Source organism: Emys orbicularis, chromosome 2 (genome assembly GCF_028017835.1).
Source record: "Emys orbicularis isolate rEmyOrb1 chromosome 2, rEmyOrb1.hap1, whole genome shotgun sequence".
NCBI classification, from domain to species: domain Eukaryota; kingdom Metazoa; phylum Chordata; order Testudines; family Emydidae; genus Emys; species Emys orbicularis.
In genome coordinates, this window is record NC_088684.1 from 293,637,027 (window position 1) to 293,925,384 (window position 288,358).

Genomic DNA, 288,358 nt, shown 5'->3' on the forward strand with positions numbered 1-288,358 from the left:
CCTGCCTCCCCCCTGCCCCCCCCCCGCCTACACATACCGGGGAGGGGGGGCAAGGCTGACAGTTTTACTCAGCCACCCAAGAATATTTTCACCAGTCACCTATGCACCTTGGTGTCTCCCTCTGACGCATCTTTTGGTCTCCTGAGGACTGACATGGTTTAGTCTAAAAATCTCTGGACTTAATATAGAATCATAGAAATGCAGGGCTGGAAGGGACCTCGAGAGGTCACCTCGTTCATCCCGCTGTGCTGAGGCAGGGCCAAGTACACCTAAACGTGACAGGCGTTTGTCCAACCTGTTCTGAACCCTCCAATGACGGGGATTTCACAACCTCCCTTGATAACTTGTTCCAGTGCTTAATTATCCCTATATTTAGAAAGATTTTCCTAATATCTTATCTAAATTTCCCTTGCTGCTGATTAAGCCAAATGCTACTTGTCCTACCTTCAGTGGCCATGAAGAACTGTTGATCACAGATCTCTTTATAATGGCCCTTAACATATTTGAAGACTGTTATCAGGTCCCCGCTCAGTCTTCGTTTCTCAAGACCAAACATACCCTGGTTTTTAACCTTTCCTCATAGGTTAGGGTGTTCGAAATCTTGTAGTGTTTTTGTTGCTCTCCTCTGGTCTCTCCAATTTGTCCACATCTGAAAGTGTGGCACCCAAAACTGGACACTGGTGAGGTCTCACCAGTGCTGAGTAGAGCGGGACAGTTACTGCCTGCTTTTTACATACAACACTTCTGTTAATACACCCCAGAATAAGCCCCTTTCACAACTGCATCGTGTTGTTGGCTCATATTCAATTAAGGATCCACTGCAACCCACAGATCCTTTTCAGCCGTGCTACCCCCTAACCAATTACTCCCCATTTTATAGTTTTGTATTTGATGTTTCCTTCCTACACGGAACACTTTGCACTTGTCTTTATTGAATTTCAGCTTGTTGCCCTCAGACCACTTCTCCCATTTAGCAAGATTATTTTGAATTCTGATCATAAGAACGTAAGAACGGCCACACTGGGTCAGACCAAAGATCCAGCTAGCCCAGTATCCTGTCTGCCGACAGTGGCCAATGCCAGGTGCCCCAGAGTGAATTAACAGAACAGGTACCCATCAAGTGATCCATCCCCTATCACCCATTCCCATTTTCTGGCAAACAGAGGCTAGGGACACCATCCCTGTCCATCCTGGCTAATAGCCATTGATGGACCTATCCTCCATGAACGTATCTAGTTCTTTTTGGAACCCTGTTTAGTCCTCCAGAGTGCTCGCAACCCCTCCCAGCTTAGTGTCATCGGCAAATTTTATAAGCATACTCTCCACTGCATGATCCAAGTCATTAATAAAATGCTGAATGGTACCGGACCCAGGACTGACCCCTGCGGGACCCCATTAGATGGATCTTCCCAGTTTGACAGTGAACCGCTGATAACTACTCTTGGGGTACGTCTACACTACCCGCCGGATCGGCGGGTAGCAATCGATCTATCGGGGATTGATTTATCGCGTGTAGCGTAGACGCGATAAATCGATCCCCGATCGCTCTCCCGTCGACTGCTGAACTCCAGCTCGGCGAGAGGCGGAAGCAAAGTCGACGGGGGAGCGGCGGCCATCGATCCCGTGCCACGAGGACGTGAAGTAAGTAATTTAAATTCGATCTAGGATATGTCGACTTCAGCTACGCTATTCTCCTAGCTGAAGTTGCGTATCTTAGATCGATCCCCCCCGCCGCCGGTGTAGACCAGGCCTCTGAGTACAGTTGTGTACCTACTTTAGAATAATTTCATCTAGACCGCATTCCCCTGGTTTTCTTATGAGAATGTCATGTGGGACTGTATCAAAAGCTTTACTAAAATCAAAGGTATATAATGGTATCCAGGTGAAATTTAATGGCCTTTGAGATACAGGAGATCAGACTAGATGATCTAATGCGTCTTTCTGACCTTAAACTCTATGAAACTTAATGAATTAAATTTAAAGGAAATACGTGGATAAGACTGATAGATCAGAAGGAAGGAAGGAGTTTACCCCGATACTGTTGAATCAGCTGGGATTTGACAGTCTCTGTTCTAGTCTCTGAATGATCGTGTTTTATTTCTTTATGCCGTTCTGCTACAGAATCCTTTATCTCCATGGTGTACATAGGAAGACAGTGAGAAAATGGCCCGTAATCACACGTTACCTGAAATAATCAAATAGTACACAGAATTTGCCAACAACTGACAACAAAAAGATTTTGGCGCCATGGATTCTAGCTGCACCGAGGAAAGGGTGACTTTAAAAAGCCATCGATTTGTGAGGATATTTTGCACATTTAAAGGGTATTAATCTGAGAGTACTCATGATAAAAACTGACTTTTTTATATGCACAAGCCAGCAGATAGGTCTCAAATCTTTACCTCTTCCCCACTCTCTTTGTGATGCCAAACCGAAGGTGGATTCAATGCAGTAGCCTAGAGGTTGCAGATGGGCCTGATTTGCAAGGGCTTGAGACCGTTGACTTTCATGATCAAATTCCCATCGGGCTGAGACGAGCTCCCATTGTAGCCAAAGGTTCAGAGTTTTCCTAGAGTTCAGGGGTGCTTGAAAACAGGGCTTTGATTGGGCCCATAGAGTGAGGGGCCAGCTCAGAATCTGGATTCTGCCAATGTTTAGAGCTGGCTTCAGGCCCAGCTTGTGCTAGATGCTCAAAGCATGAAAATATTAAAAGAGAGAAACTAGGAGTTCATAGGTCGAGGCCAAACTGAGCCCTGATTTCCACCCCCTGCCATCCCATTGAATTCGCCATTTCCCAGCGGATAAAATAGCCCATTACATGTGGGAAACTGTACAGCCAAAACTACTTCTGCTGCTTTCAATGTAAAGTCCAATGCCCCTGCACATCAGTGTGATTGTGTGAGATACTCCACCATGGGAGGGGCTGTTTTTGTATTATTTCCAGCCCAGGCAGATTGCTGGAACAATCTCACGCAATCTATGCCTTTTAAGATTGCCAGCGACATTCTGCAGATTCAAACTGTCACCTTTGAGCACTGATCGGAACTGAACTGTGAACTCCCTAGGAGCCTCGCCCAGGGCAAGATGATATCGTTCGGAGACTGCACGGCAGACTCATGTACGCCCCTCACATGCGCTCCATGCACCCGGTAGAAAAAGTTCATCTAAGCTAGATAGTGCTTGGCAAGGACAGGCGCTCTATGACTGTTTCTGATAGCAGGGGTTGAGTTACATGCTCAGCAGCTGTAAAAATAGCCCTCCTTGCTCCCCGAATGATTCAGCAAGGGCTCTTCCTGGAGGCAGCGATAAGATCATTTATCTCCTGTTGCCACCTACCCATCCTCCTTGCATGGATTCAAATTAAAAAGCCAGGCTACTGCACACGGTTAGATCAGCTCCGAGTCGTGGAGGTTGCTAGTTCTGAGTCCCGTCACACTGAGAACGCGTCTGTGGTCAAGAACTGCTGTAACTGACGCAGCCCGTCTGGTACAGTGGGGAAGTTGCCACTGTAGGCCGAGCGGAGTGGTTTACTGTGATGTCATTTGCAGCTGGGATGGGGTCAGAGAAGCATCTAAGTGCCGCCATGCTGAGGCAAAGTGAGCCAGGGCTCTCTGGTTGGGACGCTCTCTATTCACATGGATGTGAGGGGTACAGGCGCCGACCTTCTGATTTCCCCTGCTCCGCCCCAGGCCCTGACCCACTCCAACCCTTCCCCCAGAGCCCCACCCTGCCCCGCCTCTTCCCGCCCCATTCCGCCCCCTCCCTGAGCATGTCCCGCCCTCGCTCTGCCTCTTCCTGCTCCCACTCCTCCGCCTCCCTGCCAGCACCTCCTGCCCGCCGCTGAACAGCTGATCAGCAGCGGGCGGGAGGCGCTGGGGGAGTGGGAGGATCTGATCGGCAGGACCCACCGGTGGGTCCTGAGCACCCACTCTATTTTTTCCATGGGTGCTCCCTGGAGCACCCACGGAGTCAGCGTCTATGCTGAGGGAAGAATTGGGCCTGTACTATTTTAACAGATCTTCAGCAGTTGTAAATTAGCAGAGCTCCACTGAAGCTGTATCAATTGACTCGAGTGGCAGATCAAAGCCAAGGAGTTACGGGAACATTGCGGTGCTGCAGCTGGCTGCTATGAAGGGGTTAATTTGGAACAGGCAGGTGTTGGGAACACCACTGCTTCTCAGGGGACAAGCGGCCAATGAGAGCTGGCTCTGCTGAAGGGATGCTTTGAACTTGCTGCTTCATTGAAGGAACGCCCTGTCCTGGTAAGGCTGGAGTTCTGCAGAAACGCAGAACTTTCTCCAGCTCCTCCAGTTCTTTTCAGCATTTGTTAAACCCAGTGGTTATTTTTCTGACTCGTCTCTGAGCTTGTGCTTACCACTGATCCTGTCTCTACCTCAAGATCTGAGCTCCCAGAGATGTAAACCCAGCTGAGCCAGCAGCAGAGGCCTTCAGCCTGTCAGAGGGAATTGTGGGCGCCGTCTGAAATGTCCAAGGAAGGTCAGAGCGAATATCTCCCAGTGCACGGGGGGAGGTGGAGGAGAGGATGCATTTTTTGTGATATACCCCTATCTGCATCTCTTCGCCTCTTAGACTTGGTCTACACTTACCCCCCAAGTCGAAGTAAGGTACGCAAATTCAGCTACGTGAATAACATAGCTGAATTCGACATACCTTACTTCGAACTTACCGCGGTTCAGATGCGGTCCACACGCGGCAGGCAGGCTCCCCCGTCGACTCCACGGTACTCCTCTCGTCTAGCTGGAGTACCGCAGTCGACGGCGAGCGCTTCCTGGTTCGATTTATCGCGTCCACCCCAGACGCGATAAATCGAACCCGGAACTTCGATTGCCAGCCGTCGAACTACTGCGGTAGTGTAGACATACCCCTAGAGTGACCTTATGAGGGCTCCCTGGCTATTTGGTAATGCACTGTATGCACATGAATCATTAAACACAGCTGACCTATGATTAACAGCGGGGTGGGGCGGGGGAGGGAGAAAACTTCTCTTTACTTGGAATCTAGCTTTAAAGACAGGACTTAATAAATCAAGAATGACCCTCGGAAGTGGGAGGAAAAGCAAACAAGCTAAACCCAACATACCCTTCTGCCCTGCCTCTGTGTGACTAGAAAACAATTGTGGGACAGATCCCAGGCCATGCTAGAGGGCTCCCTGGCATGGGAAAATCCTCAGATAGCATAGACACAGCTTTGCCCGCCCTGTGCTGCCCCTTTTTGGTCTCCCCTGCCCAGGAGGTGTGGTCTGAGCATGCCATATTCTAGTGATCTCTGGCCAGCGTCACAGCCCTTAGACTATCATCGCAAGCCAATGTAACTTAGAGCAACCTTCAGTCTGCTCTACATTACCTGAGGGGCCAAACTGACTCCCCTGGGGACCAGGGGAGTGATGAGGTGACTTAAAGCTCCTGAGGATTTTAATGGTTTGTGCATCCTGCCATCTTGTATCAGGGAGAGGGGAAACTCTGGTTTCCTTTTGACAGCAGGGCTAGTCATGTGATTGACAGATCCTACTCTGGGGCTGGATTCTGATCTCAGTTACATGGCTGTAAATCCAGAGTGACTCCAATGGCTCCGCAGAGTCACTCTGGATTATCACCAGCATAGCTGAGCTCAGGGGTCAGACCTGGGTGTTTAGCAAAGCGTATCTGCTGAGGCATTGTGTTGAGATGTTGTTTAGTCGAACGCTGGCATTTTCCAGGTTGCCAATGAAATGAAAGATTGGGAAACACCTACATAGGTGCCCCTGGTCTCTAAAGGTTATGAAAAATACAACTGGATGGAAACAAAGTCCATCAGTTCACGAGAGTGGAACGCACGCCTGTGTCCCAATGACCCTTGGCCACATACGCTGCCGGTGCTAATGAAGGTAAAGGACAAGCTAAATATGGTTCATAAAGAAAAATAGCAACATGAGGATTTTGTTCACCTGTAGGCCAATGCCCCAGTCCTCCACTCCCTGTAGATGGGAAGCTCCTGGTTGCAGCTGCTACCTTGGTCACCATGGCTGTCTGTTCCTGGCACTGGAGCCGCAGGTTTGCTGCTGATCGGATGGCAAGCCTGACTGTTGTTTGCCAGCAGCTGTTTAAGCAGAGTGTGGATTTCACCCTGGGATTTTGCTTCTGTGTCTTTCAGGGTGCTTCGTTCTAGCGGAGCCGCTCTCTGATGAAGATCTCGGTTTGCATGGAACATTCCTGGAGTCCGGAAGGCCACCCTACCGTCTCCCAGGTCCCCCCCTTTGCATGTTGATCTCCTGGCACTGATTCTATAGAAGGTGCATAAGGAAGGGGGAGATCAAGATAAAGGCACCATGTGTTTAGTCCCTCGCTTTGTGGGAGAAAACAACGGGATCCATCCAGGAGGCACCTCTACTCTTTCTCTTTCTCTCCCCAGCTGTCAAGTTAGGGCTGGCGGAAGGTTTGAGGTGGCCGGAGCGGAAGTCTCAGCGGGACGGTCTGGCACAGGGCTTCAGCAGCTTTTGTTGAAAGAGGAGGAACAAAGGTGCATTCCAGCAGTGGCACCTGGCCTCCTCTGCAGCGATAGGTCACCTCTGCCATTCAGTACATACCAGGGCTTTCAGCAAAGGGAGAAATGGCCCACCTACGGGTCAGAGCCTCAGCTGGTGTAAACTGGCATTACTCCATTGCCTTCTGAAGAGCAACACCAATTGACACCAGTGGAGGATCATGCCCCTAGCCTCTGAATTATCCTGCAGCAGCCTTACAATTCCCCCCTCCTGCACGGAGGGGGTATCTCTCCACAGTGGCTCAGTGGAATGCACTCTCCACAGCAGTGCAGCTGGAACTGTAGGGCCCCAGGTCGGTATTTAACTAGGTGTTAACCCACAGTACTCACAGGTGTTTGCTTCCCTACATTCCTGGCCCTGCAGCTTTTTGTCCCGCCTCATGCTAAGAGGTGGCTGCTAAATGAGTCAAGCTCCCCTTTAAGGATGTTTGTGATCCCGTGAGCACAGCCCCACCCCAGGTCAGGGGCGACTGGCTGGAGATGAAGCAATCCCTGCAGAGAACAGTTGGTTGATCCTTTTTTTTTTTTTTTTTTTTTTTGGCAAAACATTTTTCCAATGAAAAATGACCAAAAATTTTCATTATGCTTGAAATTTCCTGTTGTTTTGAAGAATCAGAAACCACCACAAAAATCACACAAAAACAAAAATCAATAAAAAAATGCAACCTTTTTTTTCAGAAAATGCTTTTGGCAAAGCATTGCCATCTCCCCTCAATTTCTCATGCAAAAACCATTTGCGTTTTTTGGCCAGCAGATCCAGTGGTCTCCCCCTTCTTCCCATCAATCACAACCAGAAGAAGACCGACATTGGAGTCTTACGCCCGGTTCTGGTGTTCACAATTTTAAAAGGATATTGAAAAATTGGAGAAGGCGCAGAGAAAAACCACAAAAATAATTGGAGCACTGCGGAAAATAAATGCTTTTACAGTGAGAGATTTAAAGACTTCAGCCTCTGTTGCCTGTCAGAGAGAAGACTGAGAGATGATTTGATTATAGTGTCTAACTACCTTCACAGGGAGAAAATACCAGATACTAAATGGTACCTAATCTAGCGGAGAAAGGTATAACAAGACCCAATGGCTGGAAATTAAAGCCAAACAAACTCAAATGAGAAATAAGGCACAATTTTTTAACAGTGAGGGTGATCAACCATTGAAATCTCACTATTAGAAGCTGGGAGTGGACAACAGGGGATGAGTCACTTGATACATTGTCCTGTTTTGTTCATTCCTTCTGAAGCATCTGGCACTTTCAGAAGACAGGATACTGGACTAGATGGACCATTTGATCTGCCCCCCGTAGGGCCATTCTTATGGAACAGACACCCCAGGGAATTGATGGATTCTCTGTCTCTTGATGTCTTCAAATCAAACTGGGCTTTTCTAGAAGTCGTGCTTTAGCCAAACAAAGTCACTGACTAGCTGAAATTCAGTGTCCTGTATTAAGGGACAATAGTAGGACAGACTGGATGATCTAATGGTCCCTTCAGGTCTTGATATGAATATCAAAGAGATCCAGATGGATTTCTTGCTTCCGGGGCATCACTGAAAAAACTCACCTCTCAGGTCCTCCTGCAGAATTTTTCTGGCTGGTGTTCAGGAGAGAGGCAGACGAGAGCCCAGCCTGGGTTTCAGGCCTGCAGGCTGAGTTTGCAGCCCGGGCAATTAGAAAAATCCCGTTTAGATTTGCGAATGGACTGGAGTCAATTTGATCTGGAAGCTGCTGCGAGAGAATAAAATATGCCACCCCTCTTTGACAATGTCCCTTGGCTGCGAGCAGCTGCTCTTGAACACAATGTCATCAATGTCTCGAAGCTTTATGGCTTTTTCTATTGGGTCCTTTTTATTGGTGGCTATTTTTCAAGCAGCCTGGGCCATAAAAGTGAGCAGCTCCCAGCACAATGGGCTCGGCTAAGCCTCTGATATTCCAGCCGACCACTTCTGTGCTCCGTTTCCCTTCCCACCAGCGAGGGCCTCAGTTAAGAAGATTCTACTGCACAAGAAGATGGTGTGTGGCTGGGTCTCTCCCAGACCATCTAGGGTGACCAGATGTCCCGATTTTATAGGGACAGTCCCGATTTTGGGGTCTTTTTCTTATATAGGCCCCTATTGCCCCCCATCCCCGTCCTGATTTTTCACATTTGCTGTCTGGTCACCCTAAGACCATCGAGATCAGCCCCTCTGCTGCAGTGCCATTGTGTTATTAGTCACAGCCTTCACCGGATCTGGAGATTATATATCTAACATGCTACAGAGTAGAGTGCTTATTCTCTGCTCCATCACACCGGTGTAACGCCACTGATGTCAAAGAGCCAGAGCTCCATGTGGTCTAAACCAGCCTCGCTCTATTGGCTTTAATGGCATTACACCAGTGTAGCAGAGTAGAAAGAGGTGAAGGCCGGTTAGGGTGCTAGCTTGGGAACCCAGGTTCAATCACTGATCCTGCCACAGGCTTCCTGTATGCCCTGGGCAATCACTTAAGCTCTGATCCTCCCATTGGTTTCAGATACCTTGAGGATCTGGGGTTTAGTCTGTCTATGCTTCTGTTTTCCCAGCTGTACAAGGTGGCTCGTTGCACTTCACAGGGGTGTTACAAAACAAACCCATTGAGTGTGAGATGCTCCGTGTAGTGTGGGGATGGGGGCCACATAAATATCTCGGGCCTTCAGAGTCAAATTCTCCCTTTAGTTGCACCAGTGTAAATCTGAAGTAACTAATGAAATCAGTGGAGTCCCTTCAAATACACTGGTGTAACCAGCTGCTTCGTTCTCTCCTTTTTCTTTATCTTGAATTGTCAGTCACACCGGGGAACTGTTCTTACCGACTCTATAGCTGGGCGTGTGCAAATTTCCCTCTGTTGTAGGTTTTACGTGCGACATGCAGTAAAGAAACAGGTCTACACAATATCCTCAACAAGGGCTCGGTCCAGGGGTCATTGAAGTCAACGGGACATGTGTGAGCAGGATCGGGCCCTAAACACAAGGGTTCTTCCCCCCCTCTCTCCCATTAGGAACACTCTCATTCTCTATATTAAAACCCCAACCCCTGAGGACTCCCTGAATTTATATGCAAGACTTAAGAATACAGTTACAAGGCTCAGCTACTTTCCTGTTTGTTCATGGTAGTAAATTTTGGCAAAGCCAAGGCCCACCCTGTGTATTCTGGCCCTGGCTTTACACATAAGCCACAACTATCAATAGCCAAGTGAAAACAAAGCAAAATAGTCCAACTCTCCCTCTTAGCTCACTGAGGTTTTGTTATTTGACTCTGTTTCTGGGAATAAGTCTTGCGACACTTCTGGTTTACAATGCAATTGACAAGCTTGTTTATGGCAGGCCAGTGGCTACTAGCAGTGATTCCCCCGGCAGATCAATAAAGCCTGGGGCTGCATTAAGCAGCATGCATGGGAGATGTAGGTACAATCCAAATGCCATCACAGTGAAGCCGGGCAGAGGAACAGCAGAAGGAACTTTTTCTAAGATGGAGCCTTCACTTCTGTGAAAAAAGAAACCACCATCCAAGTGCGAGGAAGAAACTGGAGGACGAGAGATTGTTTTATTTTCCAAAGCTTGTGTGAATGTCGGCCCAAGAATAGGGAAGCGAGTCAGGAGGCCTATTGATGCGAGACATATTTGGGCCAGATCCTTAGCTGCTGTAAATTGGCATCACTCCATTGATGGCAGCAATTGACACCAGCTGAGGATCTTCCCCTTTATTCCTGTTGTTTGTTTGGGTGCAGGGCCGGCTCCAGGCACCAGCCCAGCAGGCAGGTGCTTGGGGCGGCCAAGGGGAAGGGGCGGCACGTCGGGCTCTTCGGCGGCAATTCGGCGGCGGGTCCCTCTCGGAGGGAAGCACCTGCCGCCGAATTCCTGCTGAAGAAGAAAGCGGCGCGGTGGAGCTGCCGCCGGAGTGCCGCCGATCGCAATTGCGATCGCGGCTTTTTTTTTTTCCCCCGCCACTTGGGGCGGCAAAAACCCTGGAACTGGTCCTGTTTGGGTGGGTTTTTATGCTTAAATGCCAAAGAAATTCTGCACTTAGTCCAAATCCCAGAGGTCTGTTCAGAACGATAATATGGCAAGGATTGCTTTTTGTCTTGCAGCACCTTCCTTCGTGGTGCACATACAGGTACAAACACACCCAGAGCCCGATTGTTTCTCCATTTACACCAGCAGGGTAAATCCCCTCAGTGGAGCGAATCAGAACCTCACACGCTGACAGACACAGTCACCCCAGCACATACTGTTGAGTTGGATCCACAAATGCCCAGGCACAGGACAGGAAGGTTGGTCCTGGAGTTAGGGTGTTAGCTGGAGACTACAGAAATACAGGGAGGGATAGCTCAGTGGTTTGAGCATTGGCCTCCTAAACCCAGGATTGTGAGTTCAATCCTTGAGGGGGCCACTTAGGGATCTGGGGCAAAATCAGTACTTGGTCCTGCCTAGTGAAGGCAGGTGACTGGACTCAATGACCTTTCAGTTCTATAAGACAGATAGATCATAGACTATCAGGGTTGGAAGGGACCTCAGGAGATCATCTAGTCCAACCCCCTGCTCAAAGCAGGACCAATCCCCAATTAAATCATCCAACAGATTTTTGCCCCATATCCCTAAATGGCCCCCTCAAGGATTAAACTCACAACCCTGGGTTTAGCAGGCCAATGCTCAAACCACTGAGCTATCCCATATTTTTTTTTTTAATTATTATTATTATTTTGTTGCTCTGCCTGAAGCTTCCTGTTCAACCTGGGGGAAGTCACTTAGGCCCAGCTCTTCAAAGGTACTTAGGCTCCCATGGATTTCAAAGGGATTTAGGAGCCTAAATACTTTTGTGGAACTGTTCCTCATCTGTAACATGGGGCTAATAGGCCTGCAGTACCTCACAGCAGCATGGTGATGACACGGCAAAGACAGTGAGATGCTCAGACACTGCCCGGATGGGGGCCGTGTGAGTAAGTAAGACAGATGGTCCCATGTGCACACCAGGCATCTGAGCAGGCAAATCCAATGGACCTACTTCCCTGTTGCCTTGGGCTATTCTGATTGCTCTGCCTTTCATATGCACTTTGCACGGGAGCAAATGACAGGGGGCAGGACAACCGTGACGCAAGGCCCTCCTGTGGCCCTGAGCCAAAGCCTCTCCCTGACTTGGGTAGGCTTTGTATTAGACCCTGTGTATGAACTTATTATCTGTCCGGGGATCGGGGCTCCGTTGGGTTTGGGCTGCACACACACACACAATGAAAAGATAGTCCTGGCCCCATAAAGCCTAGGCCAGATCCTCCAAGGGAGACAGGCACCTCGGGCCATTTGGAAGTTCAGCGCCTTTGAGGATCCCTGCCTTCCAGACCTATGGCCCCTTCCTGCCAGTGTCGGAGTGGGAGGGTCTTTACTTGTTTGAGAGTAGCAGCCGTGTTAGTCTGTAACCGCAAAAAGAACAGGTCTGTCTCCCAAGATCTGTGAGAATGAGGGATCATCTTTCAGGATAGGTTGTAGATCTTTGATGATGCGCTGGAGAGGTTTTAGTTGGGGGCTGAAGGTGACGGCTAGTGGTGTTCTGTTATTTTCTTTGTTGGGCCTGTCCTGTAGGAGGTGACTTCTGGGTACTCGTCTGGCTCTGTCAATCTGGTTTTTTCACTTCAGCAGGTGGGTATTGTAATTTTAAGAATGCTTGACAGAGATCTTGTAGGTGCTTGTCTCTGTCTGAGGGATTGGAGCAAATAAGGTTGTATCTTAGAGTTTGGCTGTAGACAATGGATCATGTGGTGTGTCCTGGATGGACCTGTCCTCGCTTACAGACAACCCCCCAACCTACTCACCAGCAACCACACATGACTGAACAAAAACACTAACCCAGGAACCTATCCTTGCAACAAAGCCCGATGCCCACATATCTATTCAAGTGACATCATCATAGGACCTAATCACATCAGCCATGCCATCAGGGGCTCGTTCACCTGCACATCTACCAATGTGATATGTGCCGTCATGTGCCAGCAATGCCCCTCTGCCATGTACATTGGCCAAACTGGACAGTCTCTACGCAAAAGAATTAATGGACACAAATCTGACATCAGGAATCATAACATTCAAAAACCAGTAGGAGAGCACTTTAACCTGTCTGGTCATTCAATGACAGACCTGCGGGTGGCAATTTTGCAACAGAAAAGCTTCAAAAACAGACTCCAACAAGAAACTGCTGAGCTGGAATTGATATGCAAACTAGATACAATCAACTTAGGCTTGAACAGAGACTGGGAATGGCTGAGCCATTACAAACATTGAATCTATCTCCCCATGTAAGTATTCTCACACTTCTTATCAAACTGTCTGTACTGAACCATCTTGATTATCACTTCAAAAGTTTTTTTTCTCTTACTTAATTGGCCTCTCAGAGTTGGTAAGACAACTCCCACCTGTTCATGCTCTCTGTATGTGTATATATATATCTCCTCAATATATGTTCCATTCTATGCATCCGAAGAAGTGGGCTGTAGCCCACGAAAGCTTATGCTCAAATAAATGTGTTAGTCTCTAAGGTGCCACAAGTACTCCTGTTCTTTTTACTTGTTTGGTCTCCTAAGAGCCCGCCTCACCAGGGGCCCTTACCAAATGATCCACCACCACCACCATAGAGAATCCCTGGCCAGGGAAGTGTACTGGGAGGACATCCACACCCAGGGCCAGGCCGTACGCAGCAGCAAAGCAGACCCTGGGAATGCAATGCTGGGGGAGGCAAATGACACAGCAGTAGCAGGACTTTTGCACATGTACAGAGCCTGGAGAAAAGTGTAAGCCATCAAGTAGACTGGAGCAGCCCTCCCATCACAGCCCTGAAGCGCTTCCTAGCGGGCCCAAGGAGTATGGGCAGCTCTGGCCAGCCAGTGAGCTCTCTCTTTCATAGTTAAATCCCCCACCCCGCCCCCGGGGGAAGTACTGCACTAGCACAGAGAGGCCCTAGGTAAACAAACCACTGGCTCATGCCCTGTGTTTGTTGTTTCCCTGCATAGCTGAAGTGAGTAGAAAGACCCAGGCTGGGAGCTGCAAGGCTGGGAGCTGTTGGAAAGCTCTGGGCAAGGAGCCGCCGCTTTCTTCCTTCCAGGGGGGACAGAAAGTGGGCGCTGGCCAGGTGGGCTTTTTTACATTCCCAGCGCAGCTTGCAAACGACCATGGGGGGAGGGGGGGCGGATCCCTCCCTTCCTCAGCCCCCTTTAAACAGCCCCCCGATTCTCGGCCAGGTCAATATCCCCCTTCCCTCCCCAGGCACAAAGTTCAGAACTGGGGAAATAAGAATAATAATAAAAAGCAACCCACTTCAAAAGATCCTGCTCCCCCTTTCAAAGGAGCCGGCTTTCAAATCCATCCCCCATCCGAGCCCACCCCTTTGCTCGCCTCCAAATTTTGCAAAATCTCACTAATCTCCCAGGGGCGGAAGGGGCGGGGGATATTACCCTAGAAGATCTGTTTCTGCTCGGAGGGTGCCTCCAGCCATGCCAAGCCCCCATTCCGCCCCATAAGGATGCAAATCCTATGCATTTTATCTGCGGGGCCATGTGGTTCCTATGCAGCCCCTGAAAGAACCCTCAGGCAGCAGAGAACCCCCTCCTCAGGCATGAGCTGAGGCTAGCGGGGAGGGCTGGCTGCTGAGGGGGGTGGGGTGGGAGGTGTGGACAGCTAGCCCTGTCTGGTGGTCACATGGCGGCCGCCACCAGCCAATGGGGTCCTGCCCATGCTGGTTCGTATACCTGCCTCTTTGCTCCAAAACCACACACATTCCCTGAGATCTACTCAGACTGGTATAGAGGGGGAGCAGAGAGGAAGAGTTTGCATCAAGAGCAGGATTATGGCTCTCTCTCACACACACACAGGAAGCCCTACTCTACCTTTGCAGGGAAAGAGACCCTTTTCATAAAACTAGCTGAAGGCACCCATTCACAGCCAAGGGAGCGCTCTCTCTCTATATATATAAAGGGCAAAGCAACCGTAGAGACTTTTTTTTCTCTCTCCACAAAAATAAAAGAGAAACGCACTCAGCCCCACTCTGCGAAAATTTGATGCTTTTACCGCCTGCCCTCCAAAGATCTAGATCGATCTTTTCTTGCAACGATTCCCACCCCCCTTTAAAAAAAAAATCACAACCCCTGGCAGAAACCTGCTGCTTCTGCAAAAATAAAATAAAATCCGTCAAACGATTTGATTCTCCAAGTTCCAAAAAGAAATCAAGCCCCAGCAACCCAATTAAATTGGGGGGCATTATTTCGTTATTATTTAACTCACCCCCCAAAAACCAGTATACAAGAAGGGCTGGCGCTCCGCCCTAAACAAAACGAAAGCCCTTTGCTTAGGGAAAGACGGTGCCTTTTCTTGCAGCTTTATGAATGAAACTGACAGACAGCTCGGAGTAACGTTCCTGCCGTGAAACTAACAAGCTGGTAAATTTCATCGGTGGGTGTTGGTTGGGGGTGGGATTTTAGTACAGAAAAAAAGGACGTTCTAATCTCCAGATTGTCTTGTCTTTTGTGTGAGTGTGTGTTGGTTGAAGCGGCAGGGTCGATGTGTTTTGAAGGCAACAATACAAACTGAGTATATCCTGGGAAGCTGGTAGATTTTCCCAAATGAAAAGAGTACTGCCTTTCTCTCTCTCTCTCTCTCTCTTTAATCTCCTCTTGTCTATGTGGAAGTAAACGGACTGTCAGCATGTTCCTTTCGTAAGTGAGTCTAACGCAACAGCAGCAGCAAGAGGGAGAGAGAAAAGCAGCAACTTTTACTTGACTGGGCTGTGGTGATTTGATTCTTGGTTGAGGACAGGACAAGAAGCTTGTGTGTGCGTTTGTGCAAATGGAAAAGCGTAGATTTTGGAAAATTTCATGGAGTAAGTGAAAAGAGTTTTTACTGCAACATCTAAAATAAACTATTGGGGGGGGGGGGGAAGAGCAGCTCTTCAGCCCCACGCTTTCAGCCCATACTCAATTGGCTTTTTGAAACTGCAGATCCTTTGAGACAGACAGAGAGGGAGAGAGAGAGAGAGAAGAAAAAATCCGTATTTGTAACTAAAACACATTGCATCCAGGGAAGGTTGACAGAATAAACCTCTTGTGGAGCTGAGCTGCGCTGAAATATACAAGCAAAAATACCCAGCAGCACTCCTGTTTGCATAAACGTAATTGCTAAGTGAAAATATTTCCAACTTTTTTTTTAATTTGTAACTTTCTGATTTGTTTGCTTGCTTAAAAAAAGCTTTTTTTCCAAACTCCCCCCACCCCCAACCTCAAAGATAAAATTACTAGCTCTAAAAATAAAGCAGTGGTTAAAGACTCTCCCCCCCCCTTCCCACACCTCTCTGCTTACTGTGTGTTTGCGTTTGACAAAGAAATTATTTGAACTTCCCTCTGCCTCATAAAAAGGAAGCAGAATAGCAGTTTTGACATATGGATGTGATTTTTCTGCTCTGAGACAGATGCACACACAAAACAAACACCACCAGGAACTGCTGCTCTGACTGAACTGGGTGTTGGTGCTCCCTTCACATGGACTCTTTCCCTACATTTCTGAAACTACATAGATTTCCAGCCATGAGAAAGCGAAGCAAAGGACTGGGGTTTCTTGTCATGTGCCTCTCTGGCTAAAACTGTGGAAACAAACAAGCAAATAAAAAAAAAAAAAAAGCTGGGAAGGAAGAAAAATAAAAGAAAAAAAAATCATCTACGACTGGATCCCTGGAAGATCCTTCGTCCTTCTACTTCCCTTAGAGATCGTGGATGCTGCAATAAGTCTCTTGGCTATGGGATCATATTTGGTTTATCACAGCCTGGGTTTGATCCTCTGCTGCTCGGTGTTGAGTTCTGTCTATGCTCTGGTAAGTTGCTAAATCTTTCTCCTGCACATTCTCGAGCAATTGTTTCCTTTCGCTGAGGCTGTTTCCTTGATGAGTAATTTACTGTACCGGGATTTAGAAACAGCAAAGCGCTGGCTTTTTAGATGAATGTTTGATTTTGCTGGCAGATCTTTGCGCTGAGTCCTTGCTGCTGTTAGTCTGAAAGCGGCTACGCCAGATGAAATTAAAATGACTGTACTTTCGGAAGAATTTTCATTACCCATTTCCAAATTACTTTTACACTGATTTGAGCCAGCTACTGAAAATAATTGAAGGATCAGCCCCACTCCAGCCCCTACCGAAAGGCATCCTATTAACGGGGACAAAATGTTTGTCCACTGTTCCGGATGACAATGTTAGTCTTAATTTAATCATGTTAAAGCTTAATTTCAGCAAACAATTGCTTTCAGCTCTGGGAGTGACTCTGTACAGTAGCATACTGGATCTGTTTTGCAGTCCAAAACGTCAGCGCATGGATGGCATATGGTTTATACTCAGGGGAATGAAAGTAGTATTAACCCTCTATCATCTAAGAGTGTGTTCCATCTGTGTGTGTGTACACATATCATATAGAGTGATTTTATATGGTGAGACTGCTATTATATGAGGAGCTAATCTCTATTAAGACAACTATCTTCCTGAGTGGAACAAAAAGAGGTCTAGATCTCAAGGTGGTACGACCAAAGATGACTTGCTCTGCTCATCTTTATGGATGAAGCGAAATGTCATAAGGCATCAGTTTTTGTACATCAAAAAACACACTGTGTGCTCCGTCAGCCATTAGGTTACAAGACTATTATATATTTCTTCCTCGCTCTGGCATTGTTATTACTGAGCATGTTTGATGCTGGGCAAATGGGTAAGGAGGTCTGGGGTCACTGCCTATGATCATGTCCGCTTTTAGATGTAGAAAATGAAAAGTGCTTAGAACGGGATTCGGTCCCCCGGCCCTCACTCAAACAAAGTTCCTGTTGAAATTCATTTGGGAGTTTTGCCTGTGTTAAGAACTTGGGCCCATTGCTCGGGGATGTGGCAGAAGGTTCTAGTGTTATATGTTGTGTTGTGTTGTGTTGTTGTTTTGTTGTCGTGTTGCCCGTGCAATGGCTCTTAGTGAAACAAGAAAAAACAACTAGCACCACATACGTTCAGATTATCTCTAGACTCACCCCTCTCTGTCTTCGGGGGGAATAGGAACTTAGTCGCATTTGAAAGAAAATCAGTGTACGCTGCAGAGATGTGCCGTTCAGGGGCTATAGAATGCGTGGGGTTGAAACAGTTGATGTCTGATCATGTTTCTTCTCCCCGGGTCCATAGGTGTTGGAACTAGGGGTGCTACCGCACCCCCTGACTTGAAGTGGTTTTCATTATATACAGGCTTTACAGTGGCACCCCCACTATAAAAATTGTTCCAGCGACCCTGCCTGGGTCTGATGTTGAACAGACCAAAAGCCAACATTGTCAGTGACTTCCAGCCCACTTGGGGTTATACTACTATAGTAAAATATGTGCCACCTGCTAACATCACATTTCTCAGACCTGCTGCAATTGAAGTCAACAGCAAAACTCCCATTGACTTCAATCGGGGCCCCCGGCTGGTGTTGATGAAGTACGGTCACTTGAATCTGCTAAATCTGTTTTGCCACAAACGCTGGGAGCGAGCATGGGGCAGGAGGATATGCTGTGCTGTCCATCTCAAGCCTTCCCCGCTCCCCACCACATAGACACACTCTGATTCTGCTACCCTTGTGATCGCTGGGTTAACGAGCAAATAGGCTGTCTCCGTTCTTGTGGATTTTTAATGGATATTTTACCAGTGAATTATTCATTGACAGACACCAGAGCTAGAGAGAAATCCCAGCAAACAGACAACTTCAGATCATAAACTCTGGGATTAACTCTGCAGCATTGACCGGAGACTAAGATCCTGGCATGGGACTGTTGTTGATTGTGCCGGGACTCAAAGCTTGATTCTGCTCGCGGGCTGATGTAAATCAAGAATAAGTCCACTGAAGTGAACGGAGACACTTGCGTAAGTGCAAGAGACATCAGATCCGCTGTCCTTTCAGGGGGAGCTGCACACTCTCTGGCTCTTAGCATTGTCACCGTTCACTCTCGTTGCATGCAGAGGGCCAGATTCATTGCTGTGTCACTCCGGTGTAATTCCATTCATTTCAATCAGGCGCACGCGGAGCTGCAGGTTCAAAACACCTCGGTCGCTCTTAAAACACTGCAGCAAAGAAAGTTGTCTGAGGGACTGCAAAACCGCCCTTATAATCCATGGACTGGGAAGAAATTCTTTATTTCTCTCACCTCCTACTTAGGAGGAACACAGGGGTTGTGATCCTGAGTGTTGAAAGCATGTCATGTTGCTGACCTGCAACCTGTAATACAGAGCAGAACTTTATCTGTGTCGGGGGCCTGAGTTTTAACCTACTCTGAAAATGAACATGAACAATGCTGTGCGGTATTAACAGCTTGCATTGATAGAGCGTCTTTCATTGCTCCAATACTACAGTGATACGGGCCATATATGTAGCTAGATAGACGCTAAAGGCTCCCAATATGTTTAATAGACTATTCTCAGACAGGAATCACTGAAACGCAATCACCTCTGGGGTGTCTGGCAGTGATCACACGGCATAACAGCAATGGATTCGGGGCAAGAGATATTTTGGCCACAGACTCTGGGGCAGATCTTTGCTAAAAGTGGCATGTGACCTTTAATGTCCATGCCCAGCAGACAGGACCTTGGTTAACAAACTCTCAGCCAGCGAACTTGGTTTATCAATTTCCAAAGGACAAGGGGCCACATGGAACCCCCGGGATTTGAAGCCGTGTATCTGGGGAATCCAGGGACTAGGTTCTGATCACTTTGACTTCACCGGGATTTATCCCACCGAAGTGCGTGGCCCCAGGTATTTTAAACCAGATGCTTAGATCGCTAACCCATCCCCTGCAACTTTGAGTTAGACCAGCGGTTCTCAAACTGTGGGCAGGGACCCCAAAGTGGACTGTGATCCCATTTTAATGGGGTCATCGGGGCTGGTGTTAGACTTCCTGGGACCTAGGGCCGAAGCCAGAGCCCCACAGAAGCCGTTGGGCTTTGGCTTTGGTGTAGGGTGACCAGATGTCCTGATTTTATAGGGACAGTCCCGATTTTTGGGTCTTTTTCTTATATAGGCTCCTATTACCCCCACCCCCTGTCCCGATATTTCACATTTGTTGTCTGGTCACCCTACTTTGGTGTCCCCCCGGGGCGGCAGGGCTCGGGTGGGCTCAGGCTTCAGTCCCCCCTCCTGGGGTCGTGTAGTAATTGTTGTTATCAGAAAGGGGTCACAGTGGAATGAAGTTTGAGAGCCCCTGAGTTAGACCATTAAAGAGGGAATGCAGGGGAGATCGAAATTAGGGGTGTAAAGTGCTATGCAGTATGTTCTTCAGCAGCTACGAGTGACGGGCAACATCTTGTCTGCCTGAACCACTTTTCCATTAGCTTGAATGTTTCATACGGATAGGATTTTTCAGCCTCAATTGCAAGGCAATGAATGGCATGAAATCTAGTGTGCAGTGTAAGGTAAGAGACAGGGCTCTCAGGGTTAAATACGCCTCTCTCGTTATACTGTTGCAACTCCATTGAGCCTGATTCTCCACTTATTGACATCGGTGTCTATCAGGAGGAACCCCGCAATGGAGTTGCAGCAGTGTAAAACTGATGCAGGTCAGGGGCGGCTCTGTTTTTTGCCGCCCCAAGCACAGCAGGCAGGCGGCTTTCGGCGGCACGCCTGCGGGAGGTCTGCTGGCCACGCGGATTCGGCGGCATGCCTGCGGGTGGTCCGCCGGTGCCGCGCCATCGGTGTCCCCGCCGCCGAATTGCCACCGAAGCCGCGGGGACCGGTGGACCTCCTGCAGGCATGCAGCCAAAAGCCACCTGCCTGCCGCCCTCACAGCGACTGGCAGGCTGCCCCCCCGCGGCTTGCCGCCCCAGGCACGCGCTTGCTGCGCTGTTGCCTGGAGCCGCCCCTGATGCAGGTGATATCAGACTCAGGCCTGTTGACTTCAATGAGATTGGCGGGACCGTAAGAGGTCTGGATTCTAATCTTTTGCTGTCTGTGCAAAATAAGGCTTTTAGGGTGGAATTCTGCTCTCGGCATAAACCTGGAGAAATTGCACCGATTTCAGTGGAGTTATTCCTGATTTACGCCAGTGTAAATAAGAACAGGAGTTGGCCGTTAGTGCTAGGTTCATACAGGCTAGTGCGTTTGTGCCTGCAGTCTGTGTGGTGGAGACAAAGAGTTTCTGAACTTTGCGGGGCAGTCACTTGGAGGGAGACAGTTGGGTCTGAGCTGCAGAGTCCTGAAAATAAAGGGTTTGTAATAGAAATGTTGCATGCATCAGAAACTCTGTGGGAAGGGTGTCACTAGAGCATAGGACAGGGGGAGACCGCAGGCACTACATTTTAATCCTAAAGGGGAGTTTTAAACATCCCAGCAAAAAGACTTCCCCCCAAAAAACACCACAATAAAAAAAGCCTAGGGATTTTTTCCAACTGTTTCCGCTTCTCTCCCTTTTAACCTGGGTGCTTTAAGTGCATTGATCATCAGAACAGATGCTCTGTCAACAAGCCACTGTGCTGCATTCCACATGTTTCATCTCTCGCCTGGCTTCATGGCAGAGCAGCTCAGTTTCACGTCCAAAGAGCCCGGGCCACCTCCTCAGCTGGCGCAAAGCAGCATCGCTCCAATTGAAGTCGAGGCCGATATCTGTCGCTGAGGAGCCAGGCCAGTCGTTTTTGTAACTGTCAGCACCAGGGTCCCTGAGATCTGAACATCTCGTCATGCTCTTGGTGCCGCTCATGTTGTCAGCATCGCTGAGAAATCAGAAGTAAAAGTTGCCAATTTAGCTGATGTGCCAGGTAGAACAGACACTTGCCCTGCCATGGTTTTTTTTTTTTTAGGGTGCTTCATGATTTGCAGGAGTTTCTGGACCAGATTCTCAGGCGATAGACACCAGCGGGGGAATCTGGCCATTTGTGCACAAATCAGCTAGGACTCAGGGTAGCTAGGGAAGACGGATTTACGGCGGTGCTGTTTTTACCTCTTTGCTTTTCTGATTAGAGCCACGTCTTCATGGAATTTGGCAACGGGAAGGGTTACATTACTTAAATTACAAGCTCTCTGGGCAAGAACTGTCTCTTTGTTCTGAGTTTGTACAGGGCCTAGCGTAATGGATTCCTGGTCTAAGACTGTGGAGCCTAGGCACTATGGTAATACAAATAATAATCATAGAGTTGGCTGATTGCCTTCTTCCTTAAATAATTTACAGCTAGAAGGAACGGATCATCATATTCTGTCCCCACACACTGTCAAAAAAATCACATCTAGAGAAGCTGTAATTCTCAGCTGTCCAACTTCATTAAAAAGGCTGTCCTGAAGTGCGTAAAACAATGTCTGAAATGTTCTTTTTTTTCACACTTGGGAGGCTGCTGATCCAACCACAGTATATTTATGAAAGATAAAATTTTTGTTATTGTACTTTGGGATTAACAGATCTCCCTGAACTATAAATATTAAACCACAAAATACAAAGCAAACAAACCTCGGCACTAGAATATTGCGCAGGGCGTGATTTACAAGCCGAGAAGTTCCGAGGTCCCATGGCAAATCTGACCTGAACGAGTTACATTTGGCCTAGGTGTTGCTGCCTTTAAAGCGAGAAGCGTACAAGGGGTAAATGACTGTGTGACGAGGATGTCAAGCTGCAAACGAGCGCTGGGAGTGAGCTTACACAGTTCTACAGTTACACAGAGATCTGCTTGAGCTGCACATTTCACATCTACACCTCCCCAACCGACAGATTGGGGCTTTGTTGTTGGTTTTTGACGCCCTACAGCAAAAACATCCGGTGGCAATGTGCTTTGAGAGACCAACATTGTTATTTAGGCTGTGGCTGTTTCAAGAGGCCCTGGTCAAAGTTTAGTACTACCAGTGTGCTCAGCGGTGCACACACAACCAAAACAAAGCCAGCCGCTGCCCAGAGATGCCAGTTCTCCCAACTTTGTCGCAAGCCTTGTGATAGTGGCTGTTTTTCTTAAATGCCCAGCTCCTGGAGTCCTGACTCTCCGCTTTCATTTAAAAAAAAAAATAGTTTCTGACCCTGGTGGTTGAGGAGAAAAGCTGGAATTCGCAACCCCTAAACGCACAAAACCAAGAAGGCCAATAAAAGAACCCCAGATGTATTATTCTTCAAAATCTCATGATTTCTAAGCTGCTCTCCCGTGGTGGGGGGCCTGACTTGTGATTTTTGGACCCTCCGAGTTGGCAACGCTGAATAAAAGTACTACACTAATGCACTGCACTGTGGCCTGGGCTATGCAGAGGTCAGAAGATGATCATAATGGTACCTTCTGGCTTCCAAATCTATGCGCAAAACCCTAGTCCCATTGAAGTCAGTGGCAAAGCAACTTCTGACTTCAATGGAATCAGGATTTGACGCTGTGAATTAACACAGGAGCTTGGGAGTATTATTAATGAATTGTACAGTCTGATTTTCGATAATACTTAGTCCTGCCTTGAGTGCAGGGGACTGGACTAGATGACCTCTTGAGGTCCCTTCCAGTCCTATGAGTCTCCGATTTTATGTCTCCAACAGAGGCAAATTTAAAGCTGCCCCTTGTAATCATGTGTCCTTATTAAGAGGCCACATCTACATTACAGAGACAGTCCCAGTGTAGCTACGGCCGCATGGTGCCCTAGTGTAGACGCACTCAGCGTAGTTACGTCCACACTGGGAGGTTTACTGGCATAGCTCTGTCACTAACGGGTGGGATTTTTTTCACCCTCCTGACTGATTTAGCTATGTCGGTATAAAATTTAAGTGTAGACCAGGCCTGATTCTCCTCTCATGTAGGGCTGGTCTACATTAGATTGACCCAGCTACATCACTCGGGGGGTGGGGGTGAAAATTCACACCCCCGAGCCATGTAGTTAAGCCGACCTAAATCCTTGTGTAGACAGTGGTAGGTGGAGGGAAGAATTCTTCTGTCACCTCTCGGGGAGGTGGATTAACTACAGTGATGGGCGATCCCCTCCCGCAGAGTATTAATCTACTCCCTAGACGATATAGTTTCCTCATCCCCATAAGTACTGGGAAGCCTTTTGAACGCTGATCCCTCTGCCGTGCACTAACCCCCTGAAACGGACGCCATCAAAAAAGAGAAAAACCCAGAGATCTCCATTTTGGGTAGGCAGCTTCTCTGCACCGGCGGAAAGGTTTCTGTATCCACTCAAATCCTGACAGAGGCGAGACGGGGTCCCTTTGTGCGACTGCGATGCAAATAATAAATAGGAGGAATAATCATCAAAAAACCCAAATAGGTTCATTAGGGCAAGTGAAGGAAACAATTCACCAGGATCTATCAAAACCTTATTAAAAAATGTTCAGAGCAGGGAAGAAGGAATTCCCTCCTGAAACGCTTAATATCATCTTGTTTACTGGAACACAACTCATACTCAGCAATTTGGATGCTTCAGGCTAGAATATACAAGACCATGAGCCGGCTCTTGAGAGCTATTATAATAAATTACTTACTTTTATGTAGCAACTTCCATCAAAGACACCAAGCAGCAAATGAATGAATCCTCTGCTGATGTGCAGCCGCCTCTGGGGCGGAACGTGACAGTTCTTGAGCCATGCACAGTAACAACTACTAAAAGTCAGCAAGTGAAGATTAATCTTGAGACTGCAAGAAGTGTTTAGATAGCAGAATGGAATTAACGGAATACAATTTGGGCAGAATAGGTGTGGGGCCGGCAATGGATGACAGCAATGCCCCACATTCTGCTCTCAGACCCACTTGCTCGTCACCATTGCTATCCTTGAGGACACACGGGTGTAACTAAAGGCAGAATTTAACTCAGCCTCTAAATTGCTCTGCTAGGGAATAAGAATTCATATTTATCCTGCGTACACTTAATCTGAGCCCTTTCTTTTCAAGTCATTGGAAAGACTCCACTTAACTTCAATGGACTTTGCATCAGGCCCTATATTTACTAAAGGGGTAGGCCTTAGCATATTTTGGTTTCGGGGTGCTTTGATTTCCGGGTACCCACTCGAGACCTCTTAAAGGGCCTGATTTCCAGGAGGTGAGTTTTCTGAAGATCGGGATTCTCTCAAAGTTTCTCCGACGGGGCACCCCAAATCACTAGCCCCTTTTGAAAGTTCAGGCCTTAAACATTGCTAAAGAACTTCAGAATCAGTGGGCTATTGGTAAAAGAATAAATTAAGCTAAATTCCTCAGGGCAGAGGCTGTCTTTGTTCTGTATTTACACAATACCCAGCACAATGGGACCCTGGTTTGTGATTGGTGCAACCACAATACAAATAGTAAATACTAACTACATCTAGCTTAAGGCTGAAGCATGTTGTTTTACAGCTAACTTATACATTCCCTCTGCGCTCCTGGGATAGCCAGGTGGTAGGTGAGAGATTCAATCCTATGTTTCTTGCGCAGCAGGGGTAGAGCATGCTAGTAAAGGTCCTGGAGCCATCCCACCTTTATTCCTCTATCAGAAAATATAAGGAGAAAGCCCTTGTGAGGTTTCACTATTGGAAACCTACAATGGTTCATTCCTTTTTAGATTGCCTGACAGCAGCATCGCTGAGTTTATTTCTCTACAGATTTCTTTGTATTGATGCCTCCCATAATGCATCTGGGTTGCTCCTCCTTCAAACACTTTGCTTCCCTCTCGTACACACCCGCTAGGTGAGATCCTCAGCACATGTAAATCGGCAAAGCCCTGTTGGAGTTTGATGGTGCTCTGCTGAATTACACCAGCTGAGGATCCGGCCCGACATACACACACACACTCATTGGCCTTCACACTTATACCCTCTCACGCAGATACAGACATTCTCACCTGCACACAAACGGCACCGACTAATGCTAACTAGACATAAAGGGGGTCTAAAGAGATATAAGGTCCATGTAGGGATTTGCACTAGTTTAACTAATTGATTTAAAAATCAATTGGATTTTAAACTGGTGCCAGCATCATGTGTAAACCAGGGCTCGCCTTTTCACACTCACAGACATTCAGGTGCCAATTTTCAAAGCCAGTTCCCAGGGGCACGCTTTATATCTCTCACACACACGCACACACACTGTCACACTCACACACGTTTTCACATCCAAACCTAACACAGACGCTGTCCACCGTGTGCTCGGGCACAATACAGAGACACTCGCACATGTCACCGCCAACATGGGACTGGGAATCTAGCACAGAGTGTGAAAAGGATTAGCCCGAGGATATTTACCTGCATCTCTTTAACTTCCCGTGTCTCTTAACAGCCCTTCTTGCAGATAACTAGCCTCTGAAGTCCTAGGCTACATCTACACTACGGGGGGGGGGGGGGTCGATTTAAGATACGCAAATTCAGCTACGCGAATAGCGTAGCTGAATTCGACATATCAGATCCGACTTACCCTGTTGTGAGGACGGTGGCAAAATCGACTGCCGCGGCTCCCAGTCGACGGCGCTTACTCCCACCTCCGCTGGTGGAGTAAGCGCGTCGATTCGGGGATCGATTGTCGCGTCCTGACGAGACGCGATAAGTCGATCCCCAAGAGATCGATTTCTACCCGCCGATTCAGGCGGGTAGTGTAGACCAGGCCCTAGTTAGGTGTCACGGGATGTCTTGATCATGGCGGGGAAGGGGAATAACAATGGTGAACACAAACGCACAGTTATGGACACAGAGAGACTAGGGTGTAAATAACACGGTGATGGGCACGGATAGAGATGAGAAGGGGCGTTCTACACCAGGGTCAGATTGAGGCTTGGGCACTAGAGGCCCGGGCACTAGAGGCCCATGCCTAGAGTGTGTATGGAAAGGCCAGAGCTGAGAGAAAAGGCATTCCCCATTGAAGCATAGACACTATCGGTGGGTGCATAGGGTCCTGGCTTCTGGAGTCCTGTGACGATGTCAGAATCTCAGCGGTAGTACCTTTCTAGCCCTCCCGGTCCCACGGCAAGCTTGAAAAGTGCAACCGCCACGGGGACGTCTGCCGGAGGGTGTGTCTGCGCCGCAATCAGCGGTGAGCCTGCCGCACGTCTGGGCATACCTCAGCTGGCTTTGCTCCAGCTCGCTCCAATAACAAGAGCAGTGAAGCCGCCGCCGCAGCAACGGGGCACAGCAGGGACTGTACCAATCCGCCCAGGACTCGGTGCATACTCGAGCAGCTGGCGCATGCTGCTGCAGCTACACTACTATTGCTAGGGGAGCGAACTAGAGCAAAGCTAGCGTGGGAGTGTCGACGCATGCTGCAGCCACGCCTCTGGCTGCCGCGTAGACACAGCCTGAGTCTGCAGAGAGCCTGAAACAGCAGCTCTGAGAGGGGAAATTGCCCAGTTTTTCATAGTGGGATGTCTTCATCTTTATGGGGACCCAACCTCTCTGACATAACCCCAGTGTGTGTGTGTGTGTGTGTGTGGATGGGGTCTCTCTACTGCTCCCTCATGGCTCTGCTGGGGTGACGCTGGAAAAGGCTCCTTCCACATGCACAGGCGAGTGTCTGGGCAGAATCTACCCTCTTTTTCCTAGGTGTTTATTGGAGCCAGAACACTCCAGCCTCACTCTTACCGCAGCTTTAAATGTGACACAACACGCAGTGCTGGGGCCCGGGGCCTGGTGTCTTTTGTTCAGCCTCAGCGCTCACCCCCTCCCCCGCCGCACTCACTAGCTCCCTCATTCCCATGCAGGGGGCCAGCAGAGAACAATGGGCAGCTTGCCTCAGGAGATCTCAAAGCGCTTCTCAGCCAATAGCAGTGTGGCCGCGGCCGTGCGAATGGCCGCTCAGGCTGAGTGCAATCCCCCGGGTTAGCCTGAGCCACTGTGACGATGCTATTTTTAGGTGTATATTTAGACGCATGTACGTCTGCCCGAGCTGGGAATGACACCCCGGCTGCTGTGGGGACGGACCCAGAGTCACAGGGTGGCGAAGTGACTTGCTGAAGGTCACAGCTGGGAATAGAACCTGTTTTACAAGGCTCCCAGTCCAGCACCTGAGCCACTGGCTTCTGGTCCCGAAAATCCCCACTGACAGTGGGGCCTGTGCAGTGTGTTTGTTCCATGTGTGGGCACTTACTTACTTTTACACACACACACACACACACACACACACACACACACACACACACACACACACACACACACACACCCCCCTAACTGAGAGCGAAGGAGAAATTGATCATAAACTGACCTGTCTAGTTTCACCTTCTGAACTGATTGAAATGCAGAACCAAACAGCAGATAATGCCCAAGCTGCATTTGATTGTTTAAATGCTTTCCATTGTAATGTTCTCGGGTGTCAGCAGCATACCAGGTAAGGCCAGCTCTTTAATACCTGATTTGTATCTGAAAATAACCCATAGATGAGTCAGTGTTTGTGAAAAAGGTTAAAGATGTAACTTGCTAAGTCAGCGCTAAGCAGTATCTTTAACTTGCCAGAAGGCTTTTCCCATGGATGTCCTGGTATCCTAACTTATCAGGGTTCCTTGATGTTATCTTAACCCCTCTGCACACCCACTACAAATCATTTATTTAAATTCTCTCTCTCTCCATACACTCTATCTATCTATGTTTTTAATTGTAGGTTTGAGGAATGAAAACAAGCTAAACATCATCCATTTAAGAGCCTGTTCCAAAGTTCATTGGAGTCAACAGAAAAGCTTCTGTCGCCTTCACTGGCCTCTGGATCAGAGCCTAAATATCTGTGTGTGGAGATAGACTGGTTAGGTGCACACACAATCCAGCCCAGACGAGGGGGTATTTGTAAGGAACAGCCCCAGGCAGTGGGTGTGAGAACTCAATATCTTGGGAGAACAGTGAGGCACAAATGGATGATAGTTCAGTTTAGCTAACCAAGGCCGATGGGTGAGAGCGGGGAACTGGGAAGCAGGGAATCTATTTCCGACTCTGCCGCTGACTTGCTTTGTGACCTCAGGCGAGTCAATGAACCTCTAGCTCTCTGCCTCAACATCTCCATCTGTGAAATGGGCGTGACAATCACAGACTTTAAGGTCAGAAGGGACCATTATGATCATCTAGTCTGACCTCCTGCTCAACGCAGGCTACAGAATCTCACCCACCCACTCCTGTATCAAACCTGTGTCTGAGCCATTGAAGTCCTCAATCTCGTTCTGACAGCTCCTCACACTGAGCCTGAATTAATAAACGTTCCAAAAGGGCCATGGGCTCCTCCGATGAATGGCACCCTGTATGTGCAAAGCATGAGGATTCTAACGTATCAGTTACAGGGGGTTAGGAGGAAGAGAATGGAAAACGCCTTGAGTTACAGCAATCAGGATGCCCCGGCCCGTGATCAGAATCTCATTCCCATCTCTGCGCATTAAGTCATGGGGCTATGACAGTGATGCTTATGGTATAACTGATTAGGTAAATAGCTCGATTGGAGATAGGCTTAACCCAAACCCCAGCATTCCCCGTTGCAAGTTTTGGAGTTCAGAAACTGAACCCAGATTCCAGCTTGGCCCATCTCTCCTAAGGAAACCCAGGACAGCTAGTTTCAAAGTACTTTGCAAAACCATCGGCCACATCAGCCTTCTGAGCCAGTGCAAAGCTTTTTGGGATCTCCTGGTGCATGCATGCACATCCACTCCACATAGCACAGTGCTGTCTTCCATGTAATTACCCGTCTTCCCCGTTCGTGAGTATACCACACTGCTGATTCCTACCCCAAAGCCACTGGACTGCATCAGTGACTTCTTACCCTGCCACATCCTCTGGGCCAGATATTAACCACCCTCCCGATTGTGCATCTTCTGGTTTTTTTCCCTTTCACTATGGGCCTGATCCAAAGCCCAGGGAAGTGAATGGAACAACTTCAGTGGGTTTCGGATTCGTTCCCTATATCCTGCCTCATCTTGCTCACAATCCCCTGCTTCCTCGATCGATACCCAGCCCCTTCCTTTGATACGAGGGACAAATCCCCTTTGTTCTGCAGGACGGTGATCGCTAGGCTCTAAGTGGCTTTGGAGCCAGGCGCTGACTCTGTGGGTGCTCAGGGGCTGGAGCACCCACGGAAAAAAAAAAAGGGGTACTCAGCATCCGCCAGCAGCCGTGCGGATCAGCTCCTTTCCCACCCTCCCACCAGTGCCTCCCGCCTGCCAGTGGGCCCCACCAATCAGCTCCTTCCCCTCCTGCCCAGCACCTCCTGCCTGCCGCAGACCAGCTGTTCAGTAGCGTGCAGGAGGCGCTGGGGAGGAGAGGGCGCACTAGGGGGAGGGGGGAGGGAGCGGGAAGAGGTGGGGCATTAGGGTTGCCAATTTTGGTTGGACGTATTCCTGGAGGTTTCATCATATGACATAATCTTTAATTAAAGATTGAGCTTTAATTCCGGAGACTCCAGGACAATCCTGGAGGGTTGGCAACCCTACGGGGCGGGGGCGGGAAGCAGTGGGGTGAGGGTGGGGCCTTGGGGAAAGGGGTGGATTTGGGGCGGGGCCTGGGGCGGAGTAGGGATCGAGCATCCCTGGGGAAATGAGGAAGCTGGTGCCTATAGCCAGACGCCTCGCACCTCTACAATGAAAACGAATGTCTTATTTGTCCTAGCCGGGCTTTCAGAGCGGGATCAATAGAACAACATAAGCGGATCTATTTCATGGTTAGCAATCGGAGAGGCCGCTCAGCTCAGTAGATGGGGATGATAAAAGCTGGGCCGTCTAAGAGACACTCAGAGGACACATTCAGGGCAATCGATGTTGCCTGCTCATCAAGAGCTCTCAGGTTACCAGGCCTGTTTGCCTCTGGAGCACGGATTTTTCCCAGGCTTCCTTCGAGCTGCACGTTCCGCCATCGTTCTCCGGGTTGTGCTCGTTTGGCTCGCCGGTTCTAAAATGGCTGCTCTGCGGCACGATGGCTAGGTTAGAAGGCTGCTTTCCTGGCGGGGGGTGAGGGGGAAGAATCTTTGAACAAGTCCCTTAAACCTCTCTGAGTGTAAAGTGGGTGCAAGCATGCCTGGGGCTGGATCATTTGTGGGGAATGAAGCCAGGGCCTCTGGGTCCAGGGACAGAGCCTCCGCTTTAGCTTGAGGTAAATCACCGAGTCCAAATAGGACTCATAAATCGGTGTCTGTGATCTAACCCCTAGAGGGAAACAAAGCGCCACACTGTGGCCTGGTCCACACTAACCCCCCACTTCGAACTAAGATACGCAACTTCAGCTCTGTGAATAACGTAGCTGAAGTTGAAGTACCTTAGTTCGAACTTGCCGCGGGTCCAGACGCGGCAGGCAGGCTACCCCGTCGATGCCGCGTACTCCTCTCGCCGAGCTGGAGTACCGGCGTCGACGGCGAGCACTTCCGGGATCGATCCGGGATCGATTTATCGCGTCTAGACAAGACGCGATAAATCGATCCCAGAAGATCGATTGCTTACTGCCGGACCCGGAAGTAAGTATAGACCTACCCTGTGTTAGCATGGGTTGTATGGGGTTATTAATAGATAGGGGCTTACCAAATTCACGGTCCATTTTGGTCAATTTCACGGTCATAACATTTAAAAAATAGTAAATTTCATGATTTCAGATATTTAAATCTGAAATTTCATGGTGTTGTAACTGTAGCGGTCCTGACCCAAAAGGAAGGTGTGTGTGGGGAGGTTTGCAAGGTTATTGTTGGGGGGCGGGGTATTGCTACCCTTACTTCTGTGCTGCTGCTGGTGGCAGCGCTGCCTACAGAACTGAGCAGCTGGAGAGCAGTGGCTGCTGGCCGGGAGCCCAGCTCTGAAGGCAGCACCGCTGCCAGTGGCAGAGCAGAAGTAAGGATGGCTTGGTATGGTATTGCAACCCTTACGTCTGTGCTGCTGCTGTGAGAGCTGGGCCCTCGGCCAGCAGCTGCCACTCTCACCTCACTTAAAAACGACTTGCTAACACAATCAGACATAAAAATAAAGTTTCACAGCGCACTATTACTGGAAAATTGCTGACTTTCTCATTTTTAACATATCATTATAAAATAAATCAATTGGCATATAAATATTGTACTTACCTTTCAGTATATAGAGCAGTAGAAACAAGTCATTGTATGGAATTTTAGTGTGTACTGACTTTGTTAGCCTGTTCTAAAACTAGGCAAATATCTAGATGAGTTGTTGTACCCCCTGGAAGACCTCCGCGTACCAGTTGAGAACCACTGGTATAGGGTAAAAGTACACAAAAGACCAGATTTCTCAGGGGAGACCAGATTTCATGGTCTGTGGCATGTTTTTCATGGCCAAGTATTTGGGAGGGCCCTATTAATAGATAGCACATGGGGTGTTGTGAGGCTTACATCAATTAATGTTCACAAAGTGCTTGGAGATCCTCAGTTGGAAAGAGCTTCAAGAGGGCAGGATTATTATTACCCTCCCTGGGGCTCTCGGGGAACCTTTTCCGGTTAGCGTGGCCTGCCTCCGAATGCCTCATTTCCGCTTGCTTTCCCATGGCAGGGGTTGAGCGGTCTGACCTTGTGACAATCCAATCTCTTGTCCTAGGACTTGTGTACATGGAGAGTTACTGCATTTGCTAGCGGCAGTATGCTACACTGCACTCTGGGGCTTTCTCCACGCTGTAGCAGTGTCCTTATGGTGAGCTGGGGATGATTGTACTACAACCCTAAGTCGACCTGTGTTAGGTCAGTTTACAGCCACTGCGGTAATGACTGCAGTGGATGATGTCCACACTACCCTCTTTCTGTCGGTGGTGCGCATCCTCACTGAAGAGAGGCAGTGTGAGGGGCTGAGAGCCAGGGCTCTCAGCTCCGCTTGGCTCCCCTCTCCCAGCTGCAAGCAGGGGCCAGCTGCCCGGGCTTCTCGCCTCCCTGACTGGGGAACCTCTGGGCAGTAGCCCGGTGGGGAGCTGGGGGCAGCCAGGCTCTAGCTGTCCAGATTTCTTGTCAATTTCACGGCTCCAGCAGGGAGCCAACAGCCCGATGTAAGCAATGCAGACACTGTCTCACCCTAACTACACGGACATAAGCCCTGTGCCTCTTGCGAAGGTGGAGTTATTCTGTCGGTGTCATAGGGTGCTTACAGTGGTGGGACAAGGCTGCACTGTGTACACTGACGAAATTAGGTCCACCTAAGCTGCCTTATGTCAGCCTGACTGTGTAGTGTAGTGACCAGTCCAGGTGCGCTGTAGATTCACGCTCCGGCTTACTGGGCAGTAGCTCTCCATGTAATCAAGCCCACAGTGTTTCAAAGCATCTAAATACATCAGCACTTGTAATCAAGAGGATGGGAGAAGAGGTACTGAAGCTAAAGGCCAGTGCTGGCACAAGAACAAATGGGGATAACCTGGCCAAGAATAAATTGAGGCTGGAAAGGAGAACAAGGATTTCTCACTGTCAGAGGAGGGAGGTTTCGGGAACAGCCTCCCCATGGGAATAGTGGGGGGCAAACAACCTAAGTAACTGGAAGATGGAGCTTAATGTATTTACGAAAGAGATTATCGCATGGGGGTGCCTGTGACAGCAGGGGATGGACTCAAAGACCCAGGAGGTTCTTCCAGTCCTTTGTTCAAAGCAGGAGCAATGAAGCTCCCTAAAAGTGGGGGGAGCCACCGGCACCTGAACTGTGGCCTTGCCCCCTGCATCATCCCTTCCTCTGAGGCCCCGCCCTCACGTCACCCCTTCCCCCATGGCTCCGCCCCCGCACCACCTCTTCCCCCAAGACCCCGCCCTCTACTTGCTCCTCTCTGCCCCCCATCGCTCTCCCTTATGGCTGGTAAAAAGTGATGGGGCCATGGCCCCGTGGTCTCCATGTTCTGGTGCCCCTGCCTCATGGGCTGCTTTGGAGAAGAGAAGGGCCGGATTCTCCCACCGGTGCAGATTGGGAGTAATGCAGATGGAGTTATGTTAGCGTACGACCCAGAGAGGCGCATCCAGCGCTGAACTCATCAGGGCAGCCATGTCTGCATCACATCCCCTTCCCGTCTGCCCAAGCCATTCCAGCCACCAGGTCTCTCATCGGATTTGGGTCCGAATCAAGCTCCAGTCAGGGATTTGCCACATCCCAACTGTACCAGGCGGGGCTTGCGGTCTTTCCTCGTTTTCACTCAGCTGGAGAAAGATTTCAGGATTAGACCTAGCAGGACTGGTGTATTCCTACTCCCCTGAGTCACGCTTTAGCTTTGCTCAATTAAGCTATAAGCGTCTCATTGTAGGATTCCATGGCAAGGCATCAGCTTCATTGTCGCTTCATTTCCAGTCATGACTGTGTTTCTTCATCTGCCTTTTGCCACACACCATAATTGTGTGTTTGTTTTTTTCATTCCTGAGATCATAGTCTCTCTCTGCCTTGCCGTAACCTCATGATAGAAACCACAACGTTCCCGGGGCCAGATCCTCAGCTGTCAGTGAGGCCAGATCCCCAGCTAGAGTAAATCAGCATCGCTCCATTTTGCAAATTTGTTCCTGAGCTCCTTGGTCTGCCTTGCACAGAGGGATGATGACTGTAGGAAGGGTTAGAGATCCAGGTCAGATAAACATCCTAAACATTCAGATGCTTATCTGAACTTCACTCTGCTGCGCTTGGGTTCGCTTTCTTGTGGCTGGTTGGCTGGCTGGCTTCTTTGGGCTGCCCTACTTAGGAAATACAGTGCCTCTTGCATGCACTCAGCTGAGAACCGCCTTCTTTGTGGCATTTTGGCCACGCCTCTTTCTGATCTAGATGGAGGCCTGATGGTGAGAACGGGGCCTGCAGACACAAAGAAGGTTTTCAGACTTTGGAAAAGGTGGGGGCTCAGTTGCAGATTCAGGTCAGCGCTTAATTACGCCCGTCTCCAAGCCCTGCTTAGAAGTCAGGCAGCCCTATACGGACGGCATCTTATCCTAAGAGATGCTGAGAGCGGTGAAGCTCTTGTTGTTGTTATGCACAGCCAGCTGGAACCAGACACAGGCTAAACCAGATCTCTTGCAGCACCTTAAGCACTGGGTGATCACTAAACACGACACCAGGTTCTGCAATGGGGGGAGGGCTAGCTCAGTGGTTTGAGCATTGGCCTGCTAAACCCAGAGTTGGGAGTTCAATCCTTGAAGGGGGGCCTTTTAGGGATCAAAAGTCTGTCAGGGATGGTACTTGGTCCTGCTGTGAAGGCAGGGGACGGGACTGGACTCAGGTTATTATTCTATGAAATGTACAATCTGATTCTCAGCTTGCCTACACTGATTTTCCCCTGGCATTTTTACACTCTGATTCTCCACTGGGCCTTCCCTCTTGTGTCCTCTCTGCAGAGAGAGTGTAAAATGCTGCCATTCTCAGCAGATAGCATTTCACACCCATTTTGCACAAGCATCTGTGAAAACCATAAACAATGGGGCCCACGGACTTGGCAGGGATTGCTCCTGATTTACCCCATGGTTGGCATGAATCAGGCTTTTGGGCCCAGCTCCTCCGCTGGTGTAAATGAAGCTGATAGAGCCCCACCAGTTTATAGCAGCTGAGGATCCAGCCCCCAATCAGCCTATTTATTAACAGGTCTGCATGCACGGCTGGGTTCCGCATAGGGGTCAATGCGGGCAAGTTCTCTGGCTTGGCTGGAGGAACTGAGCCAGCATGTCTCCGGGGTCAGGAAGATAAGGGTCCTAAGAACAGTTGAATAAGCAGATCTCTGGCCGAATGAAGGAACAAACAAACATTTGGCTTCCAGCTACCCATGTGACAGAAACAGACTTGTGTCGAGACAAGCCCAGGGTCAGGACAACGTAATCCTGTCAGCGTCTCTGGGTGGACTGCGGTTGTCTCTCCTTGCTACGGTGCTACCTAGCCTGCTTGTGGCTTGGCTGGGCTGGCTCCTTCCCTCACTGCCCCCATCCCTCTCATTCCTAGCCCCACGTATTCCAGGGCCCTGCTCTCCCAGCACAACGCTGGCCCTGAGGTTAGAGAACGTGACTAGGGAGTTCTGCACATCCATCGTGCACAGCAACGGGTCACTGGACTGCACGAGATCTTTAGGCCCAGCCTCCTCAGTAGATCTGCCCTTCCGCCTGTTGTTCTTCTGAATTGCTGTAGCTAAGGGGGTGGGGGGGCACTGCAAGGTGGGTGCAAGCAGAATGAGAATGCGCCACTCCAGGGGTGCTGCCGCCTGTTCTGCTTCGGACAGGACCTGCAAGCAAGGGCCCTGCAGGACGTCGAAACACTTCTGCTTCTTCTCCGGGGTCAGGGCAGCATTATCGTTGTCATGTTGCAACCAGACTGCATTGGACAGAGCAGGAGGAGACCCATCAAATTCTCCAGTCCATCTCCTGGCCGACACATCTCACACTTAGCGCTGCGCCCTCTGCTGGTGGTGTCTCACCCACTGCCACCTCTGTTCCTGGACCCATGTCACTCCCAGGACCATGGCGTCCTCTTCATGACACTGCCCTCCAGGTGTGCCGCATTCTGTTCTCCGCCCTTCTGGGGGAACCTGCAATGGACTGTCTGGCCACTGCCTTCAGTGGCAGACTGCAGTCCATGGTCGAACCACTTCCCACGTGGCTCCAGCATCCTCCTTGCCCTTGCATCAGGGCCTCGTCTGCAACCCCCAACAGCCAGCCAGGAGCTGTCTCTTGCTCCCTCAGCCCCTGTTGGCAGCACTGCTCTGTCCAGGGTGCTGGCAGTTCTCTCAGCCCTTCAGGGACCCAGTTCTTCCTCCCTTGGCTCCCAAAAGAGAACTGCCCTCCTCTGCCTTTTTATATGGGCCTGCTTTGCCCTGATTGGTTGCTCCCCTCAGCCCTTCGCTGATTGGCTGCCTCCCGCTCAGCCTCCCTAGGGCTGCTTTTAACCCCTTTTCTGCCAGTGTGGGGCAGACGCCCCATCACAGTGGGATTGTCCAAAGGGCCTAATGGAGTTAAGTGACCATCTCCCACGGCATCATGGCACCTAACACGCTTAGGAGCCTTTGAACCCCCCCAGACTTCATTCTTTAGTGTTTGTTCAATGCCATTCAGCATCCTGCGCTGAGGAAATCCACTCCCTTGTAGGATCACTGCTGTTTTCCCTCTTTGCTTCTCTTTCTTCTTCCTCTGCTTCCCTGTTTTTGTAGGCCTCCTGTTCATTCCTCTGCAGCAGCTCCCAATTCCAGCTCCCTTTGAGCTTCCCTTCCACAACCTTCCCCATTCTATCCATAATGAACTAGGAGTCGGCACAGACACTTCAGTGGCATTGTTAGAGTTCAGAGTTAACACTACATTGAGATGAATGAGTGAAGGAGTTCACTCCTCTCCGAGCTATTGTCTCAGGCGGCCTGCAGATTCAGGCACAATGTGCTTAATCAGTCTGCACTCTGGTTCACATTTTGCAAGGCTTCCTTCATAGCCATGTGTAGGTCAAACTTGGTATGAATGAGCCCCAGTAATCCAGGACAAGAGAAAAGATAAGTTGTCAATGTAACTTTGGTAGTGGACCTAGTAGCCAAAGAGAGAAAGAGAGAAGTGGTGTAAAACCAGGTGCAAGAAATAATATTGGCAGCAGCAGTGGCTAAGAATGTGTGGAAGGAGGATAAGCAGACAGAGAGGAAACTAACAAAATACAGGGAGAAAATTAACATATTCAAATATTAACAAATTAAATTAAGAAAATTAAAATATGCTGTGTATGTGTGTCATGGGAACAAAGCACGATATGTACAGGGATTGGCCCTGAAAGTGAGCTGACCAATCAGAAAGTGCATGATATAACACAGAATCTAAGACACATGCATCAGTGCAGGGGTAAACTAGTATCTAAAGTAATTCATACTGGATCTGTGGTATGCCCTGGACTCACCCCCTGGAGGTGAGTCTGATCAGCTCTGTGTAGTCTTAGTGCATGCCAGTAAAGAAACTTGAGTGACGAATCCAGAGTTGGGCTGAGTTCTTGGGAACGGAGAGGTTAAGGTCTTGAGAGAAATCCCAACACCACGTGAGCGAGAATCATACTGTGTCTTTTAAACGAACGCTGAGATACTGCACAATCTGCGTATGTTGCGTGGGGCATATCAATCTGTCAAATGGGACAGATCTAGCCCATGGATGGGGACTAGTTTGCCACCTCTGAGCGACTGTATCTTTTTCTAGTGGTTCTCAGCCACTATAATCATGTCTGACTTTAAAGGAGAGAGGCAAAGCAAGGGAGCAACTGGCATGTTGTGACTTTAAGGTCCCTTCCCTTGTATAAATCATCAGGACTAAAGACAAATGCTGAAACCACAGGAAAGGTAACTTCATGGGATCATAGAATCTCAGGGTTGGAAGGGACCTCAGGAGGTCATCTAGTCCAACCCTCTGCTCAAAGCAGGACCAATCCCCAACTAAATCATCTTCCTTGGTGTTCCAGGGTGTAAGGCGCATGCTAGCAAAGATGCTCCATATGATACCAGGCTTTCGATCTCTCGCTGGCATCGGCTACTAGGGCTCCTGGTGCAGGACCTCGGGCCAGTGTCGTTTTCATTCCCAGTGTGTGGTCAGAACTCGATTCTGAAACGGGTCTGAGTTGGGAGAGGCGACGGCTTTGGGACAGGGAACGGTGTTATCCCAATAGACTGACAGAGGAGGGGGGAATTATTGACCCAGCTGAGGAGGAGGAGGAGTTGTGGGGCAGCATTGCTCTCCCAGGAGCGGGAGCTGCTCAGTCACACTGGAGAGATGAGAAGGAGCTTCTGCTTTTAATAGAAAGGGGAAGTTGCGCTCCCCCCACAATTACTCCATCTTTATTTCAACCTCCCATCCCCCCCATTTTACAAACAGCGGTGCAGAGACTTGCACATGGTCAAGCCGCAAATCTGTGGCGAAGCCCAGACCGAAACTGACAACTCCTGGCTCCCAGCCTGTGCCTCGGCCGGTAGACAACACTCCAAGCCCTGTCTGATGCACAGGACGGGGGTGCTGCGTCCTTTCCCTGGGCCTGGCCCAGTTCAAGCCTTCTCCGATATCCTTTCCCCTGCCCGTCTGGCTCTGAGCGCTGCCGGCCCTTAGCCTATCCGGCTGTCCGGCATCTCCCAGCCTCGTGTTTACCCCGAGTCCCCTCACTGGAGCAACGCGGATGACGGAGCTGACTGGCCGCGCTGGGAAGACGTCATCTCCCAGCTCTCCACCGCACACTGAGGATTTAATGTGCCATCCGCACAGTGGTCGCCTTGTTGCAGCTGCAACTCGGCAAGCAGAGCCCGGCGCTCTCTTCCCCACGCTGGGCTCAGCCCAGATTTTTTGGAACAGATCCTCTCAAAGAGGGGAAGGGGGGAGGGGAGGAAGGGAGAGCCGGGGGGAGAGAGGGGGGGCTGCGTTGGCCACATCTGAAGCTGTTGCCCAAATTGGGCTGGCCCTGTCCGCCATGTTTACAGAACGTGGCCTGTGAATCAGGCCATCAATCAGCGTTCCGGGGCTCGGGACGGGGTCAGATACCTGTGGTTTGTTGCATGCCGGCAGAGTTAAATATCTCCAGAGACACAGTACCGCACACGGCTCATTAAAGCTCCCATCTGCCTCTTTGCAGGGAGGCCAGGGGGCAGGGGAGGAGGGACAGGTGAAGGGGTTAGATGCCGGCTCTAGCAGCAGTAAACAAAATCTCAATCTATTTCCCAGTTGCCTGTGTGGGATGCGAGGGGAGATCCTAACCCCACTTGCTGCTTTTCCGCTCTCCTTTCTCGCGCCTCAGCCACGGGGAGTTGCCCAGGACTGCTCGCTTCCCAAAAGAGCTGGCAAAGGAGCGCTGGATGTGATAGTAAAGGGGGAGGAGAGGTTGGGGTGGGAAAGGCACGGGGCTGGGGAGGAGAATCGCTTGAAATCCTGTCACACTGGGAAAAAGAATGAGGCAGGCCCTTCCGACTTGTTCTGCCTCCCTGGGATTCGGGAGGCTCCACCTACTGTCTTTCTGGAGATCCCTGCAAACATCTGCCTCTGTTTTTCAAAGACACCCAAGGGAGTTAGGTGCCCAAATCCCATTGGCTTTTAGTAGGTGTTGGGCACCTAATTTCCTCTTTAACGCCCCAGCCCTTTTCATTTTTTTCTTTGGATCTTGAGACGTAGCCCGTGATGTATTCGTCTGTGCAACTGTTAGGCCTTATGGAGGGTTTTTTCCCCTTATGCACTGCCCCATAAGGACTCTGCTATCTGCAGAGAGAGAGGCAGCGGTTTCTGCCGGGAGTCCAGCGCAGGCCGGCTCAGGAGAGACGCCCCCCCCTGCGCTCTCTCCCAGCGCTTGTGCTTTCATCCCTTCTTGCATGTTCGTTGGGTTGGCCTGATTTAAAGGGACAGTGACTCAGGCTGTAATGATCTAGTTGCTCTTGGGGGATGGAAAAATGTTACAGGATGGAGCTGAGGGGGTAGAGATATGTGGGATGGAAGGGAAAGGGCAAAAGAAAACTTGGGCTGACCTGACCGGTTAGACTGGGAAGAGATGTCCCAGAGGAATGGCTGGAATACTGGGCAAAATACAGTAGGCAACGGTACAGCCCAAGGCGAGAGGCTCGGACTTAACTCCTGTGAAGTCACATAAATTGCGGACGCTGCAGTGTTACGTGTATTTCCCACCCTGAACCTTTCGTCTCCTGCCAGCAGTGTAGCAAAGACCTGCTTCAAAGGAGATTGGTATCATTATCCCCATTTTACAGATGGGGAAACTGAGGCACAAGGTCAAACAGTGACTTGCCTGGGGGTCACCCAGCAAACCAGACTGAATCAGTCTCGCCAGCTACATGCATTGGTAAATCATGAGTCAAAAATCCCAAGCTTGGCTTCAAACTCATGAGGTTTTAAAAAGGAATGAAAGGAAAGTTCTTTTTCTGTGCCTGCTGGTTGCTGAGGCTGTTGGGGTCCCAATTAAAAGCTTTTCTCCACAACCATGGGGGCTAGACATTGCCTGTTTTATCTGAATGGAAGCTGAGATTCTCACAGCTAATGTCACAGGAGCTGGGCCTTTAAGGAAAACAAAATCATGAGAACTGGCAATGCTGCTGAGTGGCTGGCTACCCCTGCCCTTGAAAGTGGGCAAATCCAGACCAGAAAGTGCTGCTGCTGGGTGACCGCAGGCAAGTCACTGGTTGACCCCGTGCCTCCGTTTCCCCATCTGTCAAATGGGGATGACGACACCAACCTCCTTTTTAGAGCGCTTTGGGATCTACTCATGAAAAGTACTGGATAAGATCCGGATATTATTACTGTCGTCTTTGAGCGATCTAGCAAAAACTGGGGCGTGTGTGTAAAGAAGAACAGTTGAATTTCAAGGTGAGGAGGCTTTTAGGTTCAAATAGGTGTGGCCGGGGAAAGGGCGGGGGCTGTACAATGATTAGTTATTAGCCGTCAGATCCCTCTGGTGCCCGAAAATGCCATGCAGGCGAATGACAAAGACTGTGGCTTGTTGTAACTCTGGATTAAGCTACTGCAAGGTCCATATGCTCATGCTGTGATCCTCTCCTTTCTCCTTGGGGCTCTATCCAGGCGCAGTCAAGCCAGGGCACTCCTTCCTCTCCCTCGCCCCCCTCCCCCCCGCAGCAATACTCAGAGGAGATCAGCTCCATATAAAAGTTGCTTTATAGATACAAAGCAAAGAGCTTGCACTGTGAGTCCCATACTCATTGCTTACCCGAGTCGCTCTATAATGACTCAGCAGCGTGGGTAAGGGGTTCATGGTCCAGTCTGTTTGCCTGTACTGGAAAATGTACTAAAATTGTGAGCCGTGGCTTTAAATGTTCAGGGGCTGTCCTGGTTCAGAGAGGGGGAAGCAACTTACCCCAAGATCACTCAGCGGGTCACTGACCAAGCTGGGACATGCACCCACATCTCGTGGTTCCCAGCCCAGTGCCCTGTCCACATGTTCCGTGATGGCGTTCGGTTCTCACGCTGCTTATTTTGATTGGGCAGCTCAGTTCCTGTTTCCTTCCCTAGCTAGGTTAAAGCTAACATGGGCAGCCCTACCCACGTTACGATTACGCTTTCATTCGCTGTGTGGAGGTACCCTCAGGCGGGAAGATCTTGAGGCAGGGTCTGTGTCTCCCCATGTGTTTGTACAGCGCCTAGCATGGTAGCATCCAGATTGCCTCTCAGTGTGATACAAATAATCGATTACGTTGAAGGCCCTGATCCTGCAATAGGATCTGTGTGGCGCTCCGTTGACTTCAGTGGGATCCACCGTGTGTGAAAGGATCCTGGTGCCAGATTGGGACCCAGATTAGAACCCCCACCTTTCCCAAAACCTAGGTGTGAACACGTTTCTGCTGGAGACATTTCACGGGAGGTGCTTCATTTCCATTCATGAAGGAAACAAGATGGGTGGTAAATATCCACTAAATATAAATGCGCCCGATTCTCATTGACAGGCCACATTTACCGCCCCTTTAAGGCTTCTTTACGCCGACAGAGCAGGGTAAAGGTGCCTTTGTGTAAATGAGAATCTAGCCCAGTGTATCTCACCTCCATGGGGAATGGATCCCAGGAGGAGAAGCTTTCCCCATCCACACTCCCTCTGTGGAAATCAGGTGTGAACAGAATGGTTCTTGTTGCATGCAAACTGGAGATGTGGTTTGGTGGTTGAAGCATCGGGTATGAAATACCTAGATCTTGAGTCCTGTTAGCTTTGACTTGGGCTTCCAGCCTTTCCAGGGAGCTCTGTGAAGTTCATGCAATGTTACTGTGTTGGTTCCTTCCTGCCTGTTCTGAGTTTCCATTAAAAAGTTCATGAAACTTTTACAGCAATAAGTATTTTCTAGGTTATTCTTTGTCCAAAATATCCCCTTCACATGCTGTTTGGCAGTGAACGTGACTGCTGCACCACACTCCAGAGGCGGATGCATTTCAGTGAAGTGACTCCATGCAACACAGGTTTAGCCTGTGGAATTCATTGCCACAAGGTTTCATTGACACCAAGAGCTTACAATTCAGAAACGATTTGGATGCTGATATGGATAATGAGATTATCCAGCTTTATAGTAGTAACTTTAAATAGTTTTGAAAGGGAAAAATACCTACATGCTTCAGGGCCTAAGCCAACCTCTGATTAATAGCGGTCAGGAAGAAACTTTCCTTGATGGAAGAGTATTCCATAACTGCATATTGCAGGGTTTTTTGCACATTCCTCTGAAGCAGAGGCTATTGGCCACTGTCAGAGCAAAATATTGGACTAGCTGGCCTAGTGGTCTGATCCAGTCTGGCAATTCTTACATTCCTATATAATGTGGGAATCCCTTTAGGACGGAAAGAGCTATATAAACAGACAGTAAGTTGTTGTTATTTACACAATTGATGCTCCTGTCTCCTGAGTGCTTCTCTCTAAAAGAAGACATCTGAGCTGTCAAGGAACCTTCCTCGCTCAAGCAGAACAAAAGTAATTTGCCTCCAGCAAGATCGCTTTCCATTTGTTATGAAACTGTCAGTGGCCTCCACGTTTAACTGTGTAATTACATTCTCCGCAGCTGGCCTCAGTTCAGTGCATTTTTTATTCACAGCTTGTAGCCGCTGTACAGCGTGTCTATATCTTGGAGACATTCCCTCAGTATCCTGGGTGCAATCTGTGGGGCCGATCCCCCCCAGTATGCTCCGGCTGTTTTGCGCCAATTGGATGATGCAAGACAGTTGTTAAACGGATTCAATCAAATTGACAGCTGCTTTGCATCACCCGAGCAGTGCAAAGCAACTAGAAAACGCCAGGGAATCTGTCCCTATGATCTTAGTGGTGTTCGCTTGCATTCGTACTGTTTCACAGTGTGCTTTATAGATATACCGTGTATTCTACTTTTCAGAGCTGCATATACAATTCTTTTACAGACCCGGCCCAGGAAAATTGGACTAGCTCAGGCAGTTGGACCATATTGGCTTAAATCTTTTAAAGTGACTAATGATTTGGGGGTTCAGCTCGCGGCACGTCAAGGACCCCGGTTTTCGAAAGTGCGGCGCACATGCTCTTTGAGAATCAGGCCCTTTCAAGGTGATTTTGGTTAAGCCCCCAAATCATGAGTCATTTTCGAAAAACGAGGCCATTATGATTTTGACTAAAAGAACAGGAGTACTTGTGGCACCTTAGAGACTAACAAATTTATTTGAGCATAAGCTTTCGTGGGCTACAACCCACTTCATCGGATGCATAGAATGGAACATATAGTAAGGAGATATATATAATACAGAGAACATGAAAAGGTGGGAGTTGCCCTACCAACTCTAAGAAGCTAATTAATTTAGAGGAAAAAAAATCTTTTGTAGTGATAATCAAGATAGCCCATTACAGACAGTTTGACAACGGTGTGAGGATTCTTAACATGGGGAAATAGATTCAATGTGTATAATGGCTCTGTCTGTCTGTCTGGAATCAAAATGCACAGATAAGCTGTGCATGCGTTTTTATACTACTGCTAACGTCTCCCCCTCCCCCTGCGAACACTTCCATTCTAAAACCTCATTTTAAAGGTTTAGTATTACTTGTTTAGTATCAGAGGGGTAGCCGTGTTAGTCTGGATCTGTAAAAAGCGACAAAGAGTCCTGTGGCACCTTATAGACTAACAGAAGTATTGGAGCATAAGCTTTCGTGGGTGAATACCCACGTGCATCTGACGAAGTGGGTATTCACCCACGAAAGCTTATGCTCCAATACGTCTGTTAGTCTATAAGGTGCCACAGGACTCTTTGTCGCTTATTACTTGTTTGTTACTCCTGTTATTATCCACTAACAAAACTTGGCTGCTTTACACTGGGATCATTTTGCCCAGTTTGGGAGGACGTGCTCCCAAGTGGCAGGACGGATCAAATCCTTCCTTCTTTTTATATTTACTTGTATAGTTTAAAGCTCCTGAAAGAAACGAAGTATTTGAATAGGACAGCCTCTAGCAATGCTGATGGCATCCTTAGCAGCCGACAGGGAATGAATACGCATGACCCTGATGCCTTATCCTTCCACCTGGCTTGCAGGAAGGAAGTGCCTTGTTTCATTACAGTGAACATTACAGTGTTGCTCAATGGAAATCACCTTGCAGGAGAGGTGCGACTTCCAGGTCTCAGGACTGTTTGAAGCATCCCAGGGACAAGGGCTTTCCATAATCCGGGTCCTTGTAAAATCCAGACTGTCGACAGTTTTGCAACTACTGGCCCTCCCATCGACTGCCCGGAGAGAAAAAAAATAGTCCAAAGCTGAGAATTCTCCATCCAATGAGAAGTGACCTTACTCAAGTGGAATTTGTGACAAGCCATGTTAAGTGTTTAGCGTGCTATTCACTAGGAGCCTACGGTGCAATTTGTGCCAGACAAATTCAGACTGGAAATAAAGCATCCATTTTTAATGGTGAGCGTAATTATCCAGTGGCACAATGTCAGGGTGGATTCTCCATCAGTGGCAATTTTTCAATCAAGAGTGGAGGTTTTTCTAAAAGCTCTGCCCTAGGAATTATTTTGGGGCAGTTCTCCAGCCGGCGTTATCCAGGAGGTCAGACCAAATAATCGCAATGGTCCCTTCTGGGCTGGGAATCTGAAAATCACTCCTGAGCGGAGGAGTAGCACGAGGAGAGCTGGGTGGGTTAGGGTTTTCTTCCTGTTCTGCATAAGGAGGACACTGGGACCTTTCGAAGTTTTTCGTGGGGTGGTGGGAGGAAGAAAGATCAAAGAGAGAGAAAGAGACATGGCCCTCCCCCACTCCAGACGAGCCAATAAGGGCACTCACAAGGGATCTGAGAGATCCAGGTTCCAGTTCCTTCTCTACTGGGCTCCCCAGTGAGTCCCTCTCTAGTGAGACCTCACATAATGGGGACTTGAGCGAACTATTGGCTATTCAGAGTTGGGAGCCTCTCTCTCTCTCCAGTTTGGACCCAAAATTCCAACCTGGACTAGAGAAACCTTTCCCAAAAAACATTTAATTGAAACCGGTATGTACCCGTGAAGAGTTTTGGTGTCAATGTTTTCCAACCAAAAACTGTTCCGTTGTTAAATTCCTGATCAGCGGTGTGACAAGGTCTGTGACAAGAGGCACATGCAGTTAATAGATAACCTCCCAAGAGAGGGGGCTCAAGACTACATACATGGCTTTGGGAGGGCCAATACAACTTCCTATCATTGTGCACTGCAAACACTTTCTGCTTGCGCAGCTCTTTCCATCAACTGCTGATTTGGTCTCTCAAAAGCTCCCGCCACTTAAATGCCAGGCTTAAGTGGGGATTAAACAATGCATAGGCCTCTGGGCAGAGGTGAATCTCAGCTTTAGATACCAGGGTGATGGGCTCTATGGGACACGCTTGGTTGAGGGAGAGATTGCACCCTGAATAACGGCAGCAGGCTGGTTTTCTCAGCCCGTCACGATGGAAGAAGTTGGTGAGGGTTACACATAGGACGTGGATTCAGTGGAAGTTCTGGATTAGATGCAGGGATCGTAGGGTGAGGTTCCCTGGCTTGTATTCCGCTGGAAGTCAGACTAGCTCACCACAGCTCCTTCTGGCCTTAAAGTCTGGGAGCTGGATCGGGTCCCTAGTGAGCCATTGTCCCTCTGCAGGCCTGCAGATCCACTCCAGCTTCTCCGCTCCGTGGCTCCATACAATAAATAGACGTCCAGTCCCCGCTGCAGAAACGTCGCCTCCTGCTTTCCCAGCGTCTCGAGGGCTTTGTCTGGGCATCTCTGACAGCAGGGCATTGTTATCCGGCGACAGGAGTCTGATCCAGTCACAAGAGTCTCTTTGGTGCGTATTTAGGGACTCGGGAAAACATTCACGATGCGGGATTGATCCGGTCTCTCAGAGCCTCAGGCCCGTAATGGAAAGGCAGCATGAGGGGAAAGGAGGTTTTAAATGGGAGCTCATTGATTGGAGTGCCCATTATGATTTCTAAATTGAACACAATGTCAGTATCCCCCCGACAATGCTTTCTTGCAGACAGGAAAGTCAGCGCCCGTGGGTTGCTGACTCTGAGCAGACCTAACAATTCAAGCAGAAGCTCCCAGTCCGGAGGCCGGATTCACTGTGGACCCAGCATGTCACGAAATAAGCACGCATTTCAGTACCGCCCACTGTGGGGGGGCAGCCCTGCCGGGGCAGCCCGTCAGAGCCTTTGGAGATACTCCGGGCTTGTCTCTGCTCTTTGTCTCTCTGACAATGTGAAATAACGTGGGCATTTTTGTCTCCCTTCGTGTCCGAGGCTCAGGAGATCGGAATTCAAGTCCCTGCTCTTCCTGCGACTTTGGGCAAGTCACCTGATCGCCCCATGCCTCAGTTTCCCTCCTGTAAAATGGGGATGTTAATACTCCCTTTGTCTGCCAAGGTCCCGATTCTGGAAAACACTTAGACATGTGCATAGGTCCGTCCCTGCACTTACGCACAGACCTGCCGTTGAATATGTGCTGAGCTGCTGTGCCGAACAGGGGATCTTTCCTCAATGAGAGGGTTGTAAATCTTTTGTGGGGCCGGGGCTGTCTCTCGCTGTGGGTCTGTGCAGCGCCCAGCACAATGGGGCCCTGCTCCCGCTGGAGCCCGTTAGGCGCTGCTGCGATAGCAACGTAACGGCTAATATTAAACAGATGGTTTCTGCTGGTTTGAATTATATGTGTAAAGAATGAAGTGGAGGGAGAAGGCTTGGAGCGGCTTGTGGGAGGCGGGATTGTTAAAGCCAAATCCTGCACCCTGGAAAGCAGGGAGCTTTGTCCTGATTACAGCTTGTTTTGCACCATGTGTCCGTACAACGCCTGGTGCGGCAGGGCCTCCATCTCGCACGGGGCATCCAGGCACTACCGTGATTAATAACAACGCGTGGGATCCTGTTTGCTCTGCTTTGCGGGTGCGAGCGATAAGAATCCCTAGCTCTTATCTGGCACGTTTCAGCCGCAGATCTCAAAGGGCTTGAACATCTTCCTCATTTTACAGATGGGAACCAGAACGCCGGGCATCGGTAAACATGGCCCAGCAGCCATTCGGCATCCTGGCGGTGTGTTATTCCTCGGCAGGCAGAAATCAGCCTAGGTCCAGGAGAACTCACTGGGAGTAAAGCCCTCAGGGCCTGGCCCAGTGGTTCGGTGCTGTGACCGTCACCGGGGTGACAATGGGAGCATTGTTACAGACAGCCGCGGCGGCGTAATGGGATCTCGCAGCGTCGTAAATCACTTTTATGGCCGCTGCGCTTTCCCTCCTGCGATGGCGTCTTAGGTTTCCCCTCTCCCTCGCTCAGGAATGATGGCAATCTTTGGAAAGGGGCGGGGGCGGGCTCTGGAAACATTCAGTGGGGGCATCCCCAGTCGCATACCTCTGAAATCTGACCCCGAAAGGAAAGTTTATGTGGTTCAATTGACTTAAAACCTTCAAGACCTGGCTGCAATGGTGCCAGAACAAACAGCTGCATTGAGAATTCCTGGGCCATTTGTGGTGGCCTTCGACACTGGAAAAGCTTTCTATTGACTGCGGAGGGGAGAGGCGGGGGGAGAGAGAAAAGCACACACGCTCGCAGGCCAAATGGCAGGAGAACACTAGAACAGGCATCAGGGAGCACACGCCTGCACCGACAGGCCTGCACGCTAACATATGCTCGCACAGACAGAGATGTGCACCCACACGCACTTGCATAGACAGGGAAGTGCACTCTCGGGTATTTGCACAGACAGGTATTTGCACTCACACATACTTGCACAGACATTGCACAGTCATGTGCACTCACATGTGCTTGCACCAACATGTTTGCACAGATGTTTGCACAGACAGATATATGCACTCACACATACTTGCACAGACATGTTTGCACAGACAAGTATATGCACTCACACATGTGCACAGACATGTTTGCACAGACATGTTTGTGCACTTGCATGTACTTGAACAGACATGCTCGCACAGACAGATATGTGCACTCACACATACGTTCACAGGCATGTTTGCACAGACAGGCATGTGCACTTGCATGTACTTGCACAGACAGGTGTGTGCACTCACACATACGTTCACAGGCATGTTTACACAGACAGGCGCGTGCACTCCCGGACACAAAAGAACGCACACAGGTGAGCATGCGCTCATACAAATGTGCACACCCTCGCGTGGAGAGGCGCACACGCAGACAGGTACATGCACTGGCACAGATGGGCAGAAACAGGAACACACATTCCATGGGGAGGTGGACGCGCTCAGTAGCATGCCCGCACTCCTACATGCATAGACGTGGGCATGGCATGTGCATTCCTGGGCGCGTGCGATGTGCCCTCCACCAGGGACACAGAGATGATCTGAGCCTGAGTGTAAACGAGAATCCAGCCACAGGGAGTTTTCTGGGTTGCACACAACTCCTCTGAAAGATAGCACCTCTGCCAGGGCCGGACCCCCCTGACACCCTGCCAGGGCAGGAAGCTCAGCACGGCGTCAGAGAGAAGAGCGCCCCCTACTGACTCACCAACTCCACTTCCAGACAGGTGCTCATGAACACAGTGGCACAGTTTCTATTGACCTACCCCAGGTCCTTATATGGGCCCCGTCACCTTAGTCTCTGAGCGCCTGGCAATTCTCACAACAGGCAGGGCAGTGCTATTATCCCCACTCTACAGATGGGAAACTGAGGCACTGAGCAACTAAGGCCCAGATGGGAGTTAGGTGCCTAAATACCTTTAAATGTCTGGCCCTAAGTGACTTGCCCAAGGTCCCACGGGAAGTCTGTGTCAGAGCAGGGAACTGCACTCAAGCCTCCTCATTGCACCCTAGCCACTGGGCTATCCTTCCTCTTGGAGCGTCCAGCCTGAGCCTCTCCCTGCGGGACCGACGTCTCTCAGAGTCATCACACCTAATACACAAGGGTCCATCCGCCAGGTGCGCCGCCTCCTGCTCCAGTGGACACTCGCTACATATACCGTGTGCCATACCACGGTGCGCCATGCACCATTGCAATTACCCCAGGCCACGGACCCACTGGTTTTCCTTCTACGTTAGGCCAGTTAATACCAGGCTCGATCGCTCCACCTTGGTGCCCCTGCTGTGCTCAGGATCATAGTATGTGCAGTGGCACCTCTGGCGGGGGGTGATAATGGGGATGGGGCAGGCAGAGAGGACACAACAAATCAGTCGGGGTGTTTGCTCATTTCATGTCTCTAGTCCCTGCCAGTGCTTTTGCCTGCGGTGTAACTAATGCTTAATAAAGCCAAGTCCCTTAGCTTCGTTAAAGGGACACGGTCAAAATATTTATTTGACAGTCATTGTGCAATAGCACCTGGGAAGCCCTGAATCTTTTCCCTTAAGTAACATTCTCTTTCCATTCCCCATTGCCCAGGGGAAAACAACCACACACTGCTTTGTTATTGTAGGGCTCCTTGGGAATGCTGAGCTGTCTGTGCTGCTTTATTATTGTAGGGTTGCTGGTAAGCACTGGGCTGTCCACACTGCTTTATTATTGTAGGGTTGCTGGTAAGCGCTGGGCTGTCCACACTGCTTTATTATTGTAGGGTTGCTGGTAAGCGCTGGGCTGTCTGGGCTGCTTTGTTATTGTAGGGTTGCTGGTAAGCGCTGGGCTGTCTGGGCTGCTTTATTATTGTAGGATTGCTGGTAAGCGCTGGGCTGTCCACACTGGTTTGTTATTGTAGGGTTGCTGGTAAGCACTGAGCTGTCCATGCTGCTTTGTTATTGTAGGGTTGCTCGTAAGTGCTGGGCTGGCCACACTTATTTGTTTTTGTAGGGCTGCTTCTGTGTGAGAAGCTACCTGCATTGTTAGCTTTGGGGACTGTTTTGAAAAACCTTTGCAAAATCCACCACGATAGACAGTGGGCTGGACTTTGCGAAAGATGGGGCAAGTCCTCGGACTTACCCCAGCAGATGGGGTGTATCTGCTTGGGTGGATGGGTAGATGGACTTTGCCCATTGCACCCTAATCCTTTGACATGGACAGAGCCCTCTGTTGGTGGGGTTAGCAGGGTCCCCCAGAGCAGTGGATCTTGGAGTTAACACCCCACTGAGATGACTGGGCTGAATTGCCACTCTTTCCTATTGTTTCAGGCTCTCTGCAGACTCAGGCAGATGTCACTTTATATCAGGGTACATTACTTTTCCACTTGGGTCATGCTTTACTTCCGAACCACCAGAGCTAGAAATATGAGTTTGTTTGAAATCGAAAGCGGAGATGCTGACATGACCCCAGGAGACAAGGGGGCCCTGGGCACAGGCCTATGTATTAATCCGGACCCGGTCACAGCTACACTGATGGCAGGAATTGGGGCGTCATCTTCAGCACAGTTAAGCCCTCAGAGGCAGCAGGTTCAGGAAAAGTGGGAATTGCAAGGCACAGATGCCTGAACAGCAAGGAGAGGGGCTCCTAAATGACTTAGGATGGATTTCCAAACTCCAGGCTGATCTTGGCCAACTGTGGCCTGTTGGCGTCTCCGGACGAGATGCAAGCAGCCCTAGCCACATCGGAGGGTGACGGCAGTTTGTTTATAGCTTCGGATCACGGGTGAGCACAAAAAGTTTATCTGGGAGTTGCAGCAAGCTGTATCTATAAACAGCCCTGGAAGCACAAAAGCATTCCTGCTGTGTTAGGCCATTTTATTGGCTTCATGTGACGGCTGGGTTGAGGCAGGGAGGGAGAGCACTCAACCACGCATTGGAGGGACGGTGGCTGAGCCAAATTGTTCACCCCTGCGGCCGAGTGCCGTACCGGAGGAAGGTAGGGGGAAATTCGGGAAGGGAATCCCACGTGGAATTTAAATTTAAAAGGAAAAAGGCCCTCAAATGGTTTTAATCCTTTAAAAATAGTAATCCCTGCGTTAACTCATGAAAGACTCCTTACATTTAACTCTTCGCTTGCCTTTTCTCCCTAGCCGGCTTTAGCTCCTTCCACGTGTTGTTTACTTCCTAACCACCGTTATTAAACCACCGTTTATTATTTGGACGATCATAGCGCCCCCCTTGTGCTAGGTGCTGTACAAACACACAGCCACAGGTGCTGTACAACAAGGCCGCCCCGGAGCTGTAGAGAAATCTTAAAGACAGCCTCTGCCCCTGACCCAAAGAGCTGATCCAGCAATAGGATCCTGGCCCCTGTGCTGAGATTGGCCAATTGCAGAATGGTGGCGTACGTTAGATGTGGCCTGCAAGAAGCTCTGATGTCAGAGGAAGAGGCCAGAGAGCAAAGGAGCACCAGGGCTACACAAAATAAGGTTACGCAACCTTGTTTGCTCTCAGACAGGGCCGGCTCCAGGTTTTTTGCTGCCCCAAGCAAAAAATAAATAAAATAAAAAAGCCGGAGTGCCGCCGCCGAAGCAAAAAAAAAAAGAAAAAGCCCGAGTGCCGCCCCTTGAGAAGTGCCGCCCCAAGCACATGCTTGGAACGCTGGTGCCTAGAGCCGGCCCTGCTCTCAGCATGCAACCTGTGTGTTGCATTCTTTTTGATATTGCAAATTCTGGTTTCAGGCAAATATACCCTGCCCATATGCCCCCGCTAAACGCACACATTCAGTGCCCACATGGCGCTCTCTACACACGCACAGACACTAACCACACATTATCCATGCCTGCACAGACTGCACATGCTATAAAACACACACACACAATCCACACCCATTGCAAAATACACCCACCACAAACTCATGCACGCGCTCCATGCTAGGCCTACACATACGTGTACACATCGCATGTGTGCATACAATACTTAGCCACACTGCATGCACGCACACTGGACGCCCTGCACCCTTTGCTGGTAAGGGAAATGTTTTCAGCATAGCCTTTTCATTTCATTAATTGTTTGTATGACGGAGCACATTATTTGTATGTGCTAGGCGCTGTACAAACACAGACCTTAAGTTACTTTCCTATTTGTCAGACCAGCAGCAGGATTGGTGTTAATAGTGAGGGCTGCTCCCTTCAGGGGGACAGGCTTTATCAGTAATCTTGTGCTTAACTCCAGGCTGTATGTCTGGGCAGCAGAAGAGCAGATACAGGTCACATGCTCTTGTTGTGTGATGTTTTAATTAATTGCATAGTGCCATGGAAATGCAAAGCAGCGCTCATTGTTCATCTCCCTGTATGAGCACTTCCCTTGGCCTTCCATCAGATTCAGCCCCGAGTTTAGGGGCAGGCGACCATCTGCGGGGGTTGGGGGACGCCGGGCTTGGGGGGCTGTTTTTGTTGTTAGCGATGTCATGCAAATTGTGTATCAAAGTCGTGAAATGGGCTACAGATGCAATAAAAAATAAGGTATTCAAAAGTTTAACAAATGGAGGGAGGGGCGCCAAAGATGCCCCTCGTCTGGGGTGCCATTTGGTCTAGGGCCGGCCCTGGTCATATTGTTTAGCGAGGTAATGCTACCCCGATCTGCATCGATCTGGGCTTTGGGGGAGTGACTTCCCTGTTCATTTGCTCTTTGAAATTCCTGCCCCGAGGCCATGGCTGGAAAGTTGGACTAGTCGGAGCCGTGAAGCTGCTGTAACAGGGCAGTCAAGGATTCCTAAGGTGTAGGAGATTCTCCCTCTATACCACCCTCTCCCCCAGTGTAGGGGACGTGAAGGGGGCATGGCCAAATCACTGTTGCTTTCCAGTGCCCCCTTGCTTATAATGGCCTCTTCTGCATCAGTACCAGTGAGCGTAAGTTTGAACAGCCCTGAGGCTGCTCTAAAGGGGTTGAACTCTAAAGGGTCCTGCTTTGAGCAGGGGGTTGGACTAGATGACCTCCTGAGGTCCCTTCCAACCCTGATATTCTATGATTCTATGAACAGACCCCCAGGAGCCTTGTGGGTTGGGACATACAGTCACTTTTGCCTCCCGGTCCAGCGTCTTGCACTGTCTGCAGCTCAAAATAAACATTTAGGGGTTGATTGTCATTGCCACTCAAGCTCCATTATGCCATGCTGGCAAGGCAAAGGGACTTTGAAGTGGGTGTGTGCCCATGCCCCCTTGCCAGGCCCCTGTCTTTTACACTGCCAGGATGAAGTGGAGAGACTTTAGTCCTGTCTCAGCTTTGTATTAAACAAGAAGGATTATTTTTTTTCCAATTTACCATCTGTGTCGAGTAAAGCTCACACACTGTTGCAATTCTTCTTCACCTGCAGTAAATAGCCAAGTGGTTTCAGGTCACCAGGTCTGACATGACATTTGTGGTTACAGCTGGTTTTTCATGGGAAAATGCTGATTCATCAAAACCAAATCTCTGCACCAATATCTCCGTTTTGATGAAATTTTAATCGGGACGATTTGTCAGGTCCAGTGTATGAGAGAGAAAGATGGCCTTTGCCAAATCAATGACTTGAACTTAGGTTTCTGATATCTGTGGCGAGGACTGTAACCACTGGGTTACTGGCTAATCTGGGGTGGATTTCGCTCTCTTACCCAATCTCATGCTTTTGGTGAAAAATTTCCAAAGGTTTTGTTCTGATGCAGAACACCGAAATATCGAAACCTTGAAATTTGCCACAAAATGGCATTTTTATTTTGTGGTCAGCCCTAGGCGCGATGTTTTCTGCATTTTGATATACACCTCTATCCCGATATAACGCGACCCGATAGAACACGAATTCGGATATAACGCGGTAAAGCAATGCTCCGGGGGGGCGGGGCTGCGCACTCCGGTGGATCAAAGCAAGTTCGATATAACGCGGTTTCACCTATAACGCAGTAAGATTTTTTGGCTCCCGAGGACCGCGTTATATCGGGGTAGAGGTGTACCATGTTCTGTGCCGGGCGACATATACTACAGAGTGTCTCTAACCTTTTCAAAGTGGGTTGATGGGATGGGATGCAGAAGCAACGTGATTCTTCGGTACCTTGTCCTTACAGGTGCTGACTTTTGTTTTTGCCGGTGGGTGGTTTTGAAGGTGGGGGTGGGGGGGCTCTGCCGGTTTTGGGGGAAGGCTATTTTCAGCATATTTATACATGTCTTTCATATTCTAGTTATTGAACATGTGTCCATCATTGGTATCTTAGCAAGTGGGGGGGGCCTCGGAATAGGGGGCGGAGAGCAGCAAGCAGAGGGCTGGGGGCCTTGGGGGAGGGGGTGGAGAGGAGTGGGCAGGGGGGCGCCTCGGGGGAGGGAGCCTCGGGGGAAGAGGTGGAACAGGGGCAGGAAGAGGTGGAGCGGGAGTGGGGCCTCAGAGCGGAGTGGGGTTGGCGCGTGGGCGAGGCCTTGGGCAGAGGAGGACGAGTGGGGGCGAGGCCATGGGGTAGAGCAGGGGACGACACCATGGTCCGGGCACCAGTGGGTCCCCCGACACTTCTAGGAAGCTTCCGGAACATCCCCGGAATCCGCGCCTATGCTTGTACTTGATGTGCTCACTTACAGAAGACGGGTGGGCTAGTGGTGTGGATTCCTGCCGGACCATGGACAAGTCACAGCGGGTATGTCTACAGGTCAAAAAAAAAAAAAATCTGGGTTAGCTAACTCAGGTTAAAATAGCAGCAAAGCCAAGCCAGCCTGAGGGAAAGCCAATTGTGGAGCCAGGATTGAACTTGAGGGGCTAACCCGTGTTGCTGTGCCTTCCCTGCGATTTCCACCCGAGTTAGCTAAGGTGGGTTAGCTAACCTGAGTTAAGAGCACAGCCTTCTTTTGCAGTATAGACGTACCCTCTGTACCAGAGACCTCACAGGGGCTCTGCTGTAAGGCCTTCCGTGTCACCGCTCTACGCTGATGGCAGAGAGCGCGCCCGTAAAATGCTGAAATTGCAATGAGTGGGGCAGTTCACACCCCTCTAAGCAATTGTTTCCTGCTGTGTTCAGCTCTGTTCTCATTCAGCAGAGAACAGCCCAGAGAGATCAGTGGCCACTTCATACCTCTGCGAGTCTCCTGTGCTGCAAACAGACCCTTTCCCCTTAGTCCCCCCAGCCTTCCAGCAATGAACTCCCCAGAGCGACATGCTTCCTAGCTCGGCCACCTCCCTTCTGTACATCGCTTCCCCTCCCCGTGCCTCAGTTGCTCAGGCTGCAAAATGGGTATTATGAGACTGAGCCTCCTTTGTCAAGCGCTTTGAGATCCTGCGATGAAAGGCAGCTGGATAGGAGCAACTTCTTATTGCCAAGGTGGAAACTCAACGCAGTGATCACAAAACGGTCGATGCAATGCTGCAGTTTGTTCCGAACTCCCAGGCCCTCGTTGGCTCTGGACGGCGCGAGAGAGACGCCCCTGGCAGCGAAACGGCTGGGCGAGATTTTGTCTGAGGGGCTCTTCCATCGAGAGGGGTGTTTGTCTTGCGTGTCCAAAGCCAGCCTGTCGCTGTGCATTACTCCTGCTCTTAGCATTTGGGAGCGATTAACGGTGCCCCCCTCCCACCGAGTTAGCTGGATTGCAGAATCGCCGTCCCTCTGAAACAAGCCCCTGGGCAAAGCTGCATGTGTTTAACTCCATCCAGCAGCTAAGCCATGGAGGCAGAACCGGCTTCCTCCTTTGGCTGGTTTATGGAGAAGGTCCTTTGGTCTTCATTCAGATTCGGCTCCCCTGGGACTGATTCTCCCCTCGCCGGCCTCCCTCTGCACTCACACAGAGGCGAATGAGATCCGAATCGGGCTCTGTCCCCTGCTTCTAGCTGCTCCCTGAATTATGATGTCTTGGCCATAGGTGGCAGCAAACAGCTAGAGCTGCCCCACTGTCGGCCTGTCAGACACAGGAGCGGTGGTGTGAACAGAGGGGCAGAAGGGGGACCTCCTCTTCCATCCGATTGCTGTGCTCTGGAGCAGCCTCCCAGTAGGAGCAGAGGGGGGCAAACAACCTCACGAGGCTCAAAATGGAGCCTGATAAAGCGATGAATGGGATTATATGCCCGAGACAGCAGGGGACTGGACTAGATGACCCAAGAGATCCCTTCATAGAGTCCAGAGTAGCAGCCGTGTTAGTCTGTATCTGCAAAAAGAACAGGAGTCCTTGTGGCACCTTAGAGACTAACAAATTTATTTGAGCATAAGCTTTCGTGGGCTACAGTCCACTTCATCGGATGCATGGAGTGGAAAATACGGTAGGAAGATATATATATACACAGAGAACATGAAACAATGGGTGTTACCATACACACTATAAGGAGAGTGATCAGTTAAGGTGAGCTTTTATCAGCAGGAGGGAAAAAGAACTGTTTGTAGTGGTAATGAAAATGGCCCATTTCCAGATTCAGAGTCATAGATTCCCAAGGCCAGAAGGGACCATTGTGATCATCTAGTTTGACCTCCTGTATAACACAGTCCAGGGAACTGCCCCAGAATAATTCCTAGCACAGAGCTTTTAGAGAAACAGCCGATCTTGATAGAAAAATTGTCAGTGATGGAGAATCCACCTCGACCCTTGGAAAATTGCTCCAATGGTTAATTACCCTTACTGTTAAAAATTTACACCTTATTTCTAGACTGAATGTGTCTAGCTTCAATCTCCAGTCATGGTATCGTGTGAAAACTTTCTCTGCTAGACTGAAGAGCCCATTATTAAATATTTGTTCCCCAAGTAGATACTTTTAGACAGGAATCAAGTCACCCCTTAACCTTCTCTTTCTTAAGCTAAATAGATGGAGCTCCTTGAGTGTATCACTATAAGGCAGGTTTTATAACCCTCTAATCATTCTCTTGGTTCTTCTCTGAACTCTGGCCAATTTATCAACCTCCTTCTTGGATTGTGCACACCAGAACTGAACACAGAATTCCAGCAGTGGTCGTACCAGTGCCAAATATAGAGGTAAAATCACCTCTCTACTCCTACTTGAGAGTCCCCGGTTTATGCATCCCAGGATCTCATTAGCTCTTCTGACCACAGTGTCACACTGGGAGCTCATGTTCAGCGGGTTATCCACTATGACCCCCAAATCGTTTTTAGAGACACTGCTTCCCAGGGTAGGGTCCCCCGTCTCGTAAATGTGGCCTGCATTCTTTGTTCCCAGATGTACACATTTATATTTAGCCATATTAAAATTCAGATTGTTTGCTTGCATCCGGTTTACCAAGTGATCCAGATCGCGCTGAGTTAATGACCTGTCCTCTGCATTATTTACCACTCCCCCAATTCGTGTGTCATTGGCAAACTGGATCAGTGAGGAATGTGTCTTCTTCTCAGGTCAATGATAAAAACATAAAAGAGCCTAACATAAGAACATAACATAAGAATGGCCGTACTGGGTCAGACCAAAGGTCCATCTACCCCAGTATTCTGTCTTCCAACAGTGGCCAATGCCAGGTGCCCCAGAGGGAATGAACAGAACAGGGAATCATCAGGTGATCCATCTCCTGTCGCTCATTACCAGCTTCTAGCAAACAGAGGCTTGGCCTAGGGCCAAGGACTGATCCCCGCAAAACCCCACTGGAAACAGACCTGCTTGATGACGATTCCCTGTTTACAATTACAGTCCTACATCCTGTGTTCCTATCGGTGATTCAGTGGTGCTGCTCATGGCCCAGAATCCTCTATCTTGAACTGAGCAGCGGGGCATGTTGGGAGCTGTGGTCTCCTTGAGTCCCGCACTTTTGGTATGACCACAGAAAACAGAGTTGGACTAAGCCTGTCAGGTCCAGGACAGGGTTATTCTCCAGGGGGTTTTGGGAGGGCAGATAAGGTTAAACACAGATAAGGTGAACTGCAGCTCCTGACAGGCAGCCCTTGCTTGGCCAAAGATTAGATGGCCCTGTTGAGTCCGCATATAGGGAGAGGAGGATAAAACCTATCACTTTCCATCCTAAAGGATTTTCTGGGGTGGTTTTGGTGTTATTATCCCACTGTGATGGCTGCAGGTCCTATATTATTATTATTTATTGTTTGTGGTATCGTAGCACCTAGGAGCCCGAGTCATGGACCCAGACCCTGTGACCTTGCACTCCATATGCTTTATGGAAATATGCTTATGAATATGACATAACTGGAATATGCTTTATGCTAAATATCCCTTGTATGGTGTCATTAGAAAGCTTGTAATCTACTGAGTATGTTCATCCTATTTGTTTTCATATATGATTTCTATGTCTGGAATTAGAAAAATAAGATATAAACTTGTAGCCATTAAGGATGCTTCAGAATCAATGAACTGTGAATGGGTTTATTTACCTGCTAGCCTGCCTATGTACATGTCAGCCAGTCCATGGGTAATGAAGAATGAGGTCTCACAAGGACATGTGACCATGTCACCTGATACTGAAATCCATCTTAAATCTTGTACTTTTCCATTTAGAAGGAGGGGTGGAGGTCAAGTAGAGACAAAATATTCCTGCCTTGTGCCAAAGCTATAAAAGGGTCTGGAGCCGGACAAAGTAGTCCCGGCCATGAGAAAGCCCCTGCTTACCACCTAAGATGTCTGCTGAAACTAACAAGGATTGTACCAGGGGAAAGGATTGGGCCCAGACTAGGAAAGAGTCCAGTCTGTGAAAGAAGCTTATTGGAACATCTCTGAGGGTGAGATATTACCTGTAATCAGTTTCTTAATGTATTAGGCTTAGACTTGCGTGTTTTGTTTTATTTTGCTTGGTGACTTGCTTTGTTCTGTTATTACTTGAAACCACTTAAATCCTACTTTTTATACTTAATAAAATCATTTTGTTTATTAATAAACCCAGAATAAGTGATTAATATCTGGGGGAGCAAACAGCTGGGCATATCTCTCTATCAGTATTATAGAGGGCGGACAATTCATGAGTTTGCCCTGTATAAGCTTTATACAGAGTAAAATAGATTTATTTGGGGTTTGGATCCCATTGGAACTGGATGTCTGGGTGCTGGAGATAGGTGACCTGCTGAGCAGTTTTTGGTTAAAGTCTGCAGCTTTGGGGGGCGTGGTCCAGACTCTGAGTCTGTGTTGCAGCAGGCTAGCATGTCTGACTCAACAAGACAGGGTTCTGAAATCCCAAGCTGACAGGGAAAATGGGCTCAGAGGTAATTTCAGCACATCAGGTGACAGTCCCAAGGGGATCTCTGTGACCGAACCTGTCAAAACCCCATTGTGCTAGGCACTGTACAAACTAAAAGCTTCCAATTTGAGTATAGGACAAGAGACAACAGCTGGATACAGACAGATGGGGGAGCACAGTGATCTCTGCACACCAGCCACCTGGCCGGTATCAAGTGTTTTGCAGTGGTCATGCCAGTGGAAAATGTTGAGGAGGGATTGGAAAGAGGACAATAAGTTAGTTTTGCAGATGTTCACGCGGAGCGTCTCCCAGCATGAAGGGCAGCATGGGGAGGAAGCCCAAAGGGGCTTGTTTGAAAATGAAACAAGCAGGCGATGGAGGCTGATATCACGGGCTTTGCGTCGACCCAGGTGCAGAAGTGTCGTCACTTCAATTTGACTCCCGCCGCATAAGTGTCTCTCTCCACCTCCCCGAGCAGCATAGAGTCACTGTCGAGGTAGTTAGGTTGACACAGGTGTCAGTGTACACACCACATTGCTTACGTCAACTGTTACTGGCTTTCAGGCGCTTTCCCAAAATGTCCCACGTTGACAGTACAATCATAGAGTCATAGAATCATAGGACTGGAAGGGACCTCGAGAGGTCATCTAGTCCAGTCCCCTGCACTCATGGCAGGACTAAGTATTATCTAGAGCATCCCTGACAGGTGTTTGTCCAACCTGCTCTTACAAATCTCCAATGATGGAGATTCCACAACCTCCCTAGGCAATTTATTCCAGTTTTTCCTAATGTCCAACCTAAACGGCCCTTGCTGCAGTTTAAGCCCATTGCTTCTTGTCCTATCCTCAGAGGTTAATGAGAACATTTCCCCCCTCCTCCTTGTAACAACCTTTTATGTACTTGAAGAATGCTATCATGTCCCCACTCAGTCTTCTCTTCTCCAGACTAAACAAACCCATTTTTTTCAATCTTCCCTCATAGGTCATGTTTTCTAGACCTTTAATCATTTTTGTTGCTCTTCTCTGGACTTTCTCCAATTTGTCCACATCTTTCCTGAAATGTGGCACCAGAACTGGACACAATACTCCAGTTGAGGCCTAATCAGCATGATGTAGAATGGAAGAATTACTTCTCGTGTCTATACAAGTGCTCCTGGTGAGGATGCACACTGGCGACACCAGGAGCCAAATGTGCACACACGCAAGTGATTTAGTAACTGTGGTTGACTGCGTGGTCAACATTATTTTGTAGTGTAGACATGGCTTAGGAGGTGGAGTGACTTGCCCAGGATCATGCAGTAGGTCGGGGCAGAGCCAGGAATGGTCCAGTGTTCTGGATCGCCGCGTTGCAATGGTGTCATTCCTTTGCCAATTGTTTTCATTAGCCGCGAGCTACACGAGAGAGGTCAACAGGCAGGTTCCATCCCGATAACTTCCCTGCCAAGGAGCGGGAGGCTCGAAAGACCTGTCACTTCCCAGCCCTGCCCTCCGCCCTCACCTCGCTCCAAATTCGCTGGTTTATTTTTGTCTCCTTCTCGACTCGAGCTTGGCTTTTGCTTTGTACTTTTCCAGCCACGCTACAGACCCAGCTCCACTCCAGAGGCTGGAACGCGGCCTCCTTGCCAGCTCCTGTTCCTTTGCAAGCCTCTAATTATCGTTTCGGGAGGATAATGTCCCAGCGAGAGAGCGTGTCCCTGTACGTTTCCCTTGAAACACGGCAAAGGAATGCTGTGGTTCGTCTGTATGTCAGCTCCTGCAATTAGTGCTGCCTGTGTAATTAGCCCAAGATAGATGGTGTTGGTAAGGAAGCGCATCCCTGGTCTAATTTCAAACTGCCATAAAACCAGTGAATGGAAAACGGAGAGTTTCCATTTGTTTTCAATTGAGAAAAATAGAGGGTTAAGGACAATCAGCAGCCCCACCCCTCTTTACACACACACACACACACACACACACAGACACACACACACACACACGCGCGGCTAAATGAAACCAGAAAGGGCAGAGCTGTGACAAATCCAGGCTCCCGCTTCAGTTTCGAAGGACGCGGGAGCACTCCACCCTCCGGGCATGTTGGCAAAAATACTTTCTCTGCCAGCATCCCCACTCGAGAGAGGAGGTGGGGGAGGCAATACCTTTTATTGGACTGACGGCTGTTGGTGAGAGACCTGAACAGCTGTGCATAAGCCCGAAAACTGGTCTCTCTCCCCAACAGATGCCGGTACACTAAAAGCTGTTACCTCACCCACCTTGTCTCTCTAATATCCTGGGACCGACACGGCTCCAACAACACTGCGTACAACCATCCCCTCTTGTCTCTTTCCTCCCGGCTTCATCCACTCCCCCTCCTCCTCCCCATCTTCTTCTTCTTAAAGATCAGGCTTCCATTGTGCCAGGTACTGTCCAGCCCGTCTCTGCTCCATAGCGCTGACAATCGACGAACACTGGAGCTGGAGGGGTTATTCCAAGCTCAGGCGGACGTCACCACACTAGCTCTGATTGAGCTGCTGTTCTGTGAAGTCGAAGCGTGGCCCTGGTGGCCGCTCGGGCTAGCTGCCCCGGGTACGTACATAGGCTCTCAGATGGGGTTTCACTCGGGGCAGCTAGCCTGAGCCGCTGCGGCCACACCGCTATTTTTAGTGTGTCAGCTCGGTCAGGTCTCCCTCCAGAAATCATGCCTCCAGCTCCAGTGTAGACGTACCCGAAAAGGCAAGGCAGACAAAGGGTGGGAAAACAGGCCTGGAGAGGAGGAAGGGACTTGCTTAATGGTCATTAGAACCCAGCCCTTCTGAGTCCTAGTGCATTACCTGCTGGACCACACTGCCCCCTCCCCCTTACTCTCTCATTTCTCCCATCTCTTTTCTGTCCCCATCCCCAGACCCTCTTCTCTTTTCTCCTCCTCCTCTTTCCCCTGTTGCCCTGTCCCTTCCCCCCAGACACACACTTCCTTCTACAGTGACACTAATTAAGCAATCTCTTCCACTTTCTGGAGATGCTACCTATGCCCCGGATGGTGCTGCAAGATGGGTTGAACTGCCTTTTATTTTTGGACTCTTCCGTGGGTTATTCTTGGCCTGGTTAGGACTCAGACAGTTGGAAATGCTGTCTCCCCTTCCCGAAATAGACTCCACCCTCTCCCTGTCTCAGTCAGAAGCCACGACTGCATGGTCTTGTAGAATCATCGAAATGTATGGTGGAAGGGACCTCAAGAGGTCACCTAGACCAACCCACACCCTGAGGCAGGACCAAGTAAACCTAGACCAGCCCTGACAGGTGTTTGTCCAACCTGTTCTTAAAAATTTCCAGTGACAGAGATTCCACAACCTCCCTTGATAACCTGTCCCAGTGCTTAACTATAGTTTTTCCTAATGTCTAACCTAAATTTCCCTTGCTGCAGATTAAGCCCATTATTTCTTGTCCTACCTTCAGGGGAAATGGGGAACAATTGATCCCCGTCTTCTATATAACAATATTTGAAGACTATCAAGTCCCCCCCCCCCCCAGTCTTCCGTTCTCAAGGCTAAACACGCCCAGATTTTTTAACCTTTCCTCATAGTTCATGTTTTCTAAACCTTTGGTCATTTTTGTTGCTCTTCTCTGGACTCTCTGTTAATACACCCCAGAATGATATTAGCCTTTTTCACAGCTGCATCATATTGTTGAGTCTCATTCAATCTGTGATCCACTATAACCCCCAGATTCTTTTCAGCAGTGCTAGCACTTTACTGATTATTCCTCATTATGTAGTTGTGCATTTGATTTTTCCTTCCTCATCATAATACTTTGCACTTATCTGTATTGAATTTCATTTTGTTGATTTCAGACCAGTTCTTCAATTTGTCATGGTCATTTGGAATTTTAATCCTGCCCTCCAAAGTGCTCGGAACCCCTCCCAGCTTGGTGTCATCTGCAAATTTTATAAGCATCCTCTCCACTCCATTGTCCAAGTCATTAATGAAAGTGTTGAACTGTACCAGACTCAGGACTGACCCCTGTGAAACTCCACTAGATACAACCTCCCGGTTTGACAGCAAACATTAATTACTACTCTTTGAGTACAAAAAGAACAGGAGTACTTGTGGCACCTTAGAGACTAACGAATTTATTTGAGCATAAGCTTTCGTGGGCTACAGCCCACTTCTTTGAGTACAGTCTTTCAACCACTTTTGCTCCCACCTTATAGAAATGTGGACCACATTTCACTAGTTTGATTATGAGAATGTCATGTGGGACTGTGTGAAAAGCCTTAGTTAAATCAGCCCCTATCTTGCTTTGATTAAGGGGGCACTCTTGTATCCTGGCTTTGCATGATATATACAGGAGCTGTGGGCCTGTGCTCAGAGCAGTGTTTGACCCTAAGACTCATTTTTAAACCATAGTAATTAGCGACTTCATTGAAATGCATACAACACAGCAGGAGGTCTTCCAGTCACTTGGGTAAATTCCCTTTAGCCGTGTTTACCCTTGTCTTCACTACTGGCTAACATGGTACTTACCAACCGGATGTACCAGGGACATCAGCTGGAACAATCTGCTGAGAACACAGTCCGATTAACACAACCTTCCCTTTGGTCTTTGAGACAAGCCCAAATCTTCCAATGTGGATCAAATCATGAGAGCATTTTGTCTTGGAAAGCTAAGTGCCCTCGGACATCTGCCTGGGCTGAATGAAGCAAGGTGGGTTGATGATCAGTTTCCACTCTCCCTTCCCACCGGGAAGGACAAGTTGTTCTCTAACTACATGGGCAAAACAGAAAGCACGGCAGTATCTCCATTCAGGTATTAAACGCAACGAGCCAGTTCCTGGGTAAATGTTAGGCAAACCGCGTTTGCCTCTTATAAAACCTAGTGAAATGTCATTGTTAAGGAAACCTGGAAGCAGTTCAGTGTTTTTATTCCCCTTGCCTCCTCCATGTGCCTGTCCTTCTAGGGTTGACCTTGCTTATTTGCTAAAGACATTTGGCTTCTGTCTTAAGCTGCCGGCCTTGTCCTATTGTGTGGCCTCTTTAGAGACAGCGACTGGCTTTACAGATGGCATCTTCTATGCAGAGAGGCTGCATGTCCGGACTGTCCTTCCAACGGCCGTTCCCCCTCTCGTTACTGGGTAATTAGGCATTGGTATCCATTGAGGAGCTGATTGCGAGTCATGAGACCATGATAACAGCACTGAATGCCTCATTGCAGGACTCGTAAGAGGTCATGTCTCACGCGATACAATTATTAGAGTAAGAACATAGGTGGCAACTGTGGTTTACCTGGTCTAGCATCCTGTCTCCAATAATGTCCAATGCCAGCTGCTTCGGAGGAAGGTGCAAGTTAATCCTCCCCCCTTCCCTCCCATGACGGTCTCATTCTAATCCCTAATAGTTAGAGATTGGTTTAAACCCTTAAGCACGAGGTCTTATATCCCTTCCAAACGATCTTTTAGGTTAGCACTAAAACTATTCATAGATAGGCAGAAAGGACCCTTGTGATAATCTGGGCTGACCTCCCGCATCACACCAGGGAATTGCACGCAGTAATTCCTGCAAGAAACCCACATTTTAGGGTTGAGCCATCCAGTCTTGATTTAAAGACTTCCGCTGACAGAGAATCCACCACATCAGCTGCAGGAATACACAACCAGCCATGTTCAGATCCGTCCACCAACAAGCCCCTGATGCTGGGTCTTATAATAATAATAATAATAATAATAATAATAATAATAATAATATATGGAGATATACCTATCTCATAGAACTGGAAGGGACCCCGAAAGGTCATCGAGTCCAGCCCCCTGCCTTCACTAGCAGGACCAAGTACTGATTTCTTCTTGTCTTCTTGTCGTCCGTATGAATGTCCAATCTCTCTTTTCAGGGTATGTCTACACTATGAAATTAGGTCGATTTTATAGAAGTCGATTTTTTAGAATTCGATTTTATACAGTCTATTGCGTATGTCCACACTAAGCGCATTAAGCTGGCGGAGTGCGTCCTCACTACCGCGGCTAGCATCGACTTACAGAGCGGTGCACTGTGGGTAGCTATCCCACAGTTCCCGCAGTCTCCACTGCCCATTGGAATTCTGGGTTAAGCTCCCAGTGCCTGATGGGGCAAAAACTTTGTCGTGGGTGGTTTTGGGGTTCATGTCGTCAGGCCCCTCTCCTCCCTCCTTCTGTGAAAGCAATGGCAGACAATCGTTTCACACCTTTTTTCCGGGGTCCCGTCCGCTGGACCCGCTCTGCCTCCTGCCTGCCTGGATGATCGGAACCCCAGGCAGGCAGCGGGCTGAGCGGGGCCAGCGGACGGAGCCCCAGACCGGCAGCGGGCTGAGCAGCTCAGCCCGCTGCCAGTCTGGGGCTCCGTCCGCCGGCTCCTGCCAGCCGGGGTCCCGCTCAGTCCCGCTCAGTTGGCAGACCTCGGTGAGGTCGATCAGGGGTGCCTGGACAGACATGGCTCTCCTCCTCTTAGAGCACCGAATGGGAGTGACTCCAGGTCATTCTCTTCTTTAAGTTTCGTCTCATGGAGATTCAGTCCTGCCTGGAATATCAGGCGAGCTGGAGGCTTCTGCCTCAGGCTGCTCTCCCAGCCGGCAGCACCGCGCGGTTGCACCTACCCCAGCCTGCCCCTTGCTCCCATGGCTCATGAAGCCTGGACAGTAGTAAGGAGCAGTTCAACTTGCGGAATGACAAATCCAGAACAAAGGATTGCACTCTATGGGCCACGTTAAGATTATTTCAGAGTCCTAGATAGCATTTAGTCCCTATAAAAGGCTTCATGAAAATGTTCCCCCTCCCCTAAGAAAAACGTTAATTTATCAGAACAGCTGAAAGGGTGAGGAACCCGGGACTATAACTTAGAGCAGTGGTTCCCAAACTGGGGTTCGTGAACCCCTGGGGGTTCACAAAATGTTACAGGGGGTTCCCAGGGGAAAAATTCCCTAATGGTGGACAGAGCAGTCCCTAGTACGGGGCCAGCAGCCCGGAGTCCCTGGACATCCAAGAGCTAAGCAGATCAAAGCAAGCAGATCTATCACACTGAGGAGATTTAAACTTCAAGACTCCTTATAAGAAATGGAAAGGGAGGTGGATATTTTTTGCTGTTTTTAAAATTAAATAGGCAGCTAGTGTTGGTTTTAAAATTATTATGAAGAACAAGTTTAAGCTTTGTTGTAATGTGCATTGTTTGCCTTTTTTTTATATATATATGGAGATATCCTATCTCCTAGAACTGGAAAGGACCCTGAAGGGTCATCAAGTCCAGCCCCCTGCCTTCACTAGCAGGACCAAGTACTGATTTTGCCCCAGATCCCTAAGTGGCCCCCTCAAGGATTGAACTCACAACCCTGGGTTTAGTAGGCTAATGCTCAAACCACTGAGCTAGGACTGCTCAAGACCTGAATGCTTGTGTAGAAGGAACTCTTTGAGTTGGCTTCTTAAATACCTTCATGCTGTTTCACATCTGATACTCCTTGAGGAAACATAGGAGCCTTGTCTTATAACAGGCTTATTCAAAGTGATACAAGCTACGAAAGTGAGATCTTGGAAGAGTGTTGCCGTTTTCAATAAAAATACTATAATGATAAATAATAATTAATAATAAATTGTGTGTAATAAGCATGTCACAAAAACAAAATTTTATATTTGCAAGATCACTGCTTTGATAATTTAAACTCAGGTAAAGGAGAAAATCCCTGGAAATATTCATTTTTAGGAGGGGGTTCGTGAGACTTGACATTTTACTGAAAGGGGTTCACAGGTTGTTAAAGTTTGGGAACCACTGACTTAGAGAGAGCTTCCATATTATTTAACTCATAATTGATATAATTCAAAGTAAAATTTCACAGCACAGTCTGTTCTAAGACTAAAAATGCAGGAGGGGAGTCAGAAAAAGGAACAGTGATCTGTTTCCACCCAGTTTTGGGCCGGGCCTGTTTTGCGTGTTAGGTGAACATGATAACCACTGCACTACAAGGCTTTCACGTGTTAGGTGAACGTGATAACCACTACATTACGGGGCTTCTCTTTTTTTGCCACAGACTTTGCCGAATGCACAGGAATGCTTTCTCTAGCTACAAAAGCTACCTAATGCAATGTCTATATCTATGGCCTTCCTGCTCACAAAGCGATCATGCCCCTGCCCAAGGCTGACACAGCGCGGAGTGTATGTGACACAGCGACCTGATTCGGGCAGGATCGCTAGCGAGGCACAATACTTTTGATGTTAAGCAAACACAGCAATTCTTTCCTGGCCTATGCCACTGAATGCCTCCATGCATTACGCTGGCCCTATCAGTGCGGGAGGACTGCATGAGCTCGGAAAACATGTCACAGCGAGTGCGTTTTTTTCGTCTTCTAATCTGCGATAACCTCAGGGACGGAGACGATAGGGGGAGCGTAGAAACATTCTGGGGGGATTGCATGGTCACCTGTGCTGCTGAGTTCGCCACGCTGGCCAAACAGGAAATGAAATTCAAAAGTTCGTGGGGCTTTTCCTGTGCATCTGAGTTCAAAGTGCTGTCCAGAGCGGTCACAATGGAGCACTCTGGGATAGCTCCTGGAGGCCAATACCATCGAATTGCGTCCACACTACCCCAAATTCGACCCGGCGATGTCGATTTCAGCGCTAATCCCCTCGTTGGGGAGGAGTACAGAAATAGTTTTTAAGAGCCCTTTAAGTCGACAAAAATGGCTTTGTTGTGTGGACGGGTGCAGGGTTAAATCAATCTAACGCTGCTAAATTCGACCTAAACACGTAGTGTAGACCAGGGCTTAGTAAATGGATGCAATAGCATTTTGTAATTATGACAACATGTGTCTATCGAATGAATCCCTCAGTGACAGATCCGCAGCTAGTGCACACCCACTGACTTCAACGGGACTAAGTGGATTTACAGCAGCCGAGGATCTGGTCCTGTATCCTCATGACGTCTCTCGGCCTGTCAACAGAGACTGACAGCAGCGGGCCAAGTCGTGCCATTGTGCCGGGGGTGTTGCAATAGACTGCAAAGGATGCCTGGGTTATTTACACTGCTGACTCTCCCAGCGTAAGGACTGTACTGGTGATGGAGAATAGGTGTGTGCAAAAGCTGTAGCGCGGCCCAAGACATGCCAATGTTCGGTTAGCTCAGCACTGGGGTCTGGAAGTGTAACACACGAGCCCACGTTGTTCTTGTCCCCCTGTCGAGGCTGGGCCATATGGCAGCTAAGAGCCTAAGGGCTTGGCTACACTTACGCGGTAGTTCGGCGGCTGGCAATTGAACTTCCGGGTTCGATTTATCGCATCTTGTCTGGACGCGATAAATCGAACCCAGAAGTGCTCGCCGTCAACTCCGGTAATCCTGCTCGGCGAGAGCAGTACGCGGAGTCGACGGGGGAGCCTGCCTGCTGCGTCTGGACCGCGGTAAGTTCAAACTAAGGTACGTCGACTTCAGCTACGTTATTCACGTAGCTGAAGTTGCATACCTTAGTTCGAATTGGGGGGTTAGTGTAGACCAGGCCTAATAGAGCTGCAGGCTAGTAGAGCTACTTCTTTAGCTCAAATGGCAGAAGTCTATACTGAAGGTCTCAGGTTCAAGCCCTGGTGATGCCCCCCCAAGAAGCTGTTGTGGTGATGTAGCTTTTTCTAGTAGGGCCTGCATGAGAGCTGTTTGTAGAGCAGAGGTTGGTGCTTCAGCAGAGCTTCTGTGCTGTGTGATCTCGTACGCTGGGCCTGGTCAGCCAAGCTTGGAGAACTAAAGCCTCCATGCGCAAGAGGTAAAACCTTTGGGTGCAGTTCTTATGGGTTCCCCATTTGACTCCACCCAGAGCCCTAATAGAATTTCCTCAGTGTCACTTGAGTCCCCAGGTGGTGTAGGGTAAACAGAGCTGGCTCTCTGCCACTGCCTGACCAGGACAGGGATATATCTGGGCTGTTCCCATGTAGACAGCTCTAACAGCTGCCTTCAGCAAACTCCTGAGCCAGCCAGTGCTTCATCTGCTAGTCCTTTTATGATTGTGGGCAACTTCTCTTGAGGTTTTGCTGACTGACAGATATACCTATCTCATAGACCTGGAAGGGACCCTGAAAGGTCATTGAGTCCAGCCCCCTGTCTTCACTAGCAGGACCTAGTACTGACTTTTGCCCCACAAAGGATTGAACTCATAGCCTTGGATTTAGCAGGCCAATGCTCAAACCATTGAGCTATCCCTCCCCCCCTCTCTGAGCTGAACTTCCAGACCTTTTCAGCCTCTCCCAGTGTTGATTTTTAACTTGTATCCACGGTGCCGAGAAAACGGAAAGCTGAGACCAGGGCACTAACATACACAGCTTGCATCCCGATTAAGGACACCTCAGGGTTATAGGGTCTGGCTTAAGATCCCAAATCTTTCTGTACATCCAGTTGTCATGTGGCGAGAGCTCTTGGGGAGTAGCAGAGGCCCTCGGATGTATCTCCTTATCAGGCACAGTCGTTCCAAGGAATGCTTCTGGCCCACAATATAATACTCTGTTATCCCAAACACAAAATGTGTGGGAAATGGAATGCCCAATGCTCCCCGGACTAAGAACATTTTCAACCAGTTGAATGCAGGTATTTATTCATCGCAGCAAGGGCAGGGGGGAAAAAAGCCATTAGGTATGGTGGTGACAAGTTACATTTATTACATTTCCATTAAGAAAAGCAATGTCCTCCCTTGATTAATAATGAATCCAAGGGCTCCTGACAGAGGTTAAAAAAAAACATGAATAATGTTCTAGACAGAAGAGATGGAATTTATTACAGAGCCACTGAGACCTAAATGTCGAAGTTTTTAATGGCCAATTTTCCCTTTTCTCTTGTCTTCAGAATACCTGTAGCACCACCAGACACACAGGGTATAAACCAAGGTCATGAGCAGTTGTCTTGAAAGACCCCACTGCATTCTTGTGCCAAGGTTTTCGCCCTAGAGTCAATTGGCTAGTTGTATTCCATCTCCCTCCCATGTCCCCTGTGATTTCAGTTAGGTCTCTCCCTGTCTTATCATTTGATATTGCTAGAGGCCCTGGCAAAGATCATGACCCCACGCTGCTAGACCCTGCAAAAAAATGCATCATTAGAGACAATCCCCAGAAGAACTTACAGTTCAACCAGAGAGTCATAGATTCCAAGGCCAAAAGGGTCCATTGTGATCCTCTAGTCTGACCTCCTGTATAACGCAGGCCAGAGAACGTCCCCAAAATAATTCCTAGGGCAGAACTTTTAGAAAAACATTCACTCTTGCTTTAAAAATGGCCAGTGCTGGAGAATCCACCCTGATCCTCGGTAGGTTGGCCCAGTCACAGAGAGGGTGATTGATTAATGGAAGCCATTAATCAATGGTGCAGGTCCATAGCGGTCCTGACATGGAAATCGGTCATCTGACCTGGGCATGGGGGCGAAGGACTAATCGCTAACTTGAGTAGTGCTGTAGTGCGGCTGGGGGAAGTGTACATTTCCGCCCGGGCTGTCCAAGCCCCTCCAGAGCCCTGGGCAAATGCGTGTGTGGTTTCACTGCTGCGGTACCGAGATCAAAGCTAGCGTCCATGCGGCTACACAAGCTGCAGTCACACCCCGTGATGTGCCAGTCAGGACTCTGGGGGAGCCTCCTCTCTGTGAGCAGACCGTCTCCAGGACAAGAAGCTTACACAGCTTCCACCTTCCTGGGTCTGACCTTGGAGCATTCAGCATCCCCTTCTCACACCGTGCACTTCCCACAGCGAGTCCGCACAGGCGGGGCTCCTGGGGAAGCCAGAGGGCCCTGCACCCCAATTCCGCAGTCAGACGTGACTTTTAGCAAGCCAGTAAAACAGAAGGTTTATTAGATGACAGGAACACAGTCCAAAACAGAGATTGTAGGTACAGGAAACAGGACCCCTGAGTCAGGTCCATCTTGGGGCCAGGGAGGCCAGAGTCCAGTCTGGCCCCCCTCCATTTTCCCAGCCAGCTCCAAACTGAAACTCTCCAGCCCCTCCTTTGGCCTTTGTCTCTTTCCCGGGCCAGGAGGCCACCTGATCTCTTTGTTCTCCAACACCTTCAGTTGGCACCTTTGCAGGGGAGGGGCTCAAGCCATCAGTTGCCAGGAGACAGGGTGTCGGCCATTCTCTGTGCAGACCCCTGCACACCCCTGCCCTCTAGGGCTCTGCAACAATCACACACCCTTATCCCACCACCTAGATACCTAAGAAATGCCTAGGGGAAACTGAGGCACCCACACAGTATTCAGAGAAAACATTAAGAACATTCCCACTTCGTCGCACTGGCCTATGCTGATGGCCCTGAAATGACTTTGACTTTGCTGCAAAGAGACGGGCAGGTGGAGAGGGTGCCCAATTCTCCACCTTGCGTCCTCCTTTAGGGCCTGATCCAAAGCCCTGGGAAGCCAGTGGGAGACATTTGGCTGACTTCACTGGGCATTGGATTAGTGCCTCACACCTGGGCAAAGCAGAGGCCAGATGCTGCTATGTAAATGTCTACACACTGTGCAAGATGGTAGAGAGAGGGGCCCATTACATTCCCCTCTCCCAAGAGCACTACCTAGCACTTATACAGCACTTTTCATCCGTAGATCTCAAGGTACTTTACAAAGGAAGTCACTGTCCTTAGCCCCCTTTTACAGTTGGTGAAACTGAGGCACAGAAAGGCAAAGTGACTTGCCCAAGGCCAGCAGCAGAGTCAGGAATAGAACCCCTGTCTCCTAAGTCCTACTCCAGTGCTCTACCCGGGAATGAGAGGGGGAGGGGTTGATGACCCCCCGAGGCCAGAGCCTCAGCTGGTTTAAATCAGCACAGCTCCACTGATGTCAAAGTGTCGCTAATTTACACCTGGCAAGAAGGTGCAAATTGTAATGGTGAGAGTAATTAACCAGTGGAACAATTTACCAAGGGCCGTGGTGGATTCTCCAGCACTGACCATTTTTCAATCAAGGTGGGATGTTTTTCTAAAAGCGCTGCTCTCGGGATTATTTTGGGACACTTCTCTGGCCTGTGTGATGCAGGGGGTCAGACCAGATGATTACAATGGTCCCTTCTGGCTTTAGAATCCGTTCATTTACACCAGCTGAGGATGTGGCCCATTTTCCCCCTGGCGTTACTGTTCTGAGCCTGGCCCATGTGTTCCTACGTACCTGTTGTTTGGTGGGTGAATTTCAGTGAGACCATGATCTTGATCCCCTTCTCAGTGGAGAAGACCCAAGCAATAAAATCCCTCCTCCGAACAGGAAACCATTAGCAGCGGCAGCAGAGAAGCCAAGGATCGAATGAGTGTAAAAACGGAGCTACCCTGGCAGTGTCACCCAGCGATGAATGTGGCCCCTCGCCTAGGGTCAATTACTCTAGTGCAAACCTTGATTCAGATCACCCGGGAGAAAATATGAATCCATCTCTGGTGAAAGTCACTAACATGACAGATAATATAGCCAATTGCGTGCCATATCCAAAAAAGCTACTCAGCTCTTTCCACTTGGCTTATTCTGCCTGGTACCTCGTTCAAGGTCAAGAAAACATATTCCTTTCTCTTGCCATTCTGCCACTGTATAAAGCACTGTGAGGCGTGGCTGCTTTGTGGATAGTATAATTTTTTTTCCTGGGTGAGTCGAATGCACTTTGGTGGGTTGCTCTGCGCACACGCAGCGGTGGAGTTCGGATCTAGGACTCCAGGGAGGAAAATCATCATTAAAAAAGCAAAATGGCAAATGAGTTAGGAGGCAAGAGCGTTAGTGTAGGTAAAAGGTTAATGTCTCCGAGCTGTAGAGAAATGGGAAACAGTCTGATTCAATGAGGGCAATTCTATTTCAGCCCTTGCATGGCTTGTATGAATGCTGGCAAAGCCAGAGTGACTTTCTTCTTCCAAGAGCTGGACATCAGCCCAGACCAGAGCTTAGAAACCTCCTGATGTCTCGGCGACATGTACTCTGTGCTAGGGGAAGCAGCTCCGACTTCTCTCTGTGTGCCTCTGAGATCCTTGGTTGTCCAACCTCAGTGCTGGGATGGCCACCTCGGAACCACAATGATGGGTGTTGTCAGAGCAGCTGGTTTGGTGAGGAAAGAGGACAAGGAGTGTATGGGCTAAGTGCCACCCAGTGGTGACTGCGGGCCCTATTGATTAGAGGGTTCAGTCGGATGGAAAGGGTGGGGGAAAGCTCCTTCCGTGCTACAGACTCATTCCCACGCTGCTCTGGGATGAACCTGGGCACGTGCGTTAATCTAGTTTAAAGCACAATAACTTAGGGCCTGATGTTGACTCCGATGGGAGTTAAGTGCACCTATCACCGTGCAAGGTTGGGCCTTTAACCAATCACGATGCAAAAATACACTTATTTATGTGACTGTATTTCTTTAAGGCCACAAAGGATTCTGGGAATTATTGCTATATTTGTGCAGCTGTTTGTTAAAAGAATGAAAGTTCTTCCCTGAATCCCGTATGCCGCCCCTGCCTTCTGATATGACATTTTCTCTGCCCCATCCCTAATCATTTCTGATGGTCTTGTGGACAGCATTTGTACAAGAAAAACGATCTGCTAATTATCCAGTTGATCCCAACTTCCCACATGGAACTAGTTCCCCTAATGCATTTGAACTATGACCCCAAACCCCTCTTCAGTCAGGGATTAGCAGGTTTGCCGATCTCAGGAGACTGAGCAGTGGGATGCCAAGGTGGCAGAAGGAAAACTAGGATCTAAGAGGCAGCTGGGTGTGAATAATAATCAGCAGCATTTTTCATGTGACTCTCATTGTGCTTTGCTGTACAAACCGATATTTAATCTTTGCAGCACCCGTCGGAGGGAGTGAGATACACTGTCAGATCTGGTCAGAAAATCTCTGGGGTAACTTTTTTTGCCAATAGGAAGTGGCTTTTTGATGCAACAGACGTGTGCATGAAACAAAAGTCTGTTCTTTTAGAAAATTGGAGGTGGGGGATTGCAGTGAAAACCCAGAAAATATCGGGGGGGTGGTGGAGGGGTTCAGACTAAATTGCAGGGGTGCTTCTGGCCTTAGGATCTGTGACCCTAAGGTTTCGCAGAAAGTCATTGTCAGCACTGGGTGGAGAGCCCAGGGGGGCTGGCTCCTAGCCCTGTGTGTTTAGCCCTAGACCTCACTGCCTCTAGCTGTTTCACTTTATGAATGAGGTCACCGCTAGTGAATCACTCCGGAGAAGGTACAGCAGCACCCTACGCTCTGGACTGGGCTTTCTGGGGGGGATCAATTTCTAAAACTGCTGTCTCCAGCCATTCAGATCTAGGGGCCATTAGCAAGAGCCTCCCCCCACCCCAATCATCTCCTTGTCTTCATTTCTGGATATAATCAAATCTGAGGCTAGGAAAGAGTGCTCAGAGTCACACAGGGTGAGTCTTCACGGTAAAGGTCTGAGCCCCTTGGTTAGTCCAGCCTAGGCTCTAACCTACCTTTCCAGCGAGGCCATGAAACCGAAAGGAGGCAAATTCCCAAGGGATAAAAGAAAATACTTTTTCTGTCTTGTGCATAATTCAACTGTGGAACTCATTGCCACAGGAGGTTGTTAAAGCCAAGACCGTAGCAAGATTCAGAGAGGGACTGGACATTTATACAAATAACAGAGTTAGAAATGAATACTAAAAGAAAAATAGAGTTTGTGAGGGGATATAAAACGTCATGCTTCTGTACTTAAACCAACCTCTAATTATTAAATATTAGCAGACCTGTCCTGGAAACAGATTATCCCCTCTACAGGGTTTCTTTCACCTTCCTCTGGAGTAGCCGGTACTGGCTACTGTTGGAGCTGGACCACAGAACTAGGTGGACCTCAGGTCTGATCCATTCCAGCAATGCCTGTGTTCCTCCATCTCTGATGGAGCCGTGAACAGCCATTAAGTGGTAATGGCTCTTAGTAACAGCAGTCGAGTGTGAAGCAATGGTCTGGAGAGGGGTGGGTCCATCTCACCTCGCCCAGTCCCCTGGGCCACCCCATCTTGGCAGACATCTTTAATTCATCTGACAAGTTGCCAAAATGATTTTCGGCCCCATAACGGTGAGAGGAGAGGCTCTCATCCCGCAGGGCAGCGAGCCAGCCAGCTGCCTGACAGTCACAAATTATTACCACCAAATAAACAGGGCCACGTTCTAGCCCAATAAAGACAGTTACGCAGCCCGCAGCGTTGCTTAGTCCCTGATTTAGGACTCTGTTCAATAAAAATAGGCTGGATGGCTGCGGGCCTACAGCGGCTCGGCGCCGAGGCCCCCCCTCCTCCCCATCACAGCTGCACGGCTTCCACCTGATTCACAAGCCGGAAAGCCCAGGCTGTTGGCAGTCAGGTGAGAGGGTGTTAAGACCTTCAGGAATGTCTCAGAGAGGCAGCAGTGCCTGAGCTCTGCACCTGGGCTCAGAAGCACAGGGTGAAAGGACCTGGGCAGGAATAGAGGTCTGAATGCTAGAATTGCATTTCTAGGCCACCTTTCTTGCATTTCTAGGGAACCTTTTAACCCCAAGGCTCGCGTAACCTGATGTCAAACTGCAGGAACCTGTGTGGAGGCGATGAGCTGTTCCCCTGACTCACCCTCCTAACCAGACCATGTGTGTCCCAACAACGCTACTCAGGAATGTAGAATGCCGACAATCCTCCTGACGCAAGAGGAAGCTAGCGGGAAGGACAGGAGATCTCATGGGAAGGGATCCTAACCAGGAGGAAGGAACTTGGATGTTGAGGTTTATGTTTGCAAGTGCAGGCTAGAGGAAAGGCAAGTAGACAGGGGTGAGTTTGGACAATATCCTTTGTGTGTGTGCTGAGAAAGGAGCAGGGTGTGGACTTCACCTTCCTACAGCTCCCGAAGCATCCGACACACTAATTTATAAACAGCATATATGGGGAGTCATGCCTTCCACTAGTAAAATGTGGCCCCCTCTGGGGTGCAACGTGACATCAGTGCCTGGCCCAGCTTATGCATCTGCAAGAGCATAAGAATACTATACCCCAGTTGTATCTCAACTAGGGGTACATGTACCCCTGGGTGCACACAGAGGTCTTCCAGGCGGTACATCAACTGATCTAGACATTTGCCTCGTTTTACTACAGACTACATAAAAAGCACTAGCAAAGTCAGTACAAACTAAAATTTCCTACAATGACTTGTTTATACTGCTCTATATACTACATACTGAAATGTAAATACAATAGTTATATTCCAGTTGATTTATTTGATAATTATATGGTAAAAATGAGAAAGTCAGCAATTTTTCAGTAATAGTGTGCTGTGACACTTTTGTGTTTTTATGTCTGATTGTGTGAGCAAGTCGTTTTTAAGTGAGGTGAAACTTGGGGATATGCAAGACAAATCAGACTCCTGAAAGGGGTACAGTAGTCTGGAAAGGTTGAAAGCCGCAGCTATACCCAATGGTAACTAACCCTAACCCTAACCCTAACCCTACAGAAAGTGTAGGCAGGCTGAGTGTGTTCATCTGAGCTGGAATCTAGCCAGGGACGACATGCGGGAGGGGTTATGAACCCAAGTGTTCATAGCTCGAGCTGGGCAAGCAACACAAAAAGAAATTTGCAATTCAACATCGTTCCCTTGCTTAAAATGTTTCCGTCGTCCAATCATGGGGCAGCATCCAGCCATGTGACTTAAGTGACCGGTCACACCCCCCCCTAGCAAATACTCAAAGGAAAACCAGAAGTGAACAGCATTTAAAGACCCCGCTGGCTGAAATTTGTTCACCACCTCATTGGCCTCCTGCAGATCCCTCCTTAAAACTCTCCTGTGCTGTGTTGCCTGCAAAAGCTTGACGATGGTTAAGCTGGTGGGGTGCAGAGGCATTCTGTCATTCTGACCAATCCTGTCTCCTTGGACTCCCCCAGATGGTCTTTCTGTTCTGGGTTTGTACAGCGCCTAGCGCCATGGGGTCTGGTCCATGACTGATGCTCCTAAGTACGACCACAATAAAAATCAGTAAATAAATCATCATCATCATTTTCTAAAACTTCAACACTCATGCAGTGTCTAAGCCTTATCATTACCAGACCCTATTGGCTCTTAAGAGCAGGGGTAAAAATGTCGAGGGCACTGTAAGAACCTGGGTCCACCAGAGAGCGCATGAAACAGCTGATTTCTGATTTCTCTTATGGGAAGAGTCTTTAGTTACAGCAAGATTCATTGATTTCCGCCGTGTAGCACATGGGATAAGTATCAGCATGGGGCTCTGCTGTGTTCCTAGCGGATGGATGTGTCTGGCGTCACACAAAGGACAGGCTATTTAATCTGAGTTTGGATCTGTAGGCTGTGTGCAACTCCTGTGCTGTGAGCAGCTGCTGCAACTTGCTTAGATGACTGGTTTCCTGTTGTCTTCTCCGGGTGGTGCTATCTGTGGGTAATACGCTTGAGGTCAAGACACTTTGGATGCTGGTGGGGGTAGAATCCAGCACCTTCAGTACCCCCAAAACAAGCTCCAGCCATCAGAACTCAAAGAATGTCATTAGCTGTTGAGAAGGTTTTGATAGTCACTGGTAGTAGACAGACAGGGGGAGGGATAGCTCAGTGGTTTGAGCATTGGCCTACTAAACCCAGGGTTGTGAGTTCAAACCTTAAGGGGGCCATTTAGGGAACTGGGGTAAAAATCTGTTTGGGGATTGGTCCTGGGTTGGACAAGGTGATCTCCAGAGGTCCCTTCCAACCCTGATATTCTATGATCTACATTTGATGGTGCCATCATGCTTCTAATCTCTGGTGAGAATTCTTTGTTGCTACTGTGGAACACTGACTGGAAAAGCCGATCCCACCAATGTGATCTATTAGTGAGTCTTTGCCAAAGGTCTACAGAGCTGGGGGAGAAAGGGAGAAGATGCTCCATCTCGATTGGGTTGGGGTGAAGGTTGTTTATACCATGGGCAGTACTGGGCTATGTTGATCAGTGCTTCCTCTCCCAGAGCCCTGGCAATAGTCCCTACCTAAACAAAAGCATTTGGGCAGTTCAGAGTCTGGAAAGAACTGGGTTAATGCACTCGAGAGCTGCCTGGCTTTCATAGACAGCTGTCGTATTACTGGGCACCGGGCAATGCTTTCCAGGAATAGCAGCTAGCAGGTGTCATTTCTCATCTCACCCGAGAGGAAGGGATTGTGTTGTGCAGATGGATCCCAGTGTCTCAAGCATGGTGAAGAGAGACATAGCCAACTTGCTGTCGATATAGTCAGTAAATCAGCGGCTTCCACAGTAGATGCTCCCTTATATACCTGAAATTCTTAAGGGGTTCCTGCTTGTTTCCTATTTACAGGACATGGGATTGAAAGGGACGTCCCGGTCCCGGTCCCGGTCCCCTATTCAGAGCTTGTCGTTTGGAATTGTGTAGCCCCTTAGAAGTCCTGAAAGTCAAACACTGACTCCCAATGCTTTGGATCAGGCCCTAAATCTCTACTCCCAGATCACCAAAGCCACGTTTTACCTCCCCCGCTCCTTGCACTCGTTTATTTATTCGAAAACTAACGGAAGCGGTGGCCTCCTGCTACCTTCAGAGGCCAAGGGCTAACCAAACCGCACCCGCCCAGAATGCCAGCCTAGCTGTTAGGGGTGGAAAGGCCCCCAATAGCCTCTTTCAGAAACACCCGCAAAGTGGCATCAGTTGGTCGTTACCGCTAGGCCTGAGCTAACCAGTCTGGCTAACAGAAAACAACCTCCTGCTCTTAAGGGCCAAGAGGGTCTGGTAATGATAAGGCTCAGGCACTGCATGAGAGTTGAAGTTTTAGAAAATGATGATGATGATTTATTTCCTTATTTGTAATGTGGTCGCACTTAGGAGCACCAGTCATGGATTAGACCCCATGGCGCTAGGCGCTGTACAAACCCAGAACAGAAAGACGGTCTTTGCCCCCAATCACTTTATATTGTAAGTATTAGACAAGAGACGAAAGGTGGATACAAACAGATGGGGGAGTCCAAGGAGACAGGATTGGTCAGAGTGACAGGCAGTGGCCTCTGCACCCCACCAACTTAACCAAATAAACAGGAGAGGCATTTTAGCTCAGAAGCTGCAATGGAGGAAGCCACTGGTCCAGTCATATCTGCGACGAGCATGAAGACAACGTAGGGTTCCAGAATTTCAGCAGAGCCACATAATGAGACTTCCTTTGCATCCTAAATGAACTATCTGTCCCTTTCCCCCTTTGCTGGTGTCAATTGTATAACAGGGGCATGTGGAGGTGACGCCACAAACTGTTGTTGAGAGTAGATGCTTTCTCTTTTGTTGTTCCTACACCCTTCTGTCCCCCGTCTTGTGTCCTTGCCCCAGGGGACGCTGAGGGGAGCTAAGGTCTTAAGCAGCGCTCCCTTGACTTGACCCTAACCTATGTTACCTTAAGCACTGTGTAAAACCCTCACTAATACTTAGCTTTTATCTAGCAGATCTCAAAGATTGGGGAACATTTTATATGGGGGAGCAGCAGGGCCGCCGAGAGCAGGTTCGGGCCCCAGTGAAAAAAATTTTTTAGGCCCCCCAGCAAGGGCGGACCAGCTAAACAGGGCTGACGAGGGGGGGGGTGAAGCCGGGCCCTGGGTCCCCTTCCAGACCGCCGGGCCCCGGTAATTTGTACCAGCTTCTCCCCCCTCTCGTTGGCCCTGGGGAGCAGAGATGAGAAGGGATTTGCCCCAGGTCACACAGCAGAGCCAGGAACCAAACTAAACTCTCTTGAAGCCCCAGCCAGTCCCCTATCCACTAGGTCACCCTGCTTTCCTATGCAGAGAAGTCACCTCCTGATCCCTCCAGCCTATGACTGGCCAAATGCTCCCCCAGCAGCAGCTGAAAAGGAAAGACCTGGTCTTTGCATGAGGACTCTGCTGGGGTAGAAGCCCATGGCTGGTGGCCGATCACCCACCGAGTATATTGTATCACGCTTGGCCCCGATTCTTGCACAGTCAGAAAGCCCTCACTTGGACAACGAGGACGGTGATGTTATTGCTCCAGATCATAATGTAATGACAGGAGAAGAGCCAACTCGCTGTGTACTCAGAGCTGCTTTCCTGGCACCGGCTAGGAACGCTGGCCGCGAGTCAGCTCCTCTTTTGCTATTAATGATGCTGTGCGCTCCAGATTTGCAGAGAATTCGTTCACTGTGCTGCCCGGCTCTCGCTCAGAGGCCATTGCTCACAATCTACCTGGAGCTCCCATCAGGCCCCAAATCTCCAGCCTGCCCCAGAGCGGGACGAAGGAGCTAGCCCTGATTTCTGGCCTGGGGTTTGGAAGAGATCATGGCAGGTTAAAAGGGACTGGGTGGAATTAAGACACCTTCCCCACACCGGACGATTGGCTTGTGTTTTCTTATACTGAGCAGAGCAGTGGGGCCCTGTGATGGGGTGTACCAGGCATTTGCTGACCACTGGTGGAGGCTCTGCTGCCTTGGCACACCCAGTCCTCAGAAGTGTCCTGCTGGAAGGGAAGAGCAGTGAGTTCAGACCTCCAGGGATTGCCTACAGAGGCCTCCCATGATCAGCTGCAGACAGAACCAGCGAGAGTGGGTCCTCCAGCACCTAGAAGGGCTGGGAGCAGGCAGAGGCCAATCAGAGCCCATCAGGCCAGATAAAAAGACTGACCACTTCTACTAGGGGCCAGTTCTGGGTGAAGCCATGACAGGCAAGGCTTGCTGTCCCTACCCTAACCCAAGAAACCTGGCCTAGTCAGTATTCTAACCTAGACAGTATTTGCCTTGGTCCACGCGAAGGACTAGTGTTTTTGTTATGGACTGTAAAGCCCATATGGTTATTTGGAGTTCAGCATTAACTAGTTTTCTGTAAAACCTGAAGTGAACTTGCTCTGAGGGGTGCTGGACTCAAGTGAGCCTTTGACAGGCCTCATCCCACTAGAGTTCAAAGCAATTGGATTTCATGCAGCCTGGTCTGCGGGTTTTTCTGGCATGCACAACACAGGCTATAGAATTTAACCCAGTGATTCCTGTGGGAAGCCCATATCTTGTGTTTGAGCTAGAGCGTATCTTTTAGACAGGCATCCAAATCTTGTTTTAAAGGCTCCAAGTGATGGAGAAGGCACCATATGCAAAGGGTGGCTTCCAAATGGGGAAAGACCAACTCAGCTGTCAGTGGGACAGCGCCCTACCAGAACAAGGAGTAATGGTCTCAAGTTGAGGTGGGGGAGGTCTAGGTTGGATATTAGGAAAAACTTTGTCACTAGGAGGGTGGTGAAGCACTGGAATGGGTTACCTAGGGAGATGGTGGAATCTCCTTCCTTAGAGGTTTTTAAGGTCAGGCTTGACAAAGCCCTGGCTGGGATGATTTAGTTGGGGTTGGTCCTGCTTCGAGCAGGGGGTTGGACTAGATGACCTCCTGAGGTCCCTTCCAACCCTGAGATTCTATCATTCTTCCTATGAGCCACACAGACCCCAGTGCTAATCTCAGCCCTGGAAATGTAATGGACCTCGAAGCAGAGATCATCAGCTAGAACTGAACCTGAGACCATATCTGTGCCAAAGTGCAGGCTTCTACCACTCAGGCTAAAGGAGTAGCTTCTTTAGGGGGCAGCAGTAGTAGGCTATTCTCCTGTGGGAACATGAAGCTAACCACCTCCTGACCCAAGTCTCCACTGAAACATCCCTTTTCCATCACACCACATAGCTCTGTGCAAAGGAGTGAGCGTGAGAATCACAGCTGCTCAGTAGAGAAGGTGAGGCATAGTGCTTACCTCTACCGGTACCTAGAGGTAACCCGACTTGCTCTGAAACAAGGCCTGGCCCGGATGAATTTGGTGTTAGGGTTCTACACTGGCCCTGTTCCCATCTCCAGGGTAGGGAGCAGATCGAGGGCACGTTGGGGGTGTGGCTAGAATGCACTCCTGGGCTCTGCTTCCTAGGCAGCCATGAGCACAGAGCATAAGTTGGAGCAGCCTGGAGGCTCCTCTAAATTACACCAAGCCTCAGATACGCCCCTGTATGGACCCAGAATAAAGGGAGCATGAAGATGGTTGAAATCCACCTTAACCACCTGCCCCCTTCAGCTCTGCCCCTAGTGCATGAACAGAGTAACTGAGATGAGGAAGTCGATCCCGGGAAGCAGGGCCTCCAATAATGATTTGGGGTTGTGGGGGATAATGAACATGAGCTCCCAGTGCAACACTGTGGCCAAAAAGGGCCAATGCGATACTTGGAAGCATAAACGGGAAGCTCAAGTAGGAGCAGAGAGGTGATTTTCCCTCTGTATTTGACACTGGTGCGACCGTTGCTGGAATCCTGCATCCAGTTCTGGTGCCCACCATTCCAGGAGGGTGTCGATACATTGGAGACAGTTCAGAGAAGAGCCATGAGAATCATTAAAGGTTTAGAAAACCTGCCTGATAGTGATAGACTCGAAGAGCTCCATCTATTTTATCTTAACAAAGAGAAGGTTAAGGGGTGATTTGATTACGGCCTATGAGGACCTGCCCAGGGGACCGATATTTAATAATGGGCTCTTCAATTCTAGCACAGAACAGTCTGGGATCCAATGGCTAGAGGTTGAAGCTAGACAAATTCAGACTGGCAATCAGGCGTACATTTTTAACAGGGAGGGTAATTAACCATTGGAACTGCTTACCCACGGTCATGGTGGATTCCCCATCACTGACCATTTTCAAATCAAGATGGGGTGTTTTCCCTAAAAGTTCTGCTCTAGGAGTTATTTTGGGGCACTTCTCTGACCTCTGTTATACAGGAGGCCGGACAAGAGGATCACAATGGGTCCTTCTGGCCTTGGACTCTCTGACTCCGGCCCAGTGAATCCAGCTGCTGGTCTCTGCTCACTGGTTGCAGGCCGATGCTCCTTGCCCAGTTTTCAACGTGGATACATCAGGAAGACTGGCAGTAGAGAGCAGAAGTATGCAAGCGTCTGGCCAGACGCAGGTTAACATGATCTGATGGTTTACGGTGCTGGCGAGGAGATTGTGGGCAAGGATCACTAGCCAAAATGTTGTTTCCCTTGCAAAGTCGGGTAGCTGCCTGGGGCTCTCCAGGCAATCCAGTACTCACTCAGTGACAGCATTCAACAGCTTGTTGCAATGGTAAAGGAGTATGTCTTGGAGAGGCAAAAAATAAATAAAAATACAATGGTCATAGTGTAGCGTGGAGCAGCTGTGCTGGAAAATCCATCAGCCCTTCAAGCGAAAGGCTGAACTTCTGCCAATCTGAACGCCGCAGCCCTCACCCACAGGAGCTGTTTGATCACTCGCTCCTTTCGCAGGCAACCCTCCCATCGAAATCAACGAGACGCTAACTGGAGCACATCCCCGGCTCATTTGTTCTTTGTTATCGAGGCCCCAGCCAAGATCAGAGCCCCATTGTGCCAGGCGCTGTACGCACCGACGCAAAGTCAGAGACAATCCCTGCAATCTAAATAGACAAGGCAGAGAAGAAAGAGAAGAGCGGAAGTAGCATTATCCCCAGGGAAAACGGAGGCACAGAGAGACTAAGGGTACGTCTACACTTAAAATGCTATAGTGGCACCGCCGTAGCTCTTCAGTGTAGACACTACCTATGCCGATGGGAGGGCTTCTTCCGCTGGCATAGGTAATCTGCCTGAGAGACTGTAGCTATGTCAACGAAAACATTCTTCTGTTGACCTCACACTGTCTACAGAGGGGGTTAGCTTGGCATACCTGTGTCTCTCGGGGTGTGCAGACCAGCCCGAAGTGACTTGCCAGGGTCACACAGGAAGTGCATGGTACAGCCAATAATTGCACCCTGACCTTTTGCGTCTCTCAGCAGAGTACATTTGCCACAAGACCATTTTTTCCTCTTGCTCCCTGGGCTTTTGTGTGGCTGTCGCCGTTTTCCTGCTGAAAAAATCTCATTCCCCAGTCCTCAAAAATGACTCCGGAACTGAGCCAGTTGGGTCAGGGGTCTCCTGGTTTCCAGTCTAGTGCCCTGAATCCTGGACCATCCTGCCTAGCATAGCCCAGCCTTACTATTTGGGAGGGTGACGTGCCTGGCCTGTAGTATAGAAGAGGATAGACGGTGGACAAGTGAGACTTCTAGGTACTGTCCAGTGAAGTAAGATTTACATCACTGGTGCTGGTTAGACGAAAGGACTGGGGGAGGAAATCTATGCAAAAAATGTCTCCAACTTTGGAAATTTCAGGGAAAATTTCAAATTCCAACCAGGTCTCAGGTTAGTTGAAAAACTTGAGACTTTCGATGAATTTTTTCTAATTTTTTAATTTCAATATCTGACCAGTTTGGACCATAGCTACAAATCTTCTTAAAATCTGAAACCAGTTGGGGAGAAAGAGAGGCCTTGGCTTGGGGGTGCTGCCTGAGATAACGTCGCTGGTTTCGTTAACCAGACCTTCCCTCGCTGTCACTCCTCTGTGCCCTCTCCCCTTCCCCACGCTTGGCCTTGCACTCCTCTTCATGCCTCCCTTCGTGCTTGGAACAGTCTCCCTCTGCCAGCCCCCCTCCGTCTCCCCAAGTCCTTTGGCACACCCTTCCCAGGCGGACCTGCTTGTGGACAAGGTGCCTGGTTCAGATTTTGCTTGCACTGATGGCAATCAGGAGTATGGCCTGGAGCTGGATTAAGGCAATCCAGGGCCGTTACGCACACCCAACAGCCCCGCCTCCAAGCCATGGCCACGCCCATTCACCATGGCTTTGCTTCTCCTGCCCCTTGGTCCCACATTTTCTTAGGGGGTCAATGGCACGGGCCACCTACACAAGAACTCTCTGCTGAGGGGCCCTCTACCAGACCCAGCCTCCTCAGCGTGCCATTTCCTGGCTTCGGATGGGCTGGAGTCTGTTCCAAAGGAGGAAGGATTCAGCCCTCAGCTACCCATTTGTGAGTCTGGACCCCACAGCCCCCAACAACACCCCAGCGGAGCTATATGGACTTCCCACACATACAGGCATCCTCTCTTGGGAAGGTGTCCTGGGGGATTCCCAAAGCTTCAGACTTCAGGGTTAACAACCCAGTAACATGAATGGGGCATTTCCCTTCTCTCTCGTAGTTACTGTTTCAGGCTCTCTGCAGACTCAGGCACACCCTGCCGAATTGGCTGCACGTGGGTCATGTTTTCAAGCATTTTCTTTGCAACCGTGAGAGCTAGAAACATTGTTCCGTTTTGAAGGGAAGGCGGATTTTCCGATGCTGTCATGTGGCTCCAGGAACGGGGACCCCAAGGCCTGTGCAATAATCCAGTCCTGGTTGGAGTCAGAATCAAACCACACGAGTCAAATTCAGCTCTGAGGCACCTCGATGTAAACCAATTGATTCCAATGGAGTTAGTCCAGAGTTACCACAATACTGAGAAGGACTGGCTGAGAGCTGGTGCCTCCAGCTGGTGTGTAGGAGAGAAGCCGATGAGGCTACAGTTCAGGATTATTGTATTCTGTGTCTGGGGGATAATAAAAGATTGAGACAGTCTGACACTCCGGCGCTGGACTGACATCCACCTGCAGGCTGCGTTAGGAGGAACAGAAGCAGCTGTGCCTCCCGTGTCTAGCCTTGAGACGTTCGTTTGAGTCATGAATTCAAAAAGGTCTTTGCATTGTCAGCGATTTCTTTCCACCAGGGATCTGACCTCACTGCCAGAATAGCTAGAGGATTAGTATCAGACATGCCAAAAAGGAAACAGACAATTTAGCCTGCCCTGGGGGCACTCATCTGTTGTTAAGAGGATCCTGGTGGGTGAGGGTTGGTCTAGGCAGCTGGTAATGGACTATTTGTATCTTTCAACTCTAAGTCACCAGTTCAGTTCTAGATCAAGATAGTAATGAAGGAAATGTGTTACTCTGCTGTAGGAGCTGTTAGTCATTTAGACCTTGTCCACCCATGAAAATTAATCCAGAATAAAGTAGGGTGTGAATATAAAGCAGATTAACTATCCCTGATTAACTCCATATGTAGGTGTTCTTATTCTGAAATAAGAATGCTTTATTCTGAATTAGCCATGTGGATTCAGATGACTTGGAATAAGGCACTCTTATTCCTGAACTGGAGCGTCCACACATGAAGTTAATCAGGAATAGCTATTCCGGAATAATTCCTCATGTAGATAAGCCCTCAGAACCCACATTAAACACGGTCAAAAAGTTTTATCAGAAAACTGACTTTTCCGCTAACAAAAGCCCAAATTAATTAACATTCACGGTAGCCCAAGGCAGAAGATGCGGGAATACACCCATGTAGTAAATTACATTCTACTTTTATCTTTCCCCCTTATTTTTTTGCAGGACATACAAAAATTCATACATTTTGTTTTAGTTAAAATTTAGTTCAAAGATTGTCGTTAGACCAAAGCACTACGGGCCTCAGGAAACTCAACTGTTGTGTGCCACAGGCAGAGAGCTGAGAGACCGAGGCGTCACCGATACGTAATACCCCTGACATGATAGGGGATTGAACTGGCATCTCGAATCCTGGCACTGAGGTGACAGAGTCCCGCACATCAAAGGAATGAAGCCCACAGATTCCAGTACAAATCATTCTTGTCCCCATCTCATTGCGGGTCTTTGGCGCACACAACCAGGCTGAGAGGGAGGAGGGGTCAGTGGTTAGAGAACTGGACTGTGGGGAAACCCAAGTTCAGTTCTTGCTCCGCCACACACAGTCCCCTGTAAAGTGGGACAAGTCCCTCCCTCCGGCTGTGCTCCCCCATCTGTACAATGGAGATAGGAGCACTTCCCTCCTTCACAGGGAGGTGGGGAGGAGATGTTCATTGAAGTCGTGAGGCTCTCAGACCCTGCGGTGATGGGGGTTAGATAAGTACCATCAATAGAAAGGTGTGTTGTCGCAATCACTGGTTATATTGCAGCACCCCTAAAGGGCCCGCATTGCGCTAGGCACTGTACAAACGCATCATAAATGACTGTCCCTGCCCCGAAAAGCTGACAGTCAATCGCAGGGAGTTGCTCTAGCTGTAGGCAGCTAGGGTGGCAGATCTGGCCCAACTGTCCCTCTGTCATGACAGCGTGGCGGCCAGGACAAATTAGAGTGGTGTTGCAGCCCCATGCACCAGGACACAATGCCACTCACTCAGATTTGGTCGTGACAGAGGGGAGGCCGGGCCAAATTCGAATGGTATGGTGGGGGGAGTGGAGCAGTACACTGAAGTTTTGCCTAAGGCGGCAGAAGGTCTTCAGAGGCCTCTGTTTAATTTGATATGCTTCTTCACGCTGATCAGTGCCTTTACTCCATGAGTCACCCCGCTGATATCAACGGAAGAGTTCTCGGAGTAAGAGACTACTTGGTGTGAGGAAGGGGATCAGAATCTGGCCCTTTGCGCTCTCCGCTGAACGAACAAGTACGTTTATTTCCTCCTGTTTTAGGGTTATGTTCCGCCACTTGTTCTCATGTACTTGAGTACAGCCTTACTCTGCAGAGTATTGATTTCAACGGGGCTACTCACAATGAATTAGGAAAAGATGCCAACAAGCACAGGAGTGCTGGAGCATTCTTGCTTTGCCTGTCTGTTGTAGGTAAATATAGGGCAGGGCACAAGGCTGTTTTCCCATCCTGCAAGAATCTTCTAGATTTCAAAAAAAAATAAATAAATAAAAAAATCCCAAAATGAAACAAAGAGTCAAAATCTCAAAAATGATCCTGAACCAAGAAACCTAAAAAACCCTCAGTCGATCAAGCAACATGTTTCCTTTAGCTCATTTAAAAATGCTTCATTCCCACTGCGATCTTTTTTCTTTCTTAAAACTTTTGTTTTCAGTATAAACGGAGTTAAATTTCTAAAGAAAAAGTCATTTTGCAGAAAAAAAAACCCTGTGAATTTTAATTTAGAAAATGTCAAAATGGGACCATTCAGCAATTTTGAGCGTTGTTTTTTCCCCTTCAAAAATGTTCAAGGCGGGAGATTCTGTGAAACCGGAGCTTGTTTCATGATCGGTTTCAACGGATTGGAATTTTTTTTGACAAAAACAAGTTTCATCCAAAACTTCCCACCCAGCTCTAAACAAAATTTACACAGACAGGGATTATTTCATCTGCAGTGGGAACTAAATCAAATTGTTCATCATTATGAATGCCCACCCATAGGCTAACACATGACACAGGGACATATTTATGCTTGTATCTGTAATTTTCACTCCATGCATCTGAAGAAGTGGGTTTTTTACCCACGGAAGCTTATGCCCAAATAAATCTGTTAGTCTTTAAGGTGCCATTGGACTCCTCGTTGTTTTTCACAAGAACAAAGGGACACTCGATGAAGCCAAAGAGATGCCAACCTTCTGCAAGACCCTTCACCCAACTATGACACCAATTCTTAACATTGGCAGAGGTAGTGTGGTAAAGGCAGTAGTGTGCAGAAGGGCCAGTCTTGGTTGTTCAGGGCAGGTAGTTTGGAAAAGCTGGCATCCCTGGGGGGCAGAGTTAAGGTTGTGGAGCGTGATCTGTGGTATACAGTAACTCGGGTGAATGGCTAGGTTGGTGTGTGCTTTGGGGAAAAGAGTAGAAGGCATACGCCCATTTACTGGCTTGAGTTCTCAGTTCCTTGCTTTTTATGGTTTTGTGTCAGGCCTGTTACGTATGTAGCAACCTTACCTAGGAAAGTTTTATTGTGTTTTATTTGTAGTAGTTATTCGGGGAGGATGCACTTGTAATTACATTTTGTGGTGTAGTTGGCCTTAAACACAAGCAACATGATGGTATTAAAGTAGCTAATCTATGGACTTGCATTTCACACAATGCTGACATGCTGGCGAGTGTCTGTGTAGGACTGCCTTCCACTGGAGGGAATCAGAACTGCTCAACTGTGTGTCGTACACCCTATACTGCCAGGAGAGATTCTTCTGTCATTTGGGTGGTAGGGTTCTGTGCCTTTGGAGGCTAGGATCAGAGTGCTAGCTCTGCTGCTAGAATCAATTTCCAACAGGGTGTGCAACAAGATCACAACCATGAAGTCTTAATTCTTACAGGAAATTGCCTGTGACATTTAGCCCAGCCAATTTGATACATATTGAGCTAAATTTATTCCTGATGTAACTCCATTGGCTTCAGTAGAGTTACACCAGGGATGAATCTAGCCCGTCATATCTATTTTGTATGTAGTATCTGGGGCACTTCAGTTTGGAAAAGAGAAGACTAAGGGGGGACATGATAGAGGTATATAAAATCATGAGTGATGTTGAGAAAGTGGATAAGGAAAAGTTATTTACTTATTCCCATAATACAAGAACTAGGGGTCACCAAAAGAAATTAATAGGCAGCAGGTTTAAAACAAATAAAAGGAAGTTCTTCTTCACGCAGCGCACAGTCAACTTGTGGAACTCCTTACCTGAGGAGGTTGTGAAGGCTAGGACTATAACAATGTTTAAAAGGGGACTGGATAAATTCATGGTGGCTAAGTCCATAAATGGCTATTAGCCAGGATGGGTAAGAATGGTGTCCCTAGCCTCTGTTCGTCAGAGGATGGAGATGGATGGCAGGAGAGAGATCACTTGATCATTGCCTGTTAGGTTCACTCCCTCTGGGGCACCTGGCATTGGCCACTGTCGGTAGACAGATACTGGGCTAGATGGACCTTTGGTCTGACCCAGTACGGCCTTTCTTATGTTCTTATGTTCTTATTTATTTGAGCCAGAGGTGAGAAATGTATGTTTTGCCCGCATGGGTGAAGAAAGCCGCTTGAGTTAGCAAACAGTGTTCTGCCTATGGGAGAGGTATAGCCAGACAGGTAGCACGCACCTGGGAAACTGGTTAATTTCAGCCATGTGTACAGAGATAATACGGGGGCATGTCTTCAGATTCACTGCCTGTATTGGTGTTAATGGTCTGTGTGAAAATCTGCCTCCTGGTGGTTGCAACCGATAGCTGCAACGCACGGTGCTGGTATCGGAGCAGGGGGGAAATCAAGGAAAAAACAAGGGCAGGTGTCCCAAGAGTGGTGCAAAAAGCAGAGCAGAGAGTGACAGTCACTGCTGAAAAGTGCAGAAGTCCTTCCTAGCCATCATTTTTCCCCAGGACTCCTCTATGAATGTACACAGCACCATGCACATGCCCTGCTACACATACATATGGCTTGCTGCTGTACTTCACATGACACTGAAATGCGGTCATCTCTGGGGTGACAGCCACCGTTATAACGGCACCGTACACAGGGCCGGTGCTACCATTAAGGCGAACTAGGCGGTTGCTTAGGGTGCCAAAATTTGGGGGCGCCAAAAAGCAGTGCCCCCAATTTTTTTTTACAGCGTTCTTTCCCGAGCACATGGTCGCCGCTCCACTTCTCCCGCCTCCCAGGCTTGCAGCGCCAATCAGCTGTTTGGAGAAGAATTAGAGCGGGGGCGGCGTGCTCGGGGAGGAGGCGGAGCAGAGGTGAGCTGGGGTGGGGAGCTGCCGCGGGGGGGGGAGGGCGCCTCGGAGGGGGGTGGGGGCGCAAGGTGGAAGTTTCACCTAGGGCGCGAAACTTCCTTGCACCGGCCCTGACCGTACAACACCCTGCCACGGTTTGAGACAGGAAATATAGAACAAGGCCGGTTCCATTTGAAGCCACAGGGAAATTTCAGGAAGCGGCGCGTAATTCCCTACACCAGAGTGCGAGCGCTTGCATTTCACCCCTCTTTAATCATTCCAAACCAGCCTAGCCCTATTGAAGTTAATGGAGTGACACCTGCTAAGTATCTGGCCCCAGCCCTCCTCATCAAAGCAGTGGGGACAAGCTCCCAGCCAGAGATGATGCAGCCGCTGATGTCTGAGTTTTCTGAGCCCCGCTAAGCCTCTGAGTGGTTTTTGTTGGCGATGCTGGCACAGATTCCCACCCAGATAAGGTGTGTGCTGTCTAACGGCACTGGGGCCGTGCGTCCAGCTGCTGCCCGGAGTTTGTGCACGTCCCTCCCCAAGCCCCCTCTGGACCAGCCGCTCGGCTGGATAGAGCCTGGCATTCTTCTCAGCGGGGCCGTGCCAGCACCTGAGAGAGAGCTTTGCATGTTTGCCTGCGAAGAGTGTTTCAGAACATGGTGTTGCTGAAATTCAATCCGCTTGGCCGCCTGCCTCCAAGGAAAACAAATTAAAAAAAAGAAAGAAAGAAAAGCCCACTTCTTGTGGTGAGTCACTGCACGACGGGAAGAATATCGGCACTTTGCTACCCCGATGTCACGGTGAGGAAATAAGGAAGGGGAGCCAGAGGCCTTCCATCTCAAACCAGGGGGGCAAGTAAGGGCACAGCTCCCCCAGTCATCAATGGGGGCACAGAACTCCTCCGGCCCCCGGGGCTGTGGTGGGAGCTGACAGTTGCTCTGGCCCTGGGGTCATTGGGGGAGGGGAGCAAGCTCCGCCTGCCCCAGGGCCGGGGCGGGGGCACAGAATGTGCCCCTCCAAACGGGGTCACGTTTTTATTCCTGCGCACACCCCTGATCTTAAACCCATTGCCGCCTTGTGCAGGTAACTGAAAGATGAAATAATGGGGGGCCAAAGTGAAAACTTCCTGGGGGACAGAAATTTGATATGGGTATCTTCAGTCGAGCAGGCAACGATCTAACGAGGTCCAGTGGCTGGAAGCTGAGGCTAGACAAATTCAGACTGGAAATAAGTCATATGTTTTTAACAGTGAGGTTATGCGACCATTAGACCAATATACCAAGGGACGTGGTGGATTGTCCATCAGTGGCCATTTTAAAATCAAGATTGGCGTTTTCCCCCCAAAGACATGCTCTAGTTCACAGGAATTATTTGGGGCAGTTCTCTGGCCTGCGTTACATAGGAGCTCAAAGTAGATGACCACCGTGGGCCCTACTGGCCTTGATCTCTGAAAATGTCTTTGGGCTCCAGCAGGTTTCGTTGTTTTGCTTTGTTTCTTTTTAAAGTCAGCCAATTGCAAGTGAAAGGCGGCAGCCCTGGTAGATGGACCTGTTACCCTGAGAACATATGCAGCATCTCTGCAAGCTATGACCATGATGCTCTATTAATAATAGTAATACCTAAAAACAACGAGGAGTCCGGGTTTATTTGGGCATAAGCTTTCGTGGGTAAATGGGACTGGGAGTGGCTGGCTCACTACAAAAGCAATTTCCCCTCTTTTGGTATTGACACCTCCTCATCAATGATTCAAGTATCAGGGGGTAGCCGTGTTAGTCTGTATCCACAAAAACAGCAAGGAGTCTGGTGGCACCTTAAAGACTAACAGATAGAATAAATCTGTTAGTCTTTAAGGTGCCACCAGACTCCTTGTTGTTTTCATCAATGATTGGGAGTGGAGCACATCCACCCTGACTGAATTGGCCTTCAACATTGGTTCTCCACTTGTAAGGTAACTGCCTTCTGTTCATATGCCAATATATATTCATGCCAGTATCTGTAACTTTCACTCCATGCCTCTGAAGAAGTGAGGGTTTTTACCCACGAAAGCTTATGCCCAAATAAATCTGTTAGTCTTTAAGGTGCCACCAGACTCCTCGTTGTTTTTGTGGATACAGACTAACACGGCTACCCCCTGATACTTAGTAATACCTAGCACGTCTCACCTTTTGATCACAAAGCACTTTACAAACAAGGTCAGTACCGTTCTCTGGGCGTTATAGATGGACGTGGATTGCCCAGGCTCATCCAGCAGCCAAGCTCAGACTTGAACGCAGGTCTCCTGAGTAGATAGCCAGGGCTATAGCCACAAGGCTAGACTACCTGCTACCTGCTAGATCACAATCCTGACCTGAGGTGCACCCCTAAGGATGAGATGGGAGTTCAGTCCCCAAGACCTATTCAGTCTTTGGCTTCTCTGCTGGTGCTGCAGACAAAGGCGTCTGTTATTATTATGATAGCACCTAAAGATCTGAGTCAGGGATCAAGCCCCCCCCCCCCCACATCGTACTAGAGATTGTGCAACGCGTTACCCTGCCCCCGTCAGACCACTGTCATGGAGGGTCTGGGGCCTGTCAGTCATGGATAGTTCATGGTACGGGAAAATTGATAAATCCACGTACCTCTGTGATCAGCTGAGATAGAGACCCCCCCCGGCGAGAGGATAAAATCTCACTCCTATGGCCCAGAACAATAGATGCATCAATCAAAAGTCAATCCCTTGGCCAGGTGTGGAGATAGCTAAGGAAACTGGAGACCAAAGTGGCCTGTGAAATGCTAGATTTGGGGACAGGACTGTGGGAGAACTTCTCAGAGGTAATGAGGGGATGATCATCTTTATATGGGGGGTGTGACAAGACTTTTGCATTGGCTCAGGGCGCAGCTTCTGAGCAAGCACTCCTGGTAACCTCACCGCAATCAGAGAATAAACTCCAACACTGGATCGAAGACTTGATAAGCGGGCCAGGTGAACCTTGAGAAGGAGGTAACGGGAAAGACGGGTGTCTGTAGGGAAGAGAGGCAGGATGTCAAATGGTTAGGACGCAAGTCTGTGCTCTTAGAGGTTGGGTTCAACACCATCCTGTGCCACAGACTTTCTGCATGACAGTGGGTGAGTCACTGAGCTTCTCTGTGCCTCGGTTCTCGATCTGTAAAATGGGGATAGTAATGCACTATGGTGTTGGGTCACCTTAGCGAGATTAAAGCGATCAGACTCTGGCCTCATGTTAGTACTCCTCAGAAACCATGACTTTAAGAAGAAGCATTTTTATAACCGTTTTCTTTAATGGCTTTCAATTAGACACCCTGTCCAGAATCTTTAATATGAAATTGACATGGTTTCTAGCCTGCAGCAGTGGTGAGCTGTGAAATAGACGCGTTTCTCTCCTGGCCAGTCCCAGTAGCCAACTAAAGGCTGTTCCACTTGTCATTTCAACAGGACACCCACAGGGCATATTGCGCTTTAAATCCCCCACTCCGGCCCCTTAACTGCAGACATGGGGAAATGTTGCTTCTCTTTCCAAGGATCTAGTCCATTGATTTAGCATAGCACTGCTTTCTCTTGCTCCTCCCGTGGCAGGAGGACACCTGGGGCTCATGCAAATGCAGGCTGTGTTTGTATAGATGGCTCAGTTTACAAAGCGGAACACAGTCAGCTGTCTCAGGCCAGGTCTACACTACCGCGGTAGTTCGACGGCTGGCAATTGAAGTTCCGGGTTCGATTTATCGTGTCTGGTCTGGACGCGATAAATCGATCCCGGAAGCGCTCGCCGTCGACTGCGGTACTCCAGCTCGGCGAGAGGAGTACCGCGGAGTCGACGGGGAGCCTGCCTGCCGCGTGTGGACCGCGTCTGAACCGCGGTAAGTTCGAACTAAGGTATGTCGACTTCAGCTACGTTATTCACATAGCTGAAGTTGCGTACCTTAGTTCGAATTTGGGGGTTAGTGTAGACCAGGCTTCACATGACAGCACCTCCAGGTGTTTGGACAGAAAGACTGAACTATAACTGAAAGAGTTGCCTGGTGCCGAGAGGGGGATCTAGGCAAGGGGGGCAGTGAGCCAGTGCCTAAAGCATTGCAGCAGTGGGGAAGAAACATCGGAGGAGGACTCATTTTCAGAGAGAGGGTGATTGAGTCATTAAAATCCATTGGGGAATGTGCTCGTATCCTCCTCTTTGATAACATCCCCCCCCCCCCAAGCGTAAGTGGAATCAGACATTTCTTCAAAGATTGCAAACCTATTGGGAGCGACAAGTCAAAATGAGGCCTGAAAAGTCCAGCTTTGCGTACTGGAGTTTCAAAGTGTTCACGTCATCTTCCCGGTGTTTGGAAGGGGAGGGAGCTGCGTGTTCCCTCCTGTGACTCCTCTCCGGAGCCCGGTAAGCTCCACCTCGGGTTTGGTTCCCGCAAAAGAGCAATAAAAAGTCAAAATAAAATAAATAGAATCCATTCCCTCGTAACCCGGATAGCTGCAAACCGGTCTCCGGAGACAGGAGTTTATGAGGCCAATAAAGCTGAGGAACATCTGCTTTAAAAGGAAAAGAATATCGTAACTAAGCACGGAGCGTGTGTTCTAGGAAATGGGGCCCAACACAGAGCCTTTCGGGGTACTCACTCATCTCGGCTTTCGAAGATAAGAGAGAAACAGCCAAGACAAATACAAATCTGCAGTGTCAGACCAACCTTCACCTCCTTTTATGGTGCTCCTGATGGATCAGCCAGTGGAAAACAGTCAGACTTCAGAAACCAACAAGGGAATCTCAACAACTAAAGGTCGTTCAGCGGTCTCGGTCACGTTTCCTACTCTTGTCAATGTCAGGAGTTAAGTGCTTTTGGAAACATCCCGGCTGTTCAAACAGATGTTACTAACTGCATCGTGATCTAAACCGGAATTACTTTAGCCTGAGGATTTCACTCTCCAGGCTTGGACCTTTCGGACACACGGTGCAGACGTATAGTGCTTGAGCTAAAGACATTTCTCCCTCCACAGGTGGCAGTAGTAGGCTGTTATCCTCTAGCCAGTCCGCCACAATGGCAAGATGTGTCATGCCCTTTGCCAGTGGGTTATACATGAGTCCTGAATGTTACTAAAGCTGATACCCAACGTTGTGACTGCATGGTTTCTATGCAACAAATCTATTGTGTAAATGCAGAGAAAACCTGTCTGCTTTGGTAGGGCCAGTGAGAAGCTGTGTTGAGTTTTTGTCAGCTGCAAACTACTCATTGCATAGCTTAGCACCCCCTAAGTCACTCCTGGGATGTAATCAAAACGCAGGCAATTTCTCTCTGAGTGCATCATTCCTAGGCAGGTTGAGCAGATGTTCCGACGCAACTTGTCCTGAGTCCATGGCCAAGCAATGCGCAATGAAGGCTGTAAAATGTTTACGTGCTTTGATAAACAATGTTTGCCTATCACAAAGCTCAGCGTCACCAAGCTTCGAAGGCACTAGCGTGGCAAGAAGACTGATCAATTGGGTTGCATCCATGCGGATCGTATCCAGGTGCCTGAGAGTGAGGAGCTTACCGAGCGTCCTCCTGCCTGCACGGAACTGCTCTCTTGTTACTGCATCAGCTCTCCAAGGAGACCAGGCCTGAGCCGATGTCAACAGTTGTGTGGGAGGTGGAGCAGAATCTGGCAAATAAAACCCAGCAGATCCTTTTTACCACACAACAAAACCCCAGGCAGGGCAGAGATTCATAGATTCCAAGGCCAGAAGGGACCATTGTGTTCATCTCGTCTGACCTTCCATATAACACAGGCCAGAGACCTGCCCCAAAATAATTCCCAGAACAGATCTGTTAGAAAAACATCCAGTCTTGACTTGAAAACTGTCAATGACCCTTGGTAAATTGTACCAGTGGCTAATTACCATCACCGTAAAACATTTAAGCCTTATTTCCAGTCTGAATTTGTCTAGCTTCAACTTCAAGCCATTGGATTGTGGTATATCTTTCTCTGCGAGACTGATGACTCCATTATTAAATATTTGTTCCCCATGTAGATACTTACAGGCTGCAATCATGATAACCCTTAGCCTTCTTTTTCTTGAGCTAAATAGATTGAGCTATTTGAGTCTATCGCTGTAAGGCGGGTTTTCTAATCCTTTATCATTCTTGTGGCTCTTCTCTGAACCTTCTCCAATTTATCAACCTCCTTCTTGAATTGCGGGCACCAGAACTGGACACAGGTTACAGCAGCGGTCACACCAGTGCCATATACGGAGGTAAAATAACCTCTCTACTCACACTCAAGATTCCCCTGATTATGCTCTTTTAGCCACAAAGTCACACTGGGAGCTCATGTTCAGCTGATTATCCACCACGACCCCCGCATCATTTTTAGAGACACTGCTTCCCAGGGTAGAGTCCCTCAGCTTGTAAAGATGGCCTGCATTCTTAGTTCCCAGATCTATACATTTACATTTAGCCGTATTAACACGCTTATTGTTGGCTTGTGCCAAGTTTACCAAGCGATCCAGATCTCTCAGAACCAATACCCTGCACTCTTCATTATCTGCACTCTTCCACTCCCCCAATGTTGGTGCTATCTGCAAGCTTTATCAGTGATGATTTTATGTTTTCATCCAGGTCAGTGATTAAATATATTAAATGGCCTAGGGCCAAGAACGGATCCCTGTGGGACCCCACTGGAAACACACCCGCTCCATGTTGTTTCCCCATTTTGAGACCTATCGGTTAGCCAGTTTTTAATCCTTTTGTCATGTGCCATGTTTTGATCAGTCCAGTTTTTTAAATCAAAATGTCGTGTGGTACCAAGTCAGGGCAGGATTTGCTGCCTCGGCTGTGATGTCTCCAAGGAGCTACCTTGTATGTTCTGCCTCCTGCAGCCCCTGTGCCAGAGTGCAACCCCCTGAGTCCTCTTGCTGGAGCAGAGGCAGCCGGCTGTGCCGGATCAGGTGAGGGATTGAGGATGTGGTCTAGAGAGTGGGATGAAACCATCAAATTCCCATATGCTTTTCAGCTGGGGGGGGCGGGTGAGCAGGGTTGGGAGGTGAGTGCACTGTCACTGCGCACCCCAAAGCATTCCCCTCTTCCTTTCCACCAACCGCCTCACCCTTCCTTTCCTTTCCTTTCCTTTCCTTTCCTAGGCCTAGGCTACACTAGCGTGGGGGTTCGAACTAAGATACGCAACTTCAGCTATGCTATTTGTGTAGCTGAAGTCGAAGTATCTTAATTCGACTTACCTGGCTGTCCTCACGGTGGCGAGTCGACCGCTGAAGCTCCCCCGTCGACTCCGCTTACTCCTCCTGCCGAGGTGGAGTACAGGTGTCGATTCGGGGATCGATTTATCGCATCTAGACGAGACGCGATAAATCAATCCCCGATCCGGCAGGTAGTATAGGTGTACCCCAAGTCTTTCCCCTCCTCCTTCGTCCCCCCCCGTTTCTTCTTCTCCCTGTCCTATCCCATCCTTTAATCCCTAGTTTTTAAATGACATTCTCCCCCTCTTCTTCTTGTAATGACTCCCCTCCCAGCCCGTCCACCAGTGGCATAGAGGGGAGAAAAATATGCACGTGCAAGGACAGAGTGTCATGGGTCATATGTCCTGCCCTAGCCCCAGGGCCGGTGCAAGGAAGTTTCGCGCCCTAGGCGAAACTTCCACCGTGCGCCCCAGCCCTGCGGCAGCTCCCCGCCCCCCCATCCGCCCTGAGGCGCCCCCCCCCCCCACGGTAGCCTCCCCCCCCGCCCTGAGGTGCCCCTCCCGCGGCAGCTCCCCCCGCCCGGGGAGCCGTGCGGCAGCTCCCCACCCCAGCTCACCTCTGCTCCGCCTCCTCCCTGAGCACGCCGCCCCCGCTCTAATTCTCTTCCCCTCCCAGGCTGGCAGCGCCAAACAGCTGATTGGCGCTGCAAGCCTGGGAGGTGGGAGAAGTGGAGCGGCGACCGCGCGCTCGGGGAGGGGGCGTAGGGACGCTGTAAAAAAAAATTGGGGGCACCGCTTTTTGCCGCCCCCAAATCTTGGCGCCCTAGGCAACCGCCTAGTTTGCCTAAATGGTAGCACCGGCCCTGCCTCGCCCCCCTTCCGGCCCCCACACAGTGCTGGAAGGGGCAGAACTGCCTCTCAGCCATGGGGAGATCATTCCTGTTATTGGTTTGTATTTCCACAGCACCCTGGAGCCCCGATCCCAGCGCAGGACCCCCGTGGGCACAAACCCAGATCAAAAAGAGCATCCGTGGCCCCAAAAGCCTGCCATGGAAGCGCAGGGAGTAATTGTCAGGAATCATTTCCATGCTGATGCACTCGGTGTGGACAATCCAACTGTGCCACGGGGTCTTCTCCGGCCCCTTGACCTCTCCCATTGACAAGGACAGAGTCTGGGGCCAGGATTTTTTCCCCGTTGCTCTCTTGCCTTTGTCCCCCACTCCTCCCTGGTCCGGAACCGCGCGTGGGCCATCGCTCAGCTCCCAGACCCCCTTGCCCTTCGCTCCTGGAAGCGGGGTGGCTGCTTAGCAACTGCAGCTCCAGCAGGGCCAACTGGCACGCCGGCTTTATTTATTTTAAACTCTTTCCAGCATGAACCTGACAGGAAATCGATCTCAAACCGCGTTCTTCATGATGGAAATAATGCCCGTGCATTGAAAACACAATCACACAAGGTGGACTAGCTGATCCCACCCCACCTGCCGCCGATCGGTTTGTGTTCGCAACAAATGCCACCGGGTTTGTTATTTTGCTTGGCTTTTCTTGCGGAGACTTGGGTGGAGAAAGAAAGAGAGAGTGGTGGGGGTGGAAGGTACCACCCCGTGCAGTAGCTAAAATTTCCAACCCAGTGTTGACAGCTCCTGTGATTTTACTGCACATCTTGGGATCTATTTTGCGTGAAGCCCTAGCTTCTGGAGTCAGGTGATTAAGCGAGATTTTCAGCTTGCATTTAAAAACAAAAGTAACTTTTTAGCCCCACTCGTGCAGAAGAAAAGTGACAAAAACTCTAAAGGTTCAAAAGCCACCGGGCAAATAAAAAGGACCCCAGATTTATTATTATTTGCATCTCCTGAAGCATTGGGTACTGGCCCCTCTCCGAAACAGGATGAGCCACTGGTCTGATCCAGTCTAGCAATTTGCACTCGGATATGCATGTCCTATCGAGGGTTGTACTGTAGAGGATTCTCCATCACTGGACAGTGTTAAATCATGATGGAGTATTTTCCTAACAGATCTGCTCTTGCACTTGAAGCAGGAATTAACACAGGGAGGTCCTATGGCCTGTGTGATGGAGCTCAGACTCTATTACCACAGTGGTCCCTTCTGGGCTCTGAGTCTGAATCTATGGATGGCACCATGTTTATTTTTTTTCTACATGTCCAGTTAGTTCAGTTTACAAGCAAAAAGAGGATTATGTTTTAAGAACCTCCTACCCTGCAGCCTTGACCTGGGAGCTGAGAGTCAAGCTGGGTTCTTTCCTTCAGGTGTGGCGTCCCTAGTAATAAAGGTTGCCAAGGGTAAATTTGTCCTCGGTGCTCCCCCATTGTTTCCAAACATCAGTGGGCTTGTTTTGGAGCTTAGTATACCATCTGTGACTGGCAGCAAGAAAAGAGGCCTGGTCTAGTAACTAGAGCACTGGGCTATGAGTCAGGAGATGTGGGTTCTAGTTCTGACTCTACTGCTGATCTGCTGGGGGGACCTCGGCCAAGACGTTTCACTGCCGCTCTCTTTTCTATGTAAGTGTAAGATCTTTGGTGCAGGGAATCAGGGCTTGTCTACACATACAGCACTGCAGCGGCGCCATTGCAATGTGTCTGGTGAAGACGCCCTATGCAGACGGGAGAGATCTCTCCCGTTGGCATAATAAAACCACCTCCGGAGCAGCGGTAGCTATGTCAGCAGGAGACGTTCTCTTCTCTTCTCTTCTCTTCTCCGACAAAGCGCCGTCCACATTGGTGCTTATGTCGATGTGACTTATGTTACACAGACGAGTGGGTTATTCACACCCGTATGGTTTATTTACCTGCCTGAGCAACACAAGTGATGCCGACATAAGCTGTGGTGCAGACATAGCCTCTGTCTTCCACTATGGCTACATCTACACTACAGGGGGGGGTCGATTTAAGATACGCAAATTCAGCTACGCGAATAGCTGAATTCGCGAATAGCGTAGCTGAATTCGACTTATCGCAGCCGACTTACCCCGCTGTGAGGACGGCGGCAAAATCGACCTCCGCGGCTTCCCGTCGACGGCTCTTACTCCCACCTTCGCTGGTGGAGTAAGAGCGTCGATTCGGGGATCGATTGTCGCGTCCTGACGGGACGCGATAAATCGATCCCCGAGAGGTCGATTTCTACCCGCCGATTCAGGCGGGTAGTGTAGACCAGGTGTATGAGTGTGGATCGTGTCTAGGCCAATGGGACCCCGATCTTGGTTGGGACTTTGAAGCGCTACTTGGTGGGTTCCCTCTCCCTTAGCTCCGCAGGGCTCACACAAGTACAAACCCCTCTTGGTGACTCATGTCAGCAGTTATGATTGCGTACCCACCGGAAGCAGACCTGCTGAGTTAGAGGTGGTAAAAAAATATCCATCTCAATTTTGGGGGAAACTTCTGCAGGAAATGTCCATTTTTGCTAAATGTTTTGTTGAAAACATTTTCCCCTGAACCCAAAATTCTTCACACACACACCCCACCTCCCTCACAAAAAGAATCTAACATTTTTCATGGCCGGGGGTCGGATTCCTGGCTAGTTCTGCTGCTGAGTGAATACAAGTTCATTTCTACAATCATTTGTTAAGAGTATAACAACACTTGAAGTCACTGCACGTCTTTACTGATTGGATGGGCTGGGGCTGGGAAAGGGTACCTCTCACCTGCAGCCAATGATGGAATTGGTTGATGGAGTTGACCCAGCCAATCAGCTGCGACAGAGCTAGGCTTTGAACCCGTTCCCAAGATGTCATCCGCTGCCTTTAACACAAAGCCACCCTCCTTCAGTCCCCCCGCCCCGGTGTGGTACATAAGTTGCTTTGTATCACTGGAGAATACGGTCGTGTTTAATCCTGAGGGATGCAGAGAATAGGTTGCACGGGACAGACACGTGCCTGCAAAAGTGGACAGGGCATGAGACAACGAACAACAAGTCCAGTGCACAAGGGCACCAGGAGAGCGCTTCCATCGGCTTCAGTGGGAGACGCAGACATGCAGGGACGGTATAATCAGCCCTGGTCCACATGCCGCGTGCTTCACCCAATTCCCTCTTTACCAAGCACGGCCCAGATCCTCAGCTGGTGTCAATCTGCCCTGGTCAGTTAGCACCACGGAAGTTATGCTGGTTTACATCAGCTGATGCTGCTGGCCCCAGATCTAAACGCAAACACAAAGGAGCTTGGGAACAGTGAACCCCTTAGCCCTCGGCGATGTAGGAGATCCTGAGACACGGCCGATGATCTCTGCTGTTGTAGAGCTCCGGGCAGCATCTGCTCCAGCAAGAGACACCAGCCGTGAGCTGATGTGCCGATTCTCCTTCTCCGTTGCGGCCTCCGCCCAGCTGCTCCAAAGGGCTGAGATAGAACCTCACCGGGCTTGGCTTGTTGATGGCCTCTCCCGCCACGCCCTGCCATCCCAGCGATGGACCTTCTCAGGCTCCTCCACACCAGATAGCTCCCGACCTCTGGCTTCGTCGGAGCCAGCCCGGTCTCCGGGCCGCAGAAACTGGCCCGGACCTGCATTCAACGCACAAGGCGGCGGCATTTGGACCCGGCGAGGGGATAGCACCTGATCTGAAGTCAGTGGAAAAGCTGCCGTTGCCCTCAGTGAGCTTTTGATCAGGCGCTTAGAACCTGACCCGTGGTGACATTACTGCACCCTGGATGCACCCCTCATTGGCTAGCCTGCCGCATTCTCACTCTGATCGGATCCACCTCTGGGTTTGTTTCTTTTTTGTAATTACCAGCACAAATTGTTTAATTTCCCCCTCTGCTCCAGGAAAACAATTAGTCGTGGCCCGGACAGCACGTCCCCCACAGCCCCTTGTATCGGTACAGTAAGCCGTCGCAACGTTTCAACCGTAACCAGGAATCTATTTGCTTTTGGCTCCTTTTCTGACCCGCTGCCAGGGCAGTTTCACAAAAAGGATAGTGTTATTTCTGAAAATGAGTCCCATAAACAAGGATGAATATGACCTCTCCGCTGAGACTTGGGGTTTACTTTAGTGGCTGGGAGATCGGCCAATGAAATGGAAATACCAGAAAACATTATCATAATTACCCCATGGCCTCCTCTGGGGGCAAGGAAAACCTTTTTATTTTACAGGCTCTGGACAGAATCACTATCTAGCCCTCCTCCGCCTAACCCTCTTCCTGCTGGGCCTTTCTGCATGTTGCTAACACCGAAACGATTCCTCGATCCTTCCCTGCAGGCAACTTTTTGGCTAAAAGGAGGTGACGTGAAGCCAAGAGGTGAAAACCATTGACAGGGGAAAAAATACCAGCAGTTGTCATCTTGATTGCAAGGTGTTAGGAGCCATATGAGTTGCCCAGGCCTGTTCCCTCCCACACTACCTTGTGTAGAGTGACCAGATGTCCTGAGTTTATAGGGACAGTCCTGATTTTTTTAATATAGGCTCCTATTACCCCCCCATCCTGATTTTTCTGGTCCTAACTCTGAGTCATAGAATATCAGGGTTGGAAGGGACCTCTGGAGGTCATCTAGTCTAACCCCCAGACAGATTTTTACCCCAGATCCCTAAGTGGCCCCCTCAAGGATTGAACTCACAACTCTGGGTTTAGCAGGCCAATGCTCAAACCACTGAGCGATCCCTCCCCCTGTCATCCTTGGCTTTGCATTCATCCTGAGTACAGGAGGGTCTGCGCTTGAGCAGGGGGCTAAGGATGTTTTTTGCCAGGGGAGTGAAGTGCAAACGTTAGTCCCTACACTCGCCTGGTTAACTGTCGGCCCATATTGTCCCCTGAGGTGGCCTTAACTGCAGCTAAGCTCCTGAGGTCCGCAGGACTAGAGCTGGACTCCTGCAAAGATCTTAGCACCACTCCACCTCCCGGTTCTGCAAACCTCCACTTGCGTCCAGGCCATGTGCCTTTCAATGCAGTTGCCCTTGGTGTGCATCCCTTGTGTAGGCGGGTGATGCTGCTATTTGCAACCAGGCGGCTTACATCTGCCAGGAGCCGACTCCCGGCTGGATCTCCGGATAGCTTCTTAAGGATACTCAGTGGATGTCCACCACTGGCTATGGTCTCGCGTCACAGAAGCTTTTGGCTGATGGGAACTGGGTTAAGATCTCTGGGTGCGAATCATGGCTTATCCCAGTTTATCCCATCGCTCCTCCGGGATTGCACTGGGGCAGCTCTGGCAGTAGATAGTGGTCACTAACTGGCTGTGGTTGGTGCAGTTCTGCGGTATAGACAAGGTGAGGGATTTGGAGTCTTTCCTTTCTTCTTCTTAGCGTATGCGCAACGTGCCTCAGGTGTCAGCTGACTAGGATTCAACTCCAAATTTGGTTCCCTGGTTGGATCATTAGCTTCCCTGGCGTGGCCTGGGTACTGATGGGGAGTGTGACGTGAATGCTGATCCATGGCCCCCATCTTTCCTTTGAAGCCCTGAGGCACAACTGTAGGTGCAAAGTAGCGAGTGCTGAAGAGCAGAATCTAGGTCAGGGGTGGGCAAACTTTTTGGCCCAGGGGCCACGTCTGGGTATGGAAATTGTATGGTGGGCCATGAATGCTCACAAAATTGGGGGTTGGAGTTCAGGGGGGTGAGAGCTCCAGCTGGGGGTGCAGGCTCTGGGGTGGGGCTGGGGATGAGGGGTTGGGGGTGCAGGAGGGTACTCCGGGCTGGGACCAAGGGGTTCGGAGGGCGGGAGGGGGATCAGGGCTGGGGCAGGGGGTTGGGACATGGGAGGGGGTCAGGGGTGCAGGCTCTGGGGGGTGCTTACCTCAAGCAGCTCCCAGAAGCAGCGGCATGCCCCCCTCCGGCTCCTACGCGGAGGCGCAGCCAGGCGGCTCTGCGCGCTGCCCAGCCCACAGGCACCACCCCTGCAGCTCCCATTGGCCATGGTTCCCTGCCAATGGGAGCTGCGAGGGCGGCAGTTGGGGCAGGGGCAGCGTGCGGAGCCCCCTGGCTGCTCCTATGCATAGGAACCAGAGGAGGGACACGATGCTGCTTCCGGGAGCCTCACAGAGCAGGGCAAGCCCCGGACCTGGCTCTCTGGCGGGAGCTTGAGGGCTGGATTAAAATGTCTGGAGGGCCGGATGTGGCCCCCGGGCTATAGTTTGCCCATCCCTGATCTAGATGCAGGTGCAGGAAAAGGAGGGTCATCTATGATCGGAAGAATGTAGCTACTGCAGCAGGAGGCAGTGTGGCCTAGCAGACAGTGCACTAAGTTGGGATTTCAGGAAACTTGGGTTCTATGCCTAGCTCTGACCTGGTGGGTAACCTTGGACCTGCTCTTGGCCTCAGTTTCCCTGTTGTAAAAAGAAGATTGTGATACTGACCTTGGTTGTAAAAGCATGTTGCAATCTGCTGATGAAAAGAGCTGGGTACTATTATGTGTATATGGGTGTCTCAGTGTAACTAACGGCTTCGTGTGTTGAGCTTCCCCGCCTGTGCCCGCTCCACAGAGGATGAGAGTTTGTCACAAACTGAGCTCAGCCTGGAATGCTTTGAGCTCTGGAGGTGCCCAATTTGATCCTGGCATGGGCCAATATGGAGCTGTGGCAGCAGCAGCACGTTCGTGATGGAATGTGATTCTGCGTTTGGGTCAGTGCTACCCACAGGAAATGCCCTGTGTGTGACTGGCTCTTAGTCTGCCGTTAAACTCAACGCCCATGTACCTCCTCTGAGAGGCCAAGAGACAAGGAGAAGGCCATGTATCTCCAGTGACTGCACTGGCTTACGGCTGGTCGAGCTGGTTGCATTCGTGTAACGATTGCCTCTCTAGCTGTAGGTCTTTGCTGGGGCAGAACCATTCCAGAATCCCCCCACCCTGCCCTCTGTTTTACAGATGGGGAACTGAGGCACAGAGCAGTCCAGCAGGCTTTTTGGGGGGGGCCTCAGGGGTCTCAAATTGGGCAGTCAGAATGGAGGCCACTCAAAACCAGTGGCTCCTTTGCAGACTTTAGTAAGAATCCTTATAGCCCAAACCGCAGCACTTCTGAAAATAAAGCCGCTTGTCTTGAACAGTGAAGGTCATTCACCACTGGGACACGTTGCTCAGGGTCGTGGGGATTGTCCGCCACTGCCAATTTCTAAATCAAGATTGGATCGAAAATATCTGCTTCAGTTCAAACAGGGGAAGTCTGATGGCCTGTGCTGTACAGGAAGTCTGACTAGGTGATCACTATGGTTCCTTCTGGCTTCATTGTCAATGAACATATATAATCTACTAATGCACCTATATAATCTATTAATTTTATGTAGGTGTCTAACTTTAGGGGCACTCTGATTTGAAAATTTTGGCCTACTGGCTGCTAATCTCTTTAGCGGGGCCATTCTCAAATATTTTGGGACCAGAATTTAGGCATGCTCATCAAAAAGGAAGTCTCACCAAACCCACTGTGACTACATACATATGTTGCCATAGATTTGATCGGATTGCAATGAGAACAGGTCTGGTTCTTTATTTCGATCTTCTATTGTCATGCCGGAAGCATGTTGTCTAAGTGCAAGAGAAGCAGGAAGTGAAAGTGACAAGCAAATAGCAGGAGAAAGTCAGCAATTTAGTTTCACGATCCAAATGGAAGGCACGGATGGTTTTGTGGTGAGGCACTGGACAGTGGTGTTGCCAACGCTTGTGATTTTACCAGGTGTTTCCCAATAGTTGATGTTTGCCTTAAAGCCCCAGCCTCTGGAGTCATGTGATTCCCTGAGAATCTGAGCTATCATTCTGAAAAAAAAAAGTACGTTTCTAGCCTTTGTGGTAGTGGAGAAAAGCTGAAAAATGTGACCTTGGTGCACCCTATGGGATCAACCCCCAAAGACATATCAAATAAATGCCCAAAGTCTTTTTTTGTTTGTTTTTACTCTCAATTTTTGAAGAGATCTCATGATTTTGGGGGCCTGATGCATGATTTTTGAAAGCTTGGGGTTGGCAAGACTGGGACTGGGATGCAGAAAATCTGCGTTCAGTTCCCAGCTCTGCCGCAGGCATCCTGTGTGAGTGTGGGCGAGTCACTTAACTGTGCTGTGCCTTAGTTCCCCTTCTGCAAAAGGGGGATAATAGAGTTTCATGTTTATGTCTTGTCTATTTAGACTGTAAGTTCTTCTGGGCAGGGACTGTGTCTTGCTATGATACATTAGGGGCTTAGCACAGTGGGGCGCTGATCTCGACTGGGGCCTCTAAGACACCAAATACAACAAATAATGCTAATCAGAGAGAAGAAAAGAAATAAATAAGCAACCATCTTAAGCAGTGAGAAGCAAATTAGATTTGTGCGTCTCCTGCCCAGTTTAAATCATCATCTAAAGTGACACTAGGAACAGGGTCAGCGAATTTTAAACGTACAGGGCCAGATTCTGCTGTAACACCACTGGTTTTGCTGGAGTCACTTTAGGTTTACACAGGTGTAGCTGAGAGCAGTACCTGACCCAGGACTATTATGTTTCCCGGGTAATGATGCTTCAAATGCAGACTAGCCAACCACCTGGAAAGAGATGCCTTTACTTTGCATTCACGTCAAGGCTGTTTTGATAGCATCTTATGAGGAAGGATTTTACTGTGGATTTTATCCTCTCTAATCTGGTCTAGCTTGCCCTGTCTGTCTAAGGGTTCTCTATTGCACCCATCACTGTAGAATTTAAGATCTACACAGGGGGAGGGATAGCTCAGTGGTTTGAGCGTTGGCTTGCTAAATTCACTGTGGTGAGTTCAATCCTTGAGATGGCTATTTGGGGCAAAAATCTGTCTTGGCATTGGTCCTACTTCAAGCAGGGGGTTGGACTAGATGACCTGATATTCTATGATTTGATTTACATGTCTAAGGCCCCTGGTGGTTCATGGAGCTTTCTGCTTTTCTCCCTTCCTTGCATATGGGATAAACATCTATTTATTTATTTATGTTTATTCTCCCCTACCATCCTCCATCATCCTGAATCTGATGGAAATGCTCTATTGAAAGGGAAGATTCTGTGTCATACATTATGTATGGCCAGACTGTGGATCACGCCGAGCTTCAAAACCAATGTGTATAAAAGCCCGTGCAAGCTTTACTATTTATGTTGCAGTAGCGCCTAGATACCGCAGTTGAGATCAGGACCCCATTGTGCTAGGTGCTGTACAAACACGTAACGAGAGACACTCCCTGCTTGTCTGAATAGACAAAGAGGTAGAGCTGGGCAGGAAATGGTTTCCCCATCCTGGGAAAATATTTGAGATTTTGAAAGCTTTTCCCAGCCCTAATCAGGACAAAATGTCAAAATCTCAAAAATGATCAGGAGCCACCAAATGGAATTTTTTTTTTCCGTTCGGATCAGGCGAAATGTTTCATTTGGTCATTTTGAAACAATTCATTTATATTTCAACCATTATTTTTTAACGATTTGTTTCTATCGTTAGCTCAAACTTCTAAACGAAAAGTCATTTCAGACGGGGAAACGGGGCTTTTCCATTTAGATGTCAAAAATGAGATGTTTTGACAATGGCAGAACTTCTCCCCCCCCCCCCGCCCCCTCACATTTTCAAGTTGGGAAATTCCTCAACACCGACCCTTTCCCATGCACGGTTTTGGTTTTGATGACTCACTATTTTCCCATGGGAAAACAGTTCGCCGAAAAATTCCCAACCGGCCCTACACAGAGGGAAAGGGATTCACCCAAGGCCAAACGTACGCAGGCAACTAGCCCAGGCGGCCCCCTGAAAGATGCCATGACGCATCCCCGTCCTGATCTCCTGCCTGCTGGTGCCTCTCCAGGTCCTGCACCTCTCCTGCCCCCTGCAGTTCGAATGGTGCTTGTTCACCCACCTCATCCCAGGTCAGAAGGCTTCCGAGCTGTCTCCAGCAGGGGACAGCCCTTCTGGGGCATGCATGCGACACCTCGGGCCGGCCTCCGGGACGCACTGGCACAGGAGCCTGGCTGAATGGCAGGAAGACAATCTTTGTTTTTGCTCACATGAAAATGCGCACTGGGGTGGGGATCCGGGTGCAGACTGCTCCCCGGATTCTAATCACAGCTCCATTCTGCACCAAGGCACTCTGGCGGCAGGGCCCAAAGGGAAGGGGCTATTCCGGGTAGCCAGGATGCTGCAGGCTGGGCTGGGTCAGGCTTGGCAGCGGGCACACGCAGGAGGAACCCAGCCTCCTGGGTGCAAAGTTTACAGGCTCGGTTTCCTGAGCCCTCCGGACTTCGGGGGCAGGGGCTGGCAGCCCGGCTGTCAATGTTTGTTCTTGGATTTTGGATGGGATGTTGATTGAGGCAGGTGCCATGTGGCCCAGGGCCTGCCTGAGGAAGCTGAAATAGCACAGCATGAATGGGGGCAGCTCGTGGGATTTAAAGGGGCAGGAGTCCTCCATATTTTTAACTCCTTTGGTATTCTGAAGCATGGGAGGGGGAGGGGTTGGAAGGCTGGAATCTCAGCTCAGCTGTTCCCTGGTGTTATATTTATCTGTGTCCCTGTATTTAAGTATTACTCAATGGGATTTTTTTTAATAGCTTCGTCCCTCCATGCTGTGGACTTTGGTGTCCTGCCCTAGAAATCCCTCCCTTTCTGTGTGTGTGTGTGTGTCTAGCTCTCTTTGGTCTCTCTGCAAGATCTCGAGACAGTTGCACGTGGCGTCTCAGAATGGATCAATGGGGATTCTAATTATGGAGCAAGAATAAATATATCTAGGGACCGGCGAGGAAGCCACAGGTGGCTGGGATAACAGTCTAATAGACTGTAGAGCAGGCATGGTGGACGCGCTGGTGTTCCTCTGCCGGATGGGATCAGAATTGCTCAACTGTGTGTCCTCTGCCCCATACTGTTTAAGATGGGATTTTCAAAGCAGCCTAGTCTATCCAAGGCACTTACACAGCCCCTGTTACTGCAGGATCTCAGCATCTCACAAGCTTTAATGTACTTGCACTCACAGTTCCCATGTGAGGCAGGGCTGTGTTATTATCCCCATTGTACAGATGGGAAACTGAGGCACAGAGAGGCTAAGTGACATGCCCAAGGTCTTACAAGTGGTCTGTGGCAGGGGAGGGCTTTGACCCAGACCTCCCAAGTCCTAAGCCAATGTCCTGCACACCGGACCAGCCTCTTAAACACACAGGTGCCCCATCAGTTCCTTTGAAAATCTCCCCTTAGCTGCTTTGTCTCTAATTCACTGATCCTCCCACTACCCCGTCCCCATCCCTGGATAGGATGGAACGGCAGCTCCCCGCTTTGCATGCTGTGCGATGTGCGGGTGAATGCAGATCCTCAGGCCGTAGAATCCTCGCATGCTTCACCAGCTTTTTCGCCTTCCTCTGCAGCGTGGGGCACGGGTCACTTGCTGGAGGATTCTCTGCACCTTGAGGTCTTTAAACCATGATTTGAGGACTTCAATAGCTCAGACATAGGTCAGGGGTTTGTTACAGGAGTGGGTGGGTGAGATTCTGTGGCCTGCGTTGTGCAGGAGGTCAGACTAGATGATCATAATGGCCCCTTCTGACCTTAAAGTCTATGAGCTGAGACCTTTCTTAAGCTCACTCGTGTTACTTCCGCCTCGTCTTCCTTTCTGCTACTGGGAAAAACTCAAGCTCTGAACACTGCTGGGCTGCTACAGGTCAGGATCCTCGGGGAAAGGGAATGGACTGGCCACAGGGGCGTCGGAACGGGGGGGCCAAAGGGCCATGGCCCCTCCCATTTTTGCCATGGGCCCGGCCCCCTGCCCCTCCTCTTCCCCCCAAGGCCCCGCCCCCAGAAGCTGGAGACCGGCCCACGTATGAGTGGCCCAGGGAGCCCAGGCAGCTGTGGGGAGCTGTGGACCCTTCGCCTGCCCTGGGCAGGAGGCCGGGGAGTGGGGGGCGGGGATACAGGCTGGGGACTGCTCTCGCCCTCCCAGCTCCCCGACTTCAGCTTCCGGCTTGGCCGGCGGGGGGGCCTTGGGTGGAAGAAAAGGGGCAGGGGTAGGGCCATGGAGGGGACAGGGCCTCGTGCCCCCCTCGCTCCCCAGTATTACGAAGATTCCATCGCCCCTGACTGGCAAGCATTTAAGCTCAATTAGGCAAATTCACCCTGATGTCCTATGAAAAAGAAATTTAGCCCAGGACATGTAACACTGCTGCCTACAAGCCCATGAGCTGGGCGGGAGAAGCGTTTGTCAAGCTGATCCTATGGACATTAGTTGAGGTGAAATGCGATGGATAGAATTGTATCATGTCAGCTTAACCTCTGGGGATGGTCCAGCAGGCCCAAAGCTTCAGGCTTTGGCACATGTGCTAGATTCCTGTTGGAAGGAGAGGTCCACTGCGGACGCTAAGATGCTTGGTGCTGGAATGGGTCACCTAGGAGGTTGTGGAATCCCTGTCACTCGAGGTTTTTAAGAACAGGTTGGACGCAGGATGGCTCAGGGATGGGTCTAGGTTTCCTTGGTCCTGCCTCAGTGCAGGGAGATAGAGTAGACAGGAGCGCCGCCAGCTTTTCTGCCGCCCTAGGTGGCGGAAGGTCCCGCCCCGAAATGCTGCCCCCCACAGAGGCGGCGGAAGATCCCGCCGCCGAAATACTGCCGCGGTCGCCGCCCCACAAATTGTAGCGCCCTAGGCGACCGCCTAGGTCGCCTAATGGGTTGCGCTGGCCCTGAGAGTAGAAGAAGACCTCTCGAGGTCCCTTCCAGCTCTACGTTTCTCTGATTCCATGTCTTTCATCTGTGCAGATCCGTGGTGGACTCCTCCTTAAGTGAAGCTCAAGAGGGGTTCTTTGCTCCCTCCTCTCAGCCCCTCGCACAGATATTGGCCCACCCAGCACAATATTAGCTAACATTGGCCATCTCTGCTCACTACTAGAATTTCCACTAGGGCCGGCCCAGTGTACCACTGCTATTGTTACCGGAGCGAGCTAGATCAAAGCTACCTCGGGTCTGTCTACACAGGCTCCAGTGTAGACAAATACACCCTAACTTTCCAAGCTGCCCTGACTAAAGAAGGATGCATACGGCTCAGGAGCAGAGCAGAGAAGGGATTGCAGCTTGGTTCCTCCCCAGCTCGCCCCTCGGGGGCAAGTAGTGGATTGGCCATGACTTGCCGGCGGGACTGGCTGCCTCTCTAAATGAGACGCTGTCGCTCACACCAAAGTTAGGGGTGAAATGCCGCAGACTGCGTTATTGCAGGAGGTCAGGCCACATCATCCTGATGGTCCCTTCTGGCCTTGCAGCCTTGTTCTGGGGAGGAAGTAAATTACTCCACCTCGTTCCCCTGCGTGCCCAGCCAGCTGGAGAAGATGGAGGCAAGGACGCAGGACTCTCTGAGCACTTGCTTACAGCAGGGAGAAGCCTCTGCTCTCTCCACAAGCCTCAGCCTGACTCACAATCAGAGCAGTGAGGGGAACGTAACAAGGGCCTGGTGAGGGGCGCCGGGGATGCGCAGAGCGTCAGTCCCCGGGGCAGCCTGTTCGAGCTCAGTGCTCCGTCTGTGGCCGCTGACATACCATGTGCCTCTGTCTCCCTGCAGGTGGATGCTGACGATGTCATCACCAAAGAGGAGCAGATCTTCCTGCTGGTAAAAGCCAAGTCCAAGTGCGAGCGCCACCTGAAAGTCAAGATGCACGGTGAGTGTCCGCGGCGGCGGCTGGGCGTGGGAGCCGAGCGCAGGCACGTCGCACGCGGGCTGTCCCCGGCGAACGGGCCTGGCTTGGATCAGCGTCTCTTTTCCACTCGCTTTCTATGTCAGGCTGCTAACCGCTGCCAGATGCAGGAGGGGGCGGGGAGAAAACGCTCTCCTGTGAGTGACTACATCTCTGGCCGGCCTGGAGTTCACAGCTGGGAATTATTGGAGCGCTGGCTGCGTGCTGAGGCAGCATCCCACCCAGCTAGGGCTGCACACGCTTCCTGGCCCCCCATCGCGCTCCAACCACACATGGGGTACGGAGGAACTAGCCCCCCCATATCACACAAATAGACACGCCCCCCCACACACACACACCTTGCAGTGCTGCAGGGCCTACAGCCCCGAGATCACCCGCTGGCAAAAGCCTTCAGCGCCTGAGAGCAAGGAGCGATTCAGGAGCAGATGCAGCCAGACATCTGGCCTTCTATGCAGCCCACTGTGGCAAAGCCTCCCTCACGGAGACATCAAAAACCAGCTCTCTCTTTAGTTCAGGCCTCCACCTTTCCGTCAGCCAACTCCCCAACCCCCATTCTCTGTACCTCCCCCTCCACTGCCCAATTAACACCTCGTTAAGCAGCACACCTGCTTTACCCTGGTGCTCCCGCCCCAGGAGACCACTGCATTTGGTGGAATCTTAACACACTGCATTGCTATTTGAAGAATATTGCAGCAGATTTTTAACCTCCTACCATGAGACCACTGCCCTGTGCATGGACCTCCCATTGCCCAGCACTTGCGATCTAACCCCCGTCAGACTGCTGGTGTGCAGAGCCCGCGGCCTAGCGTGTCTCGTTGTTTCCTGGTAGCCTCCCACCTGTCTGCAGCCACCTGTTGCCTCTTGTCTTAGGCCTGGTCCACACTACCCCCCCACTTCGGACTAAGGTACGCAGTACCTTATTAACGTAGCTGAATTCGAAGTACCTTAGTCCGAACTTACCGCGGGTCCAGACGCGGCAGGGAGGCTCCCCCGTCGATGCCGCGTACTCCTCTCGCCAAGCTGGAGTACCGGCGTCGACGGCGAGCACTTCCGGGATCGATTTATCGCGTCTAGACAAGACGCGATACATCGATCCCAGAACACCGATTGCCTGCCGCCGGACCCGGAGGTAAGTGTAGACGTACCCTTAGATTGTCAGCTCTTTGGCGCGGGGACTGTCTTTGTTGTGTGTTTGGACAGCGCCTAGCACAGGACTAGGGCTCCTTGGTGCGATGGTCATACACGTCATAGTAATAACAATGAATAACGAATACATAAGACAGCCTCTCCCTCCAAAAGTCTAGAGAAGACTTCACTGGAAAACATCTGCCAATCTAGAAAAGCGCTCCACTCCAGCCATCTAGAGCAGATGTGACCATCGAGAGCTCCCTTTGCAAGCTCGAGGAGGGTCTGATCAGCGGGATGGGGTGTAGGCCCTTTCTAGCAGGAACGAAAGACTGGAGCCTCCATTCTGTTAGCCGAGGGAAAGGAACTGCTTGGCCGCGGCTGCGGAAGCAGAGCTCTGCGAACGCGGCCTTTGCATTCAGCAGGTTTGTCGGCTCCTTCTCTTCTTTACTGTAAGGGACTCCCGTGTCTGTGTTCAGTGTGCAGCAGTACCGCCTGGGGTGCACATTCTGCATCGAGGGCGCTTGTCAGCTAGGTGGAGGCGCTCAGTCTGTGACCCGCTACCTCACTAGAGGCTCAGAGCACGAGCAGCGCACAGTTCTCTTTGTCAGAGCGATGCACTGGAATCTGAGTTGTCGAAGGCCTCCTGAAACTTGCAGCCAAGCAGAGGGTTGGTTAACTGGGGGTGGGGCCCGACCTGCAGCCTCATTTGTACTTAGCGCTGTTGTCTTTCCAATCAACTGCCCTTAAGAACATAAGAACGGCCATACTGGGTCAGATCAAAGGTCCATCTAGCCCAGTGTCCTGTCCTCCAACAGTGGCCAGTGCCAGGTGCCCCGAAGGGAATGCACAGAACAGGTAATCATCAAGTGATCCAGCCCCTGTCGCCCATTCCCAGCTTCTGGCAAACACTTGCGTGCAAGGCAACAACCCCGGTCAATCCGGAAAGGACGTAATCCAGTCTTTGGATAGTCAAAAGTTTCCCATAAGTTTGAGAGGCTGCACGATCCAGTGGAGAGTGCACTGAACTGGGAGACAGGGGACATTGGCTCTGCTGCTGGCATGGGTGGGGCAGGGTGTGCGCTGTGGGGCTGTGCTGAGACGGGGACGCTGACAGCACAGGGGCTGGTGCGGCCGGGTGTGCGCAGTGGGGCCGTGCTGAGACAGGGAAGCTGACAGTGCAGGGGTTGCTGGGGCTGGGTGTGCGCAGTGGGGCTGTACTGAGACGGGGACGCTGACAGCACAGGGGCTGGTGGGGCCGGGTGTGCGCAGTGGGGCTGTACTGAGACGGGGACGCTGACAGCACAGGGGCTGGTGGGGCCAGGTGTGCGCAGTGGGGCTGTGCTGAGACGGGGATGCTGACAGCACAGGGGCTGCTGGGGCCAGGTGTGCACAGTGGGGCTGTGCTGAGACAGGGGCGCTCACAGAGCAGGGGCTGGTGGGGCAGGGTGTGCGCAGTGGGGCTGTGCTGAGACAGGGACGCTCATAGAGCAGGGGCTGGTGGGGCAGGGTGTGCGCAGAGGGCCCGTGCTGAGATGGGGATGCTGACAGCACAGGGGCTGGTGGGGCCAGGTGTGCGCAGTGGGGCTGTGCTGAGACAGGGACGCTCATAGAGCAGGGGCTAGTGGGGCAGGGTGTGCGCAGTGGGCCCGTGCTGAGATGGGGATGCTGACAGCGCAGGGGTTGTTGGGGCTGGGTGTGTACAATGGGGCCGTGCTGAGACGGGGACGCTGACAGCACAGGGGCTGGAGGGGCCGGGTGTGCGCAGTGGGGCTGTGCTGAGACAGGGATGCTCACAGGGCAGGGGTTGGTGGGGCAGGGTGTGCGCAGTGGGGCCGTGCTGAGACGGGGACGCTGACAGCGCAGGGGCTGGTGGGGCCAGGTGTGTACAATGGGGCCGTGCTGAGACAGGGATGCTGAACATAGGGCTCTGCCATTTGTTCTCTACAAATCCCTTAGTGCCAGGCCTCCCCGATCTTGTGATTAACCATCCCCTCATCGGCTATTTTGTCCTCCCGTTTGCCCTCGGCATGACTGTGATGTCTGAGGGGGGCATGTGCGCAGAAGACTCGGGGATAGGTGACCCTGCAGGGCTGCAAACAAGGATGCTATTGACTCTCATTTGCAATAAATAGCTTTGGGAGGACAATGCTCCTTTGCAGAGGCCTATATATAGTCTCCCTTTAAGAGGCAACGAGAAACGGAGTCATTTCCCTCTCTGGTCTGGCTGCAGGAGAAGACCTGCCCCTCCCAACAGCCTGGCCTGACAGCTGACTCAAATGTGTCCTCGGACGGACTCACTTCGCTTGCCTTTAGCAGGTGATAAAGTTCCTTTCGCCGCTTTTATTGTGGCTCGTGCTCAGCTAAAGAGCGTCTGTGCACCGTCAGTGCGAAAGCACCTTCACGAGGGGCTGCCGGACCCAGGCCTCAGGCCGAGGGAGAGAAAGGAATTGCTGGGGTGGGTTTCCATTTGGGGACAGTGGGACATTTGTTCAAAAGCACCTAAATGGCTAATGAGCCTAGGGCAGAGGTGGGCAAACTACGGCCCGCGGGCCACATCCGGCCCATGGGACCATCCTGCCTGGCCCCTGAGCTCCCGGCCGGGGAGGCTAGCCCCTGGCTCCTCCCCTGCTGTCCCCCCTACCCGCAGACTCAGCTCGCCATGCTGCCAGCGCTCTGGCCCGCTGCTCCTGCCGGGCAGTGCGGCGGCGTGGCTGGCTCCGGCATGGTAAGGGGGCGGGGAGCGGGAGGTCCCGGGGGGGCAGTCAGGGGACAGGGAGCAGGGGGCGGCTGGATGGAGCGGAGGTTCTGCGGGGTGGTCAGGGGACGGGGAACAGGGGCGGGGGTTGGATGGGCGGCAGTGTGGATAGGGGGCAGGGCAATCAGGGAGCAGGGGGATTGGCTACGGAGTGGGGTCCCTGGGGGGCGATTAGGGGCGGGGGGTCCCAGGAGGGGGCGGTCGGGGGACAAGGAGCAGTGGGGGTTGGATGGGTCGGGGGTTCTGAGGGGGGCAGTCAGGGGGCAGGACGTGGGAGGAGGTGGATAGGGGGCGGGGGCCAGGCTGTTTGGGGAGGCACAGACTTCGCTACCTGGCCCTCCATATCATTTCGCAACCCTGATGTGGCCCTCGGGCCAAAAAGTTTGCCCACCCCTGGCCTAGGGGCTTGTCTACATGTGAAACACTCCAGCACACAGCCACTGCGCCTCTGGAGCGCTTCAGTGTAGACATTACCTGCGCCGACGGGAGGGGTTCTCCTCTCGCTGTAGTTAATCCACCTCCCCAAGAGGCAGTAGCTAGGTCAGCGGACGAATTCCTCCATCGACTTAGCTCAGTCTACACCGGGGGTTAGATAGGGGAGTGGACTTTCCACACTCCTGTGTGACAGAGCTGGGTCAATGTAACCTTTTAGTGTAGACCCCTGGCCTAAGTCCCATTTTCTCTATCGATCTATCGATCTATCGATCTATCCCCATCACCCCCTCTCTATCTATCTATCTATCTATCTATCTATCTATCTATCTATCTATCTATCCCCATCACCCCCTCTATCTATCTATCTATCTATCTATCTATCTATCTATCTATCTATCTATTCCCATCACCCCCTCTATCTATCTATCGATCTATCCCCATCACCCCCTCTTTCTATCTATCTATCTATCTATCTATCTATCTATCTATCTATCTATCTATCTATCTATCTATCTATCCCCATCACCCCCTCTATCTATCTATCTATCTATCTATCTATCTATCTATCTATCTATCTATCTATCTATCTATCTACCCCCATACACCCCCTCTATCTATCTATCTATCTATCTATCTATCTATCTATCTATCTATCTATCTATCCCCACACACACCCTCTATCTATCTATCTATCTATCTATCTATCTATCTATCTATCTATCTATCTATCTATCCCCATCACCCCCTCTATCTATCTATCTATCTATCTATCTATCTATCTATCTATCCCCATACACCCCCTCTATCTATCTATCTATCCCCACACCCCCTCTATCTATCTATCTATCTATCTATCTATCTATCTATCTATCTATCTATCTATCTATCTATCTATCTATCTATCTATCTCCATCACCCCCTCTATCTATCTATCTATCTATCTATCTATCTATCTATCTATCCCCATACACCCCCTCTATCTATCTATCTATCTATCTATCTATCTATCTATCTATCTATCTATCTATCTATCTATCCCATACACCCCCTCTATCTATCTATCTATCTATCCCCATACACCCCCTCTATCTATCTATCTATCTATCTAGCTGGCTCTCCCTAGATTCTCCTATAGAATTTGTTACCGTCGTACCTAAGGGGCTCATAACTAAACTCTCCTCTGGAGCTGGTCAAATATTTGCAGGTTTTGAACCAGGGACAGAATTTTTCACTGAAACTTTGAATTTTGACGACAATAAAAAGGGAGGACGTTTTGGGAAAATGTCATCCCGTTTTTTGAGCAGCTCTTCTTTCCTCCCCTTGCTTTCTTTTCCCCTCCCTCTGTCCTCCCCTTGCTCTGTCTGTCATCAAGGGAGGCCCATGACAGCCCCAGGAGGAAGTGATTGTCCACAGTGATTTTCAGTGTTAAATTGCTCAGAATGGGGTGGAGTTAAGGATTGGGAGTTTCAAACATAGTCTGGCCTAGGCACCTTCATTCTGCCTTTGGCCATGTGTGGCTGCCTGTTTGTTTCCTCTGGGTTCTGATTTTACACCACCCCACATAGTTAGTGGCCTAATTTTTTGGAAGGCCCTAATGATTTCGGGTTTTGTGATGTTGGGATGAAAACATTGAATACCATGAGTCTGGGCACCAGTGCTCTCCCCCTTTACCAGAAAGGGACCCGAGGCACGGAGTGATTCAATACCCCACCCGAGGACACAAAGGAGAGTCAGTAGCAGAGCCAAGAACTGAATTCTCATCACCTGAGTCTCAGTCCAGTGCCTTAACCACAAAACCACGCTTCCGGTTGTCCTGGAATTCAAGGTGACCCTCCAGGGACGCCAGTCCAGGTGGACGGAACTGGAGGAAAAGGTTTGTACGCGTCCTTGTGAACTGAAACCTCAGGCTGTCAGTATCATGAGATTCAAGAAACCAATCTGATTTTGAAGCTGGTAAGACAGATCTGATACCCCTGCATTATAATGTCCTGCAAACTTCTAAAATGCTTCCTCTTCCCTATTAGTCAAGCCTACTTTATGGGCCAGATCTCCACTGGTGTAAATCAGCGTAGCTCTATTGCCTCTGGTGGAAATACGTCGGTGGACACCACCGTGCTCTTGCTCTATAACTCATTGGCCCGTTCCTTCCTTGGCTCACTTAGGCAAATGTGAATATTGGTGAGAGATGGACCTGAGCTAAGCAGTTCAGCTGGAAGCTATGAACCCCTGGGAAGTTTGAAGGTGTTGAGATATAGGGGCTTGGTCTGGCCATTGCCAAAGCAGAGACAAGCATCACACTCCTGATCCTCAGCCCAAGTTCCCTTTAGTTTGGTCGTGGAAGGATGTTGTTTGGCCCTCAGATTTTGACTGAGTCTTATCACTGATGTCTGCCCCATTATCTTCCAGACACTTAGGCTCGGTCTACACTTAATACCTAAACCGGTATATCTATGTCAGTCGGAGAGCGAAAAAACCACACCCCCTCGCCAATGTAGCTATGGCAGCAAATCCCCCAGTGTAGACCCAGCTATGCTAACAGAAGAGTGCAGATGCTGTTTGGAGAGGTGGCGTTCCTATGTGGGCAGGAAAACTATCAGTGCATGCTTTGTTTACACTAAGGGGCTATGTTGGCATTGGAGATATATCTATCTCATAGAACTGGAAGGGACCTTGAAAGGTCATTGAGTGCAGTCCCCTGCCTTCATAGCAGGACCAAATACCATCCCTGACAGATTGTTGGCCCCAGATCCCTAAATGGCCAAGGAATGACTCATAACCCTGGGTTTAGCAGGCCAATGCTCAACCCACTGAGCTAGCCCTCCCGCAATGGCGCTGTAGTGTAGACGTAGCCTAGTGTTAATGCTTTTGCCCCTTTATCACTAACTTGAAATCATCAAGGGGAAAAAAGGAGCTGGAGGCAGCGGTGAATTCTGCACAGCTGCTTAGAAATTGCCCTGAAAGAAATGACTGAGAGCAAGGTTTGGAGCGGAGGGCTTCCGCAAACACTGCGCACGGGCTTTTCTAAGCTTGCCCAGCTCAGTCCCAGAGACGTCATGGAGACACACGGCAGAGAACTGGCTCTCTGATTGGAAAGTGTGATCCCATCTATGCATGGATTTCATTAGCCCTTCCCCGGGAGAGATAAGTATCTTGAACTGAGATCTACGCTTTGCAAGCACGACCCTCTGAAAGCTGGAGCGGCTCATTCTTTGGTCTGTTCCATTTGGCATTTTCTCCTTCCCTTTTCTGGTTTTATTGACTTGTCTCCATTAAATCCACATCAGCGTCTCCTCTCCAGCCTGCGTGACTAGGCACATATGCAAGTGTGCTTTGCAACACAGGACGAAGCCAAAGAGCAACAGGGTCCAGGGCAGCTCCTCTTGAAGAACTTGCTTTGTGTTTCTCATCCCTTCTCTGCGGTGGGTGAAGGCAGGCGGGCTGCATGTGTGGCAAAAGGACATAGAGCCTGTGGCTACGTATCTCTCTCTCAACCCCTTCCATGCTTTACCACGGCTGGCTTCCTTCCTGGGCCAGGGAGGACTTTTGTGTGGTCTTAGCCTCGAATGGTGGCCCTGGAAAATTGATTAGTGCCCCTGAAACTAGGATTCAGTGATCTAGGAAAAGGGCCACATCACCATCGCCTTAAGTCAGGTCCAGGGAAGAACATAGACTCATAGACTTTAAGGCCAGAGGGTTCCCATCCTGATTAGAAGGGGAAAGTTCAAGAGAGGTTCAAAGGAGATGCTGGCGAATGCCATGGAGAAAGCATCACAGAGGGCAGAAAGGTGCAAGTCCACTTCTGACCCCCTGCAAGCTGGATCTCGGCATCCCTGCTATGTCAAGCCCTTTCCATTTGCTTTGGTGCATTAGGCACATTCCGTGATGGTTGCTTTGTTACCGGAGGGCCCTGGGCCCTCCATGAGCTGTGACTGCAATCGGAGGATGGGTACAGGAGGACTGCCTGCCGCTGAAGGCATTCTGTCTCTGAGGCACAGCGCCTCGGGGCGGGACCTGGAGGGAGCGTGCAGGACAGCTACGCTTACACTCCTCGTGTAGAGCAGCGCTACCTTGTCTACACAGAAATGTACACCGGTTTAATTCCATTTAGTTGAGCCCTTGTGGACAGATGTAAGTCAGTTTAAACTTTAAACCTGAAGCCCGGCTTACAGGTAAACCAGGTGTAAACCAGTCTCAGGGTATGTCTGCACTACAGAGACTATACCAGCACAGCCCGCTAGTGTAGACACAGCCTACGTCAACTGAAGGGTGTTTTCACTCCGTGTCGGAACACCACCTCCCCGCATGAATCTACTGATAGTCCAGGAAAGCATTATTCCGTCGACATCGTGCATCCACACTGGGGGTTAGGTTGGCATAACTATGTGTCACAGGGTCCACTCACTGCTAGGGGCCCTCCTCCAGGCTGCTCTGGGGATTAGCTCCTTCCAGGTCAGGGGCCGCCTTCTGCTCCTTCTTCAGGACTTGGCCCTCCAGCCAGGTCACTTTGTGTGTTTCTCCCTTCCGGGGTATCAAAGGCTCTTCTAACAAACAGGCTCAGGCAGTCTTCCCATTCCCTGCCCAGCCTGGGCCACCTTGCCAGTGGCTGGCAGGGGAACCCGGGTCCCATCCTCTACTCTGGGTTTCAGCTCGGGGACCCTCTAGTAAGCAGCCAAGGTTTGCACCCTCCTGAGCCTTGCTGCCTTTTCCCTGAGCCTTGCTGCCTTTTCCCTGGTTCTCCCCGAATCTCTGGGTTTGTCAGCCTCACAACTCCTTCCTCCCAGGGAGTAACTGCAGCCTACTTCCCTGCCGCCCTCTCTGCTATCAGCTTCCTGCCTTTATAAACAGCCCTGAGTGACATCGCTCTCATTTTTAAGGGTAAACCAGGCCTTACTCTCATAAGTGGCTAAGGGAATTTACACTGGTCTCTGAGGGTTTGTCTACACTACCGCGTGGAGTCGCTCTAAGATACGCAACTTCAGCTACGTGAATAGCATAGCTGAAATTGATGTATTTAGATCTATTTGCCGTGGTGTCTTCACAGTGGTAGGTCAATGGCTGATGCTCTCCCGTCGACTGCGCTTGCATGTCTCATTCTGATGGAGTACCGGAGTCGACAGGAGAGCGCTCAGCGGTCGATTTATTGCGTCTAGACTAGACGTGATAAATCAACCCCCGCTGGATCGATCGCTGCCCACCGATCCGGCGGGTAGTCTAGACAAGCCCTCAGCGGTAATCCACCCCCCTGAGAGGCAGAGTTATGCCGACTTAACCCCTGTGTAGACAGCAGGAGGTCGATGGAAGAATTCTGCTGCTGACCTAGCTATCCCCTCTCGAGGAGGTGGAATACCTACGCCGAGCAGTGTCTAAACCAGGGCTTAGGTCAACTTTACTATGTCTCTTGGGGGTGTAAATTTTTTTGCTGCAATCACACATGCCATTACAGCACCAACATACCCTTAGGCTCCAAAGTTGCTAAGTTGCTAAGGCCTTGTGTTTACTAGGGGGAAAAAAGTGTGTCCTCAACTCGAGCGCGTTAACACCCTGGTGACTGACGCAAAGCCGAATCCTGGTGAAGACAAGCCGGTTTGTAGTTTTCACACAAGTCAGCAGATCAAGGTAATCCCTCGCCTCCCGCTTCGACTTGACCCGGCTCACCCGTGTGAAACCTGCAAACCGCCTTGCCTCCACTAGGATTTAACCTCGTGTTCGTTACCACGTGTCAGCTAGCTCGAGTTAAGAACAAACCTTTTATCGAGTGGAGACGCACCCGTTTGAAAATTCTACCCAAGATCTAAGAAAGTGAAATAAGTTAAACTGATATAAACCAGGTTTAAATCAAAGTCAGAGTGTCCCCACTGGGGGTAGGGGTTGAATCCAGGGGCAGCGGGTATCATAGGCCAGGGAAGGCTAAGCTAAACCTTCCCTCACCCAAGGTGTGGCCACGCCCATGCTCCCCCCCCCCAGAAGCTGGCGGGGGCTCAGCTCCAGCCACAGCCTGGAGCTCAGGGCTTGGCCAGCGGCCAGGGGCTGCGGCGGCCAGGGGCAGCTCAGGCCGGCCGGCGGGGATTGGGCCAGCTGGGGCGGCTCAGGCCGGCCCAGGGATCGGACCCGCCACTATGGCACCGGTCAGGGGCGGCTCTAGTTTTTTTGCCGCCCCAAGCACGGCAGGCGGACCTCCCGCAGACAAGCCGCCGAAGGCTGCCTGACTGCTGCCCTCGCAGGGACCGGCAGGGACCGGCAGGGCGCCCTCCGCGGCTTGCCGCCCCAGGCATGCACTTGGAGCGCTGGTGCCTGCAACCCCGCCGGGCCTGCCGGGGTGGCTTGGGCTGCAGGAGGGCTTGGGGCTCCAGCCGTGCAGGGGAGGAGGGCGTCGGGGGCAGGGCCTCAGGCAGAAGGGGTGAGGCCGGCAAGCTAGCCTCCCCGAATGGGGGGGTTCACCTGCCACTCATGGTTGCATCTGTTTATGAACCAGTTTCATGTTGAATTGGGGCGATGCTGAATATGGACAGGGTCTAAGCAGAGGTGAGGGATTATTCCCAGTGAGTTTCCAGGCGGCTCTTCTCTGCGTGTATGTTTCTTCTGTGCAGTACTTGGCTTGGGCATCAAGGGAGGAAGACCCAACAAACAAAGAGAAAGAAAAAAAACCCATACAACCATCCCCACAAGTATGCAGCTTGCTTTCTTTTTCAGTTTCAATTTTTTTTTTTTTTTTTAGCCTCCAGATGAAAGCCATTCAGTCGGAACAGGAAACCCTTAAAATTTCTTTTATATGTACATAAATATTATATTTCTGCAACAGTGGCTAAGCCGATGCCACCCCAAAGGCAAACCTGGAAGAGGATGAAGCGAAATCCCCAGCTACGAGTCATCAAACATTCCCCCCCCCCCATGAATTAAAAGCCTGTCTTGCCCTGCATTGGAAAACCAGAAGGGACATTTTGCAGAGGGAGAGAGATTTTTACACAAGCCTGTAATTAGTCAAGGCCAGTGGTGACCCCGGAGTGCTAGGTGTTGCAGTTTGCATTGCAATGGCTTGTTTTTTTAATAATTAAGCCTCTTATTTGCTAGGGAGATGGGGTTATTTTTAGTCAAGAAACCATGACTGTTTGTCCAAGGTATGTGTGTTGGCTGCCTGAATTACAGGTCCATTGTCCCTAAGGGCCCCCTCCCCATGCCCAGGCCTTCTTAGCAGTGAAACAACACAGAGCTGTGGCTTTCCTACCAAGCGTGCTCAATCCTGCTGGGTGCAGGGGAGACACAGGCTCCCAATCAAGCCTAAGAACCACAGATTTAAATGTCCTGCCAGCTTTTATTTAACCCTCCTTTTGGTTGTATTTATTATAGAATATCAGGATTGGAAGGGACCTCAGGAGGTCATCTAGTCCAACCTCCTGCTCAAAGCAGGACCAATCCCCATAAAAACATAAGAACATAAGAACGGCCGTACTGGGTCAGACCAAAGGTCCATCTAGCCCAGTATCCTGTCTACCAACAGTGGCCAATGCCAGGTGCCCCAGAGGGAGTGAACCTAACAGGTAATGATCAAGTGATCTCTCTCCTGCCATCCATCTCCCCCCCGACAAACAGAAGCTAGGGACACTATTCCTTACCTATCCTGGCTAATAGCCATTAATGGACTTAAAACCTCCATGAATGTATCTAGTTCTCTTTTAAACCCTGTTATAGTCCTAGCCTTCACAACCTCCTCAGGCAAGGAGTTCCACAAGTTGACTGTGCGCTGTGTGAAGAAGAACTTCCTTTTATTTGTTTTAAACCTGCTGCCTATTAATTTCATTTGGTGACCCCTAGTTCTTGTATTATGGGAATAAGTAAATAATTTTCCTTATCTACTTTCTCCACATCACTCATAATTTTATATACCTCTATCATATCCCCCCTTAGTCTCCTCTTTTCCAAGCTGAAAAGTCCTAGCCTCTTTAATCTCTCCTCATATGGGACCCTCTCCAAACCCCTAATCATTTTAGTTGCCCTTCTCTGAACCTTTTCTAGTGCCAGTATATCTTTTTTGAGATGAGGAGACCACATCTGTACGCAGTATTCAAGATGTGGGTGTACCATCGATTTATATAAGGGCAATAATATATTCTCCGTCTTATTCTCTATCCCCTTTTTAATGATTCCTAACATCCTGTTTGCTTTTTTGCCTGCCTCTGCACACTGCGTGGACATCTTCAGAGAACTATCCACAGTGACTCCAAGATCTTTTTCCTGATTCGTTGTAGCTAAATTAGCCCCCATCAGATTGTATGTATAGTTGGAAAAAATAACCGCAATGTGCATTACTTTACATTTATCCACATTAAATTTCATTTGCCATTTTGTTGCCCAATCACTTAGTTTTGTGAGATCTTTTTGAAGTTCTTCACAGTCTGCTTTGGTCTTAACTATCTTGAGCAGTTTAGTATTGTGGAAAAATTAACCTGGTCCACCCCACTACTACAGGCCTTAACATCAACATTGACTCACCTTACAGGCCGCAAGCCTGAACCAAACTCAATGCTCCCGGTCAGTAACAAGTGAAGGCTATGACCGGAGGAGGGAGGGGGGCCGAGGAAAAGGAGGATGGAAAGCCCCAGCAAACTGCAATAATAAAGTCTGTGTTCATAACTGGTAAAATATAATAACCGCTTGTGTGAAGCAATAAGCATAAAGCAATCAGCTAAATGACTAATCATGCCTCCCCTTACCCTTTTTCGGGTAACCATGCCCCCCCCCACTCCAATTGCATAAGCACCCCATTATGTAACTATACCCGTAACTGTACCCAGCCGGGAACATTTGTGTAACGGGCACCCCATATAAGGCAAACCAATGACAGTATCGGAAACCACCAAGAAGCCCTCTACTCAATTTGCACCCTGTTCTGGGAAGATTGCAAAAGAGTGCCAGGACAATCGGAAAGACCCTAACTCCCCTATTCCTAATATGGTTATGATTACTGACACTGTTCATGACTTGCTTGCGGTTTTCGACTTTAAAAAGGGCTCTGCGAGCCTGGGTTCGGGGGAGCGGTATCTGACTGCTACCCCCAACGCGTTGGTATGCATTCAATAAACGGGCCTCAGGCATGAGTCTCTGATCCCAGTGATGCGTGGGTGACTTTTTCCACAACAGTATCATCTGCAAACTTTGCCACCTCACTTTTTACTCCTTTCTCCAGATCATTTATGAATAAGTTGAATAGGATTGGCCCTAGGACTGACCCTTGGGGAACACCACTAGTTACCCCTCTCCATTCTGGGAATTTACCGTTAATTCCTACCCTTTGTTCCCTGTCTTTTAACCAGTTCTCAATCCATGAAAGGACCTTCCCCAACTAAATCATCCCAGCCAGGGCTTTGTCAAGCCTGACCTTAAAAACCTCTAAGGAAATTAAATTAATTGAGATATCCTGTCTCATAGAACTAGAAGGGACCTTCAAAGGTCATCAAGTCCAGCCCTCTGCCTTCACTAGCAGGACCAAGTACTGATTTTGCCCCAGATTCCTAAGTGGCCGCCTTAAGGATTGAACTTACAACCGGGGGTTTAGCAGGCCAATGCTCAAACCACTGAGCTAGCCTTCCCCCTCCCTAGGTAACCCATTCCAGTGCTTCAGGGCTAAAATAGCAAGCGTGGATGCTCCTGCTCACGGGCTTTGAGACCTACCCCCCTTGCCAGGTCACAGAGCCTGAGCAAGCAGGTCTACACTGCTACTTTTAGTTCCATAACCCACCGACCCTCCTGTTCTCTCGCAAACTGATTTGCACCATGTGGGTCACCTGCTCTCTTCACAGCCTTCTGTGCCAGGCTATGCTCACTTTCGCCTGCGACCTGCAGGGCCTTTTGGGTAGAGGCACGTGGCCCATTGAGCACGGTTCACCCACTGCCTGGCACTGTGCTCCAGACATGGAGGCGACCAGCCAGGGCGCGTGACGCAAAGGCCGACATGCTCGCACCAGACTGATGGAGACCCCCAGACAGCAATGCACCCCCGAGAGACGCGGGCACAGGCACACGCATGCCTCCTGGCTCACAGATACACCCGGTGACACAGACGGGTATTCCCGCCCACCGACACAGACCGAGAGACACAGACACTATTACAGCTTGATGGAGGGACGCGCTGTGACTAGTTGGGGGTTCTGTCTGGCCCACTTCCCAACTGGGGATGATTTTATGAAATGGTCTCATGAAATCACTGTATCATGTGTCGGGTGTCTGCCAGCTCAGTGTCAATGGTGAGTGATCAGCACGCAGCGATGTCTATTCAAAGTGAGCCACCTTGGGACAATGGATTTGCCCTAGTTGGGAGAAGACACTTCCTCCTTTTGTCTGAAGGGAGCAGGGCTTGGAAGTAATGGAAAGTTACCAGGAGGAGAACAAAAGAAACAAGTGATCCCAGTGGGAGTCTATCAAGGGAACTGGGAAAAGTGAGCCATCTTGCACCAGATTAAGATGAGGGAGGCTGCTGCGGGGGCAGGGTAGGCAATGGGGCGCAGGACCACCCAGCCTGCCTGATAGAACACGGACGAGCTCCCAAGAGAAGGGTGAGCCAGCGAGGGACACCGTGTTTAGGATGTTTTATGTGATCTGTGCTCTCCTGTGCTGTCCGCGATTCACTAGAAAGCATAAAGTTGCCAGACTGAACAACGTGGGTGAGGCTTTTTTCCCAGCGTGCTAGGCTCTGCAGCACGCAGAAAGACGCAGAGACAGGCAGAGACCGGCACGTGTCCAGAGACACAGGTGTGAGCGCGCTCACACGCACGCTCGCCCGGATATACAGTCACACACACTCACCCAAACGGACCCCCGTCCCATAGCACTCAGCGCAAACACAGAGCCAGCCCAGACGTGTGCCCAAGTACACTCATCCGCACACTCCCCCCCTTCAAACCGACACCTATTCCCAGACACACACAGCTGGCAATGCAGCTGCAGGCCCAGACAAACACCCCCGTACAGATGCACATCCCACCCGGACCCCCCTCCCTAAGGCCCGGGTCATTTTGTTGGGTTGCTCCTCCCTGCCCGTTTCCAATCCGCTGAATGTCCTTCCCGTAATAGAGTGACCACAATTGGACACCGTATTCCAGATGCGGTCTCCCTGGTGCCTAGCGCGGTGCCAGAATAACTCGGGCTGATTTATATTCCATACCCCTAGATAAACACCTCGAGCCCTTGTTTGCATTTTTCCCACTGCCAAGCCGCCGCGCAGATGGTTTTAATGTGTTCTCCACATGTATGCGACGCTCGCACAAAGAACGGAGGGGGGTGGGGTAGGAAATCTAGAAGGCAAGTGAGCACATCCCTCGGTGGACGCACCCTGAGCAGCGGAAACGTGAAGCCTTCAGCGTGCAATTGTCTCTCTGCGGTCATCTTCGTGAGGGCGTCTCCGCAAAGACCCCCTCCCTCCCTGGCTGTTCTGGGTTCAGCGGTGCCCCCCGCCCCACAGTGCCGAGCCTTCTGGGTTCATCAGGGCGTTCGGTGAGGCCCTTTCGCCAGGGGGCTCTCAGCTTTAGTGCGGCGTTTTGGATTACGAAAGGTTTTGCAGCCACGGCCTCAGAGGAGGTATTTCTTCGATTGCGTGCAGTGTAGTTGTGGCTGTGTCGGTCCCAGGATATTGGAGAGATAAGGTGTGGGAGGTAATAGCTTTCACTGGACCAACTTCTGGTGATGAGAGAGACTCACTTCCGAGCTACACAGAGCTCCTCTTCAGGGCTGGGAGAGGTACTCGGGGCATCACAGCAAAATGCAAAAGCCAGGTCTCCGCAGGACAGGGGAGAGGCACCAGGTCATTAACCCATGCCATGCCCTGCTCAGCCGGGGCTGCCTCCTACCTACTGGCAAGTTCCTTGTCAGGCTGCAGCAGGTTCCAGCCCAGCCCTGGCACAGAGGGAGCCCAGCTGGGGGTGGGGAGGGAGATGGAGATGGAGATGGAGATGATCCAGTGACCGAGGAGGGGTAGAGAAGAGGAGAGGAGAGACAGGGGCGGGGCCTTGGGGGAAGAGATGGAGCAGGGGCGGAGCCTTGGGGGGAGAGGCAGAGAAGGGGGAGGAGCCTGGGAGGAAAAGAAGTGAAGGGGTGGGCCCTCAAGGAAAGAGGCGAAGCAGGGGCGGGGCCTTGGGGGGAAGAAGTGGGGCATGGGCGGGGTCTCAGGGCGGGTCTGGATACTAGAAATTAGAAAGGTGACAACCCTATTGTTGAGCATAAGTAGTTATTCCATTTTGTAAGGGACCATTCAAGGTAGAATGGCCTATTAACACCTCTGCAGTCATAGGACAAAAAGAGGGGTTAGTGGTTACAGACTGTTGTAATCAATCACAATTCCAGCGTCATCCTTAGAGGCCCCATTGTGCTAGGTGCTGTACATACAAATAGGAAGAGACAGTCCCTGACCCAAAGAGGCAACAGTCTAAGTACCCAAGACAGACAAAGGGTGAGCAGGTTACAGCGACTTGACCAAGGTCACATAGCAGAGACTGGAATAGAACCCAGGGGTCCTGACTCCTGCTCTGTTACCACCCCCGCTGCCTCTCAGCCGTGCATGCCGCACACTTTAGTCAGGCCCTGCTAACCTCTCGCAGTTAGGTTGTGCATTTACAAATCCCCGAGCACCTTCTCTTTTCAAAATTGTGTGTGTGTGTATTTGGGGGATCTGGGTAGCATCTGATGGGAAGGGGGCTTCCAGGGACAAGGAGCCAGGAAGGGCTGGAAGGCAGGACAGCCACAGAAAGAAGCAGCCCAAGGAGAGCAAGAAATATCAATACGTGAAGCTGGAGGAGGTGGCTACTTCACCGTTTAGGGGTTCAGGGCTAGAGCCTGTGGTAGAGAGAGGGCCTGAGCGTCTCAGTGCCTCTGCTGAGCTACCTTGAGGCATTGAGCTGATGTCCCTGGGGTGAAGGGACTGTTGTGAATTCATGGGACCAAGGGATGAAGGTTGCCTGGACCTAGAGAAGGATCTGTGGCTTGGGAAGGGCAAGGACTGTATATGGATCTCTGCACCCAAGGAGTGAAGGGCTAGTTTGGGTCTGGTTGGTCTCTGCTTACTTCTTAGCCAGAGGGAGACTGCTGAGCAGCAGGGAAACTGAGGCAGGCCAGTGGGCGGGGAGCGGCTCTGCTGAAGGGTTCAGGGAAGGATGTTTGTGGGTGCATTGGCCAAGGCATGCAAAGGCAGGTAGAGCAGAGAGCATTTCAGGTTGGGACTGAGCAAGGCCCAAGGATGCCAGCGGGTCGGGGTTGAGGTGTCCTGGCGCAGCAATGTTTGGTCCGGAACTGGACTAGAGCGGAGCTGGTCAGGCAAGAATTAAGCCCACGGGGGCTAACGGGGGTGTAAAAAATTCATGCAAGGCCTGTCCTCAGCCCCTCCTCTTAGGGACTCCCCTTAATAAGCTCTAAGGTGACTCCGAGGGAAACATTCAGGGCTGAAGCACCTCCCAAACGCACCCAAACGCAGGCCAGGCAGACGAAAAGCCGAGTCTCTGGAGCCCCACATCTACCTCTCCCTGCTGGGTGTCTCTTCATTGAGTGCCTGCTTTGACTTGTTATTGCGGCAGGGGCAATGGACACGGTGCTGCTGTGGGCTGGAGGAGTTATTTGGGAAGCCAGGAGAGCTGGAGGAGGGTGGCGTTGACACTGGCAGTGCTGGGACGAGCCTTCCGGAGGGGAGAGAGGACTGAAAACAACATAACGCTCGGCTCGTAGGATGGGAGGGAAATGGGGGAGACACAGGAACCTTTCTGTAGGCAAAAGGCGGCATCTTGGAAGCCGCACGACTCCCTCGGGAAAACAGTCTGAGTTGTCGGAGGCCATCGCTGGCTTGTCCCCTTCCGTCGGGTCACTTGTGCGTTGGCGGGGCAGCTCGTGAGCCTGTCCAATGGGCTGTTGTTTCCTTGCACAGCTGGAAGGAGGCCTGCGGATTGGCAAAGCCTCGTTCTAGGAGTAGCGGTTAGGACTTTGGTTAAGGAACTGGACGGGGAAGGCCCTAGTTCAATTCTTGTCTCCCTATGTGAACTTCAGCCACTCTCTGGTTGTTAGAAACGAGGATGAGACCTGCCGTCAGGGCCGGCTTTAGGACGTGCAGGGCCCGATTCGAAAGACCTGCCGCCGAAATGCCGCCGAAGACGGCGGCAATTCGGTGGCAGCTCAATCGGTTGCCGCTGATTCCGGTGGCACTTCGGCGGAGGGTGTGGGGCCCCTCTTCTGGACGCTGCGGGCCCCTCTTAGGCGCAGGGCCCGATTCCCAGGAATCGGGGGAATCGCCCTAAAGCTGGCCCTGCCTGCTGTGGGGGGCAAATGGTCCCACATCTGCTCACGGTTGGGTTCTTTTGCATCTTCTCTGAAGCATCAGTCCTGGCCACATATGGATCACTGGTCTGATTCTATGTATTTGGTATCCTCCTTTGGAGGGAAGACGCACTGGGAGTTCTGGCTGGATCAGCTATACAGCTGAATTGGCCACAGAGGTTACTGATGAGTTCCCAAGAGTTTAGGCAGGATAGAGCCTGGGATTTCTTACTCCTGAAACTCGGGTCCCGATCCTTCGAGCTAATTGGTTGTAGCAGCCCCTAGAGGGGAACGTGGTTGCACACATGCAAATGTGTTTGCCATGCGATCCAGTAGAGATCGCTGATCCACATGTACCCTAGATAAGCGCTGCTAGTGTGCTCACCCGAGCCCTTGCTCAGCTGAAGCAGGGAAAGAGACAGACACCAGGGTCAGGTATGAGAAGGAACAAACGTCCCCAAAGATAGTGCAGCATCCTCACGCATCTGCATCCTCCCACCCCCGGTCTAGCATCCAGAATGGGAAGCCTCTGTAAAGCTGTCAGAACCGCTCAGCCCACACCCTGTGGAAAAGCAGGCGTTGGGGCTTAGTGTTTACCCGGGCTGTTTATAATTTTTATAGTGTGTGTGTAAAGCTCCAACCCAACAGTTCCTGCACGTCCCCTGGAGTTGTCTCCCTGCCTGACTTCCAGGAGGCTGGGGGAAAGGCTCAGCAAAGATTTTTTTTTCAGCAGAGAAATGTTCTGACACACCATTTTACCGCATGAATCTTTAACCAAATCCCCTACCTCCCTATTAAAACAATTCACAGCGGGTGCAAATTGGCATCGATCTGTTGGAGTCAATGGAGCTGCACTGATTTTCACTAGCTGACATGACCAGGGCTGGCTTTAGGCCGATTCCACCGATTACCCAGAATCAGGCCACACACCTAAGAGGGCCCTGCTCCCCCGGCCTGAGCACAGCAAGCCCCACGGCCCCGCTCCCCCGGCCTGAGCACAGCAAGCCCTGTGCCTGGCAGGTCCCGCGGTGCCACTTCCTGGTCAGAGCGCCAGCTGGAGCCCAACAATCCAAAGTGCTGCTGAAGACTCGGAGCACTGCCCAGTGAGTACAAGGCTTACGAATTGGGCCCTGCACTTGCTAAAGCCGGCCCTGGACATAACCCACATTCAGTGTATGTATATATTATATACACGTGTGTATATACCTATGTGTCTGGGTCTATGTACTTGCCCTTATATGTATGTAACACCAACAGACCCTGGTTGTCGGCAAGCAGGATTGAACCAGGGACTTCTGAAGCTTAGTGCATAAGGCACTACTGCATGAGCCATTTGGCTGTTAGCTAAGGGTGTAGTTGACTCGTTAATCTCTAAGGGTACGTCTACACTACCCGCCGGATCGGCGGGTAGCGATCGATCTATCGGGGATCGATTTATTGTGTGTAGCGTAGACGCGATAAATTGATCCCCGATCGCTCTCCCATCGACTGCTGAACTCCAGCTCGGTGAGAGGTGGAAGCGGAGTCGACGGGGGAGCCGCGGCCGTCGATCCCGCACCATGAGGATGTGAGGTAAGTCGAACTAAGATACGTCAACTTCAGCTACACTATTCTCGTAGCTGAAGTTGCATATCTTAGATCGATCCCCCCCCCCAGTGTAGACCAGGCCTAAGTGGTCTCGGTGCCACTACATGGGACAGAGCACCACACCCAGGAGGTGTGTGGGTTATTTGTATAACATATATACCCTGCGTATTTATTCCTGTTTTCTCTGGAGGTTATACAGTTTGTTGTGAGTTATATTTTAATTGCATCCTGTTTATTCTGGGAAAAGCTCCTTTTAGGCCCTCTGACACTGACATAACATGCATGCAGGTATATGTACTCAAATATATTCTTATCCCCTCTCTACACTGCTGCTCAGAGTGATGCAAGCAGCTTGTTGAAGTCCTAAACCTACATTCTCTTTGTTGAAAAGAAAAATCCTCATAAGCTTTTACCTGGTCAGTTACAATAAAGCGGATCCCCTCTGGTTATCTGTATTCAGTATTTTACAGTGGATCAGAAAAATGAGATGTCTTAGGAAAACTAGCATTTATATTTTGCAGTGCCCGAAAGCAGGTTGAAACTTTTTAATGAAAAATTCTCCAGCTGAGAAATGGTCTTTTAAAAAACTTGTCGTGAAAAATTGTCGGCTTATGATTTTTTTATGTTTTTCAATGTTTGTTATTTATCATTTTTCAATTCATTCTCTCTCTTTTCTGTCTTTTTTTAAAATCATTTTTTAAATGACTGGTAAAAGAGGAAAGAAGAAGGGGGAGGGAAAACAAAAAAAATGTAAATGATAAACAAAACAAAAAAAATGCTGGGAGGGAGGGAAAGTGGTAGAAAAAAAACAAAAACAAACAAAAAAAATGGTCCCTTTTGAACCCTGCAAAATGAAAAAAACTTTTGAAACATTTTGTGAATTTTTTTCGTCCATTATTTTAACCAGCTCTTGTGTGAATTGCTTTACAAAACAACAACAACGATAATAATTAATAATACCTAGCTCTTATATAGCACATTTCATCTGCACAACAAAGCCACAATAAAACAAAAGTTTTAGTGAGGGTCAGAAACTGCTCCTAAATGTCACCCGAGACAGACGCGGGTATTAAACTAACAAAAGTCTAATGGGGACAGGTAAGGCAAAGGTTCCGATAATAACATCATGCAGTTACTTAGGTCAGGCATGTTTGATGTTTCTGTATTAAAAATATTTCCTGAGTGTATTCAGGCACTTCCTGTTGTCAATAAGTGTAGAGGAATAATTTAATTCAACTTTTCATTAATTTTGACAGATGCTTCTAAAGACGATGAAAATACTTTGCACTATTTAGTACTGTTTGTTCAAAATTCTCAAATCCCTTCAGAAACACGGCTTCATAAACTCCAAACATCAGTGCGGGACCGAAGTATTATTGTATCCATGTCACAGATGGACAAACTGAGGCATAGAGCTAGGGTGTGATCCAACTTCCTTGAAAGTCAGCAGGAATCTTTTAATTGATTTCAATGGCAGCTGGTTTGGGCCCAGATCCACACAGGTATTTAGACCCCTAATGGCCACTGAAACCAATGGGCATTCGGAGCCTAAATACCTTTTGTTGCATCTGGGCCTTGGTCTCTCAGTTACTTAATTGAAAATTGCAGCAAGTCAGAGGCAACAGAACCCAGGAGTCCTGACTCCCAGTTCGATAGTCTGATTACTGTGCGTTAGCCTCATCAGTCTCCAGCATTTCTGTTGAACACACTAGCTGGGAAATAATTGCACACCTCGCTAGTTTGGAAGCATCGATTTTCCTTCCATGCACAAAGTGAGGAGCTACCGCTGAAGACAAATGTTAGAAGAGAAAGTGCAGTACAATGAGGCTTGGTAGAATTTGATTTATATTTTTTTATCATTTCAGTGAATAATTTCTATGTTTATTGTAAAGCATTTTTAAATTCTTTTTCATTTCAATTTTCACAGTTGGGGTTTTCAGCTGGTTTTTCCTCTTTTTATCAATTTCAATTTTCACACTTTGGGGACATTAAAGGGGGGCAGACACAATCATTATTTAATGACTGCAGACGTTGAGAGTCAAAAACGTGGAAGCTTTCTAACCGGTACAGCACAAATTGTCAATATCACATGTCAAAATATGCAAAGTAAATATCCTTCAACCAAACGTCAATGAGCAGCATTTTTCTTACTTTGCCTATCTGTAAATTTCGATTATTGGTGATGGAAAAAAAATTGAGTTGGTTTGTGTGTGTGCAGTGAAATCAACATGGACTGATAAAAAGCTAATTCTGCCAGCCTAGGTACAAGTAATGGAAATTGGGTATATATACCCATTCTCTCTTTAACTCGGCCCAATGGGATATAGATCTCTGCTTTCTGCATGTCATGCCAGTGCTGGAGACACCTACTCACTCTATACTGGGACTTCAGTTTCCTATTGCTGCCAATCTGCCGTCTTTCATCAGCACTAAATTAAAGATAAGAAATCAATTGTTAAATTGTGTGTCATTGTATGCCCTAAATTACCAGCATATTGAATCATGCTCTGTCATCCCTAAACCCAAAGGGGAGAAAATTATCTAAGATACTTTTTTTAAGGAATCCTGAGTTGTTCTTTAATCATACGAAAGTGTATGCATTACAAAGACTAAATTACTTGAATGACTGAAAGACTGTTGATGGCCTAGCTTTGATGTTAATGGAAGAACATCATCTCTGTGATCTTGGAACATTTGTTGTGTCTTTAATAATGGAACGCTATCACAGATGAGAAGAACGTGCTGTATTCCATTCTGTTTTCATTGCTGGAGAGTGCCTTTAGACCAGACACTGCATACGGTACTGAGAATCTAGCTGGGAGTATCAGTCGGCAGTGCAGTAATGGCTAAAGAGGGGAAAGCTGCCTCCTGCAACTCTGAAATTAAAACAGAGTGGGGCCCGTCTGTGTGTGTCTGTCTGCATTTGTTTTCCTTTCAAATGGGTTCTTGGGGCATGATCCTGAAAGGTTCTGAGCAGTCTGGCCCAGCTGGTCCAACCCAGCAAAGTATTTAAGCAAGTGCTTAATTCTAAGCATGAACACAGTCCCACGGAAGTTAATGGGACTACTCAGGTACTTCAAATTAAGCACATATTTAAGCACTTTGTTGGACTGGCGCAGAGAGCTCAGCACTTTGCAGGATTGAGTCCTTACATACCATATATTGCTGCAAGCCAGTTTTGGATAGACTAGGAGATTCTGACTGGTTTTCATCCCTACTTTCAAGGGAATGCTGAAAACTAGAGCTATGTCTACACTCCATCTTAAGGCAGCACAAGTGATGTCACTAAGCTCTGATCTACACTGGGGGGGCGGGATCGACCTAAGATACGCAACTTCAGCTACGGGAATAGCGTAGCTGAAGTCGACATATTTAGATCGACTTACCGCGGCGTCTTCACGGCGCTGAGTCGACTGCTGCCACTCCCCCGTCGACTCCACTTGCGCCTCTCACGGCGGTGGAGTACCGGAGTCAACGGGAGAGCGCTTGGGGATCGATTTATCGCGTCTAGACTAGACGCGATAAATCGACCCCTGATAGATCGATTGTTACCCGCCAGTCCTGCGGGTAGTGTAGACGTGCCCTTAGAGGTGAGAATAAGTCACTCCCCTGAGTGATGTAAATTATACCGACCTAAGCGCTGGTGTGGACAGCGCGAGGTCAGGGGACACCTTCTCCCGCCGATGTAATTACCGCTGCTCGCGGGGGCTGGAGTAATTAAGTTGACGAGAGAGTTCTCTCCCGTCAGCTTAGGGCATCTGCACTAGCATCACTACAGCAGTGCAGACGCATTGGTGCAAGCTCTGTAGTACAGCTGTAGCCTAGGTCAATTACCATGGCAGTCCCACTCATCAGAGGATAGGTTGGGCAGTTTTGAGCATGGACAGCAGTTGGCTTCATCAGGTGTTGCTTGTACCAACAGGTGATTAGAAACAAAAGAACATAGAAAGTGCTACACCAGAGCTGACCAGTTGTCCACCTAGTCATGTGTCCTGTCTCTGGCAGTGGCCAGTTCCAGCTGCTTCGGAGGAAGGTGTAAGAACCCAGCAGTAAGCAGTTCTGTGATCATCTGCCTCCAAGCAAAGTGTTTTCCTGACCCCCATTAGCCTATAGTTTGGCTTCTGCCCTGAAGCATGAGGATTTGTGGTCCAGATCCTCAAAGGTATCGAGGCACTGAAATACCTTTGAAGATCCGGGCCCAGAGCCCTTCCAGAACTGTGGAGGAAGTTGTGTTGTGTTGTTCTTTTCCAGCCCTTGCTACTGAAGCTCTGGATAGTCTCACCATTAGAAGAACAGGAGTACTTGTGGCACCTTAGAGACTAACAAATTTAGTCTCTAAGGTGCCACAAGTACTCCTGTTCTTTTTGCGGATACAGACTAACACGGCTGCTACTCTGAAACTCACCATTAGAGTGGGTCAGATTGTTTCAAGTTTTGATAAATTTCAAAATAAAAAAAATAGGATGAACATTGAGATGAATATTCAGAATTGAGTTTTCAAAATAAATTCCAAAAAGAAAGGGGGTAGAGGGAAGAAATTTTTTGAGGGGTTACTCCTCCCCCCTATTTTTAACTACCCCTATTCCATCTGTATAGGTGTCCTCTGAACCCTTTATGATGGCTGCAGGATGACAGACTTCAACTATAGATTAGGAGTGTGAGGGATATGAAATTTAGTTTCTTCCAAAAACTGGACCCGATCTTTCCTCATTGATATCAAACTCCCGCTGACTTAACTGGGAGTGGGGCTGGTTGAAAGGAACCCTAATATCCAGCCACCAGTTTCTAGAAAACCTGGGTAAACTGATACCAGCAGACAGATGTAAGCAACTCCCCAAAGCATTTTTAGTATAAATACTATTTCTCTGGATTGATATGAATGCTAGAACAAGGCACCCGTCTATATGCTCTAGTTGCCCTGAATGTTACAACCAAATTAATGCTCACATGTATTTACGGGGCAGTGTTATAACTCAGTATAACTTCCCACCAGCGGCTGGTGTAATGGAGCTATTTGGAGTTACTGTGTCTAAACACAGCACCTGAGAAGTTCAGGTCCCCCTTTCTCACTGCTAAATTCCCCACCCTTTATAATCTCTTTCCCCTGCCCCATTTTCAAATGCCTGGGTGACAAGGCGAGCTGCTCACCGTGCCCTAAAGGACTATTTCAAACCAAACATGGGAAGTGGCTTCCAAAGTCATGGGAATCCCCACAGAGAACACCTGGACAGCAGCCCTTTTATCTGGACCATGTCCCTTTGAAAAGAATCCAAAGCGGGATGGGTTGTATCTACTCCACCGCTGCAGGCAGGTGTCAGGAGCTGTGCACTAGAAGCCAATCGCTGAGCATAACAACAGCAGCTTTATCGAACCTACTAACTTCTTGACCAGTGGTTCTCAACCTGTTTATCATTGTGGGCCGCAGGTTGAGAACCACAGTGCCCCCCTCCCAAACTTCCCCAGAGTCCCCTATGCCCAGCACCCCTGCCCCAGAGCAGGGCCAGGAGCAGAGCCCTGGACACTGGGCCGGGCAGCTGGGACCCGGAACCACCGTGTGGGACTGGGCAGATGGACCGCGGAACCTGCAGCGGGGCCAGACCCTGGACCCCGAACCCCGCTGTGCGGGGCTGGGCAGCAGGACTCCCCCCCTCCCCCCGCAGGGCCGGGCAGCTGGACCGCAGGATCCCCCTCCCCTCCCGCACAGAGCCAGGCAGCCAGCAGCTGAACCTGACCCCAGGAGCGGAGCCCTATCTAAAACATGGGGGTGCTGCAACACCTCGGCAAAACTCCAGTTCCCAGCTCCCCCCACTCCCTCATTGCCCAGAGCCCCCGCAACAAACCTACCCACAGACCCACTCTCCCACCCCCTGCGTCATTTACCAGCCCCCTGCTGGCAGGAGCGCTCATGCCGGCTGAAAGATGCTGTCTCCCCCTCAGCCACCCCTGCCCCCTGCCAGACCAGAGCTGCAAATTTTGAATTTTTTTAGCACACAGCTGGGCCACAGTTGAGTGCTAATTGGGCTACAGGTTGAGAACTGCTGTTCTTGACCATGCTGCTTATTCTTATCTGTCAGTAGAGGGCGCTCTCTTTATTAACTACCTGCATACAGCATACCTGGCCCCTAATGCCAGGTTGGGCCAAAAGCACTGATTTGTGCCCTGAACTTAATTCTAGCTGGGAGAAGGGCCTCTCCGGGCAGTGTATATCCAGGAGGCAGCTGGCACACTACAGTTCTGAGGGTGCCAGGGGACTATGTCGGTGCAAGCTGCTGAATGCTGCAGGCTCAGTGACGTCTCTTGTTTTCGCTTTTCTCCCGCAGATGGTTTCTGTCTGCCCGAGTGGGACGGCATTGGCTGCTGGCCCGAAGGTGTGCCGGGCAAAGTGGTGGCCATGCCGTGTCCTGAGTACATCTATGACTTCAACCACAAAGGTAATAAAGCTCCTTCCCAAATGCCATGGGAACCTTTTAGCCTGCAGCGGGAAGGGATGTAGCTGAGGACTAGAGAGCCGGGCGTTGGCCTAGGGAGCCTTTCCCTTCTTGAACGGTGTCCCAGGTTTACCCCCCGGCCCTTAAACGGTATCCTGGGAGTCACCCTTTAGTGCCCCAGCCCCCCAGGGGGTCCCATTTTGCCATAAGGGTAGGCCAGATGGCCTCAACGCCTCCTAGACTAGGCCTTCGGGATCCAGCAATCCTGGTGTCTCAGCATCAGAGCAGACTCCCAGTCAGGGACTTTCTACCCCTTTCAGGGATCAATGCTTGTCAGTATTTGCAGATTTTCACCTCCCCCTGGACTACAGCATCTGGAAGCACTTAGGTGAGCACCGAGAAGCACAGGTGAAGGCGGAGTTCATATTGGCTGAAGCCAGAGCTCCGCCAAGCCAAACCGCTGCAGAATCCATCTCAGCTCTGTGTCCCTTTGTCTCTGAGTCCCGCGTGAGAGCCCCTGTGTTGAGAGAACCTGTTCTTATCACAGGCACCTGACGCCTTCAAATCCTTGTTCTCCAGCTTGGGGCTTTTTGTTCTGCTTCCGTGCAGGGAAGTGGGGAGAAGCAACTGGCTCTAGGAGTTCATCTTCAGTTATTAAGGTTCCTCTTGACATGGTAGGGCCAGTGTTGATTCCAGCCCACTCAGCCTTAGTGGCTCAGACGCTTTGCCCTGATCGCCGATGTTGCAAGGACAGAATTAATTCTCACCCCATCCCCAAAGGTAGTGATGCAACGCGCATGGGTGCGGGATCCTACAGATAGAGCGTAAAAGTATTACAGAAAATTCCCATTGTCGTCACCGATGGCGGCTCCACTCCGGCTCCTGAGGGCAGTGACCCTGTGACATTGGTGTGGCTGCACCGGTCTCATTCCGCATTACAAAGCCACCGCACTGGTGGAGCCGAGACCGCAATTTGGCTATACTGTGTCTAATTTTTTTAAAAAACAAAAAATCCTTGTGCTTGTTTCTCAGCTTCTCTGTACTTGAGCTGGGCGCAGGACCGGAGTTGGTGGGTAAAACCATTTTTGTGCTCCCCCCATGCTGGGCTATGCAGGAGTCTGCTTGGCCCCTGGTGTGAATAAGAGCAGCCTCGAGGCTGCTCTAACTTATGCATGCTTCCCAGGGCTCCCAGGAAGCAGAGACTAGCCATTGTGTAGTACACTACATCCACAACCCTCCCACAGGCCCACTGTGGCCGAGACTGGGAGCTGGGCCAGTGTAGAATCCTTATGCCAGAACGGCAGCTGCCAGGGAGGTTTTTCTGCACATCCACTTAAAGGCCCACTTATGATACGGGGAAGGGGAAGAAGGACGGTCTAGTGGATGGAGCACTGGGTTTTATTCCTGGATTTGCCACAGGAACTCTGGCTGACCTTGGGTAAATCACTTACTCTGCGCTGTATCTGAGTTCCCTCTTGGTAACGGGTGTGACAAAGAAAAAAAATCATCTATTCCTAATTGGAAGGCGCTAAGATCGTACAGTGATAAGGGCTAGAGATGTTGAAAGATCCATTTGAACGAGCCCATTGCTTTTCAATGACTTTTTTTTAACAATCATGCAAGTGTTTCCATGCTATTGCATTTTGAAAACCATTTTTCTGTCTTTCTTTTTTTAAACCCCGTATTTTGACCTACACTGTTTGATGGGTGCCTCTTTAAATTTGACAGTTTCTGTGTAGAACAAATGGCTGGGTTTTGAAGTTCAGTTGCGGTGGGAGATCCTCTGGGCTAAGCTGATCTGAAACTACCCCCTGTTCCCCCACGGCTCCATGACAAGCAGCAGAGAGAGCAGATAAGGGCAGGCTGATTATGGGTAGCTGAGTTATAAGGACAGGTGTGAATCTGTGGTTGAAGCATCGGGAAAGATACTTCTTCTGTTCTGCCAGGACTGCAATCCGCTAAGCGTCATGTTGTCTGTTTTCTCGTTCCTTTCGTTAGGCCATGCCTATCGGCGGTGTGACGTGAATGGGAGCTGGGAGCTGGTGCCAGGCAACAACCGCACCTGGGCGAATTACAGCGAATGCGCCAAGTTCCTTACCAACGAAACCAGGGAGACGGTATGCCATGCTTGTATGCAAACTGGGAACGGGGGGGTCTGATCAGAACTAGCCAATATGGCCTTCTGTTCTTAAACAAGCAGTGCCCTGCAGGTTGCTTCCTGACGCTGGAAAGGTTCCCAATGTTTGCAGGTCCCAATCAAATCTTTCCCATTTGTTTCAGTGGGAAATTGCTTCACCTCAAGGGGGCGGAGGTGGGGTGTTCTTCAAGACAGTCAGATATTTGTCATGCGCTCCTCAAAGTGGCCTGATCCATTTTCACAGAGATCCAGGGTGCGGGAGTCTGGAGGGCACTATGTGGAGTTTCTTAAGAAGCTAAGAGCTGATAACCACAATTTTTTGGGGGGGGGCTCGTTCCATGCTAGTGGAGACCATCACCACCTATGCGCAGGGACCCCCCTACAGGGGTCAGTCCTGGATACTGTTCAATGTTTTCATGAATGACTTGGATAATAGAGTGGAGAGTACGCTTATAAAATTTGCAGGTGACACCAGGCTGGGAGAGGTTGCAGGGTCTTGGGAGGACAGGATTGGAAGTCAAAACGACCTGGACAAATTGGCGAATTGCTCTGAAATCAACAATAAATTCAATAAAGACAAGTGCAAAGTACCACCCTTAGGAAGGAAAAGTCAAATGGACCACACAAAATGGGGAGTAACCGGCTAGACAGAGGCACAGCTGGAAAGAAGCTGGGGTCTATAGTGGATCACAAATGGAATATGAGCCAACAATGTGATGCAGTTGTGAAAAAGGCTGATCTCATTCTGGGGTGTATTAACAGGAGTGTCGTATGTAAGACACGGGAGGTGATTGTCCTGCTCTGCTCAGGACTGGTGCAGCCCCAGCTGGAGAACTGTGTCCAATTCCGGGCACCACACTTTAGGAAAGATGTGAACAAACAGGAGAGAGTCCAGAGGAGAGCAGCAAAAATGATCAAATGAACTATGAGGAAAGGTTAAAAAAGCTTGGCATGTTGAGTGAGAAAAGAAGACTGAAGTGGGGCCTGATTACAGATTTAAATTCTATTAAGGGCTGTTATAAAGAGGCCGGTGATCAGTTGTTTTTCATATTCACTGAAGGTAGGACAAGAAACAATTGGCTCAATCTGCCGGAAGGGAGATTTAGGTTCAATATTAGGAAAAACTTTCTAACTCTCAGGGTAGTTAAGCTCTGGACTAGGCTTCCCAGGGAGGTTGTGGAATCCCCGTCATTGGAGGTTTTTAAGAACAGGTTGGACACCTGTCAGGGATGGTCTAGGTTTACTTGATCCTGCCTCAGCACAGGGGGCTGGACTTGATGACCTCTTGAGGTCCCTTCCTGCGCTACCTTTCTGTGAGTCTATGCTTCCATGTTATACGCCTCCTTGTGAGTTAGGGACTGTATTCTAGCTCTGTGGGGGAGGAGGGTTACCAGCTTTCCCCGGAAACTAAAATCAGTGGGGGGTAATTACTGCAGGTCCCAGGACAGGTAAACAACTCCAGTGAAGTACTCCATCTGGGGCAAATTGCATAGCGTGGTTCAGACTGGGTTCAAGGGGCCTGAAGACAGGCAGTTGATGCAATCGAGAAGGGGAGGCAGTGGAGGGATGCCAAGAGAGGGCTGACGTGGTCAAAGCCACGGGCTAAGAGAATGATCTTTGTAGCAGCATTCTGATTGGATCTGAGCAGGGTGTTTGTCATGACCAGAGAGAAGGCTGTTGCAGCAATCAGCTTCGGAGCTTTTGAGCCGCAGAGCTCTGCAGGTCTGGGAAAGGAGCTCCCAGCGTCACAGCAAAATGCAAGGTGGCATTAGCAGTTAGCATGTATTGTAAGGGACCATTCGCGGTAGATTGGCCCGGTTACACCTCTGCGGTCCTAGGCCAAAAAGAGGTGGGTAGTGGGTTACAGATCCTCGTAATAAGCCAGAAATCCAGTGTCTCGGTTCGGCCAGGATTTTTAGGGTCTAGCAAAGTAATGAATTTAAGCTCCCAAGCTGGTCTTTGGAAAGTGTTGTGCAGGTTTCCTTTGAGGACCGGGACTGACAGTGGAGTGATCGCTTTGTGCAAGCGAAATGTTAGAGATGTTAGGCAGAAGAAATCTGCAAGATGTATGTAGCCTCCTCCCTTTCCTCTCCCAGGTGATGGCTTCTCCCCTCCCCTATGCATTCAAAACTAGGCAGGAGGATGGACTGTATTTTAGGGAACAATCCTGCGCTGGCAGGGAAATAGACTGCACGACCTCACCAGAATAAAGTGAGAACTGGATCATCTAATTAAGGCACGTATGGTGGGCCCACCCCCGGTTACCATAGTATTTGAACACCTCACAATCTTTAATGTACCTCATGCTACTCCTATAAGGTAGGCAGGTGCTGTTCTCCTTGTTTTAGAGAGGGGAAACTGAGGCACAAAGAAATCAGTCCAAAATCACACAGTGAGTTAGTAGCAGGGCAGGGAATTCCACCTGCATCTGCTAGCTCCTAGGTGACCATGCTAACCACTGGGCCAGCTTTCCCCTCTATTAACACTCTCTTGGGAAGAGGCCTAGGGGGTAGATATTATGCCCTCATTCCTCTCACTAGTACAGCCACTTCCCTTTCCTCCCCACAGAGTCAGGGCTTTGAGTACACAGCTTAGAACTGGCAGACTGTGAGCGGATATGGGGAAGTGGGTCATCTCACCCTTTACCATCCATATGCAGGAAGTTTCTACAGCTTCCGGGCAGTGGCCTCTGCCATGTGGTGCTTCCCTGGGGTGAAGCACAGCTGTGTGTTTTGTAAATTGTCTGTTATTGCACTGGTAGAGTTTAATTCCAAAGTATCAGAGAATCATGGGAAAGGCCTCGGACAAGCTTTAGCACCCAAATGGCCCAGTCTATGTATACAACCCATATTTTTTTCCTATTGATGTCACGTCCTGAGCATATGGAGGTGGAGTTGACCTGGGTGTAGTGTGGCTCTGTCTAACGAGGAGCAAAGCAGGTCACTCTGCACGGATCCGAAGAAAGGGACAGTTCAGGATCGCCTGGCTAGCTGGGTCTATCGTTTCAAAGTCTGCCTCTTGCAGAGAAACAAGGAGGGTGAGGTAATAACTTTTATTGGCCCAGCTTCTGTTGGTGGAAAGAGACCAGCTTGCAAGCTACACAGAGCGCTTCTTCAGGGCAGAGTCTCACGCAAGGTGGAACGGATTGTTTAGCATAAGTAGTTAACGTGTTCAAACCCCTCTGCAGTCAGAGGACAAAAAAAGGGGGGGCTAGTGGGTTACAGACTGTTCTAATAAGCCATAAATCCAGTGTCTTTTTTAAGACCATGATTTTTAGTGTCTAGCAAAGGCTTGAATTTAAGCTCCCAGGCTCATCTTTCGAAGGTGCTGTGCAGGTTTCCTTTGAGGACGAGGACGGAGAGTGTTCAGATGTGGAGGGATTGTTTTGTGAAAAGTGTTTGCCCCCGGGTGAGATGGAGCTTTTGCCTTTGGTCGTTTTTCTGTGTGAGTTCATTCAAGAGCGTAATGATGGTCTGGTTTCACCCACCCAGTTGTTATTGGGGCATTTAGCCCACTGGCTGAGGTACAGCACATGTTGTGATAGGCATGTGTAGGGATTTTTAAAGGCCTGTTTAGGGGATATCGATCATGGTAGCAGTAGAAGAATGGCTGCAGATTTTGCATCTGTTGTTCTGGCAGGATCTGGTGCTGCTTTGAGTTGCTGGGTTCTGGTCTGTGGGGAGCTTGCTTCTGAGGGTGAGGTTGGGAGACTGTTTGAAGGCCAGAAGAGGGGGATTGGGAAAGATCTCTTTCAGGATGTGGTCCCCGTTGAGTATGGGTTGTAACTGTTTAATGATACCCTGTATGGGTTCCAGTGTGGGGTGGTAGAGACGGTCTCTCAAGCTTACACAGAGCTCTTCTTCAGATCACTTCTCTGGGTAGCTCGAAAGCTGGTCTCTTTCACTGACAGAAGTTGGTCCAATAAAAGCCATTACCTCACCCACCTGGTCTCTCTCGTATCCTGGGACCAGCATGCCTACAACAACACTGCAAACAAAAATTTATATTATTATTCTTTTTCTCTGCTGGCGGAGGGTGGCGATTATAAGACTATTGTGACAGGATCTCCAGGGTGCAACTTGGGGCTATGGGACCTCTGTGCCCCTGAACTCTCTCCAGTCTGGGCTGTCTCTCACAATGCCTTGCTAGTGACCAGCAACAAACCCCTCCAGGTGCTGTTATCACTCAGCACAACCACACATGGAGCCCCACACCCAGCTCGATTGCATGAATGCTCCCAGAGCCACTCATGAATCGCACAGGGAAAGGCACCGGAGCCAGATCCCCCCAGCTCCCAGCCTTGTACCACAGGAATATACTGTCTTGCACTGCTCAAAGCTGGGCAATGCAAATGTATTAATTGGTTCACCACTTCATCAGTGGAAAGTGGACATACACCAGCCTTTGCAGACCTGAGCAGATTACCAAACACTTCAGGCAAAGTCACTGGTAAAGATAAACAGTTAAATGTATTGAGTACAAAAAATAGATTTTAAGTGATTATAAGTGATAGGCAAAAAGTCAGAGTTAGTTACCAAAAGAAAAGAAAATATAAACACGCAGTCTAAACTCTCAACCCTATTAGACTGGGCAATTTCTAGATTAAGCAGTTTTTCTCATTCCACTGGATAATGGAGTTCATAGTACACAATTTCACCCTTGAAATCTGGGCCAGTCTCCTCTGCTTAAGTCTTCTCAGTGTCCTTGTTGCTTGCGGCATGGTTGGGGGCAGGCGAAAGGCGACGCATGGAGCCCCTGTGTTCTGTTTTATACCCTCAATCCCATGTGCTTGGGGAATATACATCCAGGCATGTCTGGGGGGCATTGCTGAATCTCCAGGCAAGCTTGGGCAATTCCCCTGGTGTGACCCCATGCAGGTGAGTCATTGCATTGTAGCTCCCTTGCTGGACAATGACTGTTGATGGGTTGTTTGACACCCTGCCTGGGCGTTGGCTACTTTCCTTGCTGTTGCCTCTGGGGAGCGAATATCTGGCTGATTCCCCCACTTACCGCATGTTTTAGTAACAACCATACAACATGATTCTCATAACTTCATAATCAGTAATGATATACATATATGGATAGAGAAATGACTTTCAGCAGATCAGAACCTTTCCCCTGATACCTCACACGGCCTGCTTTATATGCAAGATCACAATTATATATAAATGAGAAACATGGGGGTTACAGGGTGCTCCCCCAAGGTACAGAATGTCACAATGTCAATATAGCCCTCCAGTCTTTCACACCCTCCATTGAGTCTGCAGAACTGGTAATAGTAACACCTCCTTCGACTGGTTCTCTAAGTATAGAGGTCAGGCAGATGGATTCTGCCAAGACAGACTCGTCATCTCTACAAAGAGAGTCGTGTTTTCTATTATTATTTTTTTCCCACTGGGAGAACAGCATTTTTGTGTCATCGGTAACAGCTGCACTTAACCAGCAATCATCCGCCGAGGTTGTTGGGAGATTTAGAGAGAGACAGATGGACAAACATAGCCAATGGGAACCAAACACTAGAAAGTGTTGGAAAAACCTCCCTGTCTCTCTCTCTTTAGATAGGTATTTGTTTAGGTTCTCTGTGTTCTCATTTTAGCTACCGTGGGCTAATTATATGGCTGGCCAAAGCAGCATACAGAGGAGGGTGGAGAAGATTTGCGTCTCTTTCCCTTGCCCTGGATGATACAAATAGGATTATTTCACTTAGAGCAGCGAAGCACCTGATCTTTTTGAAATTAGCAAAGCGTGCTAAAACAATCAATGCAAGGAGGATTAACAGCTCCTAACTGCCCAGTGAAGCAATTGCTTCAGTGTTGTTTCAAAGGGGAATCTGAGTGCTGGTGAAAGGTGCTGGATTGACAGCCCGGAGACTGATGCCCTCTGTTTAGCTGCAGATCAGGTAGTGGGCTGCCACTGGCTGCAGATAAAGTTTCCCCGCATGTCCCACTAATGTGCCGGGAGCGGCCAACTCGGGATGAGGACAGATCTCTTGGGAGAGGGCAGATCCGCGAGACCCCACGCTGCTGCGGAAGGGGCCAGAGAGGCCGTGTGTGCTGGGCTTGCCCCACCTCTCCGGCCCTGTCAATCCCATATGGTAGGGAGGAAGCCTTTAAAAAGGAGGAAACTGCAGTGAGCTGTGGGGAGAGAGATCACCCCAATCAGGAAACGGCTGGAACGACTCCTGCAGCTGCAGGGAGGACTCCCATCCAGGAGATCCCCAACCCTACGGGAAGTGTGGCCAACTCCCAGGGTGAGCCCAAGGCAGCTACCCTGCCGGAAGGATGCCTAGAAAATTGCGACACAGACCGCCATGAAATAAGAATGTATTGCTGTCTTTCCCCTTTGAGTTGGCTCCAGGAAGACGTTCTCGGATGCATTGGGACGTTTATTTTCCTTTTGATCCCCCATCGGAAGAGATGTAAGAAGGTCTGCAAAGGGCGGCGTCCCATATTCAAGGAGCTTGAAATTGACTCTAAGCCACCCTGTGTCGATAACTGGGCTTGGCCAGGGACTCCCGCCATCTGGGAGAAAAACCTAGGGGAACTCTTTGACAGGCCCATAGGAAGAAAGGATCCTGGGAGTTTGGCAAGTGAGAGGAGGGAGCTTCTTAAAGAGGTGTGCTAGTGGCATGATCATGGAGGTCCGAAGGGATTTCGGGGAGCCCTCCGGGGCTGTGCTGAAAGCTGCCCCGACTCAGTGAGCTTGTGTCTCTTTATGCTAATGCTCTGTCTTTAAGAGCTGAGATAACCCTTCATCCAACTGGTGGCCATAAAGGAGCCGCACAGGAGCTGAACGCAGGATCTGTGTGCCTCTAGTCACAGGCAGCCTGCTCACTCCAGCCCGACGGGCTGAGAGATCTCTGGCTTCCAGCCCGAGCACCCTGGCCATCCGGCTCCGTTTTGTTTACTTTCCATCTGGTGTTTCAAGGAACTTGGGGAGTCAGATTCATAGCCCAGCCGGCGCTAGTCCCTCGATGCACCCAGTGTGGTCAGAGAACCTGGGCTCTGCCTGGTGCAATTTGGTTGTTTCATCGTTAACGGCGAGACAGACCCATCTCTGAGGTCCCGCGACCTCGTGTCAGGATGTGCGTGGCTAGCACGTCGGATGCTTTCACTTGACCCCGGGTGCTGGTCGTACCTGGGGCACTCTCACTTCCACGCTGGTGCCCGTCCGTAGCACCTTGGATATGGGCACTTTCCCTTTCACGCTAGCATGCATCGGTAGCAACTCCAGCACTGATGCGTTCGCCCTGGCACACGTCAGTCTCGCCCTGGAGACAGGCACGTTCACTTTCGCCCAGTGGGGTGGTAGCAGTAGGTAGCACATGATCACTTTCAGTTTCGCCTGGGTGGGTAGCAATGGCACCTGGCACATGATCACTTTCAAATGTGGGCCTGTTGACAGCAACGCAGGGATCTTCCACCCAGTAACCAAACGCAAATGGGCCTTGTGTCCTGCCAGATTCCCTCCTCTGCAAACGCTGTTATCCCAGGCCCGGCTTCTTTAGGAAGGACAAACCCTCCCTAAAAAAACCCTGAAGCCGTGGGGAAGGGAAACAGTGCGGACCAGCATCATGGGTTCAGTTCTGCCTGGCAACACCATCCCAGCAACGTGGTCCATCAGAGGGCATAACCATATCCCAGCCAACCCTGTCTTCATCCATAGCCGCTTGTTTATAACGTGGTGGCTTCTCTGCTCCCAAGGAAATCGGAGTCCCATGCCAGGCACGATGGGAAAAGAGGAGAGCGTGCCAGGGCTGCTTTATCCAAACCGCATTGTTTAAAGCAAAGTTGTTTTCCAGCCCGGAGCTTTGGAGCTCCTTGGTATCGTCTCGACAATGGCATGATTTGTATGGCCTGCGAAGTGGCTGAACTAGAGGTACTAATACACAGGTGTTACAGATTTCACGGCCACACTTCATTTTCCAGTGCTGGTTGAATACGGTTAATACATGATGAATAGATGTTTTAATAAATGGTTAATCAATTCAGTCCGACAGCTCAATACATGTCATAGGGCCACCATAGCACCTTCTAATGATGTGCTGATGGTCTATAACACATGCCTCTTGTGTCTGGAACATGCTGAGAACATCTATTGGGCATAGGAGAGGCAGTGTGGCCCAGTGGAATGAGAGTGGGACTCAGGAGACCTGGGTTCTGTTCCCAGTTCTGTCACTGGCCTGCTGGGTGACCCTGGACAAGTCACTTCCCCGCTCCAGGCCTCAGTTTGCTCAACTGTAAAATGGGGATAATGATACTGACTGTCTTTTCAAAGTGCTTTGAGATCTATGGAGGGAAAGAGCTGTATGGGGATGTTGTGAAGGCCAAAAGTATAACTGAGTTCAAAAAAGAATGAGATAAGTTCATGGAGGACAGGACAGGCTAGTAGCCAAGATGGTCAGGGACACAACCCCATGCTTTGGGTGTCTCTAAATCTCTGACTGCTGGATGCTGGGACTGGACCACAGAGGATCACTTGATAAATTGCCTCTGAAGCATCTGACACTGGCCACTGTCAGAAGACAGGATACTGGGCTAGGTGGACATTGGTCTGACCCAGTGTGGCTGTTCTTATGCGCTATTATTATTTATTAAGCATGTATAAATGGAACCTTAATAGCCCATGTGACTGATTTAATCATTGCTATTTGTATACTAAAGTTTCATCTGAGCGTCTCAAAGTACTTAACGAGTGCTAGCGAATTAAGCCTTACCCCTGCAAAGAGGGACTGTCTCCCCATTTGACAGATCAGGGAACTGACGCGCAAGGGGCCAAAATGTTCAAACTTAGGCACCTAAAACCAGACACTTGGGGGGCCAGATCCCCAGCTAATGTCAATCACTGTAGCTTCATGGAGTTATGCTAGTTTATACCAAACTGAGGGACTGGTTCCTAAATCCCTATGTAGCAGATGGTCTGATTTGGGAGGTGCCAAGTATGCACAACTCCTATCCAAATCCATGGGGCATGAGGGGTCTCAGGACTGTGGGGGAGAGAGGCAGCTCCTGACTCCCAAGGACTGTCCGTGGGAGTTGGGCAATTAGCTGCTGTTTGAAAATGTCCCCCGGGGCCAATTAAGTGTCTTTTTTTTTTAATATTAAAAAAATGGCTAGGAATAGTGACAGCATTTCACTGGCATGGGTTGGCATTTGTGGCAGTCAAAGGCAGTCCTCACTAGTTTTAAGCATGTAATTAACGACCTCTGAATCAGCAGCTTTAACTGAGTGTGTAGATATATGGGCCAGGAAACCCTTATTGAGCTCACCCTTTATCATAACCATCCCGTCTTACACAGCTCCTTAAAGACGGTTGGATCCATTTCCTCTTCTTGACCGATCCCTTGGAGAGCTGTCTAAGGGCGTGGCCAGGTGGAATCATTCCTCCACTCTGGGCTCCTAGAGCTGAATATCTCACATGCGGATATAAGGTGATCCTGGCCTAAATTCACACCCGCGACTTGTGATTGTAGGGCCCTGGATTGAGGCACCTCGAAGGGGCCTGCTTCAGAAAGCACCGAGCACCTGCTCTTTGAGAATCAGGCCTCTTCACGGCAACTGCAGTTGGGCATCCTAAAAATGGAGACCTCCTGGAACACTAGTCATGTCCTCCCGTCTATCCCGCACCAGATGCTCCATATGCCTGCTCTTGGTGTTCCATTGGAAGACAGGGCACAATGGGCGGTGATGTTTAGTGGCTTGGTGTCTCTTCGTTGTGACCGGTGTTATGCACCGTACAGGAGCATAAAGCAATGTGAGACATCCTCAGACTCCCACGTGGCGGGTCGCAGGGCGGTAGGGAAAGCAGCCTCAGCAAAGCAGCTACTCCAGGTGATCCACCGCTCCCCATGCACTGCCCGGGCGTTGGGCTCATGCAGGTTACCTCCTGCAAGAGAAGAGACCTGACCGTGGCTTTGGCACTGGCTGCACCAGCGTGGCTTGGCGCTGGGTGGTAGGAGACTGCTGCAGAAGGAATGGCTCCCAGGCCGGGCAGGAGAGGCAGGGTCCAGACTGGAAGCTGGCTCAAGGAGGAGCAGTGTCAGCTGACAACAGGGAAAGAGCCCTGACTTTCTCCTGGGAGGATGTCCCCAAGATACAGCCATGCCTGGCACAGCTAAGTGGAGGGAAGATCTCACAGGTAGAACCATGCCCATCCTCTCTTGCCAGAGGACAGAGCCCAGGTACAGGGCTACATTAGACTCGCTTGCTGGAAAGAAGATCAGGCATTGGCAGGAGCCAGTGGAGGCAGCGGCAGGGGGGCAGGTAGAGATGGGGCCAGGGCGTGCCACAATTCCACATCTCCCCCTCCTGGGATAACACACAGCAGGATGCGTTGCTGCTGGGGGAAGTGGACAGGAGCCCATCAAAGCCAGCAGCCTGGGATCTGCCCCATTTGAATGCACAGCCAAATGCCCTCCGGACTTTGCTATTCCGCTTTGGAAGACAGTCATCTGGGTGATGCCAAGGTACCCAATCCCCTCTCCATGCGGGCGCTGGCTGAGGCAGGCTTGCTTTGGCCGTGCCTGCAGCAGTGTACTAATTAGGTGTGGCCAAGGCAGAGTTTCATTTGAAACAAGAGCACCAGTGTGGCCGGGGGGGACACGATGTTTCCCCTACCCACCCGATCTCCATCCTGCCATCACCACCCATCTCTTAGGCAAGGGAGGAGAGCAACGTCTGTTTTGTGAAGACAAACATGGCATGGCCCGGGGTGCAAGAACATAACCATGGATGTGAAACTGCTTTCGTGGCCAAATAAATGCCAGATCAAATGCCACAATGCGAGCCACTGCTTCTCGAGCTCTGGGCTGTGATCTACCATCCTTGAGAGCTGGCCTTTCCCAGACCATTGCTGTTTGATCACAATATCTGAGGCTTTTCTGAAAGCTCCAGCTCCTGGAGTCAGGTGATTAGGTGAGACTCTTGGTTTTTATTTTGGAAAAAGGCTAAGTTTGTAGCCGTGCTGATTATGGAGAAAAGCTTGAAAACACAAAGGCACAAACCAGGAGGCAACTAAACAGAACCTCACACGTTTATTATTTTTAAAACCCTGGTGATTCTTTTAAACCAGTCTCGTGATTTGGAGGGACATGACTCGTGAGTGTCAGGTGGCTGGGGTTAGCGACGCTAAGCTGATCTGTTAAAGGTGTGTTCCGAGTTGGATAGAGCGAGCACCAGGGAAAGAGCCTAGTGTATTGTACAGAGGGGAAGGATGGCCTAGTGGGTAGCAAACTGAACTGGGACTTGGGCTAGGCTGTGAATAGGAGGGTGGGGGGCCTCAAAATCTGTCCCCATTACAGGAACGCCGGTCCTTGCACTCCCCGAGCGCAAGGACTGCGGCAAGCTAGTTATGGGATGGGGAGGAGCAAAGGATGGGGATGCACCAGCCTCTCCCCAAGTGCACTGTGCCCTTTCATAGGCCATGCTGAGCAGGGTCCTGGGAGCATCTGGCTTAAATCAGTGAGGGTGGTTCTGGGAGCTGCCTCTGGGGCAGTGTATCCCCGCCTCCCACCGCCACGTTTCAGCACTCAGTTAGGGGACTGTATTCTGCCCGGCAAGGGAACAGCTCCCATGATCCAACAGGTCTCTTCCTACATGTCTGTGAGCCTAGCAATCTGTTTTCCCATGATGCCTCTGTGTTACCTGAACTTCATTTTGTTTCCTATGCTTGCAAGTGTGTGCACGTGTTTATGCGTGTGTGTGTGTGTGTATGTGCGTGTGTGTGTGTGTGCGCGCATGCATGCATGTGTGTTCGGCACCTTTGTGTCACCATCATTTCAAAGGAGGGCCCCACGTGCTTAAACAGAAAAATTAACCATGCGCTTTAGAACATCTACTGGCCAATCAGAAGGTCCCTTTCGGTAGCACACTCAGAGCTGCTACAATGCAGCCATTGTTTGATGGGGACGTGGGTGTTTCCACTTAAAATTCTGAATGGGGAAGGAGAAAGGATTTTGGTCTGCTTGCTTGGCGTAGTAATTCTTCGCCATCACGATCCCGTCTTGGAGCACAAGCCATTGCGGTGGATGCAAGCACATGTTTCAGCACAGCCAGCATACCCAGCTTCCTTGGGGGAGAAGCAAGTTAAGCCCCGTATTGCTTGCATCCTGCAACCACTGCTTGAAAAACTAAAAAAGAACATTGGCAAGCCCAGCACTCCGCCGGAGGAAACCACAAGGACATGTTCCCAGGGCTGGGTATTCTGATGTAATAGGGCTTGAGGTTAGCATTCTAGTGTGGCATTTCTAGCCCCAGATCAAAATCAGAACTGTTATTCTGAGCCCAGCGTTACTAATGTTAATGAAACTCCGGGGCGGGGGAGGGAGGAGGAAGAAAGATGCTGAATTGGTTGGTTTCTTCCTGAGTTTATTTCTCTGTTCAGAAGACGAAATGATGATCTGTCATGTTGGTAGATGTTTTAACCCTGCTAAAGCTGATATTCAAACCTGCGACAGATCTGTTCCTTCCTTGGGAGAATGGAGACTCCCTGCAAGAGAAGGTTCCTTGAAGCTGTGACTTAGAAATTGGAGGTGAAAAAGACCTCTTAAGTATCTAGTCTGTACCCTTAATGCAAGATTGATCTCTAGAGATCGATGCAGTCTAAAGCAAGTAGGCCTTTCTGATGAGACTTTGCAAACCAAAGTCTTGCATGGACAATAACGATCCTTAGGCACTTCTGGAAGAACAGGTGCTTTCTCTTAGCATCCCTAGGCCAGATTTCTCCTCCATGCATCTTTGTGTTATGTGCTGATGCCCTCCACCCCAGAGCTGGTTGCATGTCAGTGGTGCTGCATATCCTGTGGGCTAAATCCTACACGTCCTTAGTCAGGCAAAAATCATAATGAAATCAATGGGAGTTTTGCCTGAGTAAGAGCCAACAAAGGACGTCAGGATTTGGCCAACAGTTTTCAATCCACTTTGGGATCTTTGGGGATGAAAGATGCTGCATAAGTCCAATTTGACACACCCACATAAATCATGACTCTCCTGCAAAATTCACAGTAACTTTAGTTCACTAGGAAATAGGTGTAGCACTTTGCATGCTGTCCATGTACTCAGAAGACCACATGATATCCTGTTCCCATAAGCTCTCACTGCTTCTTTGATCTTTGTGTTTCTGTTCTCAGCAGACAAAAGAGCCTGAATCTTTATGCTGCTAGTATTGTTGGGTTACAGTAAAGCAGAATTCATTCTAATTTAGTACTGTTTTTCCCCCTCATCATTTGTGCTGCAGGAGGTCTTTTATCGCCTCTATTTGATTTATACTGTTGGATACTCCATCTCTCTGGGATCCCTGACAGTTGCTGTCCTTATCTTGGGATACTTCAGGTAGGCGGCTCTGTTTTTCCTTTTGGGGGGGTATCAGTTTAATCACACAGGTCACCTGGAGTGGACTGTAGGAGACTTAGGTTTTTGTCAATAACAAAGCTCCTCCTTTTGTGTGTGTGTTTCATCTATCAGACACAGGGGTTGTTTTAATATTTACTGGTTGGGTTGTGTGTGGTGCCATTCAAACAAACCTCTTGGGGTTGGGTAGAACCCCCCCAAATCCTGATGTAATCACAGCAGGCAGACAGAGCTCAAGACCCAATGCCTCTGTCTGTGAAAGGGCTACGAGCTGAATGGAGCACATGGAAGCAATGGCGCTGATTCTTTGGTCCCCTTGTGGTGCACAGGAAGCAGAAATAGACTATAAGCACCAAGGTAGGGATTCTCCCAGCAGGGGGAGCATAGAGCCAACAGAGCTGGATCCTACACCTTGTCCCTGCCAGGAGAGGCCATAGTCATTTTGCTGGCCAGGATGGAAAATGTTTTCGGTACTCTCGCGCTCATGGGGCGGAGCGAAACAAAGTGGCTGGCTAATTATTGGAGCAAAACTGGCCAATCACAGCAGAGCAAAAACAAATAATTAAATCAAGCTGAGTAGCACAGCAGTCCGGCGCTCCTTAGAAGTGGCAGCTAGCCTTACCTGCCCCTGGAATTGGTCCATCTTCCTGCAGCCTCACCTGGGCAAGGATACTGTACCATCCCCATCCTTTGAGGACCACAGCCAGCTGGTATAATTTAGAGCAGCCAACAGACTGCTGTAACCTGCACCCAGAGCTGGGCACTTGGGCTGTCACCAGGGCCGGCTTCAGGCACCAGCCGAGCAAGCTCGTGCTTGGGGCGGCAGATTGTAAGGGGCGGCATTCCGCCCAATCCTAGGGTGGCACGGCCGCCTTTTTTTTTTTTTTTTTGGTTCACTGCTCCGGCTGCCCTGTAGGGGGCGGCGGCGCGGAGGAGGGGAGCACCCTGCTGGGAGCGAGCTGCGCGCTCCGTCTGCCCCAGCCAGTGCCAGGTCTGCAGCAAGCCCGGCAGCCCGCGTCCTTCCCTCCCCGCTGACCTTCAATTCACCTGCAGGCGGGAGCGGCGTGGAGCCCTCCCGGCAGGCGGTGTGGCGGGAGGGGCCGAGTGGCAAGCGCCCCGGCTGAAGGAAGCCCTGGCCCCCCCTTCTCTCTCTCCCCCCCGCTCCCTCCCCCTCCCCCCCACTAGCCGGGGCACGCACTCTGCTGCCCAGGGCACATCTGCAGTGTAGGGAATCCCGCTAGCCAGCGCGGCCGGGCAAGTGGCACCGAAAATTTGCACCCTGGCTCTGGCCGCCCTGCACGGTTTTTTTGCTTCGCCGCTCCGGCCGCCCCGCAGGGTTTTTTTTTTTTTTTGCTTGGGGCGGCAAAAAAAGCCAGAGCCGGCCCTGGCTGTCACTGACGACTTAGTGGGCTGTGATCATGACAGGCAGTGTCAGCCAGCAGCGGTGGGAGTAACCTCTCCATGCCACTAACAGCAAGGATGTGGCTGCAGACAGTCTCCCAGGCAGCACAGAACTAGCCTGCGCTAAACCACGGCTGTGCAGTGCTGAGAATTGCACATGGGACCTTTGACTCTAAAAACACACAGGCCGCTCTCTGGGAAACTAAAGGGAGGCCGTTTTATTGCCTAGACAACAAAGGGAGCCCCATACGCGTAGATCAGACATGCACACAGGCCAGCGCAACGCGACAAGCTCAAATTGCTTTGGGACGGTGGTGAAATTAACATGAGCTATTCTGAGACGCATAGCGCAGCCCCTGCATGGCCACGAATCTCCTATTCCTTTTGGTCTTTCCCAGGAGAAATGCTTTGTTTCTTATTGGAGACCTGGAGAGCTTGTTAAAACATGTAATGCTGTAACTTTGGCCCATTGGATGGAAATTCTGATTAAGCTCAGGTCTTGCGCTCTCTGATGCTTCTTCCTTCTGTTGATCATTGATAGAGTGGTTGTGCTCAGAGAAGTGACTGTGTTAAGATAGCTTCCTCTTGCTCAGTAGTAATGTTCTCTCTAGTCACCCAGAGATAGATTGACTTGCTATAGGGAGCAAAAATACACTTTTTTCCTACTATTTATTAGAGCTGGTCAGACTGTTTTGGCTGAAACAAGGTTTCTGCTGGAAAATGCTGTTTCGATGAAACCAAATTTTCTCGCAAAATTGTACTGATTTCGACATTTCCTTTTGAAAAAAAATTGAGGGGAAAAAAACCATTTGAAAACATCAGACCTCCCACTTCGACATGTTCTGAACAAAAACATTGAAAAAAGCACCACTTTGGGTTTCGAAATTTACTCCGTTTGGTGTTAAAATTGATTTTTCAATCATTTCAAAAGGATAAAAATAAAATGGTTGATTGTCCCAGCACAGTTTTTTTTTCATAGTTTGATTTAGCAATTTGAGTTGTTGAAATTTTGTCCGAATGGGGGAGGATTTTTTTGTTTTCAAAATCTCCATTTTTTTCACAGGACGGAAAATCCATTTTCCAACCAGCTCTCCTGTTGATATCTCTTTGCCCTGGAGAGCCTACACCACTCCACGGGAGTGAGCTGGACTCTATTCTGGCTCACATATCATCAAGAGACTCGTTAATTAAATTTCAGTTGCAGGAACAAATCCTGTTCTTACTCAGACCCGTACAAATCCATTTAGCACTCTTTGTATCATGGTGGGCCTAGAGGCTTTAAATAGAGGAAAATACCAAGGAAGAATAATTGCGATTGTCTCAAGGCGCCCTTGCCCCCATTAAAACCCATAATCTTAACAACAGACCTAGATTCTTTGTCTTCTTCATATCATTAGAGCTGGGGATTTCAAAGGATATAAACTCAGAGGCTCTCTCAGCGCTAGCTAAACAAGCAATATCCCATCTTACACTTCTACAGTGTAATGGCTCTCAAAGTGCTTTACAATCTGTATTCAGGGATCACCTGTCACTGCAATGCAGCCACCTCTGATGTGGAGCTCAGCAGCTGTTTAACCGTGCCCAGCAACACTACACACTTTGATTTAGTTTGATTTGACTGCACTTCTGTCCCTGTTTTTACATTAGTTGTCCCCCGTATTCATTTGGGTTTCAGGCCCTGTGGATCCTCCCCTTAGTCTGGGGGGGGGCCCTTTAGCTTACGCCCGCCCACTTCCTGGACCCCAATAGGTTAAAAAAAAAAAACACTACACAACAGGAAGGGAAGTAGAATATTAGATCTAATTGAAGCTGAAGAGGGAATCTAGCCAGATAGGATGTAATTATTAACACAGGGACAAACAACCCTGTGCCACAAATGACCACAATTCTCTTGGGCCTTAATTTTACATCTTACCTGCAGGGTATATAATTGAGTGTGACATCTCAGGGACCTTTAAACCCATCCCCCATACTTTAGTCTTGCTATCCCACCCGACTGCAAGGTCAGCTGCCTCGGTGGCTTTTGTTCAGCCTCCAACCAGTCCCCTGGGTTACCCCAGGGGTGAATTTGCACTGGAATGGGACTGGCTGTAGCTTTGGGTCACTGCAGGGGCACGGCATTCCTGAGAAAAGAGGTGTGCTGGGGTATCAGCACTGTGCAGAATCATTCGACCCCACGGTGCCATTAGGAAGCACAGCTGAGCTTGACTAGGCCCAGTTGGACGTCTAAACCGTTCCAATCCTGTGTCTTCCCTCCCCACTTCCAGGCGTTTGCACTGCACAAGGAACTACATCCACATGCACCTATTTGTCTCCTTCATGCTGAGAGCGGTCAGCATCTTTGTGAAGGACGCGGTCCTGTACTCCGGGTCGGCTCTGGAGGAGATGGAGCATCTGTCTGAAGAAGATCTCATGTCCATTACCGAGGCCCCTCCAGCGGATAAGTCGCAGTTTGTGAGTATTGCTGTATGGCCGGTTACATCTAACCTCTCCCTCTTGTGTGGCTCACTCTGGGTACGCTGGTGATCTGGGGCCTTATACACTTCCTGCCTTTTCCCCAATGGGAGACTGAGACATCTGACCCCTCTTCCTCACCTAGTAAACCACAACGTCTTCCACATCCCCTCTTACACCTTCCCTTGAACCCAGCCCACGCTCTATACGCAATGACCCAAGAGAACCATCTGATCTGCTTGACCAATGCAAGTTCTTCACCCCCAGTCATCCTGGGTAACACCAGAGCTAGGATTTGGGGCCATTCCCAGCACCGTTATGTGGAAAGATGGGCACCTCCTCTTTAAAGAACAACGCCAGGGCCCCGTTGTACAAAGGGTATGTTTACACAGCCCACGGAAGTGAGCCTGAGAGCCCAGGTTGACAGACTTGGGCTTGTAGGGCTCATGCTACTGAGCCATAGAGGTGTTGCAGCTCTGGCTACCGCTCGGGGCTCTTGCAGCCTCGGGAGAGGGTGGGTTTCAGAGGCTAAACTCCAGTCCAAGATGCAACTTAAAAGTGCTGTCTAGCACCGTAGCACGTGCCCAGGTCTGCCTGGGCTTAGAGGTTTGCTGCCGTGGGCTGCCACAGGATGTGTCAATATACCCTTAGTGGCTGGGGAGAGACTCCCTTTTTGAACAATATCTGTGCCTCCGTTCCACCAGATATGTCAGCACATAAGTTTCCCAACATGTCGTTCTCCCACCAGAGTACATCACAAAATGATTTTCCGCTTGGCAGCTCGTCTCGGTACAAACCATGCAGACATCACTCAGCGGCCGTTTCTAGGCCATCTGACACTCCTGTGGCAGAGACTTGGAGACAGTTTCCATTGTCACCTCTACGTGTTGACTTTCACTGTAATTGGCTGTCCCCATTGTCGTTTATTACTATTATGTATTGATATGTTTCTGGTAGAACCCACAGTGTGCTAAGGTCAGGCATAGCTCAGTGGTTTGAGCATTGGCCTGTTAAACCCACGGTTGTGAGTTCAATCCTTGAGGGGGCATTTTAGGGATCTGGGGCAAAAATCTGTTTGGAGATTGGACCTGCTTTGAGCAGGGGGGTGGACTAGATGACCTCCTGATGTCCCTTCCAACCCGGGCCTGAGGGTTTTGCTAGATCCTCGCCTAGTGGAAGTTGGTGGAACTGTGCCAATTTATATGTAGGAACTGGCCCTGAAATGGCAAACTGGGTTATTCCTGTGGCCACATATCTGCCAGTTTGAAAAGCGCTTCCCCCGTTCCCCGGATGTGTTCTGAATTTTGAAACGTTAGAGGGCTATTTCAGAACTAGTAATGCCACTTCACGCATTAGCATAGCCTGGTGAATACCATGTGTGACGTGAAGAGCTGGGCCAAAAAATTGCAATTAATTTTTTTTGCACCAAAAAAATACTTTTTTTCGGGCCCCCAAACTATTTGCTAAAATCTGGTTGAATCTGACAAATGATTTTGGTTGGGGGAAAATTGTTGGAAGATTCCAAACATTTTAGCTTGACTTTTTGAATCAAAATCGCATTTCAATTTCAAATTTGGCCAGTTAAAACACACACACCCAATGGCTGAATCAAAACAATAACCCCTCCCCCGAACCTCCCCCCCCCCAAAAAAATTGCTTTGAATTGTCTGAAACATTTTATGCTTCAATAACAACAACAAAAAGGCATTGGTTCAAATCAAACTGGATTTTTTTCCGGATTTTTCGGTTCAGCCCCTGAATGGACAAATCCGTTATTTTCTTAGCTTTAGTTACGTGTCCCCACTCTGCAGAGGATGTGGGTCTATTACAGACCATGCCACTTTACCTCAAGCTTTAGTGACTCATGTTTAATTCAAAAAATCTTCAATTTGATTCCTTGTATTGGTCAAGATGTCGGCTATTGCATTAGCGCCGCACTAGCCAACATCAACTAAAAGGAAAACACTCAGCGTTTGCAAAGAATGCATGTACTTTGCTGCATTCATAGAGAAATTTTGTGTAATAAATAACCAGAAAGAAATGATTTCTATTTCGTGAACTACAAAAGCAAATAAGTACCTAAAGGGTTTCGCAATGATTAATATATTACTTTATTTCCAAAGAAAGTGGGAGCTCCATAATTATTGCCTTGGGCTGTTAAAGTGTGGGTGGATGGTAATTTTCTAAGAATATAGAAAGTATCATTTGAATGGGATTTTAGAAAAAATTATCTTCTTTATATTTTTTTTTCACTCTTTGTCTTTAACAGAAAGACAGCTCTGCACACTGAAAATTCCTCTTTTTAGCCACCGAAAAGGGCATGAGCTAGGCAATTCTGTGCCAGTCATGCTGGGCTACATTGTTTACTTTAGAATATTCTCTGAGCAAGAGGCAGTGTCTATATGCACTGCCCCAGGGGACATGTTTTAAGTAGAGCAGGTAGGAAAATGGATTGTCCATCCTGCAAAAAATTTCGAGATTTGGGGGGGGGCAAAGGCTTCCCAAATTGGGACAAAAAGCCAAAATTTGGACATTTTCACAAAACAGAAGTCCCCAGAAAGGTTCATTGTAGGTCAATCAAAATGTTTGGTTTCAATTTCCAAAATTTTTAATTTTAAAAACCATAAAATAGAGCACATTTTGAACTAAAAGTCACTTTGAAAAGAGAAATGGAAACTTTCTGGTCGGAAAATGTCAAAACGAGACATTCTGTCATTTTCAAAATGATTTTTTCCAAACGTTTTCATTATGAAATGTCATTGTAATGGATTCAAGTTTGTGTAAAAAAAAATCAATTTAACCAAAATGGCATTTTTCGACAGAAAAATGTTTTGATGAGTTTTTGACCAGTCACAAGCTCAGTCGCAGGCGTCATTTTAAAAGGGACTGCACGAAGCCCTATAAAATCCACTGTCGGGAACAATCCTGTGTCAGCAGCGGGGTGGGACAGGGCAGAGGATGGGGTCAGCATTGCACGCACCGATTACTGCAATGTGGGATGTCCATTGTGGTTAGGGTTGCCAACTTTCTAACTGCTGAAAACTAGACACCCTGCCGCTCCCCTGCCCCTTCCCTGAGACTCCGCCCCCGATCCTGCCTCTTTCCCAGGCTCCACCCCCTGCTCACTACTCCCCCCTGTTGCTCGCGCCCCCCATCGTGGGACTCACCTGCCACCTGCAGAGCTGGGCTGGGAGGAGCTGACAGGTACCTGCCTGCCTGCCCAATCGGGGCATGGAGGAGTGGGGGGGATCCCTGGAGCAGAGGGCCAGGGTGGAGAAATCGGAGCACAGCGGGGCGGGCGTGGGCCAACAGGATTCTCACACACACACACACACACACACACACACACACACACACAACGTATCTGCCAGAGAGACTGGAGCCAGCCAAGAGCCAGCTAGCCACTTCTCTCCATGAGCAGCTGAGCAGAGAGCAGCTCCTCCAGGCTCCAGCCGCAGCTGCTGCGCTTCCCGCCTGGTGGTGGCGGAGGCCAGTTACTGTGGGTACTTTCCGGTCGAAAACCGGACACCTGGCAACCCTACTTGCTGTGGTCATTCCCCTGTGCTTGGAATGCGGAATCATCACTCCATAGCTATGATGCCATGGATACCACTGTGCAGTAAGGCTGAGACAGCACTGATTTTTGTTAACGTTCTATAGCTAATTAAAGCAATCCCAGGGTTAAATCTGACTCAACTGACTTGCATATTGAGGGCTAGGTTTTCCCAGGCGTGGATGCACTGAAGTTCCGGGTGAAATTCTTCCTGTGTTATTCCGGAGGTCAGATTTGATCATCACCATAGCCCCTTCTGGCCTAAAAGTCGGAGAGTACAGCTGCCTACGTCCCACTGTCTTCATGGCCTTCAGCGTTTTGCGGCACAGTGATGGAATAAGAACTGAATCGGGGGTCTCAGACTGTCCAAAGTTCCCAGTTTCCCCAACTGGGGCTGGGTTTTAGAAAGCGCTCCGCTCCCCTTGTTCTAAGGCGAGTGGCTGAGCGCTTTGGAAAATCGCAGTTCTTTTGAGAATCTGGCCCTGCACCAGGGTGCCGAGCCCTTCGGTGTCTATCTGTGTAATCTGTGGCTGTACACCGGCTGGCTCTGGAGGTGTGATCTCTGCCTGTCCACTGCCGCTCACCCTGTGCTAAATGCAACCTGGATGGAAGTGGGCACAGCTCCCTTTGACTTCCAGCGAGCTGCATCTGACGGAGCCTGGCTCCCGCTGGCTCCTGCAAATGTGCAGTCTCCAGCTGTGCATCGGCTCCCTCTAGGTGCAATGAGCTGATGCTCACCATGTGTGTAGTGAATGAGTGTTCCACCTACTGCCGGTGCAGTCTGTACCTTCAGCCTACAGCAGGGCACTTGCTGACTGTTATCTGTTGCACACCTGCTGCCTCAGGGCACCATCTAGAGCAGCTTCCTACCTGCCGCTCACTTGCAGGATGGGCTGGTGCTTGTTTACCATCTGTACAATGCTCCCCCGCCCATGCACCCTGTGTGTGCAAGGTGCCCCTGTCATATGAATCTATCTATGGGTTCCTGAGTCGCTGGCTGAATCAAGTGCATTGCCGCCCGAAGTGGGGGCACCTGTTTCTCTTCTCACCCATGTTCTCCCGAACAGTCAGGAGCTGAACACTAGGTCAGATCTGCCGTTACACTGGGCTGAATCCATAGTAGCTCCCTTGACGCCAGATCCAACCCACTATCTTAAAATGAGACCTTGCTCAGGACAACCCAATGGGACTAGCTACCCAACCACGTCAAATACCCCTTGGGTCTTCCACAGAGAGTTCATCTGAGATCAGATTTCATGAGCTGACTTCCTTCCCACAGTAAACCTTATGGGCCGGATCCTCGGCGGGTGTAAATCAGCATCGCTCCCCTCAGGTTAATGCAGTTACGCCATCTGAGGATCAAGCCCTATAAGATGTTCCTCCTTATTATTCTTTTTATTAGAATAGTGCCTAGAGGTCTCAACTGCAGTCACTTGATCCAGGTCCTGTACAAGCAGGTAGTATTGGTGTCTGCACTGAAGAGCTTACAGTCTAAAATGGAGGCAAAGTGAGTGGTAGAGATGGGACTAGAACCCTTGGTCCCAGTCCAGGGCTCTAGCCATAAACCCAAGCTACTGCCTGTAGAACACCCTCTGGAGAGCCCGCTCCAACTTGCATGGTAGCCTTTTTCTTCTCCAGTTTGTTTTCAAGCTCTCGCTAACCCATAACTACCACTGCTTCAGGTTCACACCGCATTTTTAACCCCCCTTTCTCCCTCTGCCCTCACTCCAGATGGGCTGTAAGGTCGTCGTCACCTTCTTCCTGTACTTCCTGGCGACCAATTACTACTGGATCCTGGTGGAAGGGCTCTATCTCCACAGCCTCATCTTCATGGCCTTTTTCTCTGAGAAGAAGTATCTTTGGGGCTTCACGCTGTTTGGCTGGGGTGAGTCGCTGCTGCTCTCGGGGTTTTCTAAGCTGACTGTGTCTTTGTGGGTGTGTGTCTGTGCAGGTCGAAGAGAAAATGAAGACAGAGTTAAAGGGCTGGGAGGTGTTGCTTGAAACATCACCCTTGAAGGCCTTATTATCTGCCCTTGTCCACATACTATCTCCCCAGCATGCATTGGAGTCCTCATCAGGACACGAAGCAGCAATGGAAATGCTCCATGGACAGTCCTCCAGTCTGCCTCACTCCGTGAGGGCAGCTGGATCCATATACTAGCTGATCCACCAATCCGTCCTCTGACTCGCCCCGTCCCCTGAATCCCCGCTGTGTAGTAATGCACGGGGAATCACCCGAAACTGCAATGTGCAGCATACAAAGGTTGCACTCCTCCTACATGGGCTCCCCAAATCCTGTCCCAGGCAGGGCCTTCCTCCCCCGTGGAAGGGGTGGCAGGCCCGCGTCCCTGAAGATAATATTTAGTTGGATGTCTCGATCACAGATTGATCCCGTGCAGAGCTGACCAGGGGGTGTTCCTGGAATGGAGCGCTGCAGCTAATTTCACTCTTAAATAATTCTCTGCCCTTAGAGATACAGGGGCCAGGTCCTCAGCCCGTGTAAGTTGACACGGGTGTGACACCGGCTGGGCCAGCTTCCCTTGAGACTGTCAGCATCTGGGGAAATGGTTGTATAAATGGGACATTCAGCCAGGGCTCAGGATGTTGGTTCATGGGGGAGTCCGACTCTCTGATTTCCTTCCTCTGGCCTCAGACTCTCCTGCCACCGGATTTCTCGAGTGTCCGAGCGCGCAAATGGAAACCTGCAATTTGTGGGGAAGCTTTTTTTTTTTTTTTTTTTATGCCTGGATCTTTTCTTGGAGCAGGGAGGGAGGGAAAAGGTGGGGGCAAGCCATTCGTGGAAGGCTGTTTACACACAAGTGTTTAAGAAGAGAATGTGCTTTTGTTCCCCTCTGGCCCTGCCGCTGGCTTGGTGAGACAGGGCAGGGACTAATGAGGTGCAGATCGTTTGAGGGCAGTGCGATAACTGCCTGCAAGCATCTAATGGGTGGAAACACCGAGGGAGAAGAGGAAATGTTTAAGATGGCGCTCACGGGTATAACGAGACATAATGGGGTGCAGTACATGAACAAAGGAACATACAGCAGGGAAAGCTTCTCGAGGGAGGCATCTATTCGAGTTTCTCAAGTGAAACACCAGAGACCTTGTTTTAAAAAAATGCACTGGACAAAGCCCTGGAGAATATACTGCAGGCCACAAGCTTGCCTTATGTACTTGGACATTTCCACCTGTGGTTTCTATACCAGTGGATCTCCCAACTAGTCAGATAGTCAACATTCAAGGTGTAACATGTATGTCCTGCCCATGCGGTGTGGAACTCTGTCCTCCTCTAGTGGTGGCTAAGCCACATAGCAGTTGACAAGCCTGCTACAGCTTTGCTACTGAGCTTGGCCTTTGAGCTCAGGCGGTAGCGGTTTGTGTCTTGAGCTCCAGGGGTCTCAGAGGTGTCAGCATTGCAAAGACTATGAAAGCCTGGCTTTCCCTAGTGAAAGAATGATGCATTGGCTAGTGGGATTTCCAAACATCCGCTATAGGACACTTCTTCTTCCAACTGCTATTAGACTGAGAATTCTTTGGACGCACATATTTAAAAACTCTTCAAAGTACTAGAGTAGCAGAGGCACCTTACTAATTTAGTCTTGTGTCTATTTTACTTCTGAGAGAATTGCACTGAATGTATGCTGCCACTTATTATTAAAATGAAATGATTGGTACAGAGCAGGCCTGATCAATGATTTCCTAGTGCAAATCCTAGAAATAGGGGCGATTCGGTAGAAATAATGCCACACATTTAGCACAAAGCAACATTGCTAATAATGCCGAAGTAGCCAAAAAACCCCCCAGTCAAACGGGCATCGGATCCTTTCATTAACACTTCCGATCACTGCCAAAGTATAATCAACTTATTGAGCAGCTCACAATGCTAAAGGCACACCTGTCACAACACCAATTATCCATTTGACTCCAAACATTCGTGGCTGTTTAATTAAATTCCTCTGGAATGAGAACGGATGATTTCCTCCAGTTGCATTTGGTTTTGCTTTATTTGGATTAGCATGATAAAAAAATATACATACACATGGCTTTGATAACTGTTGGGTATTCAGAAGGGGGCCCCTGTCCAGTGCCCTCTGAAGTCAATGGAAAGACTCCAATTCAATACAGCGGGCACGGATCATGCCCATACCACAGTGAAGACCAATGTAGAACCAGTGATAAATAACTACGATGTTCACATAGGTACATAAGGGAGAAGTTTGCCCCAAGATCTGAGATCCTTTGCTTATATAACAACAAACATCTGAGGATTTGTAATACCCTGGAGATTTCTAGGAAAATCCAAACCGTTCACCATAAATCAATTTATGCTGAAGGAACCCAAACACCAATTTGCTCTCTGATGTTAGATCCAAGGACTTATCCGGAGGAGACTTTACAGGCCAGAGCCTCAGCTGGCATAAGTTGTTGTCAATAGTGGACCTGGAATAGTTGGTTTTTCAGTTCACTAGCAGTTCCAAAAAACGGAGTTAAAAAAAATTCTTTGGGGTTGACCTGAAAATGAGATTTTTTTAGGAAAATGTTCAGCAAATCAAAAAAAATGAAAACCAAAAATCATTTTGGGTCACACAGAATGTTTCATTCAGCCTGAGACCAAATGTTTTCTTTTGATTTTAAGCTTCCTTTTTTTAATTTATTTTTTACTGTTTTAAAATTAAACTGAAGGAAATTTCAAAAGGGAAAGTGGTGTCAAAGGAAAAAATATATTTAAATGGATAGATTTGTGGAGGAATTTGTCGGGTTTTTTTTTTTGTTTTTTTTTTTCATCTGAAACAATTTGGTGAAGTCAACATGAATTTGCAAAAAGTTTTGTTAACCCAAATCCCCATTTTTCATTGAAAAAAAAATTTCTGCTGAAAAATGTCGCTGAGCTCTGGTCAGTAGAAGGATCTGGCCCTTCTTGTAGTGAAGAGGATACAAAGGTGACAGAAGGAACTTGTTTCTTGCAGACATCTAGGGGGGGGAAAGGATTTTACCAGTGTCAATAAATTCACCAACAAGCTTCAGGTTCTCTGCAGCTGCTATATAAAGGAAGTTGGAGGAGCATGACCAATAACTGTAGAAAATCAGACTATTTCAATTGTATTTTATTCACAACGTTTTAATTGTCCCTGGTAACTGGATCTCATGGCACTTAGACACAAGGAGGGTGAGTGCGATAGGAAAACCTAAAATAGACTGAGAGTTATTGCTGTTAGAGGAGCACAGAGAGGCACCAACCAGGATCAGAAGCCCAGTGAGAGACTATCCCTGCCCCCAAAGTGATTGCAAGCTAAATGCAGAAAGATCTGGCACAACTTAGAGCAGCCTTGAGCATCTCTTCTGTGCCAGTGATGTTACTCAACTGCTTGTAGGCAGGGAAATGAAGAATAACTACTCCTGCTACTGGAGCAGGGGACAGGGAAGAGGGGCTCTTTTCCATAGGTTGAATGCAATTATTGCTATTATTATTGTATTATAGCCCAGAACGCTTCGGTTAACACTCCAACTTGTAGAGATGCAAGATCTTTAGGGCAACCCTTACTCACACTGAGGAGCACTTCCTCCTAATGGGCTCCTTGCGTGAGCAAGTGTAACCCACACACCTCCTGGGTGTGGTGTTCTGTCCCATGTAGTGGCACCCAGACCACTTAGAGAGAGCGTGAGAGATTGAGTTTGCTCTATAGTCTTAGCTTAAAAACCATATGGCTTTTAGCTCATGCAGTAGATGCTCACGCATTGAGGTCGCAGGTTCGATTCTGCCTGCTGACGACCGGGATCTGTTGGCATTACACAAGCATGACTCAGTGAGGGGTGCATAATCTGCCCTTTACTGAGCACGTATGGTTTGGTGTTACAGATCACTCAGAAGATAGCACAATAGCATGGAATAGAGACGCCCCTATAGGCCTATGAACAGATACAGTTCATCCCGGCACTCCAGTGACGTCTCCCTTTCTGAACTGCAGGTGGAGTCAGGATCCTTAGCTCTTCATCATGCAGGACTCAGGGGCATTAGAAGAAGTGTGTGTGTGGGGGGCGTTCATCCGGGGGCGTCTCTTTGTTGGAATGGGGCGGTGGGGGGAGGATTTTGCCTAGCCTGAGACTTTGCACTATTTCCAGCTCAAGGGGAGAGACCTGACTTTATAGAACCTGCATTGTACACACTGTGTGTATTGATTGGACATGCACAGCGCATACAATGTGGATACTGTAGACGTCAATGACAGCATCGCCACCCTGTGGGACTCTACCTGTGGGAATGCTGGCTACACACGCAGGGCTGGGGTGTGGCTGGACATGTGCATGAGGGAGACCAAATTGCTTTTGTGAGGCTTGCCCTTCTTGGCTGGTTCGCCAGCTGCAAGAACAGTTCATCCTTTGTGACTTTCACTGCCAGCGCCACCTGCCGGCTGACACATACGGCCAAGTTTTGAGCGTGTCTTCTAATTCTGGGTCCTGACATTGTGCCTGGTTTTTAGAGTAGGCTGAGCACCCACTGCTCCCATTGATGTTCCTGGAAGCTGTGGGAGCTTGACACCACTTAAAATCAGTCCCAAGGAATCTCAAATTGGGCATCCGTGTGATGACCATAAAAACTACTGGTGGGAGAGGCCAATTGAGACCCAGCAGAAAGTGGAGTTAAAGAGATACTGTAGGGAACCCAAGGGTCGAGGGTCTTATGATTTATAACATAGGTTTCTTTTTTTCTTTTAAATAATTTGAACAATTAGCCACGGCCTTTGGAAAGAACCTGCAAGTCCAAATTCTGTCTCCGTTACACCGATGTAAAATAGAGATGGTCAAAAAAAGGGGGAGGAGGGGATTATGCAAAATTTTGTCAAAGTAATTTTCATTTTACACATTTGAAAAGGGGACTCATTTCAAAATGTGTCCCATTTTGTATCAAAAAAAATTTCTGTTTTGAAAATGTTTGTTTTCAAACTTATTTGCTTTTTAAATTTTTCATTTTCCTTTCCCCCCAATCCCACAATTTTCTTTCCCCCCCCTTTTGTCTCTCCTCTCCCCCCTCCTTTTTTTCCATTTTGCCATTGAGAAAGAATGGGGAAGAAGGGGAGAAAAGGAAAAGTCATTCAAAACCCTATCGTTTAAAAATATTGTGTTTGAAAAATGCCAACCAGCTGTAGAGTAAAGCCGGAGTAACTTCATTGAAGTCAGCGGAGTTACTCCAAGCTTACACTGGGGCAGCTGAGAGGAGAATTTGGCTCACAGAGCCTGTGTATGTATTTATTTAGTGTGGCCTCGGGCATAAAGCATTAAAATAGGATTCAGGAGACTTTGCGTCTATTCTTGGCTCTGCCACTAGCCTGTGGAATGACCTTGGGCAAGTCATTTCCCTGTTCCGTGTCTCAAGTTTCCCCATCTGTAATATGGGGATAATGGTATTTACCTCGTTTGTAAAGTGTTTTGAGTTTCACTTTATAGCTGAACAGAGCTATATAAGAGCTAAGTATTAATATTGTTTATTCATATTTATAAAACTCTATATGCCTGATCCAAACCCCATTAACGTTCATGGAACCCATTGACTTTAATGGGTTTTGGATCAAGTTTTACAAGGTGTGTCTACACTGCAGGTGGGAGCTTCTCAGTCCAGGTAGACAAACCCACTCTAGCAGTGCTCAGGCTGATGTACTAAGAATAGCAGTGTGGGTGTTACAGCTTGGGCAGCAGCTTCTCACCTACAACTTCACTGGGTCAGAGCTTGGGTGACAGAGCCACAAGAGCGAACGGGTGAACACTCTGGTTTGGGTTGTGAGAGATTCTCAGTCTCTCAAGCCGAGGCGGTCAGGTGAGCACCCAAGTTTCTGCCAGAACATCCACATTGCTATTGTTGGTGTGGTAGCGTGAGACTATCTCCCCGATCTCGGAGACTCGCTCCCAGCTGCCGGGTAGACACCCTCAAAATGGGGCCAGACTTTCAGCACTGTAAATGGGCATAGCTCCAATGACAGCAATCCCAGTTGAGGATATGGCCCATGGTTTGTAAAATTGAGGTTTCCCTGCCCATATCTTCCATAGATAGTGGTTTACCCTGAACAGGAAGTATTTAGTTGACCTTATAAAAAGTCTCCAACTTTCCTATACGTAGAATGCAATAGGGTCACAAATTATTAGGGCCATAAATTAAATATTTCCCTTTTTTTAATGTTAACCACTGTATGTAATTGTAGAGCGTGGTCCAGATGCATCCCTCTTGTAGTACCATTGTAGCCAGAGGAGTTCCACCAGACTGGAATGAGGCCCAGTGTTTTATTATTTATGATTGTATCACAGGTTTCAGAGTAGCAGCCGTGTTAGTCTGTATCCGCAAAAATAACAGGAGTACTTGTGGCACCTTAGAGACTAACAAATTTATTAGAGCATAAGCTTTCGTGGGCTACAACCCACTTCTTCGGATGCATATAGAGTGAACCATATATTGAGGAGATATATATACACACACATACAGAGAGCATGAACAGGTGGGAGTTGTCTTACCAACTCTGAGAGGCCAATTAAGTAAGAGAAAAAAAACTTTTGAAGTGATAATCAAGATGGCTCAGTACAGACAGTTTGATAAGAAGCAAGTGTAGCATTTAGAGGTTCCGACCAAGATCGGGGCCCCATTGTATAAGGCTCTGTACATACATGTAGGGCAGTGTGTACAGTACAAACACTACACACCCATCTAGCACTGGTATAAATAGTAGTATGGACAGTGATGAACATCTGAGTAGAGTAGGGTGCCCTACATGCCTGAACCCCCTGTACCCTACACATCTCTCTACACACCCAAGCACTGCCTCCCATGTCTGCATTGCTGGGTCTAGCAGTGTAGTGTCCGGCTGCCGGACCCTTTCCCTGCTGCCTGTAGCTACACACCCCAGTGCTTGTGGTCACAGCCTGCCTTTCCCTGGGGCATGTAGCTACATGGACCCTACATGCTGCCGCAAGCATAGGCAAATGTAGACAAGGTCATAGTGAGAGAGAGTCTCTGCCCCACACCCCATTCAGGAAAGTACTTAGCACTTACTTAAGCACATGTTTAACATCCCATGGACTTCAGTGGAGCTGAAATGGGCGTAAAGTTAAACACATACATAAGGACTTTCCTGAATTGGGCCCCACAGAGCATAGAAGCTACACAGTGTTTATAATTATTAATAACCATCCTCTTTGCTTTCTGTGGGGGGAGGGATAGCTCAGTGGTTTGAGCATTGGCCTGTAAACTCAGGGTTGTGAGTTCAATCCTTGAGGGGGTCATTTAGGGATCTGGGATAAAAATGGGCCTGGGCCTACTTTGAGCAGCGGATTGGACTAGATGACCTCCTGAGGTCCCTTCCAACCCTGATATTCTATTAAGGGGGGCTCTTTTACTAACATTGGTGGAAGCTCTTATAGGCCCAATCCTGGGTTTTCAGGGAAGTCCATGAGGGATTTGGGTGCATAAAGAAATTAGAATTGTACTCAAAAAAAGAATCTATTCCATTATTCAGTGTTGTCTTAGCTCTTAAAGGGAAAAAATAATGCCAGGTGTAAATCCACTGAAATAAGCATGGTTACACCAGAGATGAATTTGGCCACTATGCTTTAAACATATTTTCCCAGGGTTGTCTTAGCTTTCGTTAATTCATGAGGCAGATGGAAGAAGCTTCTTCTCCATCCCAGTTGAGAAAAAGCTCTTTCTTTGATCAAATTGGTGATCAAATTGCAATGGGTAAAATGTCAAGATGCATCAAATTAGAGGAACCCTGGCAATCTGAATGATTTGTCCAGCAAAATCTCCTAGCCCCCTAATTTCCATAGTTAATACTTATCTCTAGAACTGGTCAAAATTGGGAATTTCTGTCCCATAGGAAATGCTAAGATTTTGTCCTGAATCAGGACAAAAAGTCAAAATCTCAGCACTTTTGCAAAATGAAATATTCCAAAAATATTTAGTTTTGACTTTATCATTTTGATTGTGTATTATATGAATATAAAAGTCAAAACACTAATGTGGAAAGAAGTTTTGATCACTTCAATATGTTCCTGCAATACGTTTCATTTTTTTGTCGAATCAGCATGTTCCAACTTGAAACTGTTCCACTGGAAAGTTTTCAGCTAGCTCTACTTATCTCCTGGGTTTGGAGATCTGCCTGGAACTATCACGAAGATGGTCTCTCCCATAGGATTTCTGCTGAATCCAGTTTTAACTGGCAGCAGTGAGACGGTTATGTGAACTGTATAGCCACACAGAGCCTAGTGCCTCCAGATGACCTGTAACCCAAAATGGCAGCACAAGTGCTCTCCCCAATCCCATCTGACTCTGGTGCCACAGGGTTATAAACAAAAATGAATATCCAAACTGATCTGCCCTACTTGGAAACCTACTGGCTTCCCAAACTTTTGAGAAGGTCTCCAGAGCCTCAGAAGCAGTGGAAGGTAGAGAGGTTGTCACTGTCTGAGGGGATTGCCGGCAGCCATCTTGGATATGTGTGTGATGGGTATGTAAAAGTTAGGATGCTTTCTATCCAGAGAGGTAGTGTGCTCCAGTGGGTTGAAAATCCAGAGTTCTGGTCCCATCCCTGTCCTGCTGCGTGATCCTTGGCAAAGTCACTCATCTCCTGCCATTTCTCCTTCTTGCCAAGTTAGTTTGTGAGTTCTCTGGGGCAGGGGCTGTCTCTTCATATAGGTATGTACAGTGCCCAACACAATGGAATCACAATCTCAGTTAAGACCTCTAGTAAGATCATTGCTACTGTAATATAAATCATAATAGTCCTGAGTCATTTGTGTCTCTGGATCCAAATTTCCCCAGAACTCCGAGGTATTCATATTTGGTGTTCTGGATAGAACCAAGACATGGAATATGGGTCTATGTCTGATTCCAGACCTGTGGTTCCCTGAAGTTGGAGGTGAAACCAGGATTGAGCCCTTAGGCTCCAAACTATACTTGAACCATGGGGGAGTCCTCTAAATAATTTCCCTCACACCAGCTCTAGCTCTCGGCAGTTGGCTTGCAATGGACTGAGTTTGCTATACATTGTATTTACTGATGAGTACTTTCTTGTTTTCAGGACTCCCTGCTGTAATTGTCACAGTGTGGGCCAGTGTGAGGGCCAATCTAGCAGACACAGAGTAAGTCTTGGTTGGATTCTGTGTTGTTTTTCTCCTGTTCTTGTGTTATGTCTTTGCTGTGTTTTTGGAACCGAGAGGTTTGTGGATGAATTACAGACCCTGGGGGGGGGGGGGGGGAGGAAACTAGATAAGGCTGCAGATCTGAAGCAATCTTAAAATGAAGGCAGGAAATGCACCAAGCAGGGGATGAAATTCTGTAGTTCTGTTGTAACTCTCCTGGCTCGTCTTTAGTTTTAAATAATTTAACCAATTTGTGGTCACCTACAACTTCACAGCTGGCACACTGGGACTGCTTGGAAGTCTGCATCAAGCTCAGGGATAGAATTGTGATTCTCATGTAACCCACACATCTCCTGGGTGTGGTGTTCTGTCCCTTCTAGTGGCACCAAGACCACTTAGAAATTAATATGTTTGCTACAGCCTTAGCTAATCGCCTTGAGGCTTGTGCATTTAGCTCCAGAGATCCCAGGTTCGATCCCCCACCAACTGTTGGTGTTGCACTCCACAAGCATACTTCTACCACTTGAGCTAAAAGAGAATCATCCATTCGCTTGTACAGTACAGGGCTTATGACACACATCTGAGTAGTTCCAATCCCATCCAGCAGAGGTCAGTACTGCACTTCACTCGCTTTCTCCATTTACACATGAGTGGAGGCACCCATGATTCTTCACCACTCGTTCCAGTCCATGGCATGGGTTCATAGGTCTTGGAGTTACAATCTTTTCATTTTCAAACTTCTCTTGACAGTGTTTCCATCGTATCCTTGTTCTTCCATGTCCTTTCTCACTGTCCCATTCCTCCCGTGCTTTCTTTGCTAGTTGTTTGCCTCACATTCTTATCAGACATCCAGCCCCCATCAAATGTATGCGCTCCAGCCTATCTCACTGAGAGTTCCAAATATACTTTATCCCTAATTTCTTCCATGAACACTCTCTACCCTCCACTTGCTCGCTGTTCTCTTCAGCATATTACTTTCTACTACCTATCTTCCATCTTCATAAGACCTACAGTTTCCAAACTATAGTGCAGGGGGGATAGCTCAGTGGTTTGAGCATTAGCCTGCTAAATTCAGGGTGGTGAGTTCAATCCTTGAGATGGCCATTTAGGGATCTGGGGCAAAAATCTGTCTGGGGATTGGTCCCCCTTTAAGCAGGGGGTTGGACTAGATGACCTTCCAACCCTGATAGTCTATGATTTGATCTACATGTCTAAGGCCCTGGTGGTTTGTGGAGCTTTCTGCTTTTAAGGTGGGAGGGATAGCTCAGTGGTTTGAGCATTGGCCTGCTAAACCCAGAGTTGTGAGATCAATCCTTGAGGGGGCCACTTAGGGATCTGGGGCAAAATCAGTACTTAGTCCTGCTAGTGAAGGCAGGGGGCTGGACTCAATGACCTTTCAAGGTCCCTTCCACTTCTAGGAGATAGGATATCTCCATTAATAAAAAAAGGCAGGGACAAACACAGGCAGCACACACTTTTCCTTTCAGTTTGTTACTTAATTGCCGGTCCCACAATATTCCTGCCATCTTTTTCACTGCCGCCCATGCACACTGAGCTCTTCTGTTCAGTTCCCCAGATCTTTATCTCTCCAATAGCACTATATGTATTTCCCAAGCATACAACTTCTTTCTTCTGATTCAGCTTCTCTCCAGAAACTTTAATCAACAGACGTTCTTCCACTTCCCCTACTTGCACAACTTCCATTTTCTATGTGTTTACCTTCAACCACAGATTTGGTTGGGTGGGGCTTCAACCCATTCTGATACCATATTTACCACTCCCTCTTTGCTGTCAGCCAAATGGGCCAGATTATCAGCATACATTAGTTTACTCTGTGTCTCAACAGGCTTGGTTCTCTGACTAATTAACTCCATAATTAGGATGAAGAGAAGTGGACTCCGCACACTACCTTGTCTCAATCCCCCTGTCACCTCAAAAATCTCTGAAATTCCATGTTTGTTACCCACTTAGCTCTTGACCCTCAGTACAGTTCCTCTATCATCTCCACTTCTTGAAGTTCCCCTCCCACCCCTCTCAATACTCCAAACACCAACCCCCGAAGAACCGAGTCATAAGAGCCGCCATATCAGGTCACGCCATGGTCCACCTTGCCCAATATCCTGTCTCCAACAGTGGCCTATATCAGAGCTTCAGGGGGAGTGTACAGAACAGAGCAATTATGGAGTGGTCCACCCCATCTTCACCTCCAAGCTTCTGGTAATCAGAGGTTTAGGGTCACCCCAAGCATGGGGTTGTTTCCCTGACCATCTTGACTAATAGCCATTGATGGACTTATGAACTTATCCTCTATGAACTTATCCAGTTCTTTTTTGAACCCAGTTATACTTTTGGCCCTCACAACATCCCATGGCAATGAGTTCCACAGATTAGTTGTACAGAGTGTGAAAAAGTACTTCCTCTTGTTTGTTGGATGCTTTCTCAAGCTCAATAAATGCTACATAGCAGTTATGCCCTCCATTTACCATGCTGTCAAACTTACATCTCAATGCAAATACTATGTCTATAGTACTCCTTCCCTTCCCAAAGCCATGTTGCTCCTCTCCTATGTTTTCCTCCACCTCGCACCTCAACCTGACCTCCAAAACTCTCTCAAGGACTTTAAGAGGCTGTCTTAACAGGGTGATGCCCCAATAGGTATTTGGATCACCTTTACCCCTCCAAAGAGGCACAGTCAATCTTGTTCTCCACTCATCGGATATCCTAGGTTGATCTCAGCAAACACGTAGTAACCTGTGAAGCCACTTGATTCCAATATCTCCAGCTGCATTGAACATATCAGCACTTATCTTCACCAGTTGCTTTACCATTCTTCATCGTATTTAGTACTTTTTCTCCTTCCTCTACAGCAGCGGTGGGCAACCAGCGGCCCATCAGGGTAATCCGCTGGCGGGCTGCCAGACAGTTTGTTTACATTTGCATGGCTTCGCGCAGCTCCCAGTGGCCGCGGTTCACCTTTTCCGGCCAATGGGAGCTGCAGGAAGCGGCAGCCAGCACGTCCCTGTGGCCCATGCCACTTTCCGCAGCTCCGATTGGCCAGGAACGGCGAACCACGATCACCGGGAGCTGCGGGCGGCCCTGCAAATGTAAACAAACTGTCTGGCGGCTCACCAGCGGATTACCCTGATGGGCTGGGTGCGGCCTGCGGGCCGCAGGTTGCCCACCACTGCTCTACAGACATTGAAACCTTTTGAGATCAGTACTGCACATAGAGTCACAGAAATGTAGGGCTGAAAAGGACCTTGAGAGGTCATTTTACCCATCCCCCATTGCTGCGGATTAGGCATACCTAGATTATCCTGGACAGGTGTTGGTCTAACACACTAGCCAATTGAAATAGCACAAGGCAGCTACTCTACGCTCAGCCCCCTCACCCCCAAACCCACTGCCAATTTCAGCATAAGCTGAACATACTTAACGCTAACTTCTGAAATTTGCCACCTTTTCAGTCAAAGCCTCTCTGGGCACTGGGGGGGGGGGGGGGGGACTGTAGCCACCCCGCCCCCACCCCCGCAGTAGCTCCTGGTTTTAAAATGGAACCGAACCTGATATCGTGCTGTGCAGCATAGTTTGCATGCACGATATACATCCATATCTGAAACCATGCTACAAGTACATTCCTATCCTACGAGCAAAGGGTAACCTAACTGCACGCCCTAGTGCATGTGACTTAGATCACCACTCAGCTCATTAGAGGACAACATATCCCTCGTCACCTTGACCGTGTAAAAATCTTCCGCTCCTGTCGGGGCTGTCACCACCCCTTTTATTTGCTCTCCTCAAACATCCGCACGGAACAGACGCTGGCCCCGGACGTGAAAACCACTGCTGTGGTGTGGTGCCAGCAGAGGGCTACAGACCCTTTCATTTCTTGATTGCTGGAGCACATCCAGTCCACAGCAGCGGCGGTGTGAAGCCATGGTTACCATCGGGCGAGCTCACTCAGTGGCCTATATAAAATATCTTTGGAGGTCTCTGTCCAGTTCCCAGCAGAGAGGTGACCACATCAGAAAACCCACCACCTCAATCAATGCCCCCTCCCCTTATGGGCAGCCGAAGCAGAGAGGCCAAGGATTGGCTAGGCCAGGAGATTGAACCTCCTGCAGAGTAGGGTTGAGACTCATTGGCAGAGCAGCATGAGGAGATACAAGCAGTTGTTCTCAACAGAGCGCGTCATCCTGCAGGGCAGCCAGGGCATTCACTTGGGCCTCGTCTACACACAAAACATTAGCTAGAGGTATGATTTTTAAAGCCAATTGAGTTCAAGCCCTCTGTGGACACTCTTAACTTTAATTGAAGCCTGTGTAATTAATGACTAGTGTTGGTAAATTTGCAAGCACGAGCTAAACTGATGAAACCAGTTTTAAACCAGTTTAAGTATGTCCACACAGGGCTTTGTACTGGTTTAAAATCCCGCCTTTCGTTAGATCGGTGCAACTTCTGTGTGTAGGCCAGGCCTAAGGAAACGAAGAAAAGGACCTAGGAGTTACAGTGGACGAGAAGCTGGATATGAGTCGACAGTGTGCCCTTGTTGCCAAGAAGGCTAACGGCATTTGGGGCTGTATAAGTAGGAGCATTGCCAGCAGATCGAGGGACGTGATCATTCCCCTCTATTCGACATTGGTGAGGCCTCATCTGGAGTACTGTGTCCAGTTTTGGGCCCCACACTACAAGAAGGATGTGGAAAAATTGCAAAAAGTCCAGCAGAGGGCAACAAAAATGATTAGGGGGCTGGAACACATGAGTTATGAGGAGAGGCTGAGGGAACTGGGATTGTTTAGTCTGCAGAAGAGAAGAATGAGGGGGATTTGATAGCTGCTTTCAACTACCTGAAAGGGGGTTCCAAAGAGGATGGATCTAGACTGTTCTCAGTGATACCTGATGACAGAACAAGGAGTAACGGTCTCAAGTTGCAGTGAGGGAGGTTTAGGTTGGATATTAGAAAAAACTTTTTCACTAGGAGGGTGGTGAAGCACTGGAATGGGTTACCTAGGGAGGTGGTGGAATCTCCTTCCTTAGAGGTTTTTAAGGTCAGGCTTGACAAAGCCCTGGCTGGGATGATTTAGTTGGGAATTGGTCCTGCTTTGAGCAGGGGGTTGGACTAGATGACCTCCTGAGGTCCCTTCCAACCCTGATAGTCTATGATTCTATGAATCCCAATATGGCTTGCTGCACCCTGGCCATTACAGACTGGGGTGCAGAATTCCAGTTCAAAGAGGATTGGACACAAGCCTTCACAATGCTAAAAGAGCAAGTCCCTGAAATCTGCCAAGAGTAATGCCCAACTTCCTCAGATTTCAATGCAGCTTAAGCGCTAAATACCTTTGAGGATCTGGGCCTAAGATTTAAAATACATTTAAAATTGGCTTTTAAAAGCAGACAGTAGGGTTAAAAGGAGGCCCGTTTCGATGCCGATCATTGCTGATGGGATGGGGAAGGTATGGCTTGGGTTGGGGTTGGGGTTGGGGTTGGGGTTGGGTTGGTTCCGCACATGCATAGGGCATTGAAGGGTTCCCGTTTTCAGACATTGGGGCTATTTGCCTGGGCAGATGAGGATTTACTGATGTGTTGCCAATCTCTTCCTAGGTGTTGGGACTTGAGTGCCAGCAATTTACAATGGATATTTCAGGTGCCCCTCCTGGTAGCTATTGTGGTGAGTACCGGATTTGATTTGGGGTGGCGAGGGGGATGGGAGCCAAAAGTTAGCTGCTGGAAGAAAGAAACTCAGCCTGAGATCCCAAACTTGTTAATAAAATAAACACATAGGTCAGGATTTGCACGTGACCAGTGATTTTGGGGTGGGGGCTCAACTTTGGGGGCGTCTGACTTGACACGTCATAAAAGGACCTGATTTTCAGACAGTGCTGAGCACTTGTCCTCAAGGTGTTTCCAGCATCTTGAATTCAAGAGTCTTTCCACTGACTTCAGAGAGCTTTGAATCAGGCCGAATGGCCTTGATTCTTCTGACTTCCAAATCACGGGATAGAGCAGTGTGGGTGAGAGGAGAATCAGGCCTTCTGCATTGGAACCTTCTGCAGTAAATGGGCTAATACATGTAATTAGTAGAGTTGATCTGGGAAATTATTTTTTATTTTCTTCCCTTGTTAAAATTTTGTGTCGACGGAAATTCTCCAACTGGCTCTGGTGGTTCCTTCTGTGCATTGGAAGGAACAAAGTGCCAAGACCACACAATGATCATTTGAAATAAAACTGTAGGACGGAAGACACAGTTCAGATAGTTCAAGTGGTTGATTGCCAGCAACCCCATTGCATTTAATTTAAAGCCCAATTAGTAGACGACAAAGAGCCGAATAGAAGTTTGTCCTGGTAAAGAGAATGCTTCTTCATGAGGTTCTACAGGGCTATTTACAAATGCAACTATTTATCGTGCAAACATATTCTGTGGGTTGTTTCCGGTTAGTCTCTGTGGGTTCCTATTGCACACTTGGCTGCTTTTTCAGTCCCCGCACTGGCTTGTCATCTGTTTCTGGACAAAGTTTTGCATTTTCTGGATGAGCTCTCAGACAGTTCTGGGTGTAAGGGGCTTAAAGTCCCTCCACTGCACTGGTAACTTAGAAGTCATTCAGTTGTTTGCATTTCCTTCAAAGCTTTGCTGGTGTTTCAGGGAAAACAAGAGGAATTTCCTTCCTTGTTTCCTTCAGATTGGGATCACGGGTTCTGTGGCAATACAGTAGCAATCAGGAAATACAAGGTCTGATGAAGGACTGCAAAGAAACAAACGGTCCAATGGCTTGGCCATTGTTAGCTGGAGAGAAAGGATGGCCTTGTGGCAAAGCTAGGAGCCAAGATTTCTGAGTGAAATTCCTGCCTCTGCCCAGACTTTCTGTGTGACCTTGGGGCCGTCACTTAAGAGTGAAATCCTGGCTCCGTTGAAGTCAATGGCAAAACTCTCATTGATTTCTATGGGGCCAAGATTTGCCAGTTACCACCCTGCGCCTCATGTATCCATCTTTAAAATGGCAGTAATAAGACTCCCGTTCCTCCCTCTGTAGTCTGTCATGTCTATTTAGATTTCACATTCTTCAGGGCAGAGACTGCCTCTTAGTCTGTGCCTTTGTACAGCCCCTAGCACAGGGGGGCCCTGATCTCCGCTGAGGCCCCTAGGCCCAAGTAATAAACTTTGCAGAAAAAATGTAGACCAGTTTCACACAGAGCCCTAGCCCATGAAGATACTTTGTCCCTTTCCCTATTGCTTTTCCTTCTCACCGCATTTCTCGTGATCTATCTTTGAACTTGCTTTAAAGGCTGTTGAAAGATGCTGGGTTGACAGCCACAGAGACTAAAATCCCCTATGCACAGAGCAGGTCCAGCAAGGGCAGAGGCCGTGCAAGCTGCCCCCATCCCACCTTGTCCTGCCAACAGGCCTTGATCCTGATTTAGAGGCACCTGACTGGTGGGGGGGGGGAGAGTCATTCAGACTTCTGGCTGAATTTCAATCACCTGTTTGAAAGGTTCTGTTCTTTCAGCCATTTTGAGGCACTCAGTTGCTCAGTGATGAGTAGGGCCCTACCAAATTCACGGCCATGAAAAACGCGTCATGGACCGTGAAATCTGGTCTCCCACTGTGAAATCTGGTCTTTTGTGTGCTTTTACCCTATACTGTGCAGATTTCACGGGGGAGACCAGTGTTTCTCAAATTGGGGGTCCTGACCCAAAAGGGAGTTGCAGGGGGGGTCACAAGGCTATTTTAGGGGTGTCACAGTATTGCCACTCTTACTTCTGCGCTGCCTTCAGAGCTGGGTGGCTGGAGAGCGGCAGATGTTGGCCGGGCACCCAGCTCTGAAGGCAGCGCCCCGCCAGCAGCAGCGCAGAAGTAAGGGTGGCAATACCACACCTTGCCACCCTTCTGCGCTGCTGCCTTCAGAGTTGAGCGGCTGGAGAGTGGCGGCTGCTGACCAAGGGCCCAGCTCTGAAGGCAGCGGCGCAGAAGTAAGGGTGGCAATACCATTCCAGGCCATCCTTATTTCTGCGCTGCTGCTGGCGGCGGCGCTGACTTCAGAGCTGGGCTCCCGGCCAGCAGCCACCGTTCTCCTGCTGCTCAGCTCTAAAGGCAGCGCTGCCGCCAGCAGCAGCACAGAAGTAAGGGTAGCAGAACCGCAACCCCCCTCCACATACACGCACACACAACTCCATTTTTGGGTCAGGACCCCTACAATTACAACACCATGAAATTTCAGATTTAAATAGTTGAAATCATTAAATTTCTGATTTTAAAAATCCTCTGACCGTGAAATTGATCAAAATGGACCGTGAATTTGATCGGGCCCTAGTGACGAGCATGGTGGAAAGACAAAATTCACCTCAATGCGCCATCAAATCTCACTGAAGTAGGGCTGGCCGGAAAACAAAAATTCCACTTCGTGAACAATTCCCAGGTTTTGAAATCTTTTGTCGTCATTGGGGTGAAGAAGAGAACTTCCAAAACATGGGTCTTCCATACCCCAGGCAAGTGCCCTACCCTGCTGGGCTCTGGAGTCAGGCTTTCTTTCAATCTCTCCTATTGGAGCTGTTCTACTGTCTGTAAATAACTACATGTTCACTGGGACAAAGAGAGTAATTGACTCTATAGCCTCGTGCTTAGGAGTGGGATGGGGTTTTGCCTCCATGCTCATCCCAATGTGGAGGAGGGGCTTGAACCTGGGTCTTCTATCTCCCAGGTGAGGGGCTAGCTATTGGCTATTCTGGGATATGGTTTTGGTTTTCTCTCTGGTTTTGACCAAAAGTTCCATCCTGCAGCTGGGAAACCTTCAATCAAACCAATACGTTTCCAGGAAAAGTTTTGGTTTGGACGAATCAGCATTTTCCGCTGAAAAATTCCCGCTAGTCACGTGGTTTTTAAATAGGGCCGTGGCCGTTGCTTGGGCTCTTTGCTCCGGAGTGAATTTTACCTGAAGTGCCTAGATAGATCTTGTCACACGTGCCTGTTACCACCATGAGACAATAATAAGGCTGGACGAGATGAGGTCTGCTAGGGACCAGAATAAAAGAGGTGGCCCTTCCTTATCTCCGTGGCACAAGATCAAGCAGAGAGCACTCAGCTCAGACACAGTTGGCCTGAGCTTGCTAAATTGCTGAGCTGGTTGTGAAGGAGCTGTGTACCTTCACCTCTTCCAGTAGGAGCTGAGGATGCTCTCTGGAAACATCTGGGAGGACGGGGCCCTGGGGAAAGGCGCCATCTCGATCCGGTAGCGCCGCAGGTTTTGGTTTTGTGATTTAAAAAAAAAAAACTTTCTCTTTTCCAGGTAAATTTTATTCTTTTTATCAATATTATCCGAGTCCTAGCAACCAAGCTACGGGAGACAAACGCAGGGAGGTGCGATACGAGACAACAGTACAGGTGAGAGTCCCCTTTCCCTTCCGGCACGAGACAGCGAGACGCACAGGATGGGCTTGACAGCCTGGGAGATCAAAGTCTCCTAATCACTTGCAGAGCAGGGACAATGCACATGCAGCCTCAGTCATTGCCATGCTCCTTCTGCTTTCCACCGAGCCAGCAGAGTTCCGGTGGAGCAGCAGCGCATGGCGGACCGGGGCATTGCAAGCCTCCTCTCAGTGCTCCCTTAAGGAGGGTAGATCCTAGCCTGGAGGGACCAGCTGATAGGCTGAGGTGAGTTCAGCCTCCAAGGTCAGTTTGGCTAACGATGACAGTGGTATTTGTGATGTGGACACATACACCATCTGTTGAGGAGACCACCAACAGCTGTTGGGTAGTAGGAGTGTCTGGTCCAGTGGCTAGGGCCCTGGGCTGCTACTCAGGACACCTCAGCTCTAGTCCTGGCTCTACCGTGTGACGCTGGGGAAGTTCTGTTCTTTGTCTGCCTTGTCTATTTAGATTTCAGGGGCTGTCTGTTATGTTATGTTTGCACAAAGCCTAGCACAACAGGGTCCCGATCTCACTACCGTAGCGCCTCCGTATTTTACCGTGATGACCCAAATAATTAATACTAATGATTTTCGATCGCTACTGCCAGGGCCGGCTTTAGGCCGATTCCCCCGATTCCCCGGAATCGGGCCCTGCGCCTAAGAGGGCCCTGCGCCTTAGGCGCCTTTTTAATTTTTTTACTCACCCGGCGGCGGTCCGGGTCTTCGGCGGCACTTCGGCGGCGGGGGGTCCTTCAGTGCCGCAGAAGACCCGGAGTGAGTGAAGGACCCCTCACCGCCAAAGTGCCGCCAAAGACCCGGACCGCCGCCGGGTATTCGAATCGGGCCCCGCAGTTTCTAAAGCCGGCCCTGGGTACTGCCCTAGGTTGACTTTGAACCAACTGCATAAAGCAAAAGGCCCTGGCTGTACCGTAAAATCCCATCCTTCCTTTTTATACTTTTCCCCTCCCTTGTTTTCGCAACCTTGACCTGCAATTGCTCAAGTGAAGAAAGATTCCTAACTATTCACAGGAAGTTTGGAGTTCCGTCTTGGGTTTTCTTGTCTGTTTGGGGTTTTTTTTTTTTCCATTCCTTTCCCCTTGACAATGAAGCATATTTGCAACATAGTCAAAGTTTGACTGTGAAAGTAAATAGCTGAGAGACCTCCGCAGCTAGAGAACTCCCAGGGCGTTTGTAGGCTCAAGTTCAAATGATTCAGCACACAACATCCAGAGGAGAGAGAGCAAAATAATTCAGTTTGGTATCACTGAAAAGCAGGATTCCCAGGTCGCCTCTACCAGCTTGCTCCCAGAAGAGTATCCAAAAATGAGATAATACTTAGTCCTGCCGTGAGTGCAGGGGACTGGACTTGATGAGCTCTCGAGGTCCCTTCCAGTCCTACGATTCTATGTTTCATTGGAAGTGGGGCTGGAATTTGGCTTCAAAATGCAAAGGTTTGTTTTGCTGCCATGTCACAGCCCTGACTGATCTGTTTGTTTATTTCTCGCTCGGAGAGGCTTGCTATTAATTATGGCTTGGACGGGCTCAGCGCTTTTTATTTTTTAATCCCTGCAGAGATTGTCAGTCGTCGGCCAGCGAAAGCACCGGGCCTCCTGGCAACGCTGCCCCCTTGCTAATTGCCTCCATTTGGCAATTGCCGTCACCATTGGCAGTGGTTTCGATCCCTGGATCGGCATCATTTCCAGGCAGTGTCTGTTCCCTTAGGGATTCGAGGGATGAACCCAGCCAAACGTTAGGGTCTGGGTTGTAGCTAAGGCGCACAGGCTCCTGCTAAGGTGGAGTTGCACCTCCATCTAGGGGACCTCCAGCGCACATTACACCCCAGGGAAACACAAGGTGACAGCAGATGAGCTGCCCCATTCCATAGGATGGCGTGGCATTCTCTCTCCAGTGCCCCCAGCTAGCCGAGGTCAGCATCCATCCAGCTCTGCTGATCTCCTCCATTCCATCCCCCATCAAGGATGCCAGTGCCCATGGGAAGCAAGCGTGGCACGGTCTTGGAAGTCTCCCTCCTTGTCCCGTCTGAGCACAGGCAGGCTGGCCCGAGATATGGAGCAGCACCATCCTTCGTTTACAGGGATTTTTACTGCTGGTGGAAGGTACTGGCTTGATGGGCCTGGAGACTGGATATCCACAATCGGGCACATCATGGGCAGCAGCGGTGCAAGCTCCCCTCCTCCCCCCCCCCCCCCCCCGGCCCCAGCACCATTTCACCACCTTGCCTCAATCCAGACCCTAAGGAGACCCAGAGGATAATTCAGACTCATGACTTTCTCCATGTGTTTCTCTCCTTCTCCTGTTCCTACAGGAAGCTGCTGAAATCTACCCTTGTCCTTATGCCTCTGTTTGGAGTTCACTATATAGTTTTCATGGCTTTGCCATATACAGAGGTGTCAGGGATTCTTTGGCAAGTTCAAATGCACTATGAAATGCTGTTCAACTCTTTCCAGGTACTGTACCCTGTTAAGCTTTCTGGGCATTTTAAGGACAAAGTAGTGGTATTCGGTGGGACGGAACGTGGACATCAAATGTGTTCTGTTTTGGGAGAAAGGATTTTTAATCGGTGCCAAGTTACACTCCCAAGACTTAATGGATGTACTTTGGTGCTGGCTGTATTATGTATTTGCAAACTGTGTTAGGGTACTTTGGGACAATGTGTCAGGCAAAAAATGTCATCGTTTTACGACCATTTGTCCACCCAAATCCCTTGAGATCCAGGTTAGATCCTCAGCAGGGATAGGTCAAGAGAGCTGCATGGATTTAAGCCAGCTGGCCTCAAAGTAGCTTGTCCTAGTCCTACAAACGGATCCGCTGGCATGAACCGCAGCACCCCACTGAAGTCGATGAGAAGCAGGGGTGTAATGCGGATCTGAGTGCAGGACTGGGATCTTTTAGCCAAAATGACTGCAGCCATCTGATGACCATTGTGTTGCATGCACACTGCACAGCCCTCCCTTAAGGACAACCTACTGACCAACAGTTTAAAAGCTTAAGTGACTGACTAGTGTGGCTGACATGAAGCTGGGAAATTAGAGCTGGGCTCAGACAAACTCTGGATCCAAAGTGCGGGGAGGTGCAGATTCAGACTGGACCTGACATGGGAGGACCTGGCCCTGCATTCTTTGCACACCCAGAACTCCCATTTGGGTGCAAAGGGAATGCATGACTGGGTCCCAGAACTGGCTTCTCATCTCATCTGATCCTGAATTTCCCACATCCCAACTGACTGTCCAGTTTTGGGCCCCACACTACAAGAAGGATGTGGAAAAATTGGAAAGAGTCCAGCGGCGGGCAACAAAAATGTTTAGGGGGCTGGAGCACATGACTTATGAGGAGAGGCTGAGGGAACTGGGATTGTTTAGTCTGCAGAAGAGAAGAATGAGGGGGGATTTGATAGCTGCTTTCAACTACCTGAAAGGGGGTTCCAAAGAGGATGGAGTTCGGCTGTTCTCAGTGGTAGCATATGACAGAACAAGGAGTAATGGTCTCAAGTTGCAGTGGGGGAGGTTTAGGTTGGATATTAGGAAAAACTTTTTCACTAGGAGCGTGGTGAAGCACTGGAATGGGTTACCTAGGGAGGTGGTGGAATCTCCTTCCTTAGAAGTTTTTAAGGTCAGGCTTGACAAAGCCCTGGCTGGGATGATTTAGTTGGGGATTGGTCCTGCTTTGAGCAGGGGGTTGGACTAGATACCTCCTGAGGTCCCTTCCAACCCTGATATTCTATGATTCTATGATTCTATGACTGCCCTGACACTGGACTATACAGTCAGTCTCTCCCCACTTCCCCCCGAATATTTATTTATACAAAGTGGAACATCTCCAACAAGCGAGTGTGAGAAAGCCCCACCCCAGAGTACTCCATAGACGCAGCGATTAGGCCGCTCACCTGGGACATAGCAGACTGGGGTGCAAGTCCCTGCTCTGCCTGGTTCAGAGTAAGGGTTTGAACGTGGGACTTCTACCTCCATGCTAAGTGCCCTCATCACATGAGCTATGGGATCTTCTGAGAGCTCTGGGGTTTTCTGCAAAAAAATTCTAAAGGTCTCGGGTTCGTCCTGATGCGAAACAGGCACATTTCTGAAAGCTTGAAAATTTTCCCAGGGCAGGAAAATGACCTGGGACAGTAGTGAGCAGCTGCTCTTCCAAAGCCTTTACAGGACATCTGCAACAGGAAACAAATGTGCATTTTCTAACGCAGCCTAGGACAGATGTGCCAGCCAGCCAGCCAGGATGCTTTAAACGCTGGTTAGCCGCTAGCCTGGAGGACAGTCATTGTCACCCGTTTCTTGTAGGCTGCTAGACAACAGGAGTTTTCCTAGTTTGCGCTGGTTTTTAGCTGGGGTAAACTGGCGTTGCTCCATTGCCATCAGTGAAACTATGTGGATTTGGGCCACGGTTTCAGTGAATAGACATTGAGCTGCAGCAGGATAAATGCTAATGTGTTGTTTCATCTTCTTTCCAGGGATTTTTTGTTGCCATCATATACTGTTTTTGCAATGGAGAGGTGAGTGTCTTTGGTTCTTAATGATCCTCTTTCATTATAAATAGAGTCCAAATATCTACAGTCAGCTAGTCCCACTGGGGTTAACTCTACTGAGGTTTACTGGAGTTAGGCAAGCAGAGAATTAGACCCTTGGTATAGAAATGTCTCCACTGCTTTGCACCTTACTTAGTCATTTCCCACTGGGTGAAGTGGATCTAAAATGCTACCAAACGAGAATCGGTTCAAACTGGGTATAAAACATGACTGCTCTGATCTGGTAATGTTTTATGTCCCCCTCTGCACCAGGGTAAATGAGAGCACCAAGGACAAGATGGTGGAGAATCAGGCCCATACCATCTGAGCCATTTAGGGGAAGATTATTGGCAGCCCATATGGAAGAGCCTCTCACAGCAGCAATCCCTGTGCTTTGGGGAACTCCAGATCTGCTCGCTTCCTCCCCGCTTGCAGATTCTTGGAGGCAGGGAGGCCAAGCCCCCACTCTTTTAGCACAGTGGGGATGGTACATTGGGATGAGCAGTTGAGTCCATCTGAATGACTGGAGCAAAGAGGGCACTCTTAGAATAATAGAAGTGTAGGACTGAAAGGGCTCTTGAGAGGTCTTCTAGTCCAGTCCACTACATTCAAGGCAGGGCTACATAATAACTAGACCATCCCTGACAGGCGTTTGTCTAGCCTGTTCTTAAAAATGCTGCAGTGACAAAGATTCCACAACCTCCCTAGGCAATTTGTTCTAGTGCTTAACTACCCTGACAGTCAGGTAGTTTTTCCTAATGTCCAACCTAAACCGCCCTTGCTGCAGTTTAAGCCCATTGCTTCTTGTCCTTCATGGACAAGGTGAGATGTCTGCCTGGGCCCAGTCTTCCCCCGGCTTCTTCTGGGAGAAGCTCTGCTGCCCTCTACACAGGGCTATGTAAGTGCCATTATTATCTTGCCTGTGAAACGTAGCCCACTACTTGTTAATGTTGAGTTACTTCACCAGCCTCTAAACCTTCTGGTAACTCACACTCTTTTCCTGCATCATCAGCAATGCCCATTCTGGGGGACTGTTGTTTGTAGTTCTTCTTGGAGCAGCAGGGAGAGCTCAGGTGGAGTTGATTCACCAGGCTACCATTTTACTCTCTGGTAAAATGCATAGGGATTAAGGCCAGAACAGACCACTATGATCATCTGCAGCATAACACAGGCCAGTGAACCTTACCCAGCGATTCTTACATCAAGCCCAGTAGTTTGTGTTGGAAATAGAGCGTAATCATTTCGAAAGACATCCAGTTTCAATGGAAAAACTCCAAATGACAAGAATCCACCCCATCCCTTGGTGAGCTATTCCAACGGTTAATTACAGTCTGTGTCAAAAATGGGCATATTGTTTCCAGTTTGAACACTGCTGATTCACCTTCCAGCCATTAGATCTTGTTTTGCTAGATTAAAGAGCCTTCTGCTACCTGATACCTTCTCCTTTTGTCAGTACTTAACGGACCATGATTAACTTGCCTCTTCACATTCTCTTTGCTACGCTACCTATAGATTGAGCTCCCGCAATCTCTCGCAATAAGGCATATTTTGCAGATCGCTCGTTCTTCTTGTAGATCTTCACTCCAGTTTTGCTGTTGACATTGCTGCTCTTTGGAGAGAGTATAAAACCCAGGCCGTGCCAACTTGTAGCCATTCAGAATCCAAGGGCATTTTTTTCTGGAGAGTAGAGGTATTAACCCAGGCGTCCTGGCCACGTTCCAATCTGGATAATGACTTTCTGTCATCCTAAATCTCCATATTAGTCCAGAACAAGTGTTTGATTTAAATACTAATGCTGCAACGGGACACGAGGCAAAGAACAAAACTAGTGGCCTAGCTAAGAAAGCCTAATGGAAAAACATTCATCATGGTCTGATAGCAACTGCCATGTGGCATGGTAAAAACATTCACTCAAGATTAAGAGATTCTAAGGTCAGACGGGACCACTGATTACTGCACTGTGTGTTACCAACGCTGGCTCTAAATTATGGGCTGGGTGTTGTTGGCTGGTTGGTTGATTGGCCAGGGTTTTTGGGGGGGGATAGACTGCATATGGAGAACAAACGGTTTGAATGATCCCAATATACCGGAAGTTTGCTATACTTTTTTAAAGAGTTTGCGGTAAGACATGGTGGCTTCCTTTGGGACCGAGCCTTTCAGAGTTTTACCTAGCAGGCAGTGGTTTGGTTGCTTACGGCTCAAAGAGGACTCCGAATAGGCAGCTGGGAAGGGAAATCTGGAGGGGAAGGTCACGCATCTTCCACCAGGAGAAAGCGATAAAGTGAAGGAGAGAGAGCACCAATCAGTTAGGGACACATAATGGGGCCAGATCCTTAGGTGGTGTAAATGAATCTATGTCCACCGAAGTCAATCCAGAGTCCGTTGAAGTCAGGGGAGCTGTGCCCATTTATACCAGCTGAGAGATGGGAAAGACCTAACAGGCCTTCTAGTCCATCCCAGGCTGCCACTTGGCCCAGTCGAGTGGTAAATGGTGCAAGCAATGGGACTTCCGCCATTGTCCTCAGCAGACAATTCCACAGTCTCATTTATCCTGCCACTAAGGGGTGGTTCATGATATCCAGCATAACTATCCCTTTGTCCCCATTTGAATCCCATTACTCCTATTAATCCCACAGCCAGGTATCTCTATCAACACTACCTCCTTCTGTAGCCCAGTCGCCAGCGTCATCCCGCACCATTCTTCCCTTCATTCCTCACTCACGATCTTCCCTCTCTTTTCTCTCCATCTCTTCAGGTTCAAGCCGAAATAAAGAAGTCATGGAGCAGGTGGACTTTAGCCCTTGACTTTAAAAGGAAAGCACGAAGTGGGAGCACGACCTATAGCTATGGACCCATGGTCTCCCATACCAGCATCACTAATGTAACCACCAGAGGGGCCCTAGCCCTACATCTCAATACGAGACTTGTACCGGGTGCCCTCAACGGACACCGAAATTTGCCAGGCTATGTCAAAAATGGCTCAATTTCTGAAAACTCCATGCCTTCTTCTGGGCCAGAGCAGTACAACAAAGAAGAGGAGTACCTGAACGGCTCTGGACTTTATGATGGAGACAGACCCACGGTACTTGTTGAAGAAGAAAGAGAGACAGTGATGTAAAGAAAGGAGAAGAAGACATTTCCCAGAGAGCGTTTAGTGGGCAAAAGAATGCCAGGCCACAAATCAGATGCCAAGGGTTTTCATACAGTTTCTCTGTTCTGTGGAACAAGAGGTCAAGTTATATGGGAAAAGTGGACCACAGATGTGGCCAGCTGTTGATCACACACATTTACGTAGTGGTCTAGTCTTCAAGGTGTGAATGAAGGCAGTCTTCTCCAGACCCACGGTCCTTGTGACCTGTTGAACAACGGGGATATTCAGAGTTTACAAGGGGATGTACAAATGATACTCTGTAGTTTCGCCTCTCAGAGAGTGTCCACAGCACAAAGATGCAGGGAATTCAACCAAGTGAAACGAGACAGTCTGGTGAGGAATGTGACACACCATTTTCTTTCAGTGGTGCAAGCTACCCCAGGGTGTTGCCATCACTGCTTGGTTGGGTTTGGTTTTCTCATTCGTTTTAAAGAAGTCTAGCTGCCCTACAATCACCCACACCAGACTGGCTGAGTCCCCCTGGCCATGTCTGCCAGTTCAAGAACACAGCACAGACAGCTCTGGTTTGATGGTTTTGCCCCTTCGTTATAAAACCCAACCCCCTGGGGTCATTGTGTGCAAGTTCCCTGCCGGTGGGGCCTTAATTCTGATTCCTTGATGATGCAGCATGCTTTTGTGATAAATGACTCCCAGCTACTGGATGCGAGTGCCGAATGGGCTTCCCGTTCTCCTACCCAGAGCCCAAGCGACAAGAGAGAAGCCAGTACAATCCTAGGATTAAAATGCAAGTATCAGAATGTAATGCATTAGCTTGTCCAATCTTAGAAAGAAGCCCATTCTGTCTGCTTCTAAGTGGGTCGAGATGGAAAGGAAAGTTTGCAGCTGCCTTGGTGTGTGTGTGTGCATCCGTAAAGCCAACTCAAACCTTTTCTTTCTTTTCTTTTTGGAATTTCAGGAAAATTGACTTAAAATCTTTAAATTATTTTTCGTTCTCACCTCTGCATTTCCTGCTTCCTGTTGGGTCTGGGCAGGCCAAACTATCCTGAGGGACTGTTGTAGCAGTATTCCCATCTCAGCCGGGAGCAGGAAGGAGTGGGAGTTGGATGAGACAGCCTGTTCTCATGAGATGTACAGGCCAGTTTTACAGAGCCAAGGCATTTGGGTACTTCGGAATTCCAGACTTCTGGGTGCACTGCCGAACTTGCCAGACTTTTTGTGGTTTGACCATCAAGAACACACACACACACGTAGGGTGGGCCATATCCTCAGCTGGTGGAAATGGTTGTACGGTTGTAGCTCCACTGAGGTCATTGAAACTACCTATTGAGAACGAGTATCCGGACATCACAGTGATGGGCCAAAAAGGGAAAACTGTAAGATAGAGTCTGTGTGAATGGCAGGAAAAGGGATCAGGGATATATTTTCACAATCTACCATTTCCCTTGCTGGTGGATTCTGTTGATGTCCTGCTGTCACCATGGAAGTAGGTGGTGGTGATGTTCCCCCACACTGGTACTTTTATCTGACTTGCCTGCTAAGCAGCAGTCAAGTGGTAAAATCCAGGGGTTAGACCTTTGGCTGCTGAAAATTGGCATAGCTTCCTTCAAGCCATTTCACACCAGCTGAGCTTATTGCTTTGTGTCTCTGTAGATGCCATGATTTAGAGCCACGAGGTGATAATGACAGAGCTGCCATTCCAGTGTGCCATTCCTCAGAGCCTCTCAGGGGGAAATCTGGCTGAGGCAGGCTAAATTCCTTTTTGGGCTCCCAATGCCCCAAGGCGAGCTGTGGTTTCTCAAGCCTCAATCCGGCCCATAATAGTACATTTTGGAAGTGCTTCCGGTATGTGAATCGTGTTGGCCCCATATAGGAATCATCTGGCTGCAGTCAAAACATAGTCAGAAAGAGAAGCCTGCTGACTGGTGATTCAGAGACATATCCATACCACCAGAGATGGACTACTGAATCTACTGCTCCTCTCAGGGCTTAAAAAGGCATTCCCAAAGCTCCTATCTTGATGGAGTCTGGTGGGGGGACCCTGAGAAGAGCAGCTGGTATCTTGACTCCACCTCAAGTGTCCTGTACCTGCCTTTGCACCACCTCTCAGGTTAAGACCTGATCCAAAGCCTGACCAAGCCCGTGGAAAGACTCCCATTGACTTTGCTGGGCTTCAGATCAGATCCTGGGATGGGGATTGTGGTGACCAAGAGGGCGCCCCCCCTCCCCCAGGGCTCTGAAGGAACTGTACTCCCCATTTCAGGTATAAATGAGGCAAATGTTGGAAGGTGACAATATTTATTTTTGATGTTTGTTTTTGTTTTGTGTGGTTAGAATAAGTCCAAATATTCTTAGCAATTTACCACCGAATGGCAGCTATTGAAATGTCAGGTCTCCAAAGGGTGGATCGGTTTGGTTGTGGGGCTTTTTTTTTTATAAATACTATGCAGAAATTAAGTAATCTTGCAAGGAAAAACGGATGGACTGAGTGAAAGTCTGGCGCTGAGAGCAAGCCAACATTGCAGAAATCTGGGTCAGTCTGAAGCGCTCACTGCTTGCATCTTAGCCATAGATGCTGGCATAGCCTCTGGAGGGAATTGGAGGAAGCGGAAGTTATTGCCAGTCAGCCATCAGCATGTGTACTCTTGAGTTATTTAGCATCCCATTCAGCCGAGCTGCCGATGTGTAATCCCAATTCAAGAGAGAGATGCATTAAGTATGCTGGCTCTGGCTTTCCAACCCTTGCATGGACCCTTTCAATCTGCCCCCCTCCAATCCCCAATGGACGTGTGTTGTGCTTAAAACCTACCGAGTGGACGCTCGACCCTTGTGACTGTATCACTCAAAGAAAGAAATTACTTAGCAACGTTTCCTTACTGGGGTGATTCATTATTTACTCGTGTTTGCTGAAGACAGCTCGAGATGAATAACGTGTTTGGAAATCATTTAGCAAAGTTCAAGTAATTAACAAGCGCTATGAAATTAATTTATTTGTAAAGACAACGTGTATAATAAATAAATGTAAATTTGTCACTGGATTTAATGGCCAGAACCTGCTGTTAGTTGCTAAACATGACCAAAAATTACGTGGAGATGGGGAGGGAAATCTATTCTTGATCATTTCCAACACAAATGGTATGTAATGATAAGTAATTTTTTTTCCTTTGAGTGTTCATATGCATGAACAGAATTGCATGTAAGAATTAAGAACATAAAAGATGGAATTTGTCTGGTTTTAAAGTGAATCATACTGTATTGTTGTTGAATCCTATTCAAATCCTACCTGTGCTGAAAGCAAGAGTTGCAGAGAACTGATGGTGGAGTCTATAGGGCCTGATACAATAACAAATGAAGTCAGTGGAAGGTGCGCTTTGGATGGAGCCTATGGTATCTTGCAAAGGGGAAGAGGAGAAGGAGCCTCCAAAATTGAGCGTTGGGATCAACTTTGGAGATATCGCAGTTGGATTATGGGCCAAATTCATCTTTGGTGCCCAACTGCAATGAGGGGCTGAATTTGAGCCCGTACAAATTGGGTTGATAATCTGGTGAAAAAGCTCGTTCTTCTCTGGCGTTTCTGGTGGCCACCACTAGCACTGCAAGACTATCCTTCCTTGCTCTGTCACCATGTCTAGTTCGGGTCAGATACTGGATGCAAGGGGGGGAAATACCTAAGGGCTTCAGAACCACAACAAGAAAAATAAGCTTGTCTAGAGTTCAATTCTAGGACGGTTCCAAGGGGGGACAGTTGTCCTCCTTTTTATCTGTGCCAGCTTGCACTCCTCCCTGATGTTTGCTCTGTGATGTCTTATTTGTCGGCTTAGCCATGTTGAAAAATGATCTGCAGCATTGAGACCATTCAGGTTTTTCTTCAATCTCGTGTCCAAAAGTTTTGCTCTTGTTTCCAGCTGGCTCCCTGCTCCCTTCCTTCCCATCAACAGCCATGCAATCTGAGCTCTTCACTGTTTAATCTACCTCCTCTCTGAAATACACAGAGATGTTGCTCTTCCCCTTCCTTGTGATTCTTGAAAGGCAGAAGGTGCGTTCTATGTGGGTAATCCCCTATCGTCTCTGCTCTGTGTGCGTGGGTTTGTAGCCCCCTATAAACTTGTTTCATCTTTGTTCCTGAGAGATGGTGTCATTTTTCACTGTTCCTCCACTTTGTCCCATCTCGTCTTCCTGGAGTTCTTACTTTTTTAAGAGCCAGATCTTGTAATCCTTACACAGTCCATTCTTGGGGCAGGTTTTGATAGCATTGATGGAAATTAGAATTTCAAAATTTTGGCAACAATTTTCGATTTAAAAAAATATTAGGGGGGGGGAAATGGGATGAAATGTTTGTAAAAATGCATTCTCTTGTTTTTTGATGAGAGATGACTGAAATAATTTAAATTTGGAAATTTCAAAAATTAAGGGGAAAAATGTCTTTGTGGGTTCTTTTAACTAGCTGTAACTTCTGATACCTTTACTCACATTCAGTTACACCAAGAATCAGTCAGTGGCTTCAACCAATACTACTCAACGAGAGTAAATGGGTCAGTCTGGCCCTTACTCGGCCAAAACTCCCCTTCAGAACAATGGAAGTTTCTCCTGAGAAAGCACTGTGTGAAAACAGAACAAGCACTGTATGAGTCAGCCCTTAGAGGGTATGTTGGAATAATATGAGAAGCCGTCCTGTGCACAACTCTGCCCTCTACTGGCTGGAGTGTTCATGAGTTTCACATCTGGTTGTGCCTGTAGCTTGTTGAACAGAAGCCCATGCTTTGGAACAAAAGCATGTGAGGTGTATGCCCAATGCTACAGTTTAGCTCATGACCTAGGTGTTTCATGTGTGTTGTGGTCATGGAGTCTGGAGGTTCTTGCACAGCTCAGTGAACTTAGCTCTGTGCTGCCTCTTTTTGTCCATCTGGATAAATCAAGGTTTTTCCTTCCATTGAGTTGCTTTCTTTAGTGCATTATGTGAAGACCATGTTTCCAATCACCTGGTAACTCTTTCAGGGTGGGCTGATGGTGCCTGATGAACTGAAAGAAGATGCCAGGAAACAGAGTATATAAATTATTTGGTGCCTGATTCTCCATTGTCCTGTACTTTGTGTCATCTTTGATACCACTGCTCGGTTAGTGTAAATGAGAATAGAATCATAGAATATCAGGGTTGGAAGGGACCTCAGGAGGTCATCTAGTCCAATCCCCTGCTCAAAGCAGGACCAATCCCCAGACAGATTTTTACCCTAGTTCCCTAAGTGGTCCTCTGAAGGATTGAACTCACCACCCTATGTTTAGCAGGCTAATGCTCAAACCACTGAGTTATTCCTCCCCCCACAAGGTCACAGAAGTACATAATTCTGACAACTGAGGGGGCTGTCCTCCTCAGGAGAGGGAATAAAGCCAAGAGGGATTAAGCAAAATTAAAATGATTAATGATTATCTTCACTGAACTGTCGATCCTCTAGCAAACACAGAGCTAAAACCATCTCTTCCCCATCTCCTGTTCTGAGTCTTGGGCCATTTGAGCGCTGATGGAAGCAAAAGACAATCGGAGCAGTCTCTTCCAATTTAAACCAGTCTGTGGGGAGCCAGAAGGCTTCAGTGTCCATCTCTTGGATTTCTAATCCTCTATAAGTGGGGGTACCATGCTGCCATCTGCAACTTGTAATTGCCTGGCAGGAGGGTAAAACATTTAGTAGGATGTTGGCTTAGGTCTTCACCATGCCAGCTCCATCTAACTGCACCTGCTGGGTGAGAGATTGTTTTGCGCCCAATGGCGTGTTTTGAAGACTAGACATTCCTAGATGAGACTTGTGCTTGAACTGTCTTGCCATTTGACTTTTTAAATTTGCTGTTATTTCTGAGGGGTTGCCATGTTGTAGATTTCGTGAAGGACACACACAAAATCCCATTCCAGCTACTGAGCCTGTAAAGCTTTTATGACATCTCTCCACACAGAGTGGGGTTTGTAGCCTATTCCTCTAGGGTGTCTTGAAATGAGAAATGTAGTAAATTGCCAAGGAACTGAGTCTGCAAAAGACCTTCTAAATAATGTCCTGTAGGAATGGCCATGGCCTTTTGGTTTGCCTGGAAAACATGATGGTTCATAAACTGCATGAATAAAAGGAAAGAACACGTCCATCCCTATTCAGCGATCTGGACTGTGCGGCAGCTTTTGTACTGTTGTGAAATTGAAAGGTTGGACCTATTGGACAGCAAATATGGTTGGCCTGAAAGAACATCCTGTTTCCAAAACAGCAAATCCTGCCATCTTTATAAAAGTTCACTGGCCCATCACCATGCCATGCAAACCATTTTCTGACCTCCCTCAACATCAAAACTAGAGCTTTGGCTAGTGGGCGGAGCTGTTAGCTAAGGCTGCAGCAGAAAAGGAAATCATGGCTGAGTTGCTATAAACCCATGTGACAGAACATGAGAGACTAAATCGTAGCTCATCTGCACCAATTCATAAAATCCTGATGAAAGACACACAAGCCTGGCTTTGACTTGGGCTTCATTGACAAGAGAGAAGTAGCTTAGGGTTGCCTTATCTTTTCCCTTAATGGACGTTTGCCTAAAAGTTCTGAGAGGCAAGTCTGGTCTTTATGTCCCATTTGATCCTTGGTGTCTCCATTGGAAATGCCAAAAAGGCTAGTTTGGATGGAGACGCTTGTCCATTAAGAATTTGACTAAGACCTACCCAACTCCATTTCACAGAAGCAACTTCTGGGCTCAAAGCAACTCATAAGAATTTCTGTCTCAATTTGATTCGAAACAACAACCTCGAGACAAAAGTCTGAGTCACAGACATTGGTAATGGGTTGCAATGGACCACCTCACCCCCAAATTAATTAACTTTACAACTATCTATTAAAAGCAAATGATATCAAAGGGGTCTCCTGATCAGGTGGCCTTGTTTAGAAAATACTGCTAAATATCTTCACTCACTAACTAAATCCCTTCTGTGGATGGAGGGCTAGAGGTTCATCTGGCTGAGAATTTTAGAGGTTAGTTTTTCATGCAGTAATATTTTTGTATCTGGACTCAGATTCGTGCTTTGGCTGGCAGCCCATTCTACAGCTTTAATACAAAGCCAATTCAGAGTATCTGAAAGGAGACATAATGGGCTTAATTCAGCACGGCAGTATGCCAGTTTCCCAATGATTTCTGTGGCGTTACATCAGTGAAAAACTGAAGTACTGCAGTGCCAAATTGGTCTCTTGTTTTTGGAAGGGTGGATTTATTAGTCAAATACTGTTCTCAGGAACAGATAGTAATTAAACCCTTATTTTAACTGAGCCAGGCTGATAAGTAATTATGTATTTATTTCACCGGGTTATTTTCAGTGTCATTATTATTGTGATTGCTGCATGATGCCTGGCTGTCCGATCTTTGTTGAGCAGAAGGGAGTTCTCAACAGTGGATGGAATAGAAGTAATAAATTGAGACAACTGGCCATTCATAATTGGTCGCCAGGGCCAGACAGTTAGAAAAAGGGCCTGACTCTGATCTCCCAGCCACTGCTGTACGCCAGGAGTAACTCCACTGAAGTCATTGAATTACACCAGTAAAATACCACGTAAAAGAGATCAGAGTCAAGCCTTCTGTCGGAGGCTCATAGAGAATTCTGTTTCATGCTGCTAATCCAATGCCTCTATTCCTACCTATGAAAATTCTCTGCAAATAACTAGGGATTGGCCTAGCCACTTTAAGATTTCTAGTTACTACAGCTATAGGTGGGACCCCTTGCTCTACGATAACTGGATCCGCTGATGTTTTGGGGTGGGTTTGTTTTTTTTAATAAGAAGAAACAGTGCTGGCCTCTGTAGGTTAAGCTCTTGCATTTGTATTGGAGCCAAAGCCAGTGCTTCTAAGCACATAGCGGAACAAATTTAGCCCCAATTAACCATGCAATCCCGTTAAATGAAGTTGCATGAGGTTAGACATCAGCTCCGAATCTGGCTCTAGCTTGAGGAAACATGAGCAAGTGAAAATGCTGCAACGAATAAAGTTTAAATAAGAGTCCACTTCAATGAACAGCATCAGGGACCAGAGAGGAATATAATTCTGGCACCAGTTCGGGAGAACATCCCTCCACAACACTTCTGCAAGTGCCCAACTCTAAGCCTGTGTTTAAATGCTGTTCTGAATAGAGATGGATGTTAGCACATGAGTGACTTCTGTTCTGAACAGAGGCCTCACTGGGAGATCAAATGGCTTCTTTGACAAGATCTGTTCTTCTTTCTCTCTCCCTTCCCCCACACAGGCAGAGATCACTTTTTTCAACCTTCCCTTCTGTCCTCCAGCGCAGATAAGAAAGATGTCCCTTGCACAGGTCTGAGCACAAAGAGAGAAATCCAGGAATGAGGGGTTCTTGTTCTCATATTTAACCTCCCTCTGAGCTCTGGTGTCCGCTTACCCCTCCACCTCTTTGGGACTGCGTGACGGTCAATAATTTAGGGACAGATTCTCAACTGGTGGCTCTTAGCATAGTTCCACTGAAGTCAATTTCAAATGAACTCCTGGCCTCACTGAATTCAATGGTAAGGCTCCCATTGACGTCAATGAGGCGGGATGTCACGCTGTTGTTTCTGGAAGCGGTATAAGGCTCAGTATCATTATTCCAATGAACAACCCCCCTAACCTCCCCTGCTTTGGAATAATAATTAACACAAGCTTTGAAGTAGCCCAGAAAGTACAGCGGGAGGGCAAGGTCATGTCTGTAGTACAGCCTCGTTTGTCTGAAATGGAGTTTCAGAGACAGAACTTTGGAGAGGTCAGATCTCTAGTTGCGGCCATCGGGGCAGTTAGTAGACAGGTGATTCTGGATATGGGGGCCATCCATATGGGAGAGCGTTTGGGAAGAAAGTGGGTTGAATACATGGTTTTGTTCCTGTCCATTGGTCTCCTGTCCAAGTGGGCCCACCTCCTCTGAAACAAAGCCAGACAGTGACCATCCGTACTAAGCGAGCAATGTTTCAGGTCACGGGGCGTGTGAACTGGGGACTAGGGGTGTGTGGTAAGATACAAGTCATTTGGTGGCTTAGTTCCCCCAGTGAGGGTCCTATATGGTGACCAGATGTCCCGATTTTATAGGGACAGTCCCGATTTTGGGGTCTTTTTCTTATATAGGTTCCTATTACCCCCCACCCCTGTCCCGATTTTTCACACTTGCTGTCTGATCACCCGGTCCTAATAAAGGGAAAGAATAGCATCAATAGGCCAAATCTGCAACTGCTATAAATCAGCCTGGCCCTACTGACTTGGGGCTTGCCAGTTTAGACCCATGTACATGTGCACACACGAGAAGCTACAGAAGGAATGCAGATGCCGGGGCAGATTGCACTGGCCCCAGGCTACAGAAGCACTAGGTCACTTGCTTGTCTTTCTGGTGAGCTAGGCAAAATGGACGGGAGGTGATTTACCTGCTGCTAAAACCCACTGCTACTTCTCAGCAACTCCATGCTAAGCCAACAGTGGGAGGTGGCCACCGGCGACCTGATATGGGCACTAGAGAGGATCCTGACTCCCATAAGCCTGCAATGTCCTCCGCTCCAAACGCTGGCTCCTTTTTCTGACCGGAGCAGGAGGGAAAGGGGTGGGCATTGACCAAGGAGCGCTTGCATTGTGTGTTGCTTTTTAGATCACATTTCACGTCAGAGGGGGGAAAAATATAAAGGACAAAACTGTGATTTATTTCTATGTACTATTGAGACACGGCATTGTGATGTCTTCAGTAATGCATATGGTTTACATTCCTCCACCTTTACTTTTCTGTATGGACCAAAATAATGAAAGGAAAATGAAAAAAACCACAGGTGTATGTAAAAAAAAAAAGGGAATTAAAATAAAAAGAAATCTTTATTGATTTTGTGAACGTTTAAGGATCTTTGTTTGTGTGCCTCTCTCTCTCTAAACCCTGAAGACACTTGTATTTTCAAGCCTGCCAGTCCATAAGAACATAAGAACGGCCATACTGGGTCAGACCAATGGTCCATCTAGCCCAGTATCCTGTCTTCCGACAGTGGCCAATGCCAGGTGCCCCAGAGGGAATGAATCAAGGTAATCATCAAGTGATCCATCCCCTGTCACCCATTCCCAGCTTCTGCAAACAGAGGCTAGGGACACCCTCCCTGCCCATCCTGGCGAATAGCCATTGATGGACCTATCCTCCATGAATTTATCTAGTTCTTTTTTGAACCCTTTTGGTTGGACCAGTGCTACATATTCCATCTGCCTAAATGTGCATGCAAAACAAGAAACTACAGTCCAGATTCTCCCGCTGGTGCAAATCAGTGTAGCTCTATTGACTTCAACACAGCAATGCCATTTACACCAGCTAAGAATCTGCCCCTGCATGTGCCAGGACAGTCCATATGATGCACCATTGAGTTTTGTGTAGGAACAAGTGTTGTTGGACAAAACTGTTCCCTTCCGCCACTGTTTAACAGTGTGCCGTATGCGCTGGTTGGCTGTGACACTCAACCCCAGAAGTGGCTGTATTTCAGTGATGCTTTCAGGCTGGCAATTGCTATGCTAATGTATCGAGAAAACTCCGGAAGTCTTTAGTCAGGCGAAACTGCCACTGACTTCAGTGGGAGCTCCGGGCTTCTCTGAAAACCAGGCAACGAATATAGGTGGATATACATGGAGTGGTTGGCTTGATTTTTAAAACTGCTTAGTTCCTGCAGCTCCTAACGGTGGGGAGTGGGGACAATTTTGACCAAGGACACTTGGACAAATCCTTGTTTCTATGCAAAGCTCCCCAGACTTTTCAGTGTCCACACCAAGCAGAAACAGGACCCCACACAATTGGTGAGGTGCATGAGGGATGAATTTTCTGATGTGCTGGGTTCTGGTCCTTGCCAAAAGGAGGCTGGATACTATATAGACCAGTCGTCTGATTCAATATGGCAACTTCATCAATATAAGAATGAGATAACACACTACAGAGGTCCACAGAGGAGAGCTGCCTTTGGACAGTAGGTTTCCATGCTTGCAAGGACCTTTGGAGTCCTACTGGAAGCCGTAGCTTGTCTGTATTTCCATGAGAAAACCACCCTGACAGTGATCTCCATGACTCACCCTCATAACCTGCTCCATGCTTATCCTGGACCCAAGCAATTTCCATTGACTTAGTTGGAGCTGGGGGACGCCCAGCATCTCTCTGGATCCAGGCCCTGAATCCCCCCTGGCTAAGGCAATGGTTGTTGGAAATGGACAAAACCAAGGCGAAGAAGTGAAGTTGCAGTAATAGGCTGAAACAAGGAGATCCCGCCTTGTCTTCCCTTCCCACCATGCGCTCTTCCATGTAGCAGCGCCTCTTGCTTCTATTATTCTCCTGATGTGGCCACAGTGGCTATTTTGAAAGAGGCACTCATACCAGCTGATATTCTTATGTTCTCAATATCCTATAGCTTCTCTTTCCATTCAGAATTATGCCAGGCCTTCAGTAAGCCGGGAGCGAACAATGCAGAGTGGCTTCTCTGGAACGCTCCAAAAGCTTAGTGTAAAAGACCTAACTCGAGATGAGCGAATGCTATTCTACATGAGTAATACACGCAAATGCAGTAGCATCCAATTGATGGGGGTGCCCTGTTTCGCAGGCCTTTGTCCCAATTTTCTGGAATTCCTGATAGACAAGAGGCATCCGTTCGAGACTCAAAATGTTGTGCCTTCCTTCCTGCTTATCTAGAGTTAACTGTTATGCAAGTCTGGCCTCAATTGATTATCTTTGTATTATGGAAATTCCCAGAGACCCCAGCTGAAATCAGGGCCCCGTTGTGCAAGGTGCTGTACAAACACAGTAAAAGTCTCTCTACCCTGGAGACCTGACAATCTAAATAAAGAGGCTTTCCACCACCACCACCCCCTGAACTGAGTTGAGATGAAATCGCACTAGAGAAAGCCAGTGGCAATGACATTCCGCGCCGGCTTGTGCGCCTGCAGCATCAGCCAGCAGAGGCACTCCTCCAAACGGGATAGGGTGGCCAGGCGCCCGGTTTTTGACTGGAAAGTCCGGTCGAAAAGGGGATCTGACAGTGTCCGATCATATCTACTGACTGGACACCTGAAGTCCAGTTACTGCCAGCAGCGGAAGTGGAGAGGCGCCGAGTCATCAACCGCGCCAGCCCCTACTTAGCCGGGGCTGCCGCCTACCTGCATCAGGTGGCTGCAGCTCCCAGCCCCGGCTCATCAGGGAGTCCCTCCCAACCTGGGCCGAGGTGGGGGCGAGAGGGAAAGAGCACCCAGTGATGGGGGGAGGGGGGAAGCGGAGCAAACGGGGGCAGGGCCTCAGGGGGAAAGGGCAGGGCAGGAGCAGGGCCTTGAGGGAAGAGGCGAGGTGGGGTGAGGCCTGCAGGGAAGGGGTGGGGCAAGGGCGGGGTCTCGGGGGGAAAGAGGCGGGGCAGAGGTGAGGCCTGTGGGGAAGAGGCAGGGCAAGGGCAGCGTCTCGGGGGAAAGAGGCGGGGCAGGGGGGAGGCCTATGGGGAAGGGGCGGGGCAAGGGCGGAGTCTCAGGGGGAAGGAGCAGGGAAGGGGAGGCTCCAGCACTCCTGCTTGAGCGTCCGGTTTTCAAATATTACAAAGTTGGCAACCCTAGACTCCAAAGGGGTCCGAAAGGGTTGCTAACGCAAGTTTGTTATGCTGAGCCAGTATGGGACACAGGAAGATGAACCAAGATCTGCCTCTCAGGCTCACAATGGGTACCATTCTTCGAGTGCGGTGGAAATCACACGCAGGTGTCCTAATTAAGCAGAGTGATGGTGCCAATTCTGCATAAGGCTCGCTAACCTGCAGCTGGTTCCAAGGAACGGACTACATTCCGCTGAGGCCCTGCTGTGGGAATGTGGAGGAAGCGGCTCGCTCCACCTTGCCCACCCCAAGCTGAGCCCAGACACAAACACAGCCCTTGCATAGCTGGGCCCTAAGCATATTCCCTGATGGTGCATCCCCTTTTCCCATGGCAAGCTTGTAGCCTTAAGGAAAACAACCATGCCCGCCCCCCACCCAGCACAGCCAGAGACACCTAAGCCCCGAGCCCCAAAGGGATTTAGGTGTCTTCTTACTCCCATTGGTGTCCATGAGCATTAGGTGAGGATCTGGTGCTCTAGTGATTATGCACAGGCATAGGGCAGACCTTCCGGATCCTGCCACGTCTGTGAGTGGGGAGCGCGCTGGGTAACAGCGAGCCGATAGGCAACAGTAAATGGCGCGGGTGAGCGTTTTCCCCCCGTCTTTTTCACCTCCGTTCCTTTACAGCGTCTGACCCTGCACCACAATCCAGCCTGATGCATTGCTCCGGCCACTTAACTCAGCCGCTTTCCTGCAGCACAGCAATGCCTATTGTCTAGGAGGCCGGAGCAGCAGCTGTGTTGAAGGCCACATGGTGTTGCTGCTGACACAAAAACACAACAGCAAAAAAGCCATGTTGAGCAGGCTTTAAACAGTGGGTGCAGTAGGAGGTGCCAGCCCAGAGGGGAGCTAGTGAAACCCACTGTACAGTGTGTAGGGTGAACAGATGTCCTGATTTTATAGGGACAGTCCCAATTTTGGGGGCTTTTTCTTATATAGGCTCCTATTACCCCCACCCCCGTCCCGATTTTTTTACACTTGCTGTCTGGTCACCCTAATTACAGGGCCTCTCTGGGCCTGCTCCATAGAGGCTGTGAGTCTGTTACAACACTCTACACCCACAATGCGTTAGCACAAACTGTACTAGCGCATGCATTTGCCTCTAGGGGTTCCCCGTTCAAACCCTGCCGTTCCCATCATGTTACCCACAGGAGAACCCTCTACTCCCTAAACATGGAGTGCAGGAAGGGGAGACGCTCAATCCATGCCCAGCATAGAGGAGAAATTCAGCCTCCACTAACACACCGGGGGTGGCAAAGGAGGGTGGCCTGCTAGTCAGCCCCACAGATATGTTTTTTTTAATCCTTAGGCTACTGGTCAATTCTAAATTGTTGAACTCTTTCACATTTGGCTAAGGTTGCCACCTGGCCAGTTTTTCTACTGGCTTGTCAGTTACTGGTTGCAATGTGCCAGGTTGTTGTTTGTTTGTTTTTTTTCCCCACTTGTAACTTACAAGCTGCTGGAAGCATCATAGAATCATAGCATATCAGGGTTGGAAGAGACCTCAGGAGGTCATCTAGTCCAACCCCCTGCTCAGAGCAGGACCAATCCCCAACTAAATCATCCCAGCCAGGGCTTTGTCAAGCCGGGCTTTAAAAACCTCTAAGGAAGGAGATTCCACCACCTCCCTGGGTAACCCATTCCAGTGCTTCACCACCCTCCTGGTGAAATAGTGTTTCCTAATATCCAACCTAGACCTCCCGCACTGCAACTTGAGACCATTACTGTCATCTGCCACCACTGAGACCAGCCGAGCTCCATCCTCTTTGGACCCCCCCTTTCAGGTAGTTGAAGGCTGCTATCAAATCCCCCCTCACTCTTCTCCTCTGCAAACTAAACAAGCTCAGTTCCCTCAGCCTCTCCTCGTAATTCATCCTGCTCCACATGCCAGGCCCTCAATAGTGGCTGAGGTTCCTGCTCCTCTCAGCACCTAGGACAGGGAAGTGGGACAGACAGACTGAGGCTTTCCAACAGGGACATGTAGGGAGCAGAAATGGGGAGCTGGGGAGGCAGGGACTCCTTGGGGAGACAGGAGGGGGCTCCCGGGAGGGAATGGGTGTAGGGGCTTATGGGTCGGGGGCTGGGGGTCAGGCTGGTGAGGGGATGCTTGAAAGAAGAGAGTCAGGCTGGGGGTGGGCAGTGGCAGGTTTTTTCCTTGAATCTGGGAGGTGGCAACCCTGGAGCTGGCCACTCCCTGTACCTCAGGCTGGGAACAGGCAGGGGCAGGCAATGGACACTGGGAAGGGCACAGAGCCTGTAGCGCCTGAGTGATGAGCCCTGGCAGCAGGCATGAAGAGGGCGTATTAGCCCTCTGCTGGTGTGTCGGGGGGTGTTACAAAATGAGCTGGGCCTTTAAGAGCAGCACGGGCCGAGGCGCCCCCTGTGCCCAGGTTTCATGATGGAAGCAGCCTGGGAAGGGTCACAGGACTGAGGATGAGGTGATTGAGCATAGATGGCTGGGAGACCCTTTTAGTTAGACTCTGCCCTTGGCCAGAGGGCCAAAGCTCCCAACCTGGCCTCTCAGGCTGGAGAAACCCCAGCCCACTCGGAGGGAAACTGAGGCACGACAGCATCAAAAAGGGTAATCTGCACCCTCCCCTGGGCTGGGGAGCTGGTGTGTTTTGGAGCTGGCAGGGAGGCCTCTGGGACAGGGAGGAAAGTGGTGCTAGCCCCTGAGAAAATGGGAGATGGAGCCTGAGCCTACCTGAACCTAGCGCTCTGCTTAGTCAGATAGGATGAGTGCAAGGGGGTTAAACAAACACCCAGGCTCCACTCCAGGCCCAGTCGGAGGCTACAGCCGAGACCGTCTCTTTTAGAAACAAGAGGTGGCTGGTTCGATCAGGCTGCCTAGCTAGCTCGAAGTTCAAACCCCGCTGGGTAGCCTCATTTTGTATTGCCAGCCCCAGCTGTTCAAACACCAGGAGGCAGGCCCTCAGCAATCACGAGATTTTAAAAATAAGAAACGTTGGGTGCTTTTGGGCGTCTGGTTTAAGGGCAGAAGGGGGTCCTCCTGATCATGTGACCACAGAACCTCACCCACCCACTCCTGGAGTAGGCCCATAATCTCTGGCTGAGTTACTGTTTAAAGTCTTCAAGTTACAGAGACTCCAGCATTTACTCTAGATCAAACCAGCAAGTGCCCTGTGCCCCATACTGCAGAGGAAGGAGAAACCTGCTCCACCCGAGATCTCTGCCAATCTGATATGGGGAAGAATTCCTTCCTGGGGATCAGTTAGACCCTGAGCACGTGGGCAGGACCCACCAGCCAGACCCCTGGGAAAGAATTCTCTGCAGTTACTCAGAGCCCTCCCCATCTAGTGTCCCGTCTTTGGCTGTTGGAGATATTGGCTAATATTTGCATAGGCCATTGTAGGGTGTCTCCTCAGAAACGTATCAAGCTCAGTCTTCAAATAAGTTAGGTTTCTTTGCCCCGCACTTCTCGCCTTGGGGGGCTGTGTCTATGCAACTGTGAGGGCTTACTATTGTTTTAAATGAGACCTCGTCCTTCCATAACAGCATGACTCCAGGAGCTGGGACTTGAAGAAAAACACCAAATTGTACCAGACTTGCAACCCATTCTGTCACGTCCAGGGTCAGCTCCAGCAAGCCTGTGGCCTCCTCTGTCTTCACTGCAGCCACTTGGACCTTCACGATGACCACAGCAGATCTCAAAGTGGTCTGAAAAAAGGGGGGGGGGGGGGGCCTTTGGTAACACAGAGCCGGAACAGTTCACGGGCTGGAAGTTTAAATTAGATACATTCAGACTGGAAATAATGCACACATTTTTAACAGTGAGTAATTAACTATTGGAACAAGTTTCTGAGGGTGGGGGTGGATTCTCCATCACCGACAATTTTTAAACCATGCTTGGATGTTTTTCTAAAAGCTCTGCCCTAGGAATTATTGTAGGGCAGTTCTCTGACCTGTGTTGCACAGAAGGTCAGATTATATGCTCACACTGGTCCCATCTGGCCTTGGAATCTAGAAATCTATTTGCTTAAATGTGCCCCTCAGCAACCTGGCTCTATGCTCATTTTATTCCTTTTACTGGGTCTGCAGCCACCCCACCCCTTAAACACGGGCAGTGCTGGAACCCAGATTCTCCTGCACCAAATGCACAGGCCTCGCAGAAGAGCTGGACTCAGCAAGCCGATTGCTGTGTATCACAATAACTCTACTGAGCCTGCTAACTTGTGAACAATGCTACATAAACATGTGACAATAGGTGGCACACATCATAGTAGCCGTGTGTGTGTGTGTGTGTGTGTGTGTGTACATGCTATATACACATCACTTTTGTAGAGCACTCCCCTAACTGCACCTATTACTTGGGTTCAAGGAGACTCTCCTTTAGCTATTAGCAGTACAGGCCTATGACCCACAATTGAACAGTTCTGATTCTATCCAACAGAGGGCAGTGCACATGTAAACACTTGCCAATTCCTTACACTCCTTTGAAGTCACAACTCCCATTTCGTCCTGTTGATGACTTTTTTTTTTTTTTGATAGTATATAGTGGCCCAATTCCAGTATCGGGCCCCATTGTGTTAGGTGCTCTACAGAACAGTGATTAACAATACACTCCCTGGCCCATAGAGCTCACAAACTTGGGTTGTGTCAAACCACAATAGGCGTACAAAATGGACATGCAAGAAAGTTACTGGGGAGCGGTAAAAACAAGCCTTTCTTTTTTGCACAATAAATGGTAATCTCAGCTCACCACCTGCCTAGCGACTGAAGGTTCCAAAACATTTGTGTTTTCACTCTCCGTAGAAATGCTCTGTGGTGAGTTTTTCCATTTCTATGCGCTCCATTTGCCTGGACACCAAAGAGATTAACACGTAATATTAGCTCCCAAAGTACCGTCGTCTGTCGTGGAAAATTGAGCTGTGCTGTAGCCAGCCAACCTTTGTGAAATTAAAAAAAATAAACCCCAAACTATGTCTGTTTGGAAACGCTATCCCTTGGAAAAGTAGATGGGTTTATGCTTGCCAAGTGCAAACAGCTGTCTTTTATATCTACTACCATATAAATTCTTTGTAGGAGAAGCCCTGGATGGAGCAATGATGGGTTATTTATCTGAAGCAGCAGGTGTATCCCAAATTATTTTACGAATGGCATGTAATGGATCACTCAGCAGCTTCTAAAATGCAGCTACCTATGGAGTGGAACATGACAGTAATTCTCCGCCAATAACGCTATTCAACACATCTATTTTAGGCATTTATATGGGCCCCATCACCATTTTGTCTGAGCATCTTACACTCATGAATGTATTTATGAGGTAGGGAAGCGCTGTCATCCCCAGTTTATATATGGGGAACGGAGGCACAGAGAAACTGAGGCCCAGATCCCCAAAGGTATTTAGGTGCCTAACTCCCATAGGAGTATTCCTTTGAGGATCTGGACCTCAATGAGTATATAAAAGACCCACAGCATGGCCATGGCTGGCCTGGGTCAGCTGACTCGGGCGGGAGGACTAAAACGTACAGTGTAGATGTTTACAACTGGGCTCTAAAACCTCACAGGTGGGGTGGGGGGTCCTCAGCGCCCAGGCTCCTGCCTGAGCGTGAATGTCTGCACTGCAATTTTTAGCCCCACAACACAAGCCCCAGTCAACTGAACTGGGCTCTGAGATTCGGCGTCATAGGGGTTTTCTTTTATTGAAGTGTAGACATACCTTAAGTGACGTGCCCTGGGTCACACAAGAAGTCTGTAGCAGAGCAGAGTCAACCCCAGTTCTCACAAGTTCTACGCTAGTGCCCCAACCACTGTGTGACAGGTTGGGTTATAAAAACTCCCTCAAGACTGTCACTAGATGTGCTGGGATACCACTGAGAACAAACCCCCCTGCCAGAAAATGCTTCCCTCCACTCCTGTCTTGCTGAGCTAGTCACACCAGTTGGCTTCAGACAGACCAAGAGGTTGGGCCACGCCCCCCTGCAGTTCACAGAAATTAAGGTTCACTTAGCCCAGGGGCTTCTTAGTTAACAGGGACTTTCCCAGCACCTAGTATTCAGTCTTTCTGGGAGCCTAAACCCCAAATAAATCCGGTTTACTCTGTATAAAGCTTATACAGGGTAAACTCATAAATTGTTCGCCCTCTATAACACTGATAGAGAGATATGCACAGCTGTTTGCTCCCCCAGGTATTACTTACTTACTCTGGGTTAATTAATAAACAAAAATGATTTTATTAAGTATAAAAAGTAGGATTTAAGTGGTTCCAAGTAATAACAGACAGAACAAAGTAAGTTACCAAGCCAAATAATACAAAACACGCAAGTCTAAGCTTAATACATTAAGAAACTGATTACAGATGAAATCTCACCCTCAGAGATGTTCCAATAAGCTTCTTTCACAGACTGGACTCCCTCCTAGTCTGGACCCAATTCTTTTCAGACCAACGTTGTAGTTTATGGCCTGGGTCCAGCAACTACGCACACCCCCGTAGTCCTTTGTTCCAGTTTCTTTCAGGCATCTCTTTGGGGTAGAGAGGCCATCTCTTGAGCTAGCTGAAGACAAAATGGAGAGGCTTCCAGGGCCTTTTATATTTTCTCTCTTGTGGGTGGAAACCCCTTTGTTCGTCTGTGCAAAATCACAGCAACAAGATGGAGTTTGTAGCCACCTGGGCAAGTCACATGTCCATGAATGATTCAGCTTTTTACAGGTAGAGCAGCCATTGCTCACATGCTACCTTGAACGTTCCCAGCCAATATTCATAACTTTAAATATAAAAATGATACATGCATACAAATAGGATGGATATATTCAGTGGATCATAACCTTTGCAAAGATATGTTACATGGCATATCTAGCAGAAAACATATTCCAGTTATGTCATATTTACACTCATAAGCATATTTCTATAAAGCATTATGGAGTGCAGCCGCACGCACTGAACCATCCTTCCTCTTAAGGGATCGGTTTAGAAAGCATGAAGAATAACTTGCCCAGTGCAACTGCAACCAACTTCTTCAACTAAACTGGCTTACGTAGCAATAGGCAGAAAGCAAGGAAGGGATTGGTTCATAAACCCTTTGCTACATGCCTAAAACGAATAAATATTGGCTTGCGAGGCAGGGTATGGCTGGCTAGTGTAATGACAGCCAGGATTTCACAGGTTGTCTGGAGGGAGATGTCCACAGCCATTGGGAAAGAACCAGTCATTACTCCAGGATAACCAATGAAATGCAACCCAATGGCAGAAAGAAAGCATTTATTATAGATGGGAGAAGAGTGGATCCCATGGCAGGGTGCCAGCTAGGACATGTGTCAATTCCCTGTTTTGACACAGACGCCCTGTATGGCCGAGGTCTACTCTATAAAGCTACATCAGTCCAGGCTGTGATTAAGATAAAAGGCCCTAGTGTAGGCACGGTTATACCACTAGTGCTTATTTCACTCAGGGGTGCTGGAATAAAGCTATACTGACACAGCCCAGCGAGTGCTTTGCTAGAATAGTAAACCAGCAAAGTGCTCCTTGCATAGACCTGGCTTGGCCTCTGTGTGCTTCGGCAAAATGGGGATAATAGAAGGATTATGAGGCTAAACACACTAAATCTGAGGTGTTCAGGTAATATGGGCATGGGAGCCATATAAGTACCTGCGATATCTAGATACATACATGGAATCACAGTGACCTCTTTACACAGACGGCAACTACAGCCACAAACAGGTTTCCACACAGCTTGTGTGCCAACCATCTCTGTCTTGTTTACCATGGACCACGCCCTGCCCAGAACTCCATACACTACACAGAGACACCTAGTGGCTTAATAATGTACTGCAAGTAAACATATAATTACAAAAAAGTTACCCAAACACTTATATTTTTGGTACGGTGAATGTCATAGAAATGTTGGGCTGGAAGGGACCTCGAGAAGTCATCCTGCACGGAGGCAGGACGAATTAAACCTAGACCATCCCTGACAGGTGTTTGTCCAACCTGTCTCTTTCCTGCAAATGACAGAACAAACAGCTCTGAAGAGTCTAGTAACAAACTTACAAGAGTAAACAGCACAAGGACAGTTACACTAGGCGAGCGAGAGGGGCTTCTTTGAGCTATGGAAAAAGGCAGGAAGCCAGCAGGATACTGGAAGACTAGTTTTCAGAAAGCCAGAGCTGCAGAGGACAAAGCTTTTGACTTACTAGTGGTGAGACTGTCACTTCCCTGCCCCGTGCCTCAGTTTCCCCATCTAGAAAATGGACATAACCACACTCACTGCCTGGCTAGGCATTGTGAGGATAAGGTTGTGAGATACTCTGCTGGGAAGACGGCCTTCTAAGTAGACCGCTGGCTTTACCTAAGGTAAGGAAAAGACGGAAACTAGTCATGCAAGAGGGTCTATTAAACATGTTGACGGAGGACTACACTGTGTCGTTAGACACAGCCCTGAGCAAGCGTTGGTGTGGTAGCTGCTGTGAGACTCATTCACCGCACTCACACACAATTCTTCTCCTACTTCCTCCTGGCTCCCACAGGGTGGGGGTAATTTCCCACTAGCCGATATCAGCCACAAATGACAGTACCCCATTGGACAGGCTCAGACACTTTGTCCAATGAGTGGAGGTGAAGCCAAGGCCCCGCCCATGCCCTGCCCACCTGTACTGGGAGGAAGTAGTTGAGTAGCTTCACTTATTCCTGTACACCCAGACCCAACAACCTTTCCACACCCTTCACCCTTTATATTTAGCTGGCCCCTCCTCTCTCCTGAGGGACTGACCAATCATGAATCAACGGGCAGGCTCCTTCATAGGCCCTCCCTCCTCGCTGGAGGTCAAATAGTCCAACCACAAGGTAGGGTTAGCCAGTTTAGAGATGTATGGGGAGGCCCGTATGGGCACATAGTCCAAGCCACCACCCAGCCCTTCCTGACTTTTAGGGCAGCCACCTGGCAACAAACACAGCAAGGGCTAAGGAAAAAATGGTCAGTGGAAAGCGCAGCTGGGGACAGAGATAAGGAAGAGCAGGCGTTACCTCACACGGGACATCTCCAGCCCAGAGGAGGCCTGGAAATGTTTACACAATGGAGCTGAGATCAGAGAAGGGAGAGAACACCCCAGCGTGGCACAAGATGGAATAAATCAGCCTAAGAAACGTGTCATCGGGAGCATGAGACGGGAGGGCCCCTCTGAAACGCCAAGCGTCATCTATTAACATAAGGCTCGGCGAGCCAACCCAACCGTTTAAATCAAACGCAACGGGGCCAGAGCCTCAGCCGTGTAAATCACCGTAGCGCCAGTGCAATCGATGCAGCGGATTTATGCCAGCTGGGGCACTGGGGCCAAAGAGCCAAGTGTATCAAGCCTGGGGACACGGCTGATGTATTAAGGAGCAAGGACAGATCTTCGGCTGGCGTAAAAGGGGTGCTGCTGCACCGAGTCAATGGAATTGCTCCCATTTACACTAGCTGAGGATCTGGTTCGTATGGGTGTGTCATAGATATTAGCCATCATGGGGGAAGGGAGAAGGCAGAGAAAGAACATCCTAGCTGTCCGTGACAGCGTTTAAAGCAGGGGTCGGCAACCTACGGCACACGTGCCAAACACGGCACGCGAGCCGATTCTGAGTAGCACGCTGCCTGCCCGGTGAGAGGAGGAGGAGGAGGGGCGGAGGGGCCGGAAAGCGCCACGCTGGGGGAAGAAGGGGGAGGAGGGAAGCTTGGCTGCCTCAGGACCAAGCTTCTGCCTCCTGCCCCCGCAGGGGAGAGCGGTGGGGGGGGTCCCGGCCTCCCGCCCCCCCCGCCCCACCCAGCCCCCCCGCCCACCGCTCTCCCCTGCGGGGGCAGGAGGCAGAAGCTTGGTCCTGCGGCAGCCAAGCTTCCCCCCTCCCCTGCTTCTTCCCACAGCGTGGTGCGTTCCGGCCCCTCCTCCTCCTCCCCCTCCCTCTCCCTGCAGGTGATGGCCCTTGCGAGGGGGAGGGGGAGCAGAGCAGAGCCGAGCGGCAGCGTGCTCGCTGCTCCGTAGAGGAGGCAGAGAGAGGTAGGGATGGGCCTTGGGGAAGGGGGTGGAACCAGGGCCGGCTCCAGGCACCAGCTTAACAAGCAGGTGCTTGGGGCGGCCAAGGGAGAGGGGCGGCACCTGCGGCAATTCGGGGGCGGCAGGTCCCTCACTCCCTCTAGGAGCGAAGGACCTGCCGCCGAACTGCCACCGCTGATTGCGGCTTTTTTTCCCCCCCCAATTGCCGCCGCCGGTCGCGATTGCGATCGCGGCTTTTTTTTTGCTTGGGGCGGCAGAAATGCTGGAGCCGGCCTTGGGTGGAACAGGGCATATCACTCCCAGCCCCCACGAGCCGAGCACCCCAGCCCTCTGCCCTGCACCCCCCACACACCCCCAGCCTTCTGCCCTGACCTCGAGTCCCCCCAACACCCAGCCCTCTGCCCTGCACCCCCCACACACCCCCAGCCTTCTGCCCTGACCTCGAGTCCCCCCAACACCCAGCCTTCTGCCCTGCACCCCCCACACACACCCAGCCTTCTGCCCTGCACCTCCACACTCCCCAGCCCTCTGTTCTGACCTCCCCCCAACACCCAGCCTTCTGCCCTGAACCCCCCCACACCCCCAGCCCTCTGCCCTGACCTCCCCCCAACACCCAGCCTTCTGCCCTGCACCTCCACACCCCCCAGCCCTCTGCCCTGACCTCCCCCCAACACCCAGCCTTCTGCCCTGAACCCCCCCCCACCCCTAGCCCTCTGCCCTGACCTCCCCCCAACACCCAGCCTTCTGCCCTGCACCCCCCCCACACACCCAGCCTTCTGCCCTGCACCTCCACACCCCCCAGCCCTCTGCCCTGACCTCCCCCCCACACCCCCAGCCTTCTGCCCTGCACCTCCACACACCCCCAGCCCTCTGCCCTGAACCCCCCCACACACCCAGCCTTCTGCCCTGCACCTCCACACCCCCCAGCCCGCTGCCCTGACCTCGAGTCCCCCCAACACCCAGCCTTCTGCCCTGCACCTCCACACACACCCCAGACTTATAGAGCGAGAACTTCTAAAAAACATTAACATGTATTACCAGCACGCGAAACCTTAAATTAAAGTGAATAAATGAAGACTCGGCACACCACTTCTGAAAGGTTGCCTACCCCTGGTTTAAAGCTTTGCTGGCCTCCGGCAATAGCCCTTAAATGCTATAAAGTGAGAAAGCGGGGAAGACTCTGTTCACTGCCCACCCATCTCCTGGCTTGCAGCTGAGAAGAAGGATGGTCTAGTGGTTAGAGCGGTAGCCTGCGCTATGAGAGACCCGGCTTCCATTCCTGCTCTGCCACCAACATCCTGTGTGACCCTGGGCCAGTCCCTTAGCCTCTCCATGTCTCAGATCCCCACCTGTACCATGGGGACAATAGCACTGCCCAGCCTCGGTGAGGATAAGGATGGGAGGTGTTCAGACACTGGGATGACAAGGGCCAGATCAGTATCACTAGTAGCTTAGAGGCCCCCTCAGTCTGTCGTCTTCCTCCTGTTCTGCTGTAGTTGGCAGCATCCTCACTGAAAAGCCCCTGTGCTTCCCAAGGAGTGAGACTATGATGTCCTGGAAACTCCCCTCCAGATTCCTACCGGAGGGCCTGCTCCTCCACAGCCTTGTGTCCTGTGTTGTCACTACATTCCTGCGGAGTAGTTGGTGCCATTCTGAGCTGGTCACCCTTTACACCCACTTGCACAGGGGTACATGACAGTGCAATGTGCAAATGTAACACGCCACCCTGGCACTAGGGGATAACAGCCTACTACTGCTGTGGGGTAGTGGGGTCATTCTTTTACCGCACTTGCTCTGTGCTGCATTGTTGAAGGTCTCAGGTTCAAACCCTGCCGATGACCCATGTGGGGGAGTCAATCGTTACTCAAGCTACGGAGAATCAGGCTCCAGGACTTCAGAATGATGGAAGAAACCAAACACTGGTTTTACACTGAGCCCAGTGCATCCTGGGACAGGACCCTGGGAGTTTAGTCAGTGCTACACTAATCCAGAGAATGTATAATCAAGCATGGACAGGACGTCACTGACCATAGGTGGGAGGATTCCAGAAGCACGAAACCTCAGCGCTCCATTGCTCAACTGTCAGTCGTGTTCACTAGCAACGTGTGAGCAAACTCGGGCCGAGCTTGAAGGGATCTTGGCATGATTCATGGCTGTCCAGGTGAAATTTGGTGGCTTCTGCTACTGGTGGAAGTTCATGTGAACCCAGCACCTCCGAGCGAGACTCAGGACGAGGGGAAGGGAGCATGCAGACACATCTGAACCAAATCCAAAGGAAGGCGAAACCTCCAACCATTGCTCCAGTGGGGCGGGGGACCAAGGGAAAGCTTTGTTTTCATAAACCCGTTTGAAACATTCCAGATGTGTAGAGGAGTGTTTGCAGAAACCTGAGCCCTCTTTTCCGAAGATCCTGGACTCTTTTGTCAAGGGAAAAGACTTAGAATGCAATGAAAACATGTTTTCCCAACTATGCAGATTAGGATTGCCTGGCTTCCTGCCACGAGATAGAAGTTTACCCCCCCCCCAAAATAAAAATAAAAAGTCACTAAATCAACATTAGATTGGCTGCATCTCCCAGGACTAGGTCTGCGGCGATGTTCTTGGGTTTCAGATCCCTCTAACCGGAGGGCGCTCCCTGGAGTATCTCTTGCTGTCCTTAAACACTCAGTGTTCCCAGCTCTCACACATTTAGTGCGAGCCTCACAATATTTGGCGTTTTTTCCCAAGGCCTCGATTCCTGCAATGTTGTGATCGTGAGCAAATCCCAGCCGTCTCTGAAAACCAATCGTATATTTCTAACCCTCATGGCTGCAGAGAAAAGCTGGAAAAAGTGACCTACATAATCATCATCGGCGAGCCCTCGATTTGAGGATGATCTCTCCCACAGATTTACATATGGGTCCTGAGGTGACTCAGAAGTCCGATCCAGGAACCATAGATCCGCCTGCTGTAGGTACAGACATTTCCTGATGGGTCAGCTGCCTGCTGGGAGAAAGTTCTTTCTTTTTCCTTCCTTCTCTCTCTCTTTTCACTTCAAGGGCAAGGCACTGCTCCTCGAAGCGGACCACTGCCTGATGGAGGATGTGGCACCATTGGGGTTGCTTGGTGGGTTGCTCCTCCCAGCTTGTGGTGTCCACATCAAACCTGATGGGAAATATAAAGATCCCCAAATGTATTTATTATTAATTAATTTATTATTATTATTATTATTTGAATCTCATGGTTTTAGGAGGTGGAGGCTGACTTGTGATTTTTGAACCCTTGGGGCTGTCAACACCAAACAAGCGCTCTTGTCTCTTCGGGCTTCCAAGGTTTCATCAACCTGTGCTTCCAGGATACTACCTGTGTGTGTCTCCAGGGACCCATATCATCCTCCGTTTAGGTAGCTGGGGCGCTGGATTGCAGAGGCAGATCAGGGAAATGCAGACTGCAGCAGGCTCTGGGCACTGGGTCATGTGATATTTGAGCAAAGAGAGATTAATTGTTAAAGACAAGTTCTTGTTATCCTTTGCATGAAAGCAACATGTTATCTACCTCTCTGTACAGCTGACGGCCTCTGGACTCTAGAGGGCATCTCTCTAGCTACTTTGGTGCTCCTATTTGAAAACAGTCCAGGAGTGGGGAGAGGGAATTAGTGATTTGAGGGGGAATTGTTGGTTTGGGCAGGGGAAGGAAACCAAGTGGAGCACGTGACAGCGTTAGGGGCAAGGGCCCTGGGTCATCGGAGCAGGGTGGTGTATGAGAGAATTGCATAACAGTTGTGTCTCTTGCCACCATCACGTGGCTTTGTTACACCATTACAGATCAGGGCTCTACCATGCTTCAGTGGGGCTGAAAATAGTTTTGTGCTATCCATGCTCACAGCTACACCCTTTCCAACACCCGCCAAGGGCGAGCAAAGGAGACCACATTGCTGACAATGTCTGTCAGCAAGGGGTCCCTTTCCTAGCATAGATGGATCCAAAGTTTCCTGAGCCCCTAATTCCTTGGGACCTTGTTGCTTGGCCGGGGCATCTTTGGACTTCCCCACTTGATCACTTAGTACTCTTAGATGCATCTGAAGAAGTGGGTTTTCTACCCACGAAAGCTTATGCCCAAATAAATCTGTTAGTCTTTAAGACGCCACCGGACTCCTCATAGTTTTTGTGGATACAGACTAACACGGCTACCCCCTGATACTTAGTAATACCTAGCACGTCTCACCTTTTGATCCCAAAGCACTTTACAAACAAGGTCAGTACCGTTCTCTGGGCGTTATAGATGGACGTGGATTGCCCAGGCTCATCCAGCAGCCAAGTTCAGACTTGAACGCAGGTCTCCTGAGTAGGTAGCCAGGGCTATAGCCACAAGGCTAGACTACCAGCTACCTGCTAGAGCACAATCCTGACCTGAGGTGCACCCTAAGGATGAGATGGGAGTTCATTCCCCATGACCTATTCAGTCTTTGGCTTCTCTGATGGTGCTGCAGACAAAGGCGTCTGTTATTATTATGATAGCACCTAAAGATCTGAGTCAGGGATCAAGCCCCCACATCGTACTAGAGATTGTGCAACGCGTTACCCTGCCCCCGTGAGACCACTGTCATGGAGGGTGTGGGGTCGGTCAGTCATGGATATTTCATGGCAAGGGAAAATGGATAAATCCACGTACCTCTGTGATCTTGCTTTAAAATCTGCAAGCAATGGAGACTCCACCACATTTCTAGGTACTGTACATTTTTCCCATGGTTAGTTACTTTAACTGTTAAAAATGTGCACATTAGTTCTGTATGAACGTGTCTAGCTTCAGCTTCCAGTCTTTGGATCTGGTCATGCCTTTTTCTGCTAGACCATAGGGCCACCTGCTCTCAGAAATCTCTTCCCCATGTCGGTACTTGCTGATCGTGATCAAATCACCTCGTAATCATTGTCGAGATACTTTTATGAAAGACTGTGATTTGGAGACGCTCCCACATCAGGGACTGTGTAGTGAGTGTGGGAATTTGGAGATGTGGCCTGGAGGCGGGGGTCGGGAGCACCGCCTGGCTGTGTGCAGCAGGTCACCAGAGATGCTCTCCAGTTTGTTTTAGTAAAACTTTGTTCCTTTCTCACTCACTGGTTTGTTATTTAATGAGCCCCAAGATCGTTACAATCAGACCTTGGGCAAACGAAACAGACGTAGCTCAGTCTCTGGTGTCGGCCAAGATGGTGGCCCATCATATTAGCTTGACGGCCTTGAGGGTTAGAAGAAACCCGTACAGAATTGCCACGTGCATGATGGAGAGGGCTATTGCTGGAAGCATAGTGCCAGAGTCAATGGACTAATCCAAACAGGACAAATTCTCCGTTCCTTCCAGGCAGTGCTCCTAATGCTGGTAGGTCCTTCCCCCGCTTCCCCGTCCCTCCTCTTCGCTCTCAGTGATACCACCCAGCATCTGCACATGAAGATGGGGCAAGCAAAACTGCCTCCGCTTTAACTCCTCCCACTCCACAGCCAGCCTTAAAGGGACAGTGCAGTCAAATCCAATAAGACCCTGCCAGCGTCTTCTTGGCAGTCATGACAATTGAAACAAAACCAGCCGACCGAGGTTCACAATTTGCATCCCCATCTTCCCTGAGCCCAGCAGCCCCTTTCTCCCTCCTCCTCCCAAATTGCTGGGGATAAGGGGCCAGTGCTGAGGGTTTCCTGCAGCTCTCACACATTATCTTAGATATCGGGGTCAGGAGGTGTCTGTGCCATTGAAAGCCAGTGATGTGTTTGCAGCTCGGCCAAACAAACCCAAACTGATCGCATATGCCGCTTGCAGGTCTCCGTTCTCAATAGTTCCTTTCTCTCCCAGGCCTTCGGCTAGTTAGGGTTGAAGCTGAGGATAGGCTTGAGGCTTTGGGAAGAGCAGATGAATTCAAATTATGTGCTGTAAACAGGCAGCGGAGGCTGGAGAACCCACCTCCCTGCAGGAACCCAAGGAAATAAAATAACCCAAAGGACGAGCTCTGCTCACCCTGGTCCCCAAGCTTGTTTTCTCAGTTGACTCTGGCCATGTTGTAAAATGCAGACGTTTATTTTACAAGCTGTGGTTTCCCGGCCTGAATCCTCCCTGGTGGCTCAGGGACGTGTAGCCAACTGTCCCAGCAGAGCCGAAGAGACGCTGGTCTCAGTCAGCACAGCTACGTGCAGGTACTCAGGCACTCCATGCTGCACGCACACCCTGCTCGCATCCCCCAAAACCAGGCACATGCCAACCTGGACACGTGGCGTGAAACACACGGCTCCACACAGATCCCCACGCGCAGAGCCGGACCCGCGTGCTCCCACGCGTGCTCGCACGGTGTGCCACTCAATCACACACACTGATGTACACACACAGGGACTGATTCTTCCACGGGCTGCACCTTGTGTCGTGGATTTTCACCATAGAGTTATAGACTTTAAGGTCAGAAGGGACCATTATGATCGTCTAGTCTGACCTCCTGCACAACGCAGGCCACAGAATCTCACCCACTCACTCCTGTATCAAACCCCTGACCTATGTCTGAGCTATTGAAGTCTTCAAATCGTGGTTTAAAGACTGGCAAATTGGGTGCAAAAACCTGTACCACGTGATGAGGAAGCCTTTTAAACCCACCGTGTGCTCACCGGACACGGGTGGAAAGGGCGGCACTAGAGGGATATGGCCGGTCAGGCCCATGGCCTCGCGGGCGCATATTCCCATTTGCAGCGACACGCCAAATCGGGAGCTGCTTTTGGAAACGTTGGGACTGGGAGCCGCGGTAGCGCCGCTGGCCCTGGCATGTGCAAGCCATTGATTTCAAGGGAGTTCGGCCAGCAAAGCCCATGAACAAAGCAGGCCTGATTCCCCCGTCCCTAACCCCCCCACCGGCTACCTGGCACCTTGTGCTGTCATTCACACCACTGCAAAATGCTACCAGATCAGAGCGCTCCGGTTGCACCGAGGGGAGCGTTTTACAGCCACTTGGTGCTTGCCTTATGAGTGGGCGACTGCCCGGGGCACCGTGGTCACCTCCCCTCTCCCCCCCGCCGCGCACACACACACACACACAGACAGCCCAAGGCCCCTTTAACTCCTGAGCGCTGAGCCCGGAGCCGAGGAGGGGCAGCGCTAGGGGCACCTGCCATACGCCAGGCTCCATCTGCTAGTCCCGGCTGGGCTGGGAAGGGATGGGGTTTCCTCTTCCCCTGCAGGGGCCACTCCTAGGGCCAGGGGAGACCTCCTCTGGGAACCGCCCCCGGCTGCAGGAAGCTCCCCCCCCCCAGGTCCTGCCTCCATCGCTCCCAAGCTACGGGGAAGGGGCCTCTGTACAGGGAGACACCCCCCCCATTCACCCAGGGTGCCATTTTCCCTAAGGCCAGCCCCATGCCCAGGTATAAGCAATGAAGCGAAGTGCAGCTCAGTGGCACATCAGGGCTCTTGGTCACGGCTGTGTACAAGGAAGGCAGTAGCAGAGAAGGAAGTCCACACACACACACAAACACACACACACACTGCTGAAAGAAGGATGGGGGCACGGCAGACTGTTCCATCCCTGAGGCGCCACAGATGAGGATCAGGAGGGGGCTATAGGGCCGCTGCCCCAAAAGGGGTGGATGGCGGTGTAAAGGGGTCACCCCCTTGGGTCAGTAAATGCCAGATGAATATAAAGGTGGAGTTGGAGGAGCCTATCTAGCCAGCGAGCTAGATATCTAGAGCAGGGGCGGGCAAACTTTTTGGCCTGAGGGCCACATCAGGTTTCTGAAATTGTATGGAGGGCCGGTTAGGGGAGGCTGTGCCCTCCATACAATTTCAGAAACCTGATGTGGTTAGTGGCCCGGCCCCTGCTCCCTATCCAATCCCCTCTGCTTCTCGCCCCCTGATGGCCCCCCCGGGACTCCTGCCCCATCCAACCCCCCCATTCCCTGTCCCCTGACGGCCCCCCCAGGACCCTCCCCGAATGCCCCCTGCTGCCCCATCCAACCCCTCCTCTCCTTCCTGACTGCCCCTCTGGGACCCTTGCCCCATCCAACCACCCCTTCTCCCTGACCACCCCCGGAACCCCCGCCCCATCCAACCACCCCTGCCCCTGACTGCCCCCCGGACTCCCCATCCAACCCCTCCTCTCCTTTTCTGACTGCCCCTGGGACCCCTGCCCTCTGTTCCCCGCCCTCTGACCGCCCTGACTCCTATCCACACCCCCGCCCCCGACCACCACCCCGAGCTCTATCCAACCCCCCCGCTCCCTGCCCCCTTACCGCGCTGCCTGGAGCACCGGTGGCTGGCGGCGCTACAGACACGCCACCTAGAGCATCGGGTCAGGCCGGCTCTGCAGCTGCGCTGCCCCAGGAGCTCGCAGCCCCACCGCCCAGAGCACTGTGCCGGCGGCATAGTGAGCTGAGGCTGCGGGGGAGGGGCAACAGTTGGGGAGGGGCCGGGGGCTAGCCTCCGGGGACAGGAGCTCAGGGGCCGGGCAGGAGGATCCCGCGGGCCGTAGTTTGCCCACCTCTGATCTAGAGGGCCCCCATCACCATGGTATCTGAGCAGAAGACAAAGGAGTTGCCCTGTTATGGTTCCTGGCCACTGCAGGAAGCACTGGACAAAAGCAGGGAGAGTATAAGAAGCATGAACTTCTCGCGAGAAAACTAAATCCACCCACAGAGACCAAACAATCCAAGCCCACTGAGTGATTTATGAGTAGGGTTGGAAGGATTCACTTTGTATCGGTAAATGTCAGCAAACATCAATTTCACCGTTCTGCACACAGACTGCCCAGCAAGCATTTCCCTGGATGATGATTGAAATTTACAGTTAGGCAAAGAAAAGAAAAGGCTGCTTGAGAATTGATTAGAAATGGACTGAAGGCTGTTTACTTTGTCTGGTTTGACATGCGAGGCTGCCCAGGTATCTTTAACGGTGAGAAAGCTTTTGCTTTTGGAAATCAACATTTACTGGCATGAAATAATCATTGTCTGACCCACCCCCATTGTCTGACGACACCCCCCCCCTATAATTTTCCGTAACTCTGAACATTTAAATAGAAAAATATGCTTAACGGTAAACATCGCTATCATACGTCAAAATCATAACAAACTGATCATCAAATTCTCCCACGCTGATTTACTAGCAGCAGCACGAGGCCCCAACCTGGACGTGGGCAGCATGTTGAAATCAGGTTACCGCTCTGCTTATTTTTAGCCCTTGCTCTTTACTTTGGGAATCCCTTGCCTGAGAGCTGAACGTGCCTCTGTAACTCTGAGCTCGACTGTTACGGGAGGCGCAAATGCCAAGCGGGCTGCCCTTCGCCCTTGGGCACTGCAGAGGAAGCCGAGGCAGCTAGAAGCGTGATTTACACGCTGGTAATAAGATAGAGGGACTCCACCACTGGGATAATAAACCGGTAACTTTATAGGGATGTCAGGCTGCAGCCAAGTGGTTTGGGGTTTTTTATTCCCGTCTATCCACTTTCCTAGCCCCTTCTTTCCAGGCAGCATGATCTAGTGCAGGCGTGGGCAACCTGCGGCTCTTTTACAGTTAAAGGGAAGCTCACGGAACCCCCCCGAACTCCGCCCCCATTCTCCGTCTACCAGACTGGGGAAGGGAGCTCGGGGCTTCTGCCCTCCAACAGGGTGGTGAGGCTAGGGGCTTCTGCCCTGCAGAAAGGGGGAGCTTGGGGCTTGAGCCCCACAGGGGGCAGGGAGGTGCCAGGGCTCAGGGCTTCAGCCAGGTGCACCCCTCTGGAAGACTTCCCCCAAGCCCCGGCAGGTGCTGACCCACGGGGCAGGTTGTGAGTGTTTTGCAGCTCTCGAACTTCTGAAGATTATCATACGTGGTTCTGAGGGTCAGTATGTTTGGCCGCCCCTGATCTAGTGGATAAGATACTGAACTGGGACTCAAGATAGCTAGGTTCTATTCCTATAACCAACTGTACAATCTTAGGTAAGTCATCAGAACATTAGTCACATCCTTTCTCTGTACCTCGGTTTCCCCTCCTATACTTTGTCTGTCCTGACTGTTTAGATCGCAGGTTCTTTGGGTTAGAGACAGTCTGTTGTCATGTGTATGTACAGCATCTAGCACAGTGAGGCCTCAATCCATTTAGGCACTAATGTAAGCCAAATAATGAACCCATAGAATCACAGAATATCAGGGTTGGAAGAGACCTCAGGAGGTCATCTAGTCCAACCCCCTGCTCAAAGCAGGACCAATCCCCAACTAAATCATCCCAGCCAGGGCTTCGTCAAGCCTGGCCTTAAAAACCTTTAAGGAAGGAGATTCTACCACCTCCCTAGGTAACCCATTCCAGTGCTTCACCACCCTCCTAGTGAAATAGTGTTTCCTAATATCCAACCTAAACCTCCCCCACTGCAACTTGAGACCATTGCTCCTTGTTCTGTCATCTGCCACCACTGAGAACAGCCGAGCTCCATCCTCTTTGGAACCCCCCTTCAGGTAGTTGAAGGCTGCTATCAAATCCCCCCTCACTCTTCTCCTCTGCAAACTAAATAATCCCCATTCCCTCAGCCTCTCCTCATAAGTCATGTGCTCCAGACCCCTAATCATTTTTGTTGCCCTCTGCTGGACTCTCTCCAATTTGTCCACATATTTTCTGTAGTGGGGGGGGGGGCAAAACTGGATGCAATACTCCAGATGTGGCCTCACCAGTGCCGAATGGAGGGGAATAATCACATCCCTCGATCTGCTGGCAATGCTCCTACTAATGGAGCCCAATATGCCGTTAGCCTTCTTGGCAACAAGGGCACACTGCTGACTCATATCCAGCTTCTCGTCCACTGTAATCCCCAGGTCCTTTTCTGCAGAACTGCTGCTTAGCCAGTCGGTCCCCAGCCTGTAGCGGTGCATGGGATTCTTCCGTCCTAAATGCGGGACTCTGCACTTGTCCTTATTGAACCCTAATCAGATTTATTTTGGCCCAATCCTCCAATTTGCCTAGGTCACTCTGGACCCTATCCCTACCCTCCAGCATATCTACCTCTCCCCCCAGCTTAGTGTCATCTGCAAACCCAGGTTGCTCCCCACCCCCAGCACCCGTGACACCCTCCAGACCTTTCCCCGAGCACCCACGGCACCCCTAGGCTGCCCCCCACCCCACGAGCTGTCCCTGCCTCCCCGCAAGATTTAGTCAGGGCAATATAGTACAAGTCATGGACAGGTCATGGGCCATGAATTTTTGTTACTGCCCGTGACCTGTCCAGGACTTTTACTAAAAATACCCATGATTAAAATGCAGCTTCACCAATCACCAGTTACCAGTCCCGGCTCCGACCCCAGCCTCCAACTTCTGATCCTCACTCTGGCATTTGGGGTATGACCTCGGCTCTGACCCTCAGCTTCGATTCCTCATTCTGACTCCGGCTCAACCCCTGGCTCTGGTAACTGGCACTTGACTCTGGTGCTGACCCTTCGCTTCATTCCCCAACCTGAATGCCTGCTCCGCTTACTAGCCCTGACCCCTGCTCTGCTCACTATATATCTTGGTCTATAACATTGAGCTCAGGCATAAGAGATAGTCATGCCTTTAGAGCCAGAGAGCCCAGCTTTGATTCCCTCTGCTGACAACGCACCCAGGGACATCACGTTACACTTGCAAACTTTCATTCCCTGCCAGCCCCTGCAAAGAGCTCTTTTCTATTCAATCCAGCTGTGAGTGTTTCCTGGGTACATGCCATGTGGATATGTCTAACGTCTGAGGGCCTGGAGTGCTTTCTTTCAATGGTACAATTAGCAAGCTCCCAGGTATTTAACAGTGTCTCCCGCTGTCCCGGGCTCCCAAAAAGAGGTGGCCTGGGCCGGCTTACAGCATGGCTAGTTTGAAAAGCAAGGTGTGGTCCTTCTGATTGGAAGGCATGCCATGGGCCCCGTCCTCAGCTGGGGTCAGTTGGCACAGCTTCATTGACTGCTATGGAGCGATGCGGCTTTATGCAAGCTGGGGTCTGCCCCTATAAATGTAACTCTTCATCACCGTGAATCTGTGCCCTCTGAGTGTTTGCCAGGACGTCCAGAGTGATGGGTAGTTACTGATCAAACAAGCCACTCCAGTGAAATCCTACGTTCACTTCCTGCCTGCCACAGCACAGGTAATGCCATTGGCTCAGAAAGCAAGAAGCATCTGATAAAGGGAGCTATGGGATGGGGAAGGAACTGAATCAGAAGGTTTGCAGTCTCGGCACTAGGTGGACCAAAGCCTGCTCTCTGGACACTGGCAGGCGGATTGCCAGACTGAATACCTCAGAGGCATCATCGCTGCGAACGGGCCCATCTCCTTCAATGGGACTGGACACGGAGCCAAATTCTAGAGCCCATTCTGAAATGTCCCTGCTCCACCTCTGCTCACCCTATGTAGGGCTGGAAGGGACCTCCAGAGTTCCACTAGTTCATCCCGCTGTGCTGAGCCAGAGTTAAATAAACTAGACCAACCTTGCCAGGAGTTTTCCTGTTCTGGAAAACGTCTGATGATGGGGATTCCCGTAAAGAAGCGAGTCACCGATTATTGTTATTTAAAATGTATATTGTAGGAGCACCTAGCGGTCAGTTAAATCGTGCTAGGCACAGTACAGACACACAGACAACAGCAGTTCCTGCATTACTGCATGCCATCGAAGTCTTAGTTGGGCTTAATCAGCCAGTGATTTGAGCTTTTCAGATGGAAAGCACGTAGCAGTATTATTGTAGGGTTACAAAATATGAAAACAAATCAAATCGGCCCTGGCCCACGGTGCTTTCCACCCTTTTGTGGCCCACGTTCAGCTCCCTAGCAGACAGTTGCAAGTCCACCAAAGTCACCCCATCCTGTGTGTGAGCCGTAAGACCATCCTTTCTCCTCCCCTAGCGCAAACACTGCAGAACGTAAGAACGGCCATACTGGGTCAGACCAAAGGTCCATCTAGCCCAGTATCCTGTCTTCCGACAGTGGCCAATGCCAGGTGCCCCAGAGGGAGTGAACCTAACAGGTAATGATCATGTGATCTCTCTCCTGCCATCCAGCTCCACCCTCTGACAAACAGAGGCTAGGGACACCATTCTTACCCATCCTGGCTAATAGCCATTTATGGACTTAGCCACCATGAATTTATCCAGTTCTCTTTTAAACCCTGTTATAGTCCTAGCCTTCACAACCTCCTCAGGTAAGGAGTTCCACAGGTTGACTGTGCGCTGTGTGAAGAAGAACTTCATTTTATTTGTTTTAAACCTGCTGCCTATTAATTTCATTTGGTGACCCCTAGTTCTTGTATTATGGGAACAAGTAAATAACTTTTCCTTATTTACTTTCTCCACATCACTCTCGATTTTATATATCTCTATCATATCCCCCCTTAGTCTCCTCTTTTCCAAGCTGAAAAGTCCTAGCCTCTTTAATCTCTCCTCATATGAGACTCATTCCAAACCCCTAATCATTTTAGTTGCCCTTCTCTGAACCTTTTCTAGTGCCAGTATATCTTTTTTGAGATGAGACCACATGTGTACGCAGTATTCAAGATGTGGGTGTACCATCGATTTATGTAAGGGCAATAATATATTCTCCGTCTTATTCTCTATCCCTTTTTTAATGATTCCTAACATCCTGTTTGCTTTTTTGACTGCCGCTGCACACTGCGTGGACGTCTTCAGAGAACTATCCACGATGACTCCAAGATCTTTTTCCTGATTCGTTGTAGCTAAATTAGCCCCCATCATATTGTATGTATAGTTGGGGTTATTTTTCCCAATGTGCATTACTTTACATTTATCCACATTAAATTTCATTTGACATTTTGTTGCCCGATCACTTAGTTTCGTGAGATCTTTTTGAAGATAGCCAGGCCCTGAGCCCCTGCATATAGGAGTTAAGGCCCAGGCCCACAAAGGGGTTTAGGATGCTGTGATCTGCGTCGGTTGCCCACCCCCCCGAGCCACTAGGAGGCGGTGGGGAGCTACGGCGTCACTAGCCAGCCTGGGTCACGCCTCTGTCACTGGGGAATTAGCGGCGGGAAGAGCGCCGGCAAAAGTCTGTGGCGCTGTCGGGGTTCTGGTCCCGAGGTGGGTCAGCTGGGTAGGGGAACGCAGGCCCACCCTACACCACTGCTTTCCAGCCCAGGGCCCTGACAGTGGTGGGGCGAGGATCCCGCCACTGGGTCATTGGGGGTCCTTCCGCAAAATAGACTCACCGCGGTGCAGTTCTGTCCCTGGGCTACTTCCTACCCGATTGCTCGTACGAGTCCCTCTGGTCCCTCCAATTCATCCGAGTAGTCTGGCAGCTCCAGCTCCCTCTCTGGCTCAGGCTCCTCCAGTCCCCCAGGGTACTCGGCGGCGGGCAGTCTTGGCAGCCCCAGTCCTTCCTCCAGGTCAGGTTTCCCCTGGTCCAGGGCCTCCCCTGGCGTGGCAGCAGGGTCTGAAGGGAGCAGCCGGCGGTCTGCGTCTGCCTCCCTCCCTGGTGCTGCCCTGACTGAGCTAAGGGCCCCGCCCTTTATACTTCTTGTTCCACCCCTCCCCTTCCAGGGGTGGAGTGAGCTTGGCCTGGCCCTGCCCACTCAGGCTGAGAGAGCGGCCCTTTACCCTCAGGTTTGGAGGGAAGCCACCCTGGCTCCCTACAGATGCCTATGGGAGTTAGGTGCTTAAATACCATTGAGGATCTGGTGCCCAACTCCCACTGGTTTTTCAGTGGGAGTTGGGCACCTAACTGGCCTTTATGCCTTTGAAAATCCCCATCTCAGTGAGGTGGCCCTGATCTTACCCCCTTGTAACAATGAGGAGTTTGCCCATTTGGGACCTTTCATTAGCTTATCTCTGCAATCATTCCACAATGAACAAAGCCCCCTTGTAAATCCTGTCATGGACTCAGAGGGTCCAGTCTAGGCCCCAGCCTGTCACCAGTCCCTGGACCCCTTTAGTGGACCCCAAGGACCCACACAGTTCCACAGGGGCAGGCCCGTGGCCTCCACGACGCGACTCCTAGACTGGGCCTCCTGCACCAGCTATCCCTGTCTCTCTCCGTGGCTCCCTGCCCTGAATCCAACCCAGCCAGAGTCCTGCAGGGGGGTTGTTCTGTCCTCCTTCAGGGCTCAGCACTCTCGGGAAGTATTTATAGCAATGCCAGGCCGCCTCTCCAAACAAAGGAACTATCTATTAATCAGCGGGCTACGCAATCTGGAAGTCCTTAGGTTAGCACAGCCATAGTCCATCCTGGTCAAACTAGTGCCATGGTGACCCAACCAACCTGTGTGTGATTCCAGCTCCAGCTCCCTCTCTGGTCTCCCTCGGTTGTGGCTCCTGAGTTCCTCCAAAAACACCCCCTTTCTCCAGTCACGCGACACCTTGTTCTTCAGCTCCATTCCCAGTCCCACCCGCCAGGGTTTCCTGCTGTTCGGTGTTCATTGTTCTGTCTTCGGAGCATCTCTTTGTCCTGCTGGACGCTCTGTTGATTTGTGTGAGTCTGAGTTCTTTAATAACTGTGTTCATTCCCCCCAGACAGCAAGGTGACACACACACGCCCCCTGTGCTCTTCCAGGGGCCACGTTAGCCCTTTTGCACCCACTCCATAGCACTGCAATGTACAAAGGGAAACTGAGGCAGGCCTAGGCGTCATAAAAATATTACCAAAAATTCCCACGTTGTCACACTTCTGAAAGGCAGCGGGATGATTCCCACCTTCCAGCATCACCCATTGCCAGCTCCCACCTCCGGTAATGATAGCAAGCGTGAAAAAATTGTCATCCCAGAGGACAGAGAGGTTATAGTGAGCTACCGGTCTCAGGCAGTTCTCTGCACCCAATGGGCTTGTAGAGCGTGAAGGGGGTCCCATTCTGCTCACACTTACACCAGTCCAGCATTGGCTTCAGGGGAGTTAATCCCAGAATCAGGCCCCGCGTCTGATAGGTACAACTCTGACTAGTGGACAGGAATTGGGGTAGTATCCCTTTAAATATTTTGTGAGCCTTCTCTAGTGTTAGGGCCTGATTGGCAGAGTCATGAGGCTCAAAGATTGTGAAAGCCAGTTATTCTGTTATTCCACCTCTCCCGCTCTGGAATTCCCCCCAACACCTCTCTGCTAGCCCCCTGGGCTGACAGACTAACCCCAAGGAAAGTGTCTGTCCCAGCAGATCCTGCATAAAGCAGCCCTGGCACTTGAAATCTGATAGAAGAGCAGCCCCCAAACTGATCAGGAAGCAGCCCTTAGCACTGCAGCTCAGCTCACACTGCAGTTAATTAAGTTGCTGGTGCTCTGTCCTCTCCCAGAATCCTCCTAGCCCAGGAGGAGACGGAATTTCCCTGAAATCCACCTGCACTTGTTCTGAAAAGCTGCGGCTCTGGCCGGTCCATACCTTGCCTGTTAGCTGAGGAGCTCAAAGGCACTCGGGTTCTGGTCCCTGCTCTGACATCCACTCATGGCGTGACTTGAGGTAAGTTACCTCAGTGCTCTGTGCCTCAGTTTCCCCATCTAACAACACCTACTGCACACAGGATTTCATCGATCCTAAGGCCAGAAGGGACCATTGTGATCATTGAGTCTGGTCTCCTGTATAATGCAGACCAGAGAACTGCCCCAAACTAATCCCTAGAGCAGATCTCTTAGAAAAACATCCAATCTTGAGTTAAAAATTGTCATTCATGCAGAATCTCCACAACCCTTGGTAAATTATTCCAATGGTTAATTACTCTCACCATTAAAAATTTACACCTTATTTCCAGTCTGAATTTGTCTAGCTTTAACTCCCAACCAATGGATGGTGTTAGACCTTTCTCCGCTAGACTGAAGAGCCCATTAGTACATTTTTGTTCCCCATGTAGAGACAATAAATTGTGATCAAGTCACCCCTTAACCTCCTCTCTGTTAAACTAAGTAAGTTGAGCTCTCTGAATCTATCACTACAAGGCGTGTTTTCTACTCCTTTAATCATTCCCATGGCTCTTCTCTGCCCCCTCTCCAGTTTATCAACATCCCTCTTGAGAAGCAGTTTTAAAAATCCTCCAGAGAAACCAGTAATTCCGCTGTTCTGAAACTTCTCCTTCCTGCGTGAATTCCTTCAAGTTTCTTCAATAAAGACGCACATGCCTCTCCCTTCCTGGAGATGAGCGTTCAAGGCTCTGAGACTGCAAGCATCAGCTCTTGAGTAGAGCAGTGTCTCCACCCCCGTATATCCAGGGAGAGCGCCCCCTCCCCTCCACGTTACATTTAAATGAATAACAGACAGCATCGTGGTGTTTATGTATCTCGCTGGTCAGTATGCATTACAGGTCCCTGATCCACAGCAGAGCTGAATGTGTCACAGTCTCAGCTGAGGTGAGTTAGCTGAAAGTGCAGGAGATCCTGGTTCAATCCCAAGCAAGAAGGCACATTTTTGGACTGGTACCCGGCCCCCTTCTAAGTAAGTTAAGTTATGGGGACCCTTCAATTAGGACAACTCAACTCAACACATTCAGCCAGCAAATTGGACTGAAAATCAACCGCAATAAGACAGATATCATGACCTTTAATATTGCCTCACCATCACCAGTACAGATAGAGGATTATGTTCTCACCAATGTAGAAACATTCACATACTTGGGCAGCACCAACAGCCAGGACGGTGGAACAAGCCAGGACATCCGGAACAAAATCAGTAAAGCCAGGAACACCTTCAGGAGCTTAAATACAGTCTGGAAATCATCAAAATACAACACCAAAACCAAACTCAAGAGCTATCAGAGCTGCGTACTTTCAACACTACTTTAGAGTGCAGAATGCTGGGGAATGAGAAAGTAGGACATGTCCAAACCGTCTCCATTCCATACAACCTGCCTCAGAAAAATCCTCCGTATCTTTTGGCCCAGAACAATTTCAAACCAAGATCTATTGACACAGTGCAGCCAAGAGGATCTGAGCACCATCATTGCCAGGAGGCGTTGGAGCTGGATCGGTCATGTGCTTCGGATGGAAACTGATTCCATCACCAGAGTAGCAATAAGATGGACACCTGAAGGCAAACGAAAACAAGGCCGCCCCAAAACAACCTGGCAAAGAGCTGTGGAAGCCAAGCTGAAAAACCCAGGATGCAGCTGGGGAACCATTGAAAGGCTTGCTAGATACAGACAGGAGTGGAGGAGCTTTGTCACTGCCCTAAACGCCAGAGGCGTAATAGGAACATGATGATGATGATGATGATGAAGTACAGTTCTGATGCCCTTTAGTCACACAATAAAGATAACAACATCTCATTACCTCTGAATCCTAGACCTAGGTGAATTTTAATCCCAAATGGCCAAAATTCACTACTTGGCAAAGTAGGTGTGTCTATGCAAATAAGGTCTGCTCATGAGGTCTTTTTCTCCAGTTCATCACTAGATGGCAGGAGAAAGCTCATTACAGTGGTAAGAGTGGAATAATTGGGCGCAACTGTCAAACTATACATGCAGGTATGGCGGAGAGGAGACGCCCAAGCCCCTGCAAATTTGCTTGTGTTAAAGAAAACACAGGAGGCCTTTGTGTTGTAGGATGAACCAGATGTACTCCAACTTCTTAGAGTATTAACAGTCTTTTTATGCAGGCAACAGTCATATGACTTGTGATAGTGCCACAGACCCACACCTTCCACAGTTGCCAACAATGCACAACAGCCACACAGTTCCTTATTTAACTACCCTCCTACTCCCCCTAGTGGCTGGTTTATTATACACATTATAACAGTTCCCACTTTTTAAGGATTTACTACACGACTTACTAACCGGATTAGTAATGCATTTCAAATTGCACATAAAAATAATGAATAAATGGCCGTTCGGTCCCTGTTACACTTTATAATCTTTTAAATATGTAGATGAACATTTCTGCTGTATAGAAAGCCTCAATTCAACTGCTGCAAAAGGTAATTCCGACCATTGGTTCAAACCTGTCATTCTGCCATGTGGTAATTTGAACAGTCTGTCCATGAGGTCCATCGGTAACAGTTGATGTTGTGTCCAGCGGCTGCCCCTCCAGACTTCCGGAAACTGGTGCTGACCCTAGTTGGCATTCTCAGCTGATGATTCCATCATTGCTGTACTAACATCTCCAGAGTTAACACCAATCCTTTTTCTCTGCTGATCCACGTTGGTGCACTACCCTGTCATCTCCCAGAATTTCCATGTAGGAGACTGTTCCTGTAATAGCTTGAAAGGTAGCTGGCATCCAATTTGGACCAAGAAGTGTTTAGTATAAACAGCTTCTCCAACAGTAAAACTATGTTCCGTCACAGGTTTGTCATGTTACTGCTATTGCTTCTGCTGGTTTTGCTGTATTTTTCCCATTAAGTTTGGATGCATAAGGTCTAACCTTGTCCTTAGTTTCCTTCCTATGAATGAAGGGGACAAGATTGTGGTAGACAGTGGTGTTATCCAACAATTAAGCAGGTAACAAGGTATGAAAGTACCTCCAGATATTCTTTAGTATCCTCTTTAAATGACTGAATTGTCCGTTCTGCTCACCCATTTGATGATTAATGGTAAGGTGCGGATGTAACATGTTGCTGTTTTGCTTCATAAATCTTTGGAATTCCACACTAGTAGAAGAACTTCCATTACCTGACACATGCATTTCAGGTAAGCCATGGCCACTAAAATTGGTCCTTAATTTTTTTATGGTGGCTTCGCTAGTGGATGTATTCCTGGGATCGACCTCTACCCATTTGGAACGTGCATCCATTAGCACTAAAAACAATTTTCCAGGAATGGTCCAGCATGATCAGTACCTACTCTCCTCTAGAGCTTCTCTGGCCACTCCCAAGTATGAAGTGGAGCCACTGTACAAGATTTGTGACTCTCTTGGCAGATAGGACAGGATTGTACCTTACTTTCAATATCCGTATCCATCTTTGGCCAGCACATGTAACTCCAGGTGTTCATCCATTATTACTTCCTATCCTTGCTTTGGAAAGATGACCCGTACTCCTCATAATACACACCCATCTTGCACACTAAGTTCATGGTGTTGTATAGAATAAGGTGCGAGCTCCTGATTAACATCCCCTTAGCACAAAGTCTCTAACTTTTGCAAGTTACCCGTTTGTGATTTTACCTGTAATGCTGTCACTGGAGGTGTATCAAGACAGTCCATTAGTAATACGCTCTCTTCACTTTTGTCTCTTCCATATGTCTCCAGTAAAGGCAAACGACTTAAAGCATCTAGCATCTGCATTTCCCAACTTCTTACCCGCTTTGTGTACAATGGGATATTCATAGGCTCTTAATGTCACTGCCCATCTCTGGATTCTGGGAGATTCCATTTGTGGCAAAGCCTTCATCTCATTAAACAATGAGATCCGGGGTTTGTGATTGGTGCAAATTGTAAACCTATGCATATATATCTATCTATCTATCTCTGTGAAACTTCTGCACCCCAGAGATAACAGCTAATCCTTCTCGATCTAACTGGAAAATTATGTTCAGCAGAAGACAGAGGCTGGGATACAAATCCAATTGTTTTCTCTAACCCATCCTGCATCCGGTGAGCTAAAACAGCTCCAGTTCTATAAGGCAATGCATCACAAGTCAAGGTCAGTTCTTTGTCAGCTTGATACTGGACTAGGACTTCTGCGGACGGCAGCAATAGTTTAGACTCCTGAAATGCCTGTTCCTGAGCTGATTTCCAATACCATTTAATCTCCTTTTTAAGTAACATATCCAGAGGCAGTAGAAGTGTGGATAAATTTGGTAAAAACCTGCGGTAGAATTCAGCAAGCCGAAGTAAGTCTCCAGCTCTGAAACATTCCTAAGTGCCGGGGCATCCTGAATTGCTTTCACTTTATCTCTCGTTGATTGTAGTCCCTGGGAATCCGCTTTATATCCCAAGTATATCACTTGATGAGCCAGGAAGGAACACGTATCCCATTTTAGGCCCAGACCTGCTTCCTTTGGCCTGTTTCACACTTCTGCTAAATGTTGCAGATGTCCTCTATCTGTGGTACCTGTGATTACTACAGCATCCAGATATACTGCCACACAAAGAATTCCCTGAATCAATCCCCCTCCATGGTTCTTTGGAAAACAGCAGGTGCTGAGGACACACCATACGGCAACCGATTATATTTTAACAGTCCTTTGCGAGTGTTTCTGGTGACATACTGCGTGGAATCTTCTTCCTGGATGATCTGTTGGTGGGCAGAGCTCGTGTCTAACTTTGTGAACAATTGGCCCCCTGCTAAAACTGCGGACAGATCCTCAGGTTTTGGAACTAGGCACTGTTCTAATTGTGAAACCCTATTTACAGTCCATTTTATAGTCCCCACATATGCGTACGGAGCGATTCGACTTCAACACTGGGACTATTGGGGCAGCCCATTCAGAAAACTTTACAGGTGCAATAATTCCAGTTGTCTGTAGTCTTTTTAACTCAGTTGCCTCTATTTGTTTCATGGCACGGCATACAGATCTGGGTCTGAAATAACAAGCCGTGACATTTGGGTTTACATACATTTTAGTAGTAGCAGCTTTTAAAGGGCCCAGATCATCTTTAAATACTTCTTTCTATGTACTTAAAAGAGTTTCCAGAACTAGATCATCTTCTGATTTTAGGTGACCTTTCCGATCCAGGGAAAGCCAACCACCCCCTACCAAGCAATTTAGGGCCAGAACCTGTAGCTGTTAGCAGCGTGGCTCCAGTGGCAAACCTTCATATTGGTGCCTCTCAGTATCTTTATTACTTCTCCTGGGCATAGTTTTAATTTTATCCTACGTTTCTGCAATGGAGGTGGTTCACTATCATTCCACAAGGTCTCGTACACTTCTTGGCTCGTAACAGTCACGCTACATCCCGTGTCGAGCTCAAGTCATACATTTTTTCCATGAGCAGTCAGTCCAATATGAATGGGACCTACTTGAGGAATATTTGTTTCTGTTATGCTATAAGCTACTTCCCGCTCTTCTTTTTCAGTACTTTCCTCCTCGAGTACATGAAAGGTACCACGGCTATGAGGCTGCTTTTAATCATGGGGGTATGTGTCCGCTTTCCTGGTTCTGGTTCGACACACTCTTTGAATGTGCCCAGTCAATCCACAAATGTGACATTTTTCATTCTCAAATCTGCCCACCATGTGTTTGACAACACCCTCTGCTAGCTAACGTTTCCCAGGCTGCCTTGCAATTGGGTGCGCAGTACCTTGTGTTTCCTGCGTGCTACTTCCATCTCCTCAGGCTCCTGTTGGCTGAGTTTGTAACTCCTGTACATTTTTATTTGCAGATTCTCCAGCCTGGGCCCATTTCAGAGCTGTTGCAAATGTTAATTGTGGTTCAGACAGCAACCGCCTTTGCATTTTGTCATCATTAATGCCACAAACGAATCTGTCTCTAAGCGTTTGTGTCAAGAGTCCCACCGTAATTACAATCTCGAGAGAGCCAAGTCAGTTATGCCCAAATTCCTCTATAGTCTCCCTGGATTTCCTTGACCTAGAGTTAAACTTAAATCATTCTGCTATTTCACTGGGTGGTGGGTTGAAATGCATTTTTAAAAGATTTACTGGCTTATCAAAAGTTTAATCTCCAGGCTTTTCAGGGGTTACCTGGTTTCTCAACAAAGAGTCTGGTGGCACCTTAAAGACCAGCAGATTTATTTGGGCATAAGCCTAAGCATAAATCTGTTAGTCTTTAAGGTGCCACCAGACTCCTTGTTGTTTTTGTAGATACAGACTAACACGGCTCCCCCCTGATACTTGACAGGTTTCTCAGTAAACTGTAAATCTTGCCCACCACACTGCTGAGCATGAGAGCTTTCGGCTGACCTGCATCAGCAATACCATTAGCAGTGAAAAAATAAGAGAATATTTGTCAGTATTCTTCCCAAATTTGGTACTATACATTAAATGGTGAAATAGTCCCAAGGGTTGCAGCCATTCGCCCTGTATTTGGACGGGTTTGTAGGCCTTACTCACCGATGATTTCCCAGCCTTCTTGCTTTCTTTTCTCTTTCCCATTCTGGCGAGTTCAGCCCCACCTCGTCGCCACATGTTGTCGTGTAAGCCAGACGTACTCCAACTTCTTAGAGTAGTAACTGTCTTTTTATTCCAGCGACACGCATACAACTTGGCAATAGCTCCGCAGACCCACAGTTGCCAACGACGCACAACAGAACCCGGGAACAGCCACTCGTTTAATGATCTGCCTACTCCCCCCGCCCCAGGGGCTGGTTTATTAGGCACATTATAAGAGTTTGTAATGACTGTGGAGGAGATTCTTTATTGACAGATAGGGCTCTAGGATCTCCAGTGATCTCCCTGTGTGCATGATCCCAGGGCTGCAGAGGGCCGTTTGAGCAAGCCCAAGCCATGAGAGCTGTTCTAATTTCTTCCAGACAGTAATGACCCCCAAAGGAGCTTGGGGAGTGCAGGATTTTTGCAGTAGTGGTCCAGTCATGTTCCCCCCACATACACCCTAATCCAGAGGTGGGCAAACTACGGCCCACAGACCACATCCGGCCCATGGGACCGTCCTGCCAGGCCCCTGAGCTCCTAGCCAGGGAGGCTAGCCCCTGTCCCCTCCCCCTCTGTCCCTCTTCCCCCCCGCCTCAGCTCGCCATGCCGCCAGCGCTCTGGGCAGTGGGGCTGTGAGCTCCTGCCGGGCAGCACAGCGGCATGGCTGGCTCCGGCCAGGCGGCGTGGCTGCCAGTCCTACTGCTCTGAGCAGCATGGTAAGGGGGCGGGGATCGGTGGGGTTGGATAAGGGGCAGGAGGTCCCAGGGGACAGTCAGGGGACAGGGAGCAGGGGGCGGTTGGATAGGCGTGGGAGTCTCGGGGGGCCTGTCGGGGGTGGGGGTGTGGATAAGGGTCGGGGCAGTCAGGGGATAGGAAGCGGGGGGCGTAGATAGGGCGTGGGGTTCCGGGGGGGCGGTTTGGAGCGGAGGGTCCTGGGAGGGGGGCAGTCAGGGGACAAGGAGTGGGGGGGTTGGATGGGTCGGGAGTTCTGAGGGGCGCAGTCAGGTGGCGGGAAGTGGGAGGGGGCAGTCAGGGAGGGGGCAGCGGGGGCCAGGCTGTTTGGAGAGGCACAGCCTTCCCTACCCGGCCCTCCATACACTTTCAGAACCCCGATGTGGCCCTCAGGCCAAAAAGTTTGCCCACCCCTGCCCTAATCGCTCCTGACATGCTCCCTATGTGGCAACACCCAGAGAGTCCCCCAAGCCAGGACAATCGTTAGCTGCCTACTGAGAGGCGCTTGATGGTTCTGTGCACACACGCCCCCAGAAGCACTAAGGGGTGTTGCTGGGGGCAGGATGTAGCCAGATCTCTGCTCCGTAATATCATCTCACCGGGAAGTTGGCTTGCCTCTCACCCCTGCCAGCTTTACCCCAGGGTAATTCCACGGACCGCAATGGAGCTACTCCTGATTCACACCGGTGTGACGTGAGAGGAGAACCGGGCCCAGGGTCTGCCTAAGACTTAGGCCCAGATCCTCAGCTGCTGTGAGTCAATCTATCTCCAGTACAGCCAGTGGGGCTACAGCAATTCACAGAATCTGGCCCCTAGCCTGGTCTAAGCAGGCAGTCCAGGAAGGAAGCATAATCCTCCCCTCCTCACGGCACCTCACCCCAGCTTTTTACTCCTGACAATTTCCTTTTCAGGGTGGCTCCAGGGTTCACGCGCTGCCTCTTGGGTTCAAACGTCCCCAGGTGGGGTTCACCCCATGTAGAGGGCCAGGACAAGAATAAGACACGATTAAAGCCCCACTTAGCTGGACTGAAGAGCAGCTCAGGCCTGATGACTGCAGAAGGAGACATTCACCCGGTGCTCAGATTGTACTGCGTGATCTTCAAACCAACAGGACGTGTATCCAGTTCTCGCCTTAAACCAAGCTCTGGTCACCGTAGGCCAGCGGCGCCTCATGGGGGGCTTGCTCCTCAGCTGCTGTAGGACGGAGCAGCTCCACTGTCTCCAGTTTACACTGGCTGAGCCTCTGGTGCATCAGCTCCTAGTTGTAGAGTAACTGCAGTGCAGAAGGGCTTGTTGATCAGCCAGCAACTCCTCAACCTTCCTTCCTCCTCCTCACAGAGCTGAAACTTATCAGTACTTAGCCACATTGCATTTCCCACCGGAAGGAAAGCCAGAAGGAGAACCTGTTTGTTTCAAATCATTTTGATAGTCCAACTCTTGCACCACTGGAAACTGGTTTTAGCTTTAGGAACTGGGGACTAGAGCCCCAGCTGGCATTAACTGATTTATTTCCATCTAACTCAGTGGAGCTGCACTGATTTGTACCAGTGTGTACCAGGATCTGGCCGTGGGAATTCTTGGACTCATAAAGTAGCTGTTTAGGGCAGGGGGTGATGAACAGAATAAAGCTGGTTGGCAAATATTGAAGGAAAAGAAAAATTTGACTCACGCACTCACTCTCACATATACACTCACTCACACACACATATTCACTCTCACACGCACGTTCATAAATGCTCTCTCTCAGACACACACATTCACACTTACACACTCATACATTCACAGTCGCACACACACTCACACTCACACACACAGACACATTCACTCTCTCACACACACATATTCTCTCTCTCTCTCACACACACACACACATATTCTCTCTCTCACACACACTCACACACACATTCTCTCTCTCACACACACACATTCACTCTCTCTCACACACACATATTCTCTCTCACACTCACACACACACATTCACTCTCTCACACACTCACACACACATTCTCACTCTCACACACACTCACACACACACATTCACTCTCTCACACACACATATTCTCTCTCTCTCACACACACACACACACATATTCTCTCTCTCACACACACTCACACACACATTCTCTCTCTCTCACACACACACATTCACTCTCTCTCACACACACATATTCTCTCTCACACTCACACACTCACACACACACATTCTCTCTCTCACACACACTCACACACACACATTCACTCTCTCACACACATTCACTCTCTCTCTCACACACACACACACATTCACTCTCTCTCACACACTCACAGACTGTCACTCACACACACACTCAAACACATATGTTTGCAAACATTTTTGCAGATTACAAAATAAAATTAATCCAAGTCTTTCAGCAATGCAGCACAGATCCCTGCCACCAGAGCTAACAGGGTAAATCCATTAGCAGGCAGCGGTATTAGGCAGTTATCTGCTAGAGAAGTGGGTGTTAGAAGGGGACAAGACACACGAGTGCAGGTTTGCAGGCTATACGTGCAATATTGACCTGCAATAATGACAGAGCTACTGAGCAGTCACTAAGCTATTTGGCCCACACCCGCAAAGATATTTAGGTGCCTATCACCCATTGATTTCAATAGGAGCAGGGCCCCTAAATAGCTTTGAGGATCTGGCCTACTGGCCAGATAAGGAAGGAGTGCGTTCCTAAAAGGACCTCAGGAATGTGTTACTCAAGAACATGTCTGCTCAGACGTGCCCATTCCCCACCACAGCCTTACCCCTTTGTGACCTGTATTGTTGCAAGCCAGGTGGGATGGGTCATGCAGATGTGGCTTGAAATGGACTTCCGCTGCTTACAGAGCACTACACTTAGCGTTTGGTCTTAGTGGCTCCTGCCTCTCCGCTCGAACCTGCAGGGGGACAAAAGAAATAAAAGCAAGCCAGAGAAAACCACCGATTTTAAATGCAATGTGGCGGGAGGACCAGTTAATGGGAGCTGCTGCCAGGCAGCAATTCTCAGGATCAGGCACACAAGAAAAATTAAACTTCGCAGCAACAGAAAAATAGGGTTGGCCATGGATCCGGAGCTGGTTTGAATCAGTACTGCTCGCTTGATTTCAACTGAGCTATGTCAGTCTACACCAGCTGGGGATCTGGCCCAAAGAATGTAGACTACAGACAGAGGAAAATCAATGTATTTTCTATATGTATGTGAGGTACTTTTATATGGCCACCATCACATCCGAGCACCTCACAAGCTTGCCTGGTTATCCTCACACTACCCATTATACAGCTGGGGAACTGAGGCACAGAGAGTTAAGGGTATGTCTACACTGTAGCTGGGAGAATGGGGGTGGCGGCTTGGGCTCTCAAGCCGAGGGGGTTGACCGAGCTTGAGATCTTGAGCTACAACGTCCATGCTGCTGTTTTTAGCATGCTACCTCAAGCGAAGCTAGTACAAGTCTGTCTACTAGGGCTGGCAGGCTCTGCAGTGTAGGCATACCTTTGAACATGCCCAGATCAGATATGAAGTCTGTGGCGGAGCAGAGATTGAACCTGGCCATCCTAACACCTAGGCGAGTGCCTTTAACCACTAGACCATCCTTCCTCTTCAGTGTCAACTGGCCGGTGACAGGTAAAATCCCATTTGATCAGGCATCTCAACTTCTAGCTGAGACTGCGAAGTTTGCTTATACATTAGAAGACCTTACGGGCATCTGTCATGCACTTCCAACCTCTGAAAAAGTTTTCGGTCAGCTAAGATAAGTAACTACATCGATTGAGTCAGATCATAACACTGGAGAGTATTTATTCGGAATTGTTATTGCTGCGGTTGTTTTATGGCCTCTATAAATAACAGTGAGCTTCGGAACAGAAAAAGCTGCTTTACTGCATTTCTGGGGTGCAACTGAGATTTGGGATATATGGCATGTTTTGGGGGGGTCAATCAAGCCCCAGGGATATGGGATTTTGCAGCATACAGTCATCAGTAGGATAGTGTCATTGAGAGAAGTGCTGCAGGGGTAAACTCAGCTGGATAACTTTAAAGTGCCCCACAAACTGAATTCACCCAACATTGAAATGCAGCCCCCTCTGTGGTAGACTGTGTCAGCTGATGCATTGTCCACGGTGCAAGACTGAGAGATGAGCTTGAGGTTAAGATGATGGACTGACCTTCGATGATCTGGATTCACTTCTTGGTTCTGCCACAGATTTCCTGTGTAACTTTGAGCAAGTCACTTAATTTCTCTGTGCCTCCGTTCTCCGGTTGTACAAAGAGCATAAATGCTACAATCTACGTGAATGAGACAGATGAGGAAAGTCAACACTTTGGTACAGCACCTACCACAATGGGGCCCTGATCCTGGCTGAGACCTCTAGTGCAGCTGTAAGAAGAGAAAAATGTTTTTTTACCCAAAGGTACGTTGACAAGCCCCCTGGCTTATAGACAGTGACACGTGGCCCGTAAGAGCACAGCAGACCTCCATTGTTAACGTCCCATCCAGAAGATCTCCGTACAGGAACAACTTACCTTAAAGGATGAGCTGTTCCTAGTGGAATTCAAACCTACAACCACAGGAGGTTCAGCTAAGGCAACTGCATGTGTTGGTTATTAAGAAGGTGTATCCGTAGCCTGTTTATGAATGAGTTAAGAATGTGAAGGTCACTGAGGTGTGTGGAGCTGCAGCCCAATAGTGCATTTTATTATACCACTGACCCACTGAAGATGCCATTGGTTGCCATGTGTCCAGGTTACTGAGAGCTTTCAATGAGACTCAGTATTAGGTAAAAGACTAACAGCTTTATTGAATGTATCCAGTTGTGCCTGAGGGCTAGAGTCAACCAAAACTCCAACCCTCCTGTTGTACCATTAAATATGTCTCATGTAAACGCTGGAGTCTTGGCTGTTCCAAAAACCTGGTCAGTTACATGGAGGAGTTCTTGCAAGAAAGCCTACAAAGACGTGCAAGCAATTGCACACTTACATTTGTGTGCAAAAATGACTTAATTGTGTCTGAAATATGATGTTTTCTTTTTTCCATCATCCCCGCTGAGTGATATGCAAGCAGTACAAGTGGTGAAAAGAAAATTCGATTTTTTTAACACTGGTTCAGATGTTATGATCTCATGTCATATTCTAAATAACAGAAGGAAGGATTTATTTTAAAGTATTGGGCCAAAACCTTAGCAGGTGTGAATCAGTGCAGCTCTGGATTTGAGCTGAGGATCTGACACATGCATTTTATCTTGTTAGTTTCACAGGACCAACTTCACTTTGGGCATTGTAATTCCCATGCCCATGTGCTCTGTGAGGGCCCGATCTTGCCAGCTAAGGCCACTCACCATCTCAAAGCATGTGCTCAACTCTAAACCTGGGCGAAATTTTCTGGCTGAAACTCTTTGGGGGCAAAAACTACAGGTGCCGTGACACCAAAGCATTTCACAAATTTGTGCAGTTTCGCTGAATTGTTTCAGCCAAAAATTAAAAAAAAAAAAATCTGAAAAAATCAAAATGTTTCCTTTTGACATTTTCTAAACCAAAGCTTTTTGGTTTGTTGCTTGGAAATGACTTTTTCTTTAGAACTTTCCTTCTTTTTTTATTAATAAACAACTAGAAAACAAAAAAATGTGTGAAATCAAAACAAAACATTTTGTTTCAGGTCAAAGGGAACGTTTACTTTGACCCAGGTCAAATTGGGGGTTTTTTCGCTTTCAATTCACCGAAAAGTTTCATTTTTGGTTCCATCCGAAACATTTTCTCACCCCTGATTTTTCTGAATTGCCAGCAAACTCAAACAAAATCTGGTTTTCACACAGCTGTCCTCAGCACTTCTCAGGATTGGACTCTGGCTCCCATGCTGTTTGGCAAACTCCTGGAGTTCATGAACTATGGAATCTGAGCTTTGATCAGATGCTTCCTAAACTGATCTCTGAGATATAAAAGCAGCTCTGGTAAATAACCAGCTGTGTAGTGCGATGGCAGTGGCCCCTTCCCCTCTGGGTCAGAGGGAGGCCACACCGCCTCACTGCATCACCAGGATCACTATCTAGTGTCAGGGAACTTAGTGAATCAGGTGCTAGTGCCCCAACCCTCTTGGTGGGGTGGAGCACCAGACAGTTTATAGGCTCAGGCCCTCGGACCACGCAGAGCTAACGAGCCATCTATAGGCTCAGGCCCTCGGGCCAGGCAGAGCTAACGAGCCGTCTATAGGCTCAGGTCCTCAGGCCAGACAGAGATAACGAGCCGTCTATAGGCTCAGGCCCTTGGGCCACGCAGAGCTAACGAGCCGTCTATAGGCTCAGGCCTTCAGGCGAGGCAGAACTAACAAGCAGCCTATAGGCTCACACCCAGAGGTAGAGGGCTCAGGCCCTCAGGCAGAGCAGAGCACCAAACAGCCTGTCATCCTAGCTCTGGTGGACAGCAGACAAACACAGGCCTTTTGGTCTATGGTGGGGAGGCTGCCCCCCCAGGGGTGGGGTTGGCAGCAGGGGGTAGGGGGACCTGGACCCACCCTACTCCACTGGTCCCAACCCAGGGCCCTAATAGTGGTGGAGTGTTCTGCCACTGGGTCAGCGGGAATCCGGACGAAACACGCTGACCTGGATTCAGGCAACGACACAACCAGACTATCGTCTAGTGTCCCTGGGCTACTTCCTACTACCCCTTCGTTCGGTACCTCGGCTCCCTGGGTGTTCTCTGTCCCCCCGGGGGATACAGCCAGTGGCAGTCCCAGCAGCTCCTCCATGGACTCGGTCTCCTCTGGGATCAGGGCACTGCCAGGATCGGCAGCAAAGTCAGAGGCCTGCAGTGAACAAGATACATCTGTCTCCTTCCCCAGCTCAGCTCCAGCCGAGCTGGAGACTCTGTCTTTTGTACTTCCTGCCTCGCCCCTCAACTTCCGGTGGGAGGGGTGAGCGTGGCCTGGCTCTACCCACCCAGGTGCAGAGTGTGGTTCCTCCTCCTTTGGCTCAGGGGGAGGCCACACTGCCTCACTACAAGCTGTGAATAGAACACTGGGATACCAGTACAATGGCTGAATTCTGGTTTTATTTCCTATGGGCTCTGGGTACAGAACTGCACTTTCCTTCAGAAAAGGATCACATCGACGGCAAAGGAATGAAAGACGCAATGCACAGATTTTGTAGGGACTGATGCAAAAGTGATTTTATGACTCCGAATGCCAAGAACATTTCTCCTACTCTGAAAGAAGATTATAAAGCTCAAACTGTAGCACAAAAACCCCGCTACCACCAACAACCAGGGAAATTGTTTTCCCCCTTGCTTCTCATGCTGATGAAAATTCCATGCTGCGCATGCTTGGCTCTTCCCTTGACATGACCTTGGGAGCAGGGCTCAAGGGCAGAGCTCAGCAGGGACTAGATAGGGGAGTGGCCTTTGGAAAAGGGGAGTGACATGATTGGATACATCCAGAGGCAATGAAAGACTGAGCTTTCCCAAAGCGACTAATGATTTTGGGAGCCTCCATTTTGGCTGCTTAGACTGAGATGCCTCGGCGGGGTCTGATTCTCAAAGGGCAGGTGGGTGCTCAGCTCTTCCTGAAAAAACAGGCCCCTTAAGGTGTCTTGAGCTGGGCAACCAAACTCAAGAGTCGCTTTGGAAAATCTTGCCTTTGATTTCCTGAGTGATCATCAGTTGAAATCCTTCTCTGCCACATACTCATAAGTCTGTGTGGTATCAATAGCACAAGGTAGCTGAATCAAAGGCTTAAGGAGCTATGCCTAGAGTTTGAAGTCTCCTGTTCTCGTGCTAATTGCTAACCAAAATAAACAACTTCTAGTCCATTGGACCTGCTCTGGGGAAATGCACCGACTTGCTATGATGACTCATTCCTTCCTTCTACAAACTTGTATCAAAAGGAGGCGGACCTGTTTTCGGGAAGAGTAAACACGAGGTGTTGTGTTTTGCTTTTGCTCTTTCAATTTGAGTTCTAATTAAACTGTGCAAAACGACCCCATATGTCCCTGGAATATTGTCTGGGTTGATGTTTCTCTGATAAACAGAGGGGCTGAGATTGCTTTCTGTGAAGAGGACCATTTCACCCAGTGTGAGGCCTCAGCTTGTTGAAGACAGACAGACAGGTGTCCTGTTTTCTGAGCAATAATTTGGTCCTCTGGTTGTGACGTTTCTTGGGGTACTTGGGATTGCGAGTCCCCCTGTCTCCAGCGAGAGAGAGAGAGATGCTTGTGCTTAACTGTATTCTGCTCCCTGATGCCTTCAGCCTGTGGGCACTCCTCTAGGCTATGCCAGCCCTGTCTTTGCCTTGCAAGTTAACAACAGGTGCACCCCAGTCCCCGAGCCCCTTTGAAGCATTCCCCTGTAGTGTCCAGCCCCTTATCCACTGAGCAGTCTCAGAAATCCCAGGTCTGCTGTCCCCAGGGGAACAGCGTACACACCCCCTTGTTTGAATCAACTCAGGATCAGCACCTAGCTTAAAACCACAGCCTGAGATATATTTACAGTGAAAACAATCATGAGTTTATTATCAGAGATCCAGATGTAAGAGACAGTGAGTGAGGAGAATGGAAACAAAGCTAGAACATGCTTTGTAGAGACTAAACTTACCAGGGTAACCGTCAGCCTAAGGGTGTGTCTTCAGGTACAGCTGTAGCACGTTAGTGAAGACACTACTACATGGATGGGAGAGGTTCTCCCAGTGGCGTAGGTAATCCACCTCCCCGAGAGGCCGTAGCTACGTTGCAGGAGAAGCTCTCCCATTGATGTAGCGCTGTCTACACCAGGGGTTAGGTCGGTATCAGTACGTCGCTCCAGGGGGTGAATTTTTCACACTCCTGAGCGACGTAGTTGTACCGATTTAGGTCTGTCATGTAGACCTGGCCTGAACAAGTTTACCTTCCCCCAAATGTCCTCCGTAGTGTTCCCACTAAACCTGGTTGAGATCCTGTTGTCATTAACATAAACACGCTGTCCGTTTACTTCCTAGGTGCACAATACAGGGGTATCTTCCTTGCCTTCTCCTTATACCCCAAAGTTCATTGATTGTCCCTAGAGCCAAGATGATCCCTGTAGCTTATTCTCCGGTATGTGCCTACCCGTTGACTCCCATCCGGCCCCCACTCATCCCGTTGACTTCATATGTAAATATGGCTTCCATTATGTTGGCTTCCAATACTTCATTTGCACATGAGCTGAGAAAGATGGATGGATAAACCTCTTTTATCTGGCAGAAAACCCGTTTGTCAATTCTGCCTTGATACAGACTTTAGGAACCTTTTTTTCAGTATACACATATAACTCCATACATCCTATCTGTACGTACATTTCCCAACAAAACTAATGATCAGCCTGACTCTGGCTTTCATTCATGACCTGGTAAAATATTCTCTGGTGAACCAGAATGTTCGTACCAGAATCTGAACATTCCTGTAACCAACCCCCCTTGCCAGTTGGCATTGAGGGGTTCTTAGGGTCACACTGGTCTCGCTGTTAATCTAGTTAAGAACAAGTTTACTGCTTCATCAAATGGGGAATCAGTGCTATCGTCCTATAAACATCCTCCAGCAGCAAGAATTTATATTTCTGTCTCTTCTAATGGCAGCTTGTACCCACTTGGGACATCTGACCCCTCATTTGTGCCCATGATGGGATCTTAGAGTCCTTGGCACACCATTCCAGGAGGCGACCTGGCCTGCTCCGGGCTGCTGACTCAACAATCAGTCACCTTACCGGTCAGACCCATTCCCTGTGAAAGCACTGGCAGTTAGTAGCCTCCACAACACCAATACTTCGATCGGTTTCAAACAAAGGGGGCATTCTCTGGCAAATCACAGGCGAGAGAAAAAAGAGTATTGCCATCTGGCAAGGGCATGGCAACAGGCAACCTCAAAGAAGGACTGTAAACCTAAAGAAAGATGATGATCGGCAAACCCCATTCTGATCTGCCGCCCATTTAAGGCCCGGGTCATTCCCATAGTCTTCAGTAGCGTTACCCCTGATTGACACCAGTGTGACTCAGATCAGAATCAGACCTGGTCTCTTTAGACTACCTCTAAATTGTAGCATTACTGAGAAGTGAAAGATTAACTTGTCTTAAACAAATCAGGTCTCTCCCCATCAGGAGACACGTTCCCAGGAAAAGGTGTCTTGTCTGATAGAAAAGTCACCATGTTGTGTGAAAGGCTTTTTTTGGACCCCGATCAGGTAGCCAGTTTACAGCAGGTGACAAACTACCGGCCCACATTAGCATTTGATTGCATTACCCTTTGAATCAAACACAATTAGATGGACATCTTCCTTTTACAAACATACCTGATTAAGTTATATGCTCGGGAATTAGTCATTTCCTCCTTCCTGGTAAACAGTATACACTAATGTATGCAAGTTACAACTCCCGCAATCCCTCATCTACCTCATTAGCTTGGTTGAGACCAACGGGACTTGTCATTTATCCATCTGTTCAACTAGGTCCCAAGAGATTGGTCCTCTCGGAGCAAAGCGCGGCAGCATCAGAATAATTCTTAGGACTTATCTAACACCTTACATGGCCAAAGAGTTTTATAAACAGCACCCTTTGCATAAATGTGTGTGTGTGTGTGTATTTATCCTCACCCTATTTTGCAAACAGTTTCACTTAATGCCTCTTTTCTTTCAGACTTCTTGCCAAGCACAAATAAATCGCATTCAAAGGGACAAAAGGCAGTTAGGGTATCTAATTCCCACTGCAAGTGACTCTGGAGTTGGGCACCAGACTCCCTGTTGTGCCTTTGGAGTTTCTGCACTGCAGACTGACTGAAGAGAGGCTTGTAAGAGAAACAGGACAGTCCAGGGAGCCTGCAAAGGGCAAATCATTGGCTTGGCTTGCTTCCTTATGATACTGACAGATGCACATGTACGTAGCCCCCCCCACCCCACCCCTTCCAGGCCTGACTGTGGATGGGACACTGGGATCTTCTCCCCCGCCCCCCACACACTCCCAGGCTGATGGGGAAGTGGCGTCTGCATGGCCAGGGTATCTGTACACACATGCACACCTGAGGACGAGAGACAGGAGGGAAGGGTGGGGCACCATGGGAGAATTTTCACCTCCTCCATTCAGCTTGGAGATGGGTGGGTTCTTGTGATCCTCACCTACGCTGAGCCCTGAATAGGCACCAGGGAAAGATGTTTTTATCCCCATCCCCCACTTCTCCATTTAGGCCTGGTGGAAGATGGGATGCTGGGATTGTTCAGGACAGGGACTGTGTCCCACCGTGTGCTCGTACAGCCCCTGGCGCCATGGGGCCCTGATCTAGGTTGGGCCCTCTCAGTGCCCCTGTAATACAAATAGTAATAAGTGAGAGACCTGATGGCCCGAAAGGATACAAATATTATTCACCTCCAGGACGCTGGCTTGAATTTGGCCATGATCGGCGAAGCCCCAGTGTACACGTCATTTGGTGAGTCATGTACAGTAAGACCACTGTTGAGCGGGCAGGCATCCACATGACACACTGGCACCGGTGTTGGCAGCTCTCCTGGCAGAGAGCTCATGGGCTCCCTCTGCGTTCAAGCTGATGAATGTTGGCAGAGCAGGGTAGGGGTGTGGATAAAGAGCCTGATCCACAGCCCCCCGATGTCAGTGTGTAACCCACACGCCTCCTGCATGTGGTGTTCTGTCCCCTCTAGTGGCACTGAGACCACTTGGAGAGAGATTAAAACGAATCTGCTCTACAGCCTTAGCTAACAGCCAGTTGGCTTCTAGCTCATGCACTAAGCTCTAGAGGTCCCAGGTTCAATCCCGCCCTATCTGTCGGTGTTATACATGGAAAGTCTCCTGTTGATTGCAACGGGCTTGGGATCAGGCCTGGATAGAGGACGGTAGGTGCCAGAGCTGTCACAGCTCCAGGTTCATACAGTAGTTTTTTTAAGGCACTGGACTTAGCGACTTCAGCTTGGAAAGGAACTAATTCTGCGGCCCTCACCTCTAGCAGAAGTCAGCGGAATCTGCCGACTCAGCAGAGCAGTCACATTCCAGGAGGACCGATGGCAGCTTTACATTTTGGGTGCCCTTGAGTGCCCGTTTGGCCCATAATTGAAGTTGACTCAGCATACGCAGATGGCCGAGGCAGGATATTCACCCTGCAGCCTTGACTGTAAGATAAAACGGAAGCTCTTTATCTCCAGGGGCAATTGCAAGTAAGGGAATATTTTCTGCACTGAGAACATAGGTGATTCTACAGACCCCTAGTGGGAACTGATCCAAAGCCCAGTAAAATTAGTGGACAGATTCCCATGCACTTCAGTGGGTGCCGGTGCCAGACCCAGGAGACTTGATGTGCAGCATTCTCTCTGAAATAAACCTTTATTCCCACCCAGGGTTCTCCCCCACCCCCAAGATAAGCCCCTATCCCCATATTATGTTCTACCCCCTAATAGCTGAGCGCCCCACAATCTCGGATGTATTTCTCCCCGGAGACAGGGCAGTGCTGTTATCCCCATAGGACGTCTGGGGAACTGCAACCAGGAGGTGCGATTGCACAGATAGGCACGCCCCAGCTAGTTTTGACCTAGCTGGCTCCAAACAGCAGAGAAGCTGTGTCAGCAAGGACTAGCCCCCCAAGTATGTACTGAGGGTCTTGGGTGGGCTTGGAGCCCCTGGCCACTGCAGCTTCATGGCTATTTTTAGCCAGCTAGCTCAGGGCTACCGCCAGACACTGCATTCACACCTCCCGACTGCAGTGTAGACGAACCCTAAAGACTTGCCCAAGGTGGTTGGGCATGGAATGGACCACAGGAAGTCCCCAGCTGGTGCACTAACCACTGGGACATCCTTCCTCAAAGCCCTGCGCCATAGGCGCCAACTTCCCTGCTTTCCCCTGGATGCTCAACCCCCCTCTCTGCCCCCGGCCCCGCCCCCACCCACCCTTTCCATGTGGCCCCACCCCTGCCCCACCCCATTCCAACCCCTTCCCCAAAGTCCCCGCCCCAGCTCCGCTCCCTCCCTGCCCCTATTCCAACCCCTTCCCCAAATCCCTGCCCGCCCTGGCCCCGCCTCTTCCCCGCCTCCTCCCCTGAGCGCGCCACTTTCCCGCTCCTCCCCCTCCCTCCCAGCACACTGCCAAACAGCTGTTTGGCGGCGGCCGGGGGGAAGCGCTGGGAGGTAGGCGGAGGATCAGGGATGCAGCACGCTCAGGGCGGGGGGGAGGAGGAGGAGGAGGTGGGGCAGGAGGTGAGGGGAGCTTGGCTGCCGGTGGGTGCAGAGCACCCACTAATTTTTCCCCGTGGGTGCTCCAGCCCCGGAGCACCCGCGGAGTCGGCGCCTATGCCCAGCGCTATCTGAGAGATGAGGCCCAGCTGAAGACACCAGCAGGGCTAGCAGTGCAGAGTGGTAGAGGAGCCAGTTGCTGTGGTGGAGGGGGCAGTGACAGGGAAGAGGGGTAGGAAAGACCACAGTAGCCTCCGTCCCTGGACTTGGCAGCCTACACCGCTCCCTCAAGATCAGCTCCCTCCCCGAGCTGTGTTCCTAATGGGGCAAGAGGGACAGGCTACTTAGTGAAACCAAGGCTCAGAGACAAGGGCCTGATTGCACAAAAGGGGCTGAAGTCCCTGTTTTAGGTGCCTCACTCCCAGTTTCGGGAACACTGTGATGCCCCAAACTCCTGCTGGAACCCTGTAGGCGCCGAACCTCATTCGGTGCCTACGTTTGTGCAGTAAAAGTTCCCCACGCTGCCTCTGAGCAGCCACACAGTGTGTGTCCGGCTGCCTGTCTTCCGCCCGAGACGCAGAGTGATTCACAAACCGGGGGACAATGGGCGTTTGGCCACTTCGCTTGCCTGAGGGGCTGGATCCGGTAGGTGTGCTCAGACACCACCCATGGAACGGGGCTCCTCCTGCAAGAGCACACAGGAGATGGGGAGGGCAGATCTCTCTCATAACTTTTAGCCCTGTGGTTAGGGTGCTCACCGGGGATGTCGGAGACCCTTGGTTCAAGTCCCCCCCCCCTCCACCTGAGGGCAAGAAGGGATTTGAACCGGGATGTGCCATCTCTCAGCTGAGTGCTCGCACCTTTGGGCTAGGGGATATTCTAATGCAGGGAAGCCCTCAGTCTCTCCCATGGAAGTGAGTGCACCGTGGCTCAATAACTCAAGAGTCCCTGGAGCTGGGGGAGTGCTCTAAGCCAGTGGTCTCCAAACTTTTTTGATCACGCACCCCATCAGTAAAAAAATTTTGAGCACGCAACCCCTGCTCCCGGCCGAACTGTTGAAGCAAAAAAAAAACAAACCACTCGGACTCCCGGTCGAACTGCCGAGGAGGGGGGGGCAAGCTGCTCAGACTCCCGTCTGAACTGCCAAAAAAAAAAAAGCGGCGCTGCTCCGAAGGATCCTCTTGCGCACCCCCTGGCGTGTATGCACCCCAGTTTGGAGACCACTGCTCTGAGCACCCAGCTACAGAGCCTCTCGCCTGCTTGCTACAGCTCCACCAGGCACCTCACTCCAGAGAAGGCCCCTGGCTGTGATTCCGGAGCAGATACAGGCATTGAGCAGCCTGGGAGGGGCAGGGCTTAGCGCCCCTCCGGTGAGCACCTCCCCTTGGCTGGCGCATGCAGCTCCCTGTCTAGCACGCTGGCTTTTGTGCCCTGCAGCCCAAGGCCCTGCTCTCTCTCCCCCCATGCACTGTACAGGAGCCTCGGCACGTGACTCGGGCTTTGTGCATCACAGGGGTGTTCCCAGGGGCCTGAAAGCATAGCAACACCTACCTCCTTTTGGGCATTCAGGCCTAAGCAACGTGCCCGAAGGGGCAGAGGGCATAGCTGAGAATTGAACTCAGCTCTCCCAAGTCCCAGCCGAACACCTTAACCACAGCAAGCATCCCCTCCCCCGCACCTCTTCGGACCCTTGTGCTGAGCCCTTTGCAAAGGGGCTGAATTGCACCTTGTTTTACTGCTAGAAAACACAATGGGCCCAATCCACACCGGTACCTCCTGATTTACATCAGCGTAAGAGACTCAGGGTATGTCTATATAGCCAAAGCTGCGCACAGGTTAGCGTGAATCCAGCTAGTGCGGGTAACAATAGTAGTTATGGCAACGCTGCACGGGCTGACAAGCTGAGTATGTGCCCAGGCCAGACGTACACGGTTACTCCTGCTAGGTGGAGTCAAACTAGCCCAAGCGGCTAGCCCAAGCGGCTAGCCAAAGCACAGCTTTTTCTGTGTGGATATATCCTCCAGCCCTACAGTGGAGCTCCCCTGACTGAAACCAGGCGAGGATCTGACCTACAGTCACAGAATCACAGATGTGTAGGACTGGAAGGTCATCGAGTCCAGTCCCCTGCACTCAAGGCAGGACTAAGTAATAACTAGACCACTGTCTAACCTGTTCTTAAAAACCTCCAATGATGGAGATCCCACAACCTCCCTAGGCAATTAATTCCAGTGCTTAACTACCCTGACAGTTAGGAATTTTTTCCTAATGTCCAACCTAAACCGCCCTTGCTGCAATTTAAGCCCATTGCTTCTTGTCCTATCCTCAGAGGTTAACGAGAACAATTTTTAACCCTCCTCCTTGTGACAATCTTTTATGTACTTGAAAACTGCTATCATGTCCCCTCTCAGTCTTCACTTCTCCAGACTAAACAAACCCAGTTCTTTCAATCTTTCCTCATAGGTCATGTTTTCTAGACCTTTCATCATTTTTGTTGCTCTTCTCTGGACTTTCTCCAATTTGTCCACATCTTTTCTGAAACGTGGGGCCCAGACCGGGACACAATACTCCAGTTGAGGTCTTATCAGCACAGAGTAGAGAGGAAGAATTACTTCTCATGTCTTGCTTACAGCACTCCTGCTAATACAGCCCAGAATGATGTTCGCTTTTTTTGCAACAATGTTACACTGTTGACTCATATTTAGCTTGTGATCGCTATGACCCCCCAGAGCCCTTTCCGCAGTACTCCTTCCTAGGCAGTCATTTCCCATTTTATATGTGTGCAACTGATTGTTCCTTCCTAAGTGAAGTACTTCGCATTTGTCATTGAATTTCATCCTATTTTCTTCAAACCATTTCTCGTTTGTCCAGATCATTTTGAATTTTAGCCCTATCTTCCAAAGCATTTGCAACTCCTCTCATCTTGGTATCATCCGCAAACTTTAGAAGTGTACTCTCTATACCATTTTCTAAATCATTGATGAAGATATTGAACAGAACCGGATGCAGGATGATCCTTGCAGGACCCCACTTGATATGCCCTTCCAGGGCCGGCCTTAGGGAAAAGGGTGCCCTGGGAAAACTTGTATTTTGGCTCCCCTGACCCCTGCTGCCTCCCCACCCATCATGTCTGACCCCCACTGCCTCCCTGGGCTCCCCACCCACTCCTCCCAGTCCCTGCTGGCTCTCCACCCATCCCACCTGGTCAACGCTGCCTCCCCCTGTCATCTCCCCAAGCTCCCTTCTGCGGCTTTGGTCTCCAGGCCTGTCCCCGCTCCTTGCCTCTTGACCACGGTGCCCCAGTACTTAATTTGTGAAGCCCCGGCACCTCTGGGCACCCGGCCAGCAGCTGCCGTTCTCCAGCCACCCAGCTCTGAAGGCAGCGCTGCCACCAGCAGCAGCACAGAAGGAAGGGTGATAATACCACACCATTCCATGCTTCCTTCTGTGCTGCTGCTGGCAGCAGCGCTGCCTTTAGAGCTGGGTGCCCAGTCAGCAGCCGCCATTCTTCAGCCGCCCTGCCACTGCTTAATTCCACCACTTTCATTACAAATTAAACACTGTGGCACCCACCCCCCCGACCACAGTGCCCTGGGCGATCACCCATGTCACCCTCCCCTAAGGCCAGCCCTGGCCCTTCCAGCTTGACTGTGAACCACTGATAACTACCACTACTATTACTGATGACAATACTCTTGGTAAGGTGGGTTCTCCACTGGTTTACACTCATGTAGATCTGGAGTAACTTCTTTGAAATCCCTGGAATTATGCATACGTAAAACAGGTGTCAGTGAAAGGAGAATCAATACCGCTGTTCTTGATAATTCATGTGTGAACCACTGGGGAGTGGGTGTTACAAGTCCCCCTTCTGGGCCCCTTGTATAGTGCCTTTTAGCGCTGGAGTTCCCTGGTTCAACATCCCAGTGCGCTGGCCAAGATCACAGCCCTTTATAAACCTGATACCATGAGCCAGTTCATGTAATGGCCATTGAAGTCAACTGAGCAACAATCGTTTATACAAGCTGAGTTGCTGCCCTATGGCATCACCCCGCGTGCTTGTACCATGCTGAGCACACATTGGTCACCTCCATCCTATAAATAAATCAATCCTATGAAGCATGAATAATTTACCGAGCCAGATGTTAAAAAATAAATAAATAAATCTCTTATCATGGTAACAACCGTAGTGGGGGGGGGGAAATAATGATATCTCACTCAGCCATTCAAAGAAGAGTTACTGTACTTGCTGGAAGTGAGCGGGTGAATGGGATTTTACAGAATTAATACAAACAACTGTACCTGGCTGAGGAATAATGGATCAGTTAAATGCCTAAATTATTGTGACACTGAAGTCACCTGTCAAATACGAGACCTTTATTACAAATGTGGAAGAAATTACCATCCCAGGGGTTAACTGCACAGCCAGCCACTTCTAATGGTCAATGCGATCTAGTGGATAGAGCAACACATGGCCTTGGGGTACGTCTACATTACCCGCCGGATCGGCGGGTAGTGATCAATCTCCGATCGCTCTGCCGTCGACTCCGGAACTTCACCACGGTGAGAGGCGGAAGCGGAGTCGATGGGGGAGCGGCGGCCATCAATCCCGTGCTGTGAGGACGTGAAGTAAGTGATTCTAAGTCAATCTAAGATATCTATTCTCATAGCTGAAGTTATGCATCTTAGATTGATCCCCCCCCAGTGTAGACCAGGCCTTGGTTTTATTCCCAGCTCTGCCACGGGCCTGCTGGGTGACCTTGGACAAGTCACTTTCCCTCTCTGTGCCTCAATTTCCCCATCTGTAAAATACACTTTCTAAAGCACTTTGAGATCAAGCACATCAGAAGAGCTAGGTGTTAGTATTAATAACTCATAAGGGGAGATCAGTTTAATTTGTAATCACCAAACAGGAGGTGGGATATGATTTTTCCAAGGGAGCCATGTATTATTCTATTTAATTATAAAATGTGCCTTTGACAAAAAAAAAAGAATCGAATTACAAAATTCCACACTCACCAGGCCACAGTTTGAGGTGCTCAGATAAATGACTGTGGAAAGACTTCATTTAAATGAGAATCTGATTAATCATTAATTCTCTCCTATCATGCAGCAAGCACCTGGGGGATGTTATTACAAGGAAGGGCTGTGCCTACTTTTCATTCCTGCAACAAAACTAACTCTTCCCTTCATCTCACCTTCATGCATTTTGCATTATTCATCGGGGGGGGGGGGGTTATGAAAAGCTGGTGTCCATTCCATCACCTTGACTGGTCAATGTCTTTTAGCTGGCAGAGGACTGCGTGAGAGGCTTTGGGATGTGGAATCGTGCCAGTCTCCCATTCTGTTTCTCAGATTCTTTCTTGGGTGTAATCCACACCTTACGCCCTCAAAATAGGACAGAAGTGGGACTTAGGTAGTGCATGGACCTTGGGCTGGCCCCTCTTCCCCGGCACAGATAGCACATTTCAGGCCACATCTGCACTGGCAACTGGATACAGGCCCAAATGCATGGTTGAGCCAGAACTCCCCTACCGTCCACATCTAAACCCCAGGAAGATGGGTTTCAAGGTGTGTACGGGACAAGAATGCTAGCATGCCTGAAGAGTGTGGGTATGACCTCGCCTCGGGCTGGCACGGCTCCATGTGAGTTTGTAGTGTAGACAGGGTTAAGGCACGTGTACCATGTCCACAGTTCAATAGCCCTCTCCAGCCCCATTCCACAATGCCCCGAACCCTTTCCTGCCTGACCCTTATCCAAATCTTTAAAGGTCCATGTCTGCCCGTTTTCACTCGTCGGAGTGAGCAGCGTTCACCACTTCACCACAGTTTGCCGCTGCACCCAGGGCCGGCTCCAGCTTTTTTGCCACCCCAAGCGGCGAAGAGGGGGAAAAAAAAAAGCCGCAATCGGCGGCACTTCGGCGGCTGCTCTCCCACGCCGCTTCATTCTTCGGCAGCCGGTCCCACCGCTGAATTGCCGCCGAAGACCGGAGCGCTGCCCCCTTCCCTGGGCCGCCCCAAGCACCAGCTTGCTGCGCCGGTGCCTGGAGCCGGCCCTGGCTGCACCCTTCTCACCAGCAGATGTGAACATGGAACATGCTCTGAGAGCAGCCACCTGGACAGCCAAGCCCACTCCGGTCCTGATAAATGTGTGGTCGGAGTTCGCCGTCCTCCGTGACTTCTCCTGCAGCACCAGGAACTTACCACTGGACCGGGAAGTTTCGGAGCGGCTGGCAAAGGCGGGCATTCACAGCTCTCTGGCCCAGTGCTGGGAACGGACAAGGCACCTGAGGTTCTGGTACCAAAGGACAAAAGACTGCAACAGTTGCTCCAGGATGGTCCTCCAACATGCCTGTTCTTCAAGGAGCTGCACCGGATGCTCTCCCCAGGTGCCAGGACAGAGCCTGAGGTGATGCATCCCCACCAGCCACATCCCCACCAGCCTTATCCTCTGGCGGGAGGCCGATAAAGGCCAGGGCATGGGGGAACAATGGAAGAGGATGCTATGGCAGATCCGGAGGAGGATCCGCTGCTGGAAAAGCACATTATCCTGCACCACTGCCCAGAGCAGCTAGGGCAGTGGTTCTCAAACCGTGGGTCGGGAACCCAAAGTGGGTCGGGACCCCATTGTAATGGGGTCACCAGGGCTGGCGTTAGACTTGCTGGGACCCGGGGCTGAAGCCAAAGCCCGAGCCCAACCACCGGGGGCCAAAGCCAGAGACGGAGGGCTCGGGTTACAGTCTCTTCCCCGCCCCGCCCCCCCCGGCCGCCTGGGGCTGAAGCCCTTGGGCTTTGGCTTTGGCCTCCCCACCTGGGGCAGTGGGGCTCGGGCTTTGGCTTTGGCCCCCCCCAACCAGGATGGTGGGGCTCAGATGAGCTCAGGCGTCGGTCCCCCCCTCCTGGGGTGGTGTCGTAATTTTTGTTGTCAGAAGGCGGTTGCAGTGCAATGAAGTTTAAGAATCCCTGAGCTAGCGTGACCAGATAGCAAGTGTGAAAAATCGGGAACTCGCCCAAAAGGACCCTGTTGCAGTCCCAGATACAACGGGTGGGACGGATCTGGGTCCCGCCTGCTGCAGTAGCCGTCGCCAGGATCTGGGAACTGGCACCTTCTCCTCCAGCTCCTCCTCTTCCTGCATCTGCAGCTCACCATGATGCTGAGGTGGAGAACCCCCCCCCCCCGTGGTAGGGGGAGGCTGCAGGACTTGGGGCACTGTACCCTGAAACCCCTCCCAGGGGGAGCCCTTTGACTGAGCAGGAGGGGAATGAGCCTGAGATTATGCCTGCAGGCCAGCATGTGCATGGACACCAAGCCTCATGCAGGAGAAGCCCCTGTTTGTCCCCCGGAATGTTTTCCGCAGCTGTTCCCCCTTGTGCAGGGGAAGGGGAGATCAAGGCCAAGAAGACAGTGTCCTGGGCAGTGAAGTTTTAATTTTCTCTGGGGTGTCTGATCAGGTCTGTTTTCACTCAGTTCCTTTTTAACAATGTTCAGCGTTACACTGTATGTTCTAAATTCAGTAAATGCAGTACTGTACGGGGAGACTTTGGCAAACCAGTAAAGTGCCTAAAACCACTATGGCTTATTGTTAAAAAGCAACCTAGTCAGCAAGCTGTAAATTGGCCATTCAGCAAACTCAGCTTGACCAAGGGAGGAGGGGAGGGGGTTTTGGGGTGCCACAGAAAGGGAAGCTTGACCCCGCGTCCTTCCTGATAAGAATTGTGTTGAAGTTGCTGATACATGCGTTTTAAAGGAGTAGGATATGCCCCAGGAATGTCTATTGGGGTCTCAAGGCTGCAGACTCTGGAAAAACCCAGACCTCGTTAATCAATAATCAGAAGGAACCTCTTGCTTGAAACTGCTTACTTAACAAGGTTTCTTTAAGGGACATGTCATTCTATTACTAATGTATAAATAAGGGGGGAAAGCTTGAGATAGTTGGACTCGTTTGGGGACTCTTTTGGACTCTCCCTCTGGATACATCTTGCGGTCCCCACCGGCAGATGGAAGATTTGGCCACTGGAAGCCTGCCGCTGTGTCACTCGAAAGCCACACTCAGCTTTGGTAATTATCAAGGGGTGTTTTACTAATCTTGTTGCGGACGTGTGTAAGTGCTTGAGACTAGTCAAATTTAGCTTTAAGTGAAAGCACTCTTGTGTTGTCCTGTTTGTGCCAGCCATCTATCGGTCAGACGGCCGTGTCTCCCCTGATTTATTTCCTGACACCTCCTCGCACAGAGTAAAGTTACCAAGAGCTTTGGGTTGAAAGAACCCCGGGTAACAGTACCACCGAGACACAGCAAGACAGATCCTAGACCGTCTCCTGTCACGCACAGAACTCTGGGATACTGCCGCTGAAATGCCAGTGCTAACCTCACATAACAAAAAAAAAAGGCAGCATGCACACAGGAATACCCGGTGACAGGGCGTATACCCACATCCAGCACAACATATGTGGCCGCACAGTGCGGGTATGCGGCATACACACGGCTCTGTACCTGGGTCCAGTTGCCAGTGTATAGATTAGGGCTCCAATTCTCCGTTCTGTTACATGTCTTTGCCAGTGTAACTCCATTGATTTTAGTGGTGTAAAACTGGTACAAAGGGATGGTGAATCTAGCACAAGAGGTGGAAAACGCTGGCTAGGTCCCATCTTCTCCATCCACCTGCTAGTAAAGGAGAGTTCCCTACAGTACATTCTCCATGGCTTTGTCCTGTGTAAAGGGACAGGCTTACGCTTGCTTCCTTGGATGTCTGTCTCACAGGCGAACAGAGGAAGAGGTGGCCTTGTGATTAAGGCACTGGACTGGGATCCAGGAGATCGCCATTCAGTTCCCAACTCTGCCACTGATTCCCACTGTGACCTTGGGTAGATCATTTAATCTCTCTGTGCTTTACTTCATCTGTGACACAGATGACGACACACCCTTGTTCTGTCTCATCTCTATACACTGGAAGCTCTCCAGGGCAAGGGCTGACTCCCACAACTCGGATTATTTGTCTTGTGCTGTCTGAGTCTCAGTTCTGCACTGGGACCCTGTTCTGCTAAGCGCTGTCCCTGCCCCGAAAGCTTAGCATCTCAGTTCACAATCTAAGCACCGCACACAATTATTGTAAATAATATTACTGTTACAACAGCAATGGGTCAGATTTTTCTCCCCCTTTTGTCTATCCTTAAGATCCCTGGTCAGGAGTGGCAGAAGCACCCTAAAAGTGGGGGGCCACAGGTGCCTTAACTGAGGCCCTGCCCCCCCCACCATGCCACTCCCCCGAGGCTCCACCCCCACGCCACCCCTTCCCCCCAATCCCACACCCTTGTGCCTCCCATTCCCCCCAAACTCCGCCTGCACACTACCCCTTGCCCCTTGGCCCGTGGCCCCACCCTCACACCGGCCATTCCCTCCGAAGCTCCACCCTCGCACTGCTCCTCCCCCAAGAACCTACCCCACCTCTTCCCCCGAGGACCCAGTCCCGCACCACTCCTTCTCCCCAAGACCCCGCCCTTGCACTGCCCTTTCCTTCCGAGGCTCCCTGGCCCCCCTGTTCAGGCACCCCCATCCCTGGGTCTTTGAAAATCCCAAATTTCCTCTCCTAACCCAATTGTTCCCCGCCAGGCTCCTTCTTCAGCAAGAAAACACGCACGGGCCAGAGGCCCAGTCCCTCAATTAATCACAATGCCAACTATAATCAGACTCTTTGCTCAAGCCAACGCGTAATGCACTGAGGCAGTGGATGATTTTCTGCTTTGACAGCCAGCTCTTGCTCTCTGACATATTGTCGGCATCTGTTGAAGCAGCAGTGCCATTTGCAACATGTCTTCCAGAAAAGATTTGCAGGAATAGACTCAGAGTGACATGATCCGCAGGTTGTTAAATGCAAAACCAGGAGTCAAAAGGTTAATCGCTCTTTCCTGAGCAAGGAAGCATTCCAAAATGAAGATGAAAAGGCAGTGCCTCATGCATGCTGCTGAATAATTTTAATGACAAGGACATACACCAGCCGGCCAGCTTTCCTTCGGGGAACAGGATTAGCACTGAATACACAGCAAAATATACTCCTTTCCTACTTGAAACCGTCAGTTCTTCTGTATCCATTCTATACACTTATAACCTGCCTTGAGTCCTGTACGCCAGCATAAATCAGTGGCAGGCAAAAGGTTTTCATTACTCACGAGGTCTTACAGTCTGCTCAGTTCCCTAAAAGATTAGCTGCCCGCCATGCCACCTTGTGCCACGATCCAGCTCTTACAAGCTAAGCCAGATGGCACTTCAGCTGCAGTTTGATGGAGCACCCACTTTAGGTGGCGCAAGAAGATGACGCTGGTAAGTCAGTAGGTGATACTTCCCTCTTCTGGGTTACCCCTGATGGTCACTGAGTCAGGAGAATATGCTGCAGGAAGGATCTTCCCATGGGCTGAGATGCAAAACAGAGGTCCTGACCACTTATGGCTATGAAAGTTCTCCTGGGACTTCTTGCAAGAGTGCTCACGCTGTCTAAATTCCAATGTGAGTAATTATGGCTGGCCTGCTTAAAATATTCCTGTCGTTTCAATTGGCTGTTTGATGTATCTTCAGTTCCTTTCCTCCACTGTCATGTTGTGTTGCTGTGCACTGAAGAATGCCACCGTTCACCCCAGGAGTGGTCGCAGCATGCCCCGCTTTGCAAAGTGCTTTTAGGACCTTTCAGCAGGAAAAGGTGTTCAAATGATCACGCTCTTATGATTCCTAAGCGTTCTACTGGCATCAACCATCCAGCTAGTAAAAGATGTGGTGGGAGCCTAGTGTCAAAAGAAGTGCTAAGAGAAACGTCAGTCTTTCTCTAATATTGGCTTAACATTTGAAGAACATTTCCCCAGCCACACTGAAATGAATGTCTGACCAGGAGTTACATGGTCTGGAACACTGTAACTATGAATAAGCTTTTGGATTAATTTAAAGAGGACCCAGGGCTGGCTCCCGGCACCAGCTTGCCAAGCAGGTGCTTGGGGTGGCCACTCTGGAGAGGGGCGGCACGTCCAGCTATTCGGCGGCAATTCGGCGGACGGTCCCTCACTCCCGCTCGGAGCGAAAGACCTCCCGCCGAGTTGCCGCCGCGGCTTTTTTTTTTTTTTTTTTTTTTGCGCCGCTTGGGGTGGCAAAAACCCTGGAGCCGGCCCTGAGAGGACCTCATGACGGTGAAGAACTTGGGTAAAAACAAACATGATTAAAAGTCATCTTGAAATATGGACCTTTCAGAAGAGGATGTGCTACAAGCTAGATAGCTGGAAAGCTGTGATAGGAAGCACCAGTGCTGAATTCTGTGTTGTGTTGAGCTCTGGTGTGTAGCTGCTACTTCTCAGTCAGCTGGGAACACTCTTAGGGTGAGAGGTAAAATCAGTGAAGGTGTTTTCATTGACTTCAATGGACTTTGGATCATGCCCTTCTCCACCACAATGCAGCAGGGGTGGCTCTAAAACCTAGAATTTCATTATCTGGTGTACTCCACATTTTCAAGTGCCCCATGCTGACCAAGTGGATGGCAGAACTTTGCAACGCTCCCAGTTCTTTGCTTTTCATTAAGTTAGGATAACACATGATGCAAGGGGAGATGGTAATAAGGGAGGGGGAAGGAGAAGGAGGCTTCCACCAAACTTCTCAGATGGCTTGTCCACATGAAGCTTGCAGCATGCTAGTGCCAGTTTCTTTTCTAGTGTGGATGAGGATGAATGGAATAAGGCTGGTGTGGATCACTTTTGGAGAAAATGTGAGAGCAAGTGGGTTTTGAGGAGGGATTTGGGGGAGGAGAAATAGCTTGCAGAGCACATGGGGTCAGAGAGACCCTTCCAAACAGAGGGAGCATGAAAGGAACTGGAGCAGACCACAAAGCCCAAGTAGTGGAGCACCAATGCCTACATCTGTTACACGCTCCTACTATGCGGGGCCTATTTGCTTTACAAACCCAGCCGTGCAGCTGGTAAGGCAGCACCGAATCCTAGAGCATGTGTGACAGAGGTTTGGAGCAATCACTACAGGGTGGAGCAGGAGAAATTGAATGGGGAGGGGTAAGCATCAGACCCAAGGGTGAACCTATGTTCATCAGTATGCACCTGATCCAACAGGCCTCCCCTGGGAGCCTTTCCAGTGTCTTCAATGGGAACTGGATCAGACCCTGATCAAAGAAGGCCAAGGAGTTCAGTGGGCTCCCAGGGACGGCAGTTTAGTGTTCCATCATAGCAGCAAATAGCCCCCGTTGTTAAGGCTCAGGCTGCGTGCATACAATTAATGGCCTCGTGGGGATAGATAATGAATAAACCATCCCCACTCCGTCTCCCCAGTCATTCTAATTGTGAACCAGGTCGCTCACTCTGGATATCATTTCAGTTCTTTTATAATACCTGTGTATTGAAGTCACTACCTTTGGATTTACAGAGATAGCAACAAGCCACAGTCGCCCCAACTGCTTTCAGAGTGTGTAGAGAGGCCTGGCTGACAGACAGGCCAGACCAGGGCAGCCTTAGGACTGATTTGCAGGCTCAAGTAATCCAGAATACAGATATTCGCTGTGATCTTCCTGTGCTGAAAAACTGCAAGGAAGGCCAAAGGGGAAAATCCATATTTGGATATGAGGATAATACTATTTAAAAGCATAATCTCGTCCAGTCTCTTCATCCTTTCTCTCCTGGGGAAGTCTGTGACAGTGGAGGTGCAGAATTCTGGTGTAGCTAGAAGCCAGAGTACGTTGCACAAGCTTATGGGTACATCTACACTGCAATGCGAGGTGTGATTGCGTACCTCTGCTCACTTTAATCTAACTAACCCTGCTACATATAGCAATGACGACACAGCACGGGCTAGCAACATACCCCGGGCTCTGGATGGGCTTGTAGAGCCCAGGCTGAAGTCTGCACAGACACATCTTCCCTGCTATTTTAGCAAGTTAGCTAGATCAAAGCTAGCGTGGGTGTGCCTGCATGAGCGGCAATCACACCTTCGACTGCAGTGTAGACACACTCTATGTCACTTTTTACATCAGGTCAGGGTGTCTATACTAGGGTTTTCTATTGCAGTAATGCAATATACTCAGTGTAGACGTAAGCAGAGTCTGAAAGAGCTCTTCCCTGACAACTAGCTAGGGAGAGGGAGAGATTTCAGGAGCAAACTGTATTTACATGAACACACCTACTCTGCCTGGGTATCCAGCAGACAGAAGCTGTGTTGCTCACAGTGATCAACTTTGGCTGGTACAAATCACTTTAGTACTGAACACAGGGGTAGTGATATGTTGTTATCTTGATTGTATGAGTAAAGGGGAGCAGAATTGTGCGTAACCTGTCCCGACTGAGGGGGTCACCCTCAGCTGAAAGGAACTCGCTAAGCCAGGTGCTCGAATGCTGGCCCTCTGTAAAAGAAAGAGGGGTGGGGAAAGTTGTCCCTGCCAGGAGATATGGACTCTGCCTGAGGATCCCTGATCTGGTTTAACCTGTTCCTCCCCATTGTTCAAAGATCCAGCTAAATAGCCTCCATTAGGAGTCTTGTTCTGTTAAGTGCTCGCTAAGAGCTGACAATCAGTAAGAGCTAGGTGGAACCTCAAGAGACTGTCCTGCAGAGGTCGCAGCAGAAGGTGACTGACGAATAGCTGGCAAGGGCAGCCAGCGGAGCAGTAAGCAGGTGGCTGATGAGGCAGCGAGTGGACCGGTGGCTGGCGAGGTGGCCAATGGAGCGGAACAGCGGCTGGCAGGGCGGCCAGGCAGTGAGGAACAGCAGCTCGTGGGATGGCCAGCCAGAGCAGGTGCTGAGATGGTGGAAGACGCAAGGTGCCTTCTTTCCTGGGTGGGAGGTGAACTCACTCAGATGTGCCTCTGACCCCTGGGTCCTCTCTGACCAAGGACAACCCTGTGAGTGGGGTATGGTGAGGGAGCAGAGAGCGGCACAGAAAAGGAACTGTCGGTTGTAAAACTCAAGAACACGAGGCAGAGGGCTCTGCCCCGCACACTCTGGAGTGGGCGTCCTGCTCACCGTTTTAGGTTTATGAATCCTGCTTGTGGCATTTTCCCTAATTCATGTCGGGTCACTTCCCGCCTTTCATTAAAAGTTTCTTTCCTACACTCAGACTCTGTGCTTGCGAGTGGGGCAGAATTGCCTCTCCAAGGCGCCCAGGGGTGGTGTGTAATTTTCCCAGGTCACTGGGTGGGGGCTCGAGCTGATTCTGTGTTGTATTGTTGAAAAGGAATCCCTAGATATTGAATCCGCCCCCGGTTGTTGCTGACTCCACCTGGCAGAAGGGTTACACAGACAAGCCCTTACTCTATATTTTGCCTGCTTTTGGCTATACCTTCAGTGTAAAAACACACCTTTTTAAACTGCCATCGCTCTCTTGATGTAGAAACATAGAGGAGAGAAGACTGAGTTTTTGCCTCCAGGGGTGGGGGTGGGGGGTAAAGAATGACCTTGACTAGCTATATGGCGGTAAAAACTACCTGTGCCTTCTCGCCACTAGAATTTTACATCAAGAAAGCCAGCTCCATGGAAAAATAATCACACCTCTTCTTACAGTTCTGCTTTTGTTTACAGCACCGCCCTGACTAAAGATGATTGTTATTCTTAATTCATAACAGGGCCTTATTCCAGAGCGCAGCCCCTTTCTAGCTATTAAGCAAACAGCTCTGCAAAAATACTTAAGACTCTGATCCTGTTTGATTGGGAGCCCTTTTAAAATGCAGGATGTTTGCAGCTAACCTCTCTAGCCATGAGACTTCTGTATAAATTACCTGCAATTAAATACAATTACTTGATTAGATCCAAGGCATCCCATGCCTTTTACTGGAGTCAAAGCCTTTGTGACTTGTTCCATTAAAATCTACACTGACAATTAAACATGCATTAACAGTTTAGGGCCAGATCTTTCAGAAGTGGTGTGCTGAGTCTTCATTTATTCACTCTAATTTAAGGTTTCGCGTGCCAGTAATACATTTTAACATTTTTAGAAGGTCTCTTTCTATAAGTCTATAATATACAACTAAACTATTGTTGTATGTAAAGTAAATAAGGTTTTTAAAATGTTTAAGAAGCTTCATTTAAAATTAAATTAAGATGCAGAGCCCCCCGGACCGGTGGCCAGGACCCGGGCAGTGTGAGTGCCACTGAAAATCAACTCGTGTGACGCCTTTGGCACGCGTGCCATAGGTTGCCTACCCCTAGGTCAGAACATTTAACTTAGGATTAAAATACAATGCAAACACTCACGCCCAGGGTTCCCTAACATGGGTCAACTGACTTGAGTGCCTCTGACCCTGGGCTAACATTGCAGTGTAGACATACCCAAAGAGACCAGATAGGAAGAGGTCCAGGGAATGCAGCAACCACTAGTTAAAAGAAGCAGTACGCCGCTACTGTTTATAGTGTCCTGGGGTTGGGTCCTGGAGTAGTGCGTGGGCCCAGGTTCCCTCTCCAGCCACTGGCAAAGTGGGCTAAGCCCCAAGAAGGGGACAAGAAGCCTGAATGAAGGGCAGAATTTAAAAGGGCCAGAGACCCTGGTGAGGGCTGACAGTTTGTTGAACTCTTTGCTATCCCAGTAGGGGTTTATTCATTTTGCCTGGGTGACTTGGCCGGAGGATTGAGCCACTGAAGACCCCGGTCATCAATCTATAGGGGATGCTAGGAGCAGGGGAAAGGATTTCAGTACCACACCCAGCCACTAGGAGGCACTCAAGAGGTGAGCGCTCCGTCACATCACTATTGAGGTGCATGGAGCAAGGTAAGCAAACTGCCTTCCAGATAAGAAATTGGACGGACTGCTGCTCCTCAGCTGACCCGTTTGAAATACCACGTTTGGCATCTCCCCTTCGGGAGCTTCCAACTGGGGCGAGGCGCATTTAGATCCGTTCAGGAGGCTAAACGGACAGGAACAAAAAGTGCAAATTCTGTCCTCAGAGGCACATGTGGTTCGCTGGGAAATCCACCCAGGGCAGAAGCAGGACCTGAAAATCAAGGGGAAGCTGTTGATTACGAATCACTTAATTATCTCCCTGCTAATGAAAAGTGACGTATTTCTTCGGTGAATTCACTAGGGACAGGGCTCAGTGGATTGGAGACATTAGAGCTGGTGAGAAGTCAGCCCTGGGGAGTGACGTCTCTGTTCATGCCCAGTGGAGTACTGGCACACATAGGAGCAGCGAGCAAGCTTTTCCCAGCTCTCCTGCTGTTTCAGGCTTCCATTCAGCTCAGCACGCGCGGTAGTCAACAGGATGTAAGCGTGTGCTTTACGGAAAAGTGATGGGATGAGTGATGCGCTGACTCTTAAAGTACCTGTTTCAGTGCTTTGGGACCATCGTGACTAGGACTCTGTTGCCTCGCTGATGCCTGGCCCAAGCAGGCTGCTGCTGCTCACCTCCCATTCAACGACACGCGACTTGGGATGCTCCCCATGCGGGACCAGAGTTTGGAGCCGCCCAAGTTCCGTTGTGGGGAGACAACTCACCAAGGAATGTCAATCGTTTGTCATGGAGTTCAAGACCAGAAGGGACCACCAGACCGTCTAGTCTGACCTCTTGTATCTCACAGGCCCCCCAGCACCCCCATACCCACCAGAATTATACCAAAGCGTTACAGCCCTCAGGAGATCAATTCCACCGCCAGAGAACAGGATGGACCGAGGTGCACCCATGCCCGAGGCCCCTGCAATGGCTGGAGGTTGATTAAGTGAGATACACCCAGATGATCCCAGCAGCGGATCCACACCCCCATGCTGCAGAAGAAGGCAAAAGCCTCCCAAGATCCCTGCCAATATGACGTAAGGGAAAATTCCTTCCCAAGCCTGCATACGGCGATCAGTTAGCTCGTGAGTAAGACCCACCAGCTATGCACCCGAGGAGGAGAATTCTCAGTACCAGAGTACCAGCTCACCCCCTCCACGGTCTCATCTCTGATGCTTCAGCTTATATTTATGTATAGGCTTTTTCTATGCTCATCACTGCAGTATCTGGGCACCTCTAACACCCCTCCAAGACATGGAATGACCACCCTCATTTTACAGATGGGGAGGCCAGGACCCAGAGGGTGGGATTTGCAAAAGTATTTAGACATTTAACTCCCATTGATTTCTATTCTAACTCCCGTTGAAACCAATAGCCTAAATATCTAAATATCCCTTAAGCTCTATCTTACATATCTCATATCTTAGAGCTTAAGAGACTCACCCAAGGTCACATATGAAGTCTATAGTGGAGCCAGGCAACAGAACTCAGATCTCCTAACCCTGTCCTAATAGCCAGCAGAAGACTGGTCTTGTGGTTAACACAGAGGAAAGCCAAAGAGAACCAAGGGGAAAAAATCATCACGTATAATGTAAAATTCTCTGTGCAAGGGCATTTAAGAGCTTGTGATACATGTAAAATCTAAAGAGGCTCCACCATTGAAAATCACCTGGACTTCAAGGCCAGAAGGGAACATCTTCATCACCTAGTCTGACCTCCAGCACATGTGCGTGTTACCTTCTTTGCATGAATCATTTCACTAAGAATTTCATTTCAAACTTGATATGACTGGCATTTATTGACCAGCTCTGGAATATCCCAGTGATACTTTCCAGCATATTCCTCAAGCTACGCCAGGCGGCTGTTAAACATATTTTTTTGGCTGAACATAGGTTCCTGGAACTGATGCAAAAACTAGAACTAGTTGGGGGGAGGAAGGGGCAAAGGGTTTTTTGCAATATTTTTAGTGGAAAAATATGTGTGCCTTTTTCATTCAAAAATTTCAAAGTTTTTGGACCAGCTCTAGTAAAAACATGAGGCTAGATCTTCAGCCCCATCCTGCCCTTTGCACCATTTTGATGGTGTAGAAGGCCAGAAAGCCTTTGTAACCGGTTCAGCTGGGAGCTGCAGCTGATCTTGGGGAATTCTTGAGTGCTACAGAGCCTGCTCCACACCATCCCCTCCTAGGGGTGCGCTGGGGGCTTGACTGAGCATTGGGGGTGTGGCCAGGAGGAAGTGGGCATAGCTGGAGAACTGAGGCTGCTCTAAACCTCACCAGGGGTGGCAAGGGTGTAGAACCAGCCTCACATGGCTCTTTGCAGCTCTCCTCCCAATGCTGCCGACCAGTTAGTGGGCAGAGCTGAGGCCTCTCTCTCTCAGTATGGAATGCTTTAGCTTTACTGTTCTCCTTCCATCCTTCCCTGCCAGCAAAGGTAAGATACATACGCCAGTGGTAATCTAGATACCCCTGGCTGAACCTCTCCAGCAACATAACAGAGCAAAGACGTCTGAGGAAGATGCTCTCCCAGGATACATTGTATATACTGGTGAAGCAAAGGAAGACTGGCAGAATCAATTCTTACAATGGTCAGATGTATAAGGCAGATGCTGCTTTTCAGATACCATTTTCTGGACTGACCCAGATACCAACCCACAAACGTGATTTTAGTCAATAGGTCAATAACGTGCCATCGCTGGTAATTAGTATCAATGGTCAATGTGGGTCTGGCTGGAGAATCATGCCCGCATGCTCGGGGTTCTGCTGATCGCCATATTTGGGGTCGGGAAGGAATTTTCCTCCAGGGTAGATTGGCAGAAGCCCTGGAGGTTTTTCGCCTTCCTCCGCAGCATGGGGCAGGGGTCGCTTGCTGGAGGATTCTCTGCGACTTGAAGTCTTTAAATCATGATTTGGGGACTTCAACAGCTGAGTCAAGGGAGAGAATTATTCCAGGAGTGGGTGGGTCAGCTTTTGTGGCCTGCATCATGCGGGAGGTCAAACTAGATGATCATAATGGTCCCTTCTGACCTTAAAGTCTATGAGTCTATGAGTCTATAAATGTGTTTTTCACTGAGTGACTCCTTTAGAAACACTCCACAAACCTATGGCCAAATCCCAACTCCATTGGCTTCAGTGGGAGCTGGATCGGGTTCACAGTTGCTTTGAAGACACTTCAGAGGCGAATTTCATTTTCTTTCTGCTTCTGGCGGCGAAATCAGAAGCGATTTGCAGTGATCAGTGATTTGGGCTTCTCCATGCCTGAGTGAGATCAGCATGTGTTTTCTCTTGTGGATTAGCTGGGCGCTGTATGGTCTTTAGCAGCCCACAATTTTGGCCTCCTATTTACCGAGAGTGCTTGTTTTTCCTTAAAATTTTTTCTGTTTTCCCTCGGTAAGCCCGGGTCATTCTGCTGCTGATCTTCCATCGGCAGCGAACTTTTCCCTCAGAACACCCCAACGTTTTGTGCTGTCAGCCAAGGTTCTTTGCTAGAAACGTCATGTGCTGTATGTGCACAGTGTGCGTCCCATAGACGTACGTATTGTTAAGAAAAACACTCAATGGGACAGATGTTGAACCATCCACAAATCAAGACCTGGGCCCTGAGTCTCAGCTCTATAAGTCAATTCAGTTCAATTAACCCAGTGGAGCATTGCCAGTTTACACCAACTGAGCACGTGCTCCCTGGGGACTTTCTCATTAGAGCTGGTTGGGAATTTTTCTATGAAACATTTTTTTTCCACTGAAAAATGCAGATTCTCCTAAGCTGAACTCATTAGTGAAACAGGATTAGGGCGACCAGACAGCAAGTGTGAAAAATCGGGACAGGGGGTGGGAGGTAATAGGAGCCTATATAAGAAAAAGACCCAAAATTCGGGACTGTCTCTATAAAATTGGGACATCTGGTCATCCTAAACAAGATGGGTTTGGGCAAATTTCCCAACTTGAAAAATTTTTTGAGAACCAAGTTTTGAAATTGTCAGCAAGTCCAGTTTTGGTCAAGAGCATAATGAAATGTTTAGAAATGATCAAAACAAAATGTTTCAATTGCCCCCAAAATATTTTTATTATTATTTTCGATTAGTGAAAATTTGGCATTTTGCCATTTCAACCCAATGTGGGATGAGACAATTTTTCAAAATGTCAAAAATTCTCAGCTCTATTCTTCCTAATAAGAACATAAGAATTGCCACACTGGGTCAGACCAATGGTCCATCTAGCCCAGTATCCTGTCTTCCAACAGTGGCCAATGCCAGGTGCTTCAGAGGGAACGAACAGAACAGACAATCATCGAGTGATCCATCCCCTGTCATCCATGCCCAGCTTCTGGTAGTCAGAAGCTAGGGACACTCAGAGCATCCCAGACCATCTTGGCTAATAGCTATTGATGGACTTATCCTTCATCCTCCTTATCTAATTCTTTTTTGAATCCTGTTATAGTTTTGGCCTTCACAACATCTGCTGGCAACGAGTTCCACAGGCTGACTGTGCGTTGTGTGAAGAAATACTTCCTTTTTTGTTCTAAACCTGCTTCACTGTGTGACCTCTGATTATTGTCTTATGCGAAGGAGGAAATAACATTTCCTTATTCACTTTCCCCACACCAGTCATGGTTTTTATAGACCTCTATCATATTATCGCCAATATTCAAGAGTTCAAATTTGCCCAGCTGAGATATTGCCCAGTATTTTAACAGCATAGAACTCCCATCTCTGAAGGCCCAATGTCCTTTCCGCTATGTGATTTCTCCCTCAGGCTCTTTAAAACATTTCACCCAATTTTTTTAGTGATACATTTATAGTGATTCTTTCCTACTTCTGGCTCCTTTTCCTTGATGATTTACTCTGCATGAACTATTGACAGCTAAATGGAATAGACGAAGGCCAGAAATACCATTTGTTTGTCTAGTCTAACCCCTGGCATAATACAGGCCATAGAAATGCAGCCTTGCTGCCCTTGGATCGACCCCAATGTCTTGTCTGACTAAAGCGTCTCTTCCAGAAGAGTATCCAGTATCCTTTGCTGATGCAGGGTGTCTGGCGTGGTGATCCAAGAAAGGTTCCAAGAAACTCAGTGCACAAGTGGGGCTGAGAAGTATAAATCTGGTCATTTTGGTAGCGCTCAGTTGGTAGCACTGGGGTAGAAGTCTCAAGTGGACCAGTGCTGCTGCTACAGGGCAGTGCTAGGGGAAAGGATGCTCCCGTCTTGGAAATGTCAGTGTGGCAAGGTAAAGGCGCTGTAGCCTGTAAAAGGCTTAATGGGGCCCCTGACTGCTTGGGGCAGAGTATAAAGGAAAAGGGAAGCTGAGTAAGTGGGGAAGGATGTGTCTTCTCTTCTCCTGGTTGCCTGAAGCCTGTGGAGATTCTTGCCCAGTGTTTCTCAGTTGATTTACTTTTGTGACCATCTTGTGGATAATAAAACAAGCCCCGAGGAAAGGGCCTTGACTAAAGACCTAATGCATGGAACTTTATTTCCCTTGCCTGGCTGATGAGACCACCCACTACCCTACAGTCACCCTGTAGGTGAAAGGCAAAAACTTTACACCACGTCTCCACAACTACAGCACTGTCGCTGTGCCTCTGTAGTACCGTAGCATAGATGCTTCCTGCAGCGACGGAAGCAGTTTTTCCATCGCTGTAGGTAATAATCCACTTCTCCAAGCGGCAGTAGCTGGGTCGATAGCCACACTGGTCAGGGATGTGGGTTTCTTCAGGCCCCTGACTGACCTAGCCACATCTACACTGGGGGGGTGAGTTCGCCATAGCTACAGTGCTCAGGGGGATAAATTGTCAGCACCGTAGCTATGCCGACCTCACTTTTACGTGTAGATGAGTCCCGAGTCTCTCACCCTTTTGGAGGCGTGGGTGCGAAGCTACACTCCAAAGCCACTGATCTAGAAGTACAGGTTCCACCTATAAGATAGTGATGTAGACACAGGTGCTGACTCCGCGGGTGCTCTGGAGCTGGAGCATCCACGGAAAAAAAATAGTGGGTGCTCAGCACCCACTGGCAGCCCCGCGGATCAGCTCCTTCTGCTCCCCTCCAGCACCTCCCGCCCACTGCAATCCGCTGTTCAGCGGTGTGCAGGAGGCGCTGGGGGTGAGGGGGCAGGAAGAGGCAGGGAAAGGGGCGGGGTTGGGCAGGGGTGGGGGCTTGGGAGAAGGGGTGGAATGGGGGCGGGTCCTGAGGTGGAGCGGGGGTCAAGCCCCCCTCGGGAACTCGGCACCTCTGGCTGTAGATGTGCAAGACTTCATTCAAGCCACTGACTGAGGCTATGTCTACCTTACAGAGCCTATGTTGGTATCGCCACCCCTCCTCCCCCAGTGGGAATGCAGCATATGTCAACAGAAGGAGCTTTTCTGCCAGGATAGGAACACCGCCTCCCCAAACAACGTTAGTTCTGCTGGCTGTGCCCGCTTCTGTCAGCGTTGCTGCATCTCCACTGGGGGCTTTCTCAGCATAGCCCCACTGGTCAGGGAGGTGGGTTTCTTAGGCCCCTGACTGACATAACTAGGCCAGTATACGTTTTTAAGTGTAGACCAGACCTCAGAAGACCAAAGCTTTATAGCCCATTGCCGATCCCCCCCAGCCACTGCCCATCACCGATATTCATTGGTGCAGATCAGTTCTGTAATTCACACTGTGCCCACACTGGCAGCTCATTATGATTAGCACTAACACAATGAAACCCGGTAGGCCCTGGCAATAAGTTACCTGCTTCCACTGTATGGCGAGCAGGCAGGAAATACTATAGCATGGTCCAAGCTTTCAGCCAAACATCACTGGCAGGCCTGGAGTGACCCCAAGATCAATTTTGTTTGCAGGAACTTAATGTGAGCTGTCGCAACCATGCCTGATTCCAAGTAACAGATACTTGTTCTTTCCTACCATGCTTATTGTAAGAATGTGAATCATCCCCACCTCTTCTGGGACTTAGTGGGATATAATATGCAAGTCTACAGGAATTCCATTGCCATGTAGCGGGAATCAGTATCCTCTGATTGCACCAGATGAGTCCAAAAATATTTTGTGTGCACATAATGGTTCTTCCCCGATTTAATGGTAACGGGGAAGTATTTAAAGCACAGATAATGAATGTGAGCCGGTCAGCTGATCATAGAATTAGTGATGGAGCTACAATGGCCCGTTTTTCTAACTTGTGGAAATCCTATTTGGAGAACCCTGCTTCCATGCTGCTAGATCTTAAATAAAGAACACTAATGCCAGAACACATCCTTAAACTCTGGGGGATTAAACTCAATAATTATAAAAGCTAGCTATGCTAGCATATGTCCGTTAGTACTTTTCTTATTATATAATGGCAATGGGAGACCTCAGAAATCAAAACGATCAGGGAGGTGGGTTGGATCAGGGACACAGGCTTTGGCATCTTTCATTAGTAGGTCGCCATTTCTAAACCTATACTGAGAGTGATCGGCGGTCTCTGTAAAATAAGTTGATGGCTTTAGTCCAGTTCTCTGACTGGCGTCCGCATTCCCCAAAACTGTTCCAATTGCAGAAGAATAAGCATGAGCTTGTGGTTAAGGTGCTGCCTGAAGGCTTAGGAGATCTGGGTTTGATTCTTTACTCTGCCACACATTTGCCTTGTGTAACGCTGGGCAAATCACTCTGTGTCTCAGTTTCCCCCATCTGTAAAGTGGGGATGAGACCACTTCCTTTGCCTTATTCCCTCTCTACATGTTTATCCACTGCTACTGGTCACAGATCTCACTCCAATTTCTGCTTTCTCCCTTGTTGGGGATGCATGAGTCCCAGGTATTAACAGAATAATTAATACCGATACAGCTGTTCTCAGGTGCAGCATGCTTGATAAACACCAGCTCTCGCCAAACACTTTGTAAGGGTGATAACTTGTATTCTCCCCATTTTGCAGATGGAGAAACCAAGACACAATGGGCCAAGCCCATCCCTGTTGTCACACCAGGGAATTACACCAGCATGAATGTGACCCAAAGACCTGGAAGGACTTGCCCCAGGGAGATGGGAGGGGAGAGTGGGACATTCACTGCCAATGCTTGAATTAGAATTCAGTCCCTAGTCCTGCGCTGATGACATCAAGCCAGATCTCTCAACCAGATCATTGAAAAGACACTTTCCTTTCAAGGGGCTGGAGTGTGACCTCACAGCTTGCCCTGAGCAAGAGGAAGCACATAGCAGGAACAAACTGTGACTGAGAGTTACAATGCATTCCTGCTTCCTAGCTTGTCCCGGTCTCGGGATGTCATCTGCTATTGAACTATACCAGGAACAGGTTAGCCCCCACTTTCCACGCAACAACTGAGCTCTCCTGGGCGGTGTATGGGATATCAGAGGAGTCAAGGCTCCAGTCATGCTCACTCATGTGTGCAAGGGGAAGGAGCAGTGTCATGATTCACAGGTGGTCCAGCAGGGGGAGTACATAAGGACGGTCATACTGGGTCAGAGCGATGGTCCATCTAGCCCTGTATCCTGTCTTTTCACAGTGACCAGTGCCAGGGCAATTTATTGAGTGATCCATCCCCCATCATCCAGTCCCAGCTTCTGGCAATCAGAGGTTTAAGGACACCCAGAACACGGGTTGTGTCCTTGACCAACTTGGCTAATAGCCATTGATGGACCTAGCCTCCAATAACTTATCTAATTCTTTTCTGAGCCCAGTTATACTTTTGGCCTTCACATCGTCCCCTGGCAACGAGTTCCACAGGTTGACTGTGAATCGTGTGACCAAGTACTGCCTTTTGTTTGTTTTAGCCCAGCTGCCTATTAACTTCATTGGGTGACCCCTGGTTCTTGGGTCATGCCAAGTGGTAAATAACACTTCCCTAGTGTCACTTTCTCCGCACCCTTCATGATTTTATAGACTTCTGTCATATCCCCCCTTAGTCATCTCCTGTCTAAGCTGAGCTGGAGGAAGGGAGTATCTTTCCTTTCTCTGTGGCTGTTTTAGGCCAGTAAGTTTGCACAAGCTTTGCCGGCATAAGATGACTCCTTTAACCGTTAAAGGTGGGGTTTTCAAAAGCACATCAGTGACCGAGGAGCGTAAATCCCATTAGGTGCTTTTGAACCCCCCCCCATAAAAACATATGTGGCCCCAATAAACAGACCCATAGATGCTCCCTCCCATATTCACTCCACCTGCAAGTCCCCGTTCCTAATAAGGCTCCTCAAAATGCTCCCATGCTGATTTCAAAGCACCAACGACGCCCGCTCCCGAACAACCCTACCATACCAAACTGATGTGCCGGGGGAGAGATTTGGAAAGGCATCACATTCCACTTGCGATCTGTTTACCAAAAAAAAAAAATCTTTAAAATGGCTTTTTAAAAACTACCTCGACAGTGTCCCCTTTAGAAACAGCTTCTTCCAAAAAAATAAACAAACAGGCCTGTTTTTCTGGTGTGTGAAAAAAAAAATATCTTGTGGGATCCATGAAATTCCTAAAACACAACACAAGAACCAGCTTGAGCAGGGCTGCGCGCAGGTCTCAGGGGTTTTTCCTCTCGTGGTTACCGTGATGTCATCAGCAGGCTTGGATGCGTGTGTGCGAAGAATAAATGTTTGTGTGTGCAAGGGAGAGAGAGGGGGAAAAAACTCAACACAGATTAATTTGTGAAACAAGCCAAGCACAATAACGGGCTGGAGGCAAAAATTCCGAAAAATCCTCCCGCAATGCTAGCTTATGTTCCATCTGTTTTAAAGCACAGGGACTGATCCAAAACCAGTGAAGTCAATTCAGAGGCCTCCTGACTTAAATGGGTGTTAGATCAGGTCCTGAGTGCATAGGCTTGTATTCTCCATCACACCCCAGAGCTCAGACAACTGTGCTGATGGGAAATAGAATTTGTTGGGCAATAATATAAAACCTAAGAACTCAGTAATGCTACTTGGGCTGTGGGACTAGTATCATCAAGTCTCTTTATTATCTGCAAAACCCTCCAGCTCTTTATCAGCAGCTTTTCCATCCCAGAAAATGATGTGGTTTGATTTTTGTACAGTGCCTAGTAGAGTGGAGTAAATAACAGATTGCTGGTTCGGTGGGAGACCCCAAACAAATACAATTAAAAAAATCAGTTCAGATCCAAACAAATCTGAAATTTTCCAGAAGTTTTGGGGAATCTCAAGAGTCCAATTCTGGTCTGTTCCAGATTCAAACCTGGATCTCCTACATCCCAACTGCTTAGCCAAACCCTTGGGTGAAAGGGTGTGCGATAATATTAAAAAATGATATAGTGCACAGGTTAAGAAAAGAGTGTCTGTACATCTGGGTATAGTGCTTAGATTAGCCACAAATACGAAGTTTGTTTTTAAAGTCATAAGACACATATAGTACATAATCAGCAATAACCTACATTTAGGTGAATAAATCTAAGAATACAGTTTCTATATTAGCATCCAAGTATTCGGGTGCATCACTCATGCAAAGTTATACAGAGAGTTGGTTGTGGAAAGCAAATATAGCAATGAGTGAAGATTGTCCCTCAGTAATTGAGAATTTAGGGTAGGTTGTCCATTTAGAAAATACAATCCATGAGGAAAGTATTTCAGTTACTTTCCCAACTGTGCTTTTCATCGGCACTCCAGCTCATCCCTCCTGGTATTGCCAATGTCCGGTGATATGTTCTATGTAGATGTCCCTCGACCATCTGATGGCGTCCGACACTATGAGTTGCCACATCAGCCAAGCATAGCGCTGACCGATTCCGCATTCTCTCAACACTTGCTCGTCACTGGGGTCTCAGGCACCCAGGGCTCTGACAGTCAGCGCGTGTGTCTGAACCTGGTAACCCCTAGCTCTCAAGGTGTCGGCCAGAGGGGCGTATTTCTCTACCTTTCAAGCTTGGGCATCGTGGAAGGCCGGGGTCCTGTTCTGGAAGGGCACTGTCACGTCCACCATCATGATCTTTTTCTGGTTCTCGTTGGCGATGACTGCCAGAAACTGGGAGTGGACAACAGGGGATGGATCTCTTGAAAATTGCCCTGTTCTGTTCATTCCCTCTGAAGCATCTGGCACCAGCCACCATCAGAAGACAGGATTCTGGGTTAGATGGACCACTGGTCTGACCCGGTATGGCCGTTCTCATGTAATACATTGATACACATTTAATCCTTATTATTGGTATTACAGTCACATCTAAAGGCCTCACCCAAGATCTGAACCACAACATAGCCTCTGCCCCAAAAGGCTTGGGCAACACTAGCCCTTGAGAAAGGCAGTAGCATTGTCACCACCATTTTACAGATGGGGAACTGAGCAATTAAGTGACTTGTCTGTGGTCCTACAGCAGGTGATTGGCACAGCTAGGACCTGAATGCAGGTCATCTGGGTCCTAGGGTCAGTGCCTTAGCCATAAGACCAGCTTCTCTCTCTCTACCTTTTACGCTGATGGCCGTCAGCTGTTCACACCTTCCTTGAAAACCTCTGCCCATTTTGGCCAAGTCCATCTGTGTCTTCTATTCAACCTATATCAGGTGAATGCCTCCAAGATGGAAATGTTTCCCTGGGGCATTTGGACCCACCTCAAGCTCTTCTGTCTCCCTATGCAGACATCTTCAACCATGCCTTTATCGCCTCTCACTTTACCCGGTGCAACTAATTAAGATGGGCTATTATCAGCAGGAGAAAAAAAACTTTTGTAGTGATAATCAGGATGGCCCATTTCAGTTTGACAAGAAGGTGTGAGGATACTGAACATGGGGAAATAGATTCAATTAGAATCAATTCAATCTGAGCCATTACACACATTGAATCTATTTCCCCCTGTTAAGTATGCTCACGCCGTCTTGTCAAACTGTCTGGAATGGGCCATCTTGATTATCACTACAAAAGCTTTTTTTCTCCTGCTGATAATAGCTCATCTTAATTAATTAGCCTCTTAGAGTTGGTAGGGCAACTCCCACCTTTTCATGTTCTCTGTATGTATATATATCTCCTTACTATATGTTCCATTCTATGCATCTGATGAAGTGGGCTGTAGCCCACGAACGCTTATGCTCAAATAAATTTGTTAGTCTCTAAGGTGCCACAAGTACTCCTTTTATTTAGACTGAGCTTTTTGAGGTAGACTGTCTCTCGTTATGTGTTTGTTCAGCGCCTAGCACAGCAGGGCCCCGATCCTGCTACTGTGATATACATAGTAACCCTCATGCTTCTCATCTGTTCAAGCATACGGTTCAAAATGATCATCACTCACTATCTGCTAAATAACACCCATGTACGTGGCATTGGACAAGACCCGGACGATGACACTGTCCAACCTAAGGAGCTCCCTGTCTCAACTGCAGTCAGATCTGACCCTTCTAGTTTCTAAAACTTCCCATCCTTACTCATAGACCTCATCCTCTCTCCCTCACCTTCCTTGCCAGGAAGCTCCCTCCTCTTTGTCCCTCCATGATGGGAAGGTGCCAAATTACTGTGAATCACTGTGGCTGATATGAATAAGTGTGCTAAGCATGAGTTTGATATGGCTTGCGATGTCTGAACTTGCTAGGGGATTCTGAGAGCATTAGATAGATGGTGTGGACATTGACTGGAAGTGCTGAAACTGTACTTGAATGGTTAATAAAGGCTCTATCTGCGTGTATGTTTCAACATCGAACTTTGGAATATATCAGCCAGGGGACCAGCTTTATCAAAGAAAAGAAGACATAAAAACATGTGATCAGTGGGCTTGGTACAGGCTGACCGGGATCAAAATGACCCCTCTGGATGGCATCCCGCTAAGAGCTTAAGTGAATGATTGATGAGAGGATAAATGATGATTGAGCTTTGGTCTGTGCCTGTTTTGCAGCCCCCTTCTAAAATATTAATTAAAGAAAACCAGTAATGAAACGCTCACAGGGCATATTTCTGGGACATGTGATTCCTTTGAGAACAAAAGGTATAAATGCTAAGCAAAGTAAATTAGTTATTTAGTTCCCCAATTAACATCTGAAGAGGCCCGAGACGCTGTAAGACAGAAGGCCTCGGGGTAACTAAGACCCTGCTACGAGGGACTTTTGTGGGACTTTTGAACCAGAGGGCCTCGGGGTAACCAAGACCCTGCTTCGGGGGACATTTGACAGACCAAGTACGTGAGAGAGGGAAAGAAGAGAAGAAAAGAAGTCTCCATCAAGGACTGGTAGCTATATCTGCTTTGTTTGCCAGTCAGGATACTGTGTAAGGCCAACATAGTTACTGAGGGTTTATGCTTGGGGAATTGAGGCTTCTTAGGGATGTGTATTATATAACCGTTACTGCTTGTGTGATTCTGTCTCAAACAAATGACTATGAATTAAGCATATTGTTTTCCGAATTTTCACCGGTACTGGTAACAATCTGCCCAGCTGTGGGCCATTAAAGATCTGTTTCAACACTCCACACCACCTCAGCAGTGCTGGCGAGAGAGCCTTCACCTCCCCCCACCCCCAGAGCTATGAAATTTGCAAAACACATAGTGACTATGAAATTGGCAACAAGTTTTATGAATTTCCCCCTCCTAATTTTTCTACCCATTCTAATTATTATTCGTATTACGGTGGCACCTACAGACCCCAATTTGGGATCAGGGCCCTGTTGTGTTAGGTGCTGCACAAACACAGAACAAAAAGACAATCTCTGTCCCAAAGAGCCCAGGCTCCAAGTAGAAGACAAGAGGTGGATATGACCGACCGACCGACCAGAGCAGCACCAGTTAGCTGTGAGACCAGTGTGGCTCTGTTGGTATGTATAAGCTACTGAAACTCATTTAAATTTGTGAAGTATTCAGGGTACAGCCTTTATGAAAGGGACTGTACAAAACGGAGCTGTGTTGTATATGACAATTCTGACCCTTTTCAGCCATTGGGCATATTGCATATAGTATTGCCAGCTCTTGTGATTTAAAAGTTTCACTATATTGTCTTCCTTAAAGCACCAGTTCCTGGAGTCATGTGGTTCAGGGGCAGTATGGCCTACTGGATAGAGCACTGGGGTGGGACTCGGGCAATCTGAGCTCTATTTCTGGTTGTGCCACTGGCCTGCTGGGTGATCTTGGGCAAGTCACTTCCCCTTTCTGTGCCTCAGTTTCCCCATCTGTGAAATGAAGAAAATGATACTGACCTCCTTTGTAAAGCACTGTGAAATCTACTATGTGAGAATCTCAGCTTTCATTTTTAAAAAGTTTCTAGGCCTCCCGGCTGCAGAAAAAAGCCGGAAAATGGGACTGCTACGCCAGAAGATAAAATCAATAAATAAGTAAAAGGAACCACCATCATTTTATTTAAAAAAAAAAAAATCTCATGATTTTTAAGCCAGTCTTATGAATATTGTTTTTGGAGGGCGAGGGGCTGGCTCGGGAGTTTTGAACATGTAGGGTTGGCCACACTACAGGTGCAGCTGCCTTAAAAAAAATTCAGCCCCATTCAATGGTGAAGGAGAAGGCCCCTATCCAGAGCCCCCTGAGGGTGCAGAAGGGGACGTTTACCCCAGGCCATCTGTTAGAGAGGATCCCCAAACCAAATGCCCCCCTGCACAAGGTCGGAATGCCCGGAGAGAGAAGCCTGGCCCAGCCCCACGGGACAGGAACTGCCGCTGTGAGGTGAGCTCAGGGCAGACTGGCTCTCCAGCCCACCCCCCCTCAGTGGTGATTTTCTTGGAAGGGTTTCAGATTTTGCCCCAGGCCCCCCAAAACAGCCGTGCAGCTCCGCCACGCTCCCTATCTCACTTTTAGTGTCCCTTTCCAACGGCTCCTGATTTGATTTCTCTCCTCCGCCCCGAATAAATGTCCAGCTTCAAGCTAGGAAAAGAGATCAGTTCAATTCACCTGCTTTCACTCACAACATCTCCTCTGCCTCCCCCCAGCTGCTTTTCCCACGGTTGGCTTCCAGTACAGCATGGGCTATTCCCCGTCCTGTTCCATCTGAGAGGGACCATTGTGCCCTCGTTAATTGCCCTGTGTTGAGAGGCTCTGGCTGATGGGGAAAGCCGGACGTGCTGGGAATGGAGCTCACAAGGTGACGTGTGTTGGGGGACGCGCGCCTGACCTAGACAGACAGCAGTTCAGCCAGGTTCATTTCTCCATAAACACTTCTGTTTACGCAGCAATTCCCCCCCCCCCCCCGCCCCCAAAGGCCTGGTTTTATTTTTATGTTTGTTGATTCATAACGATACATTTTTTAAAAGCGAACATAATAAACGCAGTGTTTCTCTCCTCAAAAGAAAAATAAATAAGTACGTGCTGCCCAGGATCCAAGTCGAATTATCTCCTTTCGTCCCCAACTCCAGCCTGGAGCAGATTAACACAACCCGGGGACCTATGCACAGATTAACGGACACCTATGCACAAATGCTGCTATGGAGCAGATTAACACAACCCAGGGACCTATGCACACTTCAGCCTGGGAACACCTGTGACCCCATTTCCTCCTTAGCGAGGTTGCTGGGCTGGCGCTCGTCTCTGGCCACCTTGAACCTCCTCCCACCGGGGATCACGGCCCCATGTCTTCAGATGGGCTGGGGTCTGCCCTAGAGGAAGGAGGACCCAGACCCCACCCATCCAAACATGGGATGCTTTACGTAGGGGCCCATGGTCAGCTGGCAGAAGCAAGGGTCTCCCCACACATATAGCCCCACAGATTTCCATTAAGATGAATGCATCTGCTCATCCCATTCTGAGCTATTGTTTCAGGCTCTCTGCAGATTCAGGTAGATGCCACAGCATCAGTTACATTTAGACCACTTCAGAGCCATTAGGGGTAGAAACTTTTTTTTAAATGAAATCTGAGCTGGTGGGCTGGGAATGGATTTATAATGCTTATGCCTTAATCCAGTCCTGACCCAAGTGCCTTTTATTCTGCAGCATTTCACTACCTTCATTAAGCTGATCTACCCTTTCACAGGCTGTGATTTATAACAATTCTAGGAAGCTGGAGTCGGGGGCACCGTAATGCAGCCACAACTAAAATGCAAGCCAATTTACAAAGTGAGGCCCTGGAAACCACACACGGGCTGACGGACAAATTGGTCTGGTGGTTTATTACAACAATGCTCAGCAAGCTGCAATGCTAGAGGATTATAAGCAAGGCAGCCAACAGAGGGGGGAGCAGGAAGGTTAAAGAAGGTGGCTGTCTTATTCCGAGTGTGGTAACAGAGTGGTAATATTTTATCTTTTTAGGCCAATGCAATATACTCACATTGCTGGCTGGAAGTGAAATTTCTGGGTGGCCACCATGATAACTACTATAATAAAAACTAGAGCTGGGTGGGAAATGAGACATCATAACTTTTTCCTGTTCCGCACTGGGACCTTTTGAATTTTTTCACAAAAAACTAAAGGGACACCCCACCCCCACCCAGAGCAGACAATAGCCCAGTGATGCGGCTACCATTTAGGATGTGAGAAACCCCAATTCAAGTCCTGAATCAGACCCACCGGGAGGGGTCTCTCTTCCCCCCATGCCCGCCCTAAAATTCCATCCTGGAACCCAGCAAAAGTTTTGTCAAAACTGGCCCCTCCCCCTCCCTTTCATTAAAGGCAAGTTTTGATTTCAATGAATCCGCATTTTCCAATGAAAAACCATGTGATCAAAAAAATAATCCCTGACTGGCTCCAATCTAAACAGCAGAAGTGGGGTGAATCCTAGAGCACGTTCTTCTTGTAATTTGTTAGGATCTGGTTTTCAGCAGGCACATATCAGAAAAGTGACCTTTTCCATGCTCCAAAACCCATGGAGATTGTCCGTTTAAATTATATAATCTCTGTGCTGCAAGTGATGCAATTTAATACATGCAGGAAATCATGCACTTTTTGGGCACCATCAGGTATGTACATGTGAAAGGTTGTGCACATTTACAAGTGGAGGCCGGTTTGAAACCTCCCTTGAAACCCAGGCTCTTCAAGTTTATTTGCAACTCTCTGGGGCATTTTAAGACATGACGGTCTTGAAAGTTATCTTCTAACTCCTTCCATACTGCAATGGGTGTTGCCTAGCAACTAGCACATGGACTGGGACTCTGGAGACCTTCTAATCCTGGCCTTGCCATTGGCCTCCTCAGTGATCTGGGGCAAGTCACTTCCTCAGTCTCCCCATCTAAATGGATATAATGATACTGACCTAATTCACAAAGCACTTTGAGATCTGCTCAGGAAGAGGTTATATATACACACAGACAGTGTGTACATCATTATTTCTATAGCTCAAAACAGCCGATCATCCTGAAGACAAATTCTTTCCCCCTAGATTTAGTAAATTGTGGCTCACATTAACCCGATCCAGTTCCTAGTCCGTACCTGTGCTCCTTAACTGAGGGCATTCCAAGATAGCCCCTCTGCCATGTTTGCAAAAGTCCTCCCTGAACATTGCCACCTCTAATGGAATGTAGGCTTCACTGCGTCACAGGCAGTGGGATGCCCATGGACTATCTGGAATAGCTAATGCTGTTGGCCTTAGGATCAGTGAACTGGAACAATTTCTTTCTGTGCTCTCACCATGAAGGTCACGGTCCCTGGTGACCCAATGGCCAAACTACCACAACGTGCTGGCTTGTGTTGTATGTGTGTCCCACTGCCGCCTACGGGGCTCAACACTTGGCCATTGTCTAGCCCTTTAGGGGCAGGAGGCCCATAAAGATACAAGCCCCACTCAAAGTAGGGGTACGTCTATACTTACCTCCAGGTTCGGCGGTAAGCAATCGATCTTCTGGGATCGATTTATCGTGTCTTGTCTAGACGCAATAAATCGATCCCGGAAATGCTCGCCGTCGACACCGGTACTCCTGCTCCGCGAGAGGAGTACGCGGAGTCGACGGGGGAGCCTGCCTGCCGTGTGTGTACCCGCAGTAAGTACCTTGTAGTTCGAACTAAGATACTTCGACTTCAGCTACGTGAAGTAGCTGAAGTTGCGTATCTTAGTTCGAACTGGGGGGTTAGTGTGGACCAGCCCTAGGTTTCAGCTGGACCCCAAGGCATTCAATCCAGCCCAGGCTGACAGAAACCAAAGCTTTTTGCCATGGGGCAACTGCTTTGCAAAGCAAACAGGCGGGTCTCCGCCATTTCCTAGTGGACAACTATACATATCGATCATGGGCTTGGTCTCCCACAGCATCCCCTTCTGGGAGGGTGGCTGGGCCATGCACTCACCTGGTCTTCAGCGAGGGAGGTTTGATCTGAACTGGTACCCTAGAAGTAAAACGCTCAAACACATCATTCAAGTTCCCTGAACCCTCCAGCTCCCTATAACTCTCTTGACTTTAAACCTAGAGCCTACAGTAGTTAAAGTTTAGTGTGTCTGTGTTTAAAAGATGGGGCAAAGGGGAGAGAAAGGAAGTGCTAAGGTGAAAAGAAGTCTTGGCCAAGGGCTTGTGAAAGTCAGTTTTTTTTTCTCCCTCTCTACTTCCCGTCTTTCTATATTTGGTGTGAAGTGAAATATAATAGTTTGGTTCAGCTGTAGTTCTGTCCAGTTTTTCCCCAGTATGAAACCTGAAGTACAATTCTAACCTTTCCCTTCTGTGCAGAATAAATCACAGTGCTAGGCTTTTACCAGAACGTGAATCCGCAGCTCTGCTCCCCTAAACCGAAAACAACAAAAAACACAAAATTGAAAAACGGATACACAATCCAGTCGAGTAGAGAAGAAATGTTGATGAAGTTAACACACATGGTACCAATTACCACCTCCAGTGCCTGCCAGCCACTAAATATCTGGAGAAACCAAATTTCACACCTCATCTTGCTGCTGGGGATATAACTGCAACTCCAGAGAGCCTTGGTGACTCCCCTCCCTTTCTTTCCAGCTATTCCAATTGGTCTGTGTTTCCTTGCTGGGATGCAACACTAGAATTTCCCTTTCCAATAAAACTCCGTAAAAGAGTTGACCTTCTTCACAGCAGGATTAGTGTTCAGCCCAGATCCTGCAAACGTTTAATGTATGCGCTGATCAACTTTGCACGTGTTCATAGTTCCACATGAGTGAAAGGGTTTATAACAGAAGAAATCAAATGCCCATCACAATAAAAGGAGCAAAACCAGCTTCATTAAAGACTGAAATCTATGAACGCCGAAGACCATTGTGCTTCGCTGGGACAATTATTTAGGATTTGTATTATTGAAGCACCGAGGAACCCCCGTCCCCATTGTGTTGGGCGCTGTACAAACACAGAACAAAAAGTCCATCCCTGATCCAAGAAGCTGACAATCTAAGTAGAACACAAGAGACAACAGATGTAGACAGACAGATGGGGAAGTACGAGGAAACAATGAGACAATATTGGTCAGCATGATAGGCAGTCACGTTTCTTGTAGGCATCCCAGCAAAAGGAGAGTTTTATAGGAGGGATTTGAAGCAGGATGCAAATTACAATCCCCAGGACCCGGTGTGCGAGTCGGGAGTTCAAAGCCTTCTCGGCCAAGGTGCTCTGGCTGAGGAAGAAACTTCCAGAGGAAGGCCTCTTCTGAGACTAACCATCTTTAAGGAAACTCCTTCCTCTTAGACAAAGCCTTTCCACCATCACAAGAATGACACTTGCAACATTGACGTTCCCATCTACCTAAGCAACCCTCCCTCCCACACAGGCACTGACACAACCACCTCAACCAGCCAGCCAACACAACCACACCAATACCCAAGCAGTGCTTTCCCCTGAAAAGAAGTGTGAGAGACTCCATGAAGGTCCCTAGGGTCTTCAGGGTTGCTATTGATTTCATATGGAAGGTACTCAGATACTACGGGGATGGGTGCCAGTATTAAACTGATGGATGGGTAAACAGATAGAAAGAATGAATGCGGCATGAAGGAAAAGCTGTATCTGAATGCTGGCCATTTGACTAGCTGCGCACGTTCTCTTTCTTACACTGAAAACGTGTTCTCTCTTGCACGTCTACAAGAGAATGGGGCTTTTCTCCTCACAGCTTTCGGACAAGATGTAAAACTGAGGGCCTGACCACTTGTGATCCTTAGAAGTCCCTGGCACTTTTTTGTAAGAGATGAGGTGTTAATCCCACAGTCCTGGCCAAATTCCAGGTTGAGTAAAAACATTCTTCCTGCTTGAATTCTCCCTGCGGGTGTCCTTCACTTGGTTATTGATAGACTACAGAGTATGCATCTCCTTCACTTCCTGCCCCAAACTGTTGTGCCCTGTTGCTCTGTGTTGCTAAATAGTGGCCACCTTCTAACCCAGAAGTGGCTGCATTTCAACGGTAGGTGAAGCGATCTCTCTATCTACATTATTTACTTCACAGTAATGCAGTGATACTCAATTAGATATACCCGTGGGCCAATTTGAGAATTTTATGACAAGAGGCGGGTCATTTGTGCAGAAGGCTGACCAAAAATTTTAAAAAACAGCTGCCAATAAATAAAGATCTTGATTGCAATACAAGTATTAGTGTTTCTATCTTTTAACAAAGCTTATAAATCAACATGACCTGTGTTTGTGGCAATCTCTAATGGGAAACGTGACATCGACGATTCCCGGCAAGCTTTGTGAAGAGTGGTTTGTAGGGGGTAAGGGGAAGGCGCATGCACTGGGAAAGATGTTCATCTGTCAGGCGATTGAGGTGTTGGTTTTTTATAATGTTCATGATAGAAAACCCAGATCCGCAGAGATACATTGACCAAACATCATTAAAATATAGATGGCTAGATACTTGCTATTCTGAAACTGGTCAGCATATTGAGTCCAGAAATCGCCACGTTCTACTTCTCTGAATTTTGCCTTCAAGATATCTGAGCTTTGGAGTCTACAATTTCTAATTGAAAGGCACCTTCATCGACTGAATCAAGAATGTGCTTTGCTTCAGAAGGGCCAGGTCCACCGGCAGAGACAACAAACAGAGCACAAACAAATAAAAGCAAATCCTTCAGAATTTTAAAATTCTGAAATCGCATTTCAAAATTTTCAATCAGATTGTTTAGGAATTCTTGCATTGTTTTCATCGAAGTTTCATCAGTAGCAACAACGCGCAATGTGAGAAAGTGCAACATCTTTCCCGTTCAGTCTGTCTGGAAGATTTCGAGATTCCTCTGAAAGTCACACCCTTTTTCAAACAGATCCCCGACACTGCTTGCACAGCCTTGGAGCTGCACGTTGAGAGAATTCAAGTGACCAGAAATATCGCACAGAAAAGCTACCTGTGACATAGAGGGGACATCATTCATAAATTCCAGGCACTCACAAGTCTTGTTGGTTTTGTGGTTGGAAAGAAATTCTATTATTTCTTTTTGAAGGCACAAAACCTCTCTAACACATGCCCCCTACTTAACTAACAAACATTGTTATGCTGCAACTGATCATTGTATTCAAAAACAATGCAAACTAGAAGTTGAATGTATGTAGTTCACTAATCTCATCACAATGCCTATTGTTTTTTTCAAGTCCCCAGACAACTTACTGCACCAGACAGGCTGGTGAATGCTGCAGTGAAATGTATTTAATGAAGGGTGTATCGTTGCCAAACGTGAAGCAAAGTCCTTCTCTTTCCCTGTCACGGAGGGACCTTCGTCTGTAACAAGCAAGTTTACTTTCTGCAGATCTAAACCATTTTTTTCAAAAAAGCCTTTTACCCTTTCAAAAATTCTCTCTCCTATGGTGTAGGTTTCTAATGGTATTAAGCACAAAAATTCTTCCTTGAAAATTTCACAATCATAAAATCTAACAAATAGCGATAGCTGGGCAGTGTCACTTAAATCACTTGATTTGTCCACTGCAAAAGACATGTATGTGTCATTATTTAAATTGGAAAGCCATGATGACAAACAATCCTTGTAAATTATCTCCATAACAAAAAGAAAATCCGCTGTCCAATTTGGGTTAAAAGCTCGGTTTTCGCTGTCAACTTTACGACATTTACTCCCTCTTGTATTCATTTTTGGCTCCATTTCCATCACTAATGAAAAATGGGCAGCACCCTTGCTCCATCGTAATCGATGCTATCATGAGAACTTAATTTGTGCTGGGAATGAACCCCAGCACCTCTAGGCTTGGCAGTTCATAGCCCTGGCACCTCTGGGCTCCTGGACAGCAGCTACTGCTCTCCAGCCACCCAGCTCCAAAGGCCGCACCACCGCCAGCAGCAGTGCAGAAGTAGGTGTGGCAATACCATATCATGCCACCCGTACTTCTGCCCTGCTGCTGGCGGCAGCGCTGCCTTCAGAGCTGGGCACCCAGCCAGCAGCCGCCACTCGCTGGCCACCGAGCCAGTGCTTAATGTGTGCCGTGGCTTGCCGGCACCTCTTTCATTATAAATTAAGCACTACCAGTAAGTTACTCACTAAGGAAGTGATGGGCAAATGATAGTGCATCACTGTTTGTGAATTTAATTATAAACATTTTTTAAGGTATGCTGGTGGGACACACACGAAGCCTTGGCAGATCACATTTGGCCTGCGGGCCACCTATTAAGTATCACTGTTGTAATGTCTGATCATCCCTGACTATATCATTAATAGCCTCACACTGGGTACACTGCCCTACAAAGTCATTTGGGTCTCATTGCCACAGAGGATAGTATGGGGCAAGAAAATGCCCAACGCTCCTCCTTTGCATGCAGTTCAGAGACATCAACATTCAGGTGGACCACGCTTGCCTCTTGAGTGAGGGAAGGATGCAAATAGATCAGAAGACAGCAGTGCTCTGCCAAGACAATTCAGGACAGCAAGATTGATGGTGACTGGCAGCTAGTCTGAAACAGAGCAGCCTCCATCCTCCGCTCGACTGGTCCTGTGCTAAAGGCCCCCCTGTCATACATCTATTCAGACTGTGTAGGCAGGAGAGACAGTGCTTGATTCCTTCATAAAAGGAATCTGGGGAATTTAAAGAGCTTTGCCTAGCTTTACGGCCCAGATCATGTGTTACTTTTCTCGTGTCTTGAACATGTGAATCTTGCCTTAAAACAAGAAGAAGAAAAAAAACCCGTAGACTTCAGTTTCTCTCAGAGGCAAATATCATCAACAACAGGGGTTCTCAAGCTGGGAGGCGGGACCCCTCAGAGGGTCGCCAGGTTATTACATGGGGGGATCGCAAGCTGTCAGCCTCCACCCCAAACCCCGCTTTGCCTCCAGCATGTATAATGGTGTTAAATAAATAAAAAAGTGGTTTTAATTTATAAGGGGGGGGGGGGGTCGCACTCAGAGGCTTGCTATGTGAAAGGGGTCACCAGGACAAAAGTTTGAGAACCACTGATCAACAACTTAATGCTTTGATTCAAGGCACTGGCAGCACATTAAAACAGCAATTAAGTCACTCTTGTGACGCTGAGCTAGTTTCTATTGAAGGCTGCCATGGGTGGCTAATATTCAAAGTGGGCAGGAAGGGAAGGGGACAGACCAGGGAGAGAAGCTGAGAAAGGAACAGAAGGGAGGGGACTTTACAATCCGGGGTGGGAGAGTTTGAACGCGAGGGACATGCAGACACAGAGACGGGCAGAGACAGAGAATGAAGAGGTGTTGCACTGCCTGGGTCAGCTCTCAGTGTACTAGCAGGAGACAAGGCTGCCAGGGAAATTTCTCTTTGCGATCCCTCTGGCTACAGAGCCCGGCCCCTGAGACCAGCTAGAACTCCCCTGCCACTGCAGCAGGAGGACTGGGTTTGGAGCACAAAA

The 288,358-nt window shown here is 49.3% G+C and overlaps 1 protein-coding gene across 1 annotated transcript; it reads left to right on the forward strand.

Moving 5' to 3' along the window:
• The first annotated feature begins 16,316 nt into the window (after positions 1 to 16,316).
• PTH1R (parathyroid hormone 1 receptor) lies at positions 16,317 to 189,733 on the forward strand. The gene is made up of 13 exons (XM_065399658.1): positions 16,317 to 16,391; positions 111,919 to 112,015; positions 138,560 to 138,670; positions 140,666 to 140,784; positions 154,038 to 154,132; positions 157,819 to 158,005; positions 163,290 to 163,443; positions 172,619 to 172,679; positions 178,284 to 178,350; positions 181,961 to 182,055; positions 184,408 to 184,549; positions 186,562 to 186,603; positions 189,371 to 189,733. Exons 1-13 carry the CDS (start codon positions 16,317 to 16,319, stop codon positions 189,731 to 189,733), a joined length of 1,608 nt encoding a protein of 535 aa, XP_065255730.1.
• Positions 189,734 to 288,358: the final 98,625 nt, after the last annotated feature.

Excerpts from the sequence above, each read along its gene's own strand:
- PTH1R (XM_065399658.1), top strand. The coding sequence starts at position 16,317 with ATGGGATCATATTTGGTTTATCACAGCCTGGGTTTGATCCTCTGCTGC. Across the intron at positions 178,351-181,960 it reads CCCTCCTGGTAGCTATTGTG|GTAAATTTTATTCTTTTTAT; the intron begins GTGAGTACCGGA and ends TCTCTTTTCCAG. Across the intron at positions 182,056-184,407 it reads GATACGAGACAACAGTACAG|GAAGCTGCTGAAATCTACCC; the intron begins GTGAGAGTCCCC and ends CTGTTCCTACAG.